General features: G+C 50.9%; 11 protein-coding genes across 27 annotated transcripts; 7 read left to right on the top strand and 4 right to left on the bottom strand.

Moving 5' to 3' along the window:
• The first annotated feature begins 5,516 nt into the window (after positions 1-5,516).
• RPS6KA1 (ribosomal protein S6 kinase A1) lies at positions 5,517-45,761 on the top strand. 5 transcript variants are annotated; one of them, XM_032992132.2, is made up of 23 exons: positions 5,517-5,665; positions 12,095-12,139; positions 29,142-29,195; positions 33,949-34,065; positions 35,169-35,250; positions 35,547-35,627; positions 36,391-36,470; positions 37,079-37,185; positions 37,785-37,822; positions 37,956-38,098; positions 38,641-38,711; positions 38,962-39,050; positions 39,250-39,314; positions 40,315-40,417; positions 40,728-40,855; positions 41,346-41,471; positions 41,928-42,017; positions 42,268-42,426; positions 42,647-42,808; positions 43,419-43,495; positions 43,666-43,783; positions 44,213-44,350; positions 44,655-45,761. In XM_032992132.2, the coding sequence occupies exons 1-23, from the start codon at positions 5,603-5,605 to the stop codon at positions 44,775-44,777; spliced, it is 2,259 nt and encodes a 752-aa protein (XP_032848023.2). In that variant the 5' UTR covers positions 5,517-5,602; the 3' UTR covers positions 44,778-45,761. The 5 variants fall into 5 exon arrangements, with proteins under 5 accessions (XP_032848023.2, XP_032848025.2, XP_032848026.2 ...); XM_032992134.2 differs by lacking the exon at positions 12,095-12,139; XM_032992135.2 differs by lacking the exon at positions 29,142-29,195.
• A 14,241-nt stretch (positions 45,762-60,002) lies between these two features.
• Positions 60,003-144,270, top strand: ARID1A (AT-rich interaction domain 1A). 4 transcript variants are annotated; one of them, XM_042793590.1, is made up of 24 exons: positions 60,003-60,117; positions 75,367-75,525; positions 81,491-81,569; positions 82,000-82,148; positions 83,884-84,121; positions 106,882-107,094; positions 107,795-108,256; positions 109,246-109,359; positions 124,838-125,078; positions 125,452-125,541; positions 126,261-126,428; positions 127,016-127,331; positions 128,643-128,788; positions 128,875-128,984; positions 131,426-131,635; positions 132,176-132,383; positions 136,174-136,306; positions 136,673-136,845; positions 137,023-137,173; positions 137,343-137,474; positions 137,585-137,681; positions 139,153-140,026; positions 140,327-140,457; positions 141,303-144,270. In XM_042793590.1, exons 2-24 carry the CDS (start codon positions 75,401-75,403, stop codon positions 143,025-143,027), a joined length of 6,285 nt encoding a protein of 2,094 aa, XP_042649524.1. In that variant the 5' UTR covers positions 60,003-60,117; positions 75,367-75,400; the 3' UTR covers positions 143,028-144,270. The 4 variants fall into 4 exon arrangements, with proteins under 4 accessions (XP_042649524.1, XP_042649525.1, XP_042649523.1 ...); XM_042793591.1 differs by lacking the exon at positions 60,003-60,117 and adding an exon at positions 60,226-60,461; XM_042793589.1 differs by lacking the exons at positions 60,003-60,117; positions 75,367-75,525; positions 81,491-81,569; positions 82,000-82,148 and having other exon boundaries at positions 82,915-84,121; positions 131,429-131,635.
• A 2,546-nt stretch (positions 144,271-146,816) lies between these two features.
• Positions 146,817-153,966, top strand: PIGV (phosphatidylinositol glycan anchor biosynthesis class V). 4 transcript variants are annotated; one of them, XM_042793885.1, is made up of 5 exons: positions 146,822-146,876; positions 147,833-149,187; positions 150,059-150,212; positions 151,601-152,758; positions 153,583-153,966. In XM_042793885.1, exons 3-5 carry the CDS (start codon positions 150,126-150,128, stop codon positions 153,889-153,891), a joined length of 1,554 nt encoding a protein of 517 aa, XP_042649819.1. In that variant the 5' UTR covers positions 146,822-146,876; positions 147,833-149,187; positions 150,059-150,125; the 3' UTR covers positions 153,892-153,966. The 4 variants fall into 4 exon arrangements, with proteins under 4 accessions (XP_032848057.2, XP_042649819.1, XP_032848056.2 ...); XM_032992166.2 differs by lacking the exon at positions 147,833-149,187 and having other exon boundaries at positions 146,817-146,876; XM_032992165.2 differs by lacking the exons at positions 146,822-146,876; positions 147,833-149,187 and adding an exon at positions 146,907-147,790.
• A 696-nt stretch (positions 153,967-154,662) lies between these two features.
• Positions 154,663-169,394, top strand: ZDHHC18 (zinc finger DHHC-type palmitoyltransferase 18). Of its 2 annotated transcripts, XM_032992159.2 has the most exons (10): positions 154,663-154,965; positions 157,483-157,643; positions 159,509-159,658; positions 161,018-161,155; positions 161,638-161,686; positions 162,150-162,252; positions 163,799-163,908; positions 165,144-165,243; positions 167,677-167,769; positions 168,597-169,394. In XM_032992159.2, exons 1-9 carry the CDS (start codon positions 154,709-154,711, stop codon positions 167,716-167,718), a joined length of 1,110 nt encoding a protein of 369 aa, XP_032848050.2. In that variant the 5' UTR covers positions 154,663-154,708; the 3' UTR covers positions 167,719-167,769; positions 168,597-169,394. The 2 variants fall into 2 exon arrangements, with proteins under 2 accessions (XP_032848050.2, XP_032848051.2); XM_032992160.2 differs by lacking the exons at positions 167,677-167,769; positions 168,597-169,394 and having other exon boundaries at positions 165,144-167,278.
• A 2,972-nt stretch (positions 169,395-172,366) lies between these two features.
• On the top strand, positions 172,367-173,834 carry SFN (stratifin). Its single transcript, XM_032992153.2, has one exon. The coding sequence runs from the start codon at positions 172,522-172,524 to the stop codon at positions 173,260-173,262; it is 741 nt and encodes a 246-aa protein (XP_032848044.1). The 5' UTR covers positions 172,367-172,521; the 3' UTR covers positions 173,263-173,834.
• A 5,007-nt stretch (positions 173,835-178,841) lies between these two features.
• GPN2 (GPN-loop GTPase 2) lies at positions 178,842-184,660 on the bottom strand. 4 transcript variants are annotated; one of them, XM_032992152.2, is made up of 6 exons: positions 184,638-184,660; positions 182,815-183,260; positions 181,139-181,295; positions 180,811-180,971; positions 180,027-180,157; positions 178,842-179,524 (listed from the first exon to the last, which is right to left on the bottom strand). In XM_032992152.2, exons 2-6 carry the CDS (start codon positions 183,229-183,231, stop codon positions 179,452-179,454), a joined length of 939 nt encoding a protein of 312 aa, XP_032848043.1. In that variant the 5' UTR covers positions 183,232-183,260; positions 184,638-184,660; the 3' UTR covers positions 178,842-179,451. The 4 variants fall into 4 exon arrangements, with proteins under 4 accessions (XP_032848043.1, XP_042649718.1, XP_032848041.1 ...); XM_042793784.1 differs by lacking the exon at positions 184,638-184,660 and adding an exon at positions 184,268-184,367; XM_032992150.2 differs by lacking the exon at positions 184,638-184,660 and adding an exon at positions 183,411-183,619.
• Positions 184,661-185,215: 555 nt separating this feature from the next.
• GPATCH3 (G-patch domain containing 3) lies at positions 185,216-189,823 on the bottom strand. Its single transcript, XM_032992149.2, has 7 exons — positions 189,442-189,823; positions 188,734-189,149; positions 187,237-187,411; positions 186,811-186,870; positions 186,420-186,541; positions 186,167-186,294; positions 185,216-185,562 (listed from the first exon to the last, which is right to left on the bottom strand). Exons 1-7 carry the CDS (start codon positions 189,800-189,802, stop codon positions 185,343-185,345), a joined length of 1,482 nt encoding a protein of 493 aa, XP_032848040.1. The 5' UTR covers positions 189,803-189,823; the 3' UTR covers positions 185,216-185,342.
• Positions 189,824-192,355: 2,532 nt separating this feature from the next.
• On the bottom strand, positions 192,356-193,889 carry NR0B2 (nuclear receptor subfamily 0 group B member 2). Its single transcript, XM_009975359.3, has 2 exons — positions 193,103-193,889; positions 192,356-192,636 (listed from the first exon to the last, which is right to left on the bottom strand). The coding sequence occupies exons 1-2, from the start codon at positions 193,644-193,646 to the stop codon at positions 192,356-192,358; spliced, it is 825 nt and encodes a 274-aa protein (XP_009973661.3). The 5' UTR covers positions 193,647-193,889.
• A 1,066-nt stretch (positions 193,890-194,955) lies between these two features.
• Positions 194,956-204,140, top strand: NUDC (nuclear distribution C, dynein complex regulator). The gene is made up of 9 exons (XM_032992169.2): positions 194,956-195,102; positions 196,156-196,233; positions 198,505-198,705; positions 199,183-199,266; positions 199,595-199,708; positions 200,161-200,355; positions 200,982-201,065; positions 201,380-201,498; positions 203,222-204,140. Exons 1-9 carry the CDS (start codon positions 195,007-195,009, stop codon positions 203,271-203,273), a joined length of 1,023 nt encoding a protein of 340 aa, XP_032848060.2. The 5' UTR covers positions 194,956-195,006; the 3' UTR covers positions 203,274-204,140.
• Positions 204,141-208,434: 4,294 nt separating this feature from the next.
• KDF1 (keratinocyte differentiation factor 1) lies at positions 208,435-222,310 on the bottom strand. 3 transcript variants are annotated; one of them, XR_006165445.1, is made up of 6 exons: positions 222,250-222,310; positions 215,635-215,804; positions 212,476-213,577; positions 211,480-211,554; positions 210,099-210,800; positions 208,435-208,968 (listed from the first exon to the last, which is right to left on the bottom strand). XR_006165445.1 is itself a non-coding variant. In XM_042793889.1 (5 exons), exons 3-5 carry the CDS (start codon positions 213,557-213,559, stop codon positions 210,718-210,720), a joined length of 1,242 nt encoding a protein of 413 aa, XP_042649823.1. In that variant the 5' UTR covers positions 213,560-213,577; positions 215,635-215,804; positions 222,250-222,310; the 3' UTR covers positions 208,435-210,717. The 3 variants fall into 3 exon arrangements, 2 of the variants coding, with proteins under 2 accessions (XP_042649823.1, XP_042649824.1); XM_042793889.1 differs by having other exon boundaries at positions 208,435-210,800; XM_042793890.1 differs by lacking the exon at positions 222,250-222,310 and adding an exon at positions 217,072-217,126 and having other exon boundaries at positions 208,435-210,800.
• Positions 222,255-224,782, top strand: TRNP1 (TMF1 regulated nuclear protein 1). Its single transcript, XM_042793545.1, has 2 exons — positions 222,255-222,711; positions 224,678-224,782. The coding sequence occupies exons 1-2, from the start codon at positions 222,271-222,273 to the stop codon at positions 224,780-224,782; spliced, it is 546 nt and encodes a 181-aa protein (XP_042649479.1). The 5' UTR covers positions 222,255-222,270.
• Positions 224,783-240,659: the final 15,877 nt, after the last annotated feature.

The following is a 240,659-nucleotide window of genomic DNA, read 5'->3' as shown; positions in this document are numbered from 1 at the left end:
GGCAGTTTCACTTCTGTTTACAGTTTCTAAGAGTTTTTTCTTTCATGTTATCACTCCCTCGCATAGTGCTACACTGAAATAAACTACAAACATGTATCTGTATGCTAATTAAAAACAAAATTTGCCAGGTAACTCTCTCTAAATAACTTATCGCCTGGGCTGCAGACCTGCTTTACAAATTAAAATTAAAAATAAAAATAAAGCAATTGCTTATATTTTATATGGGATTTTGTAAAAGCCTTTCTCAGGTGTCATTTGAGCCATGCTCGACCTCTCGTTTTTCCTTTGAAACAGGGAGCTGAAGTCACTGGAGCCTGCAGGGTGCCCGGGTGTGCGTGCTAAGGCAACAGCAAGCGTGTGCAGCCGGCAGAGCCCAGGTCCAGAGCAGCTTGTCATGAATCCAAAAGGCTGAATGGGCTGTGAAAATAGCTCCTCTGAGGTCCTCGGAAATAGCCAAAGGTTAGGGCAGCACCAAATGCAATTGGGCAGAGCATTATCAGACTCGCATAGTTCGAATACCGAAAAAGCAAGTCACCTCCCACTCTCCCCTCAGATGATGTTAAGAAGAGATGTCTAGGTTTGAAATAGATGATTTTCTCCTTTTGTTTGGATGTCAAGGGTTGTGTCCTGCATAGGAACAGGAGCAGACCACCGCTCGTTTATTTGCATCCAGGAAAGGGAAGGTAACTGATACAGGAGGCTGGCAGCGATTGTATCCATGGCAACCAGCAGATACGGCCTCGCTGCCTCGCCGCTCATTCTCCATCGCCTCCCCTGCCTTTCCGGGCCACATCCCGGCTCTGACAGGTCCCTGTCCTCAAGGCACCTCTTGGCTGCAGTTCAGTCTCAGTGTCCCTGAGAGATAGGTGCAAAACTCACAAATTAAGCACATTTCCTGGAGCCAACAGCTTAATCAATTCCGCTAGCAAAACTCTTCCCTGGCTTGAGCTGTGTGTGTTTCAGCCAGGGGCTCCCTGGGAGATGTTTCAGGAGATCTGGTCCATGGAGGGATGGCATGGTTTACAGTAATACCACGTAGAAGTAGGGTGGGCTTAGCAGACTGATAGTTTGCAGAACCAGCAGGCAAAATGCAATATATTCTGCAAAAGAAGGGGCTTCAGACATGCTAGACACCTTGAGAAACGCAAATAAGCTGAGCAAGGTAGCATGATGCTCACCTTTGCGGGGAAGCGTTGGCAGAGGTTAAGGGTGTTTGCTCTATGAATGAGCCTTCAGTCTGCACAAACGCTGTTCAGGGGGAGTGAGAGCTGCCTGGGCTGTGCTCCCCGAGGAGCTCTTCATCCCACTGCCTGCTGTGGTGCAGTTTCTGCATTCCGACCGCTGCCTGGACCTGCCTTGGAAAACACTGGCATTTGAGGCAGCTGCAATCACACACGGTGCTAAGGAACGGAAAGAAATCTGTCCGAAAAGCAAAAAGCAATTAAACACAGCCAAAGTTTCTCACTGCCAGGGCCCCTGCTTTACATCTGCAATGTGATATTTGTACCACACTAAGGAAAAACGTGTCCCTGGGATCAAAACAAGGTGATCTATCATCTCTTCCTTCATAGTGGCAAAACAAAGCAGAAGAGACAAGGAAATGAGATCGTGAATCGAGACCTGGGGATTAGAAGACAGGACGTGGAGTTCAAGTTCTGTCCTGACAACCTATTGAAAACATGACTCAGTTTCCCTATTAGTACAGAGGGGATAACAATGAACTACAGAACTGATTAGTCAATCTTAAAAATACAAAGAGGGTTGCTGCGAGCTCTAATTAAACGACTGTCTTAGCGTGAACACAAAGCAGATTACACGAGTCTGTAAATTGTAACAGGCATTTGGGACTCAGCTTGCGAGTTCTCGTGCCTGCAAGCTTTTTGCATTTCCTTATATGTGTAAAAGCAGCGTAGCATGAAGCAGACAGCTAACGAGAGCTGCTCCCTGGCTTCGGTAAAAGGAAAGGATGTGGTGAGCCATGGGAGCACTGGGTTACTGTATGGTTAGGTGGAGAATCACTTGGGCAGCTTTTGGAATAATGAGGAAAAATCAGATCTAGTGATGTGGATACGGACCAGTCTTGATATGTCTGCTGTAAAAATGCTTCTCTGGGGATAACAGGCTTAACAAATGTTGTCAACCTCCCTGAAAAGGAAAACATTATACATCAAAAGCCATCCAGCTGCAGGGGCAAAAATATCTATAATTGTACTTAGGAGGATTTGATGTTTTTAAAATTGCAGCATTTTGAATTTTCAGCAAATGTGATGCTGACAAAAGGGCCATCCAGCTGATTTGGAATCTCTGTTTACCCTAGCAGCAGCTCTCCCCAGCCTGCAACTGCCTCAGAAAAATGCCAGTATATATGTTTTAATCACTGTATTTAGCCATGACAGTCACCCAAACAGCCGGCTCTGCTGTTCAACTCCAAAGAATACTTTTTGTACCCTGCTTTTGGGGTAGGGGCTGCTTTTTATAGCTGTTCTTTTACTAGAAAACAAACCTTGGGGATACCACTACCTCATTTCTCTTACCCAAACACCCTGGACTTCCCAGCAACCTCGTGTGGCACGTTTCACGTTCTGTTAATCGTCTACGGATTCAGCGTTATCAGGTGCAGGAATCGAGGGAAGGTCAGTCTGATAAGAGCTTCTATCAGAAGATAGATGTCTTCTCTTTGAGTCCTGGAGCTGGGGATTGAGAGACCTCAGCTTGACTACCCAGCATTGCTGCTGAATTGATGTGGTATTATACAGGTTTTTTGGGGGGTGTTAGTATAACTTTGAGGATACTGTAGAGCTACATCGGCAAAATCCTCTCCTAGCCTTTAATAAAAGCAGCTGCAGAGATGCAGGGAATAATCATGCACAAGTCGTTTGTGGTCTCCCCGATTTGCTGGTTTATTAAAAGAAGTGGGCAAGTTAATTTGGTAGTTTTATTTAGGTACAGTGGTACCCATGGGTTTAGAGCCGTCTTTTTCTTCCAGCCTAAAGAAGTCATTGCTCCATAAAGATTCATCATTTCTGTCTTTTGTCAAGATCATGGTCAGCCTGCCTGTCTTTCTGCTGTGAAATATGAAGGACTTTCTGCATCTCAATAGACGTGCCAGGGGATGGAAACAGCAGCAGTTCCTTTCTCCCTTCCCTCACCGAACTGCAACAGGCCTTGCTCTGCCTTTCAAACTGTTCCTCTGGATATTGCCCATTAACCTTTCACTGTGACCTTGAAAATGAAAACTTGCTTTTCTGCTAGTTACTGTACCACCCTATAACCTTTCAACACTTTGAAAGTCATTTATTTTTAACTTTTTTTTTTTTTTTTTAAACTGCATATGATAACAGTCATGACCTTGGAGTCAGAAATTTCCCAGGCATTAATGACCAGCCTGGCTGAGATGATCCCCTCAGATGCTACAGGTAACTGCTCGGCATCTGATCCTACCTGACTTCCATGAGTAGCCCTTCTTGGAAGCTGGGAGGCATTTGGTGGGTCACCTAATGGGAAATGGCCTTTGTGCCTGGAACTGTGGCTTCAGTATTACCTGTGGGCTCAGCACCCAGGTGGGAAGCTCCACGTGCATCAGGATGTGATGTCCAAAGGTTGGATTCACGGGGCCTGGTGTTAAAACATGGCAGGTCACCGAGTAGTGTCTTATTTTGTTCTCTTTCCAGAAAGGCTGCAGAGACCTCTGTCCTACCCTCACCCCCCCCCCCCGCATTCCTACCCTGGACCTGACACAGGAGCAAAGGGAGGTGCTTTTCGCAAGCAACTAAAGAAGGTAAATGGGATGCCAGTTTTGACATCATCGTGTTATTGATGCCATTTAAAGCAGGTTGCAGCAGCTGGAGGATGGCTGTAACCAGACGGCAGGCCGTGTACCAGGCAATAAGGGGAAATTATAGATAGCTTTGGAGCTGAATGAATAACTCTCCACAAGATCTGTTTCAGCGTGCTCCAACAGTAAGTGACATGAGTTTAATTGGCTATAACTTAGTACCAGTCGGGTGGATTTGTGTTATTTAATGTCTTCATCTGGGGCTCCAGCATTTACAGCACTGAGCGGGGCTCTAAGCACGGGACTTGGAGGCAGCAGCTCCCAGGCTTGGCTCAAACATTGTCACTGTGGGAATTTTCTACACTCAATTCCCCCACATGCAAAAAAGATGACACCTCTATCCTAAATCACAAGCAGGTCCTGATAATGACTTACACTTTAGCTTCAGGCGCTGTGAAGATTAACTGGAATTTTTCAAAGCACTGGGCTCTGTCCTAATTTGGCTTTTTTTTTTTTTTTTTTTTTGAGTTTGTGGCCCTCTCTGAACAGGTTGAGGGCTAAGGGCTGTACAGCCCTGGCTGACTGGGACAGCTGCCCTCAGAATGCAAAACCCCAGCTGTATATGCTTTCACTTAGGCACATTAAATATTTCCAGCCACACCTTGATGAAGTCAACCCTTAGCGATGCACCCTTTAAAATGTTTTGGTTTGGTTTGTTTTATTTTTTTTTTTAATCAAATACTTTTATAATGAAACATGAAAATGTGGTGCTTTGGGGTTTGATAAAATGTGAGTAGAAGAAAACTTTCCTATTTGAAAAACCTAGCAGGTGAAAATAGCCATGAATTAGGAACACTTGTGCTTAAAGCACCTTTCTTCCGAGGCTCCCGAAATGCCGTAGAAAGGTGGATATGTTTTTTATCCAGGTTTTATAGGGAAGGCGGGGGACACACACACACACTGCAGGCAGTGAGCAGTGGTGACTCATTGTGCATCTCAAACTTGGAATCCGGATTTCCCAGAGCAGTTTCCTGTTTTAAGCAGCAATATTTGAATTGACACCGAGTTGATCCTCACCGCCTCTTCTTCCGGCGATGCTGTGCAGCACTGTGTGTACAGTGAAACGCCTGGACACTCTTAGAGAAAAAAAAAAAAATCTTTCCAAGGCACAGAGGAGTGGGACACTCGGCACTGTGTATTTTCAGTAGATGTTCAGGTGTTCATGCTGCCTTGAGGATTGCCTTGCTAGACTCCTCGCCTTCCGAGGAGCGAGCAGCACCCTCCCAACCTTTTTAAGCTCTCTTTGCTTCCAAAATTTATGGGGGTAAAATGCCCAGGGAAGGATGCAGCTGCCGGGGAACGGATCACCACTAAGGCTCTCAGCAACCTGGTCTAGTGGAAGGTGTCCCTGCCCGTGGCAGGGGCGTTGGACTTGGCTCATCTTTAAGGTCCCTTCCAACCCACAGCCCACCCCCCCGCTACCCGCAGGAGGCATCACCGTTGTCCCTTCGCAAACCCGCCACACGCTGAGCTAACTGGTCGCTCGATGCCTCCAGCCCGAACTCCCCACCCAGCTGCCCCGATCTGCCGGGCTCCCCCCAGCCCAGCAGCCCCCCGGGGGACCCGCCGGGCCGAGCCCCCCCCCCCCCCCCCCCCCCCTGCTCCCCGGCCCCGGCGGGCGGAGCCGCCCCGCCCCGCCCCGCCCCGCCCCGCCCCGCCCCGCCCCGCCCCGCCCCGCCCCGCCCCGCCGCTGCCGGCCCGGCCCGGCCCGGGGAGCCGGTGGCCAGCGCCGCTCCGAGAGCCCCCGCGGGGCAGCCCGCCGGCAGCATGCCGCTCGCCCAGTTAGCCGAGCCCTGGCCCAACATGGAACTGGTGCATCTGGACACGGAGGTGAGCGGGGGGGCACCGGGGGGCGGGGGGGGCTCCGCGCCGGTCCGGTGGGGTGGGGAGGGGGAGATCTCCGCCGAACAAAGGAGCGCCCGGCCCGGCCCCCCCCCCCCCCCCCGCCCGGCTGCGGGGTGCTGCGGTGACCCCCCCCTTGCTCCGAGGGGTTCCGGGGGGGTGTGTGGGGGGGGGGGGGGGCGGGTTGGTTTGATGGCCCCGGGGGCTCGGTGTGTGCACGGCGGGGGGCTGCCCGGCCCCGCGGCTGCTCTTGTGGGTTTTGGTTATTCGGGGAGCGTGAGCTGCGTGCTCCCACGTCTCCCAGACACAGAGGCAAACAGTCCCTGCTGAAGGCCCAGGGAATAAATATCCTAGATTTTGGGTCTTTCTCCCGCAGGATTCCTCGCTATCCACCTCCCCAGCCCCAGCTGCTCTCACAGGCCTGTGTTTCAAACTCTGATCACCGTCCTGTGTCACTTTGCTGGTTGCCTGCTCTTCCCTCCTGCTTTGCTCTTTTTCCTTCTAATTAAGACCTCCAAGCCAGATGTGCAGGACGGTGCACAGCATCTGTCCACATCTGCAGCCATTTCAGAATAAAAGGGACAGTTTATAGCAGTTTTCACCCATCGCAGAGCAGCCAGCTGAGGCACTGTGCTCTGGCACTCTTTAGTTAAACATCTTCTCATCCAAATTAGAACTAGCAGCTCTCCTGGAGAAACCAGAGGGATGGTGGGGATTTTATCCCAGGTGTTTACTCAGCCCTTGGTGCTTTCCCATCGTTTTGGCTGGATTCGATGCTGTCACACTCCTCTATCACACCTAGGTCTGTCACGATGCTTAATGGGTCAGATTTGCTCATTCCTATTTAATATTGCCTCTTAAGACAGCTCTGCTTTGAGTGGAGCAGCATTTCACCACGGCTGCAATGACAGCGGGGAGGTCTGCCGGCGATCCCAGGTGAGGTTGCCTCATTTTCCTCGCCCAGATACGGCACGGCTTCTCCTAGAGACCCCCCGGGGGCCGGTGGGGTGCTGAGCCGAGGGTCCGCCTGCGCCGCGGGTGCCAAAGGGCCGGCACAAAGGTGCGGTGAGGCCGACAGCATCTGCTCTGAAGCAGCACTCGAGTCCTGAGGATGGGTTTGTGCTCGAAGGTGGGACTCGATGGCGATTCCTGAAACCGCGTCGTGCGCCCGGAGCCGGGGTGTCGGTTATTGCTGGGAGACAGGGCTTTTTATTTGTGGTTTCTCTTTTCCTAAGTAGGAAGATAGCCTGAAAAGCCAGAAAACACAACTAGACTCATAATGGGAGGAAACTAATGCCAGTGCCCAGGGCGGTGAATGCCGTGGGCGAGATTCATTTACTACTTAATCCCAGGTCTCCCAGGTGCCAGGCAGGCGCTGTGTCAGCATCACGGGATCTCTTCTGAGCAGAAACGACCCGGGGGGGGGGTCCAGTGTATTTGTCAGCCCGACTCAGCTGTGGAGATCACGGCTGTTTTCCCGGTTGCATTAGTAATGGGTGTGTTAACCGTAAACTGAAACTGGTAGGCCTGCCTCTGGCTTCCGAGCTGTCCCCTTCCCCCGTCTCACCTTGGGCAGAGCTCGAGGTCAGGGTCGGGAGCAGCTTGCGGGTGATATTTCTGCAGATCAGTCTTTTCGCATCTCGGGATCGCAAGCGGGACGTTAGCGATTTACCTCCCTTTGTTTTAAGGTGAGCAAGTACGTGCACTTGATTCCAGTGAGGAAAATAATACAGATGTTCTTCATCTCCCAACGTAGCTGCTGTCGCCTTGGCCAGATGTTCCTGGGATCCAGCAGTGTATCTGTGAACAGCAGAGAGGAACTTGGGCTTGGGGGGAGTTTTGCACCTTGAGGCTAAAATCACCAAGGGTAGGGGCCCAAGGAGAAAGTTTTCACCTTTCCCGGGCAAGGTGGCACCACTGAGAAGCCGAGGAGATTATTCTGGAACGCCAGTTACGTAAATAATTGTCCTGGGATCGCTGCCATCCAGGTTAGAAACCGGCTTCCTCCAACCTTTGCTTTCTGAGTCACGGAGCAGAGGTGCTGTCACCGTGCTGGTGGAGGCATCAGTCCCGTTGTGAAGGGATTTGGAGTTTTTGCACTGTGCTCCGGGAATGGCTGCTGCTGGGGACGGGTCCCCACCAGAGCTCAGCCTGGAGCCGTGCCGGGGGAGCGCAGGGGCGTGGGTGGCAGTGGGAGCTTGAACTGATCCCTTACAGGAGACCAGTTCCTCCATCCTGGGGACTGAGCTAGCTTCCTAATACTTTTTTTTTTTTTTTTTACCCCCTCCCTGTTCTCTCTACTGCTTACATTATTCAGATTATTGCTTATGTAGTAGAAAAACCTGGCTGGGGCAGAGTACAAGCGATAGAGAGGAGCTGAATGACTTCATCACCATAGTGATGGATACTGTCATCAGGGTTATACTCTTCTTTAAACTCTTGTCTTGTTACACAAACATACAGCAACACAACTGACGTGGGATTACGCCAAACCCAACCACTTGAAGCTAATTATTTTTGCTTGTATATGTGTATCATCCTTTACCGAGCAGGAGTTATTCATGAATAACTATCTTTTTCAAGCATCTTAGCTGAACAGTGCATAAAACAATGATGAAAAAATAGGGGAGGAAGCTGAGCGACTGTCATCTCTGATATGCCTTATGCATACACTCCTCGGTCTGTTGGGGTTACGTGAGTTCTTTTGGAGATCTTTATTTTTGCAGAATCATTTCCTTTCTCTGAACTGCAATAGGCAAGATCCATAAATTCCAGTTAATAAAATGCCTTGCTCCTGTGTCAAACTAGCAGAAACTCTGGGGTGAAGGGTTTCTTCCCCCACACCTTCCTGCTTGAACGCTTCCCGGTCCATCAAAGTTGGGTGAAAGAGCATCTCTGAGTACCTGCTACCCCTGTCGTGCTGTATATGGGCACCTCAGAAGTGACTAGTCAAAATCTAGAGGTCCAGAAAGAGCAGCAGGCTGCTTTTCTAGGCAGAGCTGCCCATAATCCGGCATGATTTGTGCTGATGGTGCTAACGATGGAGCCCAGCCCTGGATGGCCGCAGGAGTGGGCCGGGTCTCGCACAGCCCTGCCAGGGGTGCGACTCGTCCTGGTTTCAGATCAGAGCAGCACCAGCCTGTTCTGTAAATTGCTCCCTGTGCTGCGGATTATGTGGAATTAAAGGGATTTAAAATGCAAGATGTCCTGAGATAAATATCTCCCAAGTTCAGCCAGGCTGGCAGTTGTGTAACTGAATGCACTTGTTTTCAGTCGACTTTTCTGCGGCGCTATTAAGAAAACTGATTAAAGCAGCATGTGTGCAGAAGGGCTTTTGCGTTACCTCCTGGGCAGTTTTAGCTGTTGCTTGCCCAGAGGTGCCCTCGCTGCCAGGCTGCCGCTCCACGTGCCCATCAGATTAGCTTTGTAATCCCAGTTTCCGCTCGCCCCGGAGCAGTGCTGGCTGGAAAGCTGCAGGGACAGGCTGCTGGCTGCTGGTGAGGCTCAAGCCACTGCCTTCTTGGTAGCCCAAGCCCTGCTCTGCCACCTGTGTGCATCAACTCCTTACTGCCCTGGGCACCCAAGGGAAGGAGCTGTGCCTCCCTCCTGCAGCCGGTATTGCCTGGTTTCTGCCTGCGGGGAGATCTCCCAGGGTTGCTCTCAGAGTAGGACATTCAGGAGGCTCCTTTCCAGCCCTGAGAACAATGTGCTGTAAGAGGGCATCTGGCACGGAGGCAAACACACATGCACTTGCTAACACGCTGTGCGTGGTATGCAGGGGGAGTGCAGAAATAAAGCATTTTAAAGAGACAAATGTCAAACCAAGGAACCCACAAACTATTTCAGCTCTGCTTACAACGCGGTGAATGGCTGCATTTTATCTCAGGGGGTGATAAGTCCGTAGCTGGGAGTGTGTTTCCCTCTTGGACACTTACAAATGGCTCTTGAATTCCATATGAGGGCATAAGGACTGGGTTTGCTCTGGCGTAGAAGGAAAGCGCTTGGCTCTAAATACCGCAATTCTCTCCTTACATATCTGCCTTATGTCAGCTTGAAAAAGTGACTGTTTCATCAGGAGCTTCGTCCCTCTAAGACCATGGACCTACATGCCCAGGAAGCCTCCCTGCCATGGACACTGTTCTCTTTCTTTCCACATCCTTTCCTATCCCCAGCTGGGATGGGTTTCTGTCAACAGCAGCGTGTAGGACAAGTGTTCCTCAGGACAGGGAGCTGATGAAACGCAGCACTCAAAAGGTCAGGCAGGTCCGGAGGTAGCGCCTGGTGTCTCCTACCTTATCCTTACAGCTGAAGGGTTGGACAGACCCCGCACTCACTCGCCACGTGCTGATCTTCCCAGGGGAATAAGAGACCTTGTCCCATGCATCAGCTCACCCCTCTCCTGACACGTGCCTTGTAGATCTGTTCTCCAGACCATGAGCCAGGCACTACTTCCCTCTGTCTGACATGGAAATTATAGTTCTTAAGCTGTTTTAGACATAAACAGCCCTCCCCAAGCTATGGTTTTGATTAGCAGCGGGATTTGAATTGTTGATCAGTGACAGCTGAGCCAGTAAACATAAGCGTGTTTCCAAGTCTGGTTATCATGAGCGCGGTGTCTCCCCGCTCTTTGTGGAGGCTATGCATAAACACAGAATCTTACTTCACTTCTTAGCTATTCTTTGTGTTAATGGCACCAAGAGCTCCATGTAAACATCAGGGCAACGCTCCTCTGGAAGAGCTTGGCTTGCGTGGTAGTGCTATTGGTTTTTTCAGTCATTGGCTGAAAATACTTAGGAATTTAAGCCCAGTTTAAGTTGGTGCTAAGGTGAGTTATGGAGCTCGGTGTAGATCTGTATAAATGTGAGGATGGCAGGGCCAGCATCAGGCAGGTGGTCTTCTCCCCAGCCGCTGTGGTGGTAGGACAAAGCTGTTCTGGGGGTGCTGCAGGCAGCACAGGGTGGGCTGGGGTGGGAGTGGAGAGACCTAAATAAGATCTATGGAGACTCCAGGCTAATGTCTGTGGATTTGAAGTATCTAAAAATTAAACTTGTGCTTAAATTTCGGTCTTTAGCGTTACACTTTGTATTGTGAGCTAGCGGGCAGCCAAGCGGGTTAAAACCAGCAGTGCTGATCTCCTCCGGGAAGCAGAAGATGCGAACCTGGAAGCACCCAGTGAATGTTGTAGAAAGTGAGTGGAGCATTAGAGGGAGGGTTTCTCAGCGGTTCTAAAGCTCTCTCAAGATCAACAACTGCAAGTTTTGCTTTGTATCAAAAGGAAGTAAGTTAAATTTGGCCCAAAGGGGAGAAGGGGATAGCATAATCCTAAAACAGATGTCGGGTTGATGTCCCCTTGCTTCTCCGGGGAAAGAGCTAGCTTTGTTTCTGTTAGATTCCTGAAAGTCTCTAAAACCCAGGCATTCAACTAAGAATCTGAGGTTGAAATACAATTGCATTGCACCTCTTCCCTTGGACCATAACATCTGACGAGGAGTGAATAAATTTGCCTTGTTCTTTCAAAGAAAGAAAGGAATTCCATGATTTTTGGAGCCTGAGACTGTAGTGCAAATAGATGTCAAAGCAAAATCTTCTTGCCCTTGTTTTTCTCTGCAGTCTGCAGAAAACCTTTTGTACGTGCTTATCCTGCTCTGGAGATCTACGTCTAATTAAATCCCACCCACTTTTGCTCCTGCTGGCTTCTCCAGGCACGGTGCCGTACTGAACCTGATACGCCTTTGGTTCAGCGCCGAGTGTGACCGGCCGATGTCACCTGCTGTGACTTGGTGCAGAGCTCGGGCTGCAGAACCCGGGCTCGCAGGCCAGCGGTGGCCCCGGGGCCAGGCAGGTGGTGCAGATTTCCTGCAGCGGTATCAGCTGCGATAGGGTAATAAAGAACTGATAAATGTTCCTATTAAAGCCAACATCATGGCAGAGCGGCTGTTAACTGCACGCTAGCACTGCTTTCCTGGCTTCACCTGGTCCCCCCTGTTTGCTTTCTCCCGGTAGCCCCAGCAAAGCAGTGGAGGGGGTGCACGGTGGTGGGATGGTGTCCACAGAGCCGTTCCTGCAGCACGTGCTGCCGAGGGTGGGAGTCCTGTACCCACATGCCTGAGGAGGGCAGGGGTGCCGTTCGCCCCACGAGCCGTGCTGTGTATAGAAGCAGCTTGATTTCAGCTGCAGGGAGTGTGGAGAGTCTTTGACAAGAGACTATTTTTAAAACAAGTTTTTTTTTTTTCCTTGGCAGAAGGTGTCCCCTCAGTGTATGGGGAGTGTTCAACCATCTCGTACCATGTCTGGAAGTGGCATCCTCCCCTGTTTGTCCTGCATGAAGGGCTCCCAAAGCCAGCAGCCTTTGTAAGGGGGTGTAAGGAGCAGTCCCATGCCTGGCACGTGCTAATGGCACCTTCTCTTCCTTTGCAGAATGGGCAGGCTGCTCCAGAAGAAGGTGGGAATCCTCCATCCAAGGTAAAAATGCTCAAGGGTTACGTCTTAAAGTCAACCCTCTGAGCTGCATGGGAGGGGTGAGCTGACTTGGTGACTAGCTTGGGATGGCTATTTCTAAATCCTCCAGACTGTTGCTTTGTAAACTGGTTGAGTGCATGTGGGAGTATAAGGAACAGGAGTAGGGGAAGAGAAAAGATAAACCCTTTTTCTTTCTGTTCCTTTGGTTAGCTAAACATAGCTGGAAAGTTTCCCCAAGGGCTACCTCAGTCCAGCACACAGGAGGTGGACTGGAGGCCGTAGCAGAGGGCTAGAAGTGAGAATCCCTGGGGTGTTTCAGTGCCATGTTTACACCTTCCTCTGTGTTGTGATCTTGCCAGACAGGATGAGAAATACGGGAGTATTTGATGGTTTTGGCACAGCTGCCCCTGCTGAGCACCTGGTACCTCTTTAGTCTCTTGTTTTGGTGGGGCTGGGAGAAGCTTCACTTCTGTCAAGTTGCCCTCTGTGTCCCCATTACCATCAGTTGGGAATGGTGGAGGGAACTGAGCTGCTGTCTTCTGTGTGTTGGGCAAGGGTCTTAATCTGCTAGACCTTCTTCAGACACCTAAAGCTCTTCTTGCTCCACACATGAACAGCACGATGTTGAAGGATTTGATTTCTCTGATGTGAGACCTCTCCAAGTACAAGACTGAGGACCGATGTTGTTAGCATGGGTATTTCCTAATTGTGCCCATATTTCTCCATCCTGCAAGACACTGTGCGGGGCAGAAGAGTCATTTCAGTACCTTAAAATCATAAGTCTTTCAGGATTTCTGATGCATACGTGCTATAACCGTGAAGAATGACGCAATGTGTTTGATTTGGCTTGGAAGACCTTGCCAAACGGGTTGTCAAGAGTTTGTCCTGCGCCTTACCCTCAGTGAGTGCCCTGTAGCAGTTTCTCTCTCTGAATCATCGTCCGTGCTAAAGGCCACGGGGGCTTATTGTGTTGTTTTTCCAGTTGGTTACCATCACATTTTTAGTAATATAAATTTAAACCTGAAAAGCAATGGTCTACTTTTCAGGCAGTTCTTTGCCAGGAACTTATGCTGGACTTCTGGCGTTGCTGTTGCATCTCACTTACCTTTTCTGCATTTCTGTCCCAGTCGCTGGACTGGCACTTTTCCAGTGGCCTGCAAGAAATCTGGCGTGGGTCTGTGCACTTCCGTCCCCTGAGAACAGTGGTTTTACGGGTCTTCACTGTGCCTGCATCTCTGGCATGGGAAAAAAAAAAAAAAAAAAAAAAAAAAAAAATCTGTCTCTTCTGGTTGGATTCCAGCTGGGTTTCCAAGACTTGAGACTTGGCCTCTTTCATCTTCAAACACTTGGCTAAACTGCCCTCCCATAAAAGCCGCTGAAGGATGTTGCTTTAAAAATAATTGAAGATCTTTTTTCTTTGAAGGACATCACTGGGACAAACCCTGGCTGATTCCATCTATAGATTCAGCCCCACAGAAAGATCATGCGATAGAGACCAAAAAGGCACTGTGGGCTCTCTTTGCTGCTCTGTGCCTGTGTCTGTCCCTCTGTGGGACGTGGAGGTGAAGTCCCCATTGCAGCTGGGAAGCTGGAGCAGAGCAGCAGCAAGTTGTCCAACCTCCCACAGCAGGGAAACCACAGGGGCCCTGTGCTACGTGCAGGTGTCCTGCTTTCCAGTTTTCCAAGGCACCGTGGCCAAAATGCCTGTGAACAGTGTCTGACAGTCCAGTTTTCGGTAACTTTTGAGCACATGAATCCCTGCTACGTTCTCCTGAAATAACCTCGGTTGTGTTTTCCAAGTTTGCTACCAGCACAGACAAATGAAATCCCTCCTGTAAACACATACCTTCAACTTCAGGGCAAACTCTGGCACTCTGAACCAGCTGGGATGCTGCAGATGGGGGAAGCAGGCAGCACACTGACTACCTGTGTATTTTTCTGTTCATTTTGGGGGGTAGATGTCAGCAGCAGCTTCTGGCACTGGCTCCACCTACAACAAGGACTAAGGAAGGAGAAGTAGGTGGCAGTGAACATCTGAGGTTGGCTATTCTCAAGTTGAAGGTTGCTCAGGTGCCCTGCCCTTGCCCTTCTGTTCTAGCTGTGTGTGGAGAGCTGTAAGGGGAAGAGGCACCTTTATTCTAGGTTTGTACTTGCTATACTTTTGAAGCTTATTCTGTGATCTCTTCTAAAAATAGCCTGAAGCAGCGACAGCAGCGATTACTCAACACCCACGCAGAAGTGGTGTCCCTCCCCCTGTCCCTGTAAGTAGGATGCGGCCAGGAGTACAATTGTTATTTGCCTGGGCAGTAACCAAAGACACTTTGCAAAGGAGGAAATCCAAGAGTTCCTCAAAAGAGTTGGGAACTTCGCAGCTGGTAGCACAAGACTGGTGCAGTCAAATGCCTCCGTCATCATCTCACCTGCTCTTGTTGCCCATTAGGGACTTTGGGCATAAAACATGATGAAATGGTCACTTCAGAGGTAGTGAGGGGATGTTTGGGGCCAGGCTGGCTCTGATCTGGTGCTTTCTAGCTGCCTTTGTAGCTCCAATTCAGCTTCCTACCGAGGACAGCTGCTGCATTTCACAACTTCTTGTGGATTCCCACCTTTCAAGAACAATTGTGGTACACAAGTCCCTGCAAGTGTCGTACCTCAGTCTGTTTATCTGAGTATCTTGGAAATGCTTGCAAGATCCTACAGGCTGGGGAGAGAGCTGTCTGAGGCATCTGCCTCCCTTTGCATGGTCGCAGGGAAAGTAGCCTGGGTCTGCAGTCGGGGCCACCCCAGCAACATTCCAGCTCTGTAGCCATAAGGAATTCCAAGACAAACCCTCTCCTGCCAGCGAGCACAATCCTAGACGGCTTGTGCCCGAATCCTTGCTTGTCTGGATGGTCCCAGTGTGTCCCTGCTGTAAGAGTTTGCATTCTGCTGGGCAATCCTGGCCACATCCCTAAACCCAAATTGCTAATCCACATTGAACAGGAGCCTTTGGCAAAGATAGGTACAAGGATGGCTTTATTTTTTTTTTTCCTCTCCTCTTTGATGATGGTGTTTGACCCTGTTTAAATTTGATGTTGGCTTTAGGATAGCAGCAGTGCAGCTGGTGCAAGGTTTCAGTGCAACCAACGTCTGCGGGCTGCTGAACAGAGCTCCTCTTTCACATTCATATTGGTGGTAGAGGAGCAGGACTGATGCTCGTGGCCCAGGGCTGCTGTCCCGGCATCCTCCGCATCGCAGAGAGCTCAGGGCTTGCTTTCTTCCTGTTCTGTTTCCTTTGACACAGCCTGGGCTGACACCGAGATAAGCATCTCCTGCGACAGCCTTGTGTTAACCTCAGCAGTGTCTCTCTGCAGGAGCAAAACCCGAGGTCTCTTGCCTTGCCCTCAAAAGCTGCTCTGCCCCAGGGGCTAATCAGCAGCGCTGTGCGTTGGTCCCTAGGTACTGAACCTCGTTCTCTCCTATTTTCTTTAGATTTTAATTGTCAGGTAGGCTGAAGATTAGTCCTTGTTCAGCTGGGGAACAGCAACAGAGGGCTTGAATTCAGTGGAAAAATGGAACCTCTCATAATTGGGGTTTTACAGCCTGCTCTGCAGCCAGCTTGGCTGAGGGGTGAGCTTGTGCTCCCTGAAGGTGCCAAGTGTGAGGAATTATGCATGAAAGTACAACACCCAATTAGTGAAATCACTTCATAATGAAGAGCAGAGGAGTGGATTTGCAGTGCTGAGTGTGCCCACTCTCTCTCTGGAGGTAACGCTGGCACAGGCTGGGAGTGCTGATCAGCTTGTTCTTGGGTGATAATCACAGTGTGCAATGAAAACCGGGGAAGTGAATAAGTAACCTCTTCCAGCTCTGCTTTGCACCATAAAAGAGACCTTTGAGACCGGAGCGAGGGCTTTGTTCTGCTGCACACACCAGGCGTGAGGGGCCCTGCCTGCTCAGGCTGGGCCTTGCTGTTAGGCAGCAAACAGTGGTGGGGATGCCGTGAAGGGGAAGACGGGGCTCCTTCCAGATCTGTATAGATCCTGCTGATTTATCCTCGTGTCCTGAGCAGGTAACGCTTGCAGAAAGGTCCTCCCCTGCAGCGTCTTCAGCAAGGGAAACTATAGACAGGAACGCTGGACATGGGGGCTTCTGGCCAGAGAAATACCTGCACCAGCAGCTTTAACAGCCGTTTGCGTTGCCCTGGGTGAGACACCCTGCTGTAACACTCCAGTGACGACCAAGTACAGTTGCAGTCACAGCTCTGAACTGTAATTCTTTGGGATGAGTCGGAGGAGACAGGCAGGGTTGCGGCCATCTACCTGTGATGGCTCTGTGCCAGTCCTCTCTGTGGTTCAGTAGCAGTTGACTGCTGCTAGAAATAAGGCTGATTCTTGCTTTTGCTACACTCCTGCTCCTGCTGAGGCACCTGAGCCCAGCTCTTCATTGCCCCCTGCAAACTGGATGTATCTGGAGCAGCTTTCCCACAAGCTGGATTTCACTGCTGGTGACGGATCCTTCTCTGACCTCCAGTCATGAACTGGGAATTCTTCATGCTCCTCCAGTGGGATGTAAGAGAGGAAGAAGGCTTTGTGCTGCTCCATCATTGTACACTGCGTTAGTGCTTGCTCATAGCTTTGCTTTCCAACAGAACATCTCTGTCCTGCACCCGGACTTTGTGCTGCGTGTCTTGCTGTAGGCTTTGCTGACTGGCAGAACATCCACTAACAGTTTTCCTGTCTTCTCTGGAGCAGCAGCACGAAGTGGATGGTCAGAGGGGAAACTTAAAGCACCTTTTCTTCACAGAGAGGGAGGAAATAAGTCATCAGAGGCCTGCTGGCCACCAAAGGAGAAGTCCTATGTGCCCACCTCGTGTCCAGGTGACGGAGGGCTCTCGCTGTGTAGGCTGCATGCTGCCAGCATTGCACGGGAGCTCCAGCTTCAGGCTGAGTGCAAGGCAGAAGACACGTCCCATGGTGTGATCCTCATCAGTCCTGGACACCACGCCAATCGTGGCCTCTTAATATGAAGGGTTTTAAAACAAACGAATGAAGCGCTCTGCTTTAAAACAGGCCCGGTGTGTTTGTACAGCTGCTGCTGTTTTCCCCAAGAACTGGAAAGCTATACAGGTACCTCAGCAAATCCCTTCTCTGCCCACTGCTCTTCTTCTGTTTCTTCCAGTCACTCGGCCAAGGTCACTCTGGCCAGTCCAGTGCCCCAGGGCTGCCCAGGACCTGGGATAACCTGATGGGAGCAAAACACCTCGAGCACGGCATGGTGCTGCCTGGAAATCTGCCTTCCCCTCTGCACCACGGGGACTGGGTTGCAGCTATCGCCTGTTAACGTTTGGCTTTTTCAGCCTGTCAGTGGTAAAGCTCTTAGTTTAAACTGGCTGCTCTGTCTTGTCAGTTGAAGTAATCAAGTGGGTTTGGTTTTAATGTAATGCCTGACAGCTGCCTGGTTTGTTCCTGCCAGAGCGTTTGCTCTTCGTCCTTGGCAAAGCTGGGCTATGGTTAACAGCAAGCTTCTGAGCTCTTAAAAAAAAAAAAAAAAAAGAAAAAAAAGAAAACACAAATAAATGCCTGCTTGAGGAGCAGAGTCTCTGATGAGCTGCAGACTCTAATGAATAATTGAAGAGGGGTCAGTTTACAGGACTTGCACACGAGGAATGCAGCAGAGTCTGCAGAGCGGGCGAGCAGCGCTCAAACAGCCCTCACGCATGGCGCACCGACCCTGCAAAACTGCTCCGGTTTCTTCTCTTCCATTTCCATCCCCCTCGAGGGTTAATAGAAACTGCCTCAAGCTCTGCCTCTAGAAAGCCTCTTTTATTGAAAAAAAAAAAAACAAAAAAAACAAAAAAACAAAAACCCAAACCCAAACCTACCCCTCTTTTACTGTGTGCTGTACCTGGAGGAAATCTGTGTCATCCCTCTCCCCATCAGAGTTAAAGGAGTTCTTGAGCCCACAGCAAAGCGAGGGATCCTCCTGGCAGCCCCTCTTCGGCCAGGCTTCTCCCCGCTGCCTGAGCTGGGGGGCAGAGGGCACGGGATTGCTGAGGTCAGGCTCTTTGTGGACCCAGGAGGAAGCGTGGGCAAGGCCAGAGCTCTGCCGGCGCTTCCTGGGAGGGATAGAGGAGCCAGGGGCTCCTCTGACGGAGGGAGCGGTAGAGATGGAGCCCAGCTGCAGGGTGGTGACGGAGGGCTGGCTCCGAAAAGGACCCCAAAGAGCTCAAACCAAAGAACTTCTTCACATTTGATTTCTGAAGGGGTCAGAGTGGGCTTGGCTCTCTGGAGCATGCCACCTCAGCAACTGGGAGCTTTGAGTCGCCTTGGCTGGGTTTGCTGGGAGGTCACTGGCTCCACGGCTGGCTCAGACGCCGATCCAGGATGCTCCCTGCACACGCAAGCAGTCTCTCCAAAGCTCCCGCAGCTTTACAAGTCTCAGCTTTATTTGGAGGCTGAAGCCTAGTTTCGACACGAGCAGTAAATTCCTTCCATAGCTCCAGGTGAAGCCGCAATAACTTTTTTTTCCCCCCAGGTTGCACCGTGCTGCCTGCCAGGGGCTGTTGTGGGGCTGGGGACCGTCCGGGGAGGATAGTTCCAGGTGTCCTCTGAGGACTCCTGCCTCGCCCAGAGCTCTGCTCCTTCGCCCTTAGGAAAAGCCACTCGCCCTGCGCCCGGGGCTGCCCCCGCAGCGAGGGAGGCAGGGGCATCGCCTCCCAGAAGCTCCAGCTGGCCGCATTGCAGCGATGCTCTGAGGCACAAAGCGTTGCCCAGCTGCAGCGTGGAACCCGGGTCCTTCCCTTGCCGGCCCTGGAGCGCGCAGCCGGGACATGTCACCCCTTCGGATACGGAAAATGAGGGCGCTCATCCCTCGTTTGTACTTGAAACCTTGATCTCGGCAGAGCTGCCGGCGTGGCGCTGGGAACGCTGAGCGGGCTGCGAACACGATCTTTTTGTGCTCCCGTCAGCACTATGGGATGTGGCGGTATTGATTTCCTCGCCATCAGAGAGGTGTATTTAACTGGACGGCTCGGGCTGGCCTGGTTGCAGGTCGGGAATACGCAGTGTCTGCTTACAGAGAGGGGGAGGCGATGGCTCTGCACCGTCATCGGGCCAGGCAGGGAGCACCGGGGCTGGGGGCAGCGGTGCTGGTCTTTGGGGGTCACTCCTGTGGTGCAGCAGCACTGGGACGGGGGCCCTGGGGTCTGTGCATGGACAGAGCCGGGAAAAAAGCTCTTTAAAACAGTGGGGTTTTATATTGTAGTGAAACAGGACAAAATATGTTATTCCCAGCATTCAGGGTGACTGTAATTCCTGTACTGTGACGTTTGGGAAGGGGATGGACAGTGATCTTCACGTTACGGTCCCGTCCCCCCCCACGCAGGGCAGGCGTGTGCCTGTGCCACAGCTGAGCCGCGGAGGGGGTGGCCGCTGGCTGCATCAGTATTTTTTACAAGCTTTAAATGAAAAAATTGCACTTTGCTATGGCAGGCGCTCATCCTGTACGCTCTCACTAGGGTGTTGGTAACACACAGCTCAGGATGTGTTTGGACATGTTGTGTTGTTGTTTTTTTTTTTTTTTAACACTGCAATAGTTCAGAGCCACCATGAAAATGTGAGGATGCCTTTTCTTGCAATATATCTCGCACGTTTGTCCTTCCCGGGGAGTGGGAGAGAGAGCTTGCGCTCCCAGCACATAACAAAACCTGCTAGGTACCAAGACAAGGCTTTACCAAGTCCTGAGACCACTTTTCATGTGTCTTACAAGAAAACTGCCAGCAGCATGTGTGCTGTGGGAGGAGTATGGAATTCCTGCATTCCTATGATAGAGAATAGTTTCCACATCCCACGATAACTCCAGGGGCAGCAAACAAGTCTCGGTTCTCGTTGTGAAACCAGCTTTATATTTTATAATTCAGTTAGAAAGAGTTCAATCTTCTGTACTTAAAGTAGAAAAACTGCATCATGCCTAGATGGAGGATAGTGCTTTAGTGCTGGTTCCTAAGAGTAATATGCTTCATTTAGAAAAGCCTGGGATGGGATCTCCTGGTTTTACCACCATGAAAGCATGAGTTGATCTGAACTTGCTGAGGACCTTTCCTCCTTGCTGGGAAATGTGTGTAGGGCTGCAGGAAGGGGAGGCAATATCCTTTGCACTTTCAAAACAGAGACTAATTTGTCTTGTTGAAGCTGCATAATTAAGTAGTTCCTTATTTCCTGGCAGTTAAAGGTGTTTTCCTTCTCCAGCATCTCATTTCAGTGGGTGCAAAGTCCTGCTGGCTGCGAGTGCTTCTCTCGCAGCTCGGTGGCAGGCTGCAGAGGCCAGCAGAAAGTCTCGGTGAGGTTTGGGAACATCTTTTGCCTGAAGTTGTATCTTTAGCCCAAACTGCTTATTGTCAGCTGATCCTGGCCAGCTGTGGCTTGTAGTGCCTGGAAAGGGTGGAGAGATTTTATTTATTTATTTATTTTTGAAAGAAACTTTCAGGATCTGGTGCCAAAATGCCCCTGGAGAGAGCCAGGAGCAGGGAGGAGACCAGGGAGTGCAAGGGGGATGCCTGTGCCTGAGCCTCTCTGCTCTATCCATACCAAAGGGAACCTGAGCCCTCTGGCAAAAAGCAGATATTTTGGAGCTCCCAGTCAAATGAGTCAGGTAACAACTGAGCAGATCAAAAAGGATGTTGTGAAGCAGAAGGGCTTGCCTTGCCATGGGAGCTGTGCTGCATGAGGCCACCTTCTGCCTTCTCCCTTCTTCAGCCTCGGGCTTTGTTTGAGAAAACGTGTCATCCCTTAATCAGTTCCTAGATCTCCCTTGTTTTAGGGGTGCTGAATCTTCCCACAGCGGTGTTTACCAAATGGGTGTTTATGAAATGGGTCCTTTTGGCTCTCACCCTCCTGTTTCAGGACAGAAACACATTTTGGACATTAAAGATGCTCCGAGTGCCACCTGCTGGAGTGTGCTCAAGGGGGAGCGGTGGCCGGGCAGCCAGCCTGGCAGGGTGCCTCGGGCTCCCAGCCCCTTTGGGGTGACACAGCCTGTCCCACGGCTGCAGACACCCGTACCTGTCACTCCCAGCCCCTTTGGGGTGACACAGCCTGCCCCACGGCTGCAGACACCCGTACCTGTCACCGCTGTCCCACCACGCTCTGCCGGGAGGTCCCGTGTTCGGTTTCTGCTCTTCTCCTCCTCGTTACCAGAGCGTGCTGGTGTCTGTTTGTGGCCCCCAGGATTTTGCAGTGTTTCCTCCCTGTGAGAGCTCCGTCCACCTCCGTGGAAGGTGATGTGGGTCATTTTCAGACATACAAGAGAAGTGAACTTGCTGGTGAGAGAAGGGGCCCATGAAAAGAAAAAAGGGTGGAACTGCTCCATCTAAACACCAAACAGGGTAAAACAGCGCTGTCTTGGACTGAGTTTTCCCTTTTTAGGGATTTGCCTGTAACCCCCATTGCGGGGAGCCAAGATCACTGCTTGGAGTGGCAGCAAAGTCCTTCCCAAGGGTCACCAAATTAATTTTGCCTCTCTGACTGGAGAATATTCACCCTGAGGAAGACTGCAGAGTGCTTCCAGGATGCTCGGAGTCTAAGGCTTTTGTTTTAAGACATGTGGGGGGAGATTCCTGGCATTATCCATGCCACGATGGAGTTGGTCATTCATTTCTCCCAGCCACCTTGGCCCTGTAAGAGTTCGTGCAAGCAGGTAGTGATGAACAGGATTTCTAAATGCCAGCATTACTGACTCCCTCGCTGTGCAAAGGTCTGTGTGACCTGGGTTTCCTCTCCCTCCCTCGTTTTTGGTTTATTTCGTTTTTCAGGGCAGCAGTAAGGCAGTCCCAGGAGATCATGTAGGGTGAAACGTGCCTCTCTCCTACTGCAGCACTGTTCCCTCTCAGTAATCCCTTCCTGCAAACCTCCTGCAGCAAAGCTCCTGCCAGGAATCCGCCCCCGTCCTTATCCACTTATCGGGAAGTTCCAGTTGCCGAAGTCTCTGGTGTTCCTTAACTGTGTTTGTAGAAGTGACTTTGTCCAAGACTTCCATCTTCAAAGCCACCCCGCGGTGGGCCCTTCCTCCCCAGGGCTCTGGCTGCCTCCCGAGGCTTTTGTCTGTCGAAACAGCAAATGCCCTCGTTCAGCGTGAGTTTAGTTTAAAGGACTAACGATGCTGTCTCTTTCCCTGCAGATCCTCTTGGATTGCTCTAAGAACCTCCCTCTTCTTTTAAGCTCTGTCTGTGACCCCAATCATTTATGCTGTCCCATTTCGCCCTCCTCCTGCAAAAGCTGTTGCTGATTCTCTGATGCCTCATAGGGGCATGAGCACATCTCTTCCCTCCATCTGCCACCTACTTTTATAAAACCCCCCTAGGACTGAATTCTTCTCCAGCTTTTCCTGCTCCAGGTGTGGTTGGAAGTGGCTGAGGAGCTCAAGTGAGAGGTCTCATGTCTTTTCTCCCCGACCTTTTGCAGATGGGAGCATGCACATATGAAGCAAAAGTAACCCTGCCTTCTAAAATGCAATAAAACAGTGGTCAGACCTTCACTTTGAGCAGGCAGCCCTGCAGCGATGCTGGATCCGTGATGTTTGGGGTGATGCTGGAGTGGGAAAACCAGAGCCCACAAGGTTTCAGTACCTGGAAGGGAGGGCAGCAGTGGGGCCGCGGGAGCTGTATGGCCCAGGGAGCGTGGGCTGGGATTTAACCCGTTGGAGCACGTGCGGGAGAACAGGAGATTCTCCTCTTGGGCAGAGAGGTTTTTTAATCTGCTTGAGCTTTCAAATTATTATTTTTTTTCTTTAATTGCGTGCGTGGTATGTGTAAGCACGAGAGCGATGGCTTTGGTGTTTGAACTCTGAATACAACCTTGACGTTGTAATGCCAGCTGAATTAGATAAAATGAAACTCTTGAATTCTCCTAGGTGTGGTTTGTTGTTTTTTTTTTTTTTTTTTAACTTCAGCAATTGAATGAAATTGGTACCACCTCACAGAATGTTCTGCTTGGCTGGACTTCTGTTTTCAACTTCTTTTCTAAGCTGTGGTGAGTGGCAGGCCAGGAAACAACTGCTTTCCTGAATAAACATGGAGTAGCAGCACCTGCTTACTCCAACCTGGCTCTTGCTCTCCCCCCCCTGCAAAGCCCCGGGGGTGACGGGGGGCTGACGCGGTGACCGTGCCACGTGCAGGATGCTTACATAGCACAGGTACGTGGTGACATTTCTCAGCTCCTGGAGGTCTCTGAGCAGTGGCAGACTTCTCGAGAGGCGTCGTGCCGAGGGCAGGTTTCCTGTGGGGGTAGTTAGCATCGTCTGTCTTGCTTTCCTGGAAGTCGGTGGATGGCAACAAAGCGAGTTAAAATCTGTAGCTGCTGATACGACCATGTCGTGGCTGTGGGCAGCGCTTCCTCTCGTGTCAAAATGGCTCTGCCTCGAGGCACAGCTCCCTTCTCCCCATCCCGTCTCTCTGAACAGGCCCAGCCCATCCTCTGTGCTGGCTGGCGGGTCCGTGCGGACGCGGGTACCGCAGGCTGAAGCCCTTCGCTTTGCAACCTGTGCGGTGTCTCTGCTCAGGGAAGAACAGTGCTGCTCAGGGACAAGTGTCCCACAGGATTTCTCAGATTGGGGCCAAGTCTGGGGGGCCCCAGGAGCACTGAGGCTGATCCACCAAAGAAACGTAGGCAAAAGTACGCGGTTCTGGCCAATTCTTTGGTTGCAAATGAGACCAACCGTCAGCCTTGCCCAAATAAGGCCTTTGCAGGAGGGCAGGCAGTGGCTGGGGAGGTTTCTGCTTTGTTCCCCTTTTTGAGAACCACCACTTTTAAAAAAAGTTCCAGACAAAGCAGCCTTTGCCTCTCTGCTCTTTACAACAGCAAAAAGCAGACTCGCTTCCTCTGCAAAGCAGCAACATCTCTTGCTTCCCATTTATTTCAAACTCCCTCCAGGGCAGGAGTTGCTGCTCTGCAGGGAGGTTATCGCTCTGCAGTAGGTTGCATAAAATATCTTCATGCAAAAGTTCAGGAGCGTGAAGCTCCCAGGCTCCTGAGGCTGGCACCAGGAGCAGTGTGTGCTGGAGGGGAATTGCACGTGGTCGGAGGCCTCCTTGATCCAGCGCTTCCTGGCCAGCAGCTGAAACCTCTGCTGAGACATCCCTTTGGTCTGGCGCAGGGGCACCAGCCCCACTTCTGAAGCACGCTGGCGTGACAGCAGCTGTCTCTCCTCAGGCAGCAGTTCTTCACACCATCGCCTTCCTGTTTATGAAACCCTGATCCTTCCCTCCCCGACACTGTTCCCAGTGCTCGGTGGGATGTAACTGGATCCTGGCAGAAGGCAAAGGCAGTCCCTGGTTGTTCTGATTTAAATCTATAGGGCTAGCAAGTGTCCTGTTTTATGGAGCTGATGTTGGGACTTGCTGGAGCTTAGTCCTGCAGTCTTGTCTGCTGACACAGAATTGGATTACAGCATCTTTAAACCGTGCACTGGGAACCATTTCTGTCTGGCCCCACTGGATTTGGGGATCGTCTTTCCTAGGTCTGATGTGCCAATGACTGCAGGTTCACGCAGAGTTTACGGCCAGGTCTTGGCACTGCAGTGCCAGCGTCTGGCCCACCGCCGCTCAGACAGCATCCTCTCCCTCCTCCCGGAACCCACGGGTACAGGAACAGAAAGAGCAGAATTGGCAAACCCACTTCTGTCACCAACTTTTTGCTGTTCAAAAATACAGACTAAGGCCTGGAGGCGACTTAATTCTGCCCTAGGAGTGTCAAACTCACCCGGGATACGTGAGGTCATTTGGAAGTGTGATGGAGGAGGGCTCTTGCCTTGGCTCAGCCTGTGTGTCTCTTGCCCTTAGACTCACAGCCTGCCTGTTGGCATGCAGCTGCCTGCACCGCAGTTTCCTTTGGTTTATGCTTCTTGCTTCAGATCTGCCACCTTATGTTGGGATTGCTACCTCTTTGTTTGGCGCTGGTCCCTTCTCTTGGGAGCAGAGCCAGCAAAGCAATGGAGGTTTGCACTCTTGCAGCAGCCTTTCTCTCCATGGCTGTTAACTGCATCCAAAGCAAAGAGCTGATGGCTTCTGCTCCTGACCAAGACCCGTTTATGGTCTCTAGATTTAGCAGAGGGGCTTCAGGATGGGCTTCTTCCTTACAAAGAGCCTCAGGAATTCAAAGTGCTGTTTCTAGGGGGGAAAAGGAGTGGGTAGGCTGAGCCAGGCCCCTGTCAAGGCAGAACAGGGTGAGGATGCAATTTTTTGTGTCTGTGTCAACACACGGGTCAGAAAACTGATCAGAAGAGAGGCCAGACCACGAACCAGGGTACTGCATCACACTGAAGCATGCCTGCCTTCTGCAGCTGCTTTAATTCCTTGCATGAGCTGTAGCTGCCCAAATGTAAGCTCCAGCTTCTGTGTTTCTCTGCTCCAGAATTGTTTGGAGATCCCTTGTGCCTGCTGCCACCGAGGAGGGAGCGATCCCCCCTGGGAAACAGGCTGTGGGAGTGGGAAGGAGCTATTGGGATGCTCCGTGTAGACCCAGTTGGAATGCTGAAGCCCAGGGCAGCACGAAGTAACTTAACAGCTGCAAAAGTTGCATGGATCTGGAAAGAAGTTTGGCAGGAACTGTGACTTTTTTAAGCTACAGAGTGGCGACAGCTAAAGGGATGCTGTAAAACAGCAAAGGACCTTGCAGTGATACTGGTGAAACAACTGGGTAACTTGTGAAGCCATCTAGGGTGTTTGTTTTGCATAGATGAAATGCAGGTGGTCTCTTGACGGGAACTGGGAGTAAGCAGAAGTGGCTCACTCTTTTCCTTGAAAACATAGAAACTGGGAGAGAACTGGTTCAGAGCCGTAGGGCTGAAGCCCTTCTTCCCTCTCCGCTCTGCTCCCGTGCCTGCACTGCCTGACTTGGCCAGTGCCCATCTCCTTCCCGCTGCAGCCCTATGAAGGCATCCCTGGATGCCTAAGAGCAGGGTGCAGAGCAGCGTCACGGTGCAGGAGCTGACCCCCGAGCAAGTGGGCAGGACTGTGCAGCCCCCCCGTAAGATGTCAGCGCGCAAACCTCACGCGGGGCCTCGCAGCAGCGTCCCAAAGACCCGACACAGCCGATGGCCAGGCAGCGACTCCGACACGGGGCAGGGACAAACCAGGGCAGGGTGCTGAAGCTGCCTCCCCAGAGACCCGCAATTCGGCTGATCCCACAGGGATCCCGTTTGTGCTGGACTCAGCATTTGTGCTGCTCAGAGCAGGGGCAGCGTAACTTTGGGGAAGAAAGCTACACAGACTCTCAGTCGCTTGTTGCTGCCTCGGGTAGTGACTGAAATTCCTCTTTCTATGCCTGTTCTCCTGCCTGTGACATGGGGGACTATACTGATCCTCTTGAAAAGCCTGCTGAGATTTGCTGATGGAAAGAGCCATGCCTAAGCACCCGTAAAGCTGTCCACTGTTTTCATTTGGCTGCTGGTATTGTGCAGCCATCGCCGCACAATGCAATTTCCCCATACGAAACCACAGTTTCCTTTCAGCGAAAACTCCCAAAATACATCCCAGTGACGTAACTACTACACTCGGGGTTCTCGTGCTGGTCTGGGTGCTGCAGAGTGCTCTAAGTTCAGAAGCCAGCTTGCAAAGTATGGGAGAATAGCAGCCTAAAGCTTTGGAGATGCTGAGGCTCCTCTTTCGCAGCAAGCCAAGGATCCAGGAGGCAAGTGTCTAGCTGATAAAATATCTGCTCTGCATACAGTACTGTTCTGTCTCTTCTGCAGGATGCAAGAAGTTGGTGAACGGCCTGACCTTAGAAAGCCAGACCTTATCCAGTTTTAATTAATGACTTATCTTTTGGAAAAGGCATTTCTGATGGTAAAACTGCTTTCTAAGAAGAGTCTTTCCTAGGTGCTGCCAGAATTTGGGAGTGTTTGGGGACCGGAGCATGTGTTGAAGCAACAGAAATTAAAACAGCTTCTGGTTAGTTGTTGATGAATAGGAAGCGAAATGCCAAAAATGTAATCTGTTTCTAGCTCTTGCAGGTTTTTTTTTTTCCCCTTGCATTTAGATGTGACTGTCTCAACCAGCAAAGTGACAAAATGCGAGCAAAAACAAACCTGTCTCTTGGCTTCTGGCTTGTAAAATCCTTCCTCAAAAACGGGGAAAGTGGGAAAGAGGACTTATATTTTGAACTTGGTGCTGTAAAAAAAAACCCCGTATGTATGTCCCCAGCCCCTGATCTAGGATGACTAAGCCATCTGTGCAGTCTGAAGGCAGCATTGGGAAGTTCAGAAGAAGTTGTCTCCTCCTCTGACTTGAGCAGCCTCCCAGGCTCAGACCTGGCTGCTGGCTGGGGGTGTCCTTTTATTTTCCAGAAGCAGCAAATCTCATTTCCCAGCGCTGCAGGAACCTGTGTAAAATGGCCTCCCCCGAGGCTGTGGGTGTCAGAAGATGGCTGGTAGCTCACAGCAGCCGTGTCTAGTGCTGGTGGGGTGGACCTGCAGAGAGAAATCCGTCCAGCCCCATCCGAGGCAGGGTTGGTGCCGGCTCACTGGTCGGAGCAGTGAAGGAGCCACGAAGGAGCTGGTCTCCCTTGGAGGGGGGGGTGGGTGTGATCCCCAGGGGGGCACCGCTGAGGTTTCGGTGATCGCTTGTGGGTGCTCGGGAAGGGGTTTAGGTGTGTGGCTTTGGTAGATGTGTCAGCCGGCTGCCCTGGACATCCACTCACCACGGGGACAGCGGGACAGCCACCTCCTTTCTCCCAGACCCGGAGAGATCTTGGTGGCTCCCGCAGCACGGGCAGAGCGATGGAGGGGAGGAAGGGGAAGAGCTGGCTGCGAGGGCCCCCTCCGATCTGATTCAGTCTTTCCGGAGCTGAAAATCAGTTAATTATTAACTCCAATCTCGCTGTTTTCATGCAGCTCCTCCCTTCCCTCAAGGCTTGCTGTTTTCTTCTCTTGCCTCTCCGTAGCTCCTGTCCCAGTTTCAGGTCGCTGCGCCCACCCCATCGACGGTGCTGGCGCCGAAGAGCCCTGTCAGCACCGTGGGCTCTGTCGTGCTGACAAATCGCTTGGAAAGACACAAGAGAAGTCACAGCTCGAGTCTCTCTTAGATCCCTTCTGTCTGCAGCCACATGAGTTTTATCTCATCCCCAGCCAAAGGCTTGAACCTCTCGAAGGAAATGTTTAAAATCTGATTTGATTTTTTTGGGGGGGTGATTTTTCTATTCAGACATATCTTGTTATCTAAAAAACAGGTGAAAGAGTACCTTGATGTGGTAGAAAATTTATGAATGTTCATTAAAATACAGCAGGCTCGGCGACTGACCTTGCAAAAACTTACTTCTTCCATTAACTCTGAGTTTTTGGCTGAGAAGAAGCCATATCCTAGCTGAGAAGCAGTTCTTTTCTGAGCTCCCTTTAAATGCTTCTGCACCTCTCCCTATAAGGGTTCAGAGAATTGCATCTGGCCCCAGAGGCAGCATAAACTGACATTTCTAATGCTGCTCAGGGACCTGCAGAGCAGCTAGGCTGGCCCTGCCCTGCCCTCGAGGGATGTGGTGAGTTTTGGTATTTGAGTAAGTTCCTCCTGGTTGCTTTAGAGACGCTGAGTGTGCCCCTGGAGAGAAGCCCTCTCCTTGCCACGGGTGTGCCAAACTCCCCTGCAGACCCAGGACACCACTACCAGAAGAAATGCTTTTGGAGTTTGTCCAGGTGTAGCTGAGAGTAAAATCTGATCTAGACATTAATCAACCTGCCAGAAATTAATTCTCGCTCCTTGGCGGTGGCGCTCTGATTCTTGGGGAACACGTGTAACCCAGTGCCAGCACCGTGTCCTTCTCCACCACCCGCCCGAGTCTATCAAAGCCTTTAACAGCAGCCGGCTCCAACTGCTCTCCCGGAGCCACCAACGCAGCTCAGAATCACATCCCGAGGAGCGATGTCTGGTGGGATGCTACCAGTGCCTAAACAGCTCACCTGGTCTTGCTAAACAAGTTGGTTGGGAAAACTTTAGGGGAGTATCACAGCCCCTCTGTGCTGACCCTCATTTATTCTCCTGCAGGCAAAATCAGATATCACCTGGATAGAGAAAGACCTTGTGGACTCGGCAGACAAGGTAAGAGCCTGCTGCAGACGTGCACCTCCAGGAGACTCATGCATTTCATTTGCACTTTGTCCCATGACGAGTCGTCCCACGTATGCGAGGGCGTAAGCAGAGCTCGCCAGAACCTCTCTGAAAACCAAACCCTCTCTTGCAGCACGGCCCTACCAGCCCGTCTCAGCTAGGTGGGACTGCTAATACAGAAAACAGCTATTACTCACTTGCTCACATGACATCCTGGACTTTGACTTTATCCTCCTCCTCCTTCCTCCCCACACCAAACTCCCCTCCGCGCTGTCATTTATGTCTCCTGTGGCTTTCTGATCTTGTCAGCTTGCTGGGGCGGGCGCTCCAGTGTTGTAGTTGCACGGTTGTACAGTGGGGTTTTTTGATTGCTTTTCGGAGGCTCCTCTCCCCGCCCCGAGTGCCTGATAACCCAACGTGCAAAATTGTCTTGGTCGGGACAAGATTTAGCAGATCTTGCTGGGCCCACACGGAGGGAGCTGGTGGGCTGCACCTCCTGCACGGCTTCACTGAGCAACGTAAAGCTTCCTTGGAGGAGGTGATGCTCATCTTGGGACAGCACATTGCAGACAGGGTTTCTGCTTCCCTGGGACTGTGGCAGCATGAAGGAGGTGGCACTGTGGACAGAGTCTCCTGCAGACTCATGCTCAGCAGCTGCCCGGTGCTGCTTCACACTGCTCTCTGGCACCTACGCCCAGCTCCCTTGCTTTGGACCTCATCAGCTATTGAGGTTCCCTTTCTGGAGCTGGGACCAGCTGCCTTGCTGGTATTAAGTCATTTGTTTCTTTCATTATTGGTTCTCAAAGAGCACGTTATGGGGGCGGAGGAGGCAAGACAGTAATAAATAGTCTGTCTTGGTCTAAACCGAGATCCTCTTTTCATACTCTGCACTCTCTGGAGAAATTCAGAAATCAACACTGACACAGGGTTATTTCTAATTGCAAAGGTGTGTGGGTGTCTTTTTACTCATTTCAAGGGGTTTCTGTCTTACCTGCATTCTCTGGGGTCTGGCTGCAGAAGACATCTGTCTGTTCTGACCCAGTGGAAAGGTCAAAGGGAAACAGGCTTGGAGGGGGAAGGAGGCAAAACAAGCGATCTAAAAACCTCTCCTCTGCCTTGCCAATAAATCCGAGCAGCAGTGGGTTCAGAAGCTGTCTGCATCAGAAATGCCCTTAAAAATACCTCGCGTGGAACTTCCCAGGGTGGCTCTTAGATAACTCCAGCATCCACAGCAAGGACTCTTGTGCAGCATAAAGCAAACGAAGGACCAGATGCAAACCCTAGTGATGCCAGAGGGTTTGCCCATGGGATCCATGCACCCTGAATCCCATCATGGGTGTCCCATCATCAAAGAGCAAAGAGATGTGCGGCTTTCCAAGGTGCTGTCAGACGTCTGTGTGAGGTTTCATGAGTTTTTCCTCTTCCTTTTTAAAGAGTAAGTGGCTTCTCAGAATATTCCCCCTTTGTGGAAATACCCCCAAAGCTCACAGCCTGACATGAGATTCATGCAGCACTAAATGGAAGTAATTTTCACTGGACCTTGTATGTTTTCTCTCAGTGTCTTGTCTGAACCAGGAAACCCAAATGTGAACAAGGAGCTGTGAGATTTTTTTTTTTTTAAAAACACGAAACCAAAAAAAAAAAAAAAAAAAAAAAAAAGCGCCCCAACCACAAACGCTGTTGCTGGGGAGCGGGAGCGTGAACCTGCCTCTGTGTGACCGAGTCACTCATCTCCACTGCGCATCTGCCAGCTGGGCTTTAACCACCTGCATCTCCTCCATCCGGCAACCTCAAGCGTGGGGCGCCCGTGCAGCGCGGCGGGAGCCCCCTGGTCCCCCCCGAGCTGGCCATGCTTCCCGGGGAGCTCGCGGGGGTGGCGGTTACGGGGGCTGTGCGATGTTGATCGGGATGGGAGAATGGAGAGGGACCCTAAACTTCCTCGCATCTGCGCGTTCCTCACGCTCTGGCTGCAGAGGAAACATCGAGCCAAGCCCTGCAGCCTGCAGCTCCCGGCCCCCAGCCAGCTCTCCAGCCCGGTCAGTACTGCCGCGAGCTCGCTTTGCTTCTCTTGGTGCCGCTGGTTGCTCACCCGGGCGGGCTGATGCTTCACATAGATGGTCGAAACAGTTTGGTTTGCTTTTCTTTTTCTGCCTCCTGGGATAGTTTGTTTAACGGTGCCGTTGGAAGAAACGTCTCTCGGTGCAAGCAAAGCCTGTTAGCGGCGCGGCTCGGTGGCAACGCAGGTGATTTTGTGCTGGAGATGTGTTCTGGTGCGTCGCTGTAGGAGCTGGTCTCCAGGGTCCCAGCTGTTGAATTGCAAATTACTGGAGGAGTCCATGGGAGGAAGCCTCCCTTGTGCCAGCAAGGTGCCAAATGGCACCTCAGAGCTTTTCTCAGAAAGCTATCAGCAGTGTCTCACTGATGCCACTTTTGGTCTCGTTGGTATGTGTGTGTTTGCTGATGCGGTCTGGCTGGCAAGCTGTGCAGGCAAATCTCTGCCTTCCTTAGGCTACAGCTTGGGCACCCAAAGCCCCTTGCCGTTCAAAACGCTGGGTCTTGCTGTTGGCCAAGGGGAAGAATTCCCACCGCTGTGAAAATACGTGGCTCCACAGCTCCTGAAGAGCTGTGGTAGGAGGATGGGTCCAGATGCCTTGGAGGTGGATCCAAGAATTCATTTTAAACGTTCCTCTCTGCATAGGTGTGTGATGCCACAGGGTGAAACACCCATGGTGGCACCAGTGCTGATGCTTCACAGACCTGGTTTCTCTCTAGTGTCTTCAGGAAGATGGGGGTGAGGGAAAGAGCCTACAACTTGCACTCATCCCATCCCTGGGTCTCTCCCTGCTGTGGGGTCACTCCCTGGAGAGCTGAACAATGTGGAAGGACGAGCAGGAGGGGACCTCTTGGCTGACTCCCGCTCCGGCTCTTGGCTAGGAGTGGGAGGCTGTTCCTAACCCACGGCTGTCTGCCATGGGCTAAGCCTCCAAACAAAATCAGAAGTGTAAGGTGGCTGAGTTAAGCTGGGAGATGATATGGAACATGAAAGCTTGTTGTTACAGGGATTGTAGGCTCTTTCTTGTCTGTGATCACCGAGCCCAGCAAGTGGCAGGATAACATGGGGGTGGCTCCTGTCCCCCTGCTCTCTCCCCGGTCTCGGGCTGTATGTGCTGCACCGCTGAGAGCATGGACTTCTCTGCTAGGTCTTAGTGTCTGAATAATGCAGGATCTAGAGAGAGTAAAGCTACCAACATGGAAGCAAAGCCACTTCCTAATCTAGAGAAAAGCCGAGCGTGAGAGCGGGAAGGGAAGGGTGCAGGTAGGCAACCACATCCGCGGGTGCTTGGCAAGGCCACCCTCCCCGAGAAGGTGCTGGGAGGGTGGGGAGTGGGCTGGGGTGCAGAGGAGAGGCAGAGCCTGAAACTTGGTTCCTGTTGTTTTTAAAAGCTGCTTTGATTGGGTGGGTTCCAGCCCAAGTATCTGAATAGTTTTAGAAAACAACGTGTAACTTTTTTTTCCCCCAATGTTGTAAGGGGCAAAAACTAGTAGTTGCAGCTTTCTGGCAGCTCTGACGGCTGCATCTGCCCTAGGGTCAGTGAGCAACCGAGTTTAATGCCCTTTGGAACATAATTGCTGGCCTTCAGGTCCAAATAGCAACCAGACCACGTCTAACACTGGATAACGTGGGCCTGAAGTGCTAAGAAGCCTGGACTTGCCCTTACAGGGCGTACAGCTACAAGGGATTTCTGGTCTGAGTAAGATTCATGTCTGTAGAGTGGGAAGTTGAGTCCAGCCCGTGCTGTGGACCCTCCCCATGGTGGTTTGGGAGAGGGGCTGCAACAGGGCAAGCTCAGAGGAAACTGAAGTACAAATATACTGGCTAGGTATGATCAAGAGAAGTAGAGGGAAAGGCACAGCTGGAAGACAAGTAGTACAAAAAGTCTCTTTATATTTGGGATGCAAATAGAAAACAGCTCAAGGTGTTTCTGTTGAGCTGAAGTCTGGGCTTCATGCACCAGAAGTATGGACAAGGTTTGCTGGGGAAAGGAGATGTTTCAGCATCACCTCAGGGTCTGAGGCTGTTTTTGTGTGCTGGCCTGGCTTCCTTGGTAGTTTATTCTAGATACTGCTGATTAAATCTCTTTTTCTTCTTTATTTTTTTTTAAATAAAAGAATGTGTTTTAAACAAAACATGTGCCAGAGACCTTGGCTTCCCCTCAATCTTCTTGAAGGCTTGAGTCTGTTAAAGCATCATCTGTATGTGCTGAAGATGCACTAAGACTTATGTTGCAGAGTTGCTCAGATTGCTGAGCAGATGGGCTCCAACATGTCTGATTTTTGCCAGCCCTGGCCGTGTTTTGACAACAGTGCCGTATTTTTGTGTTGTGGGATTTTTAGTGGCATAAACACTCCTGTTTTTGCTACCACTGCCTTAAAAAGGAAGGTGCTTTTCAAGCACTCTTCTGAAATGCAGTTCAAAGAAATGCAGCCCCTGTGGTGTGAGAAGTGGAGCGTTTGGGGAGAGCGCAGGATATTTAACAAGGCCGCCTGGTGCAAGCCTACTGATGACTTATTTATTCGAGATGTTGAAGCCAGGAGATACCTGTGACAAGCACCAACTTTTCTGGTTCTCTCAGGTGTGGTTCCTGTGAGTCTGTAACTACAATCCTTGTTCCTTAATCCGATAAGGCTTCCTTTCCCTTGTTCAGGAGTACATTCCCTGTCAACCGTGTCCCTTCTTTTCCAGGGCGAAGGTGTTGTGAAAGAAATCAACATCACGCACCATGTGAAGGAAGGCTCTGAGAAAGCTGATCCTTCCCAGTTTGAGCTCCTGAAGGTGCTGGGACAGGGCTCTTTTGGCAAGGTGAGCTCACTGCTTCCTATGTGTCATGCCAGATCAATTATTTTGATGACAAAAGGGACTGTCCACAACAAAACCACTTTCTTGATTCCCACCAAATCATGAGAGTCTGACTGGTGAGCCCACTTAACAAATGGTTGGTTCTAACCTGGAAGGCAACTGTAGTGATGCCTCCTCATAAGGGCCAGCCTCTGTGTCCAAAGCTCCCCTGTAAATCTTTCTTCAGATGATCAGGAGGAAAGCTGTAGTATCCTGCTCGTGAATGCAGGTGCCACACAGGGCAGAAGGACCTCCTGCAGCTCTCTAGCTGGCTGCCAAGCCATCAGCTCAACTGAGGACTTGGAGGACTCAGGCATGTTCCTCTCTTCTCAGAAATGATGCCATGTGCCCGGGACTGGTTTGGCCCCTGTTTACGGTCCAGTTTCCCTTCTGCGAAGGGGGAAGGAAGTAGCCTGTAACTCTTATCTATTTCAATGTGCAAATAATCCAGGTCTCTTACAGACCATCTGCTCACACATTAAATCAACTTGATGTCAGTCAGTTACCAGCGCTAACAGTGGGGGCTTGTACAGGACTGCATGCTGTCGCCTGGGCAAAGGCAGCAGTGGCTTATGCAAAGGAAAGGTGGTGTCTTTTTGAAGCTGCCTAAAACCAGGTAGAATGGGACATCAGGGAAGGGAAGAGGGTAAAAATCCAAAGAGGATGCAGGACCTGAATAATGAGGAGCTGATCTGGCTGTCAAACCAGCAAGTCACCAGGAGGCTTCGTGGTACACTGAAGCATCGGTGGTTCAAATCGAAGCTCCCAGGCATCAGCCACAGCCCCACGGGAACTGCAGGAGGGAGCAAGAGTTGTGGAAGAGAGGGGGAAACTGCAGCATAAAAGCACAGGTGCTGTAATGGCTGGAGATAGGGGGTGAGCAGAGTCTACACACAGCACTTCTCTGAAATCCTCATGGGGTTTCACGTGGAGAACTTGAGGTACATCTTACCAGCCCTGTGGCCAGCTGCTTCTTAAGGTCACTGTGAGATCTGCCACGCTGGGAGGCATCCAGCTCCTGCTGCTAATGTTCAGTGCTTGGCAAATGTGGTGTTCTTCTGCTGCAGGTTTTCTTGGTGAGAAAAATAACACCACCAGACAGCAACCACCTCTATGCCATGAAAGTACTCAAGAAGGCGACACTGAAAGGTAGGGGACTCTTGCTGCGGTGCTCTTATCCTCCATGTCTTAAAGAGCACTGGGGAGATGTCACAGCAGCCAGTGCTGGCCCCAGAGTGACCTGGGTGAAAGAGAAGTATCTTTATCTCAGCCAAACAGCCTCCTTTCTCCTCCATCTACGAAATACCCTTGTTGCAGTGATGGAGGTGGGAAAAGACCTGGCTCAAGCTGCCTGGTACTAAAGGGTTTAAGGCTGGGGACAAGGCTGACACTGGGGTACTATGCACCTTTTTCTGTGTCTGAGCTGTTCCTCTCTCTTCCCGCAGTGCGTGATCGAGTAAGGACAAAGATAGAAAGGGACATCCTGGCTGATGTAAACCATCCCTTTGTGGTGAAACTCCACTACGGTGAGTGTGGAGCTAGTTGGGACGCTGGGAGAGGGGCTGCAGGCTTGAACAGGCACTGACTGCTTTTAAGCACAAGAAAGAAAGATGCTACTACAGGCACGCCTGCCATGAGCAGGTAGATGAGCATGAGGCATCCAGCAACAGGCGGCTTGGAGGGTGCTGACAGACTCTCGTGGTCCCTAACAGGCTTCTGGAGATACCTGAAGTGGAGAGGAGGTCTGGATCAGTCTGTATCCCTCAGTGGCTGCGCTGCTCTGGAGCTTTCACAGTCCCCTTATCACAGATCCTTCCCTGGAGAGGTCTTTGGACCCATGGGAGAGGAGGTTTAAACAACAAATTCTTGGGATTGAAACGTTAAATCAGGAGAAATTGAGAAAGCAGGGTTAAATAGTCAAGGCAGAGTTTGGCAGGATTAGTGCTCTGACTCCGAGGAAGGTGAGGACAGCTTCTTTCCCTGTGAAGTGACCAGTGCCCCTCTCAGGAAAACAGCCCTGTCAGTAGGGCATCACTGGCTGAAAGGGAACCGGCCCCCCATAAAATGAGGATTTTCTGCAGTGCCAGAATGCTGCTGGTGAGCTCCCATTTCAACATCATGGACAGGCTATCTCATTTACCCCAAATAATTAGCCCTACCTGTGTTTAACCTAGTAACCATGCAGAGCCTCTGCACAACTGAAGCCGCTGGGATTTAAGTGATTAATGTAACACCATGGAGCCTTCCCTCAGCAGAGGGGTCTGATTCCTGCTCCGGCTTGTGTTTCAGCATTCCAGACAGAGGGGAAGCTGTATCTGATCTTGGATTTCCTCAGAGGAGGTGACCTTTTCACTCGGCTTTCCAAAGAGGTGGGTACTCTCTGGCATCTTGGTGGGTTGCCGAGGCTCTCGGTTCATCTGTGCTTAATTGCCTGGAGAAGCAATCGAGTCTTGCAAAGCCTTTGAGAGGGGTGGAAACAACCTCCAGGCTGCTGCTAGCCCAGAGCTGGCAACGGGAGAGGATGTCTCGGGAACCTGACGGAAAAGCACCGGCAGCAGGTCTCACCTCTGCAGCACCTTCTGCTGAGCATCACGTTAAGAGCAAAACCAGGCGAGAACCGTGTTCTGCTGCCGTGTTGGCTGGTTGTGTCGCCTCGCTGGGATGGGGTGAGGGCAGGGAATGGGAGGAGGGGTAACGAGAAGTTGTGCCAGGTGAAGACAACTGGGAACAAAACCTAGTTAATGTCAACGAAGAGTTTTTTTAAAAACCTGTCTGCTGCTTAGCAACCTGGTTTGCTTTTTTGGTGTTGCTGCTTAATTGATACTTTAGGATGGCGGGCAAAGCCTGGGAAACTTAGGCATGAAAGGGTAGGAGAGAACGACATGGATGTGGAAGGTCTTGCATGGGTGCAGCGGAGGCGGTCCCGCTACAGCGCTGTAACCCCAGCGCCTTTCCCGCTTCCTCTCCCTCCCTGCAGGTCATGTTCACCGAGGAGGACGTGAAGTTCTACCTAGCAGAGCTGGCCCTGGGGCTCGACCATCTGCACAGCCTGGGAATCATATACAGGGATCTCAAACCAGAGAAGTACGTGCGGCAGAGCCAAGGCCGGGAAACCGAGTCCTTCCGTTCAGCCCCGAGTCGGCAAACGGCGCGGCCGCCTCCCGCAAAGGCGAAGCTGAATGATGCCCCGAGGCCAGCCAGATGGAAGGCGGCAGTGCCAGCCGACAAGGCTCCTGCTCCTCAGATCAGCAGTTACGGCCAGGAGCGCAGTGGAGGCAGCACGTGCGCACCACATGTCTGAGCAGTAATCCTTGGCAGTCTCCGGGCTCCAGCTTTAAGCGATTGGGAGCCTTCGGAGGGAAAAGGCGCCGGGGCCGGGGCTCTGCAGAGAGGCATACCGGCTGCCTGGTGGGGTTATTCTTACCTGGAGTATGTGGGGGATCAAAGGTGGTGTGACCTGTGCGGGTCATTCGTTCAGTGTGAAGTTGAGGGCGTAGAGAGGAGGGAGCTGCTCTTTGTCCCACTCGTGTCTTGGCGATGGAGGTTAAAGCACTGGGGGAAGGGACAGATAACTTTCTCTGGATTCTGGGAGCATCTCAGACCAGCCTCTGCTGTGCGTGCTTGTTCTCCCCAGCCCTTATTGCAGACAGTAACAACTTGGGTTTTTTTCATTCATGCTGTAGCATCCTCTTGGATGAAGAAGGGCACATCAAACTCACAGGTAAGGGACTCCACAAGAGCCTTGTGCTCCAGCAAGGTTGGTTCTTGAAATACGGAGCTTCTCTCAGGCCTCTCTGTTCTGTGTGATTGCTCAGAGCACTTGGGTGCATGCTGACAGTTTTTCTCTTATGTAGATTTTGGCTTGAGTAAGGAAGCTATAGACCACGAGAAGAAAGCCTATTCCTTCTGTGGGACAGTGGAATACATGGCACCAGAAGTTGTGAATCGCCAGGGCCACTCCCACAGTGCTGACTGGTGGTCGTACGGGGTGTTAATGGTATGTACCCGGGTAGTGTGGTTGGGGACCTGGCTCAGCAGCAGCTCTGAAATGCTCTTACCCAGTTCTGCACGTCCAGCAGATGTGCTGGCCTGGGGACGTTCCCCAGGCTCCCCGAAAGGGGCTCTGTAACAGGCTGTCCGGCCAGGAGCGCGTGTTTCTCGGGGGAGGCAGAGCTCCTGAGGCCGCTGTCGCGGTGTGCAGCGTGGGGTGCGCAGCGTGGGGTGCGTGGGGGTGTCGGTGTCGGCCCCAGCGCTGGGCTGTCGGTGTCTGCGCAGATCTGGTGCCACCGTCTGGCGGTTGCTGAATCCGAGGGCTCCGGCTGAATCCGCTGGCTTGAACGCGTTCCCGCTGCAAACCCTGTGAACCAAGATCCTTCCGAGAAAATACAATGCCTGCGATCTTTTTTAGAGCTAGGCTTTTGATCACTTGCAAGCTTTTCGCTAGCTTTGGCGAGCTCCCAGATGAAGGTGCAGTGGGATCTGTGCAGCCCTCAGGACTTGCTGAGACGTGACCTCCCCTCTCTTCTCTTTCCCTCCCAGTTTGAAATGCTCACCGGCTCGCTGCCCTTCCAGGGGAAAGATCGTAAGGAGACGATGACCCTCATCCTCAAGTAAGAGGAGTTTGTCTTTCATGTATGCATAGGAGGCGAGCTTCTGCTCTTTCTTTGAGCGTGTTGCAATTTGGGGGTTCTCGCAACTTAATGGCATCATTTGGCAAGCGGTTTTGTATCAACAGTTAGTTTGAAGGGTGCAGTGTAAATGCCAAACAGATGATTGTACTTTTGGGGGGTGGAGGTACTGTAGTCAGCTTACGGGTTGACTTCTTTAAACCTGCAACTGATTGCACAACTTCCTCTCCAGAGCAAAGCTGGGCATGCCACAGTTCCTGAGCTCTGAAGCACAGAGCCTCCTACGAGCCCTTTTCAAAAGGAATCCAGCCAACCGATTAGGTAAGACATTTTTTTGGTTTCTGAGTACACCTGATGCTGTACTGGGGCCTCAGATCCTCGTGGATCAGCAGCATGTTCACACTTGCGCTCGGTTAATGGGCTCATTTAATTACAGCCAGGTTTCCCCATAATACCTGGCTGGGTTGCGTACGTGGTAGTAGTAGTTTAATGCAACACACTCCACGGGTGCATCTTTCAGGTTCTGGACCAGATGGGGCAGAAGAGATCAAGCGCCATCCTTTCTACTCCACCATTGACTGGAATGTGAGTATCAGAGACATAAGAGCAACTTCCTCCCCACTCGGCACCAGCAACACACTTCTGCTGACTGCAGTAACGGCGCGGTCGCGATGCTCGACCAGCTATGGGACAGATACCGATCCCTGTTTCCAACTGTTCCAATAATCCTTCCCAAAACTAAAATTCTATTTGCCATGTGAATAACTGTGTCATCCCTGAGTTGCCTGTGATCTCACCTTGATTTGATTTTACTCATCTATCAGCGCTAGGACAGAGGTTTTAACTGGAGTTTTGCACAACAAGGATTGTCTTGCACCAGGTGGGAAGGAATTGGGGAAACATTTCTGGCAAGGAAATACTTTATTTTGTACAGAGAAGCAGGGCAATAACTGAACCGGCATTTCCCAATTGCTTCTGGCCAGCTCGCTTCTTTACCACATAATTTTGTTTCTTCCTTGTTTTCCCTTACTTGGTAAGGGATTTTGAAGATCAGACTTCTAATGCTTTTGAGGCACCCAGCGAGCTGCTAGGCTGAACCTCCAGCAGTGCTAGTAAAGCATATTTCAAACATTTGCTTCACAAAGCCATTTAAAAAGGCTACTTGTGTGAGTACTGGGATACAAATGTCCTCCCAGGGCATCTCCTTTGGCTGTCCCTGGGGAGATATGTGTCAGCAAACAGGAGTTAGGAGGAGGTGGAAGAGCCTGGCGAGGTAAATACTTCATGGATACTGCTTTTGGAGTGGGGCCAGCTTGCATACAGAGCACTTTTTTTTTTTTTTCTTGATTTAATATATGATGAAACTTGTAGTATTTCTCCACAGACTGACTCAGAAGCATCCCACTGGCCAAGAAGCCTTCCCTTGGACTGATGAGCTGTAGTTAAATGCTAAGCCACAGAGCTGTTTCTAGTTTCACAAAAATCTCTTCCTGGCCTCTTGTTCCTATCAAGCCTTTGCACCCTCCTGAGCGCGTACGAGAGCATTGACCTGTCAGAGCACTTTTGAGCTGTCTTTGTTTTGCAGAAGCTGTACCGGAGGGAAATCAAACCACCCTTCAAGCCTGCAGTAGGGCAGCCAGATGACACCTTTTATTTTGACACAGAATTCACATCGCGTACACCGAAAGGTTGGTATGGATTCACGCAAAGCCGAAGTTGCCCGTGTGAAATGACGCTGTACGGCTCGAGACGGGTTTGCCAGTGCCAGCAGGACGAGGTTTGCCTCCTGCTAGTGCTGCCGGCTCCAGATGGTTGCAGCGCTGAGGAGGTGGCCCAGCCCTGGCTTATGTGGGGTGTCAGGGGTAAGCTTGGTGCTGCGTGGTTTGGCTCTGGTCTCGCATAACCTAAAGAGGAGCCGTAGCTTCTGGGGAGCCAGGGGAAGGCTTCTGCTTCCGCGGGGCTAGCCCTCTTCAAGCTGCCTCTCAACTCCCGTTGCAGATTCCCCAGGCATCCCCCCGAGTGCGGGGGCCCATCAGCTCTTCCGAGGCTTCAGTTTTGTGGCGACCGGATTGATGGAGGATGGCAAGGTGAAATCTGCCCAGACGCCTCTACATTCGGTGGTACAGGTAAAAAGTGGAGACAGGGGAAGAACTGTCCTGAAGCCGCAGCAATACTCCAGAGTGGGTCTGCGGGACCTCTGTACCATCTGGAGCAGAGCTAACGGGAAGCCTCAGGCAGTGGTGTTCTGGTTTGAATTCTTCTATCCTGTTTTTCTTTCATTTCTGTTGATTGTCATGTGCAAAGGTCGCCAGGGCAAGGCGAGTCTGTTTGCTTTCCTCTCCCCAGGTGGACCCGTGCTAGCGGGAGGTCTGTATAAATGCCTGTGGGCTGATAGGTGCCATCAAAATGCACCGTGCTAGATGCAGATAGTGTTAGCCCACTGACCTATATCTGCCTTGTTCTCTTCTCCTCCCTCTCCCCAGCCGGGAGGAGAAGCTGTGGGATGTAGCAGGCAGCAGTCTGTCAGCTCGCTCTGTGTTGCAGTTAACTCATCATGTTGCACAAACCTTTCCCTGAACTCTCCCGGCTCATCAACTCTCCGCTCTCCTCTTGCAGCAGCTGCACGGCAAGAACATCCAGTTCAGCGACGGCTACGTGGTGAAGGAGGCGATCGGCGTCGGCTCCTACTCAGTGTGTAAACGCTGTATTCATAAAGCAACCAACATGGAATACGCAGTCAAGGTCTGAGATTCACCATCTGAACCGAACTCCCCTGTTAGATTTCTGTTCATCCCCATGATGACCAAAATAACATCCAGGCATGAAATCACTTTTGCTGCTTGTGTGAGGCCTAAATGGACAATTTCTGTGCTGCTGTGCATGTAACTGCACAAACTTTCTTATCCAGGAATAGCGAGGAAGCGAGGAAGCAGTGTCCTCCTCTCAGAGGGGACAGTATCTCACCTTTCTGTGGCTATGCCAGATCTTAACAAATAAGCTAGAGAAAACTTTGGGGCTTGGGGACGCAGAACTGATGAAGCAGCTGGGGGGTCTCTAGAGCTTATTGCTAAAGAGAGCAGGGGACAGGGAGCGGCTGTGGCACGGGATCTCTGCAGGGATCCAAACACTCAGCTTGTGTGCTTTGTCCTGGCCCCTTTCCCACCCCGATGTGGCTAATGCTTATCCGTACTCTGGCAGGTTATTGACAAGAGCAAGCGAGACCCTTCTGAGGAAATAGAAATCCTCCTGCGATACGGGCAGCATCCAAACATCATCACCTTGAAAGATGTGAGTGTGACTTGAATGACTTCTCCTATATGTTGGTTTAGGAAGTGCAGGCTGGTCTGTGGGGGCAGAATGTAGCTCCAGCACAGGAAACCCAATGGCCCTGCTTGATGTATCGCTCTGGAGTGGGAAGGCATTCCCAGACCCACCTCTGCATTGCTCGCTTCTGTCTGCTTCTTGGTGGTAAAAGTACAAAAGGGAAGAAGCTCTGGAAGCACTTTTTGGTTAACCCCCTCCATATTTGCTTTGGTAGGTGTACGATGATGGGAAGTACGTGTATCTGGTGACTGAGCTGATGAGGGGAGGGGAGCTGCTGGATAAAATCCTCAGACAGAAGTTTTTCTCGGAGAGGGAAGCCAGTTCGGTCCTGCACACGATCTGTAAAACAGTGGAGTATCTGCATTCCCAAGGGGTGAGTATGGTTACCTCTGTTTTCCTGGGAAGCTGTCTGGCATTGCACTATGCTCCCTCTCCTCCAGGGAGTAGCTCTGCCTGTCAGGACTATTATTTCTTCCTGGTGTTGCTGTCTTGGCAAGCCAGATGTGGGGCCAGAGCAGGGGTTGAGTGTCCTGATGCAGCTTCAGACCTTCGTCTTCCAGGGATATGAGAATGGCACTTTCTTTGCTCTACAGGTGGTTCACAGGGACTTGAAACCCAGCAATATTCTCTACGTGGATGAGTCAGGAAACCCTGAAAGTATTCGCATTTGTGACTTTGGCTTTGCCAAGCAGCTGAGGGCTGAGAATGGTCTTCTCATGACTCCTTGTTATACAGCAAACTTTGTGGCACCTGAGGTAAGCACCTTACTGACCTGAGACCCTTCAGTAGCTCTCACGTCCCTCCCCTGGCCTGTGCTCTCACTCAGCACAGGTAGCTCTGCCCCATTCCTAACTCCAGCCTGTTCTGGCATATTCTGTCCTGGAAGAGGTAATTACAGAAATACTACTTGTAGTAGTAAACAAATTTCAAGTGCAGTCCTCCAATTTGTACTGTCCTAACGAGAGGGGCTGCTTAGGGTACTGAGGCTTTAAAGTCCCAGTGATTTTCTAGGCTGGTTCCCTTCCTGATTAACTGGCCTGCTAAGAGTGGGATGATTTTCCACTCAGCTATCTTCGTGTGGAAGAAAGAAAAAGAGCAGGCACGCCATGGAGCATGCGTGCAGTGTCACTGCACTGGAACATGGCTTCCTTCTCGCTTCTCGTTATGATGTGCCTGAGGGGTTCCTCTGTTCCACGCCACCAAAATCTGATTTGAATCCTGATCTTTAGTCCAAGACTTTGCTGTTGGATGGGGCTCTGGAAGCTTTGCCTACGGGCTGCAGGCAGTGGGTCAAGCCGCTCTTCACAAGCTGAAGTGAGCTCAACAACAAGAACCACTTTTTTTCCCTTTGCTTATTCTGCTCAGGTACTAAAACGCCAAGGCTATGATGAGGGCTGCGACATCTGGAGCCTGGGAGTTCTCCTCTATACGATGCTCGCAGGGTAAGCTCCTCTGCCTTGCTGGAAGGCAAGAGCTGGGGCTGCGACCACTTTGCTCTCAGACAGGCTCCGTGGTGGCAGCTGGACCTCTCCTCGGCGGTCGCTGCTACCTGGAGGTGCTCCCTGGTTGGGTTACAGGACAGCAGATCAAATACTCTCTCTTCTCTCCCCAGCTGCACTCCATTTGCAAATGGTCCCAGTGACACTCCAGAAGAGATCCTGACGCGGATAGGCAGGGGGAAGTTCTCCGTCAGTGGAGGCAATTGGGACACTATTTCTGACATGGCCAAGGTACCGTTTGAGATTTGTCTGCGTTACATTAAAGGGTTGGGGTCAAGCCCGACCAGTTGCTGTGAGGCAAGTTTAAAGCAGGGTGGGGAGGGAGGACAGAAGAGAGAGGAGAAAACCAGCAGTGTAGCTTCTACCCCACGCAAATCTGCCCCGTCACAGCTCAGCAGCATGCCTCTCCCTGCTTTGTCTTAGCTCTGGCTGTGAATATTTGCACAGAACACCAACCTCGTGCTGGACCCATGCTGGGTTTGCTGCTGTGTTACACCTCCCAGGCCTACCAGAAACACATTTATACAAGAGGAGATCAATATCTAGGGACTTCAAACTTGACCTCTACATTTAAATCCTAATTTGGGGGCGGACAGATGGTATTTTTGCATTTAAAATGTGAAGCCTTCTAAAGTCTAACTTTACAAACGATGCCCTTAGGATCTGGTATCAAAGATGCTTCATGTAGATCCTCACCAGCGCCTAACAGCCAAGCAGGTCCTGCAGCATCCCTGGATAACCCAGAAGGACAGCTTACCCCAGAGCCAGCTGAATCACCAGGACCTTCAGCTTGTAAAGGTACAAAGTCTGCTCTGAACCTTCAGCTGGTTCCTCATGTACCTCGGGCTCTTTGGAAAGCAGCGGTTCAGGTGGGGTGATGGTGCTGTGGGCAAAGCAGGATGGAGGGTTGGAGAGAAGAGGGCCAGGGGAGGCAATACAAGACAACCTAGGGAGGTTGTCAGTATGGGTAGGATATTTAAAGAAAAAAGAAAGATGCTCCTGGCTTTGTGTGTGGGTCTGTCTGCTCTGGTCCCTCATCTTGTAAAGCCATGAGTCTGAAATACTCCTACATCTAAACGACTTCTCGTGCCTTCTCTCCCAGGGGGCGATGGCTGCCACCTACTCTGCACTGAACAGCTCCAAGCCAAGCCCCCAGCTGAAGCCCATCGAATCCTCCATCCTGGCACAGAGGCGAGTGAAGAAACTTCCTTCCACCACACTGTGAAGTTGGGGCGATCTGCAGCCGCACGGTGTGGTGCAGGCACACCAGACTTTGCACATCTACTGAAGACGGGGGGCAGGAGATCGGGAGGTCAATGCCTGCACAGGAGCTCCCTTGAGGACTTGTTCTCAAAAGGCCAAGTGCCTTCCTGCTTCTGAAAGACTGGCTCCTCCTTGTGTGGACTGATCTTTGCTGAGAGAACTTCACTGTAAAACTTTTTTGAAGTGTACATTGTCAATTTTTAAAGACATCCATCTGTGTATATGAGAACTACAATGTATAACTGATGTCAAGTGGCACTAAAAAGCAGCTCTGATTCACCCTTTTCTCTGTAGGGCCAGATATTTGTTGTAGCTGCATCATTTCTTGGAATCGATCCTCTCCAACACCATTGCAGCTGGAAGACTGCGTAACGTTTGGGGTTTAGGCTTTGGGGTTTTTCCTCCCTTGAACCTTTGGATACCCTTCCCAAAGTCAACCCCACAGGATCCTAGCCAGCAGCACTCGTGTTTGCAAAGGACTTCTCTCCACTTCTCTTTTTGTGCGTGTGTGTGTGTGTTCAGAGTGTAAGGTCGGTTTTTCAGACTCTCTTTCTTCCTCTCTCCTGCCCCGCCCCAGCCCAGCCAGCAGTTCTCGGAACAAAATAAACCATGGGTTTTCCGAACACTCCCTTAGATGCTCAGCTGTCCGGAATACCAGCTAGGTTTGGCTCCTTCCTTCCCTCTGCCTTCCCATCTTCACCTTCTCCCCATCACTCCCTGGAGTTTGTCACCCATGCAGGTGGTGATGACAAAGGAACCTTCTCGGCAAAGCTGAGGCTTTGGGCTGGCTTTGGCTGCTGCTTTTACCATTTTTGGTTTTCCCTTCCTTCAGCAGGAACCTATGAAACAAACCACCCTTCTTTTTTTAATTTAACTTTGTTCTACAGCTGGTAACTCAGGGTTTCTTTCTGAATTGTACAATAAACATGTCATTCAGTTGACGTTATTTTACTGACTGACTTTTAGCTGCAGTATAAGCGACCCTGGTCATTTCCCCACATCATACAGGGACAATGTTTCTTGCCTGTCTTTTGGGAGATCTGCAGAGCTTTTTCATCTGGCCCTGTGATGGGAAAACCAGCAGTACTGTAGTAGGGCTGCATATTATGCCACCTTCTCTCAGGTGCAATACCTCACTTTGCAGTGGGAAGTAATTAGAACCAGAATAAGGCAGTAATCAACAGGAAAGGTGGCAGGATGCGGGCTGCGGAAGGGAACTTCTTACTCTCAGGACATTTTAGTGCTAATAGAAACCAACACTTGGAGGCAAACTGTGCTAGAAATAAATTCCTGACTCATTCTGACTTGCAGGGAATTGCTGGAGCTCCCTGGTTTGGTGGTGGATGTTTCTCAGGAGGAGCAGGAGAGCTACAGGGACTGCAAATGCTCACGTGCTCAAGGATGCAACTGAAGCCAGCAAAGGTTCTCATGTGAATTTCTGCTACTTTTGGCTGATCGTATAACAAGAGGGGAAACTTTATTTTTTACTTTTCCCTTTTGCTTAGTCCCAGTTGACTAAAATGGAGAATTCCTTAAAAAAATTTTCTCTGAGATACACAGCTCTCTCTTCCTCTACCCTCATCCAGGCGCGTCCTGTTTTAATCTCTGGAGCAGCCAGTGAGAAGCTGAAATAGTCATGCTTTTTTTTCTGTATTTATTCCAAGTACTACCCTAGTGCCCAATGCCACTGGGAGGAGGGGGCCAGTGCCAGTGCACACTGGATCTTCTCACTGGGTTTTCCACCGACCCCCCAGCAGAGCTGGATTGAGCGTTTTGCTGATAGCTGGGGAAGGGGACACTCCACCATGCAAAATGCCTCCCGTAAAAATATTTGCTTTCTCCTCCGGCACGAAATTTGCATTGGTGCCAATGAACCTGCCTTGTGTTTCCTACAACCGTGCAGTAACTCTCGTGCCAGGGACAAGGTGTGCAAAGTACCTGAAACAAATACAATCATTATAAACAGTGTCTTTCTGGAGCTGGGGTCAGTCCCTTTGGGTGCTGTTGGGATTGAGGCAGACACCTTGGCAGTTTTTCAGAATGTTTCCTACGCTGCACTTCAAGGGTGGGGTGTGAGCCGGTGGATGGGGTTGGATGTGTTGGTGGTGATCACCACGGACTGTGACCCTCTCACCAGTACGGACCGGCAGGACGGGTCCTAAACCAAACGTTCACCCTGCTTGGATGGTAGCTGGCTTGCTTGTATGAAATTGTAAATGTTTTCAAGTATCAGTCAGGAAAAACATTACAACCTCTGCTTAATCCTCCCTGTAATGGTGCTGCTGTGAGGCCAAGTGGTGACAACTCCAAGATGCGTAGGACAACCAAGTGCAGAGCCCCGTGGGCACAGGGAGAGGAGCCCACAGTTGCCACAGACTCTGCCCGGCCGTGAGATGATCTCTGGAGCATCAAACCCTGATACCCGGAGCAACAACCCCCTCCGCCTCACTGGGGTCTTCAGTCAGAGAACTCCGTGTTTGGTGCAGCTGTAGCTTCTGGGACCTCCATCTCTGGAGAACAGAATGAACAAGAAGGGCTACACCTTGCTTTCTGGGGTGCTTTTAACCAAGTTGTTTCAAGTAATCCTTCCATAAGTAAAACTAAGTCTTGGTTTTTAGTTCCAAATCAACCAAGTGCTGTTACTTTTTAAATTTTAGTGCTCAATAAAAACGGACTTGTTGATCTATCTGTGTATGAGAACTGTAGGCGTTTGTAATGGGACGGGTGGGCCCTCCCCGTTCCCTTTCTGGTTTCATCCTGACAGTATTAAACCTTTGCCAGAATACAGATGGGGCCAACCGCTGTCATCTTAACCAAAATTTCATTATTTCGGGTGAAAGTTGGGCCTGTGGCAGGCTGGTTCTCCAATGCCTGTCAGCGGGAGCCAGTCGGTCTCTTAGAGAAGACCAAATTATCTGCTCTCACAAGAGTTTGAGGTCATTCAGCTTTAACTTGGGACAAAGAGGATATATAGCTTACCTTTGTCTTGATTTGAAAAGGGACAAAAATGTGTTTAACTTTCATACATAAGGAAATCTTTACAAGGAGAACTGATTGTGTTATTTCAGGTGTTTAAGTCGACTTGACCTTTACGATTTTGTCCCGTACGTCTGTATGAAAGCTCAAGGGAGCAGAAATCCCGGAATCCAGCCTCAAATAGCCGAGTCTACCTGGAATTAACCTGTGTGGAAACAGTGTGTTAATCCATAGACAAGGAGCTTGAAAATAGTAATGAGCAGTTCACTCTATATAATACAGCTTCTGTATAAGAAAGACTAAACTCCCCTATTTTGGGGCATAAATCAGCAACTTTTCTGTTGTAAAAGAGATTGACCCAGCAGAGAGGCTGTTTTCCTTCTTCCCACTGTGTACAGTAGTCGTGCCTTCCGCTTAATGATGTGGTACTGACCTCTGTCAAGTTAACCGGAGCATAAATAAATGTATTTTGGCCTGATAAATATTCCCATCAGGATTATTTAGGCTGTCTTTAAAACTGAAGGCCGGTAACTTCCTCAGCAGTCTTTTTTTTTTTTTTTCCTTGGTGAAACTTCAGCAAGCAACCGATCTGCTTTCTAACTTTCCATCCAACTAATGCAGATACCCTCTTCAAGTCCCCGCCTTCAAGCTAGTTCACGGAATTCTTTTTTCTGTGTCTTTTTCCATTTGTGGGCAGTGAATTGTGCAGTTGGTGGCCTCCTGCGTGCCACCACCTCCTCGTGGTAGCCACTGCTGTCTTCCCAAAAACGTGGGAGGCTTCAGAAATACTCAGTGCCTACAAGTGTGTTCGACAGTATGTGCGGTGGATGCTGCGCTTTCATGTAATATTCAACAATTTAATCCCTCTTTTAAAGCAAAGAAAACATTTAAAATATTTCAAGGTCTTCTTTTGCAAGTACATAGGGAGCTCAGAATAAAACCTTCATTCATGCTATGAAAGCTGGAGGTCTGCTGCCACTCCATTTTCTTGCCTCTGGTTATTAAAACATCAAGCTGTCTTACTACTTAAGCTCAGCTAACTTGCTGCCTTCCTCCTTTTGTGTTGCACTGGAACACCTGCCATTAATACTAATTCTGCTCTAGAGAGAAACTCCCTTTCAGATATGCTTGTCTGAAAATAAATTGACATGTAAAAGGTCTCTTTTGTCAAGAAGTGCATGTAAAGTGCTGGGGTAAGAGGCTGATCGCTTACAAAAGGAGCCACTGACTTTTTAAATGATGTGTGGGGAGGGGGTTATAAATGTTAAATATGGATGGTGATGCTGTAAATGGGCTGATGTGATACGACTAGAAAAGGATTGCATAGCTACATCCTTGGTTTGGTACTAGACTTTAAGATTTTGGGTGATTTTTGTCTAAACGTGCAGTGATAAAATTACTGCGTTGTCTCAGGGTGAATGGCTGGGCTCCATAGGGACCCATCTGGCGAAAACTCTTTTTTTAGAAAAGAGTTATTAAGAATACCTCCTTGCTTTTTGACACAAAACCTAAGAACATTGGCAGCGAGTGCTTCGATTTAGACGTATAATGAATTCCAGGGTTCTGTTGGTTTTCCCACAACAAAAGTTTGTATCACTTTCAATTAGGAAGCAGTAAACGAATCCTTGGTTAGAGTATTTCTTCCATCATACAGGCAGCAGTGTGAGACAGCAAAAGGTAAATATTTTTATTTTTAATAGAAAGAATTATTTTCTTTGAGTTCTTCATACCCTGTGGGGCCCATGGCTCTCTCCTAAGAAAAAGTTTGTAAGTAGGTTCTTCGGGCCAGGCTTTGGAGTGGAATTTCACTGCTTTGAAATTTGCTTCAATACTGAAAAGATGGGCTTCTGTGACTCTGGATGAAGATTTCTGCTTGTTGGGTTTCTGGGTCTTCTAGCGAAGAAATAATTCACTTCATAATTAAGAGCAAGTCAAAATACGTTCAGGGCTTGAAAGAACAAAAGTGAAATGTGCCAATTACACAAACCTTCTAGATTAGCTGGTGTCACTTCTGGTTTATCAAACAAGCACAAACTCTTGTGTGCTGCTTAGCTTAAATGCTGTCTTATTTTTAAACAGCAGATGGTGTTAGAAACCTGTAACAGGTGGAACCTCTTCAGTTTTATGTGAGAGATCAGAAGTAACAGCAATTTTTCGTTTCCCTAGGGGTAGTTTCTTCACGAGAGAAACGGCAAGCTGGCCCTCTGCTTGGATATTTATTAGAGAGGGAAAAAACTTTTGAATCACACATGTTAATATGAAAGAAAGCAATTCTGGTTTGACTTATTCTGTTTATAATAAAAGGAACCGGGTAATGTTCTCCATAATCCTCTGTTAGCGATTCTAAAAGAGAGCCGTAGCAGAAGTGAGCTGTTTGCTGGTGTGCCTCAAAATCCAGCTCCAATCTGCCATAGTCTATTGGTTTCTTGTCTATGAGAATAGCACTTCACATGCTTGAAGTGTTTTATAAACATTTAATTACTGCAGCATTTGACTCAAAGCCAGGAATCTCTCAGTCATCTGCATCTTGCAAGGTTTGTGAAAATGATATTCAAATTACAGAATTACAAGAAGGGCCGAGTTCAAACTTTAGTTAAAGAAACCTCCGTTAGCTGGGATCTGTGAGCACCACTTGCCTCCGCTGCCACGTTTGCAAAGTGAATTTCTTCTTCAGCAGTGGAAGCGGTAGGGTGTTTTTGAATGCCTATAGACCTGAGGATCTGTCGGTACCCTAGGACAGGGAGCTGCATTTTAATCATATTAGGGAAATGATACGCTAAATTCTCCTCAGCCTGTGCTGTATGAACTTCTAAGGCAGGCGGGGATTGCAGCTATGTCTAGACTAGAGTTGTGTTTGATCCCCGGTCCCCACCGTGTCCTCTGCTGCCGTAAGCAGCAGGAAAATCATTATTTGTTAAAAGTTGCTTTTTTTTCCCCCTCACCAAACTACTTGTAATTTTAACATGTCTTCCCCACCCCAACATCCAGCTCTACTCTTTTTAAAAGGGCAGAGAAATGCAGGCTTACGGCATGATTTTCCTGCTGGACCATCGGCACAGCCGCGGTCTGCCGTCCTGGCTGGGCCCGGCGTCTCGGCCTGCGGGGAAATCCCCCGCAGTCGTGGGGTGTGTGACAACAAGTGGAAGCAGCAACTAAAGGTAAAAAAGCTTCTATTGGATTAATAATTTCTATCTAACCATCTGCCTCTTTCACCAGCTACCTTTTCTGTCCAGCAGGTTGTTAAATGCAGACTGGGTGTGCAGCAATAGAAATCATTTACTTTCCAGGAAAAAAAAAAAAAAGAGAGTTGTTGCCTGGCTGTGCACGTGTTTTTGTGGATGCACGTAAATGATGGCTTTTGGCCAGGGCAGGAAACCCAGATGAGATGTTGTTGCTCTACCAGACACGTACGTACGAGCTGACCCTGATCTCTCTGCCTCGAGGAGGGGCTGTCCTGAACTATCGAGGAGAAAAACGAGGTCTGCAACATTTCCAGTCCTTACTGTAATTCTGAAAGCATACTGCGAGCCCCTGTTAATAAATGCCATTGCTGGCAATTAGACACTTTTTAATGAGACAGATCCCCAATTTCAAGGCCCCAGATCACTTGCTGCTACACTCGCTCTCTGTTCAGTGAGTCGTGAGCACATGATGAGAGCGACTCGCGAAGTAAAACAGGAGTGCCTTTTCCTGCTCTGTTTAAAGAAGGGGTAGGGAGCTCTTCTGATGTTTCATTAAAGCTGGCTTTTCTCCTTGTGGCAGAGCAGATTTAATCAGACCCGCCTCCTAGTTCCAGCTGCTGGGTTTGAACGCTCTGATCTGTGCACTGGGTGCACGTCTAATTATGGAGGCAATTCCCATGGATACCAAGAAGAATTGTCTGTACTGGCAAAAATGATCCCAGCTGGGAAAATGGTGAAGGAAAATGTGTTGAAATATTTGGGAAGAGACTTTAAAAGTTCCTGGAAATGTTAGTGAAAAACATTTCTGGTGTTCTTGCAACCCAGCATGCAAATCTTCATTGTTTTAAAACTAAGATACAGGTTGGTTTTGTTCTGGTTTGCAAGAGTTGCTGCTTTTTGTGCTACTGGAGGATTCACCAGCACAGCAAAACTGAATTTGGCCCCTCCCTTGTTACCTGCATCCACTCGAGCCTGCTTTTTCACCCTTGCTTTTGTGCCCTGCAAGGCTCCCTCTGCTCACCTGTACAGTCAGAACCGTGTTTCCAGAAAATGGCCAAGTTTGTGTTTCCAGAAGGGCAACACCCTGGGCGAGGCAGCGCGCTCTGCCCCGGGAGCCGCCCGCCGAAGGGCTGGTAATTCTGGTTCCATCCCCAGTGCCGGTGCTGGTGTAGGGGACTTTGGTAAGTTATTCCCCTTTATGCCTCATTCCTCTGAAATGTATGAATTTAAATAACTTACTTCTGTATAAATTAATGTTGGAAGGGTCTGTTCAAGGAAAAAGGGCACTCCCTGGTTAAAAAGAGAGGGGGAAATACCTAGTCAAGCAATGCTCAGATGTGGAAAATTAAACAAATATGATTTTAAATTATTTTGTAACTGTTCAGCTGCGAGGCCTTATGTTCAAACTGCATGGGAAAAAAAAATATTTTTTTTATTTACACAAAAAAGTATTTTTGAGGGTTGTTTTTTTTTTTGCTTTGGGCTTGTTTGGAGGGTTTTGGGAACATCCTAATCAACTACATGATAGTTGTATTTATTTCACTAATTTATCTCCAGCAGGAGCTCAGACACTTTTCAAGATGTTGCTAGCTAATATAAATATACAGAATAAGAAAAGCTGCAGTACTATTAGGTTGGATTTCAATCTCTTTCTCATCCAGGGCACCTGCTCCCCTTTCCCTCCCCAGTCTTCCCAGCTGTCTGTCTGCCTCATTTATGTCAATTAGAGTTTCAATGCTGCCTGATTTAATTGGCCTGACTTTCCCCTCTAATAGAACCCCAAGCGAAGGCAGGGCGGGCAGCTCTCCGCGGGCTGCCTGACCGGGGAAGGAGTCTCCCTCGCAGTTGGGAGGGCTGGGGCTTGTTTGTGGAGCAGAACACAATAACCTGTTTGTTACCGTCCGCGCTGGAGAGGTTGGTGACCTCCTCACGGGGCTGGGACCCGGGTGATGATGTCATCTGAAAGCTCGGGGGTGTTTCGGAGCGGTTCAGGAATTTGTGCACCTCGGGATGGCTTTTAGCGGGCTGTGGAGGTCGAGGTTTGCGTTTCCTCCTGCCAGGAGGCTGATGCCACGTGCACCGAGGTCAGTGAGCAGCACAGCTTCCACCGACCACAGCCGCAGAGGGCTCGTCCTTCCTCCTGAGCCCGAGCCACCCCCCAGCAGCGCTGAACCAGGAGCGAGGTTGTCCAAGACCTGGCTTTCACGGGGTTTACATGAGGGCCTGACCCTGTCCCCCACTTCGGGCAGCAGATGTGGAAGCAAACCCTCTCAGATGAAATCGGTGCCATCCCTCTGCTCCCCCTCCAACATTTGAATCCCAGGAACCAGCTCTGACCTACTTCTCCCTGGCTCCTCGCTTGCGTCTCCCTGACAAATTACACAGCCCTTCTTTGGCTCTCAGCAGAAATGCGAGTTTCCCAAATAGCTGGCCCACAGAAGCTTTAATATTAAACAGCAACAGTACCATCTAGTGACTTTGACTTACAGAGAGCATCGTTTAGAAGGGGAAGAGAAAATCTGTGAAATAGGGAGGCCAAGGAAGGTCCCAGATTTGCAAATGAGATCCCATCTCTCGGTTCGTTTCAACTGGGGAAACAAATCCTGCTGATGCTGCAACAGTCTTCCTTTTAGAGAGCTCTGATGTGACACTTCCTTGGGAGACAGTCCCATTTTTAGCCTACTGACTCCCCGCTGAACCCAGCCCTGACCCACGCTCCCTCTGCTGGTAACGAACTAATTGATTTAATGTGTTCACAACTTCTCGCACACCCACTCGCACGCACAACAGCAAATCCTTGCCAATGTATGAGATGAAATTTAGCGCTGTGGTGGTTTCTCAGTCCTATTAAATGCGCACCTTTTTACTCTGATGAGTCACTGGTGAAATCCGGAATTGGATGCATAAAATAAATAGGTACAATTCAATTTACTAAATCAAAAATAGGCCCAAAACTGAGCGTAAAGGGCCCATTCCACGCAGATCTGAAATGACATACTCTTCTTCACAGCTGAAGGGAGGAAATCAAATTAGAGCATTTCTTTCTCCATCAAAGGACATCAGTCCTGATATAGGCTTGTTACGCCTCACCGTCGTTTACCGTGCGCAGGAGTCATCCCTGTAAGAATTCCGGCTGACCGAGGCGTCGTTTGGAGCTACCAGGTTAATGACGGTTACGGCGTGTTCTGTGCTTAACATGGCAACTTTCCACCACTGTTTAGCAACACGCGTGTGCATGTTACCTCTTCCCAGTGAAAGAGGTGGTTATCACATGCACAAAATGCACCAGATTGCGGAGAGGTGACACAAAACCCAGCGCTGCAGAACTCCAGTGCTAAAACACTCTGTCAAGCCTGTTAAATGCCACTGATACCAGCAGAAGAAATTGCTTTGCTGGCTAATCAAACGTGTCCTCTCGTTGCTGTCAAGAGTGCAGCACTGCCCTAAGTCCACTCAGCCCTGCTCGTGGGCTGATGAGTGCCTGACAATTTTCTGGTTTCAAATTAAACAGAAAACTAAATTAGCAAATTAATTGTTTGCCATGTTTCTCCTTGGTGCCCATCAGCTGCCTCAGGACCTGCAGCCAATCCAGAGTCCCTCTCCGCAGTCCCGAGTAGAAGGTGGAGCCCCGCGCCAGGTCCTGCTATCTACCAAGTGTCAGTCATGTTAATTTTAAATTACTTTTGTACAGCTTGGTGTCAAAACGATTAAAGCATGAAAAGAAAAACTGAACTAGAGGGAGGGAAGGGGGAGGGGGAGAGAGAGAATGAATAATTTACCTTGCATTTAGAGCAAGGACGCTTAGATTTCTTTAACTCAACTCTGAGAAGCCTGAAACTTTTATTTCCTGGTCTGTAACCTGCTTGGGACTATACCTGAGCGGGTGCTCTGGATCCTCGGAGTCTACAGGGAGGCAATAACTGCTCGCAGCACAAAGCTGTGATTTTACCTCAGTTTCTTTCCAGGTAAGACTTTTCTCCGCGCCGCACTCACCGATTGTTGCAATCACCAACACAGACGAACCCACTCACCCACGTGTGCAGCCCTTTTCTCCCCTTCTCACTGAACCACTCCCAACTGGGTTTGCTCCATAACCTGCACGTACTGTGCTAGATTAATTACCTACTCGGAAAATATGGAAATGCATAATCAGATACAGCCTTAAATGTGCAAGAATTAGAGTTGTAAGACTGGAGCGTAACATCCCTGTAGCTCTCTGCATCTAGTTCATGCAACCAACCCACGTGCATTGTGGAAGTTTTGGGTTTGGGGCACAGACTGCTTTTATCTCACTTCTTAACTCCATCCATGTCTTCTTTCTCTTTCCAGCTACCGAATGGTGTAATCGGTGGTCTTTGAAATATCATTCTAAATCTGTTGAGGCCAGAACAGCAAAAAGACTTCTAAGAGGGCAACTCGACATCACCAGAAAGTCTAAAACAAGTTTAGACACTTCTGATGATGTTAACTGCATCTTCAGCTCATACATAAGAGCATCTCCCATTCATTAAAAAAAGGGTATAAATATTTTGAATTATTTTGTCTTGAGGGACTACAACTTGCAATGAGGTGCCTTTGACAGATGATCACTAGTAGGGTGACAGAGCTGTTTAGGAAGCAAAAAAGGCTAGATACTTGAGTGTAATGTATCCTGCAGGATGTGTGTGGGCTTGAACTGATTTGTCAAATTTGAGCAAAGCGAATTATACCACTAATGGGTGTTTTCTGAAAAATTAATATGCTGTCTTGGCAATTTTTGTTCTGCCTTGCGCTGTCTTCTCACTACCTCTCCTTGGCAGCCATGGAGAGGAGACACCTGTAACTTCTATCTGCATTTTACTACTTTGGCCTTAGGACCAGCACAGCCTTGCCAGATCCCAAACAGGTCGTGCAACGGGTTGAAAAGTGTGCTTGAAATTTCCTCCGCCAAAAGTACTTGCCTGACTTCTCGAATGTGCTTGCTCTGGCTCGGTAATCTCCACCTCTCTTCATCCTCGTGGCCGCAGTCCCTGCGACCTGCAGCGTGGTCTCCGGCAAGACCGGCCAACGCAGGCACCCTCGCCGGGAGCTCATCCCAACGGCCGATGGCATCCTCCCTCCGCCGCCTGCCCCCGGAGCACGGAAATGGTGTGAGTTTGCACGCTTTAGGAGCTGTGGCTGCACTGCCGGCTTGCACGGGCTTTCACTTCAGCATGCAGGCACGGAAATGTTTCTTTCATTAACAGTGGGACTCCTTTCACATGACAGTGTTTCTTCAGCTGCTGAGTCACAAATACATCATTTAACTGACTTTTTTTTTTTTTTCCCCTTTCCCGTTTGGGAAGCTCCTGTAAACTTCCCTCATCCTCCGCCAGAGGCCTAGCAGGAGGCTTGAAAGATGAAGAGCAGAGTCTCTTGCACTATATTTCAGTAACATCACTTCAGACGTACCATGTGGGAGTACCGAGTATCAAGTACTCCGGTCTGATAACCACAGCTTTCCCTGTTTAATATGCGCTAAGCGCTAGAACAGCAACTATATAAAACTAACACCTTTTTTACTGGATTCTGCTAGTCCGGATTCAGAGTGATCTCCGCTCACTTGAGTAACTTCAAAAATAAAAAACTTTTGTCAGCTGGAACATTAAAAATACAGGTGTAAATACTACACTGGATCTGGTAATTATTTAAAATAAAGAGCAATTCTCAACTAGATTTTCTTTTTTTTTTTTCCCCTAATCGAGCAGAACTGCCCTTCTACCTGGTGCTGGGGAGCTAACAAAACAGCAGGAGAGGGATTTGTATTGGATCTATTATCAACGATACTGTTAAATCACTTCCAACTGCAAAATCTTTACATATCAGTAATGGAACGGTTTCAAATTCTAAACTGTCTGCCGGCCAGGCAATTAACATCATTAATTGAACAAAATTCAGCCAGAATAATTGATTTACACTTAATCGCAGAACCTGAAACTTTTCAAGGTGCATCTCTGCATCTTACACAGTTGTGCTGAGGATCCCTGTGTTGGGCTGCGGGTGCGGGAGGCACATTTATCACTCACACAGTTCTCGGGAATCACTAAAAACACTCAAGTGGTTAATATTAAAGTGGTCAATACTGAAGTGGTTGCTATAAAAACAAGAGAACAAACAATAACTTACTCAGACTAGAGCACACTAAAAGGACATTTAGGAATAAACCACTTTTCCTCAATTAAGAGTTCACGAAATCAGGGAGCTGTGGGCTTTTTTTCTTTTTCCCTCCAACGCTCAAATTTCCAGCAGTTGGACAAGAAGAATTTGAGTTCTTCATTTTAATGTGTTGGGGTTTTCTTTAGGCTTTTGATAATCCTCCCATGATAATTTAAACTATCTACCAGGCAACGTAAAGCTTTTCAGTCCAGACTATTGAATCAGCTCTTTGTTGGTAGACACTTTATCCCCTTGAAGTATCCAGGATGATTTATTCTTATGGGACATGTAGGCAAAGTGACATTTTCCTATCTCCTGCCATCTAAACACAAGATTGCAATTACTCCAAAACAACTAGAATCAGAATGTGGTACGCTATCGGCTTTTCAATAGCGGCTGTTTATTAGCTTTCCCCAGGACCTGCCTTTTTTATTGAGGAAAAAAAAAGGGATCTGGAAACAATCCATTCTCAGCCAAAGTTTTTTGAAGGAGTTGTTTTTAATTTGCTGACTTGCTCCAGAGAAAGCTGTCTGTGTGTAAATTTGCAGATCTGCTGATGAGTAATCAGTGAGCTTTTGTGTTTTAATATTTTGATGGTAGAAGGGAAGCAGCACAAGACTGACAGAATAAAGACATGTATTTACAAGACATTCTGTACCGATTGGAGTACAAAGACCAAAATAATAAAAGTGCAACAAAGAGAGCAACTAACTAAAAGATATTAAAAGGGAATAGAGGCCTAAACCAGAGCACAGATCATTTTTAATTGACTGGAGCTGGAGGCATGTAAAGCCGATAGATGTTTCTCGCTTAGTCCTCAAGAGCTGGAGGCTGCTCTTTCCAGTAGACCCTGAACTATGTAATTTAGAGCTAAAACCGATAAACGAGACAGCAACTTCAAAGGGATCAGGAGGCTGAGGACAACCTTCACCCTCAATTTACATTTGGATTTTAAGTTTGTAAATGAAGCCATGTACAGATTTAGGAATGGTGATAAGGAAATGGAAGCGCATGAGAGGTGTCGGGCATCTAGAATCAGGAAATTTCTATGAAAATGCGTGGTCGCTAACAGGATTTACAGGTATCTACTTGCTATAATAGATGTTTCTCTTCCACATAATTTCATTACATGTTGCCTGCTTTTCCTGAGTAGTCCAAATATCCCTGAAACTCATGGATTCAGCAGAAGGAGGGGTTTTTTGTGCCAAATAGTTGCATTGCAACACCAGAGAAGATCAACAACTCCGTGTTGAAAGGGTGGTAAACTCTGGGAACTGGCAGAGCTGGGGAGAGGAGATGAGCTTGTAAAAGGCCACAAGCTAGAGAAGGCGGAGGAAGTAAGGTCTTTAACTGTTAGGCAGAATCACTAAAGCCCGTATCTAATGAACCATACGGTATTTACTGGTGCTCTGTGTCCTTGTTTGTGTATCACGGGCATTTATCAGCATACTTGCTTTCCCCTCCTGTTTTTTCCATTTCTTTTTTTTTTTTTTTTTGTGGCTTACACGTGCTATGGATTTTTACTCTTGTCTCGTTAAATAATGCAAGCACTACAGCGTAGACCTCGAAGCCCTCTCGACTTGCAGGTATCCTTTAGCTGAGCGTAACGGGAATGAATTTTAGCCCCTTAAGAAAGCCGATGGTTTGGAAGCGAGGGGAAGAGGAGTGCCTCCACACCCAGGAAAGAGGATCACCTACTGTATTCAGAGCAAGAAAAGCAACACAGGTGTGAGAACTAACCCCCATTTCCTCAGTTTCTTCACCACCACCACCCCCCCCCCCAAAAAAAAAAAAAAAAAAAAAAAGGCAGGTGAGTTTTCTTTCTGGTGTGGAAAGCCAGCTGTGCGTGGGAGCAGCCGGCTGCCGGGGTGGCCGGGCAGTGTCCCCGCGTCAGGCCGGTGGCTCGGGGGGTCCCTTCCCCGCGGGCAGCCAGCGGCAGAGCCCAGCGCTCGCCTCGCCGAGCGCCGCGGCAGGCAGAGGGCAGCAAAGGGAGGCTTTTTACTTTTTTTTTTTTTTTTTTTTTTTTTTTTTTGTTCTCAGCCCTTTGCAGTTGGAGCTTTCCAGCCCGATTGTGCTAAATGCTTATGTACCAGTGTTTCCATTTACAAACTCGGCCTCCCCTCCCCCGTTCCACCCCCCGCCCCCCCTCCAGCCGCTCTCGCATTAACTCCCCGCCGCCGCCAGCCCACGGCGGGGCCGAGACCCACCCGCGGGGGGACGTTACCCCCAGCCCGAGAAAACACGGGGGGAAAAAGGAACAGTTTTGTAGGGCTGCTGCCTTGCCCGCCCCCCCCCCCCCGCTCCCCTTCCCTCAGGCTGCTTCTCCCCTCCCTGCCGAGGCCGGGATGAAGCGCTCTTCATCCCCCAACCACCCCGTCACGTTCTCCCGCACCCCCATCCCCCTCTTTCGGGGGTACTGAGGGGCGTTCCCCAGGTCAGGAGGGAGAAAAGGGGTGTCTTGTCTTCCCCCTCCCCGGCGGTTACAAGGGAGTTTATCCCTCACTTCGCGCTCCATCTGCACAGGAAGAGGGGGGTGGGGAGCGGTTTGAGGGGTGTCAGCGGGCACGGGGGAGGGGGAGCGGTTGTCCGGGCAGCGTGTGCGTGTCCCCGGTGCGGGGACGGGGAGGGGGGCTGCGCCGTGGCCCCCCGCACCCCTCCCTGCTCCCGGCCTGGGACTCTTTCTCTCCCGCCCCCCCCCCCCCCCCCCCCCCGCCCTCACTCCTAAGCGGGAGTTTCCAGGAAGCGCTGAGAAGAGCCGCAGCACCGCTCAGCCTCTCGCACAGCGAGCTCCTTCCGCCGAGACCGTGGCAGGAACGCCAAGTAGTCCCAACCACCTCTCCTCCCCTCGCTCAGCAAAAGGCGCCGTCCCACTCTCCCTCAGCGCGACACCGTTACGGAAAAGGGGAGAGAAATCTTTATCGCTCCCGCCCTCACCCCGCGGCCTCGGCCGGGATAAGTCAGGAGGAAACGGTGAGGGGGAAGGGGGAGGGGAGGTGAAAAAAAACAAGCGCCGGCTCCGGCGGATGGATCTGGTAGGCGCGGAGGAGTGAGGAGGCCCGGGGAGCTCTGCGCGAGGGAGGGGGGTGAGCGGGAAAACGCGGCGCGGAGCCGGGAACCGCGCCCCCTCCCCCCTCCCGCGGGGGTGTCGCTGAGGGGGCGGCCGGGAGCCGCCAGCGCCCCCCCACCCCCGCGACGGGGCGAGCGGCAAACTTCGGGGAAACTTTCCCCCTGGTTTAAGGCGAGGGTCTGGGGTCGTGCCTCGGAGCACTCACCCCCACACCCCCGCCTCACGCGACGCCGTGTCGTCCTGGCAGGTGAGCGCTCTCGGAGCAGTTTCCACACGGGCCCTGAGGCTGCCCCTTCGCCCCACCACCACCACCCGTGTTCGGGTTTCCTCCCCCCTTTTCTGAGGGCCCGCGTTTCTCTCAGCACACCTGGGCCCTCCCGCCGGCCCTCACCCAGCACCGGGGATCGGGGGGGGGGGGGGGGGGGGGGGGGGGCCGGGCTTCCTGCGCCCTCCAGATAAGGAGCTGGGCTCACCCCACTCCACCGATGGCCACAGTCAACCCACGGGCAACTTAATGGCTCTTTTCTGGAGAAGCAGGCCTCCGAGTCGCCGAAACACACCGCCACGTTTAGGGAAGTTTGCCCTGGCTCCCGCACACACACACCCCCCCCCCGGATGTTTGACTTCGCACAGGACCCCACAAATCCGAAAGCTGCCCCTAGACGAGAGCTTCGCATCCTCCCGTTAACCCTGCGGGGAGAGCAGGGCAAGAAACTCTGATCTAAGGCCTTAACACCCCCCCATCCCCTCCCCCTATCCCAGTTACACAGGCTCCGTGTCCTCCTATTAACCCTGTGGAGAGAGGACAAAAGCTAAACTATGATCCTGCTCTGCTTCCCCCATCCCATTCCCAGCTACATGAGCTTCACATCCTCCTGTTAACGCTGAAAGGAGAGGAGAACAAGAGCTGCTGATGATTGTAAGGCCTTGCTCTGCTTCTCCCCACCCCCTCTGCCAGCCCCATCCCCCACTGCAGCTCCCATAGACTTGTATCCCTCCCATTAACGCTGAAAGGGGAGGACAGGAGCTCTGATGGGTTTTTCTCAGGCTTACTCTCTTTTCTCCCCCCCTACCAACCAATACCAGCTCCACAGCCCTGCATAAGTGCAAAGCATGCATCTGGCTCTGCTAGCACATCGAGTGAATGCCCCCTTTCCTCTGAGCTCCACAGCCCTGCAAGGAAAAACTGATTCCCCTCGTTTTGCTTATTCATTATACAGGGTTGGTAGTGTGCTTTTTAAAACGTGTGATCTCTTGTTTTAGAAGCATCTGTGCTTTAAGAATAAGGTTTTGTCTTCTATCATCTTGAATGTAGCTCTTCATAATAATCTCTTGAAGTGCTCCATTTTTGTCCTTAAAGTTCTATTTTATTACCTCTTCTGGATCAGTGAAGGTCGGTTTAACCCTTTGTATAGGAAAATCAGCAGTCACTTTAGAAAGGTCGCCTTTTTCTTTACTAATTCATGGTTATAATAATATTTTATTGAGTGAGGGGTTTTTTTCCAGACCAGTCCTGATACATGCAGCACTGATTAAAGTCATGTATGAGTTAATGAGAAGCTTGCAGAGAATGTGAAGCAAGGGAAAATCTTTAACCAGCTCTGCTGTTCCTTCTACATACCACAAACTTGTAAGCTGTAACCAGAAGGTGGATTGAATATGTGTGAAATGCTGCAGTAAGGAGACTCTTGTAATTGCATCACAGGTGGATGCTCACTCAATTAGTGTATTATCATTTTCAAAATACCTTAAAGTGGGTGGGTTTGGGGGTTTTTTTTAAAGTGTTTTGAGACTTCATATTTCAAAATACGTTGAAATCCTTGGATGAAAGATGCTACAAGCCTACAAAGTATTATTTTCTGGATTTTTAAATTTTATTTTAAGCAAGCTTTTTTTTTTCTTTTTCTTTTTCTTTTTTTTTTTTTTTTTTCCCAATGCTATCTGCTTTCAGAATTAATAGATTGATAACACATAAGAGACTCTCTGGTGCTGGAGGAACATTAGCAGTGGTGTCAACATTCTAGTTGTGGGACTTCTAATTTAAGAAACATATTGTCATAAGGAATAAGATCAAGGCTGAATTCTGCTTGCATTAGGTCCAAATATAAAATACATTTTGGAAGGAGTCCCCAGTGAACACTAAGAGTAATTAAGTAAAAATTAAACCTTTCACTTCAGACCCCCCTTCCCCTTTTAACATAGACAAGTAAGTGCAACACTGTTTCCATTCCACCATTTTCATTATGTGTCCTGATATTTCTTAATTTTGTATTGCATCTTAAATCCTCAAGTGAGTTATAATTCCAGTGATTTGGGGGTATTTCCAGACCATACTTTTAAAGAAGTCATCTCACTGTGTCCCAAAAGGAGCTATTGAGCAGTCATTCTCTTAAAAATGACTGAAATTCTTAACAGCTTTGCCTTTGCAAACACCTTTTTTTTTTTTTTTCTGTAATTTTCATACTTAATTGTTGAATTCCTTCTTCTGTACATTAAGTAAATGTTTATTAGTGCCAGTTGGATTTTTTTCATCTTTTTAAAGAACAGAGCCTTGTCACTGAGACAATCGCTTCATATCATGTTGAGGAGATGACATAAAAAAGGAGTGAAGGAGGGTTGCCTTGTGCTGGGAACATCAGTGCCATTTTTGGAAAACAATACTATAGGAAATGGAAATGAAAAATATGTTTTATGCTGGTGGGAACTTGTAATGAGGCTAAGAGAGGATTTGATGTCTCAGAAAAGCAATAATTACAGGGGAAAAAAGTGGGACTTTATCATCCATTTGTAAAAGTTCTCTGACTGAATATCCTTTTGGGGAACTGAAATTTGGCTCAAGCCTGTTTATGAACATCTGTTGAATGGAATTTTAAAAAGGCACAGATTATAATCTTAGTTTCTGTTGACTGTTTAAAATGATAAAATAAAACAAAATAAATGTATTTGTGAGTACATTTGGGTTTTTTTTTTAAATAATAAGTTGCATGAGTGTTCAGTACTCTATACTACTGATTACCTGGTCGTATATGTGTTTTTCATACATTTTTCTCTTTAGCATGTACAACATAGCCTCTGCCCCTTTCTGAAGCTGTTTAATTTCATTTGAATACTTTCCTCGACAGCTTTCAAGTTTTATTGTTTTGTAACAGGAGACTCTTGGATTTTGGTATCTCTGACATTTTTTTGCACAAAGAATACAGCGATATATTTGAGGGAAAATTCTGAAAACTGTTGGGTATTCCCAGAACTGTGGCTGTTTGCTTAGATTCACATCCTGCCCACCTGTCTTCTGCTAGGTTTCTGTAAATGCAATCACTTTGTGTCCACTGTCTCTGGATAGTACTACTTCAGCATCTATTTCTGCAGTGTTTGTGACCTCCTGTTATTCAGGGAGGTCTTCACTGTAATTTTCCCTCCTATTATTTTGCCTCTTTTGCAGCCTGATGTTTCTGCTGTTGTTTTATATTCCAAGCAAGGATTCTGTGAATGCTTCAGCTCAAAATTTAGGTCATCTCCGATGGAAGAAGGAAGACCGAAAAAGTAAAAATAAGATTTCAGTGTGCTTTTAAATGTGACAACTCTTTTGTAAAAAATGTACAAACTCATTTGTATTTTGTGGCTGTGTGGACTGGGGGGAATGGAAGGTTCCTTTTTTGATTCCAGAATGAAAGCTAAGTATCTGCATGTGAGTGTGGTTTCTTTCCCATGTGTTTTCCTGGTCTTTTTCATTTTCACACCTGCTTTGAGCTTTAATCACTCAAATTATTCATAGACTTGCCCTGGAAAAAGAAGAGAGTGACCTTTTCCCATCTGGAGTAGATGGATTTACCATCAATAATTGTAAATGGACTTGGATGACTTAATAATGGGTTTTACGCCTAAAATTTTTAATTCTGTGATTTCACTGCTTTTTAAGAATTCTGTGCATGGTCTTTGCCAAACTGATAAATTGAAGTTATACCATAGAGATTTATTTTTTGCAAATTATTTCTTAGCATTGGGCTCCCGTCTACAAAGTGCTGATGATCCCCCATGAACTGCTGAGTCATCAAGGAACAGGGGTCTTTCACAGCACCAGGCCCGTAAGTTACAGTCTCCTTTCTTCTGCGATTATATACAATGTCTTTCGCGACAAAGAACCTCAGGACAGTTTATGAAATCAACAGCTACAGAGTAGTCAGTGCCTGTTGGGGGTTATGTAGTCACATTGATTACAATTTAGCAGTCCCTCAGCCTGAGGGTATCTGAGGGGATGTAGAGCCAACTGTTTCTCAATTCATGTGTGTTGCTATAAGCAGCAAGCTGGAATTGATAGATATCTGTTACTATTGCTAGCAGTTCCTGCTTTTCGGTCACTTTAGTGGCTTCATTTAAATTATTAAGAAACTTGTGAATCTGTTTTGTTAGTTTTCTGCTCTTCCTAGCAGTTATCTGCAGTTTTATATGTATTAAATGTGCTAAGCTTCATCTGGCCTAGATGTATAATAAATACCTTAGTAAATGCAGTTAAGTCCAGTTTCCTCTATTAACTCAGAAGAGATTTGTTTCTTATCTGAATTGTTCCTCCATTCAGAAGGAGAGAAGCCTTGCATAGCCAGAGTTCACCTCATAAATCACCTAGACAAATTGAACTTGGGGCAGAAGAAGATACAAAATGAGAATAGTTGTGATTTAGACTCAATGACCTTTGTGGTATTCTGCTATGGAAATGTGCTTGGCATGAGACAAAGCGAGAGAGCCACCTGTCACCAAATGCATCTTCATGATGGAGGGAGCACCACGAGGGTGACTTCCATGGGCTCAGCAATCAGGCACTGTATTTAGATAGTTGTCCCCTATTTCTTTAATGTTGTCTTTTGCATACAGGGCTGCCATTTTCTCTCCGTTATGCTTTTTCTGATGCTCAGCATGCAATGATATTTTTCACTAGCTGCAGACAGGCTGTTGGGCACTTTGGTGTCTTCTCAGCGCGCTCTCTCGGTTCGCAGAACAAGACATGTTACTTCCTGACACTGATGCAGTATTCTCTGCAGCTGCATGGAAGGGCCACTTCAGAAATCAGCAGCTCTTCAGCTTCCCAGGTTTTATTAACTGAATTTAACCTTTGGTGATTAGTAAGCAGACATGTTAAGAGAATCTGCGGCCCAGCTGTTCATCTTTGCAATTCCAAAGACTTGTCAACCAAACTCTGCACCCTTGCCATCCACATTTCAGCATCCCTCTCACCTGGCTTTTCTGTTGGAGATGGAGACATGTTAAGACATCCTTAAGATTGCAATATTTTTGGCGCAAACAAAGAAAATGCTCTTCAACTTCTGAATGTAGGTACTTTTGTAACACTAGGCCACTAGTTTCTCCTTCCCCCTGCCTCCCATATTTGGTAGAATATTAATTGGGATGAATTCTAACAACTTCATAAATTAGTGATGTATTTCATGGGCCTGTCACTGGCTAGAACAAATCCTGCAGGAAAAGAGGAAGCACTGCTTTTTTTCCTAATTTCTAATGACTATTTGAAATACAAATGTTTAGAATAGCTACAGTTTTCCAACTATTCCTTCAACTGAATTGCAGCCCCAGTTCTCAAGTGTGCCTCCCTTCACCCTTAAATACCCTCTACCTTAGAGTCATATTTGGTGGCTTCCATTTAACAGTATTGGTCTGTTATTGATAACTTTTTATCAACAGATTAGAAGTAGCTCCTTGGTCTTCACCCAGACTCTGCTATGACACACAGATATGTCATAATCTACTCGCTAGTTTTTCAGGCTATATTATAGAAGACAGGGCTACCAGACAGCAATCTGTGCAGCCACAATAATTCATATGACTTGGAGTGCGGGTTCTGTACCAAATGATGCTAACATGCAGGCTTCATTTCTTCCTAACCCCACAGTTGTGCTGTGGCTGCTTTTGACGACAGGAACTCTTCTGATTAGTTACCAAGCTGCTCTTTGTTTGGTCTTCTGCCTAATTTAAACAATTCATCTTGTCTTTATTCAATACAGGGTTATTTTCTACTATTAGCTCTTTTATAATGTCTTCATTACTTATTGATTACAATTCTGAAATAGTTGGGAGTTGAGGGGTGTTCTTTTCGATACAAAGAGTGTTTGATGAATATATTTGCTGGCACCTGCAAACTCTGTCCTTTTTTCCTCCACTCCTTCCATATTTACTTTAGATCCTTCACAACAATCTCGACTCCCCTACTTATGCTGGGTCTTTCCTTCTACTAGGTGAGAGTTTCCTGTTGGTGTTTTTGTCTTTTCTGAGTAAGGAAAGTCTGATATCTTTCAGCTCAGTTGTTGCTTCACCTCCTCAGCTCTCCCAGGGGTCTCGCACACACTTTCAGTTCTGCCTTACATTTTTGATTTTGTGAAGTTCCCTACGATTTACATTTTTTCAGCTTTATCCTCTTCATACCATCTGCTACCTTATGTTTTGCTCATCTCTGAAATTTAGTAATCATATTTCATGCAACATTGTTCTACATTATTTTCTTAAAATTTAATTAAAAGGTTCTGAAAGAACAAATTAGAATTCACCTTTTCTGTGTAGACACCTTAACTGATGAGGGAAAAACTCAATAAAGGCCTTCAAATGTCTTGACACAAATTAATTTGTAACCAAAATATTGTATATCGTTTATCCAAAAGGTACGTTATCAAATCAACTTGGAGGGTTTTGTTATTGACAGAAGTTAAGGTTATTATTAAAGAATGTAGTCTTCACTGTATACTCTTTTTCTTTGGAATTCAGCAGTTCTAAGTAGTATTTACTTTTGAGTGTGTGGCTGTGCCTTGTTAGATAAAAGCTGCAGTACTAAAACTGTTTTACTGAACTTAGCTCCTGACCTACCTTCTGAGGCCATGCCTACAAAGGGATGATACATCAATCTAGTTTGTTTGATCTAATTACAGCTGTTTAACTATGTTGAGCACAAGTACACTCACCCCACTTTGTTATGCTGATTTAAGGTATTTTCGCTGTTAATCAGGTGCATGGTTCTTTCTTGTAATAATTTACCTCTCAAAATATTCTGGGCAGTTATCCCATGGAGTGTTCTGCTACTCAGCTGTATGTTTGAGTTTTTTTCACACTGTGCTGACAGGGAATTCTCAGGAATTTAGGAATTCGGTGGGTCAGCCTGACAAATTACTATTCCTTTTCTCACAGCATCCATTGATTTTTGCCTATGCAACTTTTTTATTTTTTTTTTTTCAAAATGCTGCAAGGTTGCATGAAGAAGAAACTGGTAAATCTATTACAATGCATATTCCTGCGAGGTTGCGCAGGTGGAAATATTTGGTTCTGCAGCTTCATGGAGCTCTTGCTACTTTGCTAACGGAAGAAATGCACAAAGAGAAACAGTAAAATGTAATCAACCTGCTACTTCTGTACAGGATTTATCTGGAGCAGTTTACTCAATGGTGTACTGTTTCTGGGTGTAGTCAGCTAGCTGTGACTGATAGCACAGGGTACTGGTGCAGAACTGGGATGGCCAGTAGCAGCAGCCAAACATCAGGATGACAAAATTGCGTTCCTAGAAACCTGTGCAGATCTCAGCTGGAGAGGCAGAATATAAACCAAAGACCTTTCTTACCATGCAGAAGCCCATTGCCATCTGTGGAAAAGCATAATTTCTGATTACTTTCAACTGAAAACTAGCCAGTTTTATGTCAGGGATATTGTCATGGGAATTTTTTTTTTATGTATATATCTGGAGAAGGTGCTGTTCTTCTGTGTCATAAGGCTTGGCAATGCATAAGAAATTACTTAAAGGTTTTTTCCAGGTACAGTCCATGAATCAAATAAGGGTTAGGGAGGTTCAAGGAATAAACGTGGTCTGTCGAGCCAGGAGAAAGAATTTATGAACACAGAGAGCAACTTCATAATGGTTGTACACGGCCTTGCTCATCAACATCAGTGATTTACCATTGAATGGATGTAGCGTGGTATTATGAAACTTCTTCAGAACAAACTCATTAGTAACTTGAGCTTGCCCTGATACATACAACATCTGTAAGAGGCAGGGAAAGATACTGAAAGGTGGGTAGAAGCAAGGAATAATAAGATACTTCCAACGTTAGTTAGGGACATCCATTGAAAAAGCCTCTGCAAAATAGCCATTTTGTAAGGAAAAACTGCATTATGATTTTATAAACAAGAGGTAACAGAGCAAATAATCAAAGAAACAGTGTCTGACTTTGCTAACAATTACTGTAGGTGATGTCATGCTACTGTGGGCTGAGGTGGAGCTCAGTGAAGATCTTCAACAAAAGTGTATCAAAGTAGTTGGACTTAGCAAAAAAAAATTAATAAAACAAGAAGCTTTTAATCTGAAATGCCTTGTAAACTTTAAACTCAGAGTGGGTATGTATTTGCATAAGTGATCCACTTAACGCACCCCTTCATCTCCTCGGGAGCTGGCAGTTGCAAGGAAGTCCAAATAACTTACTGAAATGGTAGCCTGAGACAGTGGCCCAGACTGGTGTGTTCTTTATCTGAAAGTCCACTTTTGTAATTGAAATATTCCTTTCTCACCAGTATTTTTCTTCCTGTATTTGCTATAATAAGAAATATAGCTGTCACAGAGACATGAGGTCCTTAGGTGCCATCCTGACTCTGAGATAAGAGAGAGATGCTTATCTGTATCCCATACAGATGTTTGTGTATCCTGTCCTTAAAAAAAAAAATCTGAAATGCAGGGCATTCTACAACTTCCCATACTAGTGTTTTCATTCTTTAAACGTCACTTTTGTTACTTTACCACATCTTGCTGTGAATGAAGTCTATTACCTATTCTACTTTCAGCAGACATGAACATTTGATTGCTGACCTTTACTGTAACAAAATAGACTATTGGTATTTTGTCCCCTCTCAATTCTCGCATGAGTTCTCTCCTGTTTTGTTTTGTTTTGTTTTGTTTTTTTGATTAAGCAAATCCAGTATTTCAGTTTGTTCTTGGGAGTTAAATTTCTTCAGCCTCCCAGCATTCTTGTTGCTCTTTTTGTGTTCTTTCCAGTTGGCTTATATTTGGTTTTATTTTTTTATGTGGTACCTGAAAATGGATACAATATTCCAGCTGAGATTTCACCAACACTGAGTTGAGCAAGATAATTGTCATGGGTGTCTTACGTAAAACAGCCTTATTAAATATTTCTGTGATGTATTATCTTTATTGTGTTGACTCAAATTCAGTTTGTGATCCATTATAACCACTGGCTTCCTTAGTGCAGTGCTGCTGCCCAGCCAGTTACTCCCCTCCTTGTTCATGCTCACGTCTTGATCCTTGGCAACAAAAAACTCTACTGAAAATGTCATGCCTGAAAACAAGGGAAAGAAAAAGATCTGAGGAGGCTTTTCAAATGCACTATACTTGTGAACTCCAAGTGCGCCAGCCTGCCAATGTAAGAGAAATTGTGAGACAATGATAATTTTCAGTATTGGATGGAAATTATATGTTTTGTCATTATTACTCAGAAAGCATGAATTTCATAAAAGTTCTAATATGAGCTGGAATAGGAATGTTTGCTTGCAAATGGAAAATAACAGTTATATTACATGAGTCTTAGATTATAATTTTCTTGCTAAAGTTTTTCACTCTCCTGCTGTTCACAAGATGAGCAGAATAACATTGTTAATGTCTCTTTTAAAAAATCATAGACATAGTTGCTAGAGTTGAGATGAACCAAAATTAAATCTGAAAGGCGTTTGAAGAAAGAAAGAAACAACAACAGAAAGGTTATGGGATTCTGGTTTTGTCCAAAACATTGATGACATGAAGATACAATTTATGGATGTGAGGTGTCCTCTTGGTCTTTCATGCAGTTATCTGGTCAGACCACTGAAAAAAGAAAAAGAAAAAAGAAAAAGGAGGGGGAAAAAAAAAGAAAAAGAAAAAACCAACCAAAAGTTGAAGATGCTTTTCAGCTCCATGCCCCTGCCTATTATTGTTTATAGAAACAGGAAGACGTGGCAGGTACAAGGAAGAAGTCTTTGACAGCATGGAACACCGTGCGTTTGAAATCATGAAAAACATCTCCAGTGCTCGAACAGTTAAGAATAGAAAATCCCAAGAAGGGCAGCCATGGTTTGTTTGTTAAAGAAAAGTATTGTTAGAGCAGGTATGCTTTGTCTCCAGAGATTAAGAGACCTTAGGTGGAAAGAAATAGGTGATACTATTCCTGGTGCTGTTATTTATGATGGAAACAAAAAGCTGTTAGCAAAACCGAGAAATGCGGTGTGAGCCTTTCATGGTCTTCTAGGGAGGTGCAATACTTTGGCTTTTTGGACAGCTTTACCCTTGGCAAAGCCTGTTCTTTCAGCAGCTCTGCAGAACTGAGGACCAGCGCACTGCCGGGGGGACAGTGTGTGCAGGCTTGACTACAACAAGGATCACTGCTTAGTTCTCCAAGCACTGTCTGACACAGAGAATTTGCTGAGCTTGTGCGTACTCCAGGGCCGGGTCAGCCTACGTGTTATTCACTCTCTGTATTTCATGCTTCTTTACACTCTTGTGACCCGGATGAATTTAACAGGGAACTGAGCAGTGTGTTCAGTTTTCCTGTGTACAGTTCTTACACTTTGGCCCATCTTAATCCAGTTCCTTGCACCGTGATGCAGTCTCTAATTATAAATCAAATCATATAACCTGCCTTCTCAAACCCTGTCTCATTCAATGATTTTTTTTTTTCAGATTTTTCCTTTTATCCTTGTTATTTGATGTTTGCTTACATATTTTATTTATTGCATATAATTCGAGTGCTGCAGTAAATACAGAATTACTAATTGTAATGGATTTTCATGATGCTTTTCACTATACTATCTGAGTACTTTTTAACTACCATAAGTGTATCTCCACGACATTGCAAAGAGATTTTCCTCTCATTGCACTGATGCAAAGTGGGGAAGTTAATGGCAAAGCTATCAAAGTTCTCCATTGTATCTGTATGTTTCACAGTGACAATAAACAAATTTCCAACATGCCCCAGTGAACTAATTTTAAGTAGTTTCTTCATTAATCACCCACCAGGTTGCAGGTGGGCTTTCAGAGGGGGCTGCTGGCACGGGCTATCCCCTCTGTTTGGACTTCCCTCACATGCGGCTCGAGGAGCCCCCCTCAGCTGCCTCATGCCAGGCTTCTGAGGTAATCATATATCATTTTGTCCTTAAGGACATCAAGCTCCAGCATAAAAATGGTTAGTCCCTTTCAGCTTTATAGTCCCACTAGAAGGGTTTTTTAAAAATCTATTTTTTCTAATAAGACATTCTATTCTAGCTATCATCCTAAATGTACTCAGGCCTTTACATATATTTGATGCCAACATAACCCTTTAGTTTAAATACCTGTGTTCAAGCCATGTTCTATGTATACAAACTAACCCCATCCTATCTCAGCTTTTCTTTTGTTGGAGTTAGCTGAAATAAAACTTCAGTCTGTTCTCATGATAGATTCTTTGCTCTTACAACCATCTTAGGAAGCCTTTTTCTATGACTATTCTCATTTTCATGTATCGTTCTTGAATAGGAACCGTACCCAAAATCCTGCAAGAGAGCTGTTGCCATAACATCTGGATGTGCCTTACCTGGTCTTTAGATCACATTTGTCATCTTCATTTTTGTGATGTTTAGTCATTTCTGTGACTAAATAATGCTTCGGAGTCTTCATCCTTCTCCATCAACTGTGATGAATTCCCAGTTTACAAGAATTTTGTCTGTTAGTCCCTGTGTGAACAGCCTCGTGATTTGCATTAATCGTATTACTGCATTCCACCAGTCCATTCCTCAGGATTCCTGGGCTGTTCCAGAACCTCATCCAGCTCTTCATTTAGGATATTCCAGTCTTCTGTATTGATGCTTTTTGATTTTGTCAGTAACTTGCTATATTAACACTCTTTTTAAAAAAAATTTCTAGAGCTCATGTCACTTAAAACCAACAAATAGGACCAGTTCTGAGACCTGTGCTGGAGGAGCTTTTAAAGGACTCACTCTCTAGCCCAAAAGTTCCCATTTCAACACAATTCAGCATGGGGTTTTTGGCCATTTTTTTACCCACAAAAATTTTCTTGCACTGATGTTCATAGTTTCCAGTTTAACTTGTATTTTTGCATGTGGCACCAGACCAAACGCTTTACTGAATTTTAGGTGGGTGAGATCAACTGTGTTTTCCTTTACCAAGAAAAATCTGTTTTCTTATCAAAGAAAGACATCAGATTTGTCTGGCATGATTGCCTTTGTTAAACCTATGTTGTATTTTATCTGTTTATTTTCCTCTACACCTTTTCCCCCTCCAGGGCAAAATAACTTAAGTTTTACATCTCACTAAGGTCAGGCTAATTAGTTGTCTGGACATTACTTTCCAAGTCTTTGGCTTGATTTTAGGTTTGGGGGTTTTGTTTCATTTTGTTTTTTTCTCCTTTCTCCCTATAGTAGGATGTCAATTTTAGATTACTTTTGTACCCCTAGAGGTGGTAGAAAAAATCACTCTTTTGCATCACAACTCAACTGTAGCACTTCATGTGTGTTGGTGGGGTTCTTTTGGCTTGGTTTTTTTTTTTTTTTTTTTTTTTTGTATTTTTAAAGAAAGACACTATGTCATGGCTGTTGTGGATCATCACAGCCCATGGCAACACTGATCACTGAAATTCAGAAGTTATGTTCCTTGTGCTGCTTCAGCAGTATTTACTGTTATCATTCCTGTGCTTAAACAGAAAGCAAAGTGTGCTGGCTACTCTACACGTATGTATAAGGTAGTCCTTAAAAAAATACAGTCTAAGAATAGACAAAATAATTAAAACAATAGGAAGGTAGTGAATCTGGAGGGTCAGGATTCCACAGGGAAGGCTGCAGGGCTCTCAGTTGTTACATGAACCCATGCCACTGGGAAACCAAGGGCATTAACTATGTTTCCTGAAGGTAGGAAAAAAAAATTTTTTTCAAAGACTTTGTTTCATAATGTATGTAGTTACACTCCTTACCAATACATATAATGGATATGAATCTTTCAGAGCACATTTCACTCAGGTACCTGATTATAAAGATAGGAATGTAAGCAACAACCATTAAATGTTTGGGTTTTGAGGGGGTTTTATTGGTGTTTTGTTTTTGTTTTTGTTTTTGTTTTTTTTTTGCCAGATACACTTAATATTTTTATAAATATTTAAAAACTATGTCTTTTTTATGATTTTTCAGTATGTCTGGAGCTCAAGATTCTGTTTCCAGAGAAAATGAAGAGTTCTGACCAATGCCTTTGTTTTACTGAAAGTGCATGTGATAGTATCAGTCTTTATAAAAAAGTAATATCGCTAAGGTTTGCTTGTGGGCCTCTTTAAAGTCATAGATAACTGTTAGATAAAAATGACCTTGTTTCACAGTTCCAGTACTGAATTCTAAAAGTTCCAGCGAAGCTGGTCTGAATGTGTTTCAAGTTTTGCTTCTAATGCAAGTAAAATTTCACTGAGGTACTTACTTGTGGAGTTAAGAATCTTACTTTTAGGGCATGTGCATTTGAGCAAGATTAGAGAGGATGGAGGCCTTAAAAGCAGAAAATCAGTCACATCCCTGCACACAGACTTCTGTGTGCGTGTAAAATCCTAAAGCTCCCCATGTGGGTTAGATTACAGAATTAAGATTTTGAAATACACATTTATGGATGACTGTTGAAGGATAGATAAGTAGAATTTCTGTCTGGCCCTTTCATGATCAAATGTTTCAAAGCTGGTCAACACTTTGTTTATGTCGACTATTGCAGTTGTTTTGTTTTATTAGATTTTCTATGGGTTATTTGTGCCTGCCTTTGTACATCCAAAATGAAGGGACATTACTAAGTGTTCTCCCCATAGCATGAATATTTAATAGTTTGTGTGTTCTTTCTCTGTATTGTTTGTGTGCCTATATAATCTCAACAAAATCTCTTAAAATCCATTTTGCAAGTGATTTTTCAAAACACATCATATGATTGAGTCACAGTGCTGAGTTAAACTAAACTATTGTAGGATTTCACCTAAAATACTAGAATGAATTTGCCAAATGGTGGTATTTTACAAATAGGCATGGCTTCAGCTAACTTTCCCTAGATATTTTATTTAGGTTTGATCTGAGTTCCCAGTACTGATGAACCGGTGTCTTTTAGAAATCAAAAAATCTTTAGCCCATTTCAAAAGAAGATTTTCTTTGTTTTCTCAGATGTACAGATACTCATTTTCCTGAGCTAAGAGCTGGTATGAGTATTCTGGGCGGATCCTGCAAAGTGCTGAGTACATGGTTAACTTTAAGGGAGTATATGCTTAAAGTCACCGGGACTGCTGATGTTTAAAATTACGCATATACTTAAGTACTCCGATGGCCTGAGGCCAGTGGCTTTTGCCTCTTCTAGGACTGAGCCCTAAGGAGACTACAGTGAGCAGTTGCAGCTGAATTTTCTCTTCCCATTTCAAATAGATGGTTTAAAGCACAAATTCTGACAGCTGTTTAATTAAAAATACTTATTTTAAATGTGAGCAATGCAATAGGCAGAGTCGATACGCCTGTGGTTTTTTTCTTTCTGTCTCTCCTGGCATCCGAGCTCGCTCCTCTACAGCGTTAGTGCAGGGCTGGCAGTTTTCAGTGGTGCTCCGTTCCTGCTTTATCCTCTTCCATCTTTTCCATCTGCTTCATTCTGTTTGGAAAATGGCAATGTAGAATGTGTTTGGTGTAACCTTAATCCTGACCAGCATCTGGGCTCCGTTTAAAAAAAAAAAAAAAAAAAAAAGCACCTACTGCAGGCAAGGTTTCTGTGTATGTTTCCCTGCTTTAGTAAAACAAAGTTGGGGGGGGGGGAACAACCAAAAATAACCATAGGAAAATAATATTTATTTTAATGGACATGTTCATTAATGTGTAGGTTTTAATGTTTTCCTGTGTACATGGACAAACCGTGGTGGTTGTACTTTCCACCTCACCTCTGTCCTGGCGGGTGTCAGAGGTAAATCGGGTTTGCACCATTTTAGAAAAGGAGAGAAAGGACAAGGGGGGGTTGTCTTTTAAATCTTCCTTTAACAGCCACGCTGTTAATTACTCACAAATACGTAAAAGTTAATGTCACCAATGTGATGAACTGAAATTCCTGTGTGATGCCTTGTGACATTTTCCCTGTTAAACTTTTACAGGCCTTTTAGAGGTCCCTGATGGCGAGGCGATTTTATGAGCTACTCTAGAAGAAAGTCATGCAGATGCAATTGTGGCGACCCAGCCGTGGCTGCTGAGGCTGTCCCCACTCGAGACACCCCGTCCCTGTTTCACGGTCCCGGAGCGAAGCCGGCCATCAGGTCGGTGGGGTCGCGGGGTCCGCGGGCCGGGCCGGGAGCCGCTCCCCGGGGGCTCCCCCCGCCGGGCCGGGCATTTTTGGAGAACTCAGCTTGTCGGGCACCGGGCGCCTTTGAAAATCTGGCGCTAGATGTCTCCAGCACCTGGAGATCGCGCACATGACTCCGTAATTGTGCACCCTGCGGAGCATCATTGTGTTTAGCCACACGTTAAAACAGCCGCTTCAGAGCGAGTCCCGATGGCCGGGGTGTGCCTCCTCATTACCGAGCGCAGAATAACGCTTTGCAGCCCGGCTCGCTTCCCCGGCGGGTGTCCACCCCCTCCCCAGTTTTTTGCTGTTTGATTTTCCCGACCCCGCAGCCGGCGGGTCCGTGCCGCATCTCCCCTGCGCTCTCGGCTCGGGGCTGTTGAACTTCCCTCCCCGAGCAGCCACAGAGGTCGCTTCTGAGCAGCACCAAAAGGGTTTGGGTTTGTGTTGATTTGTTTGGTTGGTTGTTTTTTTTTTTTTTTTTGGTGGGGTTTTTTGTTTCTTGGGTTTTTTGTTAATATTTCCCCCCCACACACTGAGGCTCTCAGTCCCTCCTGGCCGGAGTGGAAAAGCACGTTTAAATCCTGAACTCGGGTTTCCCACGTGGTGTCTCGCTGAGCTGCTGTCACAGCCACGCCGCGCACTCCCCTGCACAGGGCGAAGGCAGCTCTCTCCTGCCTCTGCTGAAAACGCAGAAGGTGATGAACATTTTTAATCAAGCGGTATTTTCAGGACGCCACACTAAACACCGAACTTGTGCAAAAAGCTAGCTCTCGTCACCAGCAGGCTCTTGCTTTTTGAATCCACCACCAAGTGTACAAATAATGAAGGGATTAAAGTTCTGCTCCTCCTTCCGTGGGTGACTGTTTAAATGACGGATGTTTGTCAGCGATTTGAGGGTTAATTCAGACAAGTTTATAGTGTTTGGCGTTCTGGGTCTGTATACATGCAAAGAGCATGTGTGGTTTTGGAGTGAAGAATTAGCAGTGTGCACCGGGAGACAAAACCAATTGTTTATGTGAATATAGGACATACTGGATATGTGTATAAGCATTAAATCGGGGGTGGGGGGTTTTTTTAGTTGACTTTTCACACCATACAGAGAACACGATTATAATGTGTGGGGTTCCAACACTCACTGGGGAGGAATGGAAATGGAGGGGAGGACTCAAAGTTACATCTGGTCTTCAGACCTCGCTGTAATTTCTTAGGGGAGGTGTCCCCTACCTTTTAATTATTTAGTTTAAACAGACCTAGAGCACGCCTCATCTTTAAGGCCTTTCTCCTGATGTCTCTAGGAGGCACCCTTCATCGAGCAAGGAGATAAAATCTTGGCAAAAAGAGCACCGAAGGATGTGAACCCCTCGGAAAATTCCACTTCCTGCACAGCAATGCTTGTCCTTGGGTCTCTCGCTCATTCCCATGCACTTAACAAGGGATTTCTGCCTGAGGCTACCACACCAACTTTCTAAATAAACGCCGTGCTGCAGAGAACCCCTGAGCTTGCTGCTCTGGCTGTTAATCTCAGCTCAGCGCGATCTGTCTCCTCTCTCTTCCTACTTCCCTCCATTTTATTTCTCCGCTGGTTTTTCTCTTCCAGAAGACTCCAACTCTCTCTCCTGCTGAACTTGCCGGGAACAAAAGGCTCCGTTCCAGATCCAGCCCGCAGTTGCCGTGAGAAACTTCCTTGCAAGCGCTGTCTGTCGCTCTGCTCTCCCTCCCTCGCTCGCTCCCTCCCTGCCTCGGTAAAATGGCAGTGCAAGAGCTTTATGAAAAGGGTGAAAAAACCTTCTTTCTCGGCGCCTGCCTCTCCCGCAGCAACCCCCCCCTGCCCCAGTCGTGACGCCTGAACTCAAACTTCTCTAAAAATACACTTTAAGAGGGCAGAATTTCACGGGAGTGAATATTTTTTTTTACACTCCACTGAAAAGAGGAGCTGAGGGTGGGAGAAAGACAGAGGGACAGCTCGCTGGGAGCCGGTAGCTTTCTCTCTGCTGCTGATTCCACCTCCTTGCACGGTATTGCCAGTTCCCAAGTACTTGAAACAGAATAATAGTTTTGCTTGAGTGGGAAAATCCAGGCCCAGAGTTGAGGTCTTTCTCTCTTCTCAGATTTAAAATCCCCTTTTTTTTTTTTTTTTTTTTTTTAACTCTTCCGAGTGAGGTTCACAGTGTAACACAGTTGCTGTGCGAGCCCACCCGACAGGTCCCAGATCTGGTGGGATTCAGGAGGAAATTAGACGGTTGGCTCCTGATCCAGTGCAGGGGTTTTTACGAACTCCGGTCCGCGTTTTGGGTTGGGTTGTTTTTTTTTTTTCCCCTTTTTTTTTTTTTTTTTTTTTTTTTTAAGTAGATTTACTCTTCCTTCTCTGAGCGCTCAGCACCGGGGAGGTGGTGTGCACACCCGCGTGTGTCAAATCAATGCGGTTTGCTCTTTCCCTGCACTTTATTATTGTTTTCCTCCCCGAGTTGTCCCCTTCCCGAACATCTGTCGGTTTTCTCTGGAATTACGAAATCCCAGCTCCAGCCTTTTTTTCATTACCGGGTGAGAGCTGCTCTCCCCGAATCCGCACACGTGAGCCCCCAAACTTGCTCCTGCCCCACTTCTACCACGCCGGGGGTGGCTTAGGCGGGAGATGGCGGAAGGCGTGGGGCAGCGAACACGCGTGGCACCAGCTCCGGCTGCCCCCCCGCGGGGCGGCGCGCAGGATGCGCGGAGGGCTGCGCTCCGCTCCGCGTCCCTTCCTCTCCGCAAACTCCGCTTCGCCTTTTACTCCTCCTAGCGAGGGCTGCTAAAATAATGCATTTCCTCGAGTCAGGCCGAGTCCGCTTTCCTCTCTTAATATGCAGCCAAAGTTTTGCAGCTCCCTGTCAAATGTTAACACCAGACTCTAGCAGGGCGGCTGAGGCAGGGGCTCGGCCCCTTCCCTTTGTAACCTTTGGTGCTCGCTTGGTGGGAAGCCCCAAAATCCCGTGTACAATCCACTCCTGCCTTTGAGCCGTGCTGCTGCGTTCAGCGCTCTGACAGAGTTACCTTCTGCTGAAACTCCACTTCAGCTGGCAGCGCAGAGCTCGCTCGCTGCCTGCCCCTGTGCCATTGTGTCAGCGCTGGAGACGGAGATTATACAATATCTTGACTTTTTTTTTTTTTTTTTAAGAGGATAAATAAGCATTGTCTCACACAATGCCCGGCATATTAGCCACTTGCAGCAAACACATAATTCAAATCATCTTCGTGGTTATGAAGCTGCAATGAGAGTGCTTAACCTAGGTATGACAGTGGCTAAAACACTGGCAGGCATGGGCTGGGCAAATATAAACATATTTAGAGGAAATGTAATTTTCTTTAGCGAAACTACTCTCAGATAAGCTGAGGTACAGTACATAACCTTTCCTTACTCCATTCCATATTTTGCAGCATGCTCCATGAATTATAATAGATGGGTCTCTTGTTCTTGGGTCCAGTCTGCATATCTCAGCATACTGTGCCTTTCAGTAAAATGGAAGAGCATCCTTCTTCACCCAACTATATTAATCACTTCTCAGCTTGCTTCATTCTAGCTTAGTTGTGCTAGTTAATACTTTATTATAGAAACTCTACCCAATTCCTGAAGTAATAATCCAGTCCATGTTTGTAGCACGTTGAAAGCCTGGGGATAATGATAACTTGTGTGTGTGAGCGTGAGGGAGCGCAGCTGACTTTAGTCCGGTTTCCATGTCAACGATTCAGTCCATATTTGCCATCACACAGTTGGCAGAGCCCTTTTTTTTTTTTTTTTTTGGAGGGGGGGGAGACACTACTCCTGTTTCTAGTACTCTAATCTAGACCAGGTTTCCTAAACTGCCTTAGTGTTGGGTTAAATGGCATGGCCACCTTCATGAAGGAGACTTCCACTCCGGAGGAGCCAGCCCAGCGGTGCTGGCCTGCAGTGCCATGTGAGAGCGCCGAGCTGGGTCCCCAGCCTATCTGAGAGCCAGGGGCTGAGCCTGTTGGGGAGGAAAGCGTGCTCAGCACTTAGGGAGATGGGGAAGAGAGGACTGCTGCATGCTGCTTTAGCAGGGATCGCGCAGGCTGAGAAAAGAGCATCGATGCATCGCAATGAAAAGTCTCGTCCGGTTCTGTGGAGCCGGAAAGGTGGTAGTTACAACATGGGATGACATGACTGGCGGGAGGATTTTCAGCTATTAGGTGGAAATGTTGTTAAGAACTGTACCGTCTTCTGCTTCCCAAACCCCATAGTTGGAAATTCATTGGATGCCTTAGTATTTAGTAAAGTGCCAGGGCCTCATTGATGAGGCATATTCCAAAATCTGCTTCAGCTTTCACAAACATTTGGTAAAGTGAGTGTCTCCTTATTGTGTGGGTGGCTGGGGAATCCAGTCTGCTTTTCACATTACAATCAACACCAGGTTTCATAGTCTGCCATAGCATTCTTTGAAGAAGGTTCCAAAAGACTGGCACATGTAGAGAGGTTGCAAGCTTGGGGGCTTTATCTGGATGCACCTGAGCTGCAACCTGAGCTCCTGAACTGTAGCTGTTAAACTTTTGGTGGTGCTCAGTTAGATGGCGGGGCTTTGCTTCCTGAAGTAGATTGTAGCTTTGGAGTTGGGGAGGTGGTTGCTCAGGATGGTTTTGGGATTAAATGGAAGAATTCTCTCCAGTTTAGTTGTTGGTGTTTGGTTTTGGTTTTTTTTTTTTTTACATTTAGTATGAATGAAGCATCTGAAGAAGCATATTTTGGTGCTGTGGTGCACTACAGCCCACCATAGATATTAATAAAGCCCCTGAGCCTCACCTGTGTGAGTCCAGCCTGATGTGTTGAAGGAGTTTCTCCTTCTGCTGCTTTGTCTTTCTAGAACCCAGGGTTTGATCAAATAACAGAGGCTCCTCTGAAGAGAGCATGTAAATCAACTTTTTGTTCTAGCACATTCCACAGTTTTCGAACTCTTCTGTAGAAGAATATCTTGGTGGTTTTGCTGCTCTGTGGTCCACACAGATATCAGTAAAGCCGCAGAGCCTGGTGTGTGAGATTCTAGCACTGGACTGGGGCTCCAACCTTCATGAAGGCCTTTGAGCACTATCACAATACTGATGTCACCAATTATTACCCTTTTCTTTCTAGTAGTTTATTTACAGCTGTGGAGGAAGACCGACTGACCAATTTGCTGAGATGGAATCTGCTCCACATCGCACAGTCGACTGTAAAGACTGTGAAATGGCAAAGCTGTCTTTGTTTGGGAGCCTGCAGGGCAATTTATTGCTCTAGAATACATTTAAAATTTTGCTATTTATTGCCCTGTCCTGCCTCCCCTCCCACTTTCCAGCTTTGGAATAAACCCCGTTGTTCCACCACCTGCATTCTAGATGATAAATATTTTTATTGTAAGTTTTATAATGAGTGTGAGGTTTGAGTTGACAGCAGTAGACACCGAAATCTTCAATTCATCCGTAACAGCACTGGCAGGGATTCAGTCCTTCTATGCGTTGCCTTGCCTCTTGCTCTGGACTCAAGTTTCCCCACTGTCATCAGTGTTGTTAAAACGGGAATTCTTGCGGTATGGCCCGTTGATTGTTAGACTCAGGCCAAGCCCTGTGCTTTTTTCACTGTACAGCTGGTAATCAGGGTTACTTCTGCCCCTGTTTTTGTTTTGAGGTGATGTTCTAAAATGGCAGCCTCAGACCTCAGAAGCGTATTTTGATTCTCCACACATTGCCTTCTGATGTTTTCTCTCTCCTCCAAGTTGTATGTACTTAAACTTCACTTTTCCAAATATTTCCATATTCCAGAGGACACCTGCCCACATTCAGTACGTGGGACCCCAGATCTAAACTGTACCGTGGCTGCCATTTTTACTAGGCAACTGTGTCCTAATCTCTGAGAGCTTGTTTTTTATAATCCGAATAACTCATCTTTTTGTATCTTCCCTGCTCTGTTGCAGACCCATACCATCGGATGTAAAATACCCAGCTACAGAACCTGCTGGCAGAGGACAAGCCGCGTCCGGGACAGAGTTCCAGGTACATTTCTCCCCTTCCTCTTCCTGCTCTGGGAAAGGCCGTGGGGATGGAAGAGGTGGGAATCCGGGTCTGAAATGGTTGCAGAAGGGCATGGCCTAATTCCCAGTTCACCTCTTGACAGCTGGGGAGCTTCAGCACCGCGTTACCCCTTGCGATTGCTGGAGCATCCTGTCCCATTGCTCAACGTGTTGTGTCTAGACACGTTCAGGTGGTTTTGGTTCTCCCCATCCCGCCGCCCCAAGGGAGTTCCTGGTTCAGTGCCCACTGCCCTCGCTTTGGCAGGAGCGGGAACCGGACTTTCTTGGATGTCCGTGCGTGCAGTTATAGCTCTGGCGCGCCGCCAACACCTTTTCCAGAGGGACAAAACCAGCGGAGAGGAAATGACAACCGCTAACAGTTTGCAAAGGCTAATTCTAAATGGAATTTCTAGGGACAAAGAAGAGGCGCTTCGTTAACCCACGGGCCCGTCTCCCTGCTGAAACCCCAGAGCCGGCGAGGCGGCCGTGCGCCCTGGCCGCTCTCCCGGGGGACTCCCGCCGGAGGACATCGCCCCGCTGCCCTGGGAAGTGTCTCGGCAAGGTAAGGCGAGGCCACTGCTCCCCTGCCCCAGCTCCACCAGCTTCCCCCGCGGCTCAGCTCGGTTTCCCCCACTCCCCCCCGCCCCTTCCCTCCCTTTCCCCCCGCCGGCCGCGGGGCTCGGCGGCCGCGCTCAGCTCCGCGGATCCGCCGCGGGTTTTGCGTGCGGCAGCCTCCGCCGCGCCGAGCCGCCAGCGGCCGGGGCCGGCCCCGCTCCTCCTTTGTGACGGGGGGGAGGCTCCCGTCCGGGCCGCGCTCCGCTCCGCTCCGGGTTTGGCAGGCGGCCGCGGCGCTGGGTAAAATGGCAGTGCTGAGCCTCGTGTCGGAGTGAGCCCCACTCGGCGGACCAGAGTCGGGAGCTGCCGCTCGGCTCGCCCAGCCCGGCCCCGCCGCCGCTCGGCCCCGGCTCCGGGGACGGCGCCCGCCCGCCCGCCGTGTCCCCCCTCCCTCCCTCCCGCCTCTCCCGCACCGGGAGCCCCGTCCCGGGTCCCCCCCCCCCCCCCCCCCCCCCTTCCTCCTCCTTCCCCCCCACTCCCTCCTCCTCCCCTTTCTCCGCCGGCTGCAACCGAGGAGGTACAGCGGGGCCAGGCCCCGGGAAGCCCAGCCCAGCGGAGCCCTCCCCGCCTCGCCAACCAGGCCGGGGGGGAATGAGCCCCCGCTGCCCTGAAGAGCCCGCCGCCGCCTGAGCGGGGAGCAGCAGAGCAGCGAGGCCTCACGCCGGCCGGCCAGGCAGGGAGCAGCTCGGGGGGGGGGGGGGACCGGTCCGGGGGGGGGGGGTGGCTGGGTGGGGAGGGGGGGGGATCATGGCTGCTCAGGTCGCCCCCGCCGCCGCCAGCAGCCTGGGCGCCCCGGCTCCATCCGAGCTGAAGAAAGCGGAGGCGCAGCAGCAGCAGCAGCGGGATTGTCCCCCGGAGGAGGCGGGGGGTGAGGCGGCGGCGGAGCGCGGCGGCGGCGAGAAGCAGGCGGAGAGCGAGGGCCCCACGGGGAAGGAGCTGCAGGACGGGGCCGAGAGCAACGGAGGGGGCGCAGGGGCCGAGTCCGACCTGAAGAGCTCGAACGGGAACCCGGGCCCCAGGCCCGCCGCTGCCGCCGCCACCCTGAACAATAACCTCCCGGAGCCGCCCGGTGGCGGCGGCAGCAGCGACGGGGTGGGGGCGCCGCAGCAGCAGCAGCCGCCGCAGCAGCCTCCCCCTTCCCACCCGGCCGCCTTGCCCCCGCCAGCCTACGGCTTCGGGCAGCCCTACGGCCGGGGCGCCCAGGCTGCTGCCGCCGCCGCCGCCGCTGCGGCCGCCGCCGCTGCCTTCCACCAACATGGCGGACAACAAAGCCCTGGCATGGCAGCGCTGCAGAGCGGGGGCCTGGAGCAGTCCTACCCGGGGCCGGCGGGAGCCCCCGCGGGGCCGCCCCCTCCCCAGAACTCGCACGGCGGCGCCGAGCACGGCTTCCCCAACCACCAGTACAACTCTTACTATGCGGCCGGGGCAGGGCGCAGCGCCGGCTCCTACCCGCCTCCCCCCCAGGCCTACGCCCTGAGCTCCCCCCGGGGCAGCGCGCAGAGCTCCGCTCCGGCGGCCGCCGGCGCCAAGTCCCCCGCTGCCGCCGCCGCCGCCGCCGCCTTCCAGCAGCAGCAGCGCTTCGGGGTCATGGGGCCCTCGGCCGCCGGCGGCGCAGGAGGAGGGGGCGCCACCCCGCAGCCCACGGCCACCCCCACCCTCAACCAGCTCCTCACCTCCCCCAGCTCCGCCCGCGGCTACCAGGGGTACCCCGGGGGCGACTATAGCGGCGGGCCGCAGGACGGGGGAGCCGCCGCCAAGGGCCCGGCCGCAGCGGAGATGGTCTCGCAGTACGGCGGGGGCAACAGCCAGGGCTGGGCCGCGGCGGCCGGCGGGGCCCCGCCGAGGAGCCACCATGCGCCCATGAGCCCCGGGAGCAGCGGCGGCGGCGGCGGAGGACAGTCCCTCGGCAGGAGCCAGCAGGTAACGGCGGGGCCGCGTGGGGCGGGCAGGCGGGGGGGGGGGGGAACGGGACACGGGGGAACGGGACCGGGGCGGGGGGCGAGGGGCCCGGGGGGTTGCGGGGGGGACACGGCGCCTCTCCCGCGGGTTCCCCCCGCCGGGCCGGCGCTGCCGGGGAGCTGCCATTGTCTGTGCCTGCTCGCTTGCTCTAAAATGGCTGCCTCGCCGCCTTCTCTTCCTCCCTCCCCAGCCTTTCTGCGAGGCTCTCGGTGAGCGGCCGCCGTCCTTCCCGCCGCTCCGGGGGCTCCGGGCGGGGGGGGGGGGGGTGGGGGTGGAAGCAGGTCGGCCGCCCCCGGCGGAGGGCGGCGAGGGGCAGGCGAGGCCGGGCGCGGGGGGCCAGGGCTGCGGGCGGGCCCGCCCGGGCCAACGCGTGGCCCCGGCAGCGCCGCCGCCATCCGCCCCGCCGGCCCGCTCCTCTCGGCCGCCCCGCCGGCCCCCGCCCCGGGGGGCCCGCACCCCTCGGCGGGGACCGGCCAGGGGCGGCCGCGGCTCGGCCGGGCCGCTCGGGGCCATCTTCCCCACCGGGCGGCCCTTTGGGCCGTCGGCCGGGGCCTGTGGCTGGGAGCGCTGGTAAACAGCTCGGCGATGGGAGCAGTAAGTGCAGATCGCTTTGGTTTGGGATTTGAATTATGGAGGTAAAATCCTTCTGTCAAAGCCAGGAGACAGTTGGTCTTAGGTTGACATCCTATCTGTGATCTGATTGGCTCCCCATCTCCTGCTCTTGGCCATTTATAATTGCCTCTGATGTAATGGTACAACAATCCTGATGAGCTCATAAACTTTTACACTCGGCTTTTCTGCCAGCCCCGGACCCACGGCAGCCCTGCTGCTTCGCTCGCTGCCTTCTCGTCTCCCCTCGCCGGAACCGGCCGTGACCTTGAGGCGGTTGGGTGGCAGCCCCGCATCGGCGGGAGCGGAGCCCCAGACAGCCTGCCCTTGTTGCATTGTGCCTGAAACAAAAGAGGAGGCGATGGCATTTTGTTTGTACCTTGGGTTTATTTTGCTTGTGATGTTTTATGCAGCCTGGAATAGAGTCTGTGTTGTCGGAACAGTGGCAGGGCTGCTCTGCACAATGGGCTTGCTGTTTATTTTGGTTATGTGACTTTCCCTTTGGTATAAATGATTTCTTTGATGGATCTGAGGATGCGTTTGTTCCTGGCTAATTTTGGCCCTTTTCAAAACTAGGGCTGTTTGGATTCTTTATTAGATGGAGAATGTGGGGGTTTCTGGGGTGTGTTACAGCCTTGAGAAGGGGGGAAAAAAAAAAAAAAAATCCAGCAAAACAATCAAAAGCAAACTTGTGGCTCAAGCACCGAAAATGGTGAATTATCAGTGTATGTTCAGTAGAGCTCTAACATGGGACAGGCCCGAGCCTCTAGCTGTATGTCTTAGGGCACATTTTTGACTTATTTTGAGTAAGCACTGATGTTTCTACTTCCCCCCATAAATAAAGGGAGTTATTACAGACATCCAGGTGCTGATGTGGTCAGGCTCAACAGCGTCACAACTCTTTGCTTTCCAGAGGAGTGACAATGGGGAAAAGGAGCCTATAAGTCATGTTTATTGTTGTACCTATAGAATTACCTCTTTGCTGAAAATATGGATGGCCAGAAAATGTGCAGAGGAGAAAACAGTACAGTGTATGCATCAGACATTTTAGATACAGGGAAAAGAGGTGCTGGTATCTAATATCTGGAAACCTTGATTAAAACCAGGTTGCTTTCTGTGTTTAGACGTGCACCTCCAAGGCCTGCCGTGGCCTCGTGCAGGACTGACAGACTTCCCTTTTCATTCTGTGTACTTTGCTCTAACTTCAGGCCCCAGGTCGAAGACATTTGATACCACGTAGTGTGACATGCAGCCCAAAGTTTCCCTTCTTGCTCAGAACTTCTTTTGTGTCGATCCGAAAACTCCTTAATTTTTGTTCCTTGATTACCGAAGGCAATGTCTCCTTCAGCATCTTGAATTACTTAATTGTCTTCTGTCAGATTGAAATAGTGCTCTCTGAGAGAGTGGATCTTATCTCTGCTGTGGTCATCAAACTGTCCAACGGTAACTGGTAGCAAGTATTCGATTATCCTCAGTGAAGATTTCAGCTCCGCAGGCATATGTCCACGTATACCTGCAACACGCTCTGACAGATGTCACAGGCGCGAGGGTGTTTACTTGAAGGTACTTTCTGTATTCTGAAAAATTTCAATTTAGATAAAATGCGTGCTAAAATATGGTGTCAGGTTGAACTTTTCAAGCAGGTATTTTCACTACAGCACATATCTGACAAAAGTGTACTTACGTCAGTATTCTGATACGAATTTGTAAAAGAAGCTTATTTTGTCTTGAAAAATGAACTTAACTTGATTCCACGAGCTGCTGATATAATGAGCGAGTATCTAGTCCCACCAACTGGAATTATTAATGAAAGTTGTTCTGAGAATTAGTTGAACTTTAGGTAGTACAAATAGCGTATATAAAAAGTAAACCAACAACCCCCCATCCTGAAAACCAAACAACCCCCACAAAATCCTTTATCTGCCAAGGATTATTGGACTCAAACTGACAGTTATTTTGGGGGTTGGTTTGTTTTTGTTTTTGTTTTTTTTTTTCCTGCTGGAAAAAGGAAAGAACAGACTTACCTAGCACAATAAAAAAAGCTTCCACATGTCATCTGTGCTGCCCATAAGAAATGGTTGATTAATAATAATGCTCAAGCCCTAAATTGCAGCCTCCTTTCGCTGTGTATTCTGTTAAATTCCCTAGACTGTGAGAATTTAAAGCTTTGTGTCTTTTGTCTTGTACAGTGATGAACAGAATGGGTTGATGAACCTAACTTCTGAGAAACTCTAAGAAAGCGAGAGGAGAGTGTAATTCATCTGACCAAACACTAGAAAAAGAAGTGTCTCTTGGTGCAGACTTGGAGAAGATGATGTGGGAAGAGTGTGGGGTTCCTCTGCTTGGGAATCATTGCAATAGTAAACTTGAGGTTTTGGGGAAAGGATGAGGCAGAAAAGAGAAGTGCCTTTAATTCTTGATACTTTTTAGGATTTATGAATGATGCCATAAGGAGGGTTTCATCCCATTGCTTATCAAGAAAGACAGTAATTTCTGGCGTGAAAGTTGTTTGGGTGGAATGTTTCCTGTGATAAAATGAGAGGACAGTCACTTGGGCAGAGGTAGGCTCCGGTCTGTAGCCTTCACGGGCACTTTTTTCTCACTGACCGGTCCCAGGAAGGTGTTGCTGAGCGGGAGCCCCAGTGAAGGGAGGCGTGCTCCGCGTTCCTTGAGACTGCAGTAGAGGACTTTGCATTTTTTCCTGATGACCTTTATTAGCTGGGAAATGTGGAGTAGGATCAAGAGATCAGAATGGCTGTTTTACAGTGTGTGGGATGAGAAATCTGCAGTTTTCTGTGGGAATGACTTGTAAGAAACCAGGCCAGGGATCTTAGTTTTCAATTTTTCCAGCTCTACCACCTATTTGTTTCCACCCCCCCCCTTCCCCTCAGAGTGTCTAGCAGTTCTTAATAATACACTGGCTTCCCCAGTGTCTTGGGACTTAAAGGAAACTGCTTAAGAGAGGGGACTTCCCTCCCTTCAATAGATGGGCATTTCTCATGGTACACAATTTCACTACAACAAACGTCGTCTCCTGTAATGGGAGATGTCTTTGGATCGCATTAAACATTGACATCTTGGATAACCTCCCCATAGGTGCACTGACGTCTCTAGGCCTCTATTATAAGCTCAGGGAAGGCAGTTTAAAAATGATATGTTAATAAAAAAAATGCTTTTGGGCCTGTTGCCATACAATAGCTATTTTTTGTTGACTTAGATCTCAACTTTAGTAGCAAGTGAGGCATGAAAAATGTTGTTGGAAATATGTTTTTTAAACTAAATTGGCACCAAATGGCTCTGTGCTGCCAATGAGCTGCGATATCTTGGAATCGGAAATTGAGACCTGGCTCCTGTTGGCTTGTGTCGCGGGGTTTTTCCTTGCTTAGCATTGTAACGTTAGGAGCCCTTGAATTGCTCACGAGGTGTAGTACGCACCAGATCTTTCCAACAAAAAGGAGAGTGGCACATCTTCTTTTTCTGGGGTAGGGTTTTCTTCCAAATGAGTGATTTTTAGGCCTTGTCTGCTTTCGAAAAAGTAGGAAAATTGTGCTTGTTCAATTTTGTTGTTAAGATCTAGTTAATTCTGGTGTAGACACTGAAGGCTTTGCTGGCTTACCTTTTTGAACAGTCTGCGCTACTCTGAAGTAAGCTAGGGGTTGCCCCATTCTGTTAAAATCTCTTGTTTTCTAAAATACCACCTCCTTGATGCTTGGTTTTGAGATGACCAGTGTTTCCAGGCAGGATATCTGCAGGATACAGGACAGTAAACCTCAATTCTGACTCTCAGCTGGAGGTTTTTTTTTTTCCTGCCCTTATCACCACCAGTTTACTGGGAAACCTGGGACAAACCACACAATTGTTCTGTAGCATGTTTTTCCTTGGTGTGAAATGGGGTTAGCAAGGCTTGCTTGCCTGCCTTTTATGAAGCATAAATGAAATGCTCTGTCAATCCTTATTTATTACCTGGGCTAAGGGAGGGTTTCTACATATGGTCTTTCTTGTAATCACGTTGTTGGTTGCAAGACAGAAATGTGATTTCTGGAAGGTGTATGTTTGACTTTCAGGCCTTTGTTTTTTTTGGCTAGAATGCTTACTGGTTTCCTAAAACTGTCTGTCTGGTTTAATTCCTTTTACCTGCTACAACTTTGGTTTCCTGCAGCGACTGCCCAACAAAGAGGCAGAACCTCTTCTTCGTTCTTAAATAATACTAGAGACTGGGGTTGGGGGAAGCATGAGAATCAAATGTTCTGTTAGATAGCTGTGTCTTCCTAGTCTCATAAGCTTGGTATGTTCATAATACTTTGTTTTTTTCTGTAGTCTTATTTGAGAACACCGGTCAGTGAATACTACATTACAGAGGTATTACAAGAGACCCTAATAAGGGTCTTACATGAAGACCATATTAAAAAAACCCAGCAGTTTTCCTACAGAGAGAAACGAATATCTAAAATTATGCTAAATACTGCAACTGTTTTATCTGTTACCTTATATGCAACTATTCCTCCATTTTTCTTCCTGCTCTTTTCAAAGGAACACCACCAACTTGGAAATCCAGTTTTTACCCTATGAATCTGAATCTGTGGTCTCGGTAATTAAAATATTAGAAGAGAAAGATGCCCTTTCCAGTTTTTACTCTGTGTACTTGAAATTCTTTTAGTCAGTTTGATTTCTTTTTTGAATTGCAACTCCTGTGTGATGGATTGCTCTGGGGAAAAGCTCATCAGCATGCCATTGCCCAATTCCTGCCAAGAATGTTTGAAACTCTCAAGTAGCAGCAGTAGCAAAGCAGAAACCAAAGGCAGGGAAGCATAATTGCAGGGGGGGAAATGAGAAAGATAAGCTTGTCAGTATTTAGCATTGCTGTTACGGCTACTTGCTTTTCTTCTGGAAGGGTCCTTAAAGCATCAGCACGGATGCAAAATAATATCCCCCCTTTTGTTCTGCTGGGGAAAATAAAGGAAACATTTTTCCTGTGAAAAAATATTTTTGAGGAAGAGTCCTGCAAAAGTTTTTCTGTCGTGTGCTGATTTCAAGAAGTTCAGCCTTTGATTTAGCCCGAGGTTATGCATGTGCAGTGGTAAAACTATACTGGATGTCTGTTAGCCAAAGCCATAAATCTCCAGCTAGAAGTGAATGACAGGTGGGATTGGAGGAAAAAAGCCGTTTTCTTTGGCACGCTGGACCAAAACTGACATGCATTCTGTCTGGGTCCCTGCTGTCTGCCTGTTCCTGGATGACATGAGAGAAGTTTATGCCTTTTTGTTTTTCGTTTTAGTGGCTGGAAAAGCAGGGAAGTTGGTCACCTGAAGAGAGACCGTGTGTACTTTCTGTGGGCTCAGGAACACCATGCTGTGTTTATAAATTGATTCCAGTAAAATTCCAATCGTAAATTTAATGTTATCTCTGCTGTATTAAGTGTATGGTTATCATTCTCAAGGCTGAAATTCTGTAGAAACTAGGTTTCAGGCAGTCTTTTGTTTCACCCTGCTACATAGAGGAGGAACGTGAGGTCTTAAGCTCTTGCAGTGAGTGTTTTTCAGCAGAAGCAGCTGAGATGCTGATGTGGGAACTTGCCAAGGTGAGGCAGTAGGGCTGGGACAGGGTGGAGAGAGGAATATAGGTCTTCTGAGTCTCATCCTGTGCTGTAAAGTGTAAGACCATCTTTCCTCTTTGGTATATGGTTTTAGCTGAATATATTGTTAAGACCCTTTTAATGGAGTTCTGCGCTTAAAGAAGCAGCACCCAAGCCTGGCCTCAGAGGCTCGTAGAACGAAAGAAGCAGGGCTGGAACAGGAGGAGCTGCTTCTCTCAGGACTGAGCTCATGTACATATTTTACCAGTTCCTGTAGTGTCTTGATCAGATGATAATATGTATTAACATATGGATGAGGGAGGGGTTCCCACTCTTACTCTTCTTCTGTGCACCTGCACTCCCAGTGTTATAACTCAGCAGTTCAGTCATGCAGCTTGAGCATTTCTGAGGTTTTTTGGACTACACTGAGAAGAACATTTCCAGGTTTGTCATGGTATTCTTTCTGGAGTATTTCTGAGTGTAAGTGACAGCTCAGTAAGTATTTACGCAGTGTGGACATGAAATTTCTGTAGTGAAATGTAAAGGATGCTACATAGTCACAGGTAAACTTAATAAAAGCTACTTCAGAATTTCTCAGCAGATACCTTTTTTGCTTTATATGTTCAGACTAAAATGATAACTATAGCTAGAATCTAATTTTTAATCACATTTGTTTTTTATTTTGGGGGGAGAAAAAAGGGACAGAAGTGAGTAAGAGCAAATAAAGAAGGGGATCAGTTCATTCTGTAAATACGGTAAAGAAGCTTTTTTTATGGGAGGGTGAGAGCGTGGACATAGGGAGTGTACACGTTAATTCCTGTGAAATTCCTGTGAAAAATCAGTTGGTGTAAATAACTCTGAAAAAAATACTGCTCCATTACAGTCATTGGCATTTTATGTGATAACCAGCATGTCATTATTTCCTTAAGTTAGCTACAGTAATTGAAACTCTTTCAAGGACAAATTCAATCGCTACTATTTATTTTCCTTTTTATTCCTTTTTTCTTTTTTTAAACTTGAGTAACTTCCTCTTTCTCTTGGATAATTAATATTATGCCCGAGCTGTCCCAGGAAGCTGCAAGTTAGAGATGGGGAGAAGTTTTTAGAGAAGATGTGGGGGACCCTGATGCAGCCAGTGTCCCCTCTGCGTGGAGCAGACCCCCACTGCTCGCTCCTGCTGTGGGCTTGCCCTGTGTTTTGTGGGTGCGTTTGGCTGTGGGGTGAACCAGAGGGGACCGAAGAACACTTGTATGTTTCTGGTGGGACGTGATGGTGACATCCTGGACGTGGCTGGGAGGAGAGAGTGTTTCGGTGGTCACTGATGTCGGACTGTGTCCTAAGGTAGCCGTGACTTTCCATCCTGAGAGATTCTGTGACTCTGCTCAAAGAGAAATTCTTGAAGTTGGGAGGACTCTGGAATTTTCCCCTGGGGAGAACTACTGGGTTAAACAAGTACTTTCCCCCCCTCCACTCACTTGTGAAATTTCATTCAGGTTTGACTAAGAGAAACCCTGAAAATTACCATTTCCCTTCTGATGTCAGCACCGTTCTGGCACTCTGCCTGTGAATAACTGAACAGGAATGTTTTAAAACCTGCGCTCAGGCCACAACTACAGCTGCAGCTACACCTCCAGACGCCGTGGTGGGAGACCTGCTCTGCCCCAGCCAAGGCTGAGATTTGGGATACACTCAGACGGGTGCATAACACGGCCAGCTCAAATCACTGACAGTGGGTTTGTACTTTCTTAACACTATTAGTGTCCAGAGCAGTAGTTTCAGCAGCGTGAATATGGCCTGAGAAGCACGAGGCACAGAAGAGGGAGGGTACCTGCTCTGAAAATGGCCATTCTGGTTTGGATTTGCGGCACTGAATTTGGTCTTTTTGGTGAAGAGAATGTGCAGTGTAGTCTGTGCCTGCAAAATCTTGCAGTTGGTTCGTTGCCTGCATTGACTTTGTAGGTGACTCTTTTTTTCTTGTTAAACAGAGGTCTGGATCTGAATTCGAAAGGTCATCTGGCTTGCTGTCCTCCTTGAGGGCAGGATCAGCTGTACTGAGAACGGGACAAACAGCGACGAATGCAATGGAGCTGCCTCAGTCTGTTTCAGTGCTTTGCTACCCTTAGCATTGGACATTAGGAAGAATATTGCAACTCAAATAGTCTTAACTGAGTATCTCTTGTTGTCCTAGTCTCTAGATATGGAGAACAGAAGCGAAAGTGTATGCTAACCTGCTCTTCAAAAAATGTGTGGCTTTCTTCCTGTCCCCTCTTTCCTTGAGATAAACTTGCTAGTTGAACTGCAAAATGTCTCCCTTTACTTCCAGATTACTGTGCTAGCTGGGGATTGCGTTGAAGGGATTGGACTGTCCTGCTTTGCCACCTGAACTTCCTCCAGGGTCCCAGAGCTGACCAGGCTCACTTTGTACTTCTCTGTATGGGATCCTTCCTGTAGGCTTGTTTGGAGTTTCGTACTTCATAACAGTGTGGTGATGGATTTAAAGTCCAAATGACTGTAGGACTATGCACCCTGTACAAGTTTAGGAGGAGAATCTGTTATTCGTTAACTGGATGTAAATAATTAAACCAGTGCCGGTCTAGAGGTGGTCTTCCCTCGGACATGCTCCTTGTGAAATTGTTTAAAGAAAAGTTCTTACCTGTGTGCAGAAGATACGTTGAAACGGTGGGAAGTGCTGAAATTAGTTAACACTTGATTATTTTCTTTTTTTAATTTAAATTAAATATCTCTGACTTTGGACCTGGCATGGCTAATCAAGGAAAAGGCTTCCCACTCAAGGCCAGTTTACTGAGTGTGATCACGTGTCCCCAGAAACTGCCTTTTTGTTGTGCTGTGGCAGCACGTGTTGTTTCAGTGGTCTAAGGAGTACCGGAGTCCTGCCCTTTGGGCTGGAGCAGCTGTGTGGGTGTGTGGGGGGTTATTTTTTTATTAAAAAACCAAACCAAAACAAAAACAAACCCAAACTCATTTGCTTACTGTTGTATGGGGGGCCTGTGGTAATTGTAGCACTTTGGATCCTCTGGAAAGGATGCAGGGCAGCTGCTGCATGTAACAGATTTGAACATTTAATTTTTTAAAATTGTCTAGATAGATATTGTAGATATCTAGATAGATAAAATTGTAGATAATTGGACAGTATTGTGATGGGAAGCATTTAAGTATCAAAGTATCTCCTGGTCTTTCAGTTTATTGTGATATACCAGCGAGGCTAGTATGAGCGGTTCTCAGCGTCTCGGAAGCCTTTTCTTGCCTCCGCACCCTGCAGCTGGGTGCATGGGAAGTCTCCATAGTAGGTGCTCAAAGCCATCTCTCTCAAAATCAAGGGTAATGCTGTAACTGCTTTTTCCCTGGATGTGGGGTTATGCCTAGAACAGTTTTCTTTGATTTTACGAAAAATCATCTTGCTGGAAATGATGTTTCTAGCTGCCTGTGGGCAGAACGTGGATCCCCTGGAATAGGGCACGTTAGTGGGGAAGGGACTTAGAGGTGGGGGTGTGTGTGTAATCCTGGGTGAGAGTTCATAATAGAAATGGCTTCTAAAGCATTCTTAGACAGCTCATGCTCTGGAGGAGAAGCAAAATGCTTGGCTATCTGCTATCTACTCTTGGATGTGAAGAAGAGACCGACAGACCTATCCCAAATTATCCTACCTGCCTGCACTTTGAAGATATTTCTAAAGCGCCTTCTGTGGCCTTCCTGATCGGTTCACAAGGCATGACAGCATTGCAAAAGCTTGTTTCCATGTTAATTGTGATTGATTACCTTGCAATCTAGGACAAGATTTCCTTTGAAAAGCTATATGCCGATTTGGTGTCAGGAATTAAAATCAGATGAAGTGATTAGTGTTCTCTGAAATATCCCAGAGCAATTGAGTGCTCCTCAGCTTTCAACTGTGTTTTGGCCCTTAACCCTTGCCTCCCTTCTTCTCTGGAGCAGGGTACTAAATCTGTTGTCCACAAGCTCAGGCAAATAACTCCTTAGGCCTATTGTATCAGGAGATCGTGGTATAATGTGCTGCTGAGCTTCAGAGTGTAGATTTACTGGCTTTAATGATGAATGCAGAGTGTGTTGAAAAGTGCACTGTGTCAAGGCAACAGTGATACTTGTACTGAATGGTGAACATGTATTAAGGTTCGCTTTAAATCTGATCACTCTGTAAATGGCAATAAACTGTTCAGAGTTGTCACTGCTGTCAAGGTACAGTCATGTCTCATCTTCCTTTCTCATACGAGTTGTCTTGCAGTTTCTTGTTATACCTGTTCCTGAAACCAGTGAAGACTTTGCAGCGTTGGCTGTTCCTCCTCCCCCCATGGCATTGGCACAGTTATGAATTTTTGTATCTTCTCACCAGCTGCCAGCACACACTCCTTTTAACTTGCTAAGCAACTCCCCGCGTTGTTCATTTTGCTTTAAAAGAAAGCTGGATTTTTCTGGATGTAGATGAAGTAGAAGCCCAAGGACAGAAGCGCGCGTTGGGCAGTGGACCCAGGCTTCAGAAATCACTCTAACCAAGGACTGGTGGGCTTTTTTTTTTTTTTTTAAGTAACAATGACCTTGTGTCACTGTGGGGCTGGGATTCGTGCTGGGCTTGCCAAGTGTAACAAACCTGAATCATGACAGTGTTGGCTTGGTGAAGGCTCTAGTAGTGCGTCTTCACTGCTGTCTGGGAGCTGGCTTGGCTGCAGCTCTGAGTTTCTTGCCTACGTAGTCTCTTCATCTCCCCCAACCTCCTCTCCTCTTACCAACGCAGGCATGACAGCAGCTCTGCTTTCTGGATGCAAATAGATCATTTGGGTATAAATACTGGGGATTGGTTGTTGCTTGCTATAAAGTTACCGAGTGCATCCTTGGTAAATGCAGATGGTAACTTGTCATTACTGCAATTTTAAATATTTTTGGTTCCATGGAACTGAAGTGGAGTCTTGAAGGATGAATTTTAAGGCTAAAATAAGAGAAGGCTCAATAAAATCCACAAAAATAGCATCCGAATTTGTCAGCTGCTGTAAGGAGGAGAGAAATAACTTTTCTTCTTCCTATTAGCAAAACAAAGCTTTGTTACCTTGTGTCCTGTTGGATCCCTCCTATAAAAGGCTGTGACAGGGTCAGGAGGGATGGACAGAGTTTAAGGTATACTAAGTTGCTTCATAATGAGGTGACACCAGGGCTAACCCTAGTGCAATGCAAAATGTGCAGTGAAGGTCAGCTGCTACCCTGTAACTGAGGTATGCTTGAGATACTCTTAAAGTAATTAGTAGATCATTACCCCAGGGCTCCTGGCTGGGGTAAGGGTGTGCCTTTGGGCAATTACAGCTGGCTGGTCTGCACTGCCCTGTGGAAAAGCAGAAGTGATGTCCACCACCAAACTGTGAGTTTGAATTCAAGGTCTGGGAGGCGAGGGTGGTGGAGCACGGAGTTTTATGCTAACTTAAGCCGAGATTGCTTGTCTCTTCCACAGATTCATTCCAAAACTCAGATTTCTTGGATTATTTTAATCTTCTTTGTGCTGCATTATACATGCTTTTAAATAAATTCAGTTACTCTGCAGAAGCAAGGGAGAGCCTGTGTGATTCTGAAACGTGGCTTGTAGAGTCTACAGGCCCCGACATGCAGCTCTTATTAAAGCAGGCAGCTGCTCTGGACAAGATGGAGCTCTGCATGCTGAGATGAGGTAGCGTCCAACAGCTGTACCTCTCTTACAATGAACGTGGCTGCGTCCTCCTGCATCTCAGTGTTGTGTTCAGTAGGAGAGTTGGGACTGCTGGAGACCTGTCGTGTTTTAGAGCCGTGACCTGATCCGGAGATGGCTCTCGGGTGTGCCCTTACCAACCTAGCATGGTAAGAGGTCGTGGGAATTTGCCTGTCCAGTTGAGTCTGTTCAGCCACCGTTTATTCTGATATAAAATGAGACAAATTTGCAAAGTGATGAGATATTCAAATACAGATTGAGCTTTCAGACAGACACAGGTGGGTAGAAACCTGCAATGCTGCATTTTATGGATGAAGAGTTAGCAAGAAATTGTTTTTAGAAAGCTGGGAGGCTATGCTGGAGGTGCCTTAGCAACTCTTGAGTGTGCATCGGGACCCAGTGGATTTCTGTGCAGAAAGGATCTTTAATGACTTGATAAAACTAACTTTGTTCTGGAAAGTAAACTCTAGTGAGCCTCTTGCATTGCGTCTTCCTTCATGCTTAAAGTTTTGGAAAATGTCCACCGTATTCTGTAGCAAAAGACATGTATCCATGAGATCAGTATTGCTTGTTTGAAAGGAGATGGGGGTTATGGAGAATTAGCTAGATGACTGAAGGTTGCCACAGGTTGCAGTTATCTTCATGTATTTACGGGGCTTCTGGAGCCCTTTCAGGTTTTCTGTGGTGCTTAGTGCAAATATTTTGCATCTTGCTAGTGATCTAGAACAGCTGCTCTCTCACTGATCAAAATTAGATCACTGAAGTAGTGGTGACACTTAGTATAATTCTGCTGTTCCATCCTAGCCCTTCCTCTTGCTTTTTTTATGGCTTGCTCTTGGCCTGGTCCCATTTCTGTGGTACAGCATGAGCTTGCTTGCTCCTTCTAGTGTGTAAGTAGGCCTGGAACGAAAATACTGTAATGAGATACTTAACTGTCTTTTTGTTGACTTGCCTCCAGTTCATTAGAGCAAACGTAGGAGGTTCGCTAAACTTAAAAGCCTGATTTAATATTCAGGAAGGAAGTTTCTTTCCATCTTAAAAGGAACACCACCTCATTTCAACTATCACATGTTCCTTGGGATCATCTCCCATGGAGCTGAGATGCAGTTTCCTTTATATCTGTGTTGCTTAGATTTTGGGAGGAGTCAATAGTGGCACTTGGGAAATCTTGGGGTGAGCTGCTTGAACAATGTGCTTCTAAAGTGAATTGTGAGTGGGGGGGATAGCTAGCTACCTAATTATTTGGATAGGAGGAAACTGTATAATCTGACTCCAACTACCTGTGAAATGTCTGAAAATTTCACTACTCTCCAGCTATTGCAAAAGAATCGTAATCCTTTGTTAATTTTGACTGCACTGAATTCAGTAAATAGCATTTGTCAGAATCTCCTGCCATGTTAAAAGAACCATGTGAATAGTTGTCAGCTCCTGCTTCCACATCAGTGTCTGCTTGATAAAGAAGGAACCAATTGCCCAGCCAAGGCATCCGCTCTGGGCTGGCTTGTCAGATAGGGACAACGTGTGTCGTCCAGCCTGCCACAGAGAGCGAGAGCGAGCCCTGCCACGGCCAGGCTCGGCCTAGGCTTGGGCTGGTCTCTTCCCTGTCGTTCAGAGCCCTGCAGAGGCATGTCATGATGGTATTTTGAAACAACGTGGGTGTTTAGTCACATCATCAGTGTCGTGCTGGCAAAAGAGAGATGGAGGGCGAAGGAAATGAATAAATCCTCTGGTGGTTGCCTGATTTTGAGGTGGTAGGGGATCCCTTGTGCTGTTTCCATGAGGATGTGCGCCGAGCCTGCAAGCAGGAGAGGCGTCCAGGAGGAACCTGCCATCCTGTTGCTTGTGCATCTCTGGAGGACGAGGGTACTGTCTGAACCCAGCCGTGGGCAAGGTTTGGCCTTGTGCTAAGATTGCATAAAAACAAAGCGGAGTTTCCCCCTCACCCAGGTCAGCCCACTTCAGCATTTACAACGTAAATCTTATGTCAGGTCATTTTGTGCTACAGCTTTTCACAAGTCCAGAAAAACGTCCTCTTAATGTGAGCATGCGTCTGCCTTTGAGTAGATTCTGAAGATTGCAGAAAACCAGTTGTTTGTTGTCTTTAGATATGATACTGGTTGAAATATATTGAGGGTCTTGAGAGATACGTCAGTAATGTGGTGTGATAAGCAGTGTGGCCACCTGTCAGGGAGAGCAACTGACTGAAGAATGGAACTGAAATCCAGAGCCTTGATAAGTTTGATTTGTTGAATTTGGTAAGGAGGACTTAAAGTCAGGCTGGGAAGGAAAGATGAGATCAACAAATGCACTTTTTTTAAAACAGAGGTGGGCTTGTGACCTTCCCGATGTCCACCTTTTAAAAAAATAGAAAAACCCCCAGAACCCTACTTGTATGTGGGCACAAACAATGTACCCTTGTCAGCTTATTTCCAGTGAGGGTTTGATGTGGGGCTCTCATTTCAGTTCCCCACCAAATCACCTTCTTCTGATTGACTTCTTTCAGGAATAAAATGTTATATAATGATATCCTGTAAGCAAAACTCTGGTCAGTTTTAATCAATTTGAAGAGTATTAGTAAGAGTGAGGCTTAGGAAAGTCCTTTGAGATGTGTGGACTGGCCTCTTGCTGAGAAATGTTAATAGGGTAATTACTGAATTGTGTTTAGCCGGGGAGATGTAGTTCACAGTATAGCTGCTTGGAGAAAACTTAGTGATTTTTTTTTTTTTTTTTTTTTTTTTCCCCACCACTGTTAAAACTTAGTATCTTGGACTTAAAGAAAATCTCCCCAAAAGGAACTGGTGCAATAATCAAGGAAAGGAGCAACATTTAACAGGGCTAATTTTAAGTTTATAGGAGCTCCAAATAACTCTTGGTTAGAAGCAGGTATCCAAATTAATTTAGAAAATGTCCCGTTTTCCTTTTGTATGTAGGGTTAGTTTATTCTGAGGTCTGTGTGTTAGCAGAGGCTTAGAGGAATAGAAAGTGTCTTCTGTCAAGCTCTGACCTACTGGAAAAAGTCAGAAGAAAAACCAGGCTCCCTCTAGTTGCAGAACTGAAACTATTGAGCAGAGGTCAGTTACCTGAACACTTTGGCAACCAGTAATTTAATCTGTATTGGCCATTGATAATGAGATGATAATGGTACGTTGCCTCTCAGTTATGTATTAAAATCTAAGTTAGATTCTAGGATTTGTGGGGGTGAGATGGGGAGTTCTAGTTTTCCATAACTTACGTAAAAATCAGTTTGTCCTTCAAGTTTCCAAAGGGTGAGTGTTTGTAACCCTGAAACCAATCCTGTACTATATTCCAAAAGTCAGGTTTTGGTACCTGAAGCTCATGGGTATGAGGCAGAGCAACGCAGCCTGCTTCATTCCTGCAGTCAGGCGTGGGAGGCTGGGGGAGGACAGCGTGTAGGGAACCTCGCAGCAGAGCTGACTCTCACTGTAGAGCAGGCACGGGGCATTTGTTTGCTGTTGCTGGCCTGGTACTTGCAGGAGTCGTACTGCCGGGCAGAAGCGTTGGCTTTGGTCTCCTCTGGAGTGCCCAAAGTGACAGGTACTGCCCTGGAGGGGCACAGAAAGTAACTGGGGGGTGCTGAGCAGTGCCAGCGCAGGCTTGGCGTGTTGGCCTGCTTATGCTGAGGGGCTGAAGGAAGTTGGTGGATTTCTCAAGTTTAAAAAAGTGAGGGGAAAAGCAAAAAAGGAAGTGCACATTTCTGTGGTGACATTCTCAGCAAAACTCTCTTGCTGTTTAAACTCTCCTGGTGAGACACTTGATACGCATCAGTGTAGTGTTTACTGTGGGGTTTTCTAGGTGTGTTTTTCTTTTGAGGGCATCTTCATCTACTGCAGGAGGATTTTTCTTTTTATCTTAACTTTAATTTCCCCTCAGCCTCTTCCATCTGTCTGTAAAAGCAGACCACCACAGGAGGAGAGCAATGAAGTATGACCCAGTGTGCTGGCCTTTCAAAAGGCTTTAAAAGGCAGTGAGTTTAGGCTGGGATATTGACCTTAGCACAGCCAGTTGCACCTTAAATAGATCAGATGAAAGTGTTCCTCACTGGAAAACGAACCATGTTTGCTCTCGAATGAGGATGGTGGTTAGTTTGTGCTCATTTCTCATCTTGAACTCTCTAGACTGGCTGTGGTGGAATTGGGAGTAGCTTGTGTGTGAAGTTTCAGGACATACGGATGGGCATGAAAGTGTCTGAAGTGCAACCTTGAGGCATGAGAGTGACCTGTGGCTGAAAGTAGGGTTTGCTGAAGCATCTGTGTTGCCCCCCCCTCCCCGTTAGTTCTGTTTTCTCAGTGACGTCATGGTGTTGCCGTGGTTGGGTGGTGTCGCAAGGGAGTAACTATCTGCTTGTGCCAGTCTTTCAGTTGGTGTGAATCGTAACAGCCTGGCTGGTTTTGGTGGGCCTGCAAGGCTTTGTGCCAGCTTGGGACAATCCCTCCCGTGCATTTCACACTTGTTCATGAGTACTTGTGCTTCATCTGCAGGCACCATCACACCTCGTGTAGTTGGTGAGTATGCGGAAAACGGGATTTGTCTTGCCCAAGGCACTGGTGTCCTGATGCTGCAGGTAGCATAGCTCTAATAGTGCTCTTTGAACTTGAAAATACAGCAGAGGTTTAGTCTGAGGGGAGGGCTTAGAGGTGGGAGGTCAGATCCCTCATCCCTGGAGGCAGTGTGGATGCGGCGTGTTAATGGTGTTGGATGTTGGGACCTCCAAGAGCTGACCCAGCCTTGGTGCCTTGCGGCAGCCTGAGCTCTTGGTAGCTCCAGAGGATGTAGAATGTGCTAGAAATAGCAAAGGTCAGGGCAGCTTCTCTGCTTTGATCAGGGTTGCTTTCTCGAAACAATAATGCTAAGCCTCTTGGCAGCCTTGAGATCAAGACAAAGTATTTTTCCTGAGTGATTCTCCATTTGCCATGACTCTCATGTGGAGGTTCCTCTGCCTGCCTTGTCATGATTGGTGTTTCTCAGCAGGGTGGAAGGCACTGGAAAATGGGCAGGGAAAGCTGCTAATTTTGAACCCAGGTCTCTTCCATGAGCCGCTCACTGTAGGTGTTACCAGCCTGTTCAGCTGATGCTGCTGTTGCTGATTTTCTGCTTCATACGGTTTGTTGATTTTGATAGAAATGACACAGAAAGGTTGGGGGAGCATGGGTGTTTCTATTCTCTTGCCTGGTTTCAATGATTAAATCCAATATGACCATGATCCCAGCTGACTAATTCTTGGGGAAAATGTCTCCCCTTTTCCAGCATTGTCCATCCCTACTATGATTTTTATAGCCAACATGGCAATCTGCTTTGTAGCTTCACTGGCTGCAGAGACTACTTGCCCTTGCCTTTGGGTAACGAGGGGTTGATGACACGAGGAAGGAGCACGTTCTTCTACCAAGACCTAGTTTCTTCACGTCAGTAAGATCCCACCCGGATTCAGCCTGGGGGAGGTGAGCCGTTTGTGGTCTGAGCCTGCGGGACCAGCACTGGCACGGGTCAGCATCTCCTCAGCTTGGCGACTTCCAGACCTCTGGGGTTTGGTGGTCCCCGTCCTCCGGCCAGCCTGACCCTGGCAGGGGAGCAGCTGCCGCCTCTCGCTGAATTCGCAGGGCCCGCTCGGGTTTGTCTTTGTACGGGCGCTCAGCAGCCAAACAATAGTTTGTGCTCGCGGGGCCATGTGGCGCGTCACGTGCGCGGTGCTGTTTCTGCCGGGGTCCTTGCCCATCTGTTCTCGGCTCTTTCTGGGTTATCAGGCGCGGGTCCAAGTCCTCGCAGGCAGCCAGCTTCATGGCCAGAGATTACGAGCACTAACCTTCCTGGCAGGAGTGGTGTGGCTTTGCTTTTATGCAGATTAGCCATGTGCTTCTCACTTCAAGGCGTTCCACAGGAAAAGACGTTTCCTGTGTTTGGTTCTCGGTGGGCGGCTCCGGGCGCGTTGTACCGGCCGGGGCCGGGCCTGTACGCAGCGAGCGGGCTTGGGAGAGGGATTACGGCGTGCTGCCCCCCCTTCCCCTTCCACCTCCACTGCTACGTCACCACAACACAACCACACGCGCGCTCATACTGTTGGTGTCATTCATTCAGTGCCAAGATTGCTTTAAAAAATTCCCTTGGCCCCAGTTCAAACAGGAGTACAGCTGGGATGTGTTAGATTTTAGGCAGTCTGCCCTCAATTTGAGATGAGTTATAAATAGCAGTGCCGACTTCCTTAACTACCACTCTCCGAGGTAAAATGCAGGTTAATTACTGTGGGAATCAATTAGGGCTTCTCTCGGTTAAACAGCCAGTAATGCTTTTTATTATTTTTTATCACAAAAAACGGACAGCAAATCTGGTCAGGAAAAGATTTCAAATCCAAGGTGAGAGCTTAGGGCTTTTTTATTATTTTTCTGGCTTTTCTATTTTTTGGGGGCAGCTGAGGAAACCAGTTGTGGCCAATACCCATGTTTGCCAATAACTGAATGACGCTGATTTGAAACTGGAGGGTTCAGTAAATGACTCTCCTTCCTTTTCTTCTCCTGGTGCAATAAAATACAAATATGTAATAAGGTAATCAGGAAAGTCAGAATTACATTTTTCTATACAGCTGTGGAGGGTTTGGCTCTTGCTTCCAAAGTGGGATTTGCCTCTTCCCTTTACTTGTTTTCCTGCTGGGACCATTAGGCAAGTCCCCTCCAATTTAACCAGACTGTTCTTTCAAGAGGCCAAATTTCTCTTCTGTCAGACAAAATCTGAAGAGAGTTGTTTTGTTTGTGGAATCCTCTTGTCTGCCTAGAAGCCTTTTTTTTTGTTTGTTTTTTTTTTTGTTTTTTTTTGGGGGGGAAAACTCCTGTGTTGTTTTTGAAGACTAGCTGGTTTTCACAGTGCCACTTCATTTTAGGGGTCCAGCATCCTTTACATCACACATACTGATTTGGAGAGCTTTTGAACTCAGCAATTTAAGCTCGCTTTGGGCTTGCTGTTACAAGCTCTTAGTCTAGAAATACCTTAAATTTTCTCGAAAGCTCAGCAGTTTCTCTGGAGCACTGGCTTACGGTCGCTTTTATTACGTACTGTACCAAACAACTTTGCTTTTGAAGTTTGACTGGTGACATGACTATGTTTTGCCAAGTTTTGGTACTTAACGGTGTTATAAAACAGCGGAGATGCCAAGATTGAAGGGAGAATAGAAGCAATTTCTATGAATGCGAGGAGGTGTAAGCAGGGGGTCTGGACTTCAGTGATCAAGGAGCAACACTTTCTCTCAATTATGTCTCTCTGTGGCAGGGCCTTTGCTTTTGAAGTGTAATCACAGTAATCTACTCCTGTGGTTTCCTATTGAAAGGATTTCCCATGTATCAGTCCAGAGAAGAATCTCCAGCCTTTTGCAGTCAGAGTTTGGTATTTCCTTATTTATCCTGAAGTGTTCTTGCAAGCAAACAGGCGTCGCTTCCTCTTGGCTTACCCATCTCGTGTAACACGGACGTACAAAGGAGCTGTGCAGCACCTCTGCTCCCTCCCAAGTCTTTGCACGAGCACTTGGATCGATTTGCACTTCACTGCGTTTCAACTTTGACTGTTCTTTTCTTGAGGCACGTGTAGTTAAATCACCTGAAAGGATTGAGATAGCAGATTCAAGTAGACTTCCTGATGGTAGGCTCTTTAAGCCAGAGCAGCACTGCTAAGACAAGAGCAGTTAAAGCCCTGTCAGCAAGAGTTGTGTGTCTTTAATGGGAGATTTTGAAGGAAGAAACAATGAGTTGCAGCATTTGAGATGTACACGGCAGCCCCAGGGAGTACGAATTAGTCTGTTGGTTTGTGACGAGTCAGGAGTGTGTATATGAAATAGTTACTTCATTAGAGATTAATTGGCGTTTACATTTCTTCTGTTTATAGAATTTTATCTGTAAGGCTGTAATTTAGAGTGATGCTCTTCATGTTTGTTTTTAGCATCCTCTGTGCGCTAGGGCCTTGTGGAAGAGTGGCAGTTCAAAGCAGCGCAGTTTGGAAGCATGTCGTGCACTCCTACGCTGAGTGATCAAGGTGACGACTTGGTCACATCCTGGAAATATGTTTGGGTTTTGTGTTTTAAGATTTTTCTTTCCTCTCTCTCTCTCTCTCTCTCTCTTTTTTTTTTTTTTTTTTTTCCTTCTTCTTATGACTGCATAAACAGTTCCAAATGTTTCTTGAAGTTTTTTAACAGTCGTCATGCTTCCTGTAGGAGTCATGGAAAAGTACATCTTCACCTTGTTTCTGTCCTTCCTGAAGATATGGTTAGCTTTGTGGGTGACCACAGACAAGAAAATCTGTGCAGGGGAGGCAGCATGTGGTGTGTACATATTTAAAAAAAAAAAAAAAATCCCTGAACAGGAGTGTATTTGAGAAGCTGCCCTTGCTAGTGGGCTGTGAAGGTGAGGTAACAACCAAGAAGGAAGCAAGTAACAAACAGAAAAGATGCTGAAATGTTTAGTCAGTAACCCCAAAGTTGCATTCGATCAGGTAGAAGAAAGGAGGTGTGTGTTTGGGGGGTGGTGAAAGAGAGGTTTGCCTTGTCAAAAGCTAGGGGCTGGGAAGGCTCCTGGTGGCAGGGTTTTTACATACCAAAGAAGATAATGTGGGGAGGGAAAAGATGTCAGTTATCTAAGGTGGTACTCACAAGGCAAGGCTCTAGGAAGCGTTAGGGACAATTGGTTGAAAGACAATTTGCATCCCTTAGGAGGTAGGAAAGCTCCACATGGGTGCTGCCATTCAGGAGTCACCCTAGCTCTGAGGATTTGGACTACTGCCATCAAAGAAGTCGTGTTTGGTTTTTTTTTTTTGGTTTTTTTTTTTTTTTTTTTTTTTTGGTTTTTTTTTTTTTTTTTTACCCCCTGATTGGGAGTTCCTTTTCAGAGCATGGTACAAAAACCCCGTTTTGGTGCGTGGCATGGTCTGTGGGGTACGGCCACTTGGGAGTGTGGGGATATGGAGCTTCCTCCTCTGAGGTCCTGCAGCCTCTGTCCATATTAATCCTCAGCAGTAGCATCTGTGATTAACTTGCATGTAAAACATGAAACGTAACTTTGTCAGAACTGTTTTAGTATCAGCATGGCTGAAAATTGAAACATCCAGCACAACTGAGCACGGCGGGGGATCTGAAATCTGCCTCGGAAGAGAGAATTGTACTGCCATGCTGGTGCCATGCACATGGTCGCTTGTGAACAGCTTCCATAGGATGGCAAACACCGTATTTGCAGGGGTGTCCAGAGCTGAACTGTAGTGCAGGAAGGGACTTGGACCTGGTTCTTCATTGATTTATGTCATATTGGTGCAGATTTGTCTAAGGGAGCACTATTTCAGTGGAGTGGGTAGCCCCACCCCTTACCAGAAATGGGGGGCTTTTCCTGCCATCTCCATTAAATTCCCTCCCATGGCCCAGCTCCTGTTGCCCCCCAAGAGTACCATTAACTCCCCGTTGTGCCCCTGCTTGCTTCTCTTTGGCGTGGGCTCGGTGCTGTGTGGCTTGCCTGGCAGGCAAGACGTAGCAGACAGCTGGTCAAACAAATGTTTTCAGGGTCTGTGTGTTGGGACTTCAAGCTGTGCTGGCTGTTGGGGTAGGATTTTCTGAAGTGTAGCATACTGCACGAACTTTTTTTCCTAGGAGGGTGGATTCTGCAAACATAACTGAAATACTGTTCTGGTCTCTGGGATTCTTTCAGGTTTCCAGCAGGAGCTGGCTTTGTGCGATATTTGCTTGTGCAGGCCTGTAGTGCCACTCCTCAAGCACCTGATCTCAGCAAGAGAGGGTGGATCTGTACAAATACCACCCTAGGGCTAGTTGCAGGAAGGAATGGTGTAATAGAGAGTCCATTGTCATGGTGATCTGGTGGAAAACATCTAATTGGTATTAGTTAGGTCATCAGGAGATCAGTGAACAGTTCTTATTCAGTCCGAGTGTTGGAGGTTAAAGACTGCGTTTGGGATTCATTTAGAGGTCACTATGCCAAAACAGCCCTTGCTTTAGTGTGGGAATAGTACTGCCTAGGTAGAAAGACTGTGTTTTGAGGTTTATAGCACTTTCAGGAAATTTGATTGACTGTCCTTATGTCTTGGCTTCAGGCAGGGCTAATACAGATTAGGAAGTCCTAGGAAAGTTGCATTTATTCACTCGTCTCGTCGTGTCTGCTTTAAAACTCAGGGACCTTACTTTCAAGGCTGACATTTATTTTTTTTTTTTGTGCATCCAAAGAAATTTCATTTAGAAACTTCTATTCTACAAAAGGCAGCAGACACAAAGAACGCGTTAAAAAAAAAAAAAGGCAAAAATGGAACTGCAGTCTTGAACGCTGTGAATGTCAGTAGCACTGCCCAGTATTACTACATCAATGTGAATTAATTGAAATGTGTAAGTGTAAATTAACAGCCTGTAGTGTTTTGGGAGACCTTGTTATATGTGAAAGAAGCAGTGTTTGTTGTGAATATTTAAATTTTCAGCCTACATTTACCTTGCTGTGGAATATCTGGATGTTAATCTACTACCTACTATGGGGAAAAGCCATTTACGCTGATAATTCATCTTTCTTAATGGTCCGTCCCCCATTCTTTCCTGTCCTCCGGCCACGGGAGATAACGTCAGCATAAAATGACTTCTTCTCATTGGGTTTGTTCTTTGTGAAATGTCTGTAGGTTTGAAAGGGCAGCAGGAATCCTGCTGTAATTCAGAGTAACTGTGGGGTTTAACACCTGAGAAGAGACAGACGTGCTTCTGCTTCTCTGTGCCAACCTGTTGAAGTTTTCTTCTGGGGCTTGGGGGAAGTTGTGAACGATTCCTGTATGTAGCTGGATGTACATCATCTGTCGCAACTTGCTTTGCAGCCTTCAAGCCCAATGGATCAGATGGGGAAGATGAGGCCTCAGCTGTATGGAGGAAACAACCCGTACACACAACAACAGGGACCTCAGGCGGGGCCACAGCAAGGCCATGGCTATCCAGGACAGCCGTATGGGCCACAAACACCCCAGAGATATCCCATGGGAATGCAAAGCAGGACGCAAAGTACAATGGGCAGCATCTCATATGCACAGCAGGTAGAGCACCCAAGCTTCTGTAGTCTCTTGTTTGCAGCAGGGGCAGGCAGAAGAGCAACAAAATACTGTGTCTGCTGAAGGGATCACCTTCAACCAGGTTGGAATCATTTATTTAGGTAAAATGACATTTTTCTTAGGCTGTGTGTTGCACCACACTTGGATCCAGGTGTATTCAGTGTACAAGGACCTGTGCAATCCTCGCTTCCAAGAGAGGCAGTGGCAGAGGAGTGAATCAAACAAGGGACGAATAAATAGCGAGGGGAGTAAGATATTGTTTCCGCTGTGTTCTGTTAAGGCACAGCTGTTCTTTACAGAAGAAATAGCTTCAGGTCAGTTTTGGCTCGTTACATGATCCAAGTGGGTCCTGCTGGACTGTTTGCAAGATTCAAAAGGCTGCCTTTTTTTTTTGGAGCAGGCAGTCTTTCCTTTCAGTGTTCTTATTGTTGAAGGCTGGTCAGATAGGGATCCCTAAAAACTTAGTCATGGTGCCTATTAAAATTTTGTTACTGCCAAGAATAATGTCATACACAAGTGACTTTTGCTGTTTTCTGGAAAGTGTCTGGGTAGTGGCATTTCCAGTACATTTCCAGTTAACTGCTCTGCGCAGGTCTCTGAATTTTTTTCTTCTTGAGCATAATCTTACTTTGTGTGTGTATATAAAATACCTTAATAACTGGTCTAACTCTGTCTTCCTCTGTAGATTCCTCCTTACGGACAGCAGGGCCCTAGTGCATATGGGCAGCAAAGCCAGACTCCATATTACAACCAGCAAAGCCCTCATCCCCAACAGCAGCAGCCTCCATATTCTCAGCAGCCTCCATCCCAGACCCCTCACTCTCAGCCTTCTTATCAGCAGCAGCAACAGCCTCAGTCTCAACCTCCGCAACTTCAGACATCGCAGCCTGCCTATTCTCAGCAGCAGTCCCAGCAGCCCCATCAGCAGTCCCCAACTCCGTATCCTCAACAGCAGTCCACAGCCCAGCAACACCAACAGAGTCAGCCTCCCTACTCACAGCAGCAGTCACAGTCGCCCTACCAGCAGCAGCAACAAACTCAGCAGACAGCTTCCTCGGCTCTTTCTCAGCAGTCATCTTCATACCCTCAGTCACAGCCGCAGCAGCAGCAGTCTGCATACTCCCAGCAACGCTTCCCCCCTCCTCAGGTAGGCTGTCTCCTGCTTTGTTTCCTTCTGTAAGTGATTTTTAAAGAAACTTGGGCAAATCCTTTTCTTTGTGCATTAAAGTCGGTTGAACTGCGTGTCAGCAAGCTGGCTGGAATGATTACAGCAATAGATGTGCTGCCTTCTCTGTTGTGTCCAGATCTGTATCGCTTACAGAGAGATGCTATGGTGGTAACAGGCTAAGCTGTGCTAATACTGCAGTTTTGAAGAGTAGCGTCGTGTAAATGCTGCTGATTGGCAACACCAGTCTAAAAGATTTCATACCAGAATGGTTTTCACGCGGTGGTCTCCAGAGCTGCTTGGTTTAGTACAATAGCAGAACAGAGTTTGCAGAGTGACACATAGATGGTGACGGAAGAGTTTGCTCTTAAGTGTAAAACTTGGCTTTAGGGAGGAGAAATAAAGCAAAAAGTGCGTGGAATTGAAGATAAAATCATAAAAATTTTTTTATATATATATATATTGTATTTATTTTCAGCAAGGCTTAATAATGTTTTAATAGTTGTGTGAAAAGCTAGCTGGGACTTTTCAGCAGACATTGCAATGCACTGAAGGTAGCTTTTGAAAAGTTGAAGATTTTAATTGACTTGTCTTGTTTGTGTAATGAAGTACTTAGAGCTATTGTGAGATGTTAGAAGATCAAGAAGCTAAGTGAGCAGTCTCCCCGGACAGTCTCTGTTCTTCAGGATCTGTAAGAAGGGAAAGTCGGAGAATTACTGTTTTGCCGTGTTTCAGACTTCTACTCCCAACACTCTCTGTAGTAGTCCAGCAGTGTTTGTCCTCCTGCAGAGCAGTTAGGCGTGCTGGCTTGAACTCTTTGCTGTCTTATTTCCTGTTTTGGGCAAATGTCACAGAGGGTACATAATTCTTCCACAATGTGAGCATGTACCAGAGTGATTCCAGCAGAGCATTTATTTTATTCCCATTTGTGGTTTTTTTTTTTTTTTTTTTGGTGTTTCTTGATGTTTCAGGAGTTATCGCAAGACTCATTTGGGTCCCAGGCATCATCTGCTCCCTCAATGGCTTCCAGTAAAGGGCAAGAAGATATGAACTTGAATCTTCAGTCCAGACCTTCTAGCCTGCCGGTGAGTGGTGAGCTGATCTAGAAGTGAATGGGGCGAGGGCAATCAGAAGCACAGCAGGATAAATTAGTACTGGTAATATTCCACATGGAAATGGGAATGATGGAGGCTGCCTGTGCTTTTCACTAAGTCATTAGCTTCTGGCTTCCCACTGGAGATTAAATGTAATTTACAAAAGTAATGGATTTGAGAGTAAAGTTTAACCCTAAATACTCCGGTCTGCATGTTCTAGCTAAGAGATACATCTTTTTTTTTTTGAGCTTTCTGTTTGCAGTGTCTGAAGTACCTGACTGCTGTTAGAGTAGACCCTGACCTTCAAGGCAAAGCGTCTCATTTTTATTTTATTTTCTTGTTCCTTGAGCCCACTGTGGTACTGGTGGCTAGCAGACTGGCAGCGTGGTTCTGTGTCACTGTCTGACACTTTCTGTGTCATTGGATCCTTTTACTGATGATTGAAGCTTCTTTGGTCCAATCTGATAGAACAATTGGTGCAAAAGAGATGTTTATTAGTACCTGGACTGAGAAAGATCAATGACAGATTATATTTTCTTTTGCATTCTAAAACTGCTTTATGTATATACAGTGAATAGTTGGGTATGAGATTACTGCCTAGTGTTCCAGCAGTTTTTGGACCAGAATAGCTTAACTTTGGGTTAAAACTTCTTCACAAAAATGGAGAAGAGTTAAAAGTTTAGATTAGTTCGCACGAGTTGGTCTGTGCCTCTGACTTGGAGCAGAAGTTTTGAGCTGCTGAGTTCTGATTTTGCTGGTTACTTTCATTGTAACCAGTAGGAAGTGAGCGAGCTTTTATTTTTTATTTAGCCACTGGTTAAGTCAGTTTTCTAAGCTGCAGTTGCATTGGTCAGAGGGGAGTGAGCTGTGTATATAGCAAAGTTATTTTTGCTCTCAGCAATGAGAACAGCTTTGTTGTGAGCCCCTTGAAATAATTCCTTTGGATTGTGGATACAAATTGTCACCCAAAATACAAAGTGATTCTAGTTCTGACCACCTAATGGGAGTAGTTGTGGGTTGTTTCTTTTTTTCTTTCTTTTCTTTTTTTTTTTTTGCCTTTTGGACCCTGATTACAAAGATTTAATTTGTTCTGAGGCCTGGGGAAAAATCCTTTTAAATAGCATGTTTCTTTCCACTCTGCCTCTCCACAAGTTCTTCCATGTGACCCATCTTCTGGCGAAGAATGTAGGAAAAGTGAAGCCACTGAAGTAATTGAAGAAATTGCTCTAGCTCAGAACGGTGGGAAGTCCTGTTCAGTAGCATTGTTGATAGAGCCTTCATGAATCCTACCAATCAGCGCCCTCTGACTCAGATTATAGGAATTAGTTGCTCTGCTTAGCAGAAGTGGCTCCTTCTCAGCACCAAGTGGGAGTTTGTTTTATACCTTGTGGTTGAATGTATTTGGCCCCTTTCAAGTTTTCCCTTTTCCCAAGCAGTTGATGAAAAGATACTCATCTCTGCTGTAAGAGTGAAGGAACCTAGAAATGAGTGAATTTGATCCAGTTTAAAAGTTTTAAGTGTCCACCAATTTCTGGTCAGATACTTCGGAGTTTTGCTGAAGAGAAATCCAGGGTGCAAATAATGAGTCCAGCTTTTAGACTTAGCGAGCTATAAAGCTTGCTTCCATTTCAGACAGATTTTATAGCCATCTTGTTTTCCTGACTTTATGACCAAATAATCTGTATTTAAGAAATCAAGCAATCTTTAGCTTATCCAACCCTGGACTATCTTTGGGCCTTCTCTTCCTTGGTAGGCAAAAATTAAAAAAAGGAGACGCCCCTGCAGAAAGTCACCCTTATTCTTGTATGTGTTTCATAAGTCCTTGTCGTCTTGTTAGGATCTCGTAGGACAAGACTGGCACCCCTGTCTGTAAGTTGAGAAGTGCATCAGACAGAGATGCTGTGGAACGGTTTAAAGGGAGGACCTCTGAGCTGTATGGAAGCCAACTCTTTGTTTCAGTGATCAATCTCTTGCACAGAGTTTGGCCTGGGGATGCTTAGAAACAAAAGAGCTACGTGGAAGGGTGCTATCAATTTCTTTTTATCTTCCTTATATTGCTCAGTCTGTCTGTTTTAGAAAGTTTTATCCTACTCGGGAGGATTCCTAGATCCCTGTTTTGCCATTATGTATGACTTACAGAAGCATAGTTAGTTTGCGGGCTTTTAATTTTTTGTGGAGTTCTGAGCCCTTTTCCAAGCCTCAGTGGGCGCTGTGGAATAGCTCACTGGGTATCTTGGAATTGGAGCAAATCGTGCCATGCATCATCTTTAATTAAACATAGATCAGCTCCAGCAGGAAAAGGAGGTTGCTGCTTTTTAGGTTCTTACGAAGTGTTAAATTTATGTACCCAGTGCCATTACGAGTCTTTGGCCTTTACATGTTAATATTGTACATCAACATTAATGTTGGAATTCTAAGCAATAAAGGGGGATGTATTTCTTTGGCTGATCCTATCACCATGTCAGGAGGTGGTGATCACCTAGATGGTGATGATGTCAGGTTGTTCAACTCCTGTGAGCTCTTGCTGGCTTTGTTAGTGTCTGCCTGAGAAATGTCACATTGATCATTCTGGGTGGGGGTCTTAAAGATATTTTCCTGATAATGATTTTTGTGTCACCAAGTAAACATTTTCCTGACGATGTTCCTGTACTCAGACTTCTAACAGCAGAAGATTCAAGTTACTGATTTCGCTAATGCTTTGTCTGGCTCATCTGTAAGTAGCAAAATGTCTGGTCTTCCATTTCTGCTTGTTATAGGCTGTTCTAGCTCAAGTATTTCCTGGATTGTTGTTCCCCTTCTGAAGATTATGCTGCTTGTATTTTGGGGGAGAATGCTGCTGCTAACTTGAACTCACTGATGCCTTTTAAAGAGCAATGTATCCATGCGAGTGTCCTGGCTGGTACTCTTTTCCAATAGCAGACTAGGTGAGGAATTTCTCTGAAGAATTTGCTGCTTCCCTAGGGAGTTTCTGTCAGGATTGCAGCTAAACTAAACCTAGATTGCTATTGTGTATGGGAGAAGCAAAGTGTAGTCTTTTGTGTCTGGGTGTAATAGAGGAATAGTAATCCTTGGTATAAATCTGTCTCTCCCAGGAGGCTCCCTAGTCTCTTCTCCTTAGCAAAGAATTTTTCCTGGCAAGTCTCATCCAGTTTATTTGGTGTCTTTACCTTTTGAGGCTCAGATTCTGAGTCTGTAGGAGTTGAATATTTCCAGCTATTAATTACCTCTTGCTTAGACATGGAAGGTGTTGGTAGCAAGTATAGGGGAAGCAAATAGGGTGCTAGGGCATCCGCTTGGGGTTGGATCGCAAATCCGTTCTGCTGCAAAGTTCTCAGGAGTTTTAGGTTTGTTGGGAGGAATTTTGTGTCTCATTATGGAATGTGCAACAGATTGTTGTCTTGCCTTGAAGGAGCTGAATGCAAGTTCCTGATGTCTTTGAGATGGATGAGGGAGTAGAGCATCAAGACAGTGGTTGCCATGCCAGGCTGTTTATACCTTCCCAGCTGCAGAAGTTGATGTCTGTGGTGTTAGGACTTCCAGGTTGGCCTCAAAAGCCACTTAGAAGGCAAAACTGTTTTGATACCAGTATATACTGGCACGCATTTGCTTTTCACTGGACCTCCTGGGATTTCTTCAGTGAAGCTTTCCTATCTGTGGAAACCAAAACTTGTGGGAGGTATTATTTTCAGCAGTGTTTCAATAGGAAAGGTTCTGCATGGGGTGATACTCCTGGCCAAACAAGGAGGACAGATACCAGCAAGGTTTTGGAGGTCCTGAAATACCAAGGATGTGTGTGAATTTTTATTGCAGCGAATACGTAATGAAGCAAACTGGGGCAGCTTGGACAGAAGTTTCAGAATTCCCACCCCAGAATGTCCTTAGTTTGTTTTGGTCAGTGTCTCGCATAGCTTGAGGGAGAAACCCTATCCCTGCTCTGGGCAACTTATTTTTGTCTCAATGTGGAGTGGGAATTGTTTTAATCTCAGTATTTTGTACTACTGGAAAGCTGCTTTGCTTATTCAGCTGCATTTCACTTTGGTTCATCTCTGACTTTAGATCTGAAGTGTCTTGTCAATGGCAGAAAGGAATATAACCGACAGAAAACAAATTCCTGATGCATGTCTAACTTTTTAATGTGCGTTCTGGTCTTGGGTCTTTACAGTATGGATTTAGCAAAATTAGGTTTTGTGGGGAGGGGAGAGGAAGGAGGCTGCAGAGTTTTGGTTTTTGTAGAAAGAACCGTTCTGTGAATATCCCCAGCAGTTGTGGGGTATTTTTTATTTGATTCTCTCTCCCTTTCTTAAGTAGTTTCTGAATTTGGACACGGGAGGTTGTCACAGAAGCACTGTGTCGATTTTCCATTCTTACAATATGGTCATGTGAACTTGTACTCTGTAGGTTCTTGAAGTGGAATAAAGTTGAGCTATGTCAGTTGCGTCCCCTGACCTGGAAATAATCAATGCAACAGGCTGAAATGCAGCGAAAAGCTGTCTCAAAGCTGCTGTGGATGGGGAGATGCATCCCAGGAAATTAACGTTTTCTTTAAAATCCTTTGGGCTTAAAATTAATCATTTGGACAATTATTTTTGGGGGGAGGGGGTGGGGGGGAAACCTGTTATAGTTGAATCTGCTGGTCACTTCAATCTCTTATCTTTTTTTTTTTTTCTTTTTCCATATGGGACTTCCTGCTTCTGTTTGGTTTGTATTTGGCCTTTTGAGATTGTCTTATTGCTTACCTTAAGAAAGGGATTAGTGATGTATGCATTTCAAAGCAGGGTAGTTGCATGCTGTGGTGCCTGGGCATCACAGTGGATATGCAGGTAAACACACCAGCACCCGCAGGCTTGCCCCGAGGAGCACAATACCTGAAACACTGGTATTAGAGAGATTGGTGCATTCCAGTTTATGCTGATATAGAGGTTTCTACCCCAAGTTATGGTGATACAAGTAGTAGAAGATGTTGGTTTTTTCCTAAGCAAGCCCTCTCTGCCTAAGCTTTTCTCAGTGTGTGTGACTATCATTTCTTTGTGGTTTCTTGAGAAGGCTGTGCCTTTTAAAATTTTTTTTTTTTTTTTTTTATTTTGGCAATAGTGCAGAGCATGTGGTGTGCTGCTCGCAAAGCTACCCTAATCTTCCAGCCACTCCAGTGACATGTTTCACGCCTGTGACCTGCTTCGCAGGGTTGCTCAGCTATTTGTCCATGTGGCAATTTTCATTCCTCCCACCCCTTCCTCCGGGGTTTGATCTGAGCTAATCCCACCCGGTGCTGGGGAGGAAACTTCCCCACCCCGCTCTGCGTCGCCGGGGCCCTCTCCGGGCTGCACGGAGAGGCCTTCGCCCCCCGTGAGCGTCCCTTTCGAGACGCTGCCGCGCGGAGCCACCGATGCAGCTTGGCGGGAGCCTGCGCTGGTGGCGGGTTGCGCTATGCTCGATGCCGGGCTCGTTTCCTGTTTCTATTCTGGTCGCAAGCGGCTCAGCTCTGCTTCCTGCCTGCACGCCTCGCACAGATTCCCCTAACCCCCCCAGCCTTTCGTTTTCTTAGGAGCGATTTCGGTTACGGACCCAACGGAAAGAGGAGCCGGCGAGCTCCGCGGGGAGGTGGGCGGCTGGGCCGGCTGGCAGCTCGCTCGGGAGAGAACAGGCTCTTGTGCTTTTAGGCCCAGCCGGAGTGATTAGGCGGGTCAGTGTTTAATCAGGAAATTGCTGTAGGATGACCAGTTCTGGTCTTGGATCCCAAACAATAATCTGTGCTCTGTCACACGCATCCCCTGCGCTGCTGCAGCCTGAAAATGCAGAGCTGCTCCTTGCGCCAGAAGGACGCCTTGTGAGGTGACCCTCCGCTTTTAAACACACTTTCAAGCAGCTCGTTGCTGTAGGGCAGGGAGATCGGTTTTTCACTTCCTTTTTGCCGTTGACTTGGTGTTTTTGGAGACCCTTTAAAATGTGTGGAGGCCTCTTGTCGGTCTGATGTCAGACATAACCAGCCTCATCCCTTCCCATCAGAACTCAGCCCTGCCAGAGGTCCCGCACCGTGCAGGGGAGGGAGCGTCCCTGTTGGTGTGACCTTCATCTGCTGCGTGGAGCAGTTGCAGGGATAAATGAAGGTGTTTAACTTGGGCTGACAGCGCTTGCACGCGCTTTAAACGCTGCCACACCTGAGCTTTCAGTTTACAGGAATCATTTTCCTGTTAATGTCCTTTTGGCATGCTGGATTGGATGGTGTTGGAAACATGCACAATCATAAATGCCGTGGAGAAAACTGTTTCCACATGGTGCTCCAATGTGGGGCATGACAGGAGCCTGAGGCTCGGTCTGCTCCGCTCCCTTCCTGCCGTGGCCGTGCTGCTCGGACAGGCTTCTGCCCACACCCTTGGGTACAAGGTTCATGCTGTGATTTCAAACAAGTCTTGGTAATTGGAGGAGGAGTTGTGTCATTGGTTTTTGTTATGATTTTGAGTAAAGGTATTACCCAGGAAAACTGAAACCTTTATTTAAGAAAAAAAAAAAAAAAAAAAAAAAAGTTGAATTTCCTGAAATGACAAGAAGTGACATCTCTAGGAATTGACTGTTCTGGCACCCTGACCCTGAGGGTAGCGCTTGGGTGTACGTCAGCGTCTCGCATGGGCCAGGTTTCCATGGTTATGTTACCTCTTTCTGTGCAAGCTCGCTGCTCTGAGCCAGGGCAAGAGGAGAATTTCCTTGATTCTTTCCAAATGTGTCTTCAGTTTCTCTGTCCCATCCAGATCAGTGGTACCTGGGCTCAGGCATGGTATTGCAGACAGGTTATTGAACGCAAGCGGTTTCTCTAGAGATGCTCCATCTGGCAGGGTCAGGGGCTCAGCTGTAGCCCCTCGTGTCACTCCATTGCTGCCTCCCCACAGGTACAACAGACTTCGGGAAGGAGCTGCCAGCTCTCAGCTGTCTCTTCAGCAGTTTTGCCAGTGAGAGGCTCACCAGATTCATCAGGCTTTGCAAATACCTGATACCTTAGAAATCTTGTTCTCTCCTAAAATCTTCCTTCCTTCCTTCCACTTTTTTAGAAATTGATTCTGTCACTCTTAATTGTTTCAGAGAGGCTGATAACAATACTAAAAGCTGAGTTATCTTAAAATCCAAAGTATTGGCCTGAACAGGGGCCTTTGTAATTTTTTAATTATTTCAGACTCCTGCCTTTGCTGCATTTCTTTGCCCACCCTAACTCGTGTGGTTGGCATGGTGGCATAATCACATGCTGAGATGACTAAATACTTTGGAGTCTAAATTGAACACATTGGAGACTGGAAAGCGCCTTCCAGAGGAAGCACTGCTGGGGAATTGGAATATCCCTACGGCTGGCAATAGGAGGGTAGCTTCCTGCCTCTTATGTGATTTAATGTTTTATATGATCTGGGGTTTGTCTTCAGACTGAAGTAGAATACTTAAAAACCTCTAGAAATATAACAAAAGCTCTTTTAAATAAATGGGTTGTGGTCTATTACCTGAGAGCTGTACTAGCTTCTCACTTGCACTTGCCTCCCCAAGGCCTGGTGTCAGACCAGCTCCTCTGATGGGATCAGCTTGTAGCTCTTGCTCCCCCAGCATCCCCAACACCCTCCAAAAAATCAGCATTGCTGAGAGCATCCTTTGAGGCTGCTGTGATGTTGCTGCTCATTGTGCCTGGGGTCCTCCACACATCTTACCTGCAACTTGTTTTAGGGTCAGTGTTCCTGCTGAACCTGGAGGTTTTCTCTTTCCATGTGGCAGCTCTGTTGCTTGGATGGCCAGGCCAACTTACGTGTTAGCTAAAGTGGCGTTACTCTGTCAAACAAAACTTCAACATTTACCACTGCTACTTGGAATACTTTGTTGTATCAATGTTTAGATAAACCTGAGAGTAGTATTTAGAAGCTGAGCAGCTTTCAAAGTGTTAAATGGAAACTTCCGGAGAGTTTTGCTGCTGCATTTCCCAGGGTCCTACAGAAGAGCTCAGCACCCAGCGCTCTCCGAGTGGGAAAGCTGGCCTTCCATGTGGAGGGTTTTCCCTTCAGCGACATCTTGTTCTGTGGATGAATCATGTTACTCCTCCTATACTTTGTGCTGCAACTACAGCTTTGGAATCTCTCCTCTCCAAAGACCAAGAATATGAAATTTGTTAGTCTGGTCAGTGTTGGGAGGGGGAGGAAAGCCCCCTTACCCCCTGCTTTTTGTGTTTTAATTTTATTTGGAGGGGGAAGAGAAGGAGGGGTGGCACAGGGTAGGAGCAGTAGATGTGATTAAAGCTCCTGTCGAGTAGATCTGTGGGAGTGGAGTATCGACCTTTGAAAAATCAATGGCTGCTGCGGTAGCAGTGCTGGCTGTTTTGCAAGGTCTCCCGTTGCAGGAATGTAGTAAAGCCAGCAGCACTTCCGTCTGTCGTCCTCCCTTTTTATTTTGTACCTGCTTTCTGCCAAATGACCAGACTCACCTAGATTTAGTGAGGTGGATTAGAACAGCAGCTTATTTTTGCAATCAGAGTAAAATTTCTTGTGTGACACCGAGCCCCTCCTCCTGACAGCCTCCTTTCCAAATGCTCTTTTTCCTGCAGTGCAGCTAGAGCCAGCAGCTTCTACCAGTTTGTCTAAAGCCAGCCTGGAAGAATGAGCTTTTCAGCTTCTTTTTTGAGCAAGGAAACTGCATGAATCTCTCTTGCGTGTTCTAGTCCCCATCTTAGGTTTGTAATTGTCAGCGCTGATGCCTGAGAAGAGCTTAAGCTCCTCATAAGGGAAGGGAATACAGACTCTGTCTAGCAGAGGCTGAAGCCTTGATAGTGTTACCTTCCTGATATTGTTTTAGTGGGCAGGTGTTTTTGCCTTGAAGTAGTAAAAGTCTAGCACTTACTTCCTTTACCTACGGACTGCTTGGATGAGTAAGTGGCCCATAATAGGACTCAAAGGTTTTTATGCATGCTTCGTTTTGTAACCAGGATCTTGGGTTTTTCTCCCAAAAGAGCTTGCTGCAGAACCTGGGAACTGTTTAGTTTCTAGTTGCTCGCATGTGGTCCTTGCTCAGATCAGAGGTTGAGCTTCTAGGGATGTATTTGATGTGCCAAATCCAGTGATTTCATTGCATAATTAAATCCCTTTGTTCCTTCTGATTGCTGATCTTGTCCCATTTTGAAGGGGGATATAAGAGGAGGTAAGGCCATGAATTTAAAAAGCTTTCATAAAGCACAGAAGTGTGCTATGCAGCTCGTGCTAGTGTGGCAGTGATCTTCCTTCTGGGCTTCCCCTGTTTCTTATGCCTGGAGAAGGTCATCTTTCCCTGTTAAACTAAAAACAAACTTTTCAGTGCCTTAGAGAGGATGAAGTAAGAGCTACGTGGCAGTCGAGGAAAACTGTATGTGGTCAAGGGGACACCAGCTTGTGTTGCTAGGCTTTGGTTATATTTGATTAGGCTTTAGTCATCTTGGGTAGCTTGGGAATGTGGATCAGCATGCTTCCCACACGTGTGTGAACACAAAATCAGTAACAGGTAAACTACATCTTAAAAATACATATTTTTGGTTTCTGTTCCACTCCTCCCAAAGTACGACAGGGTACAGAGCACACGGAAACAGAATGTTAACAGCATCTTTCACCTCACTGTAAATTCCAGAAATGTTCTAGATGTAGCAAGAGATTTTATTGGAGAGACATCCTTCACACATCCTTCCTCCTCCTCCCCTTTGTCTCTTGTCCAGCCCATATGTGCACCAAGAATGAGGATCATAGTGAAGGTGCTTTTGGTGTTGTAAAGATGGACTTGTTATCTTCTGCACAATAACTGATGGTAGAAGAGCAGAGTGAAGTGAATGGTGGTCTTCCCTGGGACAACTTGTATATTTTTGGTATAGGACAGGACTTGGAAATCTGCTTTGGCTTTGAAATGATTCACTTGCTTCTCATGGCGATGGTAGGTCATTACATTCCCACCCAGGGTGTTCAGCAAGCCTGCAGCTGACTACCAAATGCTGAGAGCCAGTGCTCGGTGGGTTTTGTGTTTGTGGTGGTACATGCTGATGGATTTTGTCAGAAACTGAAAGCATGGCAGTTGAAATTGAGCTGGTGGTGATGCAGGGTTTGCAGGAGTGTGGGCCCTTCCCAGTGTGCCTCTGGTAAACTGGACCAGCTTGGAGACTGAAAAACTCTGTTCTGACTCTTTGATTTGTCAGTAAGAAAAATATATGGAGGCAGTAAATTATAACTCTCTCTAGATGGAAAGTATCAGCTGGGTTTCTACTGTAGGTTAACTTGTGTTCCCCTGCTCCAACCTGTGGTTTCTACTGGGGAAGCAATGCTGAAGAGGTGCACGGTAAGTAGGAAGGCAGTGGCAGGCTGCAGAGCCCTCTCCAGACCCTTCCGTCACGTCTGTAGAAATCTCAAGTCAGCTTTTTGAGGTGTCCTCTTGGATGTGATGTGAATCTGTAAGTCTGGTGGGAATGGAGCACAGTGAGGTCTCCAGGCCACTTTGTGTTGCAAGGCAGAGTGCTTTGTGAAGCATAAGACGCAAGATTCAGTTGTCTGTACTGTAGAAGGAGGAAGGAGTCTATCCATTTCCCCAAAATAGCAGGGAGATCCTAGCTTGCCAGTCAGCTGTGTAATTTTTGTGATAGAGAGGATTGAGGTATTTTGGGTGTGGAAATAAAGGGGAAGAAAAGGACAAGCTTGTGATTTCTAAGTGTTGATAGTTCTTGAATGAGTGGAAAAGAAACTGCAGAGAAAATGAAATTGTAATAGAAAGTAGGTATTTCAATTAGTCAGAAGCAATGAAGAGGCTTCTTCCCTTTCAGAAAGAGTCAGGGAATAAATTTAGCCATTGTTCTCCGGTCTTGCTTGTAAGCATCTTTATGGAAACAACTGGCTTTACAGAATTTATAAGCTCGACCACATGCTCGTCTCCAGATCATAATTTCCTTGAGAGTTATCTAGTGATCTGATAGTGCCTACAATCATTACAGTCTGACTGTGCTCCTTCCCTCTTCCCCCACGCTTTTCATATGCGCTTAGGTTGGGGATGGGCAGGGGAGTAGTAGAGGAAGGCTGCAGTCCCCAGCGCGGAGATCAATTTGCTTTCTGGTCAGTCTTCCTGCTCTTCCAGATCAGTGGGATGGGCCAGAGTGGAGCCTTGAATCTCTTCTCCTCTGGGGTTTTGTTACCTTGATCTTAAGTCTTTCTTGTTGTTTCATCTTTATGTTTGTTTAACAAATGAGCTTGTATCAGATAGTGAAATGGTGGTTCCTCTTTTCATATAAAAGAAACCTTGCTGTTTCCAGCATAAACTAACCGGCTCCCTTGTGTTGGTCATGCCAGGACTTGCAACCCTTTCCCTGAGATAGATGAACTCCCCTGCCCCCTCCTTTGGGTACCAGATTGTGTGATTTCAGGCATGGTTTTGTTGTGGTGTGAAAAGAAGGTGTTAGCTGCTGAGTCCTTGTTTGTCAGCAGTACTGACAAACCCATGCTGGCATCGGCAAGGGTTGGGCAACCAATCGCAGCTGGAACAGTTATCGTTTCAGGGTCCCTGTGGGCTTCCGCTATCAGGTCACATCCCAAAATAACACTGGGCAGTATTTCAAGTGAAGAAACTCAGGCTTTGGGGCTGCAGCCAGCCTGGAGTGTGAGATTCTGTGTGAAATAGTTGGAATCCCTCCAGCGTTTTTGATCTGCATGGCAGATGAGCAATAAAATGCATAAAAAACACATTGGAAACACGTGAGGAAATTCTCCAGACCCTGACGTTTCCTTCAAGTTGGCAGAGTTACTGCTGTCGAGCCTCACCTCCTGTCTCGGCTCGATTGGCTGTGCTCGCGGGAGGAGGGAAGAGGAGAGCCCTTCTCCTGGTGCTGCTGTGTCTTTCCAGGTCTCCTCCTGATGCTCTGTGGGAAGAAAATAAAACCTCACTGACCCTCTCCTCTTGGGCTTGATCCAGAACGCACTGACGGCAGCAGGTCTCCATTATTTCAATGAGGTTTTATTTCTTTAAAGGCTTCTCTGCTACAGCCATTCTTAAAAATGGTCTGTAGAGAAATTGAGAGATTTCTTTTTCCCCTAGTAGCGATGCACTTGAGTAAATGGGATGTCAAAGATGGAGGGTGTTCCTTAGGTTTAGTTAAAAAAACCCAACTAGAACGCAACACTCAGTGCCTTGATGGTTGGCATCTTGAGAAAATAACTTTATAGGTGGAAAACAGCTCCTTACTGATTAGCTGCTTGCACTTAAGCGTTCCAGACCCTGCTTTTCTCCTTCCCCTTGCAGGAGTCTCACTTCCGAGAAACTTAGTCCTGCTGAATAACAGACTCAGAAAATGCTGCTGTGCTGGCAGAGCGTTTCTTTGCTGGGAAATGACTTTATTGTTGGAATTCATAAAACTTACAAATCTTTTAGAGGTGAAAGTCAGTTTATGAGTTACTTGGTTTTTATGGTCCTGTTTTAATTCATGTCCTAACATCCAAGAAAGGTTGACATGTAATTCACTTTTAACTTATTTAAACTGATGATCTGGGACTGTGATCCACAGCCTTACTGCTAGAAGGCCTACTTTTCCTGTATGTGAGGTCCGTGATGGTATGCTAGCAATGCAGAGGGGCCCTTGCTCGCGTGTCTAAAGCAACCCTGTATTAACCTGCTTAATTAAAACTGAATGTTTTTAAATGACTTGCAGTACTTAGGATAAGCTTTGATGCGTAGGCAAGGTCGAAGACATCAGCTTTAAAGATTGTTATCTAGTTACTCGGGAGTTAATTTTCAAACAGTTTTTAACATTGCTTCGTTTTCTGTCTTGCAGATATTTTCATGCCTGGCATTACCAAGTCATATCCTCTTAGTCTGCCCAGTTCATGTATGAATATGGCTCATACCATGTAGCGGTGACCTCCTCAGATCCTGGAGGCAAACCTTCCCTTTTGCCTCTTGGAGGAGCAGCATGTCACTTGTACTCCTGATAACAGAAGGAAGCTTCCACATTTCACCTTGCACACTTGCTCTGTATCTGTCCTTTCATGCCAGTATTTTGTCTCAGGTGTACATTTATAATGTGTTGTTTCCTTTGATCCTAAAAGTCTCTTGTCTAAGTAGCTGTAGGCTCTGCCCATCTGGTCTGAAGGTTTAACTGCTCTGCAGTGCCGTACCGCGTACGCTCATGGTGGTGGGGATTTTAAAGCTGCAGATGGTTTTGGCCTCCAACTTCATTTCAGTGATGACGAAAACAGTGTTTGGATACATTTGGTGATTCAAAATAAAAGTACGTTAATGTATTTAAAGGGAACACCAGTATGTCCATCCAATTTTAGGTTGGACTGAACTGGCCCTGGACATTCCAATCCCTTCGTTGCCTCAGAGGGGAATCTAGATGTGTATCTTATACTGGTGGCTGAAGTTAGATGCAGTGAGTCTCAGGACGAGGAGTGTGTTGCTCTTGATTGTTTGTGTTGGTTGATGCTTTTTAATGCAAAATGTTGGAAATACTGTCTCTTTACTCCCACTTCAGATGGTTTCTACTGTAGCAATGTGGAGTTTGTCAAAGTTGTCCAGGGGAAAAAAACAAGTAGCGGCATAAAGGAGCAATGCTTTTGATGTTACAATAGGAAAGTAGTGAAAATTGCAAGAGCTCTTAGACACTATTTTTAGGCTTTTTCTGAAGTTTTTTAGCTTTCGTTGAAATAAAAGAAAGCTCTCAGTTTTTTCCTCAGGAAGATAATTCTTCAGCAGTAAACAGATATACCTCTGAGACTGTCGTGCAGGAAATGATCTCTCAAACAGAAGCAGTAATGGAAGGGAGGAAGGACATACTGTGCACTAAGTCATCCCACCAAGTGACTGACGTTTCCAGCTCAAATGTAGCATTTGGCAGCATTTGTTAGAAGCATTTTGATCAAATTCCACTGTTAATATAGGCAGGATTGCCCAACTGCAGCAGACAACTGAATGTGGGGCAGTTGATGCCCAACTCTTCCCTTTGTCCTTCTGAATGTCAGTGGCTATCCAACAAGTGTGATGGGGTGTTGGCTATCTCCCGCGTCGTTTCTTACTCTTCTGTAACTCCAGTTTTCCACTTTCTAGGATGTGGTGACGTACTGTTCTCCAGCTTAGGTGATGGGGTCATGCTGTCAGGGCCTTTTCACACATCACCTGGCAGCCAGGTGTTAGAGTGATAGGGCTCTTGCTTGCTTCTGAAGGCTGATAAGTTTGGAGTATCTTGTGACTGAGGTCCTTCTGCACTGCACAGCCTTGGGAAAATGTTACTCGAACTGCTGCTAAACGAGGCATCACCCAGTCAGTGTAAATGAGACCAGGGTGTCCAAGTTATTTATCGGTTGGCTCAGCCTTTCTGCATGATGTTTTAAATGAGGTTGGCTCTGTTCATGCTGGTCACCTGAATTCTGTGCAGAGGGAGCTGATCCGAAATGCCTTCAGGGCTCAGTCCAGCACACTTCTGATCCAGGGTTGATTGCTCTGAAAGACTTACAAAGGGTAGGTGAAGTCCTGGTAAGCTTTGGTCTGCCATTTCTTCACCTGCTGTGATCCTTTGAATCTCTGGCAGAGATTTTATCTAATCACTGGAATAGGTACAACTTCCCAGCTTTCTGTTCAAATGCGCCACCACTTGCTCTGTCTTGGACTGTTACTCACTGCAGGCCAAGCCTGAATAGCTGATGCACCTTATTATCAGACAGCTCGTACAGTTGTCGATGTTTGAACTGCACATCATCTTCTTGGAACTATCCCTGTTTTTCAGACTTGCCGGCTGATTTTTGGTGCTGTCACTTTGCAATCACTATTGTGGCAATTGGAGGTTTCAGCTTTCTTTATGCTTTTCGTGCTTTTCTTCAGGGTAGATACGTGCATTAGGAAGGGTATTTTTCTAGCTTTGCCTTCGAGAAAAGCTGAACTTCATAGGCTGATACTATAACTGCTAATTTTTGCTATCTTTGAAGAAAAGGAAGTGGGAACCCTGAAGAGTATTTTATGGTTTTCTTTTAAATCTCTGTTTAGTTTGTTTTATCCATCTCAAGTGAGTAGTTTCCCAGCTCATATGAGGTTTATGAATTAATTATGGCGAGGCAGGAGTTTCTGTCTTTCAGAGGCTGAGCCACGCTTCTCTTCCAACCATGATCACATGAACTGTCTCCTCTGTTTGCAGTTTTACATGTATTGATGCATTCTTTAATTTATCACCTCTAGACTGAATTAAAAGCAGCAAGTTAGGGACTTAGCCAGTTGTTTGGACCATCAGCAAGCACTCAGTGAACCAGCTAGGGAAGCCTTGGGTTCAGAGACAGGCAGCGGGGTAAGACACATTTGGCAGTTACCTCAGTCTGCAGCAGCCTTCGTCACTGACAATAACATGAACAGAGTTCATTGATTTCTATTTGTAGTATGCCTAAGGGAGAAAGGCACTCTTTCGTAGTGGTATGTGAGAGAACAGTCCCATGTCTTTTTATTTTTGCCTGATCTGTTTCTCTGTGTATTGCAGGACCTGTCTGGTTCAATAGATGATCTACCCATGGGTACAGAAGGAGCCCTGAGTCCTGGAGTAAGCACATCAGGGATTTCCAGCAGTCAAGGAGAGCAGAGTAACCCAGCTCAGTCTCCTTTCTCTCCACATACCTCTCCTCACCTGCCAGGCATCAGAGGACCCTCCCCATCCCCAGTTGGATCTCCAGCTAGTGTTGCTCAGTCCCGCTCTGGTCCACTTTCACCTGCTGCAGTACCAGGTAACACTACTCAGCATGTGTTAATCTTTTGGTGGGGCTGACTCGTGCAGCTGGAGCATGAATTAAAATGGCCAGTGGGGAGGAATTGGCCGGTGTCCGTACTGTGTGGTTATTGAGGTCCTGTGATCTCATTTGTTTGCTTTAAAATGTCTGTAATTTTTAAAGGATGCAGTATGATGGGTGGGATGGCTGGTAAACCGGCAGGATCATTTTGCTGGGTTAATGTGACTGATCTTGCTCTTGTTTTTCTTCACTGTGGCTAACGTACCCTTCTCCTGAAGTTGTCTGTAGTTCTGGTGTTTAATACTCTTGCATCCTGGGTTTTGTGGTGTGCAGTTGTTGTCATTAACCACCCTCCTTTTTTGTGGTGTAGGCAATCAGATGCCACCCCGACCGCCCAGTGGCCAGTCGGACAGTATCATGCATCCTTCCATGAACCAGTCAAGCATAGCGCAAGATCGAGGTGTGTGACATGAGTTAAAAGACTTAATTGTAAAGCTAGATGTGTAACTAAAAATTACCTGGCCTGTTGACATGGATTCTATGGTGAGACAGCATTTAAAAGCTGCCCCAGGTTTATAAGCTGCAAATGCTTAGGCACCCTGCAGTAAATTCAACTGTTGGCTGGTTGTTTGGCCTCTTAATAGTCCATCCAAGCTAGTAGTTTGGCTTGTAAGATGTTTTCTTTGGCTTTTGACATGCTTTTCTGTGAATGTTGCTTGTCTAAGGTCCATGACCTTAAGCTTCAAAATGAGGGGTATTAGCAACAATGTTGTGTGCCTTTTCCCTCTAAGAATAAGGTTAGTGTGGGGGAAAATGAATGCAGAATTTCAGCTCTCATGGCTGAAGGTATATAGTTTTCACCCTGAGAAAACAAACAAGCAAACAAAAAAACAGCAGCAAGAAGCCCCTAGGATTTGCAGAGTGGTACCACCTACTCCTGTAACACTAAGTTGTTTTTTTTTTTTTTTTTTCCCTGGTTAAAACAGGAAATTGGTTCTGTTATCTTAGCAGATAACACTGGTTCCTTAATAGCAACCACTGTAAAATCTGTCTAGGCTATTGCTGAAAGGATTTCATTAGTGAGTCCCGGGGGTTGCTGTTACAAAGAACATGTGTGCCTGGTGGCACCTCTGGATACTTTGCACTAATAATTGTCTGTTCCACTCACTGGGTGACCAGGTTACATGCAGAGGAATCCTCAGATGCCCCAGTACAGCTCACCCCAGCCTGGCTCAGCCTTATCTCCTCGTCAGTCTTCTGGAGGACAGATGCATGCTGGAATGGGGCCATACCAGCAGAACTCCATGGGAAGCTACGGACCCCAGGGTGGGCAGTACGGACCTCAAGGTGGGAACTGAGCTCAGCAAATACAAAAGGCCTCTCTCTATTGTAACATCTCGCCTTTGAGAAACTGTTATTTGTCCCCTCTTAACATGTGGGTAATATAGAACAGTGTGCTGCTTATGAGCTGGAAGGAACTGTGCTTTGTTCATGTTGAGATTGACAAAATATGTTGCTTTCAGGGCTAGTTGTACTTCTAGATGTAGGATCCTTCCTTGTTTAGAGAGATGTAGGTTGTGCATCCAGTGTAATAGAGGAGAAGGGCCAGGTCTCTTTGGAGAAGAAGAAGATTGAATATTGTGTGATTTAGAAAGGGTTAAGCGAGTTTTTTACATCCTGTCCTGGACCATTTAGCTCTGCTCGGTTGAGGTTTGGGAGAGTTTCAGGCAGCTTTTGAATCGATGTTGTTGCTTGGCTATGTCAAAACACATTTTATGTGGCTTATATCCAAGTACTTTGACTTTTTGTTGAGGTGTTAACACTCCCCCTCATCTCTGTTAGTGATCTTTAAATATTTGCTGATAGAAGATTTTTATGGTGATTCATAAACTAACTAGTTGAATGATGTTGTCTTCCCCTCTTTATCCCCTCAGGAGGTTATCCCAGGCAGCCAAACTACAACGCTATGTCCAATGCCAACTACCCCAGTCCAGGAATGGGAGGAAGCATGAACCCCATGGGAGCAGGGGGCCAGATGCACGGGCAGACTGGTGTGCCACCATACAGCGGCCTTCCTCCGGGGAGGATGAGCCACGCGACCATGGGGAACAGACCTTACGGACCCAACATGGCGAATATGCCACCTCAGGTGGGGACAGGGATGTGCCCCCCACCGGGTGGCATGAATCGCAAAGCACAAGAAGCGGCTGCTGCCGCCATGCACGCTGCTGCCAACTCCATCCAGAACAGGTAAGGAATGACGTTTCCCCTCGTCGCTCTTAAAGTCCCTTCCCTGTGTCGGATCCAGGTTTCAAAGCTGTGGACGGAATAACCCAGATTTGGGTAACACTGAACGTATACTTCCTGGAAGGTTTGCCCTTCTTGGAGACTTTTCCATCAATCTTAATCATTTAAAAGAGGAGGAGCACGAAGCTTGGACAAGCACTGAGTTGGAATACCTCGTTAATGACATGCTGTGGGAATTTTTAATATTCATAGGTGAAATCTGTTTAACTCGGAGATCCTTTCAGTTGTTTTCACTTTCTGGTCGTGTCTGTTACATGAGTGACTTGAAAGATGCCGCGTGTGTGGTAAAGCCCATAAATCTAGCAGACAGCCATCCAGCTGCATTTGTCTGAACCAAGGCATTACTTGTCCAGTGTAATGAACTTCTTCCTTTTAGGGCCTTGATGAGCAGCTGTGGGAAAGGGAGCTGGAATTCAGCACTGAACTTTGCAACTATTTTCTGTGGTTGTTTTTTGGTTTTGGTTTGGCTTGTTTGTTTGTTTTTTGTTTTTTTTTAATTTCACATTTCAGAGTAGGTGTATGTGGCCTACAAAAATGCCATGAGAGCCATGATCTTATAAATTGGGTTTTCCCAGTAAAGCTGTTAGATATATTTGTTGTCTGACTGGACATTGTGCTCTTTATCCTGACTTAAGGTCTGCTTCTGCAATCCAATGTCTGGTGTTACCTGTGACTGCCAAGAGGCCAAGTTCCCAAACACCAGTAAAGGCATCAAAGCCTGTCCCTTTGAATAACAAGTTTGAGCAACAGTTGTGTGTGAGGTTTTCTGATGCATGTTAAATAATGTAGCTTGTATGGGTAACAAAAAGGGGAAAAAATAAAGAAAAATCATTAAATGTGACTGGAGCACTACACTGTTCATCTATACGAATAATGTATTCTCACTTAAATGAACAGGGCTGCAGTATTTGCAGTCTGTTCTTCCCTGTAAAGGCAACTTAACAACTGAAATGAAGTTCAGTTTGGGGATGTTGTAGAACAAGATTAAGGCTGAAAATGTTCAGAACTGAAGTCTCTTTCTTTCAACATGGTTTGCATCCCCTTTTGAGAATGAGACTTAAGCTCTAGGGTAGCAAAGCCTTAAAAGAGCACTTGATCTTTGGTCTTTTGCTGGAAAAGTGAGCTGGAGCAAGTCACTTCTTTTCCTTTCGTAGAAGGTTTTTTTTTTTTTTAGCAAACCTGCTCCCTTAGAAGACAAGATCTTAATGCTTCGTATTTGGAGTAAGCATCTGTTTCTTCCTTGCCTTCTTCTAGGCCTCCTGGTTATCCCAACATGAATCAAGGGGGAATGATGGGCACTGGACCTCCGTATGGACAGGGAATTAACAGTATGGCTGGCATGATAAACCCCCAGGGCCCACCCTATCCGATGGGTGGGAATATGGCTAACAACTCTGCAGGTGAGCCAGTGCTGACTGTTGGGCATTTCATTGTTTTCATTGTACTGGATTGAAAATCGGTGTTAAAGGTTCTTTTAACTTCCTAGGGATGGCAGCAAGCCCTGAAATGATGGGTCTTGGGGATGTCAAATTAACACCTGCAGCTAAAATGAACAATAAGGCAGATGGGACGCCAAAAGCAGAATCCAAGTCAAAGGTAAAATGTTTTGGGTTTTGTTTTTAATGACTCTCATAGTCTTCAGCATTCAGGGAAATAAACCCATTGCATGTTGACTTGGATTAGAACAGTGCATCTATCTAGTAGTGAGTGTGGTTCCTGAGAGAAGCCTGGTTGGATTTTCTTCCTTATCCTGAACAGACTTCTCATTAGCATGGTTGTCCTTGTAGTGTGTGATCTGACTGCTATTTGTGACCATGGTTCTAACTCAGGAGTGTGGTGAGTGAGTGGGATATCCTCGTTTGGGATGTCTTATGTTTTGGAGTGTAATTAAAGAAATAAGTGTCCCAAAATGTGCGCACGTGTGTTGTAGCGTAGGCTCTGGCTATATTTGCAGTAAACCACTAAATACCCACTTACGTTAATAACAGTATTCTTGAGGAGCCTGAACTCTGCCATCCCATAGAGAGACCCACTAGCCCTCAGGCCAGGGAGAGGACTTCTCTGTCAGCATTCACACGTCCTCCCCTGCTGACTCACGAATTCAAGCCTCTATCTAGAATTTCGAACAGATGTCTGGCACACCTTATTTATAGGTTCTCGTTTCAGCTGTGAGCTAGTCTTGCCTTTATTAACTGGGCAGAAGGTACCTGAGCAGATGCACCTTTTGGGTCAGCTTTATCTAAGTCCCCAGATCCTATGAATAGCTAATTAGACTCTTGCTTGAATCAGAAGCATAAAGACCATGGAGTTGAAGTGCTCCATGTAAGCAGATCCAACATGAAATTACACTTGATGTGTCCAGCCCTGGCTGGGCTTGAACTGTGCCAGTAGTTACAAGAGGTGCTTTGTATTTATCAGGAAAATTCCAACAATTGAGAGTTTTGCTTCTGGGATTCATAAACTGTGCAGAAACAAAGGGGAGCATTTCCTAATCCTTTGGGAGTAATCAATTTCACTTGCAAAACAATTTACTATTAGGAATTATCACCTGCCACAGTGAAACTGCCAAAAGAAGAGTAAACAAACCTGAGTTGTGTTTGGGGTGTAGGCTTGGAGCTAGTCAGTTAGCACCTCTCAGCTGGGAGGTGGTACACTAAAGTGTTACAGTTGTTTCACAAACAAGCCTCTTACTAATCCTGTCTTAAAGCCAGAAGAGGGAGGCAAACAAGTTCTTCAGGGAGTGTTTTTCTTTGCATTACTGCTACCAGTTTCAAAAGAACTACCAAAAGAGCAGTTTCTCAGCCCGTAGTCTCCTCTTTTGCTACTTGAAGGAAAATAAATGCTCTGCAAGTTCAGTACCTGTGCCACCAGCAGTCTCTAAGAGGATTCAGAAGATCTCTCACTTCAGCTCACGTGTGCTGGCATCTGCCTCCACTTAAGACAACCAAGGACTTGAATGCTCTTGGGCTAGGAGATGCCAGAAGCTACAAAAAAGGGTTGTTCCTGGTCTGTGCTGTTCAAGGATCATCTCATATGTTACATTCAGCCTTGGGTGTAGGGGCTAGGTGTAGAACACTGTCAAATTTGAAGTTAATTTTTGAGTAAGCATTTGGAACGCCAAAACCATTTCTGCATTTACTCCAGCTGTATGTGATCCAGTTGGTGAAAGACAAAATAACGTGCTCATGCACTATGTCAGAAGACTTGGGGGAAGCAAGGCAAGATGCAGGAGCACAGGTGTTACCTCTAAACAGACCCTCTGTTCAGTGAATCAGATGTGTAGGAACTAGCGTGTGACACTCATACTTCATAAGTGTATACTTGTATTCCAAATTCCTGTGATGCCTTTCCATATCAGTCTTTCTGGATCCTGATATGCCAGCGATAGCAAACCAGTACGGGAGGTTACGTCATACCTGGGTAGGAGGAGAGTTCTGCACTTCTGTCAGTGAATAGGCAAGGGAAGAAAGACGGTCTTTGTGGGGGAACCCTTGCACACATTTGTCAAACAGGGGCCTCTAATCTTTCTTCTTCTTTGAGGCATGTTTATTTTTATTCCTTTTCAGTGTTTAGTGTCAGTTTAACCTGGCATGAGCCACTTGGGCAAGAGAAGAGGCTAACCAGAGGGCAGTATTCATCCTGGCAGAGTGCAGTAGCCATGGGGAATCTCAATTACAGTTGAATTAGATGTTTTCTCATATTTAGGAAACGAGCCCACAAAGGATGTCTCAAAGAGATGGCTCTTTGCAAAGTCTCCTTGGGGTTTGTTTGGTTTCTGTAGCATTCCTGAAACCTTTCACTTTTTAAAAATACATATTATGTGAATTCCCTGAGTAGCAGCTGGTTTTATGTTACCTTTGTCAAATAATACTTGCCTGACTTTGATCTGAGACAAGTGTAGGTCTAATATAAATCTGTTCTCATTGTAACAGCAGAACTTTGAACTCTTATCTGACTGATTTTTTTCTGAAACCATCTCAGATGTGAACTAGCTGCTTTTGTGCTGCTCAGTCCTGATATCTCTCTCCTTCTCCTAGAAGTCCAGTTCCTCTACTACAACCAATGAGAAGATCACCAAACTCTATGAGCTGGGTGGTGAGCCTGAGAGGAAGATCTGGGTAGATCGTTACCTGGCCTTTACTGAGGAGAAGGCCATGGGCATGACAAACCTCCCAGCGGTAGGCAGGAAACCCTTGGACCTTTACCGGCTCTACATCTCAGTGAAGGAGATTGGAGGATTGACTCAGGTGAGTGTCCAGCAGCCACAGTGCTGACTGGGTATATTCAGAGCTGCCCACGGTCTGGCAGTCACAAGCCAATGGGCAATACAATTCAAAGTTAGCTTTGTAGCTAGATGTATGCCCTAACCTTCCATTTAGTTGTGTTTATATTTTTAAATAATACTTATAAAACTCCGCATCCTTTGAGTGAGCCAAAGATCTGCTCTCCCATTGCCTGGTTGAGAACAGTATGTCATGAGATTCAGTTCAAGTGCTTTCTTTCCCTGTCCAGTGCAAAGATTGGTGCCACTGCCTTCGTCTTTGCATCTGGCTCTCAACTGACCTCATGAGTAATTTGATTTGCAATATGTCCCTGTTTGAAAAGTTTTCTGTAGGTGGGAAAGAACATTTACTAGTTTTGGGTTTTGAACACAACTGTATCTGCTCTGCTTTAGCCCTTATTTCATCCTTTTTGTTAGATGGGAAGTGTTGATTTCTCTCCAGAAAATTTATTGAAGGAGAAGTAGCTGGGGTTTTGAGTTTAGAGCCTCTCCTTTGGTTGTGCAGGTCAACAAAAACAAGAAATGGCGTGAATTAGCCACAAATCTCAATGTGGGCACGTCCAGCAGTGCAGCTAGTTCTTTGAAGAAGCAGTACATCCAGTGTCTCTATGCCTTTGAGTGCAAGATTGAGCGAGGTGAAGACCCCCCTCCAGATATCTTTGCAGCTGCCGATTCAAAGAAGTCTCAGACTAAGATACAGCCTCCATCTCCAGGTGAGTTTAGACGCTGGGTTAAGGTGTACAATGAATGTTGGAACCAGAGGGTCTCTGGCACTGTACACCCGACTCCACATGCTGTGGGCCAGACTGGTTCCAAACTTCCACAAAGCCCCCGTGTCTGTTTCTAATTAGGTGTTCTCTGATTGTGTGGATTAAGTACTTTTGTAATGTAAGAGTGAATAATGGTCGGAGTAAGTGAAGCCTCGTGGGATAGTTCAGGTTTTGTGTGTCCCACCTCTGTACTAAGTTTAAGAAAAAGGAAAACATTAAAATGTATACACACACCTCTCTGCTTGCTAGTACATCACTGCCTTATGTGAACCTGGTGGAAAGAGAAGTCTGGAGTTATCCCTGCAAGGAATATTCTGCATATTCTAACAGCAGTCCATGATATTGCTGCTTAGCTTTGGGAACTTGCTAGAAAAGTTGTGCTTATTTTGACTACACAAGTGCTACCTTCTGCAAGTAAACGAGTGATGTGGGTGTGCACTCATCATCCTTATGAATTACTTCGTTCTGTCTTCAGCAGGAGACAGTGAGGACTTTCTGAGGCTTTGTGCACAGAGCGCGTTGTAAGCCCGTTACAAGTTGGATGCTTTAGAAATCAAGCCCTTTAAAATGAACTTCTGTTGTTTCGAATTTGATGGGGTGCTCCAGTTTCTGAATGTTTAAGCAGAGTGTTCAATGCAGATTTGTTGAATTAAAAAAAAAAGGGGGGGGGGGGGCAGGGGAGAAAACATTGAGGTTAGCAGTGCATGCTGTACTCTTTAGTCTTTGGAAATTCTGATCGTTTCTGTCTCATTTGCATTGAGTCCACTGCTTGAGTTGCTGCTGAACTTGCCAACCCTTTAAGCTTCAGTTTTCCAGTTTGTCTTATAAGTAAAACCTTCAGATACTTTTTCTGGTCAGAAGCCTGTTCTTGTAGGTGAAATAAAAATTTTGTCTGCTTTGAAGTTCCTGTAATATTTGCAAAAAATGCCTCTTTCGTTCTGAAACCTGACATCATCTTTGCCTAGCTCCTGAGGAGCGGAATAATGAACCCTTTTTTGATCGTACTGCAGTTGTGTCTCAGCACTGCTAAGTCCTTGATTGACAGTGTGCTTGTCCTGATATTCTGCTGGCAACTACATTTATCTATCCTCTCAGTTACAGTGTGTTGGTTTTTTTAAGAACTAAATCATGTCTTTTCACTAGTCAGGAAACCTGTCCCAGTGTAGCTTCAACCTTGGTATATTCTGCGAGATAAAGCAACTTTTGTGTCATTAGACTAAACTTCTGTCTAAAGTGGTGTCTGAGTTCCGCTAAAACTAGACCACAAATCCATCCCCACTTTGTTTCCAAAACCTCTTTCTTGCCCCCCTGAGATACTAGGCAGTGGAACAAAGATGTTAAGAGCATTTGGAGTTTTATTTGGAGAGGGCTGCAACTTTTAGGAGGCCACTTAAAACTTCTTGTAGCACTAGGTGCCTGTCAGAATGGATTAGATGGTGCATCAATTTTTATTTTGTTTTAGCTGATACGGTGGTATGTGAAGGTCGTGAGTCTGCCTTCTGGGCTGTGGTTCGGGTGATCTCTCGCTTCAGCACATCATCAGTAGGAGTTTGCAGGGCTGCTATCCCAAGCTCTGCACGTTTGTGCAGCTCTGTTGACTTAGTCCACAGGTTTGATTCCTGCTACGAGAGGACTGTGCTGTATTTCCTATTTAAACCGCTCTCCCCACTTGTCTTACTCCAGACTCCTGCAACTAGGAATATGCAGAGGCAGCACTGGACGATGGTTGGTTGATCTGATCCTTTAAGCCATATCACTCAGCATGTTTATGCTCCTCTTCCACTTCACTTTTCTTCCTCTCTCCTGCTCCCCCGGATCAGTAGGAGCTGAGGGTGGAAGGCACAACACAAATTGCTCACTCAGCCCCAGCTCCAGGCTTGAAGAGTCCCAGTGGATGCTCCTGTTCCAGGGGCTTGCCGAGGTCCCGCTCAAGCAGCGTCCTCCAGACGTGCACACACAGAGACCTGTCTCCCAGCGAATTGCCCTTATGGAGAATAACATCCCTGTTTGAAAACCAAGTAGATAACAGCGGAGCGTTTTGAAGTCCCATCATTTGAATGAAGGGCTCTGTCATCCCACACAGACACGCGTGCTTTGCTCTTCTTGCAGACTTTATAACCCGTTGACACTGGCTTAGACTTCATTTCAGCCTGTTCTGTCAAATTAACCAATGAATAACTTTGAATGATGAGGACCACACTCTACAGTTCTCCATTACCCACTTTTTGAGGCTGCAGAGCATCTAAAAGGCCTTGCAGGACAATCATCTGGGTAGAGCTCTTGGTGCAGGAGCTGGTTTCCATGCAATGTGCATTCATAACCCTCAAAACCCAAAAGTGTTTACAGAAAGGCCTTGGCTGGAGTGGGCTGGGTACTGCCTCGTGGGTTTCCTGCAAACCTTCTTGGGTTCCTGCTCGAAATCTGCACTGTGTCCCTGGGGAGGCATAGTCAGTCTGCTGTTGGGTTTTAATTCCCAGAGCATGGAACTGGCCCGGCTCCAACTGTGTGTAAATTTGTGAGTGGGAGGGACGGCAGGGGGTGGGGACAAACACCAAATGGCAGCGACGCAGGGAATGTCTCGGGGCCTCTTCCTGCCGATGCCAGCATTACAAACGGCGAATTCCTGGGGGAAGCGAGTGGAGCTGAACCGCCACTGACGAGGGAAGGAGAACGGCGGGGAGGGCCCATGAATGAAACTCCCTGCTGAGCTTGTCTCTGCCCTTCCTTCTCCCGAGACCTCCCTGGGCTGGGAGGGAGTCACGGAGAAGAGGACAGGGTGCCAGGAAGGTGGGGTGTAAACAAACATGCCCTGGACGTGACCTCGGAGGATTTTAATGAATAGCTGAAATGACTCATCAACCAGCAGGGCTGAAGCTGAGGGATATCGGGTGCTGGGGATGGTAACTAATGGAAACATTAATTAAGAGTTCAGCTCTTGCCAGCTGCAAGGAGCGTATGAACCTGAGAGCTGACACTGTCACAGCGATCCAGGGACAGAGGAGAGCTCCTAGAGCTCACAGCACAGCTGGATTACACATGGGCCTGGGATTTTTGATGAAAGCTTACTGTAGCATAAAGCAGCCCGTACAGAGCCAGGGAACTTGCTGGACGGGTTTTGTCATTCAGTGAAAGATCCGGCATCTCCAGCATTCCCTGTTCCAGGAATCCTTGGGAGTGGTGTGTGAATTAACCTGAATGAATTAACCCCTCTCGAAGGGCAGAGCAGACAGAGGAGCCTTGTTCAGAGTTACTTGGTGACTCCAGCAGATGTCCTGGGGTTTCCATCATCAGAAAGGTTGTCCAGGAGAGGGCTCAAACCTACCTTCTTTCTGGGTAGAAAGAGTGTGAAGGTGATGGGGTCAGTGGTTGTCACTTGGCGAGAAACACCATATTCTCTGCCACGTGGTGCACTGTAGGGCATCAACCTTTGAGGCTAGATAGCTTGGGCAGCATGACACAGTGCCACAGCAGTGGCACAGTGTGTAAAAGGGAATACGGTTAAGAATGAAGGCATGATGAAAATAAATATGCTCTCTCAGCTGTATGTGGTGGTTCTGGGAAGTCTGGCCCAGTATGTCCTCGAAACATTTTGCTCCTTGTACTTTTTTGGCCATGTTTCATCTGTCTTTCTTGAAGGATTTTTTTTCTCTGTTCTTGAGGCTGATGTTCTGGGAGGTTCTGGGTTGCATCTGTAGGGTGCAAAGCTGCTCACACCACATTTCTGTTCTCGCAGCGGGTTCAGGCTCAATGCAGGGTCCTCAGACACCTCAGTCCACCAGCAGCTCCATGGCAGAAGGAGGAGATTTGAAGCCACCAACTCCAGCGTCTACGCCACACAGTCAGATGCCCCCTTTGCCAGGCATCAGGTATGAAACCATTGCACCCTCTTCCACCACGCTGGATGCAAGATGTGAACGTGAGGTTGCTTCTGGGTCATTACTGCAGATGGCTACAGGCTTGAGTACCTGTTTTGGTGGGGCTCTGTGGCTTTCTTCCTTTGTTAATGGCTCACAGCAACATTGTTGACTCTGCATTTGTGTGTGAATAATCGTTATTTTTGGGATTGGGTCTGAGGACAGTGTTGCGGAAGGGAGGTTCTTCGTGCCTCTGTTGGAGCATGACTGTGGTCCTTGTAGGCGATAGCAACACCCGAGAGGGAATGTGAGGGGAAGAGTATTCTGAGGAGCATTGTGGACCTCTAATCCTGTGCTTGTGGGGTTTTTTTGAATCAGGAGTAACTCAGTGGGCCTTCAGGATGCCTTTGCAGATGGTAGTGATCCTACGTTCCAGAAACGGAACTCCATGACTCCAAATCCAGGGTACCAGCCCAGCATGAATACCTCCGACATGATGGGTCGCATGTCTTACGAGCCAAATAAAGATCCTTACAGCACTATGAGGAAAGGTGAGGAAGTCCTTGTGTGCTCCCCTCCCTTTTCTCCTTGAGTACCAACCCTGTATCTGGCTGTACGCTAGAATGTGCTGTAGGAGACCTTCTGCTTGCCCTTCTCTCCCAGAAGACAGGGTTATCTTTCTAAGGCAGAGGTAGACATGTTTATTGGTCCTTCTTTCAATATTTCAGCTCCAGGAAGCGATCCCTTCATGTCCTCAGGGCAGGGCCCCAACAGTGGTATGGGTGACCCTTACAATCGTGCTGCAGGTCCAGGGATGGGTAACATGACCATGGGACAGCGGCAACACTATTCCTACGGAGGTCCTTACGATAGAGTGAGGTGGGTACTTGAACCTGGCGGGATCCTGATTTGCTTGACTCGTGCGAAATGATTACTTGCTCTTCACTACTGTGACTTTCTTGATCATCCTTTTGCATTTGAGGAGCAAGGGTGAGTTTAAGTGGATGTGTGGTTTTTTTTTTTTTTTTTCCTCTTTGTTTCTATGTAGGACGGAGCCCGGCATGGGACCTGAGGGCAACTTAGGAACAGGAACTCCGCAGCCGAACATCATGCCTTCCACCCCTGAATCGGGGATGTATTCTCCCAGCCGCTACCCGCAGCAGCAGCAGCAGCAGCAAAGGTCTGTGTGGGGTGTTGCCACAAACAGCTCTTCCTGGTTAGAGAGCTCTGAGACTGTGAAAGTGAAGCATGCATCTGATCAGACAAGTAACGCATCTGTTTCTTCTCCAGACATGATTCCTATGGCAATCAGTTCTCCACTCAAGGCACATCCTCGGGCAGCCCCTTCCCCAGCCAGCAAACTACCATGTATCAACAGCAACAGCAGGTAAATTATCAGAAAGTTTTTGATTTGTTTGACTGAAAGACAGAAGAGTTTTGTCTGTGAAATTTGTAAAAAGGGGAGGGTGAAAACTCTTAGAGCTGTGTGCTTGCTTTGTGAATGTGTAGATTTAAGCATCTTATACAGGGGGCTTTTTTTTCCTCCAGTTTCCAAATAGCTTAAATAAGTTTTAACTAGTGTTTCCAGTGTTGCGTTAGCAAAACAGTGTTCTGGGAACGGAGGTTGTGCAGTTTGCAGACATGCGCGCTCTGGTCAGGCAGCAGGAGATCAGGAAGCTTTATTGGGCTTCTCTGCCCCTCTGGAACTTTCTGAATTCCATCGGGTTTCTGTAACACTTTTGGTCAGATGAATTAGTTTGGAGTAAGTCCTTGGTTGTTCTGGGGAGCTGTTTCAGGTGGATCGTTTTGCACAACCCAGGGCTTTTTGTCTTTGCCTTACTGAGCCTGCAGATAAAGGCCTCAGACCTGCCTCCACTCCTCCATTGCCCCTCTGCCTCCTACTCGCTGTTCTCAAAAACGTCGGGTTTGTTTCAGGACAGAATTTGAATGACCATATATCTCTTTCCATAATCCTTATATATGACTTGCTCTTTGTATCAGTGCCAGGACCCATAATGTTTTCCTGATAATTCTGAGTCCTCCGGTTTAGGAGAGTGTAGAGAGGGCACTCGCTGAGCTGTGCTAAGAATAATTCCAACTGCTCTGCAGTTTGGCTCTGCAACCAGAGCCACGGGGCTCTGAGCCAAGAGTTCGAGTTACTCTGGTACTTGTCATCTTTGAAGCCCTAGAGCTCCATCTGAAGCCAGTCATGACCGTGGAGCTTCCGAGTAGACTGTATAGCAGCTAGAGCGTAGACCCTTGGAGGCAAGAGAGATCTTGGATTTTAATTTTGTCTCAGGAATTGACTGTTTTCTCCATTTGCACTTAAAAGAAGTAAAGAGAGGAATAGTCCTTGCTCCTTTCAGTGACGTGGATTGAAATCTACAGGAAAGGAAGAAGCAGGAAGCACAACAGTTTTTAATTTATCTTGTTTGATGCTTCAGCAGAAACCTCTGTTTTCTGGGAAATACAAGAGAATTGGGGTCTGATGGAATTCATGGATGTGAAAGGAAACAAATACCTCTGCACAGTTTGGTTTGTGGTAAACGTATAGTGGAGCTGAGTCTTTTCTACAGGAAAGTCCTTTCTGTGGGCAGACTTCTGCCCCCAAGGCATCCTTGTAGAATCCACAAGGAAACTACCCAGCCGGCCACAAGGAATTGGTCTTGGCTTGTGAGATGGAAAGGCCGGTCCAGCTTCGCGTTGGATACGGCTAACAGCGAGCCAAGCCTTGCCCTCTTACAGGCCGTGCCGTGGGGCACATCCTCTGGCTCTGCGTAGCTCTACCCACTGAGGTTTGTGTTGCTCGTTTCTCAGTAGATAATCTCACGTTGTCGACGCCTGTGTTTTCCCTGCAGAATTACAAGCGACCAATGGACGGCAGCTACGGCCCGCCTGCTAAGCGACACGAAGGGGAGATGTACAACGTACCGTACAGCGCCGGGCAGGGGCAGACGCAGCAGCAGCTGCCTCCAGCACAGACCCAGCAACCGAGCCAGCAGCAAACTGCACAGCCGTCTCCACAGCAGGACTTGTATAACCAGTATGGGAGTACCTACCCTGCTGCTGACCGCCGATCTGCCGGAGGGCCGCAGAACCAGTTCCCATTCCAATTTGGCAGAGACAGGGTCGCGGCTCCCCCAGGCTCCAATGCTCAGCAAAACATGCCTCCTCAGATGATGGGTGGTCCCATACAGTCTGCTCCAGAGGGCCCGCAGCAAGGCGCCATGTGGCAAGGGCGCAACGAAATAGGGTACAGCTATCCGAACCGGCAGAGCACTGGCTCGGCGCCCCAGGGGCCTGCTTATCACGGAGTGACTCGAACAGATGAAATTCTGCATTCAGACCAGAGGGTCAACCACGAGGGACCATGGCCTTCCCACGGGAACCGGCAACCTCCTTATGGTCCCTCTGCCCCCGTGCCCCCGATGACTAGGCCCCCCCAGTCTAACTACCAGACCCCCCCTAGCATGCAGAATCACATTCCTCAGGTATCCAGCCCAGCACCTCTGCCCAGACCTCTGGAGAATCGCACTTCTCCTAGTAAATCTCCATTCCTGCACTCGGGGATGAAAATGCAGAAGGCGGGACCGCCAGTCCCTGCCTCGCATATAACACCAGCAGCTGTACAGCCTCCCATGATCCGACGAGACATCACCTTCCCTCCGGGATCAGTAGAAGCTACGCAACCTGTGTTGAAGCAGAGGAGACGGCTGACAGCAAAAGATATTGGTAAGAGGAAACTCCTGCTCTTCTGCTTGTGCCTGTCAAGGGGATGGGTGCTGCCGCTGCGCTTTGGTACAGTACTGCCGAGGGGAACAGCTCTGCTGGCTTTGAAAGAACTGCATTTTTGCAATTAGTTGTGTGTTCAGACATCATTTTGCCATTGTCCGTGGAGAGATTGTTGGTACATAGAGTCTGTACATCATCTTAAACAGGCTCTGCCCTTCATGGGTCCAAAAAGCGGTATCATGTATCTCCTCCTTGTTTTTAAACTCCAGGAGCTGGAAGTATCATGTGTTTATGTTACAGGAACTCCTGAAGCCTGGAGAGTGATGATGTCTCTGAAGTCCGGGCTGCTAGCTGAAAGTACGTGGGCCTTAGATACCATAAACATCCTGCTCTATGATGACAACAGCATAATGACCTTCAACCTCAGCCAGGTGGGTGCAGATGCTCTCTGATGCAGGTCTTTGAAGTGCTAATTCTGTAGGGTTTTCTGTCAGCAAGACAGCAACAGGCAGCTCGTGCCCTGGCAGGGCCAGACTCCCGGATGTCCCTGTACCTGCAGAGCACGCCAGGTCTGGAGAGAGCACGGGGTCTGGGTAGCTGTGCGCTGGTTACTCACTGGCCTGTGTAATTTATACATTTGCTGGTGTGCCGGTGTGTGCATTCTCCTCCCCAGTGGATTGTATTGCCTCTGGAACAGAGGAGGTGAATAGCGGTGGGAGGCCATAACAGACTTTGCAGCGGGACTGCTATGAAAGGCTGGAGGCTGCTTGCATTTTCAGGTGTTGATGGTGTTTGTTCACCTCTGGCTCTGTCTTTCCCCGGGATAGTGTGCAGCGAGGCTGCAGTGCCAGCCTTTCTCAGCTGCCACATGCTTCTGTGGCTGTTGCAAAAACTGCTCGGCAATACTGTAAAGGCTGTTTTGCTTGGAGCTGCCCTTCACCTCCCTGAGTATTAACCAGAGGGGCGATACAGCTGAGAGCAGAGGTGTGTGCGCACAGGTATGCGTGTGTGGAGGGGAGCGGTTTGGATACTGACAGTCAGTATCTGGTTTTGTCGTTGTTCCTTTTCTCAGAGGACAGAAAGCTCTCCTTTGCAAACAGTTTATTGCTAGCATAAAAAAAAAAAAAAAAAAAAACCAAAACACATTAGTTAACAGCACTGCTTAAATTCTTAGCCCTTTATGCCCTGCTTTCCCAGTTGCTCATGTTGGCCTAAGTTGTTTTCTGATCACTGTTCCCTTCCTTCCTTCCCCTCCTGTTTTTCTCCTCCCTCGTAGCTGCCAGGCTTGCTGGAACTCTTGGTGGAGTATTTCCGGCGCTGCCTGATCGAGATCTTTGGAATCCTGAAGGAATATGAGGTGGGAGACCCAGGGCAAAGAACACTATTAGATCCCGAAAGGTTCTGCAAATCTTCAGCTTCCTCTCATGAAGAAGGGGAGGAGGAGGATGAACCACGGAGCCTGAACTGTGAGGCGGAAGAAGAGGATGAGGAAGAGGAGGAGGCTGCGTTTTCGAGCAAGGACAAAGTACCTCTAGAGAGCAGCGAGGAGAAACTAGTTAGTAAATTTGACAAGCTTCCCGTGAAGGTCGTGCAGAAAAACGACCCGTTTGTGGTAGATTATTCAGACAAGCTGGGGCGAGTGCAGGAGTTCGAAAGCGGGCTGCTGCACTGGCGGATCGGCGGCGGAGATACCACCGAGCACATTCAGACCCACTTTGAGAGCAAGACGGAGCTACCTTTGACTCATAAACGAGCTTCCTGCAACTCTGTCTTGAGGAAACGTTCAGCAGCTGAGAGCAATCCGAGCACTAGGGAAGGAGAGACCCCTCCGTCCGACAGCTCCTTGGAGAAGAGGATAACTGCCACCATGGACGACATGCTTTCGGCGCGTCCGGGCTCCCTGGCAGGGGAGGAGGAAGAGGTCAAAGCTTTGGAAATGGCGAAGGAAAGCAGCAAGTTTCCCTTTGGCATTAGTCCAGCTCAGAGCCACAGAAATATAAAAATTCTGGAGGACGAACCTCACAGTAAAGACGAGACACCCCTCTGCACCCTCCTAGACTGGCAGGACTCTCTGGCGAAGCGCTGCATCTGTGTCTCTAACATCATCAGGAGTTTATCGTTTGTGCCGGGCAATGACTTTGAAATGTCTAAACACCCCGGGCTGCTGCTGATTCTAGGGAAACTGATTCTCTTACACCACAAGCATCCAGAACGCAAACAGGCACCCCTGACCTATGAGAAAGAGGAGGAGCAGGACCAAGGGGTGAGCTGCAACAAGGTGGAGTGGTGGTGGGACTGCTTGGAGATGCTGCGTGAAAATACACTGGTCACGTTGGCCAACATTTCTGGGCAGCTGGACCTCTCCCCTTACCCGGAAAGCATCTGTTTGCCTATCCTGGATGGAGTCCTCCACTGGGCAGTGTGTCCGTCAGCAGAGGCCCAGGATCCCTTCCCAACGCTGGGGCCCAACGCGGTCCTCTCCCCTCAGAGACTGGTTTTGGAAACACTCAGCAAACTCAGCATCCAGGACAACAATGTGGATTTGATTCTTGCAACTCCCCCCTTCAGTCGCTTGGAGAAGCTGTACAGCACCATGGTGCGGTTCCTTAGTGACAGAAAGAACCCGGTGTGTCGAGAGATGGCTGTGGTACTACTGGCCAACTTGGCACAGGGGGACAGCCTGGCAGCAAGAGCGATTGCTGTGCAGAAGGGCAGCATTGGCAACTTGCTGGGCTTCTTGGAGGACAGCCTGGCCGCTACGCAGTTCCAGCAGAGCCAGGCCGGCTTGATGCACATGCAGAACCCACCCTTTGAGTCGACGAGCGTGGACATGATGCGCCGAGCTGCTCGGGCGCTGCTCGCCCTGGCCAAGGTGGACGAGAACCACTCGGAGTTCACGTTATACGAGTCGCGGCTGTTGGACATCTCCGTGTCGCCTTTGATGAACTCTTTGGTTTCACAAGTTATTTGTGATGTACTGTTTTTAATTGGCCAGTCATGACAGCTGTGGGATCCGAGACCCTGTGTGCGTGTGCGTGAGTGGAGAACTTAGAAACTGACTGTTGCCCTTTATTTATGCAAAACCACCTCAGAATCCACTGTCTGCCCTGCGCTGTCCTGCTTCTCCCTTGGGGAAAGATGTCCCCGTTCCCTCTCCCCTTCCCCTGCCCTTCAAATTTGTCCTGAATCCCTTATTAAAGGAGACAAAGTTCTGTCTACATAGAAGACTTTTTTTATTTTAACCAAAGTTACTGTCGTTTACAGTGAGTTTGGGGAAACGACTTGCCGTGTTATCACATTGACAGGCACCACTTTCATAACTGTTTTTAATGGTAAACTCTGAAGGACAAAAGTGACTGCTGAACTCTGTGTGGTTTATCGTTGTACATTCACAATCTTGCAGGAACCAAGAAGTTACCAGTTGTGAACAGACCTTGTCCAAGGGAGGCCTGTGCAGTAGCGTGTAGAACTTCATGTACTGTACACCTTAAACTGTAAACATACTGTAATAATGTCTCACATGAAAAAAAAAAAAAAAAAAAAAAGAAAAAAAAACGCTGGATCAGCAGCAAGCTGTAGTTTTTAAAAATGTTTTTAGTTAATGTTGAGGAGAAAAAAAGGCTTTTCCCCCAAAGTATCATGTGTGAACCTACAACACCCTGACCTCTTTCTCTCTTCCTCCTTGATTGTATGAATAACCCTGAGATCACCTCTTAGAACTGGTTTTAACCTTTAGCTGCAGCCTGAATGCTGCCACGTGTGTATATATATATGACGTTGTACATTGCACATACCCTAAGATTCCTTGCAGTTTTGTCCCCCTCTCCCTACCCCTTTATAGTATGACGAGTTAACGAGTTGATGACCTGCAAAAGCGAGACACAATTATTTAATCTCTTGCCAGACATCCCTCCCTGGAGGATGCTGTACAGGTCTCTGTGTATAAAGTCATTGCTGTCTCAGCAGCCAATCAACTTATAGTTTATTTTTCCTGTTTTTGTTTTCTTTCTAATCGAGGTGTGAAAAAGTTCTAGGTTCAGTTGAAGTTCCTGATGAAGAAACACAATTGAGATTTTTCAGTGATGAATTCTGCATATTTGTATTTCAGACGATGTAGCTAAAAACTTGATGTAAATTCCTCCCTTTTTTCCTTTTTTGGCTTAATGAATATCATTTATTCAGTATGAAATCTTTATACTATATGTTCCACGTGTTAAGAATAAATGTACATTAAATCTTGGTAAGATGTTTGTAAGGGTTTTTTTTATTAGCAGAACGGGGAGGTAACTTCAGTGCTGTCAGGTCTGGTAGACGTGATGTTGTAGCTCAGCTCCTCCTTACCACGCAGCACAGAGACCTCAAAGGTCCTGCGCAGTACGGCAGTGTCTGGGGGTGACAGTCCTGTCTTCCTCTGGAGACCCTAATGAGAGTGGTCTTGGTTTGGCTTGTTTCAGCGGTGCAGTTTTGGCTTGGTGCTGCTTAGGCTCGGGTAGGAGTGGACTTGGAGCGTGAGATGAAGCTGTGGCAGAGAGGCACTTAGTTCACAGGGTGAAAAAGGCTGTTGCTCAGAAGGGAGGCAGTTCCCTTTCAGCTCTGTAAAATGGAAAATTTTCATTCCCCTCGCATTTTTCACATTTTCTTGGAACTGTGGTGCGGACTCTGACTTCCTTCAGAGAACGGGGTTTTCCAGCGGACAGAGCTCTGATGCCCTTCAGCAAACGGCCAAAGTTCAGTCTCTTTATGTGAAAATCTGCACGTTTTCATGGGTTAGTAAATGGGTATTTTATTTAGCCAGAAGCTTTATCCTCAAATGATAATAGAAGCGGGCTAGCTAGAACTGCACTGAGCTCATTTAAGCAAAAGAGCTAGTTAAAGGAGAAGCTTTTTTAAAGGCAAATGTAATTTTTGTTCAAGAAATCGCCTCATTTTGTCCCCCTAGTCCTCTCCTAGGAAGCTCTCTGTTCCCAGAGCCCTCCCTTAGCTGAATTCCTTAAACTTCACATTTCTGGGAGTAATTGTGCCAGAATCAAACTGACTCTCTTCTGAAAAAGTCTGTTTATCGGCAAGAATTGCAGGAGCTCTTTGCCTGGCAAAAGGAGAGTCCTTAAAGTGGATTTCTTAAGAAACAGGAATGGTGCTGGGCTTCCTTGGCTTTAAAAAATACTGAATGGAAACCAAGTTGTGAGATAAGAATTCTGCTGGACTTTGCTGTTCTGTGACAATGTTGTTGATTTAAAACCAACTTCTCTGATAATTTAGTTCTATATTCCAGGAGCTTTGTTTAGTGTGATTAAATTAACATAAAAATTGTACTTCTTTTTCTAAACAGAAAGGACTTCAGCAGCATGGTTGAAGAAAGGAACGTAAGCAGCTTTTGTACAGCCTCTCTGTTCGTGTTATGGTGAATTTAATCATAAGTGAATGCTACGTTTGGGAGGGAAAGAATAGTCACAAGTGGTACTTACTACCCATTTTACCAGTATTTACACAACCAGTTGATCTGAGGGGAGTAATTCCGCTTCCCCAGCACTTGCATGCACGCAGACGCATACACCTCTTGCACTTGTAAAATGGTTAGAAGAAAAAAAGCATAGATGAGAAATTAGGAAAATGAGAACAAATGGTGTTCACAGTTTGTAATTAGGGACTATTTTGCGAGCCACACCTGATCTCGAACTTGACTTGGCTGCCCAGAATGCAAATCCTTGATGCTTTGACCTGATTTGTACCCATAGCTTTCAATTTCTGCAGGCATTCCTTAAAATGCCTCTCCTTGACCCTGACCGCTCCGCTGTTTCCCATTTTTGCCAGCAAAAGAGAAAACTTGGGTCCTTCCCAAGCCAAAGCCCTGTTTAAAACCACTCAATGAGTCTCCCTTGAAGACTCAGTTGGCAACGATGATTTCTCTTCCATTCCTGCAGGAGATACGGTCAGGCACCTACCACGGCATGTCGGGTTTTAGCACAAAGAGTTGCTGTCGGGCGCAAGACCCGTGTTCCCGATGTGGTTAAACGCAACATGAGCTTGGTTAAGGGGAAAGCAAAGTCTGATGCCTCTGTCATCACGCGGACGAGGTCTTGAGGGAAACCTGCCCACCCTCTTGTAATAGTAAGTAATTAATGTAATAACATACACTTATTACCAGACTATTGTTATGTGATGTTGCTTAATGTGTTTTGGCAAGAGACCGGGTTTAAGCCGTGCCCTTGCTGCAGCCGCCGTGCGGCTTCGTTTGAGGTTTGTGTTGGTGCATCTCCAGGAGTAACACCTCGCTCTTGGCCGGGGCTGCTGGCTGGCGCTGCCTGCTGCCGAGCAGGGCCCTTCTCTGCTTCCCCCCCTGCCCCCTGAGCTGCCCTGGGCCCGGACTCGTCCCCCCCGGCCCTGCCTGGCTGCAGGGTGGGATGGCTGCTGGATGTGGGGCAAGAGCGGGAGCTGGGCCCCGGGAGCCGCCGTCGGAAGGAAATTTAAATTTGTGACTGAAGTGAGCATCCCCCCTCTCCTGGGCGCTGCCACGGAGCACCTGATTTTTTTTTTTTTTTTTTTTTGACGCTTCCCTCACCTCACGGCAAGAGAGGGGAAGGCCGGCGGCTGCCGCACCGAGGCTCGCTCGGTACCGCCCGCTCCCGAGCGACGGGAACGGGCCGGGGCAGCGCCGGCGCCTCCGCCCGCCCTTAACAAAGATGGCGCCGCCCGCCCCTTCCCGAGACACACACACACACGCGCGCGTGTGACGCGTCCCGGCGGCGCGCGCGCAGCCCCGGAAGGGGCGGGGCCGGAAGCGGGGGGGAGGTGGGCGGGGCGCTGACGGCGGGATGGAGCCGCCGGCGGGAGCCGCGCGCCGGGCGCTCAGGTGGGGGAGGGGCGGGGCCGCGCGCGCGCCGCGGGAGGGAGGGGCTGCCCCCTCCTCCCTTCCCCCACCCCTCCCCTCCATTTTTCCACGGGGCCGCCGCTCCCTCACGCTCCCACCCCCCACTCCGGCGCCCGCGCGCGTGGAAACCGCGGGGCCGAGCGCGTCCCGCGTGGGGCTTTGGCTTTATTTTCCCGCCCGTTTGTAAGGCCTCGCGGGTGGGGGGCGAGCGGGTCCCTCAGGGCCGGGACGCACCGTCCTGCCCGCGCCGAGCCCCTCAGCGCCGCTGACGCGCCTCGAACAGCGGCCCCCTCGTAAACACAGGAGGTACGGCCGGCCCCGACCTTCGGGACATCCCTGTGGGGCGCTCGGCCCGGCCCCGGGCCTCGGCGCATCGCCCGCCCGCCGCACCTCGGGGCGAGGGGAGGCAGCCCCGCGTGTCCTTCTGCCCGGGGAAACGCCCGGTGCCGGCTGCGGCGGCTTTGCCCGTCGTGACAGAAGCGGCAGAAAAGGGATTTTTGAGGCCCCCGTGGCTCCCCTGCAGAGCGGGGTTGGGCACGCTGTTGCGATAGCCGAGGTGCATCCTCAGCTCGGGCTCCAACCCGGCCTAAACACTCCAGCGTTCGCCCAGCGGGTCCGTCCGTCATCCTGAGCCGAGCGCTTGGGTTGTGCTTCGAGCCAGCGTTGGTTTTGTTCGCGCACCTGAGCGGTTACGAAAGGTGCGAAGGGGCAGGCACGTTCCCGTTTCCACTCAGACGCGGGCAGAGCGGTGCCGGGGCTGCGGCCTCCGGGCCGGCAGCTGAAACTGGGCAGGAGTGAAAGCGGCGGCGAGGAGGCCTGGAGCTCCCAGGCCCACGGAAACAGCGCTAGGTGAACGGGATTCCCCAAACTTGGTTGTGTTTCTTTGGCTAGAACAGGTTTGTAGATATTTCTGGAGTATCTCTTGATTCTAATGGCAGGCTGGAGAAGTACCAAGAGTGCCCAAACCGTCGCTCTCCAAGTGTTCTGGGATGCAGCCTGGAGCCCCTTTCCCAGTAGAAATCCCCGTCCCCCAGCCCGGAGCTGGTTGAGCTGGGAAAAGCCTTTGTGGCGAGGGCCTGCTGCCACCGGGTGGTAATCGGTCTCCACTACATCTTTACAGACCTCGCCGAATATGTATTTTCATTTGCATGATAATTTACCCAACGTCTATTTTGTTCGTATTCGCCTCCTTTTCTTAGCACAGTTTCCAGAGCGAGAAAAACGCAGTTCATATCTGAGAGCAAAGGGAAATGCAGAACACGGAAAGAAAGACATCTTTAAATAAGGCATTGCATCTTTTTCTACTGAAATATTTTTAACCTACTTCTGCCTTTTTGTGTCCTTTTTCCATTGGTCCAGGTGCTCTTGCACGCCGCACTTCTCGGGGTAGAGACATACCAGCTCTGACGCCGTGTTCCCTACAGAACGGTGGCTGTGGGCTGTAGCTTTTTGTAGATTTCGCTGCTTTCCGTTACAAGGTGTGCTGCGTCGTGACAGGAACAGGCTTTTTAAAGCTGTTTGCTTTGAGCCTTCTTGGCGCATTCATGCAAGGCTTTTTCTCTGCTTTTTAAAAAATATTTAAAGTGCTGGGACAATTTTTGCTGCTGTGCTTTAATAGGATTTGCAGCTGTGAATGCGCTTTAATAGAATTTACAGCTGGGCTGAAGTATCCCTTCTCTTAAAATAACATTGCAGCTTCGTGATTCAGTAGAATGTGCCTCCCACTAGTTGCTTTGTCTGTAGCTGTGAATGCTCTGGAGCAAGAGAAGAATATGAGCAAACCCAAAACTTTTGTATGTGGCTAAATAAGAGGCATAATCCTGTGGTTAGGGACTGGAACTATAAATGAACATGTTTGGATCTTGTTTTTTGCTTCGCTGATGATTACTTTCTGCTCTCCCATGCAGTTTTCAACCTGCCAGGTTTTATGCTCCATCAGTAAATTGATAACAGGAGCACCTCAGAGTGTTTTCAGATCATTAAGTGATCGGTTTGGGGATCTTTATGTATTGTAAGGCGCTGGATCAGAGAGATGTCAGGTGGGAAATAGTGCAGGATGTGGTGTCATTGGAACCTAGCAAGAGCTGTGGGTCTTCTGTTTCTCAAACTGAAAAGCAGTTGGTGGCCGGGGAACCAACGGAAGAAATGTGTTATCTTAAAAAGCTGCATAACAGATACTGCCTGGCTTTCGTGGCGCTGGGCCAGTCGTTTTCATGGTTGGTCCCACAACATCAATTCAGAATATACAGAACAGAAAGCAATGAGACTCCACAAAGCGGTTTAAATCTTGCAGGTGAGGTTTGCAGGGAAGAGGTGGACGAGAGCCACCTTAGCATATGCAGTTTGCTTGACAGGCAGATGTCCTCACTCTGGAGACGAGGACCCCTGCCAAAATATTGGAAAATCACAGGTGGCGAGGGTGGGGTGGTGCGAGTGTCACGTCCTGGAGATGCTGTCTCTGATCGATGGAAGGGGCGGGGGGAAGCCTGCGTATCTGAGAAGGCACCTTAGCCTTGCTCTGACGGAGCTTCTGGGGTCGGTGCCATGGAGGCAGCTGAGTAAAACCTTTCTCAGCTTCCCAGGGGCAAACGCAGGGCAGAGAGCTGGAGAGAGGAGAGAGCGTGCCTGGCAGTGCCTGGCCGGCTGCGAGCCCCCGTCAGCAAACTGCTTACACAGACATTACGCCCAGAGTCCACATTTTAATTCTGTCTCTATTCAAAAAAAAAAAAAAAAAAAAAAAAAAAAAAATTTTAAATCCCATTCAGCACACTGGAACTTGAATGAGTGTGTAGGTGCTTGGCAGAGACCTGGCTTGAGCTGCCGGTGTTTCTGCTGAGGCAGCTGTGGCAGAGGCCAAGGAGCCTCTCTGCTTCTGGTATTTACACTGGCCCAGTAAGAAATGGGCTGAGAGTACATGGTATAACCTCTCTCCTTCTGCATCCTGGCCAAGGTTAAGAAGTCAGGGAAATTTTTTTAATAGCAACGATATCAAAGAGGCCTCTGCGTCATGTCCCACATCCGTGATCTCTCATAAGTGACTTCCTTGTTCTTAGAGATTTACGGCCCTTTGAAGTGTCTGATAGTAAATAAAGGTGCATAATTTACAAACATGGCTGAAGCCAGGAATACCTTTCTGTGTCTGTTCTCTCTGTTCATCAATTCAGGTTTGCAAAACCGGAGGGAGAATTTCCCCGGCATCAGTGACCTACTGAGGCAACTTTTGAGCTCAGAATGGAGCTGGTGAGCAGGCGAGACCCCCACCTCCGAGAGGTCGTGCGGTTTGCAGTGTGCTGCAGAGCCCTGACACTTCTGCTGCAGGCAAGTCTCCTGCGACATCTCTCGTGTGCTGCTCCAAGGCTTCTCTGCGTGGTGCTGCCTTGCGCACCGCGAGCTAGCTGGTTCTGCTTGACTGGGAAATCGTCTTCTCCTTTGGAGAACCAACAGACCAGCTGCATCCAGGGAGGCAGGTTGCTGTTAAGTAAAATTACACACATTTCCTTGCAACTTGCCATGTTTTCACGCTGCTGTTGCAAGAGGCTGGTTTGGCAGCATGAGGGGCTGAAGTCTCTCTTTATCCACAGAAGAGGAACAATAAACTCTTCCCACACATTCCTCCCAAGTCTCGTTTCCAGAGACGTCCTTCTCTGAGCATGGGAGGGTTTGGTTGCTCCCTCCATCCTACCTGTGCATACTGAAACAGCCAGCACAGTCTAGCTGTAGCCATGGCCCTCCTGAAACAAAATCAGCCTGAGAAAGCTCTTCGGCAGCAGGCCAGCAGCCAGCTGGCACGTTGTGGCAGCCCCGGTCACCGCTGGCTGAGGCTGAGTGGAACCATCAGCTGAGATGAAAGACTCCGTATTACAAATGCCAGAGGCCTGGGTTAGACCAGATGTGTGCTTCATGGCAAAACGGCGGCTTTGTATGTCTTTTAGTCCCAATTTGTTCAGTGTGGCCTCTTCTCTTTTCTCTGCCAACGCTGAATTCATTGCGGGGGACTCATCCCAATCTACACGTAGTTAAGCCACTAAAACTCACCATCTGAGGTTTTAGGTTTGTTTTTTTTTTAAACATATTTTCATTTGGAATTACATTACAATGCAGTAAGTTGCATACTGCCTGTCTCATGAACTTTCTGGGGTTTTCTCTCACCTTTTAAAATGTAGTCAGCACCACAAGCTCCTGGAGGCAGAGGTGTGTGCATTCTGCTTGCTCATCTCTGAAAAACAAACCCCTTAATGCATGCCGAGCTGCAGAGGTAATGGAGATCTAGAGAGGGGGCCTGGAAATTGGCTGCTGTCTTCTGCACCAGTTTGCTCTGGAAAAATCTTTTTCGCTAGTTCTGTTTCTTCTCCCTTGTGTGTCAGCTGGGAATTCAGTAGAGCGGGATGCTTACCTGTGCTGCAGAGGTACTCCGTGTGAGCGTACGCAGTTAGATGTGCCTGAGCATGGGGCTGAGCAGCTTTCCCGGTCCAGTTCTGTGGGGATTCATGCTGGCTGTGTTCCAGAGCTTTAGCCCGTTCAGGTGTAAATGCCTCAGAAGATGGTGTTTGCACCTTTCCGCAGTCTTACAGGCCTCCTTGCTGCAAAGCCCTTCAGCTTCTGTGCTGCTTTTGTCTCCTTTGAAACCCAGGAGTCCTCCTGCTTGGTGCTTTGGGTCGGGTGCAAGACGATGTCTGCTGGACTTCAATCCTCTCTTGTTTTTCCAGGCTCTCTTTAACCTCCTGATCCCAGATCACGCTGCAGACGCCTTTTCTCCCCCTCGCCTCTCCGAGCCCGGCCTGTGGGACCTGCTCCTGGAGCGGCTGCTGGGCGGCCTCTCACGCTGGGATGCCGAGCACTTCCTCTTCATCGCCGAGCGTGGTTACCTGTACGAGCACAACTGCGCCTTCTTCCCGCTCTACCCCCTGAGCGTGCGTGCCGTGGCCGAGGCTGCTCTGTGGCCCTTGCAGCGGCTGCTGCGTTTGCGGAGCCGCCTCCTGCTCTCAGCCATTCTTCTGAATTCTCTCTTTTCCGCCCTGGCAGCCGCTGCCCTGTATCAGCTGGGCTGCCTCGTGCTGCAGCGTCGCAGGGTGGCTTTCCTTGCTGCCGTTCTCTTTTCTGTCAGTCCTGCCAACGTGTTCATGGCAGCCGCTTACTCCGAGAGCATGTTTGCCTTCCTGGCATTCAGTGCCATGTGGCAACTGGAGAAGGGGCAGAGCTGGCTCGGTGGGCTGCTGTTCTCCCTCGCTTCTGGGGTGCGTGCCAACGGGCTTATTAATGCTGGCTTCATTCTCTACTCCCACGGTAAATGCTTTGCCCTCCAGCTCCAGGTGGGTTCAGGATCAGTAAGGAAGCTCCCTCCATTGTGGAAGCAACTCCTTAGCGTGACATCTTCAGCGGTTCTGATGTGTGCCGGGATTTTTCTACCTTTTGCTTTATTTCAGTATTATGCCTACGTGAGGTTCTGTGGGCCTGGCACTGGCCTGGAGCGGACTGTTCCTGAGCCGCTGCTGCAGCTGGCTCTGGCCAAGGGCTATCGTCCGGTGGGCAGGAGCGGGGTTAAACCCCCTTGGTGCTCCCGGCAATTCCCCGTGGTCTATTCCTATATTCAAGACACTTACTGGAATGTGGGCTTTCTAAGGTATTTTGAGCTCAGACAGATACCACATTTCTTGCTTGCTTTGCCTGTCACGCTTCTGGGCTCATGGGCTGCCTGGACCTATGTCATTGCAAACCCCCAGCACTGCCTGACTCTTGGTCTAGAGAGAAGAAAGAGTGAAGAAGAGGGTAAACCAAGAGCTGGATTTTGCTGCCCTGGTGTCTTCGTCTATGTGGTCCATGCCACGGTCGTGCTGGCGTTAGGATTCTTCTGCATGCACGTGCAGGTAGGACATTCACAGCAACACCCAGGAGTGATTTCCTAAGGGGAATGCAGCGTGGTGGCTGAGCAGTGATGGTCACAGCCTGAAGCTGTCCCAGCTGCTGGCCAGCACGGGGCAATGCCAACCAAAAGCTTTGCCGTTCCTCTTTCAGAGCTGCTTCCACAGAGATTTCCCAAAGCCAGTTAGTTCCCAAAGCTCAGCTGGAGAGCTCCCAAAGAGAGCTTGCTCAGTGTGATGAGGACACTGGAACGGGCGTCAAAGGGTCGGGCTGATGTTAGGTCACGTTTAACGTGTGCTTAAGGCCAGGCTTGCCAAGCCCTGCTAATCAGCTGCCACAGGACAAGGATCCCGGATCATTACCATGTTGGGCTGAGCTTAGTGGATGGCAATGAAAGGATCCAGAGCCTGTCACCGGTCTCTAGACTAAAGTGTTTGGAGGTCTTTTTAGGACACAGCTAGTGGCACTAAAGGTTGGGAGTTCCAGTGAAAAGATAATTGAAGAGCAAGATTCAAATCACCCCCAGCTCCTGAGCTGGCCGGTGACAAGGATTTCAGCGAGATGGTGACAATTAGTTACTGTGCTTGTCCAAAACTTGGGGACCGCTTGACTGCGTACGCAAATGTAATAAATAAAGCAGGTTGAGCTGAGAGGTGTTTCATTTCAATGTAATAAATCCTAGCACCATCAGCTGGGGCCGTATTTCAGTCCCCTTTATCAGCAGACCGTTTGAGGCAGATCAGTGTTTCTTTCCGTGCCTCGGGATCGGGGTTGGTCACAGCTGGAAACGTGCGATTTAGGTGCTTTTTGCTCTGCCTGTCACCCTCAGGTGCTGACCCGGTTGCTTGGCTCCTGCTCTCCCATCCCGTACTGGTTCTCCGCTCACCTGCTTCAAGAGCACGAACCTTTACTCTGGAGCGAAGGGACTGATGATCAAACGGCAGCACCTCGCCCTGAGAAGTCTCTTCTAGGTAAATCTGCTGGATCCTGCAGGAAAGGAACTTTGGAAAACCCTGTTGTGAGGCTGCTGCTGAAGTGTAGATTAATCACCCCCCTCAGCAAGTGCATTCTCGGATTTTTCCTGTCCTACTGGCTGCTGGGCCTGATTCTGCACTGCAACTTCTTGCCGTGGACGTAGTGAGGGTCTGGGTTGGTACAGACGGGTCGCGGGGCAGGAGCACTGCTCAGAATTGAACCTCATTTTTTCTAAAAAGCCTGACGTGTATGTAATGGTGCTGCGGTCTCGGTAACAAAGGCGTTACTCCTGAGTTACTACGTATGTACAGAGCTGTGATGCTACAGCACCCTGCCTGTCTCTGCTGTCAGTGCTGACAGCCAGAATTCCTGTAAGCCGCCAGGGATGGGGAATGCATCCCGGTTCCTCCATCTTCTGGGGGGGGGAGCATTGCTGCTGAGCAGCTATTTATGGTGAGGATCCGTGTCCGTCAGATTCTCGGGAAGCCTCCGGGAAGCGTCCTCGACGCCACCGTCTCTGGCAGGAAGGACCCTGCTGCGTTGCGGGGAGCCCCTCGCCCCTTCGCGGTTCCTTCTCTTCCAAAGGCTGGCGGCAGCCGGTCACTGGGCACAACCACGTCCCCAATAAACGTGTATAATTTGCCGGGGGAGGGGGGGGTCACCCCGCGCCCCCGGGGCTGCTCCCGTTGGGCGGGGGGGGGGCGGCGCCGGGCGCGGCCGGCAGGGGGCGCGGTGCTGAGGGGGCGGGGTCCACGAGGAGGGGCGGGGTTATATGGGGCGGGGCGGGGCAAATGGGGAGGGGCGGGGCGGAGTGCTGAGGGGGCGGTGCCATATGGAGAGGGGCGGGACGCTGAGGAGCGGTGTTATATAGAGGGGCGGGGCGCGGATGGGGCGGGGCTATGGGGGCGGGGCTATAGGGAGGGGCGGGGCCGACACGTCCGCCGGGCGAGCGGCGGGGCCGGGCCGGGCGCTGCGGCGCCATGAAGGAGTGCGAGTACCGGCAGATCCCGCCCGGGGCAGCGGCTCCCGGGCCGGGCGCGGTTCTCTCCTTACCTCAACCGGCCGCCGGCCCGGAGCGAGCCGGCGCGGCCCGGCGGCCCCGGCGGAAGTGGGAGGTGTTCCCGGGCCGCAACCGCTTCTACTGCGGCGGCCGCCTCATGCTGGCGCGGCACAGCGGCGTCTTCGCTCTCACCCTCGGCCTCATCCTGGCGACCAGCGGCCTCTTCTTCGCCTTTGAGTGAGTCCCTGCTGCCGGGCCGGGGGCTCCGGGCACCGCCCCGGGGCCTGCGGGGCTCTGCGGTGTCCCCCTCTCCGCTGCTGGGGGTCCTTCTGGTGTCCCCCCTGCCCTGGGGGCCCCGGGACCCACCCCCCCGCGATCAGGCTCTATCCCTGCCGGGGTAGAGCCGTGTGGGGTTTTTCCTTCGGATCGTTCCCCACTCGGGGCTCTGAACAGCTTTTGGTCCCCTCCTTTAAGCCCCCTCCTTTTGGGGGGGAGCTTGTGGTGGGAGGGAGGTGGGCTGGGGGGGGGGTCACATCTCTTCCTTGCCACCCCCCCTCCCCCACCGCCGTGGGAGCCCAAATGTCGTTCCTTTCTCCCCACCATAAACTATTACCCCTCAGCACAGCCCCCAGACCCACTTTGTGGGCAGCCTCTGCGTCCCCTTTGCCTGTCCCCGGGTGTGTTTATGGGGGGGCAGGGGTGCCCCCGGGCCCTCTTTACTCAATCTGGCCCCGGGCAGGGGTTTAACATTCTCCTGGGATCTCTTCCTGGTCTCTAAATGCCCCTCAGTCTCTCCTCCTGCTGCAGAAGAGAGAACTGGTCCAGCCAGGAAACCCCCAAGACCTGTGACTTTGTCCCCAGAGGCAGCAGGAACAGTATTTCTGTGAAAGGTGCTTGATAAATGGTGAAATCGTTTGGGGTCCCACCTTGAGGGTCGGCACCGGAGCTCCGCTCCCACTGTGCAGTGGTGTCGGGGGAAGAGGGAGCTGCGTCTATCCCAGTCCCCTTTGCTTTAGGAAAGCTGGCTCGGGGGGACTTCCCGCTCCTGTGCCCCGAGGGAGGGGAGAGCCAAGAGCACCCCGTTATGTCCTGCACTGCCTGGGAAGGAGCACTGCTGGTTGTTGACACCTTTGGGAGCTTCTGCTGGCCTGCCTCTGCGTTTCTGTCTCAGGAGGGAAGGGAGTTTGTTTTTCCTGCCGCTGTACGAAGAGGGGGGGTGGGGGGAGTCATGCCTGCCTTGGGATCACGGTGTTATCTCTGTGAGTCTCAGAGTAAAGCTGCCCAAGCCTGCTGGCGGGGAGATGAAGGTATTTGATCGGATTAGAGGTTCTGAGAACTCAGATGAGCTGAAAGGGGCAGGCAGCTGTGGGAGGCAGGAACGGCATCCCAACGCAAGAACTCCTTTCTTAGCATCGCTTGTGCTTCTTTGACAGCTTTCTCTGCTGTATCTGAAACTAATGGGCAGCACTAGCACAGTAACTGCTTTGTACTGGGCTGAGCACAGGACATCTGCTCTCCCCTCCCTTATTGCCTAGTCACTCTTTCTTGGTTGAAGATGCCCTGGGGCTTTCCAAGTTGTTATTTTAGTAGCGTGCTTCTGTTGCATGGGTTATGGTTTGCTACATGGATAGCAAATACATCTTGCATATGTGTACAGTTCACTTTTTTTTTTTTATTATTTTTTTTAAATGCAATTTCTTGTTGTGTGATGGCAGAAAGCGGGGTCCAGAGATTCTCCTGGAAAAAAAGTGGCAACAAATCTCACATCTCTCATTTCAGAGACTTTTCTGTCCCTCTGTCAGGGAGACAACTGAGGGGCTTGGCAGCAGCACCGGTCTCAGGCCGAAGGGGTTTTGTTGCTTGGTGGCTGCTTTGTTCTGGACAGCTGAGCTTGGGAGTTGAAACAAAAGTTACTTAATCCTCTCAAACTGCCTCAAAGCGTTAGTGGGACTTAGCGCTGCCCGCAGACACCAGGGCTCGAGCAGCTCGCCTGTCTGTGCTCGGCTCTGGCTGCTTATCAGTGCAGATAATAGCAAACCCCTCTGCAAAGCGAGGGACGGGAGGGTCTCCGGCACTGCGCCGTGCAAAGCTGTTCCTCAGCCGTCTTCTCCTGTCGCACCACAAGTAGCGGAGCTGCCCTGACGTGGAGTGCAATTGCACTGGTCCCCATCTGTAGAGAAACAGCCCCGGGTCATAGCACAGCAAGCCCAGGAGCAGACAGCATCGGTTTTAATGCCTGGTGGCTTGTCCCAGCGGTGCCAGTGCTGGAAGGCATCCCCATCCAAACATCTGGCACCCCATGAAGGACACACGAGTCATCCAGAGACAGCAAAGCTGTGTGGAATCGAAGCCAAGTTCCCCCCTCTGCTTCACGTGTTGGACCAAATGGGATCGTGTTCACCCCGATTTTGATCCCTGATTAGCTCAGGGTGTTTCTTTATCTGTTCTTGATGCTGCTGTTGTAGAAGGTGATCGGACTTTGGGGCAGCCGGCAGGTTTTTGAAATTCAATTCTGAGACTCCAGAAGGGCAAAGAGGTTGTGCACAGGGGCTGCCATCTTCGTGCCAAAGGCACTCTGATGTCCCAGTGCCACTCGTGTTTTCTGAGCAGGCCCTTGCTGTTCCAGAAGTCTCTGAAAAGCAGCAGCACTTCAGCCCACTGCCCTGTGATAGTCCACAGCGTGTAGTGTCACAGCTGATGGCCAGTTCTGTAGCGATGGTAGGTAACGATGCAATTTTTCTTTTCTTTTAACAGCTGCCCCTTCCTTGCCAGTCACCTGACGCTGGCCATCCCCATCATTGCAGCCATCCTCTTCTTATTTGTCATCAGCTGCCTGCTCCAGACAAGCTTCAGAGACCCAGGTATCCTGCCCAGAGCCACCCCAAGTGAGGCTGCAGACCTGGAAAAGCGGATTGGTGAGAATTCTGTTCCCTCTCCTGTGTTGGGTCCAGTGCACGCCTCTGTGCGTGTGCGTGCACGTGCATTTCAGGCTCAGCAAGTCTCCTTTTGGTCTTTACCCCTCACCAGTTGTCCAGGGGGGGAGAAGAGGCCAGAGTATCAGATTGTGAGGCTTGACAGTGTCTTATGAGTCCCAGTGAGAGAGGTGCGACAAGCACAGCAGGCAGCACGTCAGAGAGGGGATCTGCAAAGAAGCAGAGGTGGTTTTCCTTTCTGTTCAGCCCCGTCACTTTCCCAGGCAAAGCCGTGTACGGTGAGTCAGGGCTGTGCCTGTTTCTGCCCTCAGGACGACACCTGAGAGGGTCATGGCCCCATGCAGAGCTCAGGGGAGGGAGAGCTTGGGACATCAGTGTCCTAAACGTGAACACTGTTAGGGACTGCGAACCAGCAGCTGGGGGAGCACAAAGTCCCCCTCCAGAATCACCCTGCCAGGCTCTTGAGGGTGAGGCGAGAGTGCCTGTGCTGCTCTTTAGTTAGTTCGAATGTTGTCCAAGCTCGGAGGAATCTGACCCTGTACCACCTTCTGCAAAATATGCGTGCTGAGGACATAGGATCATGAATTTAGGCGTGAATGCTTTTTAAGATTTGCCGTTGAGCCTGCTGTGCTGCAAGGTTTTCTTTATTATAATGGTTTCTAACAGTATGCTAATATTTGTCCCCATCTAAAAACTGCTATGTCACACTGTTTTGGAGGTGGCCAAGGAGGTGTATGCATCCAGGATCTGTGGACCTTGTTGATGTGACCTGTCGTAACAAATGCTTTAGCAAAGCTAATGTGAGACAGCTTGAATCTGCCTCACTGGAGACAGTTGCAAGGCAGTAATTCTGCATCTGACTAAAAATATGGTTTTAAAATATCCTCAGAGTGGTTATCCATGTTTCTAAGTGCCTAAAGCAGTAATCTGGCTGCAGATGCTGCCTGATGTGCCAGCTGTTACTGTTAATATAATTCACTTATCCTTTTAACATGCTTGCTGTTACATCTCTATTTTCAAAGACTTGCTCAGAGTTGGAAAGGTGCTCTTTTAAGAGGGACTAAAATGAAGGAATAACCCCCAAAATTACAAACGTGATGCAGAGGTTTTCCAGCTCGTGCTTTTGCTGAGCAAAGTCCCCAGCTGCCAGTCCCCAGAGAATAATGAAGCGCCAGCACGCACAGCTGTAACTTGCGGTGTCCCTAAAAATCATCAATTTCGACCTTGAGGGGAGGAGGAATCCTCTTGTGCTACTAAAATACTCATGTCAGATTTCAATGAAATCTGCCTGGAGCACTCGCTGTCCTCCCCCGCTGGGATGGAGATGAGTCTCCTGAGCCCGGCGGTGCCGCTGGCTCCAGCTGCGAGTTGGCAAGTTGTGTGCTGGGGGATGCTCCTGCTGAGGTTGCCCTGATTCCTGCAACTTGGATGCTTACAGCAGAGGAGGAACCACACGTGCGTTGACAGATGATGTTGCCTCCCTGTGTTGTGATCCATTAGACACGAAGAGATGAGTTGGGCACGTTAACACTGCTGCTTTTGTGCTCGCTATTTATAAATTGCTTTATGTTCTCAAAGCACTGGGCAGATATTACTTCCTCTTGGCATCCCAGCAGCATTGCCATTGAACAGGCAAGGAAAAGACATAAATAATGCTGCGAGGAGCTGACTGGAGTTCCCGGCTGCCCACCCTGCAACAAATCCTGTAGGCTGAGCTGCCTCTTAGCTTTCTCTTAAAATCAGGAGAGCACGTGCCAATCCCTTACCCTGGCAGAGAGCAGCTCGGGGTGTTACAGGGGCTTGGGTTTCCCCTGCACCAGTTTGACCGTCCCTCCTTGCCCTCGCAGACAGCATGGGTACCTCTACCTATCGCCCGCCAGCCCGCACGATGGAAGTGGTCATAAACAAGTATGTGGTGAAGCTCAAGTACTGCTACACCTGCAAAATGTTCCGCCCTCCACGCACCTCTCACTGCAGTGTCTGCGACAACTGTGTCGGTAAGCCCAGAAAGTGGAAAGGTGCTGAGATCTTGAGGGGGGGGGTGTTATGTTCCAGGACAGATTGCTTTTGCTTCTGGTAAAGGATTATAAAGCGAGATACAGAGTGGTCTGTCTCCTTCCCATTTAAAATGAAAGCAACACCAGCGCAGTGGCTCAGGGCAGGGGGGCAGCATGCCCAAGACTCCGTGTCTCTGCTCTCCCTGGTTCTGGGAGGACGGTGCTGTGAAATGCCTCTGCCAAACAGGAGGTTTGCTGCAGGCTCCTTGCTGTCTGTGTCCTTGCTGTCACCAGACACCCCCATAGATGCTGACTGAGCTTTTCCGTGGCCTCTCCTCGTGCCCTCGGAGTGTGGTGGGGCAGGAGGGAATGAACAAAGACCTGAAGGAAAGCCTCTGCTGGCTGCACGCAGGCGTGGGGCAGCTGCAGGGGGGTGGGCAGGGAGGTTCCCACCGCAGCCTGCCTGCGCCGGGGCAGCTTGAACCAGCAGCAGCGTGGCATGTGATTTAGGGGCAGGCCCGGAGAGTTTACTCCTTGTGCAGCTGCTCCTGGTTGTGCATCGCGTGGATGTGGAAGCTGTGCTTTACGCTGTCTGCCGGGGCAGCTTGAGGAGCGGCCGACCCGCGAGCGGTCGCAGGACCCCAGAGCTCTGCTGAAGAGAAGGAGTTTGGGAGTTGCCAAGTATTATGTGTTGGGGGATAACCGTGGGTGGCTGTGACTCCTCCTTACGCTGCAACGGCTCGCTGGAAAGCAGCGTTTGAAGAGGAGCCGTCCGGGGGAGCAGGCATGCGCCTGCTTTGTGTGCGGTGGGTTTTGTTTGCACTGGTGTCCCCCGCAGAACGCTTACCGCAGTCCTGTTAGTCTGAAACCTTTCATTAGAAGGCAGTCGGGAGTGTTTCCAAATATATTGCACCTGCCCTGGGTTTCCAGGCAGTTTCTGTGGTTTTAGAGGCGTATCTTTATAACTTTGAAAATTCTTTTCTGTCCCGAAGAAGGCAGGGGAAGCTGACACGCAGAAAGGGAGCAGCGATGCTGTGTACACACACCCAGCGCTGCTAGGTACTGGAAAAGCTGCCGTGCTTTCCCTGCTCTCTTTCAGTTTTACTAGTGGTGGATGTTACCAGTCACAAGGCTTGTACTTACACAGGGTTTAGTGAGAGGAACGGTTTGGTGATAAAAAAGGGCATGTGAACAGGTCTGCTGAAACTTGCTGCTGATGTACTGCTGCGGAGGGGTTCTGGTCTCAGGGTGGTGGGTGGAAGCTCAATTTGTAGCCCCTGGTTTTCAGAGGCTCAGCAGCGTCTGCTCTGTTACGGGGTGCAAGGTGGCAGGAGCCCTCACCGTGTCCCTTTGTTTCAGAGAGGTTTGATCACCACTGCCCCTGGGTGGGCAACTGCGTGGGAAAGCGCAACTATCGCTACTTCTATGCCTTCATCCTCTCCCTCTCCTTCCTGACAGCCTTCATCTTCGCTTGCGTCGTCACCCACCTCACTCTGCGTAAGTACCGTGCGTAAGCAGCGGTGTGTGCTGTGCTCCTGGCCACAGAGGACTTGGAGCAGCACTGGGGCCACTGTTTGTGTTGGACAGAGCGAGGGAGGGGTCTGGTTGGCTTCCACCAGGCTTTTCAGCCTGAATAAACGGGGTCTCAGACTGCGGGGAACCACAGATCTACCCTGCACCTCGCTGCAGAGACCTGGACACCTGGTGAGTGGGTTATCCCCACCCAGAGCAAATGAGCTGTGGGTGCCTCTGCTCTGAGCCTAGCAGGGAAGGTGACTTGCCCCTCAGCCCCAAACATCCTGGAGCTGTGTCTGCGGGCTGATGTTTCTGTAAAGTTACAGGCTGTAGGTGTTTCTCAGGCAGCCGGGCAGATCCATGTGGCCCACAGAGGGGTGGCTGCGTGCTCGGGAGCGAAGCGTTGGCTGGAGATGCGAGGCTGCCTGATGGGATGTCGTTCCTTGTCCCGTTTTGCTTTGCAGGCTCTCAGAGAGATGGGTTCCTCGCCACTCTGAAGACCACACCAGCGAGATATCCTTCTGATGCCATCAGCTGCTCCGACTGTCGAGCGCTGGTGCAGCACCACTGACCATGTAACAGAGAGGTGTAATGAGCAATTCGTAGCAATACACCACCCTGGTGTACTTCCCACAAGTTAATTTAGCCCCTTAGCTACCTGGTTGGGGCAGGCAGGCATCTCTTCATCTGTAGACTGATAACATCACCAAACTGGGAAGACCTTCAGTTCACCATCAGGGACTAAGGGTGGGGGACAAACTTGTTTCTCGGTTTACAAGTTGACGTGGAGAGGGAAGTGGTTGGAGCAGGCTGTGCCTTGGTGGATGCCCGTAGAAGGGCCCAGGGAATGGGCAGTTTGCTGGGATGTTCTCGTGGCCCACTGTGTGCAGTCGCAGCACACACCTCCCAAAACAGCCCTCTGCCTCTCCGTGCAGGACGATCTTGTTCTCTGACACTTCCTTGACTTTCGCTTCACTGTGCTGGAGCTGGTGATTTGTTTTTTCTCAGTCTGGTCTATTTTGGGCCTCTCAGGTTTTCACACTTACTTGGTCGCCTCCAACCTGACAACAAACGAAGATGTAAGTACCCGGACTCTTGTCCTTCTGCAGGGCTGGCCATGGTCCTTCCTAAGCAGCAGTGAGGTTTTCAGGGGATCCTTGTCTGCCTGCCTCAGTGCCTTGGGAAGGCATGCTGCCTGCACTGCCTGGGATAACCCACTGCAAAGCCAACGGCCCGAGCCCAGGGGATTTAGACTGTAGCTTCAGGTGGCTGAGCGGTCGGAAAGCAGCACGCAGCAGCAGGGGACTGTGCAACACGTGTTGCTTGGCAGTGTCAGGCTGTGGGGGTCACACGCTGAAATTTTAGAAAGGTCACGTGTGTGTTTTTTCCAGTCTGTATGTGGCCTTGCTTAAAATTAGGAGTTCTGAGGTTAAAAAAAAGGAAGGCTGGCCCCAGAGATGTATTTGGGTGTTAGCCTGGGACATGGGTGATCTTAATTCAGCATCCCACATAACCACAGGTTTCCTCTGAGACCCTGGGCAAGTCCCTTTGTCTCTATCAGTTCCTCATGTCTAATAGGCAAATAATGTGCAGACATCTCCCGATGAGATTTACCTCAAAGCCCAGGGTGCGTGCAGACTCCAAGGGCCAAACAAGTACCCTGAGCAGGGCAGGTTGTATGGAAAAGCAGGATCTGTCTGATCCTCAGAAGGAATCAGAATTCACCCTCCTGGCCAGAAATACCTGTTATCCGTGCTGGAAACTTCCAGCACTGCAGAAGGAATGTTTGCATCTTTGTTTGTTTTGTTTTGTTTTGTTTTTTTTCCTCTCTCCCCTCCACTTTTTCCTCTCCACCTTCCTGTTATGTTCAGCGTTGTTGGCAGAACTGCCCAGGGCCGTGTGAGTGAGGCTGTTGGAGGTGACCCCCCCCCCCAGCACTGAGACCACCAGGTCCAAATCCCATGGCCCGTTGCCTCCCTGGCTGCCTTGCCCACGTTGCCAGCCTTATGCTGCAGCTGGGGAGAGGAAGTAAAAACAAAAGGAGGAAATGTAATAGCAAATGGTTCGCTGCAGCCAGGGGCCTGAAGCCAGGTATAGCATCTGCCCACTCGTGTGTGCCTACGCTTGATGTGACCGGGGTTTCGAAATCAGAGTCCCAGTGGCAGCTGCTCAGGGTGGGGACAGATGACATTGTGTCCTCCCGTTGCAGCATGGCCTGGGAATCCCCTTGCTGTTTGTTCAGCCTGAGGAGCCCAGGAGGGACCGTGAGCTAGAGCCCTGCTCCCATGAGCTTTCAGCCTAGGAGAGAAAAGGGGAGGAGGAGGAGGAGGCTGGCGTTGAAGATGGTTACACTGACAAGTTGCCGTGCGGCACGGCGAAGGGCACAGCTTCAGAGCCTTCTAGCTGCAAGGTTGAACCTCGGCAGAGGCCGGAGCAGCATGTCGCTGTCTCCTCTGGCTGCCTTTCTGCAGCCATCCTGCCTGTTAAAGCAAAGAGAGGGAGGACGTTTGCAGTAAGGCAAGCCTTCCACCTCTTCAGCAAGGATTTGAACCGAGTCCGTTATGGTGTAATGATCTGCTATCACGTCTTTCCTATCTTAATCCGCCTGTATCCTTTCCCTTTCAGATCAAAGGGTCCTGGTCCAATAAGAGGGGCTCGGAGTTTGCCAATCCCTACAGCCATAAAAGTATCCTCACAAACTGCTGTGCAGTGCTGTGCGGACCATTCCATCCCAGGTAAGAGCCTTTGACCTCCCACGGTGTTGGGAATTGCATCCTGCTGTGTGAGAGGGGCCTCGGAAAGGACAGGTTTATCACAACTCGGGGAAGACTGCCTCGGCGCAAACACATCTACTTCAGTGATGATGAGGGAACAGTTTCCCCATCTCTGCAGAGAAAAGCTGGAGACATGTATAAGTAAGAGATATAACTGTTGCTTCTCCTATGTTTGAGCTTGACGAGTTTGGGTCACTTGTAATTGTTTCATGGAGCTTGCAGATAAGACACATCCTGCAATTCAATAAGGGGAGAGTAACAGCACCACGGGGCTCGGCAGCACATGGTAAATACCAGAAGTGGTAGGGCTTCTTGTTTTTCCTCCTGTAGTCAGGATCAAGCATCATGGCAAGCAGCCAGCAGAGATCCGCATGGGGCAGCGCGGATCCCTTGGGTTTTACCAGCACCTCCATTCCCTGAAACACGTAGTATCATCCTACCAAACGCTCTTAACCTGCGAGTTAACCAGAACTGATGTTAAAGCAAGGGCAAAGGCAGATTGCTGAAGATGTAGGGAAGTGCTGGGCCTGAAGCACGGGTACCTGCAGCACAGGATTATCGCTGCTTTGTCACAAGAGGGTGCAATTGGGCAGAGTCAGGCCGGTGTCATGGGAGATGGGGATCCTCGAGCCAAATTTATTCACTGGATCCGGCCTGGATTTATGTGGAGCGTCTCAGAGATGTGAACTCGGTGTAACACAAGGGCAGGGGAGGGTGTCTGAGGCTGTGCAGCTGGAGTCAGTGTTTTACACGTACACCTGGCCCTGCTCTCTAAAGTGCCCCCAGGTTTCTGTTGGATTCGGAGGTGCCGAAATGCCAGTGCTGCCATTCTGAGATGGCAAATCTGCGGATGCAGGGAGCCGAGCTGTTTGCTGGGAGGCTCTGGGGAGAATAATGCTTTCCTCCAGCTCTCTCCTCGTTTGTGTTGTTTTCCTGTTGTGAAGCCTTTTCGCCAGTTCCCATTCGGGTTTGCGGTGACCCAAAGCTTTAACTGCCTAAAGGCTGTTTGGTGGGTTGTGTGATAAGTCTGTGGTTTGTCTAATGGGCAGGAAGCTGTTACCCAGCGCGCTCCTGCCGACGCTTTGGTTAGCAGTTCCCACAAGGAGAGCCCTCTGTGGTCTGCGAGCTCCCATCTTCCCGGAACCTTCATTTCCTCGACTTCTCTCCCCTTGCCCCCTTCCCTTTCTGTTTTCCAGTTTGATAGACAGAAGAGGATTTATCCAGCCAGATGTCGGGACCCCATCCAGTCCGAAGAGCGAAATCCCTTCCTTTGGAGCCAAAACTGACACCAGCATGGTAGGAGGCATTCCCTAGCAGTGCTGTGATGTAGCCCAGTGCCTTCTGTGCCTGCACCTCGCTCCAGCCAGAACTTTCCCCTCTCACCATCTCCCTGGCCTCAGGCGGGACAGCCCTGTGATGCAGAGCTGTGAAAGACTCAGTCGAGCCATACGTTGCCTTTTTTTTTTTTTTTTTAATTTATTTATTATTTTTTATTTGTTTCACTGTGATGTGGGCTGTCTGGACTTTCACCTGAGAAAGCCCAACAGCATGCAAGACCCTCGGACTCGTGCAGAAAGCAGGAGGTCCCTGCTGCAACTGGGAAGCAAAAAATAGGTCTGGGGAGGCACCAGACCTCTGAGCCCGGAGCGGCTGCTCCGGGGGCTCGCTGTGTTCCCTGCCTGGAGTAACGAGGTGGACCAAGGGTGGGAGGTGGGGACTGGCAAATGGTTCCCACTCGGAGCTGGGCTGTCGCACCTCATCTTCTGGGCTGTTCCCCGACATCTCCGTGAACATGCCCGGCTCCCCTCTGCCCACGTGGAAGGGATGTTCTGTCTCTTAATGGCCGGGTTCTCACCTCGGCTGCTGCCGGAGCAGCTTTTCTTTTCCAGAAGCTGCTGTGCCTTGGTAAGTTGGGGCTGTTCAGCTGGGAGGAGTCTTGGCTAGCTAGATGTCCCAGCTGCTGTTGGTCCTATTTTCTGGCTGGTCACTGAGGGGGTGCTGAAGAGCTCTTTGTGTTTTGGCCCTGCCAGTCAGTAAGACAACGATCTGCAGCGAGGACACAAGTTAGGATGCCCCCCCCTTTTAATGGGGAAGAAGAAACACGCAGTGTTCTGTGGCTCATGTCATGAGATGGTGGTTGGCAAGGCTAGAACTGTAAGGGAATCTTAGCTTGCTAGGAAAGCCTGGTTACGTCCTGCCTGTAGGAGACCAAAAAGCAACAGAAAAGTGTGTGAATTCCTGAGGGTGACCCCCTCCCCAGGTGGAATTTCACAGAGGAAAAGCAGTGAGTGGGTGCTGGTGTCTGATAACCTCACGTTTGTGCTCTTGGTTTGGGTTTCTGGCAGGCAGACGAGAGCAGGGCTGTCCCCAGCGCCTCGGGAGCGATCCCCGTGTGCCCGGGCTCACCCGTGGGCATCGCTCCGTGCCCGTGGAGGCACAGGAGGGCCGGGCTGGGCAGCCAGCTCCACGTCACCGACACTCGAGTGCACGCAGGGGAGAGTCACGGACCTTGTTAGCAATACTTGAATCATGTTATTAAAAGCTGCTGGATATTTTTGCACAATTTGTAGATTTGATTTGATTTTTTTTTTTTTTTTTTTTAATGTAGATCCTTTTATAATCAGTGCAGGTAGTGTTGTGCATGTTAGCACCAGGGCAGAGGCTGGCAGCGTTTTGTGTCAAACCTAACCTGGTTAGGTTTCCCTGGGTCAGACACGTGTATTTCAACCTCAGGCAGAGGCAGCGCGTTTCTGGGGGCGGCCCGTCCCCACCGAATTCACCGGCGTCGTGCTTTGCACGCCGCGAGCGACTGCGCACAGCTTCGGGGCACGCCGGGCGACGGCCGAGGCGCAGGTTTCCCCTGGCCTTGCATTTCTGGCTGGCTGCACGGAGATCTTGGTGCTTGTTTGCTGTGGCCACCGGCTCTACCTTCCCCCTGGCCCAGAGCCCGGGTGAGAGCACGGTGGCGGCTGCTGAATTTCTACCGGATCCCGGCAGATGGCCCTCACCGCCCGGGGAGGCTCCCGGTGCTGTTTTGCCCGTCGTCCCAGCCCTGCAGCTTCGGGCCATGCCCAAGTTGCACCCCGAGAGGCCACCCTGCCCTTCCCTCCCTGCTGCTCCCACAGGGATGTCCCCAGGGTCCTTGTCCCTGCCTTCGAGGACCTTCCCGGGGAGGCGTGGGGCCGGGGCGAGCCGAGCTGTGCTGAGAGGGTCTGGTGCTGCAGAGTGAGGAGCAGTGTTGGGGGTGTTACCAGGGGCCAAACTCCTGTTTTTATTTAAACTGGTTTCCTTTGTTACTCGATATAATAAAATTATATTTTTAAAGATTTAATTGCTTGGATGATTATTTTATTCCCTTAAGACAGAAGAGGGCAGGTGTCTCGGTGTTTAAGATGTATCAGGTGGCCGTTGGACTCTTTATGAGGCCCAGCCCTTGCCTGGAAGCTCTGGGAACCTCCTGCAGGATGGGGCTACGAGGGCTGCTGAGCAACCAACTGGTGCTGCTGTGACTCTTGCTGGAGCGAAGGGATTTTTCCGTCCCACCTCTCCAGGCTGGGCAGGGTCTCCTCCACTCCCTGGTCCCCTTCCTGCCGAAGCTGCCACCGCAGAGTCCTTTCCCCACCCATCCTGCTCGGTCCGGGGCTGTGCCAGGATCTGGGGTTCCCCACCTCTAACCCAGCCCACTACCGGCAAGTCTTTGAGGTGCATAATCTCTGGTGTCTTCCCCAGGAGGATGCCTGCCAGGACTTTGCCATTTCCTGCACAGCCTGACGGGATTTGCCCCCTCCTTGGACGTTAGCCCTGCTTTCTGAGGGTTAGCTGGTAAGAAAGAGCTTTCTTCTCCCCGTCATCCACTCGAGCAGCCCATCTCATCTCCACCGCATGACCAGCCCCGTCCATCCATGGAACCCATCACCCTCCAGCTGTGTAGACAGCTGTGTACCCAGTCCATCCCACCAGCATCCCACTGCCACGAGGGGCAGCGAGCCCTGGGCTGTTGCCCACAGAGGGGCTGGTTGCCCCCAGCCTTGGCGAGAAGGGAGGGACGGGTACGAGGTGGAGCTGCCAGCTCTGCGCCCTGGGGCTCAGCAAATGCTGTGGCTGAGGGTTGGTGGAGCCCCGGGGCTGGCCGGCTGGCACGCTGCAGCGCTCAGCAGAGCTGCCAGGGTGGGGTTGGAGGGAGCCCCCAACCAATGCAGAGATTTAGTGTTTGGAGCAAGCTGTGGCCCAACCAGAGGAGTGGGAACCTGGAACAGATTTCTAATTCCCAGCTCTGACCTGCTCTGTGGTCCAGGCACCCCTTCTCCTCCCTCCTGCTCTGCCCATTTTTCTCTCTGTAACACCAGCTCCCTTCTCTGCCGTGCCTGTGGCCTCAGCACCTTTGTGACCAAGGCCCTGCTTTGCTTGGGGGGCTGCAGAGCTGTCCCTCTCCCTCCCTGCAGCACCCCACGAGCTCCCGCTTGCTCAAGCCACAGAGGAAAGCTGCCCCTTCTCCTGGCCCGTGGCCACCAACGCTCTCCTCCATCCCGGGCTGTGTCCCCTGTCACTGAGCCAGGGTGCTCCCCTCTGCTCCTCGCTCCTGTATTTCTGGCACTAACCCTCTCTTTTTCTTCCTCCCCTCTCCTCTCCCTCGCACTGGGTTGATCCAGTACTAAGAGCCCCGGCGGCCCGCAGCCCTCTGCCTCCCGTGGGGAGCCGAGACGCGGCGGGCAGCACCCGAGATCACAGCCATGACCACCACGAGTGCCTCCGCTCGCCAGGGCTCCGCGGCTGCACCTTCCTCCCTCCCACCCCAAGAGAGGGGAGAAAGCAGCCGCGCACAAGGAAAAGCTTTTCCAACCCCCCTCCGGGAGCCGGGACGGCCGTCCCAGAGGTTCAAAGCTCGAAGCCATACAGCCGTCCCACCCCAGAGCAATAACTGGAGTTCCTGCTGTCTCCTGCCACTAGACGGACTCACGCAACCGAGCCGAGGCCGCTGGTGGCTCCCCATAACCACCAGCTTTACCCCCAGCCAAGGCGTCTCCCCCCCCCCCCCCCCCCCCCCCCGTAGATGCTGGAAGATAACGGTTCGCATTCCAGCGGGTTTTCAAAATGAGCAGGCTTCGCGCCAGAGCGCTTACAGCCCAGCCCCTCTTGGAGCCATGTCCATGTGCCAGAGCACTCTCCTCTCCGGTCGGCAGTCAGTACATGGTCACAGTTTACCCTTGCAAACCCCCTCAGCCAGCTCCCCCCTTCCTGTTTTGTTGTAGCACAGCTCTAGTTTTAGGGGAAGGGGTTCCAGCCCCACAGCACCTTGAGCCGGCGCTGCCAGAGGCTGCAGCACAAGCTGGGAGCTGCGCTGCGGCGCTGTGCAGCCAGACCCACCCAGCAGAGAGCCCAGTAGGATTCACCATCTATTTATGCCTTTTACTTTTATAACAAAATAAAAGTTTCTCCTATTTACTCTACGCCAGCGTCTGGCTGCTGCTCTGCCGGCGGAGGGGGAGCTGCTCCCCGCGGCTCGTACCCGGGCACGCCGGTGCTGCGCGGGGTGGGGGAGCCGAGCAGAGCCACAGGGGGCTGGCACCCCTCTGCCATCGGCCGTGCCCCCGGCCACGGGGCCAGGAGCTCCCTAAACTCGGCTGTGGCACAAGCTGTGGCCTTGAGGCAAGTCTCAGCCTTCCGTGGCTCTTCACCCGCCCGTACAGCGGGGAGGGCACGAGCCTTGGTGCTGGGGCCGGGGAAGGAGCGACGGGCGGTGCCTGTGGGACTCGGGGTGCAGCGAGCACCCCTTGGCAAAATTCATCCCCCGCTGAAGTGTCGGGAGCCGGCAGTGTCCCGGCAGCCGGGGGAGCGGCGGGGCCGGCCGGGTGAGGATGGGGTGGCCGGCTGGGCTGTGAGGATCCTTCCAGTGCCGCTGGGAACGGCCCCGTGAGCACCCTCTGCCCCCGGCCTGCCACCGCGGAGCTGCTCGAGCACCCAGCCCGCTCCTGCCCGCAGCATCGCCAGCTGGGATGCACGCCGGCCTGGGCTTAACTGGGTATCCCTCTCCCCGGGGCGATGCACCTTGTGGTGCTGCTCTTCAGCGTTCAGGGCACCCACGGGTGCTCCACGGGGTGATGCCGCAGCCGAGCTCACCCGCAGCCTCTGGGGCTCTTCCCTTCACCCACCCGCTGATTTTCACAAAACCGGTAGAGCAGAATGTTTTTGCAGCCTTGTCTCAGCCCATTGCAACCAAAATTTGGCAGCAGCTCAGCCCCTTTGGCAGGGGCTGCCGGCAGACGCCTGAGCCGGGGCCGAGCCCTTGCACACCCCATCTGAGCTTCCCGCCTCGCTGGGGGGGTCCTGCCGGGGGGGTCTCCCCACGGGACCCTCCCAGAGCAGAGCCAGCACGGGATTAAACAGCCCAAATGCAGCCGGGCTGGTGCAGGATCAGCCCGAGGTTTTGAAGCTGGGTCTGGCACCTGACGCTTTGCTGGGGCTGGGGGCTGCACACCCCGACCCCGCACAGCTTTGATGCTCGAAGCTCAGACTAACTCCCACCCGGGATTGCTGCCTCGTGTTTTTGTGAGGAAAAGTGGCTGCCCAGTCCCCCCGCTTCCCACACCTCTGTGGGGACTTTTGGGCTTGGTTGAAGCTCTGAGAGGGTCGCTGCAGGTCCTGCCTCCCCCCCCCCATTGCCTCATCCACCGGGCAGAGGCTGGCGGATGGGCAGTCGTCTCCCGTGGGGTCATTCCTTCTGCAAATACCTTTTCCCGACTCACCGGGGTGTAACCCGCTCCCACGGTGGATCCCGTCCATCTGGGGAAGGAGCTCTAATTGCTGACGAGGCGCTGCACGTGGCGTGGCTCAGAGGGGAAGGGGGGGGCACGGAGGGGCTGTGGGGAGGCTGGCGGAGCCGTGCTGCTACCACACACAAACACCTCGGTGGGCAGGGGTACCCCAGCCCCACCACGTGCCTGGAAGCTTGTCCGGGAAGGGGTGAACATCCCCAAATCCCCCTTGTCAGGGTGGGGAGGGAGCTGTCTGGAGGCTGGGGGGGGTGGTGGGGGGTATTTTCCTGGGCTGCACTTGGTTGGGAAAAGCATCCACGAGTCTTCCTCGTGTCCTCCATCCCCAGCACCCTCCATCTGTGTGGGTGCTGAGCAAGACAAGGCGGGGGGATGGGGGGGGGGACGGGGCACTCCCGTCCCGGGTAACACCAAGGGCTGTTTGCAGGGATGACTAAAGCAGCGAGTCATGCTGATTATATATTAAAAAAAAAAAACTTTTTGCCTTGGCCTGGTGCCACCAGGTGCTCGCCCCACCCTGCCCTTCCCGCACGGCTCCCGCACGGCAGATAAGGCCGGGGATGGGCGCAGGCTGCGAGGCCAAGGCTTCGCCAGCACGACCAGTAGCCGCCAGCGCCCAGCGTGTGGCAACAAGCTTAAGCAGGATGAGAGTGAAACTGCAGCGCAACGCGAAGCAGAGATCCTAATCGGGGCGGCACGTTTCCACCGGCGGCCCAGCACCTACAGTGAGTTTGTGTCAAAAAAAAAAAAAAAAAAAAAAAGTTTTAACATGTAAGAAAAAAAAAACAAAACAAAACAAAACAAAAAAACAACAAACACCCACCCAAAACTCTTCAATTACAGCTTGTGAGATGAGAACAGTCCCCAGTGTGATGTTGGGCTGGTGAAATGCAGCCCTGGGCTGGAGGTGAGCGGCGGAGGAGCCCCGAGTCCGGTGGGGCTGGGGGGGGGGGGGGGGGGGGGGGCGCATCCCTGCCGCTGGCCGGATCCGGGCTCGCACTGCTGGCAGCTGCCCCACGATGGGATGGGTTTGGTTTTTTTTTTTGGGGGGGGGTGTGGGGGTGTGTCAGGCTGGTCCCGCTGTGCGGCGGCTCAAAGGCGCGGGGCGATTGCGCCCTGCTTTGGGGCGGTCCCTCCCGCGGCGCTTGGGCGAGTTGCTGAGCCTCTCTGCCTCGGTTTCCCCATCTGTGGGAATAAATACCTGCCCGTCAAGCCCTCGCAATTACTAGCGAGTTAATCACCATATAAAAACGACAGTGATATGATTTTCGGGGGGGGGGGGGGGAAGGGGGGGGAGGAAACCATTTTTATGACTGGACACACCCCGTGGCCCATTTCTCCAGGAGGGTGGGGCAGGTGGGAAGAGCTCAGTGCTGCCGTATCTCTGTGTACCCCCCCAAAAACTCTAACCCACCGTCCGTCCCCCTTCCAAGGGTGGGTGCTGGCTCAGCGGAGACCCCCCCGGGACATCCACGGGTGCTGCACCCACCGCCGAGCCCTCTGCAGGGACCCATGGGGAGGGCAGGGCGTTGGCCAACCCCCCCTTTACCCCCTTCCCCAGCGCCCACCGCCTGCGGGTGATGATTCACGGCAATTTTCCTTTTAAGGCAGGGCTCGGCAGGGAGGAAGCAGAGGAGGAGGAGGAGGAGGACACTCCTTCGACCTTGCTGGCTCCTCCTGCTCTAGCTCGAGGCTCCCGACGCTCAGCCAAAAACGAATCCCGGCGGCGGGGCTCGGCAGAGGCTCCGACGGCTCCCGGCCCCGCTCCTCGCCCAAGTGTGTGCCCTGCGCCCGCGTCCCAGCCATGGCAAGAAACCACCAAGTGCAGAAGGCCAAGCTGGCCGAGCAGGCTGAGCGCTACGAGGACATGGCGGACTTCATGAAGGCGGTGGTGGAACACGGGGACGAGCTGTCCAACGAGGAGCGCAACCTCCTCTCCGTCGCCTACAAGAACGTGGTGGGGTGCCAGCGCTCGGCGTGGAGGGTCATCTCCAGCATCGAGCACAAAACCGAAGAGGGGGATGACAAAGCGCAGCTGGTGAATGAGTATCGGGAGAAGGTGGAAAGGGAGCTGAACAGCGTCTGCAAGAACGTCCTGGCTTTGCTGGACAAGTATCTCATCAAGAAGGCAAGCGATCCTGAGAGCAAGGTCTTCTACCTGAAGATGAAGGGCGACTACTTCCGATACCTGGCTGAGGTGGCCACCGGGGACGAGCGCAAGAAGACGATAGACAACGCCCAGGAAGCCTACCAAGAGGCCATGGACATCAGCAAAAAGGAGATGCAGCCCACGAACCCCATCCGCCTGGGGCTGGCCCTCAACTTCTCCGTCTTCCACTACGAGATCGCCAACGCCCCCGACCAGGCCATCTCCCTGGCTAAAACCACCTTCGACGAGGCCATGGGGGACCTGCACACGCTCAGCGAAGACTCCTACAAGGACAGCACCCTCATCATGCAGCTGCTCAGGGACAACCTCACGCTATGGACAGCCGAGTGTGCCGGAGAAGACGGCGGCGAGGCTGGCGAAGAGCCCAAGAACTGAATGGCCCCCACAGAGCCGGGGAGCAGCCCCCCCACCTGCCTCCCCCCTCCAGTCCTTTTGGCATCTCTTCATGGCTTTTTTTTTTTTTGGTTGTTTTTTTTTTTTTTTTTTTTTAATTTTTATTATTTTTTATCTTTTTGGGGGGGGGGGGTGGGGGGGAAGCATCTTGGCTCCCCCTGTGGCCCCCCCCAGCCTGGATGCTGGGAGTGGGGGGGCCATGTGTGGTGTTTGCTGGGCGGCTTTGGCATGGCCCCTCCCCAGTCTTCCCTCTCCCCCATGCTCTTGTCTGGGGGGGTGGAAAGGGAGGGAGAGGGGATCCATCCATCCGAGAGGGCTGCCAGCCCCCCCCACTATTTAACATTTTGGGGGGGGGGGGGGGGGGGCACAGCCCAGCATGTGCTGGCTCCACACCCACCATTCCAGAGGGCTGGAGCTGCAACGGGAGGAGGTGAGGGGCCGGGATGGGGTGAGGCAGGGGGGGTCCGGGCAGCCCCCCCATCCCAGGGAGGGGAGGGGGGGGAGGTCGCATATTGCCAAAGCCTCTGTGCGTCTCCAATAAACCGTCTCCTGCACGCCTGCCTCTGGTCTGCCTCGTCTCTCCCCCCGCGCACGTGTCTGGGCAGCTCCCACTGCCGCCGGGCACCCGCTTCGCCTCCCACCCTGCCAGGACGGGGAGGGGGGGGGGTGATCGGGTTCCCCCCAAAATCTGCAGCACTGCTTCGGCTGCTCTCGATGCCCCCAGCCCCACAACGGGGGCTTGCGGTGCCCAGCAAGCCCCGGGCCTCGGCGGGTGCAAATCCACAGCCCGTGGAAGGGCTCATGGGGTGGGTTCTGCCTCCACGGGGTGAGGGTTTTGGCAGCTCCCCCCCTTCCCCCCCCCCCCCCCCCCGCCCCGATGAGCTGAGGTGATTTCCAGCACTGGCCGCTCCGTGGGGTGCACTGAGGTCCCTGACCCTACAGTGGGGTGTTCCACCCCCCCCCCAACCTTGGTGCAAACCCACGGTGCCCCAACACCCATCACCGAGGCCCTCGTACAGGTCCCCAGATCCTCCCCCCCAACACTCTATCCAAGGAGGGGTGGGGGGGGTGGGGGGTGTTTCCCCTAAAGGAGCATCAGCAATGACATGGGGACAGCCCTGGGGTGTCACCAGGGTGGGGGCATCCCCCGTTGAGGTCTGGATGTGCTGGAGTGGGAGAAAGCTCAGCACTTCTGGCCCTGGCGTCTGGCCATGGCAAAGGGTGCAGCAGCCCCCCCCCCGCACCCCCCCAACTCCGCCCCGCACCCCCCACCCGCCGCCACCAGCACGAGTTTCAACATGAAAAATAATTACAATAAAATACAGTCATGGCACCCTGGGCTATGAGCTCATCAGATCAAGCGCAGCAGGGCTGGGCAGGAGCTGGCCTTTGATGGGAAACGCCGGGGTGCCGGGAGGAAACGCGCTGTGACTCAGGCCGTGCCGCCCCGGTTCAGCGGGGTCCCCGGCTGGGGACGTGGGGGACAGGTCAGCCCCCAACCCTGGCGGGGCCAGACCCCCAGCTCCTGGGGTGCCAGGAGCTCCGGGGCTTTGGGGAAACTGAGGCACGACCAGGGAAGTGACACACACGCCCCCCCCCCCCCGCCTCCATTGTGTGCAGGGAGTGAGGGGCACCCGGTGCAAAGTCCACGTGGCTGCTGCCCCCCCCCGCCCCCAGCATGCAGGGACCGGCCTGGGGTGTAATGAGGTTTGCCAGGGCTCTGCTGTGGGAAAGCGCTGGCTGCTGTGGGAGGTTGAGCTGCACAAACCAGAACCTGTTCCCCCTGGATGGGACGCGTCACCTGGAGCGGAGCTGGGCGCAGAGCCCAGCCGAGGGGGTTTAACCCCTGTGCGACCCCCGCCTCAGCCCCTCACCCACCCCCTCCGGTCCCCTCCCCATCCCAATCACGGCATTTTTCTTAGGAGCAAACGTGGGTGCCGCCTTGGCTTTGCCGAGGACCAGGTCAGCGGCTCTGGCAGGTTGCAATTTGCTCAGCAGGTCCCAGCTGAGCTGGAGGGGCCCCCGGCAGTGTTGGGGAGCCCAGCCAGTTCCCGGGGGGAAGGCCAGCGAGGGGCCCCGACGCTTGGCCTCCGCCCGGCCCTGAGCACTCCCAGCCTGGGAACCAGCCCCAGACCTGTAATTAGCCAAACCGGGGCTGGCCGACGTGAAAAACGAGCCGAGGGCTCTCGCTGGCCCTTGACCCGGCGGTCTGGGGACACGAGCAGCCCAGGCTGGTTAAACTGGAGGGGGGGTGGCGAGGTGGGAGCTGGAGGGGTGCAGGTGCCTGGGGACGAGGGGGGTTAATGGGGGGGGGGGTGGCCATCCAGCACTGCTGCTTCTCGGGGCTCATGGGCGGCGGGAGGACAACGGGGCTCCACTGCCCTCCCAGGAGTTACCCGATTTCGACAGCGCCCGAAATCGCAGCGTGGCTGGGCCGTGTAGGAGGACGATGCTCCCCGGCCTCCCAGCCAGTCCAGCAGCTTTTTAGGGTTGGGAGCGAAGTACCCCCAGGCCCCCTTCGACACGTCCCGTGAGAAGGGTTGTGCTGGTGGGGAGCGCGGGGCATTCCCCGGGGTCCTCCTGGCTCCCGCCACGTCACGCAGGGTGGTGGGACCCAGACGGAGAGCCCCAGGGAGACTTTGGGACCCCAATTCCCCACTCTTGCCACGCTCAGCATCCCTGGCGCCACGCAAGAAGGGGCGCACAGCAAAATGCCCAACTATATGTGTTTTAGTGTCTTTAACAGCAGTAGAGCAAAGGGACATGGGTGCTCTGGGGCCAGGGAGTGTCCCCCACCCTGCAGCCCCTCTCCCAGCCAGGCCCTGGGTGCAGGGTCCCAGTACAGCCCCACGCATGGGGGCTGCCCCCACGGTGGCTGGCAGCCGTGGGGTTCAGGCAACTGAAATAAGTCTCTGAGGGCTAGCGGGGGGATGCTGCTCCTGGCCACCCCCGTGTCGAGGCACCCAGGGGAGAGGTGCTGGGTGGTTGTCACCGCTGGCCCCGGGGCAGCAATGGGCAGCCTCCTGCCAGGCAGGCACTGGGGTGTGCCAGGCTTGCCCTGGGGGCCTGGTTTGGGGGATTTTTAGTTTTTAGAGGGGCTTTTTATAGCCCCTCAGTGAGCACCACTTGATGAGGAAACTCGCAGCCTTGAAGGAGCCCCGTGATGGAGCCAGCAGCCCCCCAAGCTTTTCTGGGGCAGACGTTGTGGGGTCTCACTGGCCCCATCCTCTGGATTTTAGCCCACACTCTCATCCCTCCCACAGCCCTGGCAAGCATGGGGCTGAGCCCTGACCCACACTGCAATCACTGGGGGCTGTCAAAAACCACCCAGCTTTTTAATCTTGGTAGCCACACTTGCTGGCTTGGCCTGATCCAGGCTCTGTGTTTTAGGCTTTGGAGAGGGAACTTGCAGCTTCCTGGGGGGGGTAACCCAGCTCTAGGGGTGGGGTGGGTGGTGGGGGATGTGTTGCAGCAGCTGTGGTGATGCTTTGCCAAGTGGGATGTGCATGACAGGGATTGGGGCTGGAAGTTGGAAGTGGGGGGGGGACCCAGCAAAGCCCGGCTCAGTGGCCGCAACTGAAGCACCAAACCCCTCCATCCCGAAAAACACGACCTGCCACGTTCAGTCTCGCCCAGGAGGTCCCACACGCGGTCAGGGTGGGCTCAGCCTCTGCCGGCACCGGGCTTGGAGGGGCCGGGGCAGGTAGGACCAGCTCGGCAGAAAGCCTGGCTCCCCCCCCCCAAGGGATGTGCCTCGATTGGGGTGACTAATCCTGGTCCTTCGCCCCAGCTGATTGCTCAACGGGAGTGACGGGAGCCAAAGTGTCACCTCCCTCAGCCCCGGGAGCCTTGGCGAGGCTGTCCCCTCCCAGCGTGGGGACATGTGGGTGCAGGAGCTGGATGGATTTCGTGCCGGGGGTCCCCGGCCATCCCTGCCTGCTGCAAGAGCCATTTTCTACTCTGCCCTGACCAGGAGCAGCGAGTATCATCCCTGCTGAGCTGCGGGTCCCAGTTCAGCCCCTGCTTCCCAAACCTGAGCTGTAAAGAGCCCCTTGGTGCAAAAAACGCTGCACTTTTCAGGCTGTAGCTCTTCTAGACCTCAGCATTTCTTGACTTGGACGTGGCAGAGGTTCCCTGAGCTGAGAGGTCTCTATCACCTTTGATTTCCATTTTCTCCAGCACCAGCACAGCGCGGCAGGGCTGAAGCAGCAGCTACTGCCTGGGTATTAAAATAAAAAAGCCAAACAGCCACAAAAGCTTTGATGGCTCTTGCGTAACTCCAGCTTGACCTGACAATACCCTTTTAAGCCACCAAATCTCTCAAAGCCGTGAAAAAGCCGCCATAAAATTCACATTTTTATGAGCACGTCTTCCATCCCTCTACAGCAACTACAGGGCTCAAAGACAACTGGGACAAGTCTGCAAGACCATGAGGCAAGGCTGGAATTTCACCTCTTGTTATGGTTAGATTGGCTTCCAGACCTTCAGCCCCTGCTAGCACTGAAATGTGGCTGCTGGGTTTCAGCCAGGAATAGCCAGGGAAGTCCCTGGGCTCTCGGGAAAAGGGCTCAGGCACTGACAGCAGACAGGAATTTGACTTTTATATTTGAAATGTCAGTGTAGCCTTTAATTGCAAACTGATCTGGTTAAAGCACAAACGTGTGCGTGTGTGCGCGCACGCATGGAAGCGTGTGTCTTCTCCCTCCTTCTCCCCCAGAGCTCCGCCTTGTCTCCAAATCCTGGCCACAGAGCTGCGAGACGCAGGAAAATTTAGTTTTAATTCCCCGCCTAGCTGCAGTCCCTGCTAAGCAAGACCCCACTTGCATTTCGGTTCACCGAGTCAGGGGTCTGCAATCGCTCTGCGAAGGGCCAAACCGGCCTGCACAAAGCAGCCGACTTATCTTATGCAAGGTCTTGGGCAAGAAGCGATGCTGAATCTGCACCCCGAGCTGGGAGCCGGGATTCTCACCCGCTCCCATCCTACGCGCGGCTGCGCGAGCTGCCGGGAGGCACTCGGAGGGCTGCTCGGTGTGGACGCCTCGCTTTTCATCGCCCCAACCTTCCCGAGTCACAGCACGGAGGGACCCACGGCGCTGCCTGCGAGGCGAGGCTGGGACCTGCCGGTGTCACCGGCCGGCGAGAGGGAATTACACAAGGAGGAGGGGAAGCGCCAGGGTTTGGGGTCTGGAGGAGGTAGGTGGAGAAAGCAAGCCCAGAAAAAGGAAGGTGGATGAGGGCAGACGAGCCAGGTGCTGGGAAAGGCCCTACACACAACCCTCCCGCCGAGTCACACAGGGCTTTGCTTAATCCAAAGCCTACAAAAGCCGAGCTGGCAGTTTGCGCGCACACCGAACGCCAGCGTTCGGCCCCCGGATAAGCGCGCACGAGTGACCTGCTTTCCCATCCCACGGCCGCTCTTCCTCACTCCCTCCAGCAAACGCTTTGTCTGTGCTCAGGTAGATCATAGAGGAACACGATGTCGCAAACACGGAGCCTTCCTGCAAAGCACACAACGCGCCAGCTGCTGTGACGTTCCCACCAGAGGCTTTTTAGCCTTGGGCTTTGTAGCACTTTGGTTTTATTTACTCAGGTTCAGCAAACTCACAAGATTAAAGCAAGACGAAGGAGTGTTTTATTAAGAAAGAGTCCATCATTATTTAAAAAAAACAACCATCTTTCTGTCTTCCTTGGGACAGACTGGAGGCTTCTCAGCCTGGATACTCCTCTGAGCACAAGGCCCATGCACGCTCCTCCTACGCACTAAACCCAGAACTCTTGTCTTGTGTCACTGCAGAAGAGACAGCTCAAACCAATTTTTTCTTTCTCTGGACCTATCTTGGTCATGATGGGGAGGAGGAGACTTGGCAAAGGTCGGTCTGCTTCTGTTCTCTTGCTAACCATGCCTTCACCTGGCTAAATCTCTCCTGTCCCTGAGGAAAGACCCGGCTTGCCTTGCACTCAGCCATCGCCTTTCTGCAAAAACACTGCTCTGTGCAGTGGGGCTGAAGCACAAGAGGTCAAACCCTTATCGAGAGGGAGTCCAGCAGCCAGACCTCTGCCCTGGACAGGCTTTCACTTGGTCTGAGTCACAGGACACGGAGATCCCTTAAGCTCCTGGTAGGCAAAGGAGAGGTGTCAAAACAGAGAGCAGCTGTAGAAGAGGTGGGTGTGTTACAGATCCATCACTTGTTCTTCCACCGCTTTGTCCTGAGATTGCACATACTTCTCCTGCACTGCAAGTGTGCTGATAACGCAGTAATTAAGGAAAACAAGGGGCTGGGCTCAAACACTCCCTTCTGCAAGGAGCTCTTAACGTTCTCAGCAAGGAACCAGCCCCACATTAGCCTGAAGGCTGGCAGGAACACAGCAGTACTGGCAGCAGCACGCATCACCTGAGTTATTTCTGGCTCTGGCTGATCCCAGACCCGACAAGTACAGGAGAATCAACTGTATGGTTTGGACGAGGTGGAATGAACAAGTCCAAGTGAGTGTGAGAGAGAGGAAAGTTGTCAAAAGATTCCTCCCACATTCACAGCACCAATTAGCAACAAATGTGGTGGCTTTGGTGTGGACAACTGTCTGCCAAGGTCCAGGCTGAGCCCTACCACTCGCTACAGGCGTATCACCAAACAGCATCAGATGATGTTAGTAACAACCTGGGCCTGCAAACTGCCAGTGCCACCTCCAGTCCCCAAGGACAGAGAAACTAAAACCCAACACAACAGAGGATTGGTGGAGAAGGATACGAGGTAAAGTGGAAATCAGCTCCCACTGCTGCAGACATCAGAGCTTCCAGGCTCCTGTGCTCCTGGTCTCCGAAGGAATAGCCATTGGCTTTGTCCACCGCCTGCATCACCTGCCGCATGCTCTCCTTATCCTGAAAGAGAGGGAGATGACACACAGGGAATCTGGTCCTTCCCAGGAGGCAAGAGCTTGCTCTGGGCTTCGCCCTGGATTTTCTCCGAGGCTCTGGGCCACCCACGCAGCACCCAACGCCCCAAGGGTGCTGCCGGCCTCCCTGAGGCCAGAGGACAAACAGGGGCACCCACTGTGGAGCCCGAATACATGATGGGCTGACACCCTCCACCCTCTCACTCCCTTTCATCACCTCTTTTCTCAGCCCATTTGCTTTTGTTGACACTTCTGCAAACTACCAGATTAATGTTTTCAGCCCTTCCTCCCAATCTTCTAATTATTTTGTGCTCCCTAATTTAACAATGTTTTAGGTAATACTTTGCCCAGATTTGAAATGCAGGCACAGTAGAGCTGACTGAAGGGGGTCTTAATTCCCCACCCCAGGGCACAAGGCCCACATAGCCCCAAGCTCATTAGCCTTTTCTTTTCCCCTGGCTGCCACAGAGCATTTACAAGTCTGGGTGTGTTTCGTTGTCCTCCATTGCTGAGTCTCCTCACAGCTGAGGTTTTCAGCCCTCATGGCTCTAAGCAGAGGTAACATAGCTTCTACCAAATGTGCTGACTACGTATCCAACAGTCCCTGCTCTGTCTGCCCCACTCCTCCTGCTGCATCACCTGGACGTTGAGCGGAACGAAGGACACCAGGCTGTAGTCCTCGATCACCTCTACCAGCTTCTCATTGAGCCGGCGGTAATTTCTGAAGAAGGGGTCTGAAGCTAAATGGTCAACCAAGTAAGAGAGGTCCAGGACCTCTGTGTAATAATCCAGGTTGAAAGCTGCAGGGAAACACCAAGAAGCTCTGAGGCAATTTGTAAACTGAACAACCCAGTGAGATTTACACCAGTTCCCCCATCATCTCCCCACAAAACGTCCCCGTACCCCAACAGCTAATTTTCACCTGACTCAGCCCAATCCCACGCATCCCTCTCGCACAGGCTCTTACCCAGCTTGCCGTATTGCTCGATCAGGTCCATCTTGGAGAGGACGTTGACATGGGGCAGTTCCACGTGCAGCATGGTGGAGAGTGAGGTGCAGAGAACGGAGATGAACTTGCCAGGGTCTGTGCAGTAGTGAGAATCCACCAAATGCACCGCAGCCAGCTGGACAGCAAAGGCACAAAGGGACAGCACACGGTCAGACCCGTGACGAGTCCATCCGCTTGCTTCTGGGACACTCTGAGAAGTGGCTGAAGGACCATCTGTTTAGACCTGACTATAACTACAGGGACTCCCACAAAGGGAAAGTTACCACCTACCTTCTAGCTCCTGCATATCAAACATCCTCACATATGAGTACACATATATATGTATATGTATATATCGCCACATTCACACCCAGGGGATTCAGCACACAGGGTGCTGATGCACAGAAAGAGCTGTGGGGAGGCTGGCAGGAGCGCTGAGCTCTACCACCAGTACTGAAAGACACTTAAACCTGCAACTGCTCTCCCTTTTCTCAGGGCTTCTTTCTCCACAGATGAAGTTTCCGTGCTTGTCTGAACCCTGCAGGTTTTTTGGGGGTGGGAGCTGGGGTTGACTCTCCTGAATGACACAACTGTCTCCTGATTTCCACCTTCCCCACCAGAATGCTCCCACACAGCGTATGCTCAGGAGCAGTAACTGTAGCACACCACGTTCTGCTGGGAGAACCAATTGTCATGCGGTTTGAAATAATAGTTAATAACTAAATTAATGAGCAGTTTGATTCCCTGTGTTTTGTGCAGCTGTAACAATGTGGTCCCAGATCTCTGTTAAGTTACTGCCTGTTACACAATGTTGCTCAAAGTCAGAGCTCTATAGTTGATTGTGGTTGAGTCACAGCTATGCTTTGCAGCAAAAAAAGTCAGTTTAAAGCTCACAGATGGGTGTAAGCACTCAAGAGAGCATCAAAACAGCAGTGTAACCATCTTTTTTTAGTAACTACAATTTCATGTACGTTGATTTGAATAAAAATAATCTCTAATGTGCTGATCCTCAGTGACATTCTCAAGCAAATGAACTTGCCCTTCTTGCTCACACCATACAGGGTTTGCACATTCATGGTTTGGCCCAAATGCAAAACAAATGCAACGTAAGCAAGTTCGCTTGGTTATGGGACTCTTTTCACCTGCGCCTCCTCATTTGCATCTTCCATTGTGCAAGAAAGCACAGAGCACGTACTACAACATGCAGAGCGATTCAGCTTGGCTGCAGGAGAGCCAGGTAGGGCCCGAGATGACGCCTGAATTTCTCACAAGGCAGCACAAAGGGTCCTCACTCGGCCAGCGCACATCTACCTCCCCACTCCGAAATACAGCGCCCACTCGGACAGAACACACGGGGTTTGTGGAGAGGAGCCTGGAGCACAGCGAGAGGGTGTGAGGGAGGAATCCATGTTTCTGCTCATGATAATCCCACTGCATTAAATGCCCTGAACAAGCCACTCTTTTGCCAATAAAACTCCCCTCTTTCCCCGATAAAGTTGTTTCACACGAAAGGCCAAACAGGTGACTAAAGCAAACTGTCATTACTACCCATAATCAAAAGCTCTGACCATGCGGCGTACAGCCTCCCAGGCCCTCGCACAAGCACACGGGGTGTGAGGGGCTGATCCCAGATCCCTGCAGAGCCCCAAACCTACCCTGAAATTCCACTTGGCCAACTGCGCGAAGACGTTCTTCAGGGCATCGTGGTGGGTGTAGAGCTCCACCTGCCCTGGGCAATCAAACAAGTAGTAGTGACCCCTGAACGCGGCCAGCTTCTCCTGCAGCCAGTCGAAGTTGGCCTCCAGGTACTCCATGCAGTAGATCAAGCCCCCGTTGGGGCCCAGCTTCAAGTTCTCCATCACGTCGGGCAGGGTGATGAGCTCGGCGATGTCCACGGCACATTGGTACGGCATCGCCTCGTTGGCAGGGTCCAGGTTCACCACCGTCACCTTGCGCCCGATCCTGCCCATGAACTCCTGCATGCCGTGGCAGTAGGTCGTCTTCCCAGAGCCTGGAGGCCCGATTACCACCTGGCCGAAGGCCAGTGAGCTCCCCTTGCTGCCCTCAGACATGTCGGCTCATTTCCTTCTCCTTCTGTTGACTAAGAAAGGAAAAGCTCCCATTTACAGATTTATTTGCATTTATACGAATGCGAGCTGCTGGAATTCACACCCAGGAGCGGGCGGAGAGGAAGGGAAAGTGCCATTGTGTAACTGCTGCCTCCCGTCCCTCTGTGCGCAGCCGATGTTACCTTGTCACCCCCGTGGCTGAAAACAGGCGCAAACCCCCAACCAGACCCACAGGGCTGTGCCTGTGGGACACAGATCCCTACTCCTGCCTGCATGCGGGGTGAATTTTACCCTAGTTGGGTCCTTCCTGATGTGGCAGTGCCCGTGCCTTCCCTCCCTCACCCCAGCACGATCCCATGTCCTCCCCTCCATTTCTCCATATCCCCACGTCCTTTTTCTCTTTCATGGCCCCTCTCCTCCCCATGTAACCCCCATATTCTTGCTCCCCACATATCCTCCCTTCTCCCCGCCCCAGCCTATGTCCCTTCTCCCACACACTCCTTCCCCCACCCCACATCCCCTCTCCCCCCATGTCCCACATCTCCCGTGTCTCCTCTTCCTGCCACGGCCCCTCTTCCTCCATCCCCCCTTCTCCCCCACATCCCCCTTCCCCCCACACCCCCTCTTCTCCCCATATCCCCTCCTTCCCCTGCTGTCCCTCTTTCCCCCCACATCTCCCCCTCGCCTGCACCCCCGTTTATCCCCATATCCCCCCCATGCTTCCCTTTCCCCCATGTCCCTTCTTCTCCCCATGACCCCCTTTCCCCCATGTCCCCCCCTTTGCCTGCATCCCCTCTTCTCCCCATATCCCCTCCTTTCCCCCACATCCCCTCTTTCCCTTATGTTCCCCCTTCCCCTCACATCCCCCCCCTCGCCTGCACCCCTATTTATCCCCATATCTCCCCGCCCCCCCGGCTTCCCTTTCCGCCACGTCCCCTCGTCTCCGCCACGACCCCCGTTCTCCCATGCCCCCCCCCCCCCTTCTCCCGGTGCCTTCCCCCCCTCACACCCCCCTCGCCGCTCCCTCCCCGCCGCTCACCGCCCGCCGGTGCCCCCGGCGCTGGGTCCGGGTCCCCGCGGGCCCCGAGCGCCGCGTTCCGGGCGAGGCAAGGCCGCCGCCACCACGGCGCCCCCTGGCGGCCGGAGGGTCGCGCGGCTCCCTCATCGCCGGGACTCGAAGCCGGACCCCGGCATCGGGGTGAGGGACAAGGGCTCGAGTCCCGACAAGGGCTCGAGTCCCGACAAGGGCTCGAGTCCCGACAAGGGCTCGAGTCCCGACAAGGGCTCGAGTCCCGACAAGGGCTCGAGTCCCGGCGCCGGCCCTTATCCCTCCGGCACAGCCCCATCCCCACCTCTGCCTCCAAGAGAAAGGAAAATTACTGCCTCCATCCCCCCCGACACAGCGATACCCTTAAGGAAAGTGCACAGGGCCACGTTGGAGCCTGCCAGCAGAGCATTCACCAATTCACATTTAACCCTCCAGTACTGGGTCACAGGGATGAAGGCTCCCCACCCTCCCCAAGAAGAGTGCCTGCGTCATGACAATGGGGCAGAGCATGTCGGAGAGCTGTGGAAGGAAGCACCCGCTACACCCGACCGCAGGGAAACGCCTCCCACAGAATTCCTCTGGAGGCTGCCAGGATGAGTCTTTCATCCCGATGAGTTTCTCCCAGGAGTGTGGGATTGTCACGCCCAAGCAACGCGAAGCTGCGGGCCAGCACTGAGCTTTCGGCAGGACAGTTACTGTGCCACAGCTGGCCCTGTCTGTACTTGTCCTTCCCTGGGTCTCAGGCAGCAACAACGTACGAGTTCTGGTTTTTTAGGCTGACCTAGCACACAAGCTTGGTTGATCCAGGCAGTTGTATCAGCTTTAAATTGACAGTCAGAAACACAACACCCTTCCTTGCTCCCCCTGAACAACCGGGACCAGCACTATTTCCCCTCCTTTGAACGGTTCAAGTTAGGGGAAAGACACCCATTGAGACAATTTGTGTTACAAGTCTGTATTTCTTCCAAAAATAAATATATGAAGACCCTGCTCCAAACCCGAGCCCAGGAGCCAGCCTGTGCTCGACAGGAGCAAACCAGTACAAAGGCTCTGTGACAGTCTCTGCTCAGTGTGACTGGGCACTGAAGCTCTCCAGAGCGCTGTGTGACGCCCGGACAAACGCCATGTGCTGCCTGTACTTCATGGCAGTGGGTGGCTGGCGCCTGAGCAGCTGGTCACCACTGTCCTTTGGGTCAGGGTCATCATAAATGGTCGAGATGAGGATGGGAGTGTCCCGTCGGGGCTTTTTCACCTTGCTGAAAGTTGGCAGTTTCTCCCCGTGGTACCTAGAGGGAAGTTGGAAACGTTTGGTCCAACATGGCTGAGGCAGTCAGACACCCCTGCGTGTCCCAGCTCATTTCCTTCACATGCTGCAAGGGAGAAGTGGACTGATACAGGAAATAAGGATTTTTGTCCTATTCCTAGCTGTGAGATCGCTCTAGAACAAGAGCCAGCCCTCATGGTGAAACACAGCACCGCACGAAGCCTCCAGAAGCCCCACAGAGACAGTAAGGGTGAGGTGCACAACTGCAGCTCAGGTCACTTGGGCTTTCCCCACCAGAATACTGTAGCAGAGGTGACCCTTAATCCTCAAGCACAGCTCTCCCTCTGTGCTTGTGTGCTGCATGAACCTGCAAATGGTTCCAGCCCTACTCCTAACACCACAAGCTCCTCTAAGGAGCACTGGACCATCAGGAAGAGCAGCATATTTAGCTCTGGAACACTGTGACAGGCTCTGCCACCAGCTACATAAGAGAAAGGGTCCCTGGGATAAGCCTTATAGTTCTGGTTGATTCTCCATTCCTTTTGCAGCCAGTTAGCTGCTGCATCAGCCCAGATCCCGGGCAGAGGCTCTGAACACAGGCTGGCGGGGCAGGGTTGGGTACTTACCCCAGCCCCCTCTTGCATCTGGGGTTCTGACCCTCGTTGTCCAGAGCTTCGGCCATTCCAGAGTTGCTGCTCCCCAGCCCCAGCCCCTCCGTCCAGCCCTGCTGCTCCAGCACTTTCCTGCCAAAGCCCTGGGAGAGAGGAAAAAACGTCAGAGAGTTGCTGGACAAAGCCCACCTTCACCTTCCCAGACCCCTCCTCTGGGCATCGCCACCGCAGCCTTTCCTGTCCTGCCCCATCCCCTCCCAAAGCTTACCTTGGTGTATCTCTCAAAGGTGCCAATCTGTTGCCCTGAAACAGAGCCATCCTCCAAGCCATCCCGGAGTCGCTGCTCCAGCCACATCTGGACCGAGTCCCGAGCATCCTTATCACCTCCATCTAGGGGTTAAGCAGCAGGAGTCAGAGCAGCACAGCTCAGAGAAGCCATTCGCTACCATCATTTCCCCCAGAGCACCACACAACAAGGAGGCAGAACCTGTTCTTTTTGGCAACTGTCACTGCCAGACAAGAAAAATGTTGCTTCAAGTACACTGATGTCTTGGACGCTTTCAAAGGATGACAGAGCCAAATAGTTCCCCACTGCAGAAATTCTGCAGGGTCAGAACTTCCCACCCTCCTTGGTTTCCTGGGTGAGGGGGTTCAGATACCTTTGTCATAGTAGATGCTCATGTCCACATCCCAGTCATCTGCAGTCTGCTCATCAAAGTCTGCCAAGAGAAGGAAAACACCAGTTTTGGTGATGGTTGTGGAGGTCTGACAAGCAAGAGCTGTTTGCTGGTGGCCCAGCTGCCCATTTTCTCTTACAAAATGGGAAGGAAACGGTACCAGAGACTCCACAAACCACAGTGCTTACACAACAGGCTGCCAGGAGGACCACTGGGGTCTTTGGCGACTGGATTGAACCACTGCAGGTTTTGTGATCAAGGGAAGGTTTAAAAAGTGATGGCAAGATGCTTGTATCTGGAGCTGATCTGGAATGCTTATATGGGGTTATACGTGATTTACCTGCAGGGCTAGGCCCCCCAGTTTGTGGTGATTAGTTTGTGGCTCAGCGACACAAACACCAACATTACCTCCATTCTTCTCCTGCCAGTACTGAGCATCTGTGTAGAAGACAAGGCCAGAGCCGCCTTTCTCCCACTTCAGCTCAATCTCCTCTTCAAAGAGCCGCTCCTCTGTGCGGTCCTGCTTGGTCACGTCCTCATGCAGAGCCTCGTGTCGCTCCCACTCCTCACAGGTATCGTTGTCCTGCAAAGGAGCCGGTGAAAGGTGGATGACACCAACAGCACACAGCCTCCTGCCTGTTTCCCTGACCCTCGCCTTCCCTACGAAACAGCTTTGTCGACAGAGCTCGTCTCAGCCTGCTGTTTTCAGGCACTAACACGACCGGCACTGATGACCTCATTCCCGTGACTAATGCCATCTTCAGAGTCAGCACACAGAAGTGGTGAAAAATACCACATCACACCCACTTCACAGCATGCTTTCAGCAGCATACCCAATCTGTAATGCAAAGATGCCCATTTAAGGAGCAGGTGTGTTCTACGTAAAGTCAGCACTAGCAACAAATTAATTCCACTCAAGTTGATCCCTAAAGAGATTGTGTCGGTTCCAGTGAAGCGGCCCGCTGGCACAGACATAGATCAGGCTGACAGCTTTACTGCTGCCTGCCCAGTTCTGGGCAGAGCCCTCCAAGGAAGACATTAACCAACTGAGGAACAGCCAAAAGAATGACTAGAGATCCAGGAAACAATCTGTGAGAAACAGCTAGAGAAGTCTGTTTAGTCTGGAGAAGAAAAGACTGAATAAAAAGTTTGTAAAGGATGGAACAAAGCATTCTCTGTGTCCGCTGTTGCTAAGAGAACCTACTGGGGCAAAATTGCAGCACAGATTTGGCATCTAAGTTAATTCTGGTATAGCAAAGAACGGGAATGGCTTGCCTCAGGATTGTGCTGCCTCTATAATGACAGAGGTTTGTGAGAACAGGCTAGACAGGCGTCTGTCAGGTGGAGGGAGCGAGATAGTCTCGGGAAAGCTTGTTGAGCCCAGTTTTCTAGAAGTCTTTGTCATGAAAGCCATTTTTCTCAGAATGACTAACTTCAATCACAGGGGCATTCAAGGTCAATCATTTGTACAGCTCTGCATGTCACTTCCAGCACATGAGCACGCTCCCAAATCTCTGGTCACCTCTTTTTTGAAAAAGAGCAGAGCCCGGCCAATCTGCCACACAGCAGGGCAGAGATCTGCTCCCACAGCACCAGCCCCCACCCATTTGCTCCTCTGGGCCAAGCCCTTCAGGCTCAAGCCTGACCAAACCCTTTGGGCTCAACCCCTACAACCAGCTTGATTTGGACAAGCAGTTTTGGAGGCATTAGTGTCCACACTGCTCAGGCACTGAGGGGCTCAGTGTACCAAAACACGAACAACTGTATTTTAACACCATTTTTAGACAAGTGATTTATACAATACAATTAAAAGATTAAAACTGAGCACTGAGAGAGTTATATCAGCCCTCGCAGCATCACAGTTACAATAGTTAACCTCAGACAGTGCTAGAAAAATCCACTTACATCATCTGAGTGCGATTCCTCTTTCTCCTTCTCCTGCCTCTCCTCATCTTCCTCAGCACGGGCTGGGTGAGTCACCTCAGATCTTGCTACAGGCCCCTCTTCCTCTGTGATCTCATCCCCCGTAGCAGTGTAAACACCTTCTTCTATAACTGTCTCAGTGTCCTGGTATTCAAAAGGCACATTCCCATACCTACGAGATGAGCCTGTCTTTGGAAAATCGAGCTGCAATTTCTTGATAATCCGGGGAGGCAGCCTGCAGGCCCGGATCAGCTCCAGAAAAACTTTCAGGGGGGTGCCCACATTCCCATAAGGCATGAAGGAAGGGGGGTTGAACTCAGGCAGCCGCTTCAGGTCTGCTTCTGCAACAGATTCGCCCGCGGGTGTCTTGTCCCCGCTGTTGGGAAACGCCTCTGTGCCTGCAGGAAAGAAGGAATGGTTTTGTGGGGGAACACGCAGTCCATCAGTGAGGGGCCAACTGGGGCCGTTCCGGGCAGGAGGGGGATGAACAGACCCCAAGCTGACTCTTCTTGCCTCACAATGGATTTAAGGCATGAAGGAAACTCGATGAGGTGGTTTTAACCACCCGATGCACTCAGGTTGGCTGTTGAGACCCTCAGGGGTGGGGGATCAGGTGCCCAACGGGTCCTCTGGACCCCTCCAGGCCCCGGACGGGAGGCCCGGCCCGGCTCCCCCGGTGCCCTCTCGTACCTGTTCCGGGGCTGAAGCGAACCCGGTGGATGAGGCAGCGGCCGGGCAGCGAGGCGCCGCCGGGCCCGACCCAGCGCTTGCCCGAGTACATGCGGACGAAGCGGCGGGCGCGGCCGGGCTGCACGGCCACCAAGCAGCAGCAAGTCCGCGGCGCCGCGGCCTCCCCGACGTTACCGGCCGGCGGGCGCTCGGGGCGGTGGCGGTAGTGGAAGCAGAGGAAGCCGCCGGCCTCTATGAACTGGCTGAAGTAGGCGCGGAGCTGGGCGGAGCGCAACGCGGCCGGGATGCCGCTCACCAAGCAGTAACGAGCGGCGGCGGCAGCAACGCCGCCATTACCGGCTCGACAGCTGGGCGCCGCCATCTTGCCCCACCCGGCCGGAGCGTCGCGGCGTCTTGGGCGCGCGGTGATGACGTCAGGTGACGGAGCGCATGGGGAGAGCGCCGCCTGGTGGCGGGGCTGGGAGCGCGCTGCAGGCGAGGGGGGGAGCGGGGTGGGGGTGTCACAGGTCTTGGGGGTGATGGGGGGCTGAGGGTGGCCAGGTCCTTGGTGGTGGGGGGGTGTCACAGGTCTAGGGGGTGGCCATGCCCTAATGGAGGTGACTGGTCCTGGGGGTGGCCAGATCCTTGGGGTGGGGTCATAGGCCCTGGGGGTGGCGGGGAGCTGAGGGTGTCCAGGTCCCGGGGGGGTCACAAGTCCTGGGGATGGCCAGGCCCCAATGGAGGTGACTGGTGCTGGTGGTGGCCAGGTCTTGGGGGGGGGGGGGGGGGATCATAAGCCCTGGGGGTGCCCTCACTGGCCGTGGGGGTGGTGGGGTGTCCCGGGGGGGGGTCCCAAGCCCTGGAGGTGGCTGGTCCCAGGGAGGGGTCACAGGTCCTGGGGGTGACCATGTCCTAATGGAGGTGACAGGGCCTGAGAGTGGTGGGGGGCCCCAGGAGGGGTCACAGGCCCTGGGGTGGGGTTCACAGGTCTTGGGGGTGTCATGGCACTGGGGGCCCCCCGTGCCACGCAGTGTAGCCCCGTGCAAGGGCTCCTGGCCTTGCCCTCGTGGTGAAGTCCCAGCGCGGTGTCTCCCACAACGGAGGGGTGTCCCTGTGGGGTCAGGGGTGCCCCTTGGGGACCCCACAGCGATCCCCCATCCCCAGGGGCTGGCAGGACCGGTGTCAGGCTGGAGGCTGCACCCGCGTGCCCGGTTTGGGGTAACTCCGGCAGCGGGGCCGTTGGCACCCTGTGTGCCGTCGCTCACGCGCGCGTCTCCAGGCTGCGCGGCTCGGGGCTGCCCGTGGCTGGCGTGGGCCTGTGGAAATCACCCGGTGACTCACGCGCTCCCTCCCCGTGGAAAAAAACGGCCGTCACGGGGCTGAGATCACCTCGGAAGCCGTCCGTCACCGTTCGGCAGCAGCGGCGAGAGGTGGAGGGACAGACTGACAAAGCTCTCCTTCCTCCCGCCGGGCTGCTGGCTGACATTGGAGGGGTTTCCGTGGGTGACAGGGCACAGGGAGGCTTCTGTGCGGCTTTATCCCACACCTCGGCCGGGTCGGGCACGGCAAACGGGATGGGGTTTGTGGCTGTTGGCAGCTGGCGTGCGCGTCCAGGTGAGTCAGAGCATCCAGCTCCGGCAGCCCGCGGGGCGAGGCCCAGCGCCTGGGGAAAGGCGCAAGGCGTGGACGGGCTGCGATTCCGCTGCCTGTGCGAGTTTCTGTCCCGCTGGGCTCATGGAGGGGTTTGATGCCGCGGGGCTGTTCATCAGTGATCGACGTGTGTCCACATCGCAACCCTCCCTCGCCACGGCAAGGCAGATGGATTTTTATGGAAAGCCGCTTTTCCTTCAAGCACCCTTTCTCCTCCAGTCCTGCAGCTGGTTCTTCTAACCCCCCAGAAATTTAACCCTATCTCTAAAAAGTCATCACCACTGTCCAAAACCCAAAACATTTTATTAAAAAAATAACTTACTGCATCTTATATACAAACCGCAAGAACGTTGACTTACAAAATACTGACATCTCACTTGTTGCAGAGGCTGCAGGCAGGAGGAACAATCTTTCCTACGTGTGCACCCAGCTGTAACTCCAGGGAGGGGTGTTTGGTTCTACCACTAAACCAGCTCCGCTCGTCTCCGCAGCATTCACAGCTCGGGGAATCGCTTGTTGTCACACAAACAGAGGTGAGACCACAGCCCAAAGTGATGTGCAATGGGTTTAGGAGCTCTTAGGTAACCGCTCTGCGAGCAGTCCTGTTGTATTTCATGGCAATACGGAGAAAAGATACAATCTAATAAAAAGTAAGAGGGGTGGATCTGCACACGCTGTAAGATTTAATACTCTGGCTTTTTCCCTCTTGGTGCCTTAGGAAGATATTTCATGCATATTTCTAAGATTTCAAGCACAATAGACAGGCCAAGACTTCACCAAGACCTAACTCCATGTTTGCACCTACTAAGCAATCCCCCTGAAAGTGTGTTATTCAGCGTGTCTGGACACTGCAGAATCAATTTGTTAGTTGGGGACAGACCTCATCTTTTGGAGTTAACAGCAAGAGGCACATTGATTTCAACAGGACCAAGGACTCATTGAGGAAAAACCAGGACTGGGCTCTAACCTGACCGGCTCCAGGCTCTGTTCGCAGGTGGCTGAGCTGCTCCGGCTGTGAACAGGGAGAGAAACCCCTCGCCCAAACACGCGCTCCCTGAGCCGGAGACGGCACAGGCGGAGCAGGAGCTGCTGTAAACATCTGCTGAACCGGAGCCTTTTCCCTGTGCGCCGCTTGGCTCACTCCTCCGGCCTCAGCCCTACCGAAACGCGCAGTTCCCCGTAGAATCCGGAGCGCTTCTCTTGCTAAATCCCCGCTCCCAGAATCACTTTGCTGCCCAGTGAGCCGTGGGGAGCATGCTCGGGGCTGGCGGCCGAGTGTGGCCGCTCAGCACGCCATGCGTGCGGCGGGAGCCAGCTGCCCTACGGTTATTTCGTACAACATTTCTGCGATGAGCTCGACAATGTCCGCGTTGCCGATGACGGGTCGGAAGAAGAGATCCGTGATGAGGGCGGGAGGGATCGATTTCAAGGTAGAGGCGATCAGCAAAATGCGGGCAAAGCGGCCCTGGTCCTCGGGGTGCAGGGGCTGCAGGACCTCTTGAAGCGCTCTCTGGGCTTCCCGCTGGAGGCTCTCTATGTACAGGGAGGCCCTCAGCCCAGGGACGTCTGCCGAGGGAGAGGAGGAAAAGCTGGTGATGAGGGAGGCTGGAGAACAGCCCCAGGTTTCTCCCATTGCCACCCGTTCCCTTCCTCATTTCTCAGAAGGGATCTCTAAGGCCACGCTACCAAGATTAACACAGCACTACTGAGATGAAGCTATTCCAGAGCTGCTGTTTGAAGGAGGAAAAATAGCGAACTGGGCAAGCTCATGCTTTACAAAGTAAATCCCATGGTCTTTTATTGCCTGCAGGGCAGGCAAAGGTCTCTGGATTTTACATTCGACATCCCTCCTCCCCATTTCCCGGTGCATTTGGTAACAATGGGAGTTAAGGGTAAGGTAACCAGCCCTCTCCGCTCTCGCGCCTGCCTGTGCTCCCAATGTCTCTGAGCCAAGAGGCGTGTGTTCAGCCGCGAACGCGTGCGGGGTGCGCTCTCCCACCGGCAAGCAAAGCCACAAGGGCCAGGCACTCACCAGGATTGAAGAGGATGGCTCCCTTCAGGTAGGCGTATTCCTTGGGGCTCAGGTCCAGGCTCCAGAAGGTGTTGAGGCAGCACTGCAGGCGCTGCACGGCGGCCAGCGTGGGCTGCGTCCGCTCAGGCTCCTGCCTTTTGCTTTGGCCATTGAGGAGGATCTTCTTGAGCATGCTGGGGGCTGGGGTCTCCATCACCTCGAAGGTCACCATCTCCTGGACCAGTCCCAGGAGGAAGAGGGGGACCCAGCAGCTGTCCAGCAGCAGGAGCTGATCCTCTCGTGGCAGCAGGTGGAAGGATGGGAGGTTTTTCATAAAGCTGATGGTTTTTACCAGGACGTTGGAGGCCGCCTGGCAGGTGACGTGGGGCGTGCGGAGGCAGACGGTCCGGCGCTGGTGGCAGAGGCAGCGCTGGTGATCTGGGCCCCGGCCGCCCCGGCTGTGGGTGAGGTTCTGGCTGAGGAGGGTGTAGAGGATGGCGGTGCGCTTGTCTTCGCTGTGGCACCCGCACCTCTCACAGCCCACGTCCATGCTGCTGGTGGACATAGCTGAGCTGGGTGGATGGATCCTTAGCGCAACTCGGCTCCTGCTACAGCAGGCGGGAGAGAGATGTAAAATCCCTCCCAAACCCTCTGTCACAGGCTGGATTCTCCCCGTCCTCCTGGCTCAAACTGGCTCTTATAAGGCTGGGTCACCAGTGAAACACCCCTCCACAGCCTTGACCGCTCTGTGATTAAGCAGTCCTCATTAAAAAAAAAAAAAAAAACGAGCCAAACTAAAACCCCAGCCGTCCCTGGGCTGATTGGCTGGGGCACACAGGTTCGCGGCACGGAGTCAACGGCCGTTTTCTCAATGAAGCGCCAGTGGCGCGGGGAGGGGGCTGGTGGGTTGGGCGGCCTTATCACGATTACCCAAAGAGTCTAAACAAAGTCATTAACCCAGCCTGTACCATGGCACCAAGGCCCGTCGCTGCCGGGAGGTTCACACCCACACACAGGGCAACTCGTCTGGGCCCTCTGCTCGGCGGCCTGTGCACCCCGGCCTTGGGAAGAGCAACCTGGAAGTCGTTTTATCAGCGGCTGTTTGCCTAACCTTGCTGACAGGAGATTCGTGTTGTTACAGTCGAGGAAGAGAAGCCCGGTCAGACCATAGCGTTCAAGCCCAGGCTGTGCCCATCAATTCATGGGAAATGCAAAGCAGGGGAAGGGCAAATTCTTTCACGTTTTCACCTTGAATCACCAGGTCTTTTTGTATCCATTGAACAACACATAAATTTGAGACAGGGATTGAGGAGCTTCTAACTGCTGATTATCCAGGGGGCTGGTGGCAGGGTAAGGGATTCCCGCGATGGCCCCCGCTGTGCCCCAGAGGTCTCTTAGCTGGAAGGGAAGGCGGGATCCAGGCCTTGCCCTGCCGAGGGGGGACACAGGCCGGGGAGGGGGGAATAGGGGACGGCTGACAGAGCCGGGCGGGGGGACCGTGGCCCAGCGCCCCGCCAACGGTGGCCGGGGCTTCCCGGGCCCGCAGCCCCCGGAAGGGCAGAGCAAGGCCCAGCCGAGACATGGAGCAGCGCCCGAGGCCCCCCAGACGGCCCCTCTTTCCCCCCCCGACCCCCCGGTACCCCCGGAATTCGTCACTTTGACCCCCGACACCCCCCCCCCCCCGGGGTCACAGGCCCCGCCGAGCGTTCTGGAAAGGCGCGGCGAGGCCGTCGCTATAGCAACCGCGCGCCCGCGGAGATGTCCCGCCTCCCTCCGGCGGCGACCAATCAGCGAGGAGAGCGGCGCGGGGCGGGCGCTGGGATTGGCGGGTGGCGGAAGAGGAAGAGGAGGAGGAGCGCTTCCGTTCACGCCGCTTCCTCTTCCGTTTCGCCGGCGTGCGGGGGGCGGCCGGGGCGGCGGGCAGGATGGGGCTGAGCGCGGAGGAGGCGGCGGAGCAGGAGGATCGTTTTGACGGCATGCTCCTCGCCATGGCCCAGCAGCACCAGGGCGGCGTGCGCGAGGTAGCGCCGCCGGGCCCGCGGTGGAGGGTTTTTTTCGTTTTGTTTTGGTTTGGTTTTTTTGTTTTTTTTTTTTATTCCCGTCGAGGCGGGCGGGGGGGGAAGGCGGGGCAGGGCCGGGAGGAGCGAGCGGAGATTTTTGGGGGGGGGGGGGGGTGGTCCCGGCCCTCCCCGGATCCCGGAGGTTCATGTGTGGCACGTGTCCTCCCCCCGCGCCATCTCTGAGAGCGGCGGTAACCGCGCAGGCCCGCGAGGACGCGCTGATAATTAATCGCATTAATTAAGCGCGATGCTAAGGACCCCTGGGGGGGTCTCAGCAAAGCAAAACCCCCGCAGGGGGAGGATCGGGCCCTTTCCCCAGCACCACCGCCCCGGGAGGGACCCCCTGGGACCTGCTGGGTTTTGATTTTGCCACGAAGTGCGCTTGAACATGCGTGTGGTTCCCCTCCTCGTGGCTCTGCTGGGGGCTCTGGGGTTTCAACCTCTGATTGAAATACCGACAGGGCAGGATTCCTGGGAAATAAAGCCAAGTGCTGCGAGTATGGAATTCCATAGGGGTGTTTGGGCATGCCAGTTCATAACTACCAATTCATTGGAGATATCTGGCAGGCAGTTTGTGTTTATTTTGTAAAAATAAACAGAACGTTGCATGCTTTGAGGGTTTAGGCATGCAATGAAGCAAAATATGGTATAAGTGTATATATGTGCATAGCCACTCAAATTCCTGCCTCAGGTAACGGTTTGGAGTATTGGAGTAGCTGTACCTCCAAGGTGACCTGAGAATAAACTGCTTGCCCTTTCTTCATGTAAACCACACAAATGCCTTTTCTGAAAACTGGGAGTCCAGGAGCTGGATCTCCACAGAAGCCACTGAATGTTTTCTCTGGGAAATGGTCACGGGGCTGATTTCAGTACGATCCTGGAACAGACACAGCTAGGGAGAACAGACAATAAAGGCTGCTCAAGGGATAAGAAGTGGCTGGGGGTGATCTGGTCTCATGGCTCTTTTTTTCTCTCCACCCTTTCTCCCACCCTCCTCCCTGTTTCTTCCACCAGCTTGTGAACACATTCTTCAGTTTCCTGAGGCGTAAAACAGATTTCTTCACCGGTGGAGAAGATGGGGTAGCAGAGAAGGTAAAAAACCAAATCCTCAAGCTTTTATGTCTTTTCACTTACCTGCCACCCATGTCTGTGCCATGCTAAGACTTCCCAGCCTAAACAACTCCAAGGATTATGGTGCACTTGGGCAACCAGCAGCCCGTGATGCTGGTGAAATACATCACTGAAGCAAGGTAATAAGGAGTTGCCCCTATCTGAGGTGAGGCACGCATGATTACTCATTTGGATGGTACTGACGGTGCGGGGTTTTTTTTGCCACGCTCTGGCCAAAGGCTTGTTTGGAAAGCAAATCTGCCAGACGCACTGACTTAACGGTGACAGACACTGCAGTGTTGATAACCCCAGGTTACCTTGTTTGTTCATCTCAGAAAAAAGCCCAAAGTCCACGTCTCTGCACATGGGGCTGCACCTTTGTCTCGGGGCTGCGGTGCTTGTACGGAGCGAGCGTGCTGGGGAGCAAACCTGGGGGTCTGGGTGGTCTCACTGGCACCAGCAGGTATTCCTCACTCCGGAGCTGAAAAACAAAACTGATTCACTGTAGGGAAATAAGAAGCAGAGCATTTAAACATGAACTGGCCAGACTTTCTGAAGATTTCTTGCTTGTACTTACCAGTATAGCACCTGTTTCCCTTCCTGCACTACTGGAACTCCACCAGCAAAGCAGCACTGCTGCCTTGTTGAATGCCTTAGGGCAGATGTTAATGGCTTACACTGTGCAACATCATCTTTAAAGTGGCAAAACCAAGGCAGGTGAGGGATGGGAAAGAGGATGGTTTCAAAGTAAGAGAGATGAAGCCTGCTGTCATTTCTCTTAGACTAGAGAGCAAATCTCCCCAAATTTCTGGGGACTGTGCATTCCCAGGGAGTGAAACCCTGAGTAGCATTTCAGAGATGAGCACTGTCTGGTGCTTTTGGAGCTCCTGGCTGCTGTCATTGGCAATTCCATACCAAATCCGTGTCTGTGCCTGTAAAGTGTTTGTGTTCTTGGGTGGTACCTGTTAAAATGCTTTATGGTCTTTGGAAAAAGTGCTCAATACAGAGTCTGACACCATAGTAACCACAACAGAAATTGAAGAAGCTGCTTCCCCAGTCCTGCTCGCCCTTTGGCATGAAAGAGAATGAGGAGAGGGTGGGAGAGTCGTTGTCTTTTATGGGGTGCCATTTCAGAAGCCGTTGTGGTGTGGAGGGAGGGGGGTGTGGTGGTACGTTGAGAAGTGCAGGTTGAGAGAAGTGCAGCGTGTGCACACTGACAGGCTCGGGCAGCGTAAGTAGTTTGTTCACCCTGGATCATCGTGTGGTTAGGAACAGAGGCCGGGAGATGCACGTCTTGAATTCTGTATCCTAGGAGACACTGGCCTCACATTGCATAAATAAATCCTGCTTTCCCCTTTAAAACAAAGCAGAAATACTTGGTGGTTGGTTACAAAACTACAAGGCGTGGATGCCATGAGTTTCTCTGGAAATGTGCTGAATCCCCCTAGAAGTTTCTGGGATATATTGTACCAGTATTAACCGGTACCTGAAACCTCTGTCTGAGAAATCTCTCCACTCTTGATTCCTTTTCTCAGGTTCTGTCTTATACTGTTTTCTGGAGCAGACTTCAGTTCTCATACATGCTGCTTTACACAGTGCTGGTGGCGTTATCGACCAGGGGGCAATTGCTCTGGCTGCCTGCCTGTGTACTCAGCTTTCCCTCCGAGCAGTACAGCCGTTTGCATCAGAGACCTTCAGATTTTGCTTTTCATAGTCACAACAACATGAGAATTTGGAGTGAGGTTTGAAGCAAAGATTTATGGAGGAGCTTGTCCCTAAGTGTAAAACACCCAGCTTTTCAAATGTTTCTCTTCTAACTCATGACACTGAGTCTTCATCTAGCGCCTGGGGAAAAGCCCAGTCGTGGGAAAGGTCAGAAGTAGATTAAAAATACTTGGATCCAGTGTCTCCATTCTTCAGTCTGTCTTAGATGCATGGGGTAGCTGTCAAATGACTGGGTTAGGCATCTGCTCGTCCTGCTAGAATTGCACAAAAGCCAAAACATGGAGAATTTTTATTTCTTTGTTATCTCCATGCAAATACATTCCCTGTGTAAGGAAGAGCTTTAAATATTTTTGAGTTTTCTCCTATTCTAGAATTTCAGTCAAAAGACTAGAGTGAGAACGAAGGGAAAAGTCACATCTGTATGATTAAAAAACGTTCCTGTGCTCCTCAGTAGAATCTGAGCTGGCCTCACTTGGGTATGAAAAAGTGATTTTTAAAAACCCTTCGATACGTATTCCTGTCTTTCAGCTGATCACAGATACCTTCAACCATCACAACAAACTAGCTCAGAAGGAGAGGAAAGAGAAAAAGGCTCGTCAAGAGGCAGAGCGGCGTGAAAAGGCAGAGAGAGCTGCAAAACTTGCTAAAGAAAAACAAGAACCAAACGAGCCAAGGATTAAGGAACTCACAGATGAGGAAGCAGAAAGGCTGCAGCTGGAGATCGACCAGGTGAGAGCGATGTCTGGTGCCTGCAGGTACCATCTAGGTCATCTCTGCTGGCCTGTGTGTAGCTCAGGTAGCAGCGAGTGGTGAAAATGGCTCAGACCGGTCCCTTTGCGGTGTCTGGACCACCAGACTGACGCAGGTGGTGCGCTTTGAAATGAACTTAGCCTAGGCTCAACCATTACTTTTTTTCATGGATCCTCCCAGAACTCTTTGCCTTTCTGTCTCCAGCAAGGTCTCTGACTGTAGCAACACCCTTTGCTACAGTCATCAAGGTGTGAAGACTAAGGGAGTCTTCCCCTCTGCAGTACCACTTTCCTCTAACACCGTTCTGAGGGCTGAAAATTCCCCGTCAGTCTCGGGTGCAGTTCTGAGTCCTGCTCTTTAGTTTCAGCTGAAGAGGCTGAGGCCACCTAGTGTCAGACCAGCAAGTAACACAAGTGCCAACACTTGTCTGAGCATGTTTGTTCTCTTTTTAAACAGAAGAAGGAGGCACAAGGACAGATTAACAGTGTCCCAGTGAAACCCTCAGAGGATGAAGGTGAATCTTCAGATTCTAACAAACAGGTAAAGCTCATCTAGGGACTTTATTTTAGGCTGAGAGAAATGTGTTTCTGGACAACCATGAGAACTCCTGTGAATGTGACGGGGTGTCCAGTCTGGCTTTCTTTAAGAATACACAATTCCCAGAGGCTTCAATATGGCAGTTTTTTGGCTTTTTTTTTCCCTTATAATTATGTTTTAACAGAAACGTGTTCATTTTGGGCTAAATTTATATGAATATCAAATACGTGCACCTGACCTGAAATTCTTATAAAAACCAAGAACTGTTGTTACAAGTAAAAGATTCATGGAAACTTGAAAAGCTTCTTTACATGTTAAATTGGTTGTTTAGGAAACAGATGATGAAGAGGAAGATGAGAAGGATAAAGGAAAACTTAAACCCAACTCTGGCAATGGAGCTGACCTTCCAAATTACAGATGGACACAGACTCTTTCAGAACTGGATGTAAGTATTGCCTTATTGCCAGGATTGGAGGGATCTGAGACAGGGAATAAGAACAGGTACTGGTAAGAGTGGTGGAGCCAATGGCCAGTCTCTCAGTCGCCTGTGGAAGGTTGTTAGTTGTACTTAACAGCAGCATGTCAACAGCTGGGAGAGAGTTTGTTAACTAAATAAAATGCCCAGAAGCTGTAGTTAACTTTGCCAGACCTCAGTCTTGTTTTAACAGGACATTAAAATCTGCTTCCCTTTTTATGGTCCCTTGGAGGTATTGGCCATCCCGTTGCCAAATTTACTCTTGTATGCTTTCACCTCCTGCTCAGTCAGTATCCCAAGGAAAATATTGCATACTCTGACATACTTTGAAACCAAGGCAGAAAGTCTTAGAACAGTGGCACAGGAGGGTAAGGAGGGGCTTCACTGCTCAGCTCCTCAAATCTGATCGTTGTCTGGTCCAGCTGGCCATCCCTTTCAAGGTGAACTTCAGGTTGAAGGGGAAGGATGTGGTGGTGGATATCCAGAGACGGCGCCTCAAACTTGGCCTGAAGGGCCATTCGCCTGTCATTGATGGAGAGCTTTTCAATGAAGTGAAGGTAGAGGAGAGCTCCTGGCTGATTGAAGATGGTAAAACAGTCACCGTGCACCTGGAGAAGGTAAAGCAAAATGAATCGGGGAGGACTAAGACCTCTCTGCCTCTTCCCTGGTGAAATAAGAGTCTGACAAAATCTATAAAAGCCCTGGGCTTTGTCAGCTGGAGGAGAAGAACCGTGCCTGTCCTCAGTATAATGTCAGTGATGCTGTTGGAAGCGGGGTGTTGCAGGTTCCTCCTGTCTTCAGCCAAACTTCATGCTACTCCAGGATATCTGATTGATTGCTCAGCAGTTCAGGAAAAGCTGGAAGGAAATCAGTCGTTTTAAAGTTGTTCCTTAATGGAATAATGCCATGTTTTGACATCTGTTAGTGACACAAAAATCCAGGGACAGACCTTACTGTTTATTGTGTCCCTTCTGGGCCTTTTCAGGTGTCTTGTTTGTAATCCCATTTATGTCATGCCAGATGTGACATCTGACATGCTCTCAGTGGAAATTCAGGCTACCTAAAGTGGTTTGGAATGAAAGTAGTACCCTTTATCCATGTTCAGATTATACTCTGAGTTTTACAGGTTTTACAGAAACCTGGCAAATAAAGTTTGGTTCCAGCAGCTTTTTCCTGTTACTGAGACAATATTCCTAGAGCAAGTTCAGGAAAAATAAAATATTTTTCCCTCTTCATTCTTCAGATCAATAAGATGGAATGGTGGAACAAACTAGTCTCCACAGACCCAGAAATCAACACCAAGAAAATTAATCCAGAGAACTCAAAGGTAAGAACTCTCCCTGTTTTACTGACTGGAGCCTTCTCATAAATGTGCTCACATTCATCTTCAGTGTCTTCTTTTTTACCAGCGTAAAACCAATACGGGGGGTGCTGCTGCATATGGTGCTATCATAAAACATAAGTGTCCCCAAAACTTCAAATGAATGAAGCTGAGTCTATAGATCAGTGCCTGTATAAGTATTTCTGCACCCCATGCACGCAGTGTAGTGTAACCTCAGTGTATCTGTGTTCTGTGTAAGCAGGGTGTATGTATGGGTTGAGACAAATTATTCCCAGTTTGATAGAAATCCTTGCTTTTAGTTGTCAGACCTGGACAGCGAAACTCGCAGTATGGTGGAGAAGATGATGTATGATCAACGGCAGAAATCCATGGGCCTCCCCACATCTGATGAACAGAAGAAGCAGGACATTTTGAAAAAGTGCGTAGACCTCATTAATTTGTGGGTATTTGCTTTCCCAAGCCTCCCTCCTCTTCCTCTTTGACACAAATACGTGAGCAGAAAACAGGTTGGCCTTCAGTCCTACCCGTGTTCACATCTGCAGTTACATAGTCATTGAATTGTTGGCCAACCACCAGTGTCTATAAAAGCCCGTGGGAGTAGAAAGCATAACGGGAAATTCTGGGAATAGCCTAGCTCTGGAATTGTTTTAATCTGCTGATTTCAAGTCCAGAAAGCATGTTTGGTACTGGAGGTACCGTCTCTACTGAACTTTAACATGGTCTTGATTGTTTTCTAATCTCCCTCTACCTAGTAGCCCCGATAATCACCCCTCCCCACACACCTGCCACCAGACAGCTGTCTCCAAGCCAATAGCGCTTTTATATCTTTATTGCCCTGTTTGGCCTAAATGCCCCTTGGCAGGGAAATTACTCCCGGAGCTCCCAAGGCCGTTTGAGAAGGCGTGGAGGCAGTTCTGGGTCATGCAGCTTCTTTAGCAAGTGCAAGCCCACATCTTATCTCAGGATTGGAAGGAGGGTTAGTGTAGCAGGCCTGACCCCTTTTCTTCCTTGGCTTATCTGTAGCGGCAGAAGCTTCGCTCTGATCAGTGCGCCGAGTACAGCGTAGGGTGCAACTGTTTTAGAGCAGAGACCAAACTTCCTTAGTGCTTGGCTGTTGAGTTAGTAGAAAGAGAGGTAGCCCTCTCCTCCTGGGAAGTCTGCACACAGGATACTTCTTGGCAAGGTAACTCACTCAGTGCCCTGGAAGTTTGACCGGGGCGCAGATTGGCTGGTGAAGAATGGATGGGAGGTTTAGACTTTGCTCAGGTCAAAGTAGACTTGGGGGTGCCCAGGTGGGTCCTGATCTCTGCCAGTGGAGCCCTCCTGGCCGCTAAACGAGGACGCTGTTCTCATAACACCTCTTTCCTTGGAAATGGCAAGTGGAAACGCTGTGGTGGCATTTCAGGGGAAACCATGAGATGAGAGCACGGAGGAAGACAGAGGCCTGCCCTTGTGCCTTGTGTGTGAATCCTCCACGTGGTTGTGTGTTGGTTGTACCCCTTGGTGAGCTGCAGGGCAGAGGAGGAAGCCAGGAGCTTCTGTGTGTACCAACCACTCCTGATCACTCCCAGGCACAGGGTATTGTTCTCAGAACTTTCTGATGTGGCAACCTGAGTCCAAATAGTCCTATCTGCTGGGAGTGCAGTGCATTTGAAATCAGGTTGCACCTGGCTTGACACCAGATTTCTCTGTCACGTCCTTCATGAGTTTTCACTGTCGCAGCACTGGAGATATTCCCCATGTCCCCAGTAATGCTTAAGCTAACATGTTTGAGCTTAAATTGTAATTTGCCCTCACAATCTCCCCTCTGCCCCACAATCAGTCTCGTAGCTGCTACGTGTCCGTCCGAGAGGTAACAGTTAAAGGGTGTGTGATAATTAATAACTCCCATGTGTCTGGACTTGCTGACCTTGATGGCTGGTAGGATTGCTGATACCACTGACCCGAGGAAAACGTGTTTGTAGTTTGGGGAGTGTGTCCCAGGGAGCTCAGCAAAACAGTCCCCGCTGTGGAAGGTGTGGGGAGGAAACAAACTTGATAGTGCAGGAAGTAGGGATGTCTTACACCCCCCCCCCAAAACAGAGCTGTTCTGAGGCTCCTGCTGACTCATGCCCAAGCTCTTGTCTTTGTTTTTCTTTCAGGTTCATGGAACAGCATCCAGAAATGGACTTTTCAAAGGCTAAATTCAACTGAGCCCTCCCCTTCTCCCCCCTCTTTCAGTCAGTCTGTTGAATGGGGCAGGATATGTATTGCCGGATATCCCTTACCTTGGGCAAGTAACACCTCCAGCATCCCCACCCGAGCTTGCTGTGGAGGCAGCTTCATGAAGTCGTCCTCAGTTGTCCTGTGTCAGCAGAGCGCAGCAGCTCCAGCCAGAGCCATCTGCGACACTTCCCAAACGGCACTTAGGAGAGAGGGAGGGGTTAGAGCAAAAACGGAGTTAGGGCTACAAGAGCCAGACTTGAGAGGTTTTGGGACATACCCTTACAGCATCGCTTAGCTTCATCTCCTGGCTCTTCAGAGCTGCTAGTTCACTTTGCCATTTCAGTCTGGCAGCAGGTACTCCTGAATTTTTACTCCCTTTCTCTCTGCTTTCCTGCTCTCCTGTGAAAACAAGGGCCAGTTTATTTTATAAAATAATTCCTCTGCCTTCTTGGGAAGGGAAAACACCAGTCTAAAGACCAGCTATTGCAGCAGAGACAGACTCTGCTCCTCCTTGCTGCTGTTTCTACTCTTGCCAGAAGTGGAACAGACTGAGCTCTGCAGGGCTTGGGGGGAGATCCCATTGCCCCTGGAGAAACAGAGCTGCTGTCCTACGGCAAGGGAAGGCTGGGGAGTCTGGTTGTGAGCAAGGGAGAGGATGGGGGGGTTGTCTTTGGGGGAACTGTTCTTGCTGGGAGTGTGTCTCCTGCCTCTTTTCCCAAGAGCCTCTCGCCCTGCTGACTACTGACAGGCATCGCTGTGATCTCTTCTGAGCTCCCGCTGACAAGTGGCATTCCTCTGCATGTTCATATCTTTGTTAAAACTGCAGTGCAACATAAAGGAAAAAAATGTGGCGTATTTCCAGGTAGAGCGTGTGATTTCTCCTGCAGAAGGGATCCAGGGTCTGCGCAGGCTGGGAGGGGGCAGCACCGCTGAACGAGGGTGCTGGGGGGGTGAGGGGGGGACTGTGCTCCCTGCGGCCGCCTGTAACAACCTCTCGGGCTCCCTGTTTGCTCCCCGGCTACAGAGAGGCCGTTGGAGCTGGTGTCTGGCTTGGGAGTGCCAACAAACTCCACGCCCAACTTACACACTCGGGGATGACCAAGGCTCCACCTTCCACGTCGCAGCGCATGACTGCCCTGGGTAAGCCACCCTTGCCCCAGGTCCCCTTTATGATGAGCTGATGAGGAAAGCGTCGCGAAAGCCTGGGGTTCCTGTCAGTCGTTTACAGGCTACCCCAGATCCCTGCTGCTGTGCTTCTTGTCTCTGCCTCCCTAAAGTGTTTCCACCCTCTACCCGAGGGAGTGGGCACAAACGGCTAAAAAAGCTGCCTGGGCAAGGTCCAGCCTGGCATTGCACCTGGTGCGTTTTTGAGTAGTAGGGCACTGTTTGCATTTAGTCTCCTGGTTTTATAGGCTCTTGGGGTCAAACACCAGCACCCACCCAGCTGAGCAGTGACCTTGTGTGTGTGTGAGACAGCCGGGCTCTGCAGCATCCAGCTCCTCCTAAGGAGCAAGTGCAGGCAGGCACCGGGGCATCAAATGGGGACCAGTTGTAAACCAGCAGAGTTCACGGCACCACCCCAAGCCCAACTGGTAGCTTCATTATTTCCCTGTTACTGCCTCAGCCCTGTAACCAACACCAGAAACCCTGAGTGTGACCTGACCCGATTGCTGGCAGCTGAGGGATAGGCAGGATGCTGTTACAGGGCGTTGTGCTGCCTGTTCGAAGTGCAGAGCTCCCTCAGTGTAACAAAACTGAAATCTTGGGGCTGTCCCTGTCCTCAGCCCCTGCAGGGTCGTAGCAATAATTGTGAAACTCCTGAGTTTTCCAGTTCAGGCTGGCACTGGGCTTGGCTCTGATTGGTGTCACTTGCAGGAGGCAGGTTGGGTGGCAGGTGAGAGAAGACAGAGAAAAAGCAGTGGCAGAAACCCCAGAGGAAGCTGGGGGAAAGTTTTTGGGTTGCAGGAGTGTCGTTGTGCCTTTCAGGCAGATGAAGGGAAAAGGCAAACGGTCCTGGGAGAACAGAGCCGTAACTGCAGCGCTGACCCCGACGGCAGGTGAATGCCCCGGGGCTGGGGGTGTTTGTGGACAGCGGTTGATCCCAGTGCTACCCCTGGACTTCAACCCTTGTGGCCAGCGGAACAGAAGGTGTTTCTCCCGACGGCCTTGTCCTCTGCAAACACCCAGCTGCCACTGACTTCCCCCAGGCCAAGGTGAATCAAAAGCACCCTTTTGTTTCCAGAAGGCAGTTTCCCCTGGAATAAACCAGGCCAGAGCAGGGCAGCTCTGGTCTGAGCAGCTGCAGAAGTGGCTTAAAGAACACAAAGCCCCACCTCAGTCTGAGTTACTGGAGACCACAAACCGTGACCTTGGGACCACGGCAGGGGAATCACCGAGCACCACGAGGGACGTTGAAAACCAAACCCTACAAATACATCCTTGTCTTGACTCCCAGCAGCTGTTTCCCTGCCCGAGGCCCAGCAGACCGAGGAGAGCCGTGCTGGAGGGTGGCAGGTGATGAAGGTCCCTTGGCCTTTCCACACCCGTGTCAAGTCACCGGGAGAAGCCGTTTCGGTGCTGCCACCCGCCGGAGCTGCCGCTGCCAGCACAGCCCGGAGCTCCTCTGCCCACCCGGCCATGGCTCCCTTGCTGCTGGGCTGCTTCTCACGTCCTTTAAAAGCAAAACCTTGAAGGCATACAGGCTCTGCAGAGGGCTTTCCATATGGTAAAAGTTTCCCTCTGTCTTTTTTTTTTTTTTTTTTTAACAGCCGCTCTTGGCTTAGCTTTTATTAATTAATATTGTAGCTCAGACCATTTGGGAAATGGTCCAGACTGTGGGACTGCTTTGGAAAGAGCAACAAAACAGCAAAACCCCAATGAGGGAAATGGAGGCAGTGAGTATTATTTAATATTACTGCTTACTCTGAGGAGAAGCCACAGCTTCTCTGTTACTGCTAAGAACCAGGCTGTAAAGACTTAGGGTAAATCCATCCGCTTTCTAACTTAAGCTACATATTGAAATAAATAATTCAGTAGTTCAGGGTGCGGATGGGGAAGATGAATCCTTTTTCCTTAACACTCAAAGCCTCGTGCATCCATTCCTGGCAGAGTTACTGATCCTCCTTAACCCGAACTCAAGGAACCACTGGCAGTTGGGCTGCGCAGCACGTTGGATCCTGCTGAAGTCACTGTACTAAAGAGCCGCACTTCTGCGGCACGGCAAGGACCCACGCGCAGTGTGAGTCTCTGGAGAGTCTCCTGGCAAAACCAAGCCCAATAAAATCAAGCAAAGTCTTCAGGAAAAGCAGAGTGCTGAGTCAGGCTCCCAAAAGGAAGTACCTGCGTGAGAAGAGCATGTTTACACACATGCGGCCAGGTAAAGGGCTCTCGTGTTTGTAAGATCTCCACTTGGGCAATCAACTCTTTCTGCCAGATCACTCAGCAGAACACTCAACACTAATGTTCAGAGCAAAAACCACAACAGCAACAGCCAAGACAGCTGGTGAACACGACCTTCAGCAGACAAAAAAACCCCTGTGGATTCATTCCACGTGCAGTTGTGGGTGAGGAAACCCATGATCCATGCAGCAAGCTCAAAAGCAGGAGAGTTGCTGAACACAGGACCGACAGCAGAGATCGCTCAACTACGCATCATAGTTTTAAATGCAAAGTTTGCAAATCTTTCCAGAAACTGCAGTGATCTTGCAGCAGGAGTTCTGAAGCAGCCAGCTAGTTAGGAAGCAGCACTTCGAGGCAGGGGATGAGCTCCGGTGCTGTGCACCCAGCAGAGCTGCACAGAGCAGTGACTGGACCCGAAGCCTCCAGAAACAGTTTTTCCCCAGGGATTCAATGTGCCCAAGAGAAGCAGAAACACTACTGCGTGTTACAGCCACTCGGTCACTCCAGCTGCCTGAGTGCCTGCAGAGGGGAGACTAACCTCCTCCAGGAGAAGCTCTGGAGAAATTTAGAGAGGAAAGGTAGGCAGAGGGCAGAAAAATGCGGCCCAGACTTGTAGGGGGAACTATGAAGGAAGCGTAGGAGCAGGTGGGGACAGTAGAGACGGCAGTGACACAGCCACGTGCCCACACAGGGTGCCCAAGGTTGGCCACCAAGCTGGTGCTGGCAGCCTTTGCTCGAGTCCCCTGGGGCCCCAGCTGGCTGGTGCAAGGGCTCCAGGCACAAAAGCAGCTCCTCTGGAGACCCTTCCCAGCTAAGAGAAGGTGGCATTTACCTGTCCACAGCTTTAAAATCCTTCCAGGAAACATCTCTCACACACCTGCAGTGGTCTTTGCCGGCTGGCCAAGTTGAACTCGGTCTTTAATAAAACTGAGACAGAGCAGATGGGGCACCAGGCGCAGGAGGACTCAGGTTTGGGCTGTCTTCTGCCTGTCTCCCCAGGCTAGACAAGAATCACAAGTCCTTAACAGACTAAACTTAAAGGAAAAAAATAAAAAGAGGGGTTAGTGCTAATCCTTCACACTATCCCCCCCCTCTTCCCTCGCAGGGGCAGCGGGAGAGTTGGTCTTGTGCACCAGGGAGGGGAGAACCCACCCATGACCACCTCCCAGCCCAGGGAGGGCGAGGGACAGTCAGTGGCAGGGGATGGAGCTCTGCAGGTTATTGGCCGAGTTTCTGTAGTGAAATTAGAAAGTGCAAAACTCCTCCTTCAAGTCACAGGGTCAGAGACAGTGGCAGCCTCCCTCCCCAAGCGGATCCTGCCCCGCCATCAGGGACAGCAGCTACTCTGGAACAATTCGTGCATTTTCTAGCAACAGCTGCCTACAGCACAGGGAATGAGATGGAAATTCTCCCCCTCAGGCTCAGTTTTTCCAGAGCTGTTCCAGTATCACCCCTCAGGGAAGGTCCAGGTTTCCCCGCATGCAAACCGGCACTTCCCCAGAGGCTCCTTTAGTTGCACCCAGCTTCCCGTGCATCATGCATGCCCCAGCCTGGCACTCAGCCCTCTGAACAATCCCCCCGGGCACGGGAAAGTGCTGCCAAATGGATGAAAATTATCTTTGTCCATGTGCTGCTGGGAAAGCAGGGATCAGCAACCCCCTGCAACCCCCCCGCGCGGCCCAGGTTCCCTCTGCTGAGGGATGCTCTCCCCAAACTGATGCAAGCAGGAATGTAAAAGACACAGCACAGGTAAAGAGAACATCTTTTGCTTTATAAAAAAGACCAAATCAGATGTTTAAGGCTAAAGGAGTGCAAATGAATCCCATAAGACACCACAGGTGCACCAGCTTCAGGGACCATCAAGTCGACAGTCTGTCTTCCTCCCAGTGAGTTTTGGGGGTTTTGGGGCTTATTTTGCAAGCTCAACCCATCCACACTCACTCTTCGTACACAGACTAAACATAAAAAAATGTCTTATTGCATCTGTAATAGCAATCGGCAGCTCTTTGCAAGTCCATCCTCGCCCCTCGTCTCCAAAGCTCCAGCTCACAGACCACACGGCTGCGTGTCAGTGTGACCCGTGCTGACGCCTCAGTGCACAGGTTTAAGTAAACTTGTCCAAATACTTATGTACAAATCCAGTCAGTAGCAGGAAGCCAAACGAGTCCATCGGAACATGTGGCATTCGGAAGGAGGTGACCAAACACAGATCCTCTGGGAGTCCTGGGCTGGCCTTGCTTCAAGTCTCTTCCTTGCATAAATGGGGTCTTTCATGAACCGACAGCTTTAAAAACAAAGCAGGGAGGGGAAACCAAATCCAAGTCTCAGTCTCTCCCCTTTATTTTCAAAATCTCTCTCTGTCAGCGTCTCAAGGTGTGGTCTGAGTAATGTCCATGATTTATGAAAGCATGCTCTGAAACATGAGCAGTTTACAAAAACAGGCTCTAACAGGGACTTGAACCGTACATTTCAAAGGGCTTTGGCCAGTTAAATAAGCCTGACTGCTGATGTGAAAAATTAAGTCCTTTCCCCCCCACCCAAACTTTTGAAGAGTAATCACTGGCTATGAAATGAAGGCACATTTTAGTTCAATGAAGGCACAATTCAGTTCAATAAAGGCACAAAAACGCGGTCCACACCAAATCACAGGGCCTATTTTTGGTTTTCCTCTCCCCAAAACCCAGTGAGTGTGTTTATTCTATGGCTGGTAAATTCACCTAAGCGTTTTCTATTCATGTCCAAGGGCACCTGAATCAGGTCCCATGGCTTCATGTGTTTACTTTTTGATAAACCACCGAGTGGCAGCACCAGTAAGATACAGCTTCCTCCTGCTGCAATGCTGCAGCCCTCAAGGTCACCTGGCGCCGTGCCCTCGAGTAGAGATAGCACATCTCCTGCCTCTGGCTGGCGGTTAGAGAGGGGCAAAGGGAAGGAGAAGGCACCGAGTGCCCACTGGGGAAAGGCAGCACCAAGCAGTTCCTCACAGACCCTCTGGAGACACCCTCAGGGAAGGCTTTCCTTTTAAAACAAGCCCTTTTTAAGGGAGTTTCTAGCAGAATAGTCAGAGCCCAATTCTTAGTTACAACAACTTCAAAAATTAACTATTTCCTGCCATAACCCGAGCTCAAGGCTTGCCCAGCAGTCAGCATGACACCAAGTGTGATGGGGAAACGCAGAAGGCTTGGCAGATGAGTGAGGGAGAGCTGACTGGCATGCAAGTCACAGCTCAACGTGTGCAATTGGTAACAGCTCCCGCCCGCAGCTCACACCAGACTGGCAGCAACTGCAAAGCTGATCCCCGTGGTCTGCTCAGGAGATGCGAGTGGGGCAGCTGTCCAGGCACTGCACCCCTCTGCGACGGGCACTATCTCAGGGGACATGCCAAAAGGCCAAAGATTAAATAAACCACGTTACCTGAACCTTCTCCTTACAAGGCAGCAGGAAATGATGACACTAAGGGTCAGTAGGAGGAAGGCAGATCTGGCTACTGCAAACACCGTGGATAGAGGACTTACATTTTTTGGACCAACCCAGACACTTTAAATAAAGATTTCGGTCCCTAGAGAGGAGGGGTGCTTGGCCTCCACCTCAGCATCGGCACAGAGACACCATCCAGTTATTCCCTACCCAAGTTAACTTATGCAATGCCAGAAAGCAAGAACTGTACAGCAGATCCTCAAAGCAGGGAAAGGACTGGGCCACTGAGGTTGTTGGAGCTACACGTGAAGAATGAAAATCTTAGAGGCGCAAGTTATCTGATACTTCCTTGTCCATCTTCTCCTCCCTGGGCACACATTCCACCTCTCAAGTTCATTAGCTCCACAGTCCACTTCCCTGATGTTCTATATTGTTCAAAAAAAAAAAAAAAAAAAAAATTCCAGGGAAATTCAGACAGCAGGAGAAATTTGGCTTCAACAAAGGATCGGGGTAGACTGGGGGAAAAAAAGTGGCATAGCACACTCCATATTGAAAGAGGAGAAATCTGATTGCAGCAGAGCCTTGGAAAGCCTGCCTACTGCTTGGGTCCTTTTCCTTAACAATACACCTGAAGCAGAGGTGCCCCAGATGAGTCAGTCTCTGTGTCTTGGAAAGAAGAATCTCTGCTTGTTGGAGAGCCTTGGAGAGGAAAGAGAAGAGATGGTGACATTAGACAACTTGAACTATAGCAGTTCCTGGCAGTTAGGCAAGCAACTGCCACAAAAGGCTTTGTGTATCATGAGGGAGGAGAAAGCCACACAAAGCCCACAGGCAGGGAACAACCCTGCCTGTATTGTAGCCATCTTCTAGGAGAGATCTGTTATTACGCAGGAGAAAACTTGTCTTTTAGCCCTGGGCTGCTCTTTGGAGTGGAGCATGCATGCCGCAAGGATCAGAGCTCAGGGGACAGCCTGTCACTCTCCCTCGATTCCTTTTTGCACAGTTCCTTTTGTTCCCAGTATAACCCAGCTGTGACCTCAGCTGCTCACACCCCAAATACAACCCCGAACTTTGTCAGGATACCCAGAGACTGAAAGCTCTCGGGTTAAGCACCGTGCATGGACAGAGAGCACTCCAAACTTGGGTTTCATTCTCCTTCAGAAAGACCCACCAACCCGGGCAGACACCAGCTTTCTGAGCCTCCTCCACTCCCAGAGCTCAGGAGAACTATGGCCCTTACGGTAACCTAAGAGGCAGGTGGCAGCTCCGCCTTTGCAGATGGTGAAAACTGAGGGCATACATAATATAAGAGGTTCAGGGCATTCCCCTCACTCCTGCGATGCCTTTACAGCAAAGACTCCCCCGCCAGGTACGTTACCTGCGCTGCTATGCCGCCTCATATTCCTGGCTATCACATCTGCTGGTGTTTCTTCCGATATTTGCACAGCCAAATCTGGAATGGAAACCAAGAGGGCTTGAGACAGGAAAGGATGGGCAGCTATGACTCAAGAGTAAAGATGCCTGTCAGGGAACACACAGGGCTCCTTCAGAAGGCACCACCCTCAGGTAATAGAAGAGGTAGAGTCTGATTCTTCAGATTGCTTCCACCATTGTCTTGGTAATCTGAGCTTTATAGTCCCTAAATACCAGGAAGCAACAAGCAGCCTTACTGCTAAACTGGCGAAGCCTCGGTTTCCTCTGTTACTCCTGGATGTCTCCTTGCCCCCCATACTCAGCTTTTCAAGGTCTTTCTACAGCAAACTCTCTTACAACCTGTTCAGGAGGTCAGTCACTGCAGGCTGCTCCTGACAAGGAGGAGAGCATCCCTGACAGACTCATGAGGCACTTTCGCTGTGGCAGCAGCCCTCCCCTCCTCTTTGCAGGGGTATTTACTGGCTGCTCCTCACCCCACTGTGTAGAGGAAGTCTCAGCTCCACGGAGACACCCTGTCATGGCAGTCCGAGGGTGGCACTAGCAAAGAGCGCTGGTAGAACACAGCGGAGAGAGCCATCTTAGGAACTGGACATCCTCTGGCACAAGCCAGCTCGTCTGGTCATACCAGTTAAGTTTGACTCACGGTCTTTCTGCCTAGCTTAGAGATGCAGAGGAAAGCCAGAATCATCACAGTAGCAGCAGAATAAGCCCTTAGATTGCTCAGCGCCAACTTCACCGACAGTGGAAGACACTGTCAAAGAAGTCAGAACACCATGACTGGTGAGAAGCAGAGGTCTCCAGGAATACAGAAGGACCTCTCCATTCACACATCCCAGGAAAATAAGCCCAGCCCGAAGACAGACATCAGCCTGCTGCTCCATGGCTTTGGTAAAATAACCCTCTCTTCTTGAGGCTGTAACACCAAGGAACCCGCACGTACCGTCTTGGCTGATGACCATGGACTCTAGCATCGTTTCATTACCACTGTCTGGTGCGTTGCCTCTGCTGGACTTCTCGTGGCTCTGGCTGGCTGGGAGAGAAATATGGGGCCGGACTCTGCTTTTCCGGGTGCTGATGCGTATGATGCCTCGGACCAGCCTGCATTCAGCATCCTGCTCATCCAGGTTGTAGTCCTGAGTTATGCTATTGATGAGGTCCGAGATCTTGTTGGTCTTCTCCAGGAAGACAGTGTCTGATGTGCACTTGGCCAGCTCATCGATCTGGTGGACGCTGAAGAGCTCCGTCAGCTTCTTGAAGATCAGGACGTCGATCTCCCTGCTGGACATGGAGCCGTTCAGCTCGCTGATGTCCAGGTCGGACTCGTGGAAGGAATAATACTCCTCGGAACTCCGGTGGCTGCTGGGGAGCGGGGGCTTTTCTATGCTGTTCCTGAAGGGCTTCTCTGGCAGCAGCTCTTTGCAGCATGAATCTGATTCCAGGTGGTGGCTGGGGCTCCTGTTTTGATAGACAGGAATGCCCTTCAGTTTTACATCTGGGTAACTGAAACTGCTACCCATGCTGGACTTTTTGATCTGGTTCCCATTCTTCTCAGTGGGAGAGACGTTGGCGGGGCTGTTTGGCAGTCGCCCATTATAATCTCCATTCTTTCCATCATCAGTGGAGGTCTCGGTGGGCCCTGGATACGGGATACAGACACTGCAGTCCTGAAAGCATCCCCCACAGGTCACTATACAACAGAAAACAGCCTTGTATGTATTCCAGGCCTGAGACAGAGAGGAACAGCAGAAGCTCTGGTTTGGGGGAGCCTCTGCTGTACCAGAAATAAAGGTAATTGTTTCTGCCTCTCTCCCGTTGGAGTCTTTGAGGTCAGCTTTGCGACCTTTCCTATCCCGCATCTGCTGGGCTCTGGTGCAGCTCTGTTTGATTTCAGGCGTAGAGCCGCTGAACACCTCTAAACTGACATCTGTCTCCTTGGATGCTCTGGTCCGCAGGGGCACAGCCTCCTGGTAGGACTGGCGGTGGCTGTTCAGGTTGTGGGGGAGTCCTGTTTTCTGGCTCAGCATGGCTCACTGCTCAGGCACCTGGAGAACAAGAAGGTCTCAAGTCAAGCATTTGTCACATTAGCAAGCTGTTGATCGGCAGAGAAGGACTTAACATTCAAATTCAGTGATTTACAAATTCAACATTTCAATTATTTACAGAATATTTTGCATTAGGGCTTATGCTGTTCTCACTTGTCACACAGAGAGGGAATCCAGCCTGTGTTTCAGGGTTCTCCGACTACTCTAGCTTTGCTGTTTTCTTCCCGTAGATGCTTGAATCAGAAGAGATACGTTTTAAAAGGACTATTTTTAAGACATCAAAATCCCTGTAACCTTCAGAGGAGGTTTCCTCAATGCAGCTGGAAGACAGATCAAGCTCCAGAGCTGTTGTTCCAGAGCAATAAATGAGCAGCACAGTCACAGGTGGAGCCAGCTGACAGGCTCCAAAGGGAAAGTATCTTCTTTTAAACAACTTCCCCTTTGTCTTGCATTCCTTAGGATTAAGCTGAGCCCTGATAGCGCTTATCTGTTACACCGTGCCCAGGAGGAGATGACAAGCAATCAACCATTATGCAAGCTGCCAATTCAGACTCCAGATTATTCAATGTTATTCAAATTTAAAGGATTTAGCACTGACGATATTACTAACACTGATGATTTTTGCTAGTTATGCTAAGGCCGTGTTACCCTAAGGACTTTCCTAGGAAAACTGATGTCTTCATCTGGATTAAAGAAAAGATCTTGTCAACAAGTCGGTCTCAAATCATGCCTCACAGGAGCAAAACCTTTACAAAGCCCTACTACAGAAATCCTACAGCTCAGCTGTTTTTCTCGTTGACACTGTACTAACACAGCTGCTCCAGGTCTGCACACAGGAGTAAACTGTTTTCACAGGGTACTATGTCCCACTTTGGCTTCACAGATCCAACACACAGAGTTTGGCACATTAAATCTCCCTATTATGAAGAAAGCTCGGCACTGGGCGATGGCGAGGAAAGTCAGGTCAAGGCTGTCACCCTCTACTTCTATTGCTGCCACTTTTATCCCAGACTGTGGTGGGCCCCTAAATTGTCCATGGTTTCTAAGCTTCTTGGCTAACACCAAGAAAGCCTTTTAAATACTAATTAGGCTAATTAATAAGCAGTGAGAGCCCAGCCATAGCTTAAGTGTTTTTGGACCGTCCCTGCTGCTCCACTGTATACTTTCTATAGGGCACCTCAAGCATGAATAAATAAATCTGTCTTACCTTGTTAGAGCATTGCCTCTTTTTCCCTTTTTTAAAAACAAATAGCAATGTTGCCCCCACAAAGAAACAGGCGCAGACTGAAAACCAGGCAGTTACAGCACACCACTGCTTTCCAGGAATATCTTGGCTCCATTAGCTTATGAAAATCTGTAAGTAGCGCATGTCTCAGGAGCTCCCTTTGCACATTCCTGGACAATATATTAAATATGAAAGCCCCAGATGCTCCAATTTCAGTGCTGAGCAGGCAGAGCTCCCTAGACTCGGCATCAGCTGAAGGTTTTGATTGCTTTCACTTCAGAACAACAGGTTTTTTTAACTCAGCTTCACCATCTTTGTAATGCAGTTCAGAATTGAAAACCAAAAACATTTGAGCTCATCTAAGTACAGAACTGCTTACTGGGGTGTTTCTCTTAATACTGAGTCCTCATCAAGAGATCCAACATATGCATTGCACGGTAACAATAATTTCTATAACAATATATAATACTCTGGAATTTCAGAGCATTTTTGACATAGGGAAGAGCATTATCTCAGCTCTACAGAGAAAGACTCACAGGCTCAGAGATTAAACCACTTGCCTGACATTGCACAAACGCCCAGCTGCATCAGGCATCAGAGAGACCTCCGGCCCTGAGTGCTGAGCTCGCCCCCTTCCCATCACAGCTCACATTTCTGCGACCACCAGATCACCCCTCGCAGGAGTTTCCTGGGAGCACACACAAGGCCCAGCTTCTCAATCCAGCGGCTTCTCTGGCACAAGCAATGGACTGGACCCAAACCCACAGCCAGCTGCTTAACCCAGCCATAAACAAAAGCTCGGACTAAAATCCACAGCCGAGTTGATACTCACAGGATTGGTGGGAGCTTTCTCTGTTCTCACGCAGGCACCGTGTGTGAATAGCAAAGATCCTTCTAAAGAACTTCAGCATCTGCTTCAGAAGAGCGAGGAGGGATTCACAGTTCGCGCATCTAAGGGTTAGCCGGGGTCTAAGATCTTCATTGTTCAGAGAACAGGATTTCCTTTGAAAGTTTTAAAAAATCTAAATTAAGTTGAAGTTACTCAATAAAGTCACATTGGTTTGCTGATAACTGTATTGCCACTGTTGTTCCAAGCTAGGGAAGTCAAAGCATTAACTTAAAAGGGGTCAGAGGACCTAAATTCAGGATACAATATTCACACTTAGATACAACTTCTCTTAAATATATGAAGCATCAGTTAAGTTTTCACAGCAGCCTGGCCAGGAGTTGAAAGTCGCCCCGTAAAGCTCCTGGACCCCTGCGTGCTCAGCTGGCACCGATGGAGACCCTGGCCCAGAGAAACATGGACCTGGCCTCTCCTCCGTGCTGGGTGCCCTCGCTCACCTACTCGGGATAGAAACAACCCGGTCAAGGAGCTGCCTCTTGACAAACGCTTCCCTCTGCCCTGGCCCAAAACACCCCCAATTTCCAGCTAACAACCAGGATTCCATCACAGTGCAAATAAACAAAATTTGCCCCTTCCTTCTCAAACGAATTGCTGCAAGGGGAGAAGGGAGAAGACCCACCTGGGCACCAAGCAGAGGACCCTCTGCCTGCCCGGGGGACCCCAGCCATCCCCGCGACGGTGGATTTTGGGGAGAAGAGAAGCTGGCAGCAGGGAAGAGCTGGTTCCCAGCAGAGCCACTGACCCATCCCAGCAAGGCCTTTCCCACCCGGGCTCCCCCACCGCGCTCCCCCCTTAGTTTTTCAGCCCTGGAAAGCCAAGCCGACCCCAGCGGGGGCCAGGGAGAGCCGAACCGCCCCTCCCGGGAGAGCAACTACCGACACCAGCCCCCCCACAGCGAGGGCAGGGAAGGTCCCAGCGCAGCGGGATGGGGCAGAGTGGGGGGAACAACGCCAGCACGGGGACAGGTGGTGGCCGGGGGGGGTGTGGGGGGGTGTCTGTCCCCCAGTGCTGCGGGGAGGGGAAGGGGGGGAGGGGAGCACCTATCTCGGGGGAGGCCCGGTGCGGCGGCACAGCACCCGGGGCACCCCGGTCTCGGGCGGAGGAGCGATGGGATCCCCGGTGTGTTTGGACGGGTGGGTGGGGGGGGGGGCAGCGCCCGTCCCTCCCGCCTGCCGTCCCTCCCTCCCGGTTGCGGCCTGCTGCTGCCCCCAGGCCCGGGACGGGCGGCCCCGCCGGGGGAAGCGCCGAGCGGCGGCGGCGGATCGAGGCCGGGGCTGAGGTCAGAGTCGGGGTGTCGTCGTCCCCCCGCCCCAACCCGGGCAGCGGCGCGGCGCGGCGCGGCCCCCCCCGCCCCGGCGTTACCTGCCAGCCAGGGAACGGCGACCGGCCCCGCCTCACCTGGGCCAGGTGAGCCACGTGACCCGGCCCGACGGGCCGCCGCGAGGGACAACAGAGCGCGGAGGGCGAAGCTGCTCGTCCCCGCGGAGCCCCGACCCCAGGGACCCCCGTCCCCACAGATCTCCATCCCCGCGGTCCCCGTCCCTGCAGATCCCCGACCCCACGGACCCCATCCCCGTGGACCCCTGTCCCCGCAGACCCCTGTCCCCACAGATCCCCATCCCATGGTCCCCATCCCCACGGACCACCATCCCCACAGATCCCCGTCCCCAGGGACCTCCATCCCCTTGGGTCCCCATCTCCAGGAACACCGGTCCCCAGAGACCCACATCCCTAGGGGACTCTGTCCCGACGGACCCCTCTCCCCACAGACTTGCATCCCCAGGGCCCCCTATCCCCACGGATCCCTGTCCCCAGGGGGCTCTGTCCCCACAGATCCCTGTCCCCAAGGACTCAGTCTCAAAGCCTCCCTCTGCCTGAAGATCCTCATCCCCAAGGGGCTGTGTCCCAAACTAGCCCCATCTCCGAGGGTCCTCATCCCCAAGCATCCATGTCACTGAGGATCGCTTTCCCTGAGGATCCCTGTCCCCAAGGTCACCACCCTTAAGGTCTCCATTGCCAAGGGTATCACTCCCCAAGGATCCCTGTCCCCATGGATCCTCACCCCTAAGGATCCTGTCCCAAAGAACCATATTCCCAGAGGATCCTGCCCCAAAGGGTCCCTGTCCTCAAAGATCCCCATTACTAAGGATCCCCATCCCTGAGGATCCTTGCCCCGAACAGTTGCCACCTCCAAGGATCCGTGTGCCCAGAGATCCCCATCCCTGTGGATTCAGGTCACTGAGGATCCCTGTCCCTAGGGTCCCCATCCTGACAATCCCCATCCCTGCGGATCCCTGTCCCCAAGGGTCAGCACCTCCAAGGATCCCTGTTCCCAATGATCTCCATCCCTGTGGACTCAGGTCACTGAGGATCCCTTGTCCCAAAGAATCCCTGTTCCCAAGTGTCCCCATTCCGAGGATCCCTCCAATCTGTCCTGCACCCTTTCTTGTTATTTTAACTCCCTGGCAGGCAAACATACACCCCCCTTCACCCCCCACACTGCCTGCCCCAGGCAGCACCACTCTGCTGAGGTGCTGAGGCAGGCGTGGGGTGGCCACGTGTGTCCCCCGGGACCCACGCCCTGGGGACAGCCTGTGCCTTTCCAGGTGCTGCCTGTGGTTTTGGGTGCCTCATGCTGGAGTCGGGAGCCCATCCACCCCAGGATGAACCTCCACCCAGGCCATGCCCAAGTGCTTTGACACCCCCAAAGCCTTTAGCCACCCCTCTTGCCCCCCCTCAACCCTGCTCTCCCACCTAGCTGCAGCCACGGAGGGACCCGCGCCCTTCACCTGGGGTGATTTCACCCTCTCTGCTTGACATCCTGCGAAGCAACAGCATCATCCATCCCTTCGCTCGCCGGGAGCAGTCATTTCTGCCCAAGTCCCCCTGGGGACAGCGGTGGCATGGGGGAACATGTGCTGCAGGGATGCTCAGGGGTCCCTGGGCACTGGGGCTGCCGGGCTCAGCCCGTCCTATTTGCTGCCGCTCAGCGACTCAGTGGTTCTCTCCAGAGAGCTGGTGAGTCACTCTCAGGGGGTCAGATCCTTCCCTGAAGGTTTGGAGGAAAGGAAGGAAATGGAGGGGAGGTGGGCAGCGGGGCAGGGGGGGGCCCGGCAGAACGGCAGCCGTGTGCTGAGGCTGCAGCTGGTGCGGCTCACATGCACCAGCTGGTTTCCGTGAGGAAAGAGGAGAGAGAGAAATCAATTTTAAGGATGGTGCCAGTGCCAAGAAACTCATTCCTTCTCTAAAGGGCACAAAGACTGCATTTATTTATTTAAGCCTCTGGCACAGAAACACCATACTTAATTCCAGTCGGTGTCATTTCCCTGGTTGGGCTTTCATTTGTGTATAACTCAAATCGCTGCTTGGAAATGCGTTGTCTCCTTCTCTTCCAGGTGTCTTGAGCACAGATTCTGGCCACAAAACCTCTCCTGGCGCTGCCCCATCGAGCCTGGCACTTTGAGGATGAGCTGAGCAGCACAGCATGGCCCCCTGAGCCCAGCACCACGCTGCTTAATGCCCCTCAGCTCCTGCATTTTCCCTGCGCCCCATCATCTCCCCGCTGAGCTGCCACTGTGTGCCAGGGCTCCGGTCCCAAACCGCTGCTGCCAGCCAGTGTTGTTGGGTCTAGGATGGCAGGGCAGGGAGCTGGGTTTACCCAGGAGTCCTGGGGCTTAAACCTGAAATCCTGATGCAGGATTCCTTCCCTTAAACTGGGCCAGGATGAGAGAGCAGCGCCTGGGTCCCCCCTGCCCCGGTAACTGGGACACCTGGGGAAAAACTTGCAGAGAGACTGGGAGAGAAGGCACTAACTTTAATTATGTATTGTCTGTAATAAGGCTTCACTTTTCTGGAGCACATCTCAATGCTGGGCTTTAAAGAGCCTGGAGATAAGGCCAGTGCACAGCCCTTGGCTATGTCCTACCCCGGAGCAGAGCAGATTCCCTGGGGGATACCGGGCCCGGCACTGGGATGCAGCGTGGTGCTCCTTCCCAGCAGCCGGTGCCTCTGCGTACGGCTGTGGGGTGCAGGGGGTCGCTGCCAGGGAAGGGAGAACAACGCTCTTAACCGGGCTTTTGCATCAAAGAGGTTTATTCTGAGCGCTGCTAATTTCAGACTCCTCTGCTAAATCATTAATAGCTTGTCAGCCCAGGCAGAGATCCCGCAGCAGTGCGGGAGGGTTTCTGGGACTCGGACAGTGACTTACCCTGAGGTGCAGGGGCATTTCTTGTATTTTTCTATTATTTGCCTTTACCAGCCTCTGTCTGCTCATCCACTGGGATGTGTGATGGCCAGCTGGGACAGCCTGGGGACACAGCCTCTGTGGGGGACTCAGCGACACCCTCAGCCTCACTGGCCAATGTCATCAGCCCATCTGGCCCCTTCTTATTTCTTAATCCCATGTCCAGGCACATCTACTCCTTGTTTCCATTTCCTTTTGTCACCCAGGACTGGGGACTGGACCTGCAAAGATGATAAGCAGCACAGACCTGGGGGGGGTGACCCCAAAAAGCAATTATTTTATAAGCAGGTGACTGATGGAGCAGGCAACTCCAGAGGTCCCTCCAGCCTCAGCAATTCTGGGGTTTCACTTTGGGGAAAGCTCACTGCAAGACAGATCCCAGCCCTTTCCCCCTTTTGGGGTGCCTTTGGGGGTCCAGGTTCCACTGAATCATAGCAAAAAAAAATCAGAGGAGGATGTTCTGGTCAATACCTGCCTGTCCCCATAGTTTGTTTGGATTGGAGGCATAGGGAGGAAGAATGGAGCTTTGACCCTGAATGTATGATGGAGCAGAACCCCTCAAATCTCCAAACCCCATTTTATAGCAGGATTTGGATCGGATACGTGAGGACAGCTCATCCTGGACTTCAGCTTTCCTACAGCCTGAAATACAGCCTGCAGAGCTTAAGCAAATGTCATGGCTGTGTCTCTGACACCAGGCAGTGTAGATGCAGTGGGAGCCGGGGGACAGACAGACAGGGAAGGGACAAGCAGGCAGCGGGGGCCGGGAGCAGTGACGCAGCAGCCTCTGACACTGCTCCGGTGTCTGGCAGACGTGTGGCAGCGCTGGCAAGAGCAGGAATGAGACACAAAGCACAAGGGATGGGGTTATTTTTCCCCCTAAGGTAAGGAAAGCAAAGCTGCCACCAGCCCACGTAGGGTGGGGGTGACATCTACTGCAGGCCTCGACTGGAACAGATTTAGGCTGGGTTTTTTGGTTTTATTTTTTTGATTTTTTTTTTTTTGGTTTAGGCTTTTGATTCTGTCTGGGGGTGGGATGAGACCTTGACACCTGGTTCCTGTCATCCCTTTTATTCCTTCTGCTGCTCTGATGCAAAACACGAGCAGGCTTTACCCCACGCACCTACGTGAAGATGCAGCTGAGCATGACATCCCTGGCAGAAGGAACCCCAAAAACCAGGCTCTTTGTGGGGAGCAAGGTGGCAGCAGCCCCCTCCCGCTCCAGCTCCCTCTCTGTGCTGTCTTGGCCCACTCTCAGCTCTATTAACGCTGTCTTAAATGATAATGACGCTGGCAGTGATGCTGCTGTGACAGTCATGGAACCAAGGACACGCTGTCCTGGTGTCACATCTCCTGCACCCTAAGGCTGGGATACCCCAGCCCCAGCCCTGGGGAGGGGACCAGGGGCTGCCCCTGCCTTTTCCCTGCCTCAGTCAGGCAGCTGGGGCACCAGCATCTCCCAGCCAGCACCAGCAGCTACTTAAGCTGCTTCTCCCAGAGACTGCAGACATGAAACCAGATATTCCAGTAACCAGTCCCAGTCCAGCCTTTTCCCCTAACCCCTTCCCAGTAAATCCCACCAGTATCCCTTCCCAGGTCAGCCTTTCCCAGTACGCCCCCACCTCACCTTTCCCAGTAAGCCTCCCCAGCCTAAGCCTTTCCCGATAACCCCTCCAGTAACCCCCTCCTAGCCCAGCCTTTCCCAGTGACACCCCCCCCCGCCCCAGCTCCACATTTCCCAGTGACACCCCCCCCCCCCCCCCCCCCACCAAGGGAGGAGAGTTTTTGGGCATCCCGAACTGCTAATGCCACTGGGCCGGTGTCATACCGGGCCATGCCGAGCCCGGGGCTGGTACTAGTGCTGTGCTGTACCAAGCCAGGTACCGGTGCCTTACCGAGCCATATCCAGCCCGGTGCTGGTGCCATACCGAGCTGTACCCAGCCCGGGGCCGTGCCGGTGCCGTACTGAGCCGTACCCAGCCCCGTACCGGACCGAGCCGTACCCAGCCCGGTACGGGTGCCGTACCGAGCCGTACCCAGCCCGGTACCGGTGCCGTACCGAGCCGTACCCAGTGCCTTCCCGGCCATACCGAGCCCGAGCATTCCTCGTCGGGGCTGTACCGTACCGTACCGTACTGTACTGTACCGTACCGTACCGGGCCGGGGTTGCGCCTCCCCCCCCGCCCCCCGCGCTCCGTGCCGGTGCGGAGCCGGTGCCGGAGCCGCCCCCCGGCCGGGGCCGAGCCGCACGGAGCCGGGCACCGCCCCCGGGCTATATATCCCCTCCGCGGCGCTACCGGGCTCCCGTTCCCGTTCCCATGGCGGCGGCGACAGCGGCGGATCCAGGTCCGGTTGCGGGTGGCGAGCAACGCTCCGATCGCGCCGGTACCAACACCGGCACCACCACCGGCGGCAGCAGCAGCAGCAGCAGCAGCGGCGGCGGCGGGAGCAGCCCCGGGTCGGTGGAGCTGGCGGCGGCGCGGCGGCGGCTGGTGGCGGCGGAGGGGCGGCGGCGGGCGGCGGCGGAGCTGGAGGGCCGGGTCCGGCAGGTTCACTGCGCCCTGCGGCACGCCGAGCTCCGCCTGGCCGCCCGCGCCGAGGCCCTGGGCCGGCTCGGGGCCGGCGTGGCCCAGGCCCAGCTGGCGCTGGCGGCGCAGAGCCAGCGGCTGCAGAAGGGGCTTCTCCGCCGCCGCCCCCCCCGCCCCCGCCCCGCCGCCCTCTCGGCCGCCGCCCGCGCTTTCCGCAGCTGCGTCCCCTGGGCCCCCGCCCGCCCCCGCGGGACCGCGGCACCGGCCCCCGCTGCCCGCCGCCTGCCCGCCGCGCCCCGCAGCCCCGCTTAGGGCGGGGGGGGGGTCCTGCAGGAGAGGGGGGGAGCTGGGGTGGTTTGGGGAGCTGGGGGGGTCTGGGGGTCCCCGCTGGGTGTGAGGGGTCTGGGGGACCCCAGGGGATGGGGGGATCCAGCGGGGTCTGGGGTCCTTGAGAGAGTCCCGGGGGGGGGGACCCTGCAGGATCTGGGGGACCCCAGGGGATAGGGGGATCCAGCTGGGTCTGGGGTCCTTGAGGGAGTCCCAGGGGGGCATCCTGCAGGATCTGGGGGACCCCAGGGGATAGGGGGATCCAGCTGGGTCTGGGGTCCTTGAGGGAGTCCCGGGGGGGGGACCCTGCAGGATCTGGGGGACCCCAGGGGATAGGGGGATCCAGCTGGGTCTGGGGTCCTTGAGGGAGTCCCGGGGGGGGACCCTGCAGGATCTGGGGGACCCCAGGGGATAGGGGGATCCAGCTGGGTCTGGGGTCCTTGAGGGAGTCCCAGGGGGGCATCCTGCAGGATCTGGGGGACCCCAGGGGATAGGGGGATCCAGCTGGGTCTGGGGTCCTTGAGGGAGTCCCGGGGGGGGGACCCTGCAGGATCTGGGGGACCCCAGGGGATAGGGGGATCCAGCTGGGTCTGGGGTCCTTGAGGGAGTCCCAGGGGGGCATCCTGCAGGATCTGGGGGACCCCAGGGGATAGGGGGATCCAGCTGGGTCTGGGGTCCTTGAGGGAGTCCCAGGGGGGGATCCTGCAGGATCTGGGGGACCCCAGGGGATACAGGGATCCAGCGGGGTCTGGGGTCCTTGAAGGGAATCTTGGGGAGTCTGATGAGTTGGGAACATGTGGGTTTGCGGGTCCTGGGGGGAATCTCGCAGGGTATGAAGTATCTGGGGGACCCAAGGGGGTGGGGGGTACCCAGCAGGGTCTGGGGGACCCGAGGGGGTGTGGGGACCCAGCAGGGTCTGGGGCCCTTGAGGGGGATCATGGGGAGTCTGGGTTGGGGACCTGTGAGTTTGGGGGTCCTGGGGGGCTCCTGCAGGCTATGAAGTGTTTGGGGGACCCAGTCGGCTGGGGACACCCAGCAGGGTCTGGAGAATCTGAAGGGCTGGGACCCGATGGATTTGGGGGTCCCCGAGGGATCCTGCAGTGTGTGGGGGACCCAGCGGGGTCTGGGGACCTTGGGGGTGGTCTGAGGAGACTGATGGGTTGGGATCCAGCAGGTCAGAAGGGCTTAGGCATCTCTGGGGGTCCCAGGGGGATCCTGCAGGGTCTGGGGGATTCTATGAGGTGGGGGGACCCAGCAGGGTTTGGGGACCTCAGTGGTGGCCTGAGGGGTCTGATGGGGGAATACCCTGGGGTGTTTGGGGTTCTTTAGGGGGCCTTGTAGGATTGGGGCTCTCCAGGGGACTCAGCAGGGTCTGGGGTCCTTGGGGTGCCCTGAGGAGTCTGGGGGGGGATGTCCCTGGGGGACCCTAGGGGTTTGGGGTGCTTGAAAGACCCTGCAGGGTCAGGGGTCCAGGGGTCTGCAGTGAACTGGCAGACTGGGGTGGGGTGAGCAGTGAGGTTGGGAGACCCAGCGGGGTCTGGGGTCCCTGGAGGATCTTGCCAGGTCTGGGGGTGTTTATAGGGAAATCTGCTGTGCACACCCCCACCCCAGTCTGGGGTCACACCCCCCCCAAAACGCAGCAGGATCAGGGCAGCCACTGTGGGGCAGGGCCCCTTCCCTGTCCGAGCCTCACTGCCCCCCCGGGAGGGGTCCCCAAGACCCTGGGCCAGCAGGACACTGGTGGGACCGTGCCTCACGCTGGGGGCTCTGGTGCAGCCTTCACCTCCCCCGTGCAAGCCTCAGCGCGGGATCGAGCGGGCTCAGGGTCGCCCTACTTTCACCATCTCTGGACAGTGATTTTTGGCTCCAGACTGTGCACCCCCCGCGGGGGCAGAGAGCAGAAGAGGACTGGTCCTCACGACGGCACCGGAACCGCTTGCCTCCCAACAAGCTGGATTTTTTGGGACTGCTTTGACGACTGACCAAGCGGGTGACACTTGAAGCCTCCCTGTGCTTCTAGAAAGAGTCCCTTGGGCACCCCCGATGTCACCCAGCAGCGAAGCCTGTCACTGTGGGCACCGGAGGGGCGAGAAGGCACGAGGTGGCGACGGTGGGCTCAGGACAAAGCACCCCTCTCTGGGCAGAAGGTTTGTGCAGGGCCCCGGCATCGCTGTCGCCGTCGGCTGCACCGGCCCTGAGCTGGCCTCGGGACGGAGGGCTCGGACCCGACAGCATCATCCCTTCCCCGCCGGGACCTGCAAGCGGTTCAGCCGGTAAAGCCCTCCGTGAGCCCGCTCCCTCGCCGGACACAGCCGCAGCGTTCGCCGTCCCCGGGCTAACGGCACCCCTCGGCCGAGCCACCGAAACGGGGTCTCGCTTTGCTGCGCCAAGCTTTCGCAGTGGCTTTCCCCGGAGGCTGCACAAATCCCTCCCTCCTGCTGGAAAACCGTAACTCACCCCCCCCCCCCCCCACCTCCCCCCCCCTTTATTTATTTATTTATTAAATTTAAAACCCCAACTTGATTTGGGCTGGGGTGGGATGCGGGAGGGGGGTGGGGAAACTTCACTGACTCATGAATGTGCCGCGACTACCTTGGTGTGAGACAGCAGGTCTGTTGTGTAATCTTCGCTTCTCGCCTCTGCGCCGGCTGGTGCTGCCGCCGGACTCCTGCCTGCACTGCGCAGCGGGACGCGAGCAGAAGTAAACTTTGATATATTTTATTCATTCCATGCAGTGTCCTTAGGTGCTGGTTGAAATATAACCGAGAGGGTGATTAGAATGGGGATGAGCAAATAAGCCCCGGTAATGGCATGTAATTAATACCAGAGTGGATTTCTCTGATTAGTGACCTCTTCCCTCCTCTATGTGTGTGTGGACAAGGAAAATGTGTTGGGAGCTGCCTGCAGCAGAGTGTCACTGTGAGCGTCTGGGGGCTCTGACAGGCACCACAGATGTATACACACACACACACACATACACACACACACACACACACACACACACACACACATGCATGCAGACATAGTCTGCCCTGGAAAATTTGTGTAAGGTGACAAAAAAAGGTAAAACTTCCACATGAATGTGTGCAGAAAATGGGTGGCAGAGAAATATTTGAGCTACCAGCCCGACTTTACGGTCACGCGCTGGGGTGGGATGTGTCTTTCTCCTGTTAATCCCTGTTTTCAGACAGTTATTTTTGGTTTTGTGCTGCCCTACGTGGAGCTCACAGATGCTCTGACACCCTGTATCTCCTCAATGCTGCCTAATTTCTGCCTTTTCACTAAATCGTGGCCCACTGGAGGTTTTCCCACGCATGCAGAGCTGTAATCCCAACCAGGAGGTGATTCCCTGAGCCGAGTGGGGAATTTGCTGCTAATAGCAGTTTACAGGTCTGAGCCAGGAGAAGGGACACATTATCTCTCTCAGGCTTTCAATTAATAGTATGAAATGCACAGTTTGGGCTTAAATCCCTTGATGTTTTTCCCTCCCTGGTGATTATTTGCAAATCAGCTTTTGACCTGATTAGAGCAGAACCCACGTAAAGGAAATGCAGGGAAAGACCTTAAAAAAAAAAAATAAAAAATCAACTCCATTAAACTAGTAAGACCAAAATCATTCAAAACCCTTTGATGCAACGGTTCCTCCCCACCCTTCAGTCTCAGTAAGGTTACGGTCCTCACACTTTGTGTTCCTGCAGTACCTTTAGCTGGAACATGACATCCATTACAATTCACATGCATATTCCCATTTTCCTACCAGACGGGGGAGGCTGATGCAGTTAGCGAGGACGGGAAGGTTGGTGGAAAGGCAAGGAGGAGATCCCAGGTCTCCTCGCAGGTCCACCCTGCAAATAAGTGCACATTTAGCTGAAATAAGGATACCCAAGTGCCCAGGGACCGCCACACTCGGGATTTCAAAGGATGGGGAAAAGCAGCTGGGGTCCCCTCCCTCCGTCTCCTGGGGAAGGGGGATGAATGCCCCCCTGTTTGGCAGGAAGAGCCGTTAAAACTGGGCAGAAGGGTGATGGGAAAGGAGGTTGTGGGCACATGCGAGACCTGGCTTTCAGAGTGGAGGAGTAACAGCAGCTCCCCAGGCTCGCGCTGGAGCGGGATGTGATGCCTGTTTTAGGAAAAAGAATAAAAAGAAAATAAGAACTAACCCCAGAGTCCCATTACACGGGGCTGCTCGTGGCCAGGATGACACAGCCATCACCGCCTGCATCCGCACGAGTCCCTGGGCTGTGGTTTTGGGAAACATCTCTGCAGGTAAATCCTCATCCAGTGGCTTCTGCAGCAGCTCCTGCAAGACACCACCAGTCAGTCCCCAGCCCGCTGGGGCTCCCCAGAGCTGTGCTGTGGGGTGCAGCAAGCCCCGTCCCCACACCACAGGCACGGCTGCTCTGGCACACGGGTGTCCATGTTCACTTTGGGATGGACAATGTCATGCAGGGACTGGCCTGGTTTAGTTTAGTGGGTGACATCCCGCTGTGCCCCGTACAGTGCCGGAGCCCTGTGCCACCCCCAGAAAGCTCCAGCTAATACTCTCACTGGACTGCTCACACACAATGGGCACAGCAGCAAAGTCCTCCTGAAGGGTCCTGGACCTCTTCGGGGCATGAATTTTTTTGGGGAAAAAACCCCACACCACCTCCAGCACAAGGTCAGAGGGAATACACAGAGAAGCAGCCTGATCCTTCGCTGCCTGCCATCGGGAGCATCCCCTGCCCCGGGAGCTTTACATAACCCCGCTTGCCTTTCTGCCCTCCTGCCAGCAGCCAGCAATAATGTTACATAAATAGCACCAACACTTGTTGGTTTTATGAGATTATTTTGTTACAGATTTTCTGGGAAAAATAAAATACGGCATGTTAATACCCAAACCCAGCTTCTCTCCTTTCTGCTGTTAATTCCTTTGGTCTAGTCCCAACACTGGCACAAGGCTGGTGCCAGGGAGGGTGCCAGGGGTGCAGGCACCGATGGGCAGGGACAGAAACTCCCCAGCACCAAAATTCTGAGAAGAGGCTGGTGTGAGAGCGATGGGAGGAGGGGGCAGGGACGGGGGGAGAGCGAGGGAAGGGCTGGTATGAGAGCAATGTGTGTGTGTGTGGGTGTGGGGGGGGAACATGACACGACACACAGGGTGGGAGCAAAGGGGGGAGAGATGGGGACAGGGTGAGGGTGATGGGGATGGAGGGTTGGGAATGGAGGGACGGGGGTGGTGTGAAGACGATGGGGATGCAAGGACAGAGATGGGGTGAGGATGATGGGGATGGAGGGAAGGGGACGGGGTAAGGGCGATGGGGATGGAGGGAAGGGGATGGGGTGAGGGTGATGGGGATGGAGGGAAGGGGACGGGGTAAGGGCGATGGGGATGGAGGGAAGGGGATGGGGTGAGGGTGATGGGGATGGAGGGAAAGGGACAGGGTAAGGGTGATGGGGATGGAGGGAAGGGGATGGGGTGAGGGCGATGGGGATGGAGGGAAGGGGATGGGGTGAGGGTGATGGGGATGGAGGGAAGGGGACGGGGTAAGGGCGATGGGGATGGAGGGAAGGGGTGAGGGTGATGGGGATGGAGGGACAGGGACGGGGGTGAGGGCGATGGGGATGGAGGGACAAGCTGCCCCCCCGAAGGTCCCCAGGCCAGGTGCCAGGAGACGGGCCGGGGCCCCTCCGGGTGGCCGTCGCAAGAGGGCACTGCAGGAGCCGCTGCCCGCAGCTCCGCGGTGCCGGCGGGGGGGGCGCGGGCGGAGCCCGGTTCCCTCCTCCAGCCCCGGCACTGGGGATGTCTCCCCCCACCCTGCGGTCCCCAGCCAAGCCTGGCCTCACCCCCTCCAGTTCCCCCCCGCTCCCCGCAGCCCAGCGTTTCCCAGCACAGAGCTGTGTTTGCACTTAAATGACATTTCCCCCAGCCCACGACCCCCCCCCCCCTTAACCCTTTCCTCCGGGGACCACCCCCGTCTCCATTTCATGCCCTTTCCCCCCTCCAGCTTTTACTTCTTTAAGAGCCTGTTACAGCCCCAATTAGCCACAGAGAGTGGGAATTGCCTTCTTGGCCCCTGTTTTGCCCCTTCCAGCAGCTGAGCCCAGCCCGGGCTCCCCCCGAGCTTTCAGGGGGGCTGGAAGTCACTGTATGGGGACCTTGACCTCTTTCTGTCCTATGGCCAGAGCAGCCGGTGCCTGGAGGTGTCTGCAGGGGCTGGGTGTGTGACCAGGGACTACATCTGGTCTCCACATACCTGCCCAGACCACCCCCCCCCCCCCCCCCCCCCCCCCCATTGAGGATCTGAGACCCACAGTGTGTGTGTGGGTCACTGTGGGTTTGCAGCTGCCCCTGTCCCCTGGGTGAAGAGTGGTGGAGGCAGGGGGACACTGCCTGGGGCTATCTGGGTGATAAAGGCGGGCACCTCTTGTCCCCACCACCCCATCTCCCCCCGCCCCACCCACGCAGCACCCCCAGCTCAGTGCAGCCCATCCCCACGTCCCCATGCAGGGTCTTGCCCTGGTTCTGGTGGGCTTCCAGGTTTGGGGAGTCTGTTCCCACTGCGGGTGACTGCCAGGCCGGCCACCCGTGCCCCTGTGCTCGCCCCACTGTGCTAAGCATGTCTTGGGCCAGTTCTTTCTTCCCTGCTAAAGCTCTTTAAGTCACTGATCTGGTTAAACCTTAGCAATTGGTTTGTTTTGCCCTGTTAGTTAATGCGCCTCATTCCCGCCTGGCTTACTCCTGACACCCGGTCTGTGGAATCACCATGCCCACGCGAGGACGGGCACGGTCACATCGTATGTCTTCCCCTGCTCTTATCCTGGGTGATTTTTGGCAGCCCTGCATGGAGCGGGGTCACGGGCAAATCCCCTGTCTCAGCCCCAGGGGATCAGTGGTGGCGTGTGGCTTGGGCAGGACAGTGCCTGGCATCCCTTTGGACCAGGGTGCAAAGCCATGGGACAGGGTCCATCCGAACCCGGTGGGTCCCCCAGGAGGAGGCTGACGTGTCCCCTCTCTCGAGGTCCTGCCCCATGCACCCCACTCTCGGTAGAGCTGGGATGAGGCTCAGCTGTGGTGCCCCCCCTCCTCGGCACGGCTACCCCGCAGTGTCCCCCCCTGCAGACCTTCTGCTCTTGGATGGAGAAAAGCAGCCGAAAGTGGCTTGTTCAGCCTCATTCCCCTCCCCACACCCCTTCCAAATGTTTGGGTGTTGAGAAAGGTTTTCTCCAGGTATTTGAACCCTTTTTTAAGGGAATAATTTAAGGGAAATTGGGTAATTAACCCTGCTACGTGTGGGCTCAGGGCTGTGGATTCTCATGGCATTTCTCCTTCCAGGAAGGCCGGGCTGGAGGAGGCAGTTGGGCAACAGCCAGGACCATCCAAGTTGTGATTTTCCAGGGTTCAAATATCTCTGCCTCTCACCTCCGTCCTGGGTTTGGCTGAAGCACCCCGTGAGCCTCCCATCGTGGAGGGGTGTCTCTAGTTTCAGCCCCAGCTGCCCTAATCCGATCACACGCCTCCACCTGCTCCGCAGCCAGCTCCTTCCCAAAGCCCACAGGTGCTTTATGCTTTATGTTACCGCCTTGGGCAGGATCTGGCATCTTTTCCAAGGGCTGTGTCTTCAAGGGAGGGGAGTTATCCTCCTGCTCCTCTCCAGAGCTGATCCCGAGCATCCCAGGCCCTGCACTAGCCCCTTCTCTACAGCACCGGGGTTTCCCTACACCCAGGCAAAGGCGCAGCAAGCCCTGGGAGGGGTGATGGAGGGAGGGCTGGACCCCAAAATAGCTACACGACATGTACAGCAAAGGGCAAGGTGCATGCGAGCAGTTTCGCCTTGCTCACTGTCCCATCTCACGCATGGCAGGGCTGAGGGGGGTGGGAACAGTTCTCCCTGAAACTCCAAGTATATACATATATGTATATATATCTACATATACATATATAAAACCCAACACCTCACCCCACAGTAGGGCTGCACAGAGCAGAGACACTAAGGGAGACAACCCCTCCCCTGCACGTTTCGTTTGGCTGTCCCTGCTAATCCTCAGCAATCCGAAATGACGGGAGACCCGTAACCTGATCGCAGTTCGTTAAGGGGTTTAAAGAGATTAATTGCCAAAAGCACCACTTATTACTTGCAGCCCCTTGCTCCTCATCTGCTCCCTCCCCTGGCAGGACTCAGAGGTCCCTGGGCTCTGCATGCTGGGGTATCCACAGGGCTCTCTTAAAATTGCAGTGCTGTATCCCCCAAATCTTGAAAATAATTAATTTGAGGTGTTGGGGTTCTCCTTCTAGAGGTGGAGGAGCAGAGGCAGCTCCAGGTTTTCACCTGCGAAATGGCAGCACATCCCAGTTCCCATGTGTGGCACCTTCTCCCCATGTTGGCGTGTCTGCAAAATGGGTCGCATCCTGAACTTGGCATCCCCGAGCTGGGGCTTGCATGCTGCCATGACTCCAGGAGGTGAGGATTTAAGGAAAGAAAAGCCTCAGACTTTTCCAACCTTCTGTTGTTTGCAGGAGGGTTTGTTCAACCAGCAAGGCTCATTTGGCAGAGCTAAAAATGGGGTGTTTTGGGGGGCTTGAGCGGTTCCATTGCAGAGGCACGTGGTGCTGGTCCTGCTGCCTGGCTCCTGTGGAGAACCGAGCTCCTGGAGTCCAGTGAGTGTGCAACGGCAGAGCTGAGTGGCTTTGGGAGGGAGGGAGGGAGGGAGGGAGGAAGGAAGGGAGGAAGGGAGGAAGGGAGGAAGGGAGGAAGGAAGGAAGGAAGGAAGGAAGGAAGGAAGGAAGGAAGGAAGGAAGGAAGGAAGGAAGGAAGGAAGGAAGGAAGGAAGGAAGGAAGGAAGGAAGGAAGGAAGGAAGGAAGGAAGGAAGGAAGGAAGGAAGGAAGGAAGGAAGGAAGGAAGGAAGGAAGGAAGGAAGGAAGGAAGGAAGGAAGGAAGGAAGGAAGGAAGGAAGGAAGGAAGGAAGGAAGGAAGGAAGGAAGGAAGGAAGGAAGGAAGGAAGGAAGGAAGGAAGGAAGGAAGGAAGGAAGGAAGGAAGGAAGGAAGGAAGGAAGGAAGGAAGGAAGGAAGGAAGGAAGGAAGGAAGGAAGGAAGGAAGGAGAAGAGGAGGAGGCAGGGAGGGAGGGAGGGAGGGAGGAAAGAAGGAAAGAAGGAAAGAAGGAAAGAAGGAAAGAAGGAAAGAAGGAAAGAAGGAAAGAAGGAAAGAAGGAAAGAAGGAAAGAGAAAGAAAAGCAACCCACACCCCTCTTTCTCTTCCCATGGCTGCGGGGGTGGTGGACGCACAGCACCACAGGCTCATCCCCATGCCATGGGATGTCTGACACCAGGAGCCCCAGCCTCTTCAGATGGAAATAACCCCCGGGCAGGGCACAGCACCCACCACCCCGTGTGGGACCCCAGGGTCCGTCAGCCCAACGCCTGCCCGCCAGCCCTGGCATCGTTGACGTGTGGCCAGGCTGACTCCGGGGACTATATTGGTCAGTGACAGGCAGGAAAGGAATCTGCAGAGGGAAGCCAAGCGCAGGCTCCTCTCGGCTCTCCCCGTCGCCTCGCCTCTTATGGAGCGGAGCAGGAGGGAAGAGGGGCCAGGAGCAGCTCCTGTTATGGAGAAGCCCTGGGGAAGCCCTGGCTCGCACGGGCACCCAGCGGGGCCTCAGCAGCCTCCATCCATCCCAGCAGGACACAGTGGGAACAACGGGCTTGGGACATGCCATAATCCATGGGGACAGCCCTGAGACATGGCTTGAAGCTGCCTGGCCGCCGTGGGACAGGGGGTCCTGCCCTCACCGCAGCCGGTCCGGGGAGGTGGGTTTCCCTGAGGAGATGCACTAATTACCTCCAGGTTTTAGGCAGCTGCCAGGCACGGCAGGAGCTCCCTGTGCATGGGCAGAGGGACTTGTTGCGATAAAGCACACAGGGATTTAAAAACCAGCGGGGCCACAGGCAGGGATGACAACTTTACATGACAGCTGATGCCTCCTGGAGAAGAGGAGGAGGAGGAAGAGCTCACACCAGACATTGGTGACTGGGCTGGGAGCAGCCAGGCCATTAACCTGGCCTCACCTTGGGGATTTCTGTGCTCCTAATACCCAATTAGCACTGACCCTTGATGCTCAGGGATCAGCCACTCTCTGCCAAGGTGCGAGCAGAAGGACCTGGTGGGTGGTCATGGGGTGCTTGGTGCTACTGGGTGCCCCGACGGGTCGGGGCTGGTGCTGGTGCGTCAGCCTTCGCCTTTCCCATGGGCTTGTTCCCCAGTTTTCACATTGTTTCCAAGAAAAACAGGGTGGATGCAGAGTGTGCCTCTCCCAGTACCCGAGCCTGGGAAATGGTTGCGGTGAGGGAGCAACGTCGGGCCCGTGGCACTGCCCCAGAGGCGTTGGGGCAGGAGGGATTTTCGGTCCTCAGCTGCTGGCTGAGGACTGCAGGATGGTCTTGCTTTATAAGTGATAGAAAATGATGCTTTAGGATCTTGCAGCCACAGGGAAAAGCCTCAAGATGTGAACCCTGGAGAGACTAAATGGTAGATGGGAATCCCTCAAGCACAGCGTTACCACCATGGGGGCGAGGGGCCAGGGGTGGTTTAGGGTGGGCTGTGTGACACAGCCACATCACAGCCGGTGGCACCAGCAACGAAGGGTGTCCAGCATCAATATGCAATGCCCCACTCTGACAGCTCAGTGCTGCCACTGTACAACGCTGCTCAACTTCACACGCAGAAGGATTTTGGGGTAGATTTGGGGTCCTTGGGGACCACGTGAGCTTTGAGCATCTTTGCTACAGGCAGCAGGGCAGAGCCCTGGGGGAACTGGGCACTGGTACAGCCCTGGTCTTCCCTGAATGCCCCTGCCTTAGTGCCCACCGGGGCTTTCCAGAGCCAGCCCAGGGTGATACCCCTTTGCTGGGCTGCGAATTAAAAGCCTCTTTGTGCAAACCCGCAGAGCATAAAGAGGTTTGAAACCTGGGCAGCTCAGCACGGTGACAGGTCAGGGCACGGCTGAGCCGCCAGGGACTGAGTCTGGCTCCCCGGGAACCTCCCCCGGAGCTGGGGAAGCGAACGCTCCTGTTCTTTCCCACGTGTTATTGCGCTGTGCAAATATTTGCTTTGGAAAGTGCTGCCTTGCCCCGAGCCCTGCAGCCAAGGCCAGCCCCGGCAGGAAGGCTGCTCGCACCAGGCACCAAGGACGGATCCTGCTCAGATGCAAAACCGTGCTCTTTATCAAAGGGAAACAACCAGCCCGGAGCTGGCCTCATGCTCCCGGGATGCTCCGCAGGGACTCAGGACCTTCTTTGGAGTGGAGTGGGGAGATGCTGTCGCAGCCTGTGGAGCTTGTGGGCTCCAGGGAGGGGACCCTCCTCCTCCAGCCCCTCCTCAGCCACCTCCACAGTGGGAAATTACCCAGGGAAGGGGGCAGTGCGGCTGGAGGGGAGGTCAGCACCCCATTCTGCAGCACCCCAGGGTGCAGGGAGCATGCGAGAGGCATGAGGGGTGCTCAGTGCTATTGGGTAGCTGTGTGGGGCTTAGAGTCCCCCAAAATCCTAGGAGACAGGCTGAGGATACACCTGCCGAGGGACGAGCCTTGGGAAAGGCTAGGAAGCTGCTTGAAGGTCTCAGAGGGAAATCCCAGCCCTTTTGTGCTATTTTTCAACCCCTCTGCTCCTAGAAATGCACTTTTGTCTGGAGGGGAGCAGGAGTGGGGTTTGTGGTGGGAGGTGGGCACAGCTGGGGGGCTTCAGGGCAGGAATTTGGGGCAGGGGCCCTCATGGCAGCGGCGTTTCTGGCTCTGCCCGCGCTCCCCAGCCCTGGCCTCCAAGCTGCCGGGAGCTGGACCAGCCCTCGGCGTCTGGGACACTGGCCTTTGTTTCGGAGAATAAAGTTAGCGCTGTTACTCAGCCTGTCGCTATTCCAGCAATTCCTGCCTCCACTTTCACTCGGCAGCAGGGAAACATTCCTGCCTGGGGGCTGCCAAGAAAAATACGCACCGGAGGGACACGCAGGGACAGGGACTGGCAGCACCATGGTGGCAGGGACGGCTGCGGGACCGCAGCTCCCCCAGCATGGGCATCGCACCCCAGACGCGGGGCATCCCATAAGAGCCCATTTCCAGCATGGGACACCAGTAACTCATCCCATCAACACGATGGGTGGCTTGTGGTCCCTCGGGTGACCAAACAGCAACTGGAGGTTATGGGGACAAGGCGTGTCACCTCTGTTGTTTCCCAGAGGTGAAGCGTTATCACCAAGTGCCACCAATTTCCGTGGAAAGTTTTGCTGATATCAGCAGGGCTCCCACAGTTGCAGCCACATGGAACCGCATTTTTTTTTCCTGCCTGTTTTTGGCCCTTTGCCTTCTGATGGGCAAAACCAACAGCCCGTCCCCGGGGTCCCTCTGTCCCCAGGAACCTGCCACGTCCTCGTGCTGCTCCCCTGCTATCTCCCTGAGTGGAAAAAGGCCCCGATAACCCCTCTCTGAGGAGTAAAACAACCACCTCGAGCAAAAGCTGTGGCCTCTGCCACCTCCCACATGCCGGCTACCGACTGGCTGCCAGGCTGCGGGCAGGGGCCCAGCAAGGCTGCAGATGATGCTCTGGTTGAGCTGTGGGAGCTGGTGTGAAATGGCAGCCTGGTTTTGCTGGAAAAGAGGATGCAGGAGCTTCAGGAGGCTGCGGGCTGCCAGGCTGGGGGGGCTTGGCCGCAAGCTGACTTGCTGTGGCCGAGCACATCCAGCCTGTCTGCAACAATTCCTCTTTCAGTTCTCGTTGGTGCTGGTGGGAGGACGGACAGATGGAGACTTGAAACCGAAACCCACCAGTGGTGGGTGGCACCAGCACCCTCCTCCTGCACCCATCCCTTCCCCTGTCTGGGGGGAGCTCTGATGGAGAGATTTGGGTGCTATCAACCCCTGTCCTGGCTGGCACCTCCTGCCCACGCTGGGCTGGGGCTGTAGGACACATTGAGCTGTGTGTGAGCAGAGAAGGGGTTCTGCTCCATCTTTTTTTCTGGGAATGGTCCTCTCCACTCCGCTCCCTCCCACCATAGGAAGATGTTGACATGGCATTCTCACCCCCTTCTCTGTAAAATCCCACAAAACAGACCCCCCCCTCCCTGTGCATAGTCCTAAAACGCACTGAAAAGCCTTGTGAGCACCAAGACCCAACAGCTTTAATCCAGCCGACCAAGGACTAAGCAGAAAGCCCGGGGCAGCACACCCGCAGCTGGGGCTCCGCGCTACAATGCCCGACCTGGGAACAAAGGGAAGTCGGAGGCCGGGAACGTCCCTTCCCAGCCCCAGGGACATTAAACAAACCCCAAGAGACCATTCTCCCTTTGTCAGCCCTGCAGGTCACCCAAGGTTTGATCTACAGCCCAGTGCGGCAGATGGAAAAATTCTCGGTGAGAGTTTTGGATCGGGTCCCTGCCATTTTCTACTGGCCAGGGAGTTGCCAACAAAGCTGCCAGGATGCTGCTTGCTGTGGTGTGAACCCCGAAAAGCCCTGCCTGTCCTTTCAAAGCCCCTCTGAATTGGATCGTAGGGTTGTATTTCCCCCCCCCCCCCCCCCCCCCCTTTCTTAAAGCTTTTAAGTCCTTCCAACATCTGAGAATAAAAGTTTGAAGTCTGGTAGGTGAATCACAGATGTGTTCGTCAGCTCAAAGCCTGGCAACATCCTAAATTTAAGCCCAAACTACACAGGGTCATAACCCTCCAAGTCCCCATCACGTGCTCCACTTTTAGCCCAGGATTTCATTCCAATTCCCCACTTGCTGCCAAGATTTTGGCCAAGGTGAAGCTGTATTTTCACTGTAGAAGTGCTGCTGAGGGCTTTGGTGAGAAAATATCCCAGCCTGCCATGCCCGTGGGTCTGGTCAAGCCCGGGATATGTGGGGACCCATCTAGGGTGGGAAACAGCCACATTATTTCCCTCCTACCACCCTGGCTTGTCACAACAGGCAGTAATATGCCCTCCAAAAAATTAAAAAGGTAAAAGCCTCATTTGGATTTGCACAGCTGCAAAGTTGGCCCATCCCAAGTGAAGCAAAGAGCACAATATTCACACTTGCTGCAGTTTATGCACTTTAGGAACTTGTTATTTTAGTCTTACAATTACATTATAACCCAAAGTTATTTTAATGTTGCTATCTGCCTCTCCTCAGCTCTTCTGATAACCCTAAAGTCATGCACGTAAATAATGCTAAATGGCTGTAATCTCCTGTGCACAAAACCCATGTTGGGAGAAAGCGGCCAGGACACAAAGGTAGCTGTAATTTTGAAATATCTGAAGAACAGGGCACAGTGAGGGGAATTTATTACCTGCTGTCTTGCTCTGCTCCAGCTAGGGCTGCCCGAGCCTCAGAGTTGCCGAGAAGAAATTCAAATAGTCCCACCGAGAGCAAATAACCCGGCCCCGCAGCGGCTTTTGGGATGTTTTGGTGCCGTGCTGGTGTTACAGATGATGCTGCACTGCTGGGCTTGGGCTCAGAGAGATGGGAAGGGGGTTTTCTGGGCTCACCTCATCCCACTGAGCTTTGTGGGACAGAGCTGATGCTGACAGCAGGGTGACTGGCACTGGGGACATGCACAGCACACAGTGCGGGGCAGGATCCGACCTCTCCAGCACGCACAACCCACGCACAGCTCCGGCTCCAGCGGCATCGGTTGGAGAGGAGGAGTTGGGCAGGTGGGTATCACAAAGCACCCAACGACTCACCAACTCCTTTTTTCCAGCCTGTGTCCTGCGAGGGGACAATTAAAAGGTCTTCCCTGGGTGTGACACACAGCGTGGGGACTCCCAAAGCTGCCCTGTCCAGTTTGGGAGGGTGATGTTCCCCCAGCACCCCTACCCGCCGCCAGCACCCCGCTCCAGGCTGTCCTGCTCGCATGGCTGGCCCTGGCCCTACCCTGGCTGTGACAGCAGGTTGGTGGCAGCTGTGTCCCCTGGCCCCTCTGGCTATGCTGGTGTGGCTGAAAAGGCAATTCTCACCAGGATGATGCAAGCCCCGGGAGCAGGAGGACGAGGTGCAGGTGGCACCTCTGTCTGGATGGAGCCAGGGGTGCTGAGGGTGCGCTGGGCTCTGCCGGGCTCCGTGTCCCTTCCCAATTCCCGACACTCTATGCTGGCATTTAGGCTCTGCCATACGGCACCTCCTGGCACCCCTTTACACCAGCAAGCGTGGCTGGCTGGACCAGCCCTGAAATTTTAAACACTCCAGCATGACCCAGAGCCACGGCTCAGGGCAGACCTGGGTGCTGCCACCGCCTGCTAAATGTCCTCTCTGCCAATATTGCAGCTTGAAATAATCCAGCGCTCACACAGCTGCTCCTGCCTTAATCGAACCTCTTCATCCTTCCTGACAGATCTACCCAGCGTATTTACGTGCCTGTGCAGAAACCCCAGCAAAGCCTGGCGTTGGGGGAGACCCCGGTGAGCATCCCCCCGTGCCAGGGGAAACCAAAACCACCACGCCGGTCTTCCCATCACCTCGTCCCACAGCCAAGTCCTCCCTGGAGTTGGCTCTGAGAGCGCTGGTCTAGCCCAGCCGCGTGTGGCTTATGGAGCTGGACTGGCTCCTAGTCACCCGGCCAACATCAGGCAGGGTCAAGCTCTGCTCTGTGCTAGAAGGGCACCTCCTCCTTGTGCACCCCGTACCCAGCTCTCCCCCTCCAGCCTGATGTTCTCCCGAGCCCGGGTGCTCTGTCCGTTCTGGCGGGGCTGCATCGCAACACCTCCGTTCACTCCGTTAATCCACCGAGGCTGTGGAGCAGCTCTAATTCACACCCACCCACGGGCGGGTGCTGATGCCACGCGGGCAGACAGGGCACAGCGGTGGGATTTTGTGCCGCCCGAGCTCCTTGGGTGTCACAGCATCCTCCTCTTCCACAGGGGCGGTGATGGAGCCAACCCGGCCGGGCAGCCGGCGCGGGGATCATCCCCCCACGGTGAGGTTTGCGTGTCCGGCCGTGCAGGACATGGTGGGAGCTGGGCTGTGGGGCAGAGCAATGGGGCTCGGTGGTGCCCCCAGCCTGGCCCACAGTGAGGGGAGATGCAGGTCTGGGTGAGAGGCAGCCCCCAGGGACCCCCCTCTTTGCAAAAAGTTGATTTAGGGAGGCAGGTCTGGCCGGTGGTGCTGGACTCCACGCATCCTCCCAGGGCAGGGAGGGGCACGTCCACCTCCCCGTGCCTGGTGAGAAACCACGGGCTGGCAGAATTTTGGGCTGGCAGGGCTTTTTCCGTTGCCATAAGACAGGCAGGAGGAAGGTCAGGATTTCGGAAGAGCCCGGCACAGTTTTCCTCATAGGCAGATGTGGCACATCTGGAACTCACTGGCAAGGCTGGACTTGAATCTGAGTCTTGTTACAGGCGTGCTCAGGCCCCGGGGGAGGCGATGCCGGAGCACAGCCCGCTCTCTGCTCGCCAAGGGACATCCCAGCACGGGATGCAGGAGCTGGCGTGCAAAGGGACAGGCTCAGTAGTGACCATGCTCCTTTCAGGAGGCTGCAGGGAGGAGCAGGCAGTTCCACCAAGGAGAAAACCTTGTGCAGATGATTAAGCTTTACCCCAAAGCAGCCCCGAGGCAAACACAGGCAGCTGCCGGCCTGCAGTTAGAGCAGAGAGAAAAAAAACAACTTTGATCCCACAGCCCTTGGTGGCACGAGCCAGTGGCCGGGGGAAGCCCCGAGGCCACCCCGGCAGCTTGCTGGGCTTCCCAGTCCCATGTGGGACTGGTGGTACCGACTGGTGGTGCCTTTGCTGAGGTTCGGGGGGCAGGGGGAGAAGTGGGCACCCCCCTGAGAAGAAGGGGGGAAAGAGAACGAGGCAGCAGCCACCGATGGGGCTAATGAGAGGGTGGATTTCCTCAATTATAGGATAATGCCAGTAATCCCGGCTTTCGAAGGTTTAGGCGAGTGACAACTGCTGTGGGATGAGCCTGCCTTGCTCCCACACACACGACGGCCAAGGAGCCCAGTGCCTTCGCTGTGCCACAAACTGGGGAGCAGAGCAGCTCCCTGCCTGCCCGCAAACACAAGCCCCGGCACCCAAACACCCTGCAGCACCCTCACCTGCCAAAGGGTGCCTTGGCATCGGCTAAAACCCACCAACCGCCCCGGGGGAGACGGACCCTCCAGCCCAGCCCATCGCGGCGGCTCCTGGCCGCCAACACACTCGAGGCAGCAGCGTTTGCCATCACCTCTCCGGGGGCAGGAGCCGGCTCTTCCCGGCTGCCGGTGGGTTTTGGGCTTCCCTGGGGCTGCGGGGAACTGCCAGGGGATGGCTGTGCCACAAGGAAGAGCAGCAAGCCGCAGGAGCCAGATGCATCTCAGTTTCTTGGGGGGGGTCACTGCCCTGCAAGGAGGGAATTTCCTTTACTCTGGCCAGAAAGACGCCGTCCCTATCGCTGGGGCAGGGTAGCGGGGTGACAGCAAGAGGGGCCTTCCTGGAGCCAGATGTGAAACTGTTTTCCCCCATTGCAGCCCCCCTGCAAAAGCCCCGAACATCTATTTTAACCTCCCCATCCAAGGGAGCGAAGAAAGAGGTGCTTGGAGAGAAGAAAGTGGATGGTTGAGAGATGAAGCTTAGTTTTGGCACGGGATAAACCACGTTCATCCAGCTGGAAAACAGAGCTTGTCCCCACAGTCTCTCCTCACTCACCTGCACAGCCCGGGGTGGCCTCAGGGTGGATGGGTTGAGGTTGGACGTAACACAGCCTGCCTGGATAAAACAAGTCATCAACTAAATAACTACTGGGCAATTATTGCTATTAGCAATGCCGACCGTCTCCAATTCCCTGGGCATTAATGGGAGGTGGAGGGTACCCGGCCTCTCCCAGGGTTAGGTCACCCATGACGTGGGATGGAGGTGAGGATGCACTTACT

This window comes from Tyto alba, unplaced genomic scaffold (assembly GCF_018691265.1).
Source record: "Tyto alba isolate M040663 unplaced genomic scaffold, T.alba_DEE_v4.0 Super-Scaffold_20, whole genome shotgun sequence".
Lineage (NCBI taxonomy): Eukaryota > Metazoa > Chordata > Aves > Strigiformes > Tytonidae > Tyto > Tyto alba.
The sequence above is the reverse complement of the archived record's forward strand: the minus strand, read 5'-3'. Positions and strand labels throughout refer to the sequence as shown.

What these genes read in the sequence shown, in the direction of transcription:
- RPS6KA1 (XM_032992132.2), top strand. Translation starts at nt 5,603, where the DNA reads ATGCCGCTCGCCCAGTTAGCCGAGCCCTGGCCCAACATGGAACTGGTG. An exon ending in TGTGGTGAAACTCCACTACG is followed by an intron (nt 35,628 to 36,390) that starts GTGAGTGTGGAG and finishes CTTGTGTTTCAG; the next exon opens with CATTCCAGACAGAGGGGAAG. An exon ending in ACATCATCACCTTGAAAGAT is followed by an intron (nt 42,018 to 42,267) that starts GTGAGTGTGACT and finishes TTGCTTTGGTAG; the next exon opens with GTGTACGATGATGGGAAGTA.
- ARID1A (XM_042793588.1), top strand. Translation starts at nt 82,949, where the DNA reads ATGGCTGCTCAGGTCGCCCCCGCCGCCGCCAGCAGCCTGGGCGCCCCG. An exon ending in AGATTGGAGGATTGACTCAG is followed by an intron (nt 131,636 to 132,175) that starts GTGAGTGTCCAG and finishes TTGGTTGTGCAG; the next exon opens with GTCAACAAAAACAAGAAATG. An exon ending in GATACAGCCTCCATCTCCAG is followed by an intron (nt 132,384 to 136,173) that starts GTGAGTTTAGAC and finishes CTGTTCTCGCAG; the next exon opens with CGGGTTCAGGCTCAATGCAG.
- PIGV (XM_032992166.2), top strand. Translation starts at nt 150,126, where the DNA reads ATGGAGCTGGTGAGCAGGCGAGACCCCCACCTCCGAGAGGTCGTGCGG. An exon ending in CCCTGACACTTCTGCTGCAG is followed by an intron (nt 150,213 to 151,600) that starts GCAAGTCTCCTG and finishes TTGTTTTTCCAG; the next exon opens with GCTCTCTTTAACCTCCTGAT. An exon ending in TCTTCTGCATGCACGTGCAG is followed by an intron (nt 152,759 to 153,582) that starts GTAGGACATTCA and finishes TGTCACCCTCAG; the next exon opens with GTGCTGACCCGGTTGCTTGG.
- ZDHHC18 (XM_032992159.2), top strand. Translation starts at nt 154,709, where the DNA reads ATGAAGGAGTGCGAGTACCGGCAGATCCCGCCCGGGGCAGCGGCTCCC. An exon ending in AGACCTGGAAAAGCGGATTG is followed by an intron (nt 157,644 to 159,508) that starts GTGAGAATTCTG and finishes TTGCCCTCGCAG; the next exon opens with ACAGCATGGGTACCTCTACC. An exon ending in CTGAAGACCACACCAGCGAG is followed by an intron (nt 161,687 to 162,149) that starts ATATCCTTCTGA and finishes CTTTCGCTTCAC; the next exon opens with TGTGCTGGAGCTGGTGATTT.
- SFN (XM_032992153.2), top strand. Translation starts at nt 172,522, where the DNA reads ATGGCAAGAAACCACCAAGTGCAGAAGGCCAAGCTGGCCGAGCAGGCT.
- GPN2 (XM_032992152.2), bottom strand. Translation starts at nt 183,231, where the DNA reads ATGTCTGAGGGCAGCAAGGGGAGCTCACTGGCCTTCGGCCAGGTGGTA. An exon ending in TGGCCAAGTGGAATTTCAGG is followed by an intron (nt 181,296 to 182,814) that starts GTAGGTTTGGGG and finishes TTTGCTGTCCAG; the next exon opens with CTGGCTGCGGTGCATTTGGT. An exon ending in TCGTTCCGCTCAACGTCCAG is followed by an intron (nt 180,158 to 180,810) that starts GTGATGCAGCAG and finishes CCTCTCTTTCAG; the next exon opens with GATAAGGAGAGCATGCGGCA.
- GPATCH3 (XM_032992149.2), bottom strand. Translation starts at nt 189,802, where the DNA reads ATGGCGGCGCCCAGCTGTCGAGCCGGTAATGGCGGCGTTGCTGCCGCC. An exon ending in CTGGCAGGAGAAGAATGGAG is followed by an intron (nt 186,871 to 187,236) that starts GTAATGTTGGTG and finishes TTCTCTTGGCAG; the next exon opens with ACTTTGATGAGCAGACTGCA. An exon ending in CCTTTGAGAGATACACCAAG is followed by an intron (nt 186,295 to 186,419) that starts GTAAGCTTTGGG and finishes CCTCTCTCCCAG; the next exon opens with GGCTTTGGCAGGAAAGTGCT.
- NR0B2 (XM_009975359.3), bottom strand. Translation starts at nt 193,646, where the DNA reads ATGTCCACCAGCAGCATGGACGTGGGCTGTGAGAGGTGCGGGTGCCAC. An exon ending in AGCCATCCTCTTCAATCCTG is followed by an intron (nt 192,637 to 193,102) that starts GTGAGTGCCTGG and finishes CTCCCTCGGCAG; the next exon opens with ACGTCCCTGGGCTGAGGGCC.
- NUDC (XM_032992169.2), top strand. Translation starts at nt 195,007, where the DNA reads ATGGGGCTGAGCGCGGAGGAGGCGGCGGAGCAGGAGGATCGTTTTGAC. An exon ending in TGCAGCTGGAGATCGACCAG is followed by an intron (nt 198,706 to 199,182) that starts GTGAGAGCGATG and finishes CTTTTTAAACAG; the next exon opens with AAGAAGGAGGCACAAGGACA. An exon ending in AAGCAGGACATTTTGAAAAA is followed by an intron (nt 201,499 to 203,221) that starts GTGCGTAGACCT and finishes TTTTTCTTTCAG; the next exon opens with GTTCATGGAACAGCATCCAG.
- KDF1 (XM_042793889.1), bottom strand. Translation starts at nt 213,559, where the DNA reads ATGCTGAGCCAGAAAACAGGACTCCCCCACAACCTGAACAGCCACCGC. An exon ending in CATGGTCATCAGCCAAGACG is followed by an intron (nt 211,555 to 212,475) that starts GTACGTGCGGGT and finishes TTTCCATTCCAG; the next exon opens with ATTTGGCTGTGCAAATATCG. An exon ending in GAGGCGGCATAGCAGCGCAG is followed by an intron (nt 210,801 to 211,479) that starts GTAACGTACCTG and finishes TTCCTCTCCAAG; the next exon opens with GCTCTCCAACAAGCAGAGAT.
- TRNP1 (XM_042793545.1), top strand. Translation starts at nt 222,271, where the DNA reads ATGGCGGCGGCGACAGCGGCGGATCCAGGTCCGGTTGCGGGTGGCGAG. An exon ending in TCCGCAGCTGCGTCCCCTGG is followed by an intron (nt 222,712 to 224,677) that starts GCCCCCGCCCGC and finishes TTTTGGCTCCAG; the next exon opens with ACTGTGCACCCCCCGCGGGG.